Source organism: Perna viridis, chromosome 9 (genome assembly GCF_037379345.1).
Source record: "Perna viridis isolate PV_CMFRI_1.1 ecotype Kerala chromosome 9, ASM3737934v1, whole genome shotgun sequence".
NCBI lineage: Eukaryota > Metazoa > Mollusca > Bivalvia > Mytilida > Mytilidae > Perna > Perna viridis.
This window is the reverse complement of record NC_142453.1, coordinates 4,972,582-5,216,495: the sequence shown is the minus strand read 5'-3', so window position 1 is coordinate 5,216,495 and position 243,914 is coordinate 4,972,582. Positions and strand designations below refer to the sequence as shown.

General features: G+C 32.4%; 12 protein-coding genes and 2 long non-coding RNA genes across 34 annotated transcripts; 6 read left to right on the top strand and 8 right to left on the bottom strand.

The window, feature by feature from the left end:
- Positions 1–1,744: 1,744 nt before the first annotated feature.
- On the bottom strand, positions 1,745–9,465 carry LOC148606425 (uncharacterized). Of its 2 annotated transcripts, none has more exons than XM_088544649.1 (6): positions 9,334–9,465; positions 9,050–9,113; positions 7,941–7,972; positions 7,144–7,221; positions 5,439–5,561; positions 1,745–2,351 (listed from the first exon to the last, which is right to left on the bottom strand). In XM_088544649.1, exons 1-6 carry the CDS (start codon positions 9,358–9,360, stop codon positions 2,343–2,345), a joined length of 333 nt encoding a protein of 110 aa, XP_088400775.1. In that variant the 5' UTR covers positions 9,361–9,465; the 3' UTR covers positions 1,745–2,342. The 2 variants fall into 2 exon arrangements, with proteins under 2 accessions (XP_088400775.1, XP_088400774.1); XM_088544648.1 differs by having other exon boundaries at positions 2,057–2,351; positions 5,453–5,561.
- Positions 9,466–17,842: 8,377 nt separating this feature from the next.
- LOC148606424 (uncharacterized) lies at positions 17,843–22,254 on the bottom strand. The gene is made up of 6 exons (XM_088544650.1): positions 22,183–22,254; positions 21,962–22,025; positions 21,458–21,489; positions 20,963–21,040; positions 20,454–20,562; positions 17,843–19,151 (listed from the first exon to the last, which is right to left on the bottom strand). The coding sequence occupies exons 1-6, from the start codon at positions 22,204–22,206 to the stop codon at positions 19,012–19,014; spliced, it is 447 nt and encodes a 148-aa protein (XP_088400776.1). The 5' UTR covers positions 22,207–22,254; the 3' UTR covers positions 17,843–19,011.
- Positions 22,255–32,050: 9,796 nt separating this feature from the next.
- Positions 32,051–41,834, bottom strand: LOC148606423 (T-box transcription factor TBX2-A-like). Its single transcript, XM_088545099.1, has 7 exons — positions 41,521–41,834; positions 39,720–39,900; positions 36,962–37,229; positions 34,936–35,082; positions 34,669–34,736; positions 34,329–34,381; positions 32,051–33,216 (listed from the first exon to the last, which is right to left on the bottom strand). The coding sequence occupies exons 1-7, from the start codon at positions 41,711–41,713 to the stop codon at positions 32,561–32,563; spliced, it is 1,566 nt and encodes a 521-aa protein (XP_088401225.1). The 5' UTR covers positions 41,714–41,834; the 3' UTR covers positions 32,051–32,560.
- A 15,299-nt stretch (positions 41,835–57,133) lies between these two features.
- On the top strand, positions 57,134–58,409 carry LOC148606422 (uncharacterized). Its single transcript, XM_088546473.1, has one exon. It carries the CDS (start codon positions 57,137–57,139, stop codon positions 58,001–58,003), a length of 867 nt encoding a protein of 288 aa, XP_088402599.1. The 5' UTR covers positions 57,134–57,136; the 3' UTR covers positions 58,004–58,409.
- Positions 58,410–74,096: 15,687 nt separating this feature from the next.
- Positions 74,097–83,226, bottom strand: LOC148606421 (E3 ubiquitin-protein ligase RNF185-like). Of its 2 annotated transcripts, none has more exons than XM_088545004.1 (5): positions 82,903–83,226; positions 80,685–80,816; positions 80,252–80,306; positions 78,673–78,790; positions 74,097–76,572 (listed from the first exon to the last, which is right to left on the bottom strand). In XM_088545004.1, exons 1-5 carry the CDS (start codon positions 83,049–83,051, stop codon positions 76,475–76,477), a joined length of 552 nt encoding a protein of 183 aa, XP_088401130.1. In that variant the 5' UTR covers positions 83,052–83,226; the 3' UTR covers positions 74,097–76,474. The 2 variants fall into 2 exon arrangements, with proteins under 2 accessions (XP_088401130.1, XP_088401132.1); XM_088545006.1 differs by having other exon boundaries at positions 74,097–76,569.
- A 188-nt stretch (positions 83,227–83,414) lies between these two features.
- Positions 83,415–106,486, top strand: LOC148606420 (solute carrier family 22 member 3-like). 3 transcript variants are annotated; one of them, XM_088544670.1, is made up of 10 exons: positions 83,415–83,503; positions 91,994–92,395; positions 95,526–95,756; positions 96,194–96,390; positions 96,815–97,048; positions 97,993–98,127; positions 99,095–99,183; positions 99,808–99,931; positions 100,696–100,768; positions 101,740–106,486. In XM_088544670.1, the coding sequence occupies exons 2-10, from the start codon at positions 92,018–92,020 to the stop codon at positions 101,944–101,946; spliced, it is 1,668 nt and encodes a 555-aa protein (XP_088400796.1). In that variant the 5' UTR covers positions 83,415–83,503; positions 91,994–92,017; the 3' UTR covers positions 101,947–106,486. The 3 variants fall into 3 exon arrangements, with proteins under 3 accessions (XP_088400796.1, XP_088400798.1, XP_088400797.1); XM_088544672.1 differs by lacking the exon at positions 83,415–83,503 and adding an exon at positions 83,676–83,696; XM_088544671.1 differs by lacking the exon at positions 83,415–83,503 and adding an exon at positions 91,157–91,229.
- Positions 101,027–107,672, bottom strand: LOC148606419 (uncharacterized). Its single transcript, XR_015915070.1, has 3 exons — positions 107,567–107,672; positions 101,715–101,821; positions 101,027–101,155 (listed from the first exon to the last, which is right to left on the bottom strand). It is a non-coding gene; the product is annotated as an uncharacterized LOC148606419 (long non-coding RNA).
- Positions 107,644–109,790, top strand: LOC148606418 (uncharacterized). The gene is made up of 2 exons (XR_015915069.1): positions 107,644–108,192; positions 109,016–109,790. It is a non-coding gene; the product is annotated as an uncharacterized LOC148606418 (long non-coding RNA).
- Positions 109,791–114,322: 4,532 nt separating this feature from the next.
- Positions 114,323–120,517, top strand: LOC148606417 (RWD domain-containing protein 4-like). Its single transcript, XM_088546243.1, has 7 exons — positions 114,323–114,467; positions 115,874–115,955; positions 116,457–116,537; positions 117,213–117,322; positions 118,062–118,107; positions 119,032–119,139; positions 120,310–120,517. Exons 2-7 carry the CDS (start codon positions 115,932–115,934, stop codon positions 120,490–120,492), a joined length of 552 nt encoding a protein of 183 aa, XP_088402369.1. The 5' UTR covers positions 114,323–114,467; positions 115,874–115,931; the 3' UTR covers positions 120,493–120,517.
- A 1,169-nt stretch (positions 120,518–121,686) lies between these two features.
- LOC148606416 (G protein-coupled receptor 143-like) lies at positions 121,687–145,585 on the bottom strand. Of its 11 annotated transcripts, none has more exons than XM_088546227.1 (12): positions 145,479–145,558; positions 144,774–144,892; positions 144,165–144,382; positions 143,489–143,528; positions 139,909–140,310; positions 136,192–136,286; positions 135,543–135,631; positions 133,674–133,766; positions 132,209–132,321; positions 131,155–131,263; positions 127,397–127,481; positions 121,687–126,361 (listed from the first exon to the last, which is right to left on the bottom strand). In XM_088546227.1, exons 5-12 carry the CDS (start codon positions 140,201–140,203, stop codon positions 126,161–126,163), a joined length of 1,080 nt encoding a protein of 359 aa, XP_088402353.1. In that variant the 5' UTR covers positions 140,204–140,310; positions 143,489–143,528; positions 144,165–144,382; positions 144,774–144,892; positions 145,479–145,558; the 3' UTR covers positions 121,687–126,160. The 11 variants fall into 11 exon arrangements, with proteins under 11 accessions (XP_088402353.1, XP_088402351.1, XP_088402356.1 ...); XM_088546225.1 differs by having other exon boundaries at positions 145,404–145,537; XM_088546230.1 differs by lacking the exon at positions 144,774–144,892 and having other exon boundaries at positions 145,479–145,565.
- A 2,132-nt stretch (positions 145,586–147,717) lies between these two features.
- Positions 147,718–162,525, top strand: LOC148606415 (proline-serine-threonine phosphatase-interacting protein 1-like). Its single transcript, XM_088546239.1, has 13 exons — positions 147,718–147,799; positions 150,267–150,367; positions 150,882–150,962; positions 151,411–151,552; positions 153,524–153,586; positions 155,131–155,235; positions 155,955–156,000; positions 156,521–156,600; positions 157,924–158,022; positions 158,463–158,559; positions 159,665–159,844; positions 160,874–160,968; positions 161,520–162,525. Exons 1-13 carry the CDS (start codon positions 147,767–147,769, stop codon positions 161,658–161,660), a joined length of 1,263 nt encoding a protein of 420 aa, XP_088402365.1. The 5' UTR covers positions 147,718–147,766; the 3' UTR covers positions 161,661–162,525.
- Positions 162,526–163,908: 1,383 nt separating this feature from the next.
- On the bottom strand, positions 163,909–179,973 carry LOC148606414 (peroxisomal acyl-coenzyme A oxidase 3-like). 5 transcript variants are annotated; one of them, XR_015915369.1, is made up of 14 exons: positions 179,653–179,972; positions 178,360–178,665; positions 177,660–177,749; positions 176,101–176,333; positions 174,613–174,709; positions 172,731–172,913; positions 171,841–172,084; positions 170,903–171,025; positions 170,014–170,124; positions 168,969–169,123; positions 168,188–168,335; positions 167,182–167,336; positions 165,685–166,697; positions 163,909–165,625 (listed from the first exon to the last, which is right to left on the bottom strand). XR_015915369.1 is itself a non-coding variant. In XM_088546235.1 (14 exons), exons 1-14 carry the CDS (start codon positions 179,836–179,838, stop codon positions 166,584–166,586), a joined length of 2,145 nt encoding a protein of 714 aa, XP_088402361.1. In that variant the 5' UTR covers positions 179,839–179,973; the 3' UTR covers positions 163,909–166,583. The 5 variants fall into 5 exon arrangements, 4 of the variants coding, with proteins under 4 accessions (XP_088402361.1, XP_088402360.1, XP_088402364.1 ...); XM_088546235.1 differs by adding an exon at positions 177,606–177,655 and having other exon boundaries at positions 163,909–166,697; positions 177,710–177,749; positions 179,653–179,973; XM_088546234.1 differs by having other exon boundaries at positions 163,909–166,697.
- Positions 179,974–182,381: 2,408 nt separating this feature from the next.
- On the bottom strand, positions 182,382–206,754 carry LOC148606413 (spliceosome associated factor 3, U4/U6 recycling protein-like). Its single transcript, XM_088546221.1, has 23 exons — positions 206,384–206,754; positions 203,565–203,691; positions 202,850–202,954; positions 201,513–201,697; positions 201,036–201,141; positions 200,403–200,527; positions 199,485–199,646; positions 198,926–199,064; positions 198,006–198,113; positions 196,979–197,038; positions 196,668–196,726; positions 196,362–196,471; positions 193,286–193,398; positions 192,787–192,863; positions 191,978–192,235; positions 189,482–189,665; positions 187,785–187,918; positions 187,160–187,243; positions 186,593–186,697; positions 186,053–186,142; positions 184,992–185,075; positions 184,056–184,210; positions 182,382–182,600 (listed from the first exon to the last, which is right to left on the bottom strand). The coding sequence occupies exons 1-23, from the start codon at positions 206,561–206,563 to the stop codon at positions 182,405–182,407; spliced, it is 2,946 nt and encodes a 981-aa protein (XP_088402347.1). The 5' UTR covers positions 206,564–206,754; the 3' UTR covers positions 182,382–182,404.
- Positions 206,755–206,795: 41 nt separating this feature from the next.
- LOC148606412 (protein-tyrosine sulfotransferase 1-like) lies at positions 206,796–242,383 on the top strand. Of its 3 annotated transcripts, none has more exons than XM_088546240.1 (4): positions 206,796–206,888; positions 222,462–222,512; positions 227,156–228,008; positions 233,644–242,383. In XM_088546240.1, exons 3-4 carry the CDS (start codon positions 227,173–227,175, stop codon positions 233,957–233,959), a joined length of 1,152 nt encoding a protein of 383 aa, XP_088402366.1. In that variant the 5' UTR covers positions 206,796–206,888; positions 222,462–222,512; positions 227,156–227,172; the 3' UTR covers positions 233,960–242,383. The 3 variants fall into 3 exon arrangements, with proteins under 3 accessions (XP_088402366.1, XP_088402367.1, XP_088402368.1); XM_088546241.1 differs by lacking the exon at positions 206,796–206,888 and adding an exon at positions 214,075–214,362; XM_088546242.1 differs by lacking the exon at positions 206,796–206,888 and adding an exon at positions 216,899–216,997.
- Positions 242,384–243,914: the final 1,531 nt, after the last annotated feature.

Below are 243,914 nucleotides of genomic sequence, written 5' to 3'. Positions count from 1 at the left end.
AACTGAAATCATAAGAAAATGATGATTGAGCAGGGCAGCAATTTATGTGTGTATAAATTACTTTGACAATAACTACCGTGAAAGTACTATTGTTCGTGGGGTACCAATTTTCGTTGTTTTCATTGGTAGGCCATACCACGAAATTTGGTTCCCAACAAAAAGATTTCCATTGATATGTATACTGAAAACTCCAATACCACAAATTCCAGAATCCACGAACTTGTGTTTCTTCCCTAATCCACTAAAATTGGTACCCACAAATTAAAAAACTTTCACAGTAGAGTTCAGAGATATATTGCATATGAAAAAAGATGGTTTTCATTGTACAGAAGTACTCCGGTGACCACAATGGTTGTACTGAAGTATTCCCGTGACCACAGTCATTGTACTGACGTACTCCTGTGACCACAAACATTTAAAGATGTAAATATTTGTTTTTCTTTTTCATAGATCATATGTTTTTTTTATGTAGTTGTTATAAGTATGGAAGAGTGAATACTTCTCTAATAGTTGTTGGCCTTAGCCAAGGATTTGGGACGTTTTTTTTTCTTCTTATTAGTGCCTGGATTCTGCATCAATTTGTTTTGCTTTGTATGTGGAAGAGGTGTCCCTAGAAAACTTACCTTATTTGTCAAAATGAGTGCTTACCGATAACAAGGAAATTTAAGTAAATTCAGGTTGTAGGTAAATAAAGTCCTTATATTTTTTTTTAACAAGTTTCAAGTCACAGTTTTATTGTATTTTAAAATGTGATTTTATTTAGTTTTTCTCCCCTCAATTCTGGACCAAATAGATCTCCGCTTTTAAATAATCAGTTGGGTAATTTATGAATACTTCCACATGATAGTAGAAAGTCCTGCTTTGGGTAATGTGATATTTCTGGTCTAGGAAGGCAGTTAATACATGCGTGGTTTCTCAACAAAATTAAAAGAAATACATGAAGAAAATAGCTGGCATGACAGCTTTGTTTGAACACTCACTGCAATAGTATAATATGACTTTCGTAGTATTTTTTATTTGTCTGGTATTGAGCAATTACTTGTTTCCCGCCTTAAGTATCCCAAATCTAACCTTAAAATTCTGTTCATGTTTGTTCAAACCAGAGTTGTATAAATTGCTTATTTTCTATTACTTTCCTTTAAATTTAAAAGTTCTTTGACCACTTTTTCTGGGAACATTATTGTCCCATTTGTTCATGGGTGACGTTCTTGAGGTCATATCTAAGTGACCCTGTTAGGCATTTTATTAATATAAGAAAATTTTATATTAACATTGGTGAGCATTCGACATCAAATTTTTACTCGATTTTTACCTTTTTAAAAAAAAGTAAGGAAGGCATGTGACAATGGTTGTCTTGTCAGTTCTTAGAATTTTGAACTTATTGGTATGAACAAACCAACAAAATATTGTTAATTGATGACTGTTTGAAGGAACTTCATTTTCACTCCGTTTGCTTTAATTATAAAGTGGTTTGTTATATGCTATAGTCATTTCTACATCTTGAAAACTTATCTAGACGTAAGAAAAATCAAGGACATTCACCCAGTACATTCATGTGTGAAATAGCCTTAAAATTGGGAAAGAAATATTGTGAATTGGGTTCTTGATTCAGAAGATTTCTGCTATGAGTTGTTATAAAACAGTTGTATGGTTATTCTTGGTTGTAGTTTCATATGTTGACCCATTCAATCATTCATTAATTCTTAAAAAGTATCATTGTCACTAATAAAATGTACGAATACAGTTTTTTTGTTATTGTTTTTTTTTTATTCTCAGAAACTTGAACTTGTTAAAAATAACACAAATAAGTAATAAAAATGCGCAACATTAGTAAATACTAGAAACAACAGGAAACATGTTAAACCTAAATATTCGAGAAGAACAGTCAAATACTATGATACACACCCCGACCATACTAAGGAACATTTCAATTTCTACCACACAGCTGAAAATGCAACATACGACATTGTAATGGTAATTGATGATATTATTGTTGAATTGATATACATGAAGAGAAATATATTACATTAATTCATTGGATAATCATATGTTGACTTATGATATTCATTTGCACAGTAATTTTGGCTGTTCATACTTGCAAACCAATTAAAATATGATTGCAATATAAACTGCGGTCGAATGACATTTAGTTTTGTCATCACAAATTCCTGGTAGTAGAATTCTTTTATGATACTGCGATTGTATAATGGATCACCAAGCGTACTTCCTTGTCCATTCTGCTGCTTTTTCATCGTATTTGTCCCTGTCCTGTTTGTAAAGGTCACCTGCCTCTTGAAACGCGCATTCTTCGGCATTAGGACTTGTCAATAGTGATGTTACACTCAACAACACTAAATTTAATAAAAAGAAAAACAGTTGAACAATTTAATCATTCGGATTATGTTTCCCTACTCAACCAGAGGAAATTGTTAAAAGATTACATTGGGATTATGTAATAGTAAGACGTATGTGTCGGTGTACACTAAATACGAAAGAAATGTTGGAATATTTACTTTATATACAAGAAACTTAAGCAACAGGATTTTAAACACACAAAATTCTGTACAATTGACCAGCATTTTGCATATATAAATTTGCAATATCGAATACATGTAAGGACATGTTTGATATGTACACATTGTAAATGTATATGTATTGCAGATTTTTCGGCAGATAGAGAAAGCAGTGTTGAAAGAACTTTGTTACATAGAATAGATAAATACCCAGACCTGGATTTTTTTACAGGCAAACAAAGCAAACGGCTTTTAATTTTTCTACTTTCAAAATAAAAACCGAAGCGAGTAAAAAACTTTATTCACGCTTGATATTATAACAGTTTTCAAATTTGCCCATTCGCATAAGGAAGTAAAGTGCATTGCAGCATTTATTACAAAGAAAGTTATCTTAATCAGCGTGCTGCAGGTTTCTATACACTAATGCTTATACTAGCTTATTTAAAGCCTCTCAATTTTGTACTACGTTCCACGCAAAAATAAATCATAAAGTAGAACAATCTTTTATCGATTTACATGGATACTAGAGCAAAAAAATATTGAAAACTATTGGATTCAAATATTAAATCCATAAAAAAAATCCCACGTAAAGGACAGTAACGCGGTTATAAGTATATAAGTGCATTCACGTACATGCATGCATGTTTACAGCAGTGGCTATATCAAATTCGACGTCTGATCAAAGATTATTTCAGACTTTATTTCATTCTTTGGCATAAAGGTGAGATAAAAGCTCTTTAATTAATATATCTACTCCACTTGCTACAGTGTAATTAGGATTTCAGTGTATATTACACGGGTGGCCAGGTGCTTAATCATGTGACAGTTAGCTAGGTCACATGATACATGTACAGGTAAAGTACTACTTGGTCATTTTTGAAGGGATTTTAAGCATGATTTTTGAAGGTTTTTTGTTAAATGCACATAGAGATCCAGCGTTAACCAAAAAATTATTTTTCCTGTAGAAAGATTTTTATAAATGCACACTTTAAGTGGCAGAAGCGTGAAAAAAATGCTATTTTATTGACAAAATAGCCTTTCAGGCTGTTTTTGTGCATTCGTTTTTGTACTGTTACTCCTTAAATCTCAACTTGAATGCATAAAATTGAAAATTTACAATATGTATTATATTATTATTTAGTTTTCTTCCGAATTGATGATAATTTCTTACCAATTATTTCGCCCCGTGCAGGTCCGGGTGTTGAAAGAATAGGCCTGCAGCAGCGCTAAGCTTGTCGTAAAAGGCGACTAAATAGTGCTCAGAAACTTAGCCGGGGGCTAGGGCGCACTGCCTACAGAGCAACTGGGTTGTGTGCCCCTGGTGGTGGAATGGGGTACCCCTGGTATGTTACATGCTGGGGTTGTCAGGCTATAATACGGAAAACCTGACCCAAGCCATAGTGGTGCACCGTGTTGGGAAAGATGCCACGATCCTGGCACGTTAAAAAACCCTACTGTGGTATTCTTCCGGAGTAGGAACCATAGGTCTCCGCCACAGGAGGCTAAATTGCCCGACCCTACCCACCTCTCCCTATTTCCAGTGGCAATCAAAGCTTGTGGACCCCAGTGTCCTTGTGTCCCATCCCATTTTTCATTTCATCATTTCATGTTCATTTTATCATCCACTTCATGTTCATCGCCTGAATATAGTTGAAATATTGCTGCTCGGGCGTTAAACCCCAACAAACAAACAAATTTACCAATTATTTCAGTAGGCAGAACAATGCCTTATGGACCCTTATCCTTTGGCAGTTAATGCAGCTTTAAAATTACTGAAATCAGTAACAGTGATGAAATAGTGCGAAGCTGAATGAAACCAGATAGTTTATATTATAAGATTGAGAAATGTAAAGTGAAGACAATTTGCCATTTTTTACCGAATTCCATGAAATGCACATTGCATACGTATTGACCAAACTTTACGACAAACGTGATGACTTTTCATTCAAAATTGTCAACTTTCCTTTCATCTGTGGCAACATCCCTTCGGCTCCTGCGTATGGAGTGTTCATATCACAACTCATACGTTATGCCAGAGCTTGCCGAAACTACGCAGACTTTCTGTATCGCGCTATAACTCTAACAAATAGGCTTCTGGAACAGGGTTATGTTGCTACAAGATTGAAGTCATCACTACAGAAGTTTTGTGGTCGTCATCATGAATTTGTGGATCATTGTGGTTTATCCATTTGCATCATGAAAACTGATTTATTCAACGGGTCATAGTTTTCCTTTCCTCGTTTGTCTACCCCGGACTTGACTTTTTATGAGCAATTCGGTGGGTGTTTCTAGAAAAGCAGAGGACGCTTACCCTACCGGTGCACCTGGTCCATGCTCCCAGTTTTTAGTGGAGTCCGAGTTGCTCATTTTCTTTTGTTACTTTGTATGTATGATTTAAGTTACTTCATGTTCTTTGTTGTGTATGTCTGTTTTCCATGTGTGGTCTTTGTCCCTGAATTACATTCTTTTGATTACCGCTATAACTTTGGTTCCCTTGATTACTCTTTTATATCATTTCAATTAAGATATAAAGAATTTATTTATTTTTATGTTTACAAACACCAAAAAAAAAACAAATTACACTGAGGTTACTTCGAAAGTGAAGGTGTCGACTTAAATTGCCATAGTTATGTTCCGTTATTACCAAATTCACTAGAAAATGGGTTTGAACCTGTCCTTTTTATTGGAAAATTTGTCATTTTCATGTGTAGAATTGACTTTAAATGGAAAAAGATGTCCTAGCACCCCTGTTTTCTGAGGAACAACGGCTGGCACACCTCCTTTTCAAAGTGTTTTTATCTGTCCCTAAAATATCCAAATACAACAGTGTCCAAAGAGGGAAAATCTGGGCCGACCAGAAAGACACCGGAAAAGAAAGACGTCGGTAACAAGTCTATCCTTTGTTCATCATTTGGGTACACTTACACATAAATTCTTACATTGATATATTGTTATTGCACTGCACCATTGACTTCCCAGAATATCCATAAAAACTTGACCTCCTTCAGGGTTTATATTTGGATGATAAACTTTCGTTGTAAATACAATCTATAAAGTAAGCAGATGATATGACCAACAAATAAGACGATGTCAAGAGTTTCATCAAATGTAACTTAGAAGATTTCAGGTTGGTTGATTTTGAGTACACTTTTTATAAACCGCACAAAGAACGATTGTACCTATACATAGAAATGCCGGGCGTCCGTCCAAACATTGTTAAGTGCTGGCATGCCTTCATCTCTTTTTGTACTTTTATAAGATGTATTCTAAAGGTTGCTATTACCAATAGCTCAGAAGAGTTCGTAAAAAGGATCTGTCTGGTTATTATTATTTTATTTATTTATTTATTTATTTTATTTATTTATATTTGTTTTTTGAAAGGTCATTTTACCTTAGAAAGACATCGATCATTTTTATGGGAATTATCACCCTTAGAACTTAGAAATTCTTGCTGAATTATTTTCGTCCGGACTATATTGTTAGCGCTCTCATACCCTTGTATCAAATTTTAATAGACCTCAGCAGGAGATACAGGAACGCTGTTCTTCATGTTAAAAACGAAAAGCAATAAACTAATCTAATAGTTCGATAACAGTTGGGAAAATGCGTTATACAACATTTATTATTAATCCATTCAAATGTAAAAGATGCACATTTTTTTCACATTTCTCTTGAGGAAAAACTGGGCCCAAATGTTAGTTTTAAAGGTTTGTTGTACGTAGTTGTTGTGCATAGATTTGTGTTTGTCCCAGAATAGTAGTTGCCATGGATAAGTTTATCTGTACAATACAATTCTTAAAAAAGATTATGAAAAATCAAATATTCGGATGGTGCAAATGATTAGATTTAACTGTTCATATGTCTATGGACACCCTCCTAATAATTTATCATTAAAACAAGTTCACTATCGACCAAACTATGCGAGAAACGCGATGACTTAATTCTGTATTGTCAACATTCCTTTCATATGTGGCAACATTCTTTCAGCACCTGCGTATGTAGTTTAAACTTGCCGTAACTACGCAGCTTTTTTTACCCGCTAGACTTCGTACAATTAGGCTTCTGGAACAGGGTAATGTTACTACAAGATTGAAGTCATCACATCAGATCGTCATGAACTCCTGATTTGTTACTATGTAACCATCTGCACCATGAGAACCGATTTGTTCAACGTCATAGTTTTTCTTTCCTCTTTTGTCCACCCCACTTGACATTTAATGAGCAGCATGGCGGGTGTTTGTAGAAAGGAGTGGACGCTTACCCTACTGGTGCACCTGCTCCATGCTCCCAGTTTTTAGTGGAGTCCGAACTTCTTATTTACTTATGTTACTTTGTACGTATTATTTTGGTTATTTTATGTTCTTTGTTGTGTGTGTCTGTTTTTCATGTCTGGTCTTTGTCCCTGGATTACATTCTTCTGACTTCTAGAATCTAAGTTCCCTTGATTACTCTTTCAAACAAGCAAAATTAAACGTTTCAAAAATAGTAAAACAAAACAGGGACAGAATGAAAAACTTAAAATAAGTTTCTTCGGTTTTGCTGTTTTTGTGTTTGCTTAATTTTGTTTCCCTGTTATGGTGTTGTGATTTTTTTGTGTTTGTGTTCATGCTTGAAATATGCAAATTCTTACTTTTGGAGGGGTGAAGGGAATGCTTTCTGAGAAACTAATTCGTAAGAAAAATACACCTCCGGCATAAGTACTACCATCCTAAAATCACAAAGCATTTTATTTAATCGTATTTCAATTCTTAGACTTTTTAAAATCATCATCATTCGTTCGAAGAATATTATATCAAAATAATAGTTAAAAGTATATAACAACTAGACTATTCTACACCACACTAAACGGAACTACCCAAAATCATTAGACTAAAATGTCAAGATTAAATTACTTGCTAAGTGAAACGGAAAGAAAAAGCGCTCATTTTGTCGGTGCTCAGTCTAAAGATTATATTGTTCACGTTGACCTAATGCTGATTGTTTACCAATAAGTGTAAATTGTCCATTACATGCTTTATAGTGCATACTCTGTTATTCTTATTTTTAACCTATTGTAGAAAAAAATTCTACTGATCTGTGGGTACGTGTTCTTAACAGCTGGTTTGCTGATTTTGAATGTCAATGAGAGAGGTTATTTTTTTTATCTATGTTGAAACATTAATATTTTTTTGTTGAAAATGTCATTTACATCGACTTCAGTGTTTGTTGATGTTGTTTGTTTTTGTTATATGCTATATTATTAAATCGCTCTGCCTCTGTACCGCCATGGAAGGGGAGTTGCAACGTGTACAAAATATTGTTTTTTTCTGAAACGTAAGCGCTATTTCAAGAATTAAAGAAACAAAATTTTACTTACTTGACTATTACATTTCGAAATATGATAATTAACTGCTTGCAAAATAATGTCTTTCATATCCTCTTACTTACCCACCCTGTGATACTACATGCCCACTCGTACACTAAAATAAAGATTTCTTATAAACAATTATCACAACATGTCGACTATTTTATACACATTTATAGTTAATTGTTTGCGATTCTAAAAAGGGCATTCAAAATATGTAATTTAATGTGTTAAATAGCAGTCATAATCTGTACCATTCTTGATTTAATTTTATTTGGTAAGTGGGAAATACATATGCGGTTTTCTAAAAAAAAATACAGATGTAAATACTGAATGGACTATAGTTACATAAAGATAAAGCAATTGTCGACTTATAAAAATCGTTTGTTTGGTGGGGGTTTCCACATCATGAATCACCTCTTCAATGAGCAGTGTTTTATACGAACTGATACTTAGGTAAAAACCTTAATGAATGAGAAGAGTAATCAAGGGAACCAGGATAACGGCGGAAATCAAAAGAATAAAATCCAAGAACAAAGACCATACAGGGAAATCAGACGCACACAACAAAGAACATAAAATAACCAAAATAACACGTACAAAGAAACAAATGCAAATGAGCAACTCGGACTCCACCAAAAACTGGGAGAATGGACCAGGTGCACCGGTATGGTAAGGTAAGGTCCTTTGCTTTTTCTAGAAACACCCACCGAGTTGCTCATAAAATGTCACGTCCATGGCAGACGAAAGAGGAAGAAAAAACTATGACACAGTGAACAAATCGGTTTTCATGGAGTAGAGTAACGTAGGTGAGCGACCCCTAGATTTTAAATAAGAATTTGATATATATATAATGAATATATAAATTTACAATGATTAGCTTGGATTATCACTTTATTTTTAATTGGGTGAAAAAATCAAGAGTAATATTTACGTTATATGATGCTTTTTGGCATTTTTTTCATTCGGTGAAAATTTACGTTGTATGCTTTTCGTCACACAGTCATCAATTCTAAACGATAAAAAAGAAAACATTTTTTTTCAAAATTTCATCTCATTTATTTGTGTTTGTAAGAATTTATTTGTGTTTACCGTGCCAAAGAGTTTAACCCACTGAAATACTGATTTCAATCTTTTGACGTGCATTTATTATTTCTTAAAAACAGCAAGCAAGGTTTTTATCAAAACTTACGGTTACCGTCAACTGGACCAGCGGTACAACCTGGAGGCGGATCTTCAGCCAACGTCTTCGCTTGCTAAAATAAACTTAAGAAAGTACAGCGGAGGGAAATGACTTTTATTAAAGTGTAAAATCTACTTTTTTATTTTATATGTTGGTATCTCAAGTTTCTTTTTTAATTAATAATATGAATGCCCTTACAAATGGAGACTTTGTTGAACAACTTTGCAAGGAGCTCGTTGACGTGAGATTTTTTATGATTTTCAGGCGTCTTTTAAACAAAATTTTAAACATACCCTTTTCAGATAATTGTTTGACGTCATCTTCCTAATATCACCAATCCTTCTTTCGCTTTAAACAGGAAGTTTATAACATAAATTGTATACGAAAATTCGACAGCTACGGAAGTTAATTTGTCAACTTGTTTTATTATATTAATAGAATTTTTCTTTTTTTCTTATTGGTCTAAGAACTACTTTCGGTTCATGTTAAATAGTGACAATGATCGAAATTCTCTCGAATACAATTAACGTCTTTCCATTTCAACGGTTACGGTCGTTACGCGAAATTAGATAAATTGTGATCATGCGGAATATAATTATGGAATCTACTTAATTTACACAGGTTTCTTCCAATTCTTTTTTAAATATTAAGTTGTTGTACAGCTTTCTTGCAGATAGATTTAATATGGTTCTCAAAATTTAACATAATATCAATATCTACAAATAAAAGTTTTACAGTATCTTCACAGGATAATATCACCAATATTGAAAGTTGGTGCTCTATCTGCGGTCTTTCTTCCTACAGCTATCGCTTGGAACTTTTCTGGGTTTGCTTGCATACAATTAAAATAGAACCAATCTATTAAAATTTTGCTCTCTGATTTTAAGTATTTACAAGTTCATTATAGTTATTAGAAGTGTATACCGGTTATACATTACGATTAACTTTAGTATGGGTTCACTTATATTATGTTTATAAGAAAGTTTTAATTGTATTATCTTACATTAAATAAATCGACATATTCTTTTGAAATTTTTTTAAAAATGCAATACGTAAACTGACTTTTCTTGTTAAAGAGTAATCAAGGAAACCAAGAATGTAGCAGAAATCAAAAGAATGTAATCCAGGGACAAAGACCAGACATAGAACACAAATATAACAAAGAACATAAAGTAACTAAAATCATACATACAAAGTAACAAAAGTAAATGAGCAACTCGGACTCCACTAAAATCTGGGAGCATGGACCAGGTGCACCGGTAAGGTAAGCATCCTCTGCTTTTCTTGCTCATTAAAAATCAAGTCCAGGGTAGACGAAAGAGGAAAGGTAAACCATGACGCGTTGAACAGATCAGTTTTCATGGTGCAGATGGATACACACCGTAATGATCCACGAGTTTATGATGGTCCTTGGGGTGATATAGGAGTCTCGGGTTGATACCGCATGTGATAGAGATTTTGACATGTAATATTTAGTACATAACAACTACTTAAACTTAATAGCAATTCAGTTAACTTGTTGCATCAACTGAAGTATTTGTAAAAATATGCATCAAGTTACTTACAGGAATTTGCATTTCTCTTTATTTTTTTATCTTTGCTCTTTTTATTATGCCCCCGCAATAAATAGTTGGGGTATAATGTTTTACCCTCCCCATCCGTCATGCACATTTTCGCACGATTACGCAAAAAAGCTTGCACAAATTAAAATGAAAACTGAGAAAGCTTATATATCTTCAGTCGGAAGCTGCTTTAATTGTTTAAAAATTTTTTTATATTCGAGTATTTATAGAAAAGGGTGGTGAACGTATGTCTGTTTCCGCACAATAACTCAAAGACACTTTTAAAAATTATAATGAAACTTTAGGAAAGTTTAGACATTTATTGTGGGAAGCTCCATTTAGTTTTACCCCGAGCGAGATAAATGGGTAACCCCTGGTAAGAGAATGACAAAATGAAGTTTCCATGATTTATTTTGATTCTAATATGACTATTCTTCCCCTATATTTGAAGACGCAACCTATGTGTTGCAAGAAATGTTGGTCATGTGTTTATCACTTTTTTACCATGGCTGTGGTCTTGAGAGCTTTGAAGCACGTCATATTAGAATTTCGTATCCTCTTAAAATACCGAAACATCAATACAAAAAAACAAAACAGACAATTTCAAAACGTGAAAAACGAGACATAAAGACGGTCTTTATGCACGATGTAGACAAATATACGATGACATTAATTGATTTAAACATATTTTATTGTAGATATAACGAACATGAATAGGACACAACGATTCATAAACAATCATTATTGTGCTTTTGTAGATCTGTCTCCATTAGTAGGTAAACCATGTATTGAAAATCTTGGATTGGATTAAATCTCTTCTCAGTTTAAATTTTTGAAAAAAAAGTCTAAAAACTGACGAGTTTTGTTCGTCTGATAATTTTTGTTTTAAAAATAAGAAGATTTGAATCTACTAAACATTCAAAATTTAATCCATGAAAGATTTGTGCATGTCTTGGTGCAAATACCACAAATACAGTTTTGAGATTCAATAAAGTTTTTAAGAAAACCATGTTCACTTAGAGAACTTATTCTAAGACGTAAATGTAAGATTTGGCCAAGCCTTTAACAAGTGAAATAATAAGGAACTCTAATATTTTGGCATGAAATCTGGCGGCTGAAGGAGGCAAAATATTCTTTATTTCATTAATTGCCCTCTCCAAACATAATAAATTATTTTACGTTTGAGGCATTCGGAGCATATATTCAGCAAGTAATTAAATAACACTATAGCAATACAGCTGAAAAAGATAGCACTTTCCGTATATCCGTTACAAACTTCAATTTGTGCATTATAAAGCTAGCTATAATTCAAAATAATAATCTTTTTATTACACTACAAAAGAAACACATATCAATACAATGTCCCTCATATTTCCGACTGCTTTTAAATCGTATACCCTACAACGTAAGGGTAATTAAGACGATTTTTTATACATTATTTTCTATTGCAATGGCTCCAATTTTTCAAAATTCAAAGTTTCTTTATTCTGTGGATTAAATGAGTATAGTTGCATGTAAGATAACACATTTAAAGGCATTATTTATTTGAAAATTTAAATTATTACAAAAACAACTGGAGTAAACTGTTTTTTTTTTTATCCCAATTTTTGCAACGCGAACCTTTTCATGTCGCTATCATTCTTTTTTTCGACGTTTGAATACGCTATAAGCATGAAAAACATCCTACTTTAGGAAAACTGACAAGGTTTTCAGTTGATCAAAATATTATGTAAATTTTTGCTAGCGTGAAGTTGGAAGAATATTTTTGTTTGTTTTTGTTTTTATTCCCATAAAAGTAATTATAAATCCAATATTTGATAACAAGATACTATTTACAGTTACATTTGATGATTACAATCTGTAGTGACCGAATAAATCGACTTTGAATATTCATGGTAAACAAATTATCAATAGGATCGAGGTAACTTTTCCCAAATTTTATGTAATATATAGCAGAGATTGTTTTGGGGGGAAAGGATGAAGAGATTTAATGTTCAGAATCAACACTTCTTTTTTCAGACCTTTTAACATTTTGCAACTAACTTTTGGCTTTTGTAGGTAAAAACTATCTGACTAAATGTTGTACGGATTTTTTTCTACACCGAATCTGTTTAGTTTAACTATCTTGTTGAATTTTATAAAATAAAGGTATTTTTGTGTTATAAGTTTATATATGGACATTTCTATTTGGTTACCAACAAAATTAATTTCGTTTTCCTTATTTAAGTTTGTAAACACACGCTGTAAGTATTATTGTAAAATTTATTGCAGTTGATATTCACCACATGCAGATTATTCTTGTGAAATAAGTACATTTGCAATAACATCCTTCAAAGGCCACTTCTCAATAATAATATGAGTTAAAATGAGATCATGTTTGCTATACGTTTTTATTTAGATTTCTACGGAATGTAAGGAAATTGCATTGTTTTAGTGAAAGTATATGAAAGGTTCCCGAAATGAAGTAGTAGCAAAAGCTGGGTCGATACTTGGGTGATATATTTTAGTATAAAACCGAGCCTGTAGGTAGAGATCACTTGTGATAATATTTCTTCTACATTTTTGTCGTTAAAAATGGATATTGTAATTGCTATAGTCATAGCAATATATAATTCATACTTAATTTACAAGCCAAATTACTGATTTATAGTATGGTTCATAATAACTATTTTTTTCATTTTCAACTAAAATTTAAAACAGCTTGCAGAAGCGAATCGTCACATGTAAAATGCCATTATCAACAAGCAAAATAAAAACCCAAATAAGCTGTTCAAAACGCCATATCCACAAATTGTCCCACGACAAAACAAAAACGGGAGCATATTTGTACAGTAGCAAAAACATAATTAATCTTCGATATTGCATTTATTTTTTCGATTATTAAGAAAATAAGAAAAGATTCAAACATACTTCAGGTGATCTTAGTGGAAAATCGGTTGGGAAGAAGAGTCCAAGAAGAAATACTCCACCGTCGTAAGGGCTGTTATCTTGTGAAAAAAAATGTTTTCTTTCTTTTGAATGTCTTTATGAGCTTGTTGACTACATTTAAAGACAAAATTAGCAATATATATTATGTGACATCTGACTTGCATTATGATAATTTTGCATCCCGAACAGAATGCAAACTCATTGTATAATAGCAAATTACTATAGTAAACACATTACCATAGCTTACAAATTACCATAGCTAACAAATTACCGTGGCTAACAAATTACCATGGCTAACAAATAACTATAGCTAACAAATTACCATGGCTAACATATTACCATGGCTAACAAATTACTATAGCTAACAAATTACCATGGCTAACAAATAACCATGGCTAACAAATAACTATAGCTAACAAATTACCATGGCTAACAAATAACTATAGCTAACAAATTACCACGGCTAACAAATGACTATAGCTAACAAATTACCATGGCTAACAAATAACTATAGCTAACAAATTACCATGGCTAACAAATTACCATAGCTAACAAATTACCATGGCTAACAAATTACCACGGCTAACAAATTACCATGGCTAAAAATAACTATAGCTAACAAATTACCATGGCTAACAAATTACCATGGCTAACAAATTACCATAGCTAACAAATAACTATAGCTAACAAATTACCATGGCCAACAAATTACCATAGCTAACAAATTACCATGGCAAACAAATAACCATAGCTAACAAATTACCATGGCTAACAAATTACCATGGCTAACAAATAACTATAGCTAACAAATCACCATAGCTAACAAATTACCATGGCTAACAAATTACCACGGCTAACAAATTACCATGGCTAACAAATTACCATAGCTAACAAATTACCATGGCTAACAAATAACTATAGCTAACAAATTACCATGGCTAACAAATTACCATAGCTAACAAATTACCATGGCTAACAAATTACCATAGCTAACAAATTACTATAGCTAACAAATTACCATGGCTAACAAATTAAGTAGCAGTCTTTCTAAAATTCATACAGAAAGTGATTCATGCATGTCAAAAACACACCAAATTCAGTTTTATTTCTTGTTCAGATACTGTTTAAGATCACATAAGCAGTCTTAGCTTTTCATTGCGCTTTTGAGATAAAATTAGTATAGATCGTACATGAAAGAAGCACTTTTCAAGAGCTATAATTTATAATTTGGCTGATTTTAGTAGGAGGTTAAGTGTAGTTTTCTCGTATGTACAGGTATTAATACAGAAAGGACTACTGTCACATAAAAACATTGTCTGATACATGGGTTTTTTTCAACACCATGAATCACCTTATTATAGGTAGTGTCTGATTCTTACATGGACAGACACTTAAGGAGATAGACCTAGGGAAAGGGACATAACTCTTGAAATCAGTGATATGTTTGTATCATATTCAATTTCACCAAAGCTATCAAGCTTTCATTTGAAACAAAATGAAATCAATCACTGTTACTTTGATGCTTACATGAGATTGATATAATATTCAAACGTTCTTGTGATTTACAAGAGTTATGTCCCTCACCTAGATCTACCTCCTTAAATCTCCAGCACTGATTCATACTCAGAAAGTGTATATTGGAGGTTAATACTAGGTAAGCTTGGTGTTAAATAGCCACCAGTAACTCTACGAGATCGTCGAATTATTTTGTAGGGTGTCCATGAGAGACACAGACAGTGAAAGGCATATGCCAAATTTTATCCCTCGAAAGATTTCATCCAATAGAGTTTTCGTAAAATTAAATTTTGGTTTGTAATTTGCTGAAATGGTTAAAATGAAGTAGATTGCAAAAATCTGTAGAAGAAAATAACTCTTTGAATTGTTCATAATTTTAACGTTGAAAATATATTCTGAGTCAAATTCTTATCTGAAATCATAGTGAGTCTGACATAACATTGGAACGAAAAAGTAGGGAGATGAAATTTACTTTGTGCTGTCCATATATCATCTGCCTGGCTCTCGAGGAATTACGTAAGTATATTCATTCATTCATTCATTCATATCTTTAATTCCTTAATAAGAGATGAAATGACACAAATTAAAAAAAAATTAAAAAACACATATTAACAAAATCTTATGAACTATATATTTGCCAATAATACGTAATTGAAAATGGGTTTGTTCGATATAAGATTTAAGTTTTAAGAACACTTTCTAATCTGTTATAAGCAATTAATAAATACAAAATAGTCAACTGATATCTGACAAGTAGTTACTGACAATTTTGGTAATATTAAGTCATAATTATGGATTGGAGTTACATAGTATGTTGGATACATTGCGAAAAATGTTATAGTGGCCGTAAATAAATTATTGATGTATCAAATCATCTAAAAGTGACAATTTCCTGGTCCATGCTCCAACATTTTTAGTGGAGCCCGGGTTGTTCATTTACTTTTGCTACTTTGTATGTCTTATTTTGGTTATTTTTTATCATTAGTTGTGTTTGTCTATTTTCCATGTCTGGTCTTTGTCCCTTGATTACATACTTTTGATTTCCGCTAGAATTTTGGTTCTCTTACCTACTGAGTTGATCTTTTTGTTTTTATTGTCAGATATAATTGTTTTTCGTTCTTTTATTTGTAATTTAGTGTCTGTTAATGTTGTGGTAAGTATTATTCCTCGAAATAAGCACACAAAAACATTTTCCTCATTTATTTAGTAGTCTGTTACCAGTCCTGCGATTTTAATTTGCCATTTGTAGACTGCAAAAAGACAGGAAATGTTAAGTTTTAGTAACAAAACTTGCGAATTTAAGAAGGTCTATATACTAGGCCGCAAAAGGAAATACTTTAAATTTGTTAATAACTTTTTTAATCGTTTATTAAATATAACCACAAATACAAAGGAGATAATGAATTTTTTTAATGATGATACCAATTTCTTCAATAAAAAACGAACAACCATTTTGAGTCAAAATTCACCAAAATAAAAGGACACAAATCGCGCAAGCAACTTTTTAAGAAAAAGGTGTATGTAGAAGTTGAGTTTGATTTGACGAAACATCATGAAAAACAATCATTAATTTTCTGTGGTTTAATTCATAGCCTTTTTTGCAAATTGCAAAAAAATGTTTTAATTCTAATGTTTTTGCAGCCTTTGTGCAGGCGGTGTTGCCATAGATGTTACAGCGGTACGAGTTCGAGTCCCGCGGAGGGAACGACCAAACTTTGCATAGTTCTAACATCGTTGGGAATTTTTCAGACCCTTCTATACGTTTACATATCTTCCCTGAATCAATTTGATCCGATGGACCAGTGTAGCGTATAATATAAGTTTTATAAGTTTTATGCTGAAGAAGGATATCGGTAATCCGAAATATTCAATGTAAATTTTACCATCTGGTGATGTTAAACATATTTAGACGTTTATATGAGGATTTGAAAAATTCCCGACGATGTTAGAATTGTCAAATTTGCGAATCAAATTTTTGGTCGTTCCCTCCGTGGGACTCGAACTCGTACCGCTGTGACATCTATGGTAACACCGCCTGCACAAAGTCCAGCACCCTAGACCACTCGGCCAGCTAGGCTATATGAAAATATAGCTTTCGCTGGCCGGGTCATTCCTCCTCGTAGGATTATTCTATGATTGTAACTTAGTACACAGTGTTGTGTGTGTTTGTTTTCCCTGTCTAATCTTCATTCTTGAAATATATTCTTTTGAATTCTGCTCACATTTTGCTATTTCGAATGGTAGGTTCGAATGGTGTGTATTACATTGGATTAGTCCAAAGGCATATGAACAGAAAATTGACAATAGTTCATCAATAGCAATGTGAACAGGAAATTGACGGTGCTAAATGAAAAGCTGTTGAATACCTTATAGAGCTTATTGGAGCAGTATTATCTCGCATTAATCTCAAGAGGTAAAGCAAGCCACAATTAGGACATGTTAAATTCAGTGTTTATAGACAGATGCGATGGAATGACATTATCATCTTCTTTTTTGCGAATAAAATATATTAAACATCACTAGTAATTTCAAACTCGTCGACCGATATGACCACACAATTACATTCTCGTGTAGTCTAATTATTTACTTTATTTTTGTATGTGTGTGTGCGTCCCATATTTGGTACTTTATATTTTTCATAAATATGGTAAAAGTATAAATGTTCATTCTAAAAAGTCTCTTTCAAGCGGGAGATTGTTAACGACAAAATGTCCATAGAATTGTAATAAAATTTTAGTTAGCGGTTATTATTACGGTTTTTTCAACATTACAAATGAGAGAGAAAAAAACAATACAATAAAAGTATGGTTTTTAATATACACATGTATTTAAAGATACAATTACACTTATTGCATGGTCAGTATCAATTAACTTCCTTCGTGACTGATGGTATTCCTAAAAAATCCTTTGATAAATTAAAAGCGGTTTTAAGAACAATCAGCATTACCTCACTTAAACTTAACATCCTCAAGTACTATTAAATCACTAAATATACAAGTATATCAAAGGTCATGCGTGTAAGTATCAAAATTGATCTTATTCGTCTGACGTTGCAAAGGAATTGAAATTAATGCAGGGCTGCGCCTAGCTATGACCTCACATGTTTGATTTTTTTAAACCATCTTAAGATATGTCTCAGACGTAACGACGTATGCGTGTTAAGATAAACCTAGCAAAGTAGTTTTATCTATTGCTTAGTCAGGTCCATAAAATGTACTTGAAATATATAATTATATCAATTTTCCATACATGAAAATACAATTTCGATGTGAACATTGCCACAATGTATGAAACAAACCTAATCATTACAGATCCGCGAAGATATTTGCAATATCTATATAAAAAGCAAAAATACTCTTGAAAAAAGGTCCATGATGTCTCGAGTGGGTTATAGTCACAAAACCCTTGGGCTTACCATATTTTTTCAGTGTTTGTCTGAAAAATTAAAATTATATATAATCATAATGTCAAATGGAAAGCTACACGTCAGTTGCACGGTTGTCTGAAAAATTAAAATTATATATAATCATAATGTCAAATGGAAAGCTACACGTCAGTTGCACGGTCCTCAATTCGTTATGGTTTTAGTATAAGAGTTGCATGATTTGTTGTACTACTAACCATGATAAAGTAGATTCATTGGTGTTATACACAATTAATACTCAGGGATAGTTTCCTTCACAGATCCTCACTTGATAAATAAATCAGAAAAGTAATAGTTACATGCCAATAAACTGCTCGATTGCAGTGCATTTCAATAAATTTATAATCATCTCTTAAAAAAGTGGTATGGCCATTCATAAGTTCTGGTTGTATTGATAGTGGAAAAAGACTCTTTGTCTTACCATTTTCATCTACTGTCTGATTCTTACAGAGATGGGTACCTAGTAAAACATTAACAAAGCCAAATATGTCTTATGTTCAACGTAAGTCATTTCAGAGTAAATATGCATTGAAGAGCATGTATCACGTGGCGTGTTTTCTTGTCCAGTCTGCTGCAGTCTTATTGAATCTTTTAATGTCCGATTTGTACATTTTTCCTGCTTCGGGGAACAATGGATCATCCGGGTTTGGATTCGTTAGTAGTGCTGTTATAGATAGTAATACTGAAATTGAAAAAAAAAACTTTGTGAAAACGAAAAAATACCAGAATTAGGAATTGCAAGGACGCTCTTTTTGGTAATGAGCAGAGGTAGTAATGAAATGACTGGAGGGTATCATTAGTTTTGTTCAGTCATATTGGGGGACCATATTTCTTTCTTAATATTGCTCCCAAAAGATTAGCTATTTAAGTATTTAATCGACCTCTTACAATTGATTCATTTTGCCTCCTAACGACACCGGTTATAAAAGCACGAGTGAATATGAATATTTGATTTAAGTGAACTAAGTAAACTTTTTTTTATTATTTGTATATGAAAACTATATATATATATATATATATATTTGGTCTAGGAAGGTATCTTAAAGTGTTATTGAATACTGTGAAATTAATAACTTACAGCAGATACAGGGGTAAAGGTGTGGATGTTATCTGACGATATTTAGATTCATTATGAACTTGTTGACTATTGTGGTAGACCAATTTATAATTTATTTTCCTTTTTGATATGTAGTACCCTGTATAGCATGACACGAATAATACGATAGATGGACGCTTACACTTCCCTTGCACTTGGCTAAGATTGTTTTATCTATGCGGGTTTCTGTGTATGTTTCCTTGAACATAAAATATTGGATATTAATCGTTTTATTCTTTGATTTCACGGAATCATTGTTAGTATTGAAAGAAGACAAAGTCCTCATTACGATCATCTTAATGATTTTAACATGTGACATTATATTCACTGGACGTTTGATTTTAGTCTGAAAGGAAACGAATGAAATATATCCTAGGCATTTGTTGGAATATGAAAATCCTAGTGACTGGAATGGTTATTTTTAACCCTAATAATTCAGTCCTTTTTCTTTCCGATTCCTCCATGTTTTTATACCTTATACCTTATATGTACATATATTTTGCTAATTACTGGTACTTAGAAAATAAACACTTTTTATGAGCAACTCGACGTGTGTTTCTAGAAAAGCAGAGGACGCTTACCCTATCGGTGCACCTTGTCCATGCTCCCAGTTTTTAGTGGAGTCCGAGTTGCTCATTTGCTTTTTTACTGTGTATGTATGATTTTAGTTACTCTATGTTCTTTGTTGTGTATGTCTGTTTCCATGTCTGGTCTTTGTCCCTGAATTACATTCTTTTGATCACCGCTATAACCTTGGTTCCTTTGATTACTCTTTCAATACTATTAATGACTCAAATTTCAATACTCTTAATGACTTACATTTTGATAGTTTACTGGCTTACAATTTGAAAGTTTACTGACTTACATTTTGATACTTTAATGACTTACATTTTGATACTGTTAAAGCTGGAGACCATTGTGAACGTAGTAAATCTAAACAAATATCTCCATTGTTCCCATTAATATTTGGGTGGTATATTTTTGTGGTAAACTTGACCTGAAATGAAATCATAAAAACTGAAAATTCATTTGTTTAATACAAGAGACCTTCTGTGTTTCGAATATATATATATATTCTATATATATATATATCTAGAGCGCTGGACTTTGTGCAGGCGGTGTTGCCACAGATGTCACAGCGATACGAGTTCGAGTCCCGCTAAGGGTACGACCAAAAATTTGCTTCGCAGTTTTATTTTCATTTTTTTTTACAGTTATGTCCACCAGCAGTAACATCGTCCCAGTTGTTTCTTAATACAAAATGTCAAATAAATTAAATATTGCAAATTACGGTATGCTAAAGGTCATATGTCCATGAAAATGAAAAATCACAATTTCAACGAATGATACGGTCTTTATAGTATCAGCCTGTCGATGGGATTTTTCTCAATACGTACCTTTGGTGGTTTGAAGGGATAGTCTGCTGGGAATGTCAGACGTAGAAAAAATATTCCACCAGAATATGGACATCCGGTCTATAAACAAAAAATAAGGACATTTTCAAATCAAAACTACGACTGAAACCGAATGTATTTGACGACATGCTGTTAGGAATAAAAAAAAAATAATGCTGGTTTCATATCACATTGTTTTCAAAAAGACTTTTGACATCTTTAAAGAAAATGTGTATGTCAATACAAATTTATATATTAATTTTTAATCTCAAGGTAATGATTTAAAGATTTAAAAGGTTGGCGATTTTTTTTTTTAAGTTTGTGTCTTAAGAAAAAAATCTTTCTTCAAGTGTATTCACAGCGTTGTCGATTGACAATTTAAAAACACAAAATCCATGAATAAGAAGTTGGAAGTCCACACATAGAACGGAAGAATTTTATTGGTGCATGCGAAAGCAGAAAAAAACCCATCTAACTTGGGATGTATAATGTACTCACCGGGCCCGTTATACTACCCTCCCATGTATAAACTGTATAAAAGATAAAAAAAAAACAGATGTTAGAATTACATAGTATAATCAGTATTAGATTAATTATTGGGATTCATTAATGGTTTAATTGTCCTCTTTATTGGTTCATTTTAGTGAATCCTATTTTCTCATCAGTTTTCTTCATATCCTGCAACTCCTTCCTTTTCCGGAGTATTTATTTTCACAGCAAACGTAAGTACCGACATGTAAAATTACGGGACACAGTTTTATCATATAATTCGTAAAAACATTCATGACCGATCGATAATAATGGTACATACATCGGGGCATGCGTCACCATCAAATCCCAAATAAAAATTTGCACATTTAACACTGTGCGAAATTTGAATGATAATTGTCCAATACTTTTTTGCGTTAAATGTAACTATGTACATTGGGTATGATTAATCGAAAGACGTTACCTTCGGTAACGCCAGTAAGAAAACACGCAAAAAAAACGAACACAACTTACGATCGTCATTTACAGGTCCTGCTGAGCATCCAGGAGGAGGATTCTTTGATATATCCAGATATTCCTAAAAATGGAATAAAACTTTGTAATGATAATCTGATTTTTCACACATTAACAAAGAACGCCAATGTCCTTCCTCGACTCTTTATTATAATTTCCTCTCTTTTTTATTCCGTTTTCATTTGCATTCTCATATTGCTGGTATATTTTATAGTACTTACCTTGTTCAAACGTTTTGTAGACATAATAAGTATTTTATAATCTTTCAGAAAATATTTTACTATTTCTAAAATGTCGTTTGTATTTCGATAGTGGGTTATATACTTACGGGAGTTTTGGAAATTTTCAAATGAAATGACTAAACTAGAAATTTATTTTCTTATTCTTATATCATGTCTCTTGGAAAACACCTGTCCTATATTTAGAAAATGTCAAAATAGTGATGATTAATTCCTTCTAATCGATAATATATCTGACGTTGTTTGATGTATATGCAATGATATGAATTTCTTTTGACATTGCTCTTCCCTTTACTATGCTTTAAATATAAACAAAAATGTTTGGTGTCAATTAAGGGGTTGACAAGGAATTTACATATTTAATACACTTCATCATAATAAAAAGAAAAACCTCAAAGATTGACATCCTCTTTCAGAGTAAACTTTTCGATTATTAGGAAGAGTTTACTATTATAATAATGCATATATTGTTTCAACTATCCACTACATAATTATATGTTAATTATTGTGTCATGACTATTTTTATCATGTTGCGCTCACCTTTCAATAAACAAATTTCATGTTTGTTTAATTTAAATAAGGAGCCGTTTATCAGTAATATTCTAAAAATAGACGGCGTACATTGTATTTAACAATGCTTTCAGTCTATTTAAAAGTTCTATTTAGAATGATGACATTGTCCCTTAGTTCTTTCATAAGAATCTACTTGAGTATGGTAATTTTAGTGCGTATTCCAATCTGTGAAATACATGTATCACACCATAGATTTTCACTATAAACTACTGGTTTCGTGTTTATGCCTTTTGTTTAATACTGTACATGGGGTGTATAGAACCTTTCCGCTGTTTTCTTGAACACTTTTGCAACAGTGTACGTAAGATAATACAAGAATACCAGTCTAATGTTTATATTTCGATATGCTATAATCGGTAATAGGCTTGTTAACATCATGTTGTGAATTTGGTTTTTTTTTTATTTTATTTTGTAATGTTCATGTTGTTGAGTAAATAAAAATTGGAAATTTGTGTACATTTGTACTGTGATTGTTTATAAACAATTGTACACGTAAGATGTTGCATCGCGACTAAATTCATCACTGCTATACTGTTAAAGTCTTCATCATGAACTCGTAGATGGTTATGGTACTAGTATATCTAACTGCACCATGAGAACTGGTTTGTTCACCGTCTCATAGTTTTTTTCTTTCGTCTACCTCGGACATGACACTTAAGAGCAACTCGGTGGGTGTTTCTAGAACGGCAGAGATCGCATACCTTGCCCAGTTTTTACTGGAGTCCTTATTACTTACATTCCTCTTTTCTATGCGAGTGTTCTTTGTACGTCTATTTTTTTGGTCTAGTCCCTGGATCAAGTTATTTACCAGCGTTCAAATCCTGATTCCCTTGATTTCCCATTTATTATTATTATTTTTTTTTTTGTATACAGGAAATTAGTTATCTCTAATTGCGAAAGAAAAAGATAGGGTGTAACATGTATTCCTGTTTTTATTTATTTTAATTTTGCCCAAAGATGGATGCTGAAAGTAAATTTGCACAGTTGTTATAATCGGATAATCAAAAGACAAGATCTAACTTTTGTTGCAATCCGATGTAATTGTGATTACTTTTCCAAACATTAATGGCTTTAAGAAATTTTGTAATAATTAATTTCATTTAATCTTACTTTTGGAAAAGTAATTGCAATGTAATCAGTTCATTCCGGATCCATCTCTGACCACAAGACCATGACAACAACTCGATCGATCACGTAACACATATAACATTTGAACGGAAAACATGCGCATCACCTTACACAGTGGGCACAAAGTTTAAGACCCGCAAGCCTCCTTAAAGCACATTACATCTGGTAACATTTTTCACATTTTTCACCAGAAAGTAAATGTATTACCACGTTTTTCCCAAAAAGTTGAACTTGAAGCATTGCTTTCTGAAAAAAATCTACAAATATTTGATACTTATATGTTTTTTAATCAAGATAAACAGACGGTAATGTACATTGTAATTCATAAAAAATGTTTTGGAGGACCAATTAGATAAAAGAAATCCATGCCATGCATCTAGATTGTAGTTCCGTTGAAAGAGTAACCCAGGAAACCAAGATTCGAGCGAAAATCAAAAGAATATATTCAAAAGACAGACTAGACAGGGGAAATAGACACACGCAACAAAGAGCATGAAATAACCAACAAAAAACAACAATACGTACATAAAAACAAATGTATATATAAGCAATACAAACTCCACTGAAAACTAGGAGCATGGAACAGGTACACCGGTAGGGTAAGCATAAATAAATCAAATACTAATGATACAAATCAGGCAGAAAATTAAACAAAAATAGCCTGAATAAAAATTCCAAATAAATCAAAATTATACCTCTTTTTCAACTATACTTCTTTACAGAATACTGTTATTACATTGCATTTGCAGCTACAAGCAATTCATTTTGTCTTAATTTCTTGCATTAACTTTTCTCACCTTTTTTTCAACATAGGATCTCAAATAATCTGCATCAACCATTTTGCACCTGTGCCTATAAATACTGGGTAGCGATCGTCCCCCGTGTCTTACACCGCGCTTAAAGTATTTTATTACCACAAAAGATAGACTTAACTATGTCCATCAAAGAGAAGATTTGACGTCTCTGGTTTCTTTCAAACCACAAAATGTACAATTATTTGTGTGGTCTCAAGTATTTAACTATCATACCAATTTTCATTGCAATCGTTTAAATTTTGATTTATGGCCACCGGTTCCTTTCAAGAATGTCATTTATGTACAAATTGAGATGTATAAAATGTATGTTTCACCTGGCTGGTTTATGCGAAGCGTAAACGAAGTCTCATTAGTCGATAACTTTAACGTTTATCTACATTTCTAGAAAGAAAAGGGAAATTCGTGGGCAGTATGCATGGTTTTTAACGTTTGAGGAATGTTAGAAATACATATTCGGTTAGCGTTTAACGTATCAGCTGTGTATCGATAGAAATGCCATAAATGTGTTTCAACAAATACAAATTGAAATAGTACCGTGTCGTTTTCTCGAAGAAGAAGATGATGATTTTATTTCCAAATTAAAAATGTCCCACATGACCATGTCTATAATTAAGTACAAATAATTATTATTTATACAAAAAACCAACATAACTTTATACAACACACAAAATGTGTAATGATGACAAGGACCAATGTGTTATAAAACAATGTTACATCCTGGGATTGACATGAACCTCATGCATAGACTTTAACCCTACATTGCCTCAATTTCAGAATACAATCATTATAAATGCAATGTTACTAAAGTACAAATGGTACCAAAGGACGATGCTCGAGACAATGTTTCTTTGATATAATTATATTTTAATTAATATCTACATGTATTTATGTAAAATATGATGTATCTTATTGTATGCATAAATTATTAAATATGCATATGATATACATTTTTTAAAAATTACCATGCCATTACATATCACATGATAAATAGGCAGGCAATGACAGCAAAACTTTTTTTAATATTTTTTTTATATTTTACTCTTCAAGATCTAATTATATATAAAAGCTTAACTTTCCGTATTTTCATTGTACAAAAGCAAAAAAATCCTGGTTTAATCTACCTAAGTTTGATAAGTACATTTATAGGGAAGAGTAATCAATGTGACCATTATTCCAGACACATACAACAAAGAACATAAAATAACCAATATAATACGTACAAAGCCACAAAAGTAAATGAGCAACTCGGACTCCACTAAAAAATCGGAGTATGGACCAGTAATGTATTTGAAACACATTTGCCAAAAAATAAGTGCATGGCTAGGATTAAAGAAAAAGATAAGGCGGTGACATGAAAATGACGCTTTTTAGTAAAAAGTGAGTTTTCGAATAAAGAACAAAAACGGTACAAAAATTGTTAGATACCATTAAAAAGCTCGGTTTTTTTAGCTTTTATGTGAGTGTATAGCTCATAGTTTTTATTATAAAATTATAGCTAAAGAACAAACAAAAGAAATCCCCTCTCCCCCAAAAAATCCATAGAAATTCCGCGAATACGGAGATCAACAAAGGATATTATAGATTGGTAAGACCTTTGCAAGCAGGCTAGATTTTAAGTCTGGTTTTAATTTAACAAATCCTATTTGTTGTTAGCTTAAATATAACAGGACTTATGGAGGTTGAATGAATACCTATGGCAATATAAGTGTATCATGTATATATGAAAGAAAGCACATTATTTCATTATTATGTTTTTATAATGATAAGGCTATAAAACAATAATAAGAATTAGCTAGTTATCAAAATTCAATTACAAATTGAAAAAAATAGCTAATATTTCATTTGAAGTGGGACCTTGTAAAGAAAAATTAGAAATTTCAGATTTGTACTTTCCAATTTTTTTAGTTAAGTTCTGTTTCTGTAGACGAATTAAATCAGTCATGACAATTCTTTTCCTGAAATATACATGGTGTTGGTTGTAATGGAGCAATTTAAAGCGATTCGTGATCATGATTACATTCTAAAACATGCGGATTTGCTAGGACAGTTTAACCTCATCTTATCTTAAGCATTTGTAACTGAACTAATACAGTCTAGCAAATGTTTACAGTAAAAATAAATCCCACATGCATGTATAAAGCATCATTTCTTTTACATTTTACAGTTCAATATAATTGATCTATAGATTTTCATTTTGTCATGGTGAAATACAATTCAATGCCTAAATATTTTGAGTTTGTACTGAATAATGCTCTGATAAACAGCTGTAAGAAGTTCTTCAACAAATAAGTATTTTTTTTCAACCTTGTTGTTTGCTAGTTTTGATAAACAGCTTATTAAGTTTGTTTTTTTCTGTCTTTTTTCAAATACTTTCAGTTTATTCACAATTACAAGGGAATATTTTTAACACAGACTATATTCTTACGATTGCTAGGCTTTCACTTTTTATCTTCTGAACTTCTATATGTGATGTTATCAATTAAATGAAAGCAAAATGAATTTGATAGAAAAATTTAATATAGATATTATCATTTCGGCATCTTTTTCTTATTAGAAGCTTAATCGCTTCTTTCATACTTAAAGTATACATGCATATCAGAAGCAATTAGACTATTGTTTACTAATACTTTTTTTTATATATTGACTGAAAGTTGTTTTTTTTCAAAATGCAATTTTACATTTTTCATTTAATTATAAAAGTTTAAGATAGTTGTACTGCTTTTCATCAATTGGTAATACAGAAACCTACATAAAGTCGCTTTAAGGAGGTAGACATAGGGTAAAGGACACAACTCTCGCAAGTCATTGGACAGTTTGTATGCAACATATTACATCAATCTCCTGTAAGCACCAAAGTAACTTGGACTAATTTAATTCTCTTTCAAATGGAAGCTTGATAGACTTTTTGAAATTGAATATGATACAAACATACCACTGATTTGAAGAGTTATGTCCCTTACCCTTAAGGTTTTGTTTATAGGACGGGATCTGTTGTGTGGAAAATAAATGAAGATAAAATAAAATTGTGCGATTCAGAAGGCACAGGATTTTGGCCACAAATAATCTATGAATCAATTTTATGTAGCTAAGTTGATATAGTATGAAACTTTTTGCGATCATTTCTGGATATTTTGATAGAAACTTACAATTCATTCACGAACGGTTGATTTTTAATTAAAAATTTGCCCATTTGATGAGAAATCCCATGACAAACGACAAATATAAAGTACCTTATCGCAAATCCTTAAGTTTTTAGATGATAGCTATGAAGAAATATTCTAAATACTTTTAATTAAAGATTCGGATTTCATCGTATTTTTATTAGAATCAATCATGTAGTGTCGAAAAAAATATATTTTAAGAGTTAACCAATTTATCCAAATGACTGATGAAATATGTTATGTTGTATCATAATATATATGTTTGGAGTTCATTTTGTGTTTTATGATCATTGTTAGGAAAAAATAAACATATTTGGCACATAACAAAGAAACTAAACCGTTACATTGCAATTTTTTTAAAATCTGAAAATTACCTTTTTCAGGTTTTTGTGGTCACAAATAATTTCTGACGAAAATAAGCCGTTTCAACATTTTTGTTACACTTAAATGTATTTGGTCTCTGCTAGGCGATTTTAATACGGTGGGGTAAAATTTTTAGTTTGATTTCCTTTTTTCAATAGGTAATTTTTTATACCCAAACAGTAAAAGGGAGTATCTGCTTTTTATGCCATTTGTTTTAACGAAAAGAAATGACAGTAAAATATTTCAAAGACTTAGATATGATCTTGTGCCCTACTTTTAGACTCTGGTTTCAACGATGCATTTATTTAAAAAAAAACGGGCTGATTTATGTCACTAATGTCCAACTAACGTAACTTAGAACAGTCTGAAGTAAATCAATTAGAACTGGACAATAAATGCAATGATCTTATAACGATAATCCATTATGAAATGAACTCTTAATTAAAGAAGTGCAAAGTTAACTGTGTGGATGGCGGGAGCAGAAGCGGAGGAGAATAAAGATACCGTGGTGGGCGACAGGCTTACGGAACTCTGGAACGAAGTGTGTGTAGCAGAACGGAGGTGGAACAAATGTAATAACAATGACCAAAAACAATTAAGACATATTTTTCTGCAAAACGAAAAATATTCGATAAAAACTGTCAAACTGCTAAAAGACAACACTGGTACCGTAGTCAGGAAGAACTTTAAATGTACAAAATTCAGATTCTCGTGAATTCTGGCGAAAATTGGTAAAGTCGGCATTGGTAATGATCGACAGAAGTACATTCCAATGGGAGTAACATTAGGTGATGGTTCTATTTGTACTGATAGTGAAACTGTTCTAGTGAAATGGAAAAATTCATTTGAAACACTTTTAAATTGTCATGATGCAAACAACTTTTCAGATAATCATGTATTAGACAATGGCTCTGGTGTATATTTCGACCTCTGAGATAAGTTTTGATGAGGTATTAAAGATATTAACAAAAGCTAATAATGGTAAAGCGCCAGGGATTGATATGATACCTGTAGAATTGTATAAAAATAATGTTTTTGTTGGTATAATACAAAGGTTATTTAATGTATGTTTTAAATATAGTAAAACTCCCACTGTGTGGAGTAAAGGAATTATAACACCTATACCAAAATGTTCAACATCAGACCCGAGAGATCCTCGGTCATACAGAGGAATTACTCTAGCACCTTGTTCATAAAAATTATATTGCAGTATTCTGAATAACAGAATTGTGTGTGTCTTGGATAGAATCAAGAAATATTTTACATGATGAGCAAAATGGTTTCCGTAGTAGTAGAGGTACAATTGATCATTTAAGTACAATTTCGTCTATTGTTGAGACCAGAAAATTGAGAAAATTGTCTACATTTACTGTGTTTGTTGATTTTAAAAAGGTGTATGATACAGTTAATAGAAATTTATTATTCAGTGATTTAAATCAACTGGGTATTAGTACACACTTTTTTAATACTGTTAAAAATATATATTATCATGTTTATTGTTCAATTAAACTGAACGGTAATATTACCGAATGGTTTACTGTCAATTCAGGTTTAAAACAGGGTTGTGTGTTATCTCCTGTACTGTTTAACATTTATATTAATAGTCTTGTTACTGATGTAGAGACATTAGATATAGGTATTGTCATTTATGGTGAAAAGGTTAATATTCTTTTATATGCAGACGATATAGTACTCATTGCAGAGTCTGAAAATGATCTTCAGTTGTTATCAGATGTGCTTAATACATGGTGTAATAAAAAGCTACTTAGTGTTAACTTAGATAAAACTAAAATTGTACATTTTAGAACTCCTTCTATGAATTGAACAAGTAGAATTTTTTTTCATATGGTGACAGACAAATATGTGTTGTTGATAGCTATACTTATCTTGGTTTATTATATTGACTGAGCACCTTTATTATAACAAAATGGCAAAAGCTGTTGCAAGGTCAGCCAGTAGAGCTCTTAGTTTATTAATTGTAAAGAGTAAAACACAGAGGTTTCCACTATAAAACTTTTACCAAATTTTATGATCGCTTAATCTGGTCTGTAGTTAGCTATGGTTCAGCGATCTGGGGCACCAGAGATTTTTCATGGTTAAATACTGTCCAGGAGAGCTATTCGGTATTTTATTGGTCTAGGTAAACAAGCTCCTAATGATGCCATTAATGGAGATACGGGCTGGAGACCTCCGAGTGTTAAACAATGGAGCTGTTTTTTTTAGACATTGGGCTAGAGTTAATGTTATGCCCATGGATAAAGTTAATCATAGAGTTTTCGTATGGTGCCATAGAAATTCTATCAGTAATAAGAAAAAATTGGTGTTTTAGACTTATGGCAAAATTCAGAGGATGTGACTTAGTTCTATATACAGATTTACATAATACATTTTATAAGAATTTAATTTAATTGAAGAGATGTTGTTTCATAAATATAAAATTGAATGGCAGCGGAGAAATTTATCCAATGATGTAGGGGAAAAAATTAAGAATTTATATACTTTTTAAAACTACTTTTGAAGCAGAATTATATATAAGTAAAACTATTACTCACAGATATAAAGGTACATTTGCAAAATTTAGGTGTGGCGTAGCGTATTGAAACAGGTCGGTATGAAAACAAAGAGGTCAAATAACGAGTATGTTTTTACGTAGTGATCAGGTTGGGGATGAGAAACATATGTTATTAGCTTGCCCTCTATATGTAGATTTGCGAGAACAATTATTCTATGAAGTCAAAGGTGTAAATAGAGGCTTTGATATTTTATCTGATGATGATAAATTTGTTTTAGGTTTCAAAGTGTTGAATGCTTTGATATAATTGCGAAAACCTGCTTTAATGTTTTAAATAGAGGAAATGTTTTTCTGTATTCATGATAACATTTTATTTTTTAAGCTGAGTTACTTTTTACAAGTGTGTTTATACCGGTATATCTCTTTTTCATGTTTTATAGACTCTCATAATTCTTTACAGAACGGTACATGTACTTTTTTTATATATGATAATCTTTTAATTATTGTATATACTATGTTTTATTATAATATTGACATGTCTTATGTTGTACACGTGGTGAGACTTTAATAAAACATTGAATCTGAATCCGGCCATATCTATCAACCTATATAGGTCTGCTAAAATCCCTCTTGGGTGGTTTCATTATCTGGCCCAAGGACTATCATTTCATCGTTTTTTTTTTTCTTTTTCTTATTCTTGTTTTTTTTTGTTTGTTTGTTTTTGTTTATGTTTTGTTTTTGGTTTTTGGTTTTTTTGGGGTTTTTTTTTTTGTTTTTTTTTGTTTTTTTTTGTTTTTTGTTTTTTTTTCGTATTTTGGTCGTTTTTTTGTTGTTGTTTTTTTTCATTTTTATATAATGTAGTTTGATTTGTTTATCTTTTTAGTTCATTTCGATTGTTTATCTTTGGATGTTGTTGTTGTTTTTCTTTTCACTTTATTTATAGGTTTCAAATCAACAGGAATGCATTTTTCCATTGGGGGAAGTCCATTGTGATGAAATGTTGTGCATTGTTAAGGTTATTTTCCCGCCCATAGACCCTTTTGTGATAACGTCGGGATAGTCGATGAGCATGCGTACAGCATCCTCAATACACACTTCCGCGAGGACAATTCTTTTGTTCTACTCAAGCTCTACCTCGCGGAAGTGTATATTGAGCATGCTCACCATCTTACCACAAAAGGGTCTATTCTTACAAGTACATGTAGCAATAAAACCAAGTAAGTTATTGATATTTATTTGGAATTGTCCAAACATCATATAATATACAAAACAACATAGTAACGAATTAAATAGCACCGTTTCGTTACAGACTATTGGTTGGATCTCTCTAGAAATAAACATAAAATTCTATTTACAGATAGAAATTCGAAAATTTATCTATACACTTTCATATACTGCGGGCAAAATGTTGTATATAGTCATAAGTTTGGTTAGGATTTCATACCACTGTTTCAGTAAACGCCAAGTTCTATAACATTAATACCTATCTAACAATATCAATGAAAGTTAGCGTACGAAACAATATTTTGGTCGTATGCATATCATATAGAATATTTTTTGGCAAGTAACCTGTACAGTGATATCGTCAATTAGCTGACAGACATGCCGTCTAGATACAATTTACAACCAAGAGGATAAAACAAAACAAAAACAATGTCTGGTTCTCTAAAAAAAAAACACATCACACCCTGTGAGTCCGTTTATAACTGATTGTCACAAGCAAATACGGCTAGCACAGCCTCATTACCGGTCTAGCTAAGACCAGGAACGTTCATTTAGATTAGTCACATTTATGTTCCTAATTGTTTTCAAGACATTGACCCGGGAAAGTTCATCATATGCATGTTAGGTGTCAGATGTGTCGGATACGGCTGAGACGGCTGCATGTAGGTACATGACGGGAGCGATGGGTGCTGGGGCGGAGATGTTCGTATACCATAGCTGTGGTTTACTGAAGACAAATGCCCGGATGGTTGACGCAATGCGCAATCACTGGTTTGCCCAGAGAGACGACAAGCTTGCATCTGCTGGTGGCTTATGTTGTGGAGTCCTAAACCTGACGATGACGACTGAAGTAACGCTGATGACGCTGAAGATGAAACTGGCATAAATGACGTCGGTGATCTATTTATTGATGTATGGTGAGGATAATAGACTTGGTCGTTTGCTCCTCCAAATCCTTGACTAGAATATGGCTTCAGTGCCGATCCCATAAAATCGCAATTGTTAGGGCTGATGGTACTTTGTTGAGGAGGGGTGGTAGTCTTCAATGGTAAAGAGTTGTCATTCTTCATTCGGCATGTAGATAGATCGCTGTCAGCAGCGTTCCCGTCATGACTAGTGTCTGAGACTGAGTCACTTTCCGTTTCAGGCGATTTAACACGAGCGATAGTTGAGGCTGGTACGGCGACCCTTTCAGGTGTTGTCTCGTCATCCGACTTCAGTTTCTTTGACGTTGGAGAATCTGAAATTATAAGAGATGAATAGATAAATAAAACTGACATGTTTCGATAGTAATCATTAACAGGTGTCTGACAATGAGGGGAGTTACTTCAGTCTTGGCTAAGGTGAAGTTGCACATAATTCATAGGTATTTAACTAATTTCACAAAAGATATGCATTGAAATGGAATACTGCTATGAAAATAAGATGTAAAATGCAGAGTGTAGAAACTTGATCATTTCTGGTTTATAATTAAACGGGAAGAAATTGAAGTCATTGGCAGTACTTAATATTCAAGGAATGTTTTTATGGTGCATAATGCGCTAGGAATATGCACATAACTGTCAAATTTCATGTTTGATGTTGTATAATACGAGTTGTATGCAAATCAAAACAATCCATTCCAAAAAAAGACCTTTCAACGGAGAAATAAACCTAAGATATGTTGAGAAAATCGTTCTGAAATGTTCCGCTGAAATAAATTAATTCAACAGCTTGGAAGCCATATTGTATTCCAATGTTAAATGTCAGAAAATACGAAAATGAACATTAGTTGACTATTTATCCCCATAATTGATTGAACATGATCACTCCGATCCTTATTTGATAATGGAAAACGATAGAAAACATTTTATTGGTTATTTCTGAAAACCAAAGCACGTGACCAATGATTCTCGGGAGCTTTCCATAAAAGCAGGTGCTGCAAGACGGCAGCAAAATGCAAATCAAATTACGACCAAAGAAGGTGCGAATATTGTCAACTATACTTCGGTAAACACTTTGCTTATCTAATTTTCTACCATCATCAATATACAGCGTAGAGAACTTAATTTGATCAAGAATTCTTTGTGATCGAGTTCTCTCGTCATTCTTCTGATCAGAATGGACAAGGCGCCAGAACTAAATACACCTCCGGTAAAAAATGGCGTTCCAAATGGCAATAAACGCGCCAAATCTGTCCAAATGGGGTGACGGGAAAGTGATTCGATTTGCCCTAACGACAGATTTTCGTTGAAAATTACGAGAACTATCTAGTCTGAAAATTATTTAAAGAGACAGAAAATTGGGTGAAAATATAAGGATTTTGGCATTAAAAGTGGAGTTAGTAGAAATCTAAACAAATCTGTTTCTCACCTTTCTCAGATAATTCGTCAGAGGCTGGTCTTTTAATCGTCAATCTATGGTCTCTGAAAGAGAATTAACAAATACTTAGTTCTGAATTTTTTATAGATACATTAAAACATCCTTTTTCATTGTATGGTTTTCAAAAGTTTGATGAAAAATAACTTTTTAAAAAAAATATTTCCTAAATCTACAAACTTAGATTAGGTTAATGGCTGGAAGTATTTTAATTCTTATAGCTCGCTTATATTTCTTTAAATTGTTGTAAAATAGGCGTATTTGAATCATCACACGGCTGACACTTAGGTGTTTTTTGCCGATATATTTGTTAAATAATAAATTTAATAAATACCTTCTTCCCATGCCGTTATCACGAAAACCTTTAGCAAAAGGGTTGTAGTCAATTTTCAGCTGCGTAATCTGAAAAGGTAGGAAAATTAGTGTGCATGTTTTAAGGAAGGACTTTTTCATTTAAGTTGAATAATGTATTAATTAAACTCTAGATACCCTTCAAAGAAGTTTCATCACAATATATTTTAGTGATAATATTTGCACATATTTTTACAGGGAAAATTTGGGCTTCTAAAAAACAAGCGTCTTTAGGAAATGAAATTCTTACCTGTTCGTTCTGGTAAGCTGTAACAGCAATGAATGTAGTCTCATCAAAAGCGTACGTATTGAAGGAGTTCCATCTCATGGTAAAGATGTCATTGGCTTGCACAATGTGTACACGTGGTTGGTACTTGTGCATGGAGTTCAAGATAATCTGAAAGAAACAAAAAACAGAGATGTTATTTTTGCAGACAACAAACGATGCTCGTACCGCCGTTCTTGTATGCGGTTGTCTCTTTACTCTTTTGGGGCGTTTTGACCTTAGCGACTATTTAACTTACAGACTCAATATGTTACCTTGGTTCTTTGGAGGAAATGATTAAACCGGTCGTGTGTTGTGGTTTTATGACAGGCGTACGGACATAAATCGAAAATATTATTGTTCAGGCTAGACTATCATAGCGTTTTAATGAAAAATTCATGAAATCGGGGCAGTAAATGATTTATGGACATGTTACATGTTACGCCTGATAACGTGAAACTAATGACGAAATTAGTCCCGCAGGAACTGCATAAAAATCATCATATATTCCTCATAGTCTAATTTTACCTATATCCGTCAAGTTTTTACAGAAGCAATTCATCTGAAAGATATAACGGAACCCCTTTTATTCCATGTTCACTAGATTTTAGTGTACACATTTACGGGTATTTTGAAATCTATTATGCGACGGCGTGGTCGTAAATTGTATCAGAAACTGTGTAAATCTGTCCACCAGAAAATTAGATTTCTTCACATGATAATGGTTGTTTTGTTGCATTTATATCATAAAAACATGTCTCACTTATTTTTTAAGATCCCATCTGTTCTAACTGTCAGTTGTTGGACCGTTTTCGTATTTCTTTCTTCCATTTTTTTTTTTTTTTTTTTTGAACTTTGGTTATAAAGGAAAACGTCTTGATTGATAAGTCACATCAGAGATTGTTAATTTCAATAGGAATGGTTTTGAAATTAGATATCAGATGGAAAAAATTAATTAAGATACAATTAGCAATTTTCTCAGTTGTTGGTTTGATTTTTATCAAAGATATCAGTGTGTAACGATTGCCTTCTTTTGAACCGCTAAATGACGAAACAGATCGAAACAGATAAGACAATTAAAACCAATTAAGACATTCCGAACGGATGTGCCTTGGGCGATATAAAATGTAAAACGATTCTCGATCAATTTCCGATAAAATGGAAAATGAAAAGACAAAACATTCTAGATTTTTTTTTTTCAGTCAAAATACTCATGTATTTGTGCGTGGAAAAGAGATGTCCATTTTTTAGTTTTATTGAACAGACCCTTAATAATTTATGACAGACGTAACTTAAAATACGATCGTCGTTTGTACGAAACTCTCTCTCTGCAATAATGGATCCCGAAGGGAGCGGAAATCTATTAGCCGGTAGAGTTCTTTTCATGTGGCTAATACATGCAATTACAAAAAGTGATCTTGCAACATAAATCGCAGCCCCTTAGAGACCAAACAAATCATCAAGTTCTCTATGATAAAGAGAAATACAGATATTTCCTCTAAATGTTATTCACCAATTTCTAAAAGTTTGAATAGAAATATGATAATTATGAAGGCATTTGTGGCAGTTTGTTTCTTATTCACGAGAACTTCCTCGCGTTCCTTGGCTTGCTAATAAATTCTACCATCTTTTTCAATTATCTATGCGACGTTGATAGATTCTTTTCTGAAATTTCTCTGTCTAAATGAATTTGAACATGAAAAGTAAGGTTCTTGAACAGATAATCAACTTTTTTTTAGGATTTTGTGTTCAAGCTCAGTTAAGATGATAACTCGGTTTCTCTCTATAAGAAAAATATTATTTAGGTATACAGTGACACCTAAACGTTGATTTCTAATGTTAAATCCTTTCTAAATTAATATTTAAATTCGAATCTCACTTAAAAACACACAATTTTATTGCATTTTAATTTTTTTATGATTTCTTTATAAGTACCAAGTGAAGTTGAACTGGAAAACTTACGTAGATATTATTTTGTCTACATTTCCAAAATATGATACATAAAACTTACATGTCCGTTTTGGTCCAGATTGTTGTTTGTGAGTTTAAGTTTGTGGAAGGTTAAGGGCTGTTTCATCCAATGGGAACCGGAAGCTGGTGAATCAGGGTGAATGTATAGTCTTCCGGGCATGTGTGGTTCAGCTTTTCCTGTAACGACCCATTCGGAGTTGTGGTACTTGTAGCGACAGTCGTCCACGGGTACGATGTCGACCAATAAGATGTATTTGGAATGAGGATCCAGGCCTTCCATGGAAACTTTCAGCGTCGGAAACATTCGTCTGAAAACAAATTTTAAAAACATGATACAGTTCATTCGTTTATTTCGATTTCGTGTACCTATGATTTTTTGATAATGCTATGCTATTTGAGAATACTAAATCTAGTTTGCAAGTCTTCATTTTCATTTTTATTATTATTATTATTATAATTATTTCTTATTTTATTTTATTTTATTTTATTTCTATGAGAGATACAAATAGTCAGCATTTGGGTTTATAGCGTTTCATACATGTAAATAATTCGTAATTATTAAATTTTACATGGTATTTTCTTATTTATTTGTAAATTATAACTTTAATCAAATAAAAATAATTAAGTCAGATGTTTATCTGTCCTGGCATTTATTGTTTTAAGTTTTTGAAAGCCCAGAATCGTGGATTTGGAACGCCAGGATATCTTCAAACGAAATTAATAACTCAAGACAAATATTTTCTTTTAAAGTGTGATCTTCATGTAATGTTCGAAATCTGCCAGCAACCCCGCAAATATGTTTCCAACAAAACATATAACACGTAATGTGATTTAACAAACACCTTAAATAAATGTAAGTACAAATCTATTGTACGGTAAGACGAGCTTTGGTGTGGAGTTGTCTAATTTCACCCGCGGGTAGTAAACAGGGGCAGATAATTCCTCCAAGTATGCTTGTGCAGAAAGAAAAGGTGTTATAACAACTTGTTCAAATTATCAAGTACACTTGCGGCGAGAAATTTGATTTATTAATTGGAATGAAGTGCTAACTTCGTCAAATGAAAAAGAATTATTTTTCAACACAATATAAGAAATTTGTTCTGTGTTAGTACTTAATTAAGTGGTGATTTTGTCAAGTGACAATTACGGGCCCTTTATTGTATTCGGTTCGATGAGGGCGGAATCTTTTGATCCATTTTGAAGTGGTCCTCGACCCCTGGTCGGGTCAATCGTCCGTTTTTGCCCTTATCGGGCATTAAATGACAATTAAGTCGTTAGAACCCGTGAAGCTATCATTCAGTATCTACATGTATCCATTTTCGATGTTATAAGACACATTTAATCATATTAAGACTATTAAGAATTTTTATGTTGTAAAATCTGCATGCACAATTTGTGCATTAGTTTGATATAGTCACTCTCGAGTATTCTTGTCGGATATACTTACACCGATTATCAAACGATATTGATTAATACATTTAGAAGTATACACTATATTTGGTTTGAATTTCTTCATTTAAATAAAGCATTTCAAATCATCGTGGTAAATAAAAAGAACCATATCAGCACTGTACTGTGGGAGGAGTTCGGCCTGTTTCTTAAAGCTCAATTAAAACAGGTTAAATTGTGTTGTAAATTTACGCAAGAGTTTTGGGTATCCCGCAGAGGTCGCGTGCGGCAGATGTGTTCATTCCGTCAGTCAGAAAACCGGATTAAGTCTCGTTTCGAACAATTAAAGCCACGGATTGAGCAATTATGCCTCGAACTGAGCAACAGCTGACAAAAATTTTGAAGGCGGTCATCTTTGTTGTCTATAATTATAGGAAAGACTCTTGTTTTCTTCACACTTTTCATTTCAAATTGTCACCCTCAAAAATTATGAAGAGATTAAAGAATAAAATTGGCTGGATTTTCGATGTCCTGTTCTATATTAAAATAAGTACTGAAAACGGCACGTGTGCTCTTGAAATAAATTTTTAGTATATGGAATAAGATTTATCTGAAATGATGAAAAAGAAAGTTTTTGGCTATTGTAAATTCAAAAATAATAACATTATTTTTAAAACTCTACAAATTGATAATTACACTTTTTCAGCATCATAACTTCAGTTAATGTTAATACGGAAATTTATTACTGAAAAAGAATTGTTTCAAAAAACTGACTACAATTTTTTTTCGAGTTGCCAATTTTCCCACGCAAGCTGTGAAATATTAACCTATCGCATAATTCCAAAAAGAAACGGTGCATTGTTTCCCAATAAGGGATTAACATAGGTCACTGCGACTTTCTTGTCAACCAATAATCTTATTTACGACTATTATAGAAAATTGAAAAATTCAACAATAGCTCTGTCGGTTTTACATATTTTCAAAAGGCCTTATTTATTTGTTTTCCAGAGACATATAATATGTCTTTTGTATTTAAGATTTCATTGTTTGCAATTAATAACTGACACACGATCGCATAACCGTGGGAAAATTGATACTTTCGAGAAACGGAAAAGAAGGAAAAACTGTGAAACTTCCTGTAATCTCTAACACAATTTCTATAATGTATTCAGGTTGAACACTTTATCAATGAATTAAATCCACATATTAAAAATAAATAAATAGATGAAAATTTGAGAACACATTCTACGATCTTTTATGCAAATTATTTATCATAAAACCACTCGAAGTCAATTCATTATACTAATACTTGAACAATGCAATTACCTTAAATTATGTTACAAACAGCAGAACAGACTGACAAACAACTCAAGTCCTGCGATTTTTTAAGGGTTGTATCTCCTACATACCTGCCAGTTTTTGTGATGATCATTTCAGTTCCAATGTTGTGGAACTTGTGCCAAAGGTCCCGATTCTCCAAGTTAATTTTAATATTCTTGTCGGTCGTCTCTGTCTGAGCGGGGCCAAGCATACGTTTATGGTCAGAATGACTGCTTAGGGATGAGTAGCCACCAAACTGCTGTGTCTGGCCTGAAATACAGAAAATTTAGTGTAAGAAGACATTAAATAATTCATTTCTTCAAGAGGGTGTACATGTATGTATTAAGCATTTGTTATTTACAAAAAGTGTGTGTTTCTTCTTATAATGAATAAAGGTGAAATGCCTAAATATTAAATGTTCCAATAAAAAAATAACGATTTCAAACTAGCTTATACGTATTTAGTTTAGAATTCTTGTTTATATGAAAACCGATAACCTAACACGGTAACATAACATGGTACGTAGATTTCATTTGAAACTTTTGAATTTTTATTTAAATAGAAACCCTCTTATTACGGCTTAGCTACCTTTTACTGTTGAATTATAGCCTTTTAATATTCAAATTTTGTAAAGATTGTCACTATCAAATGAACAGCTCACCCAATTCTCTTTCTAAATAAAGTACAAAATTATTACTTTCGCGAGAATTCAAATACGGACAATAATTTGGGATAACGATTTTCCTTGACATAAAATACTTTTGTTTGCAAATTTGATATCTTCGATTCAATTTAAAGTTTAATTACCCGATATAAATAGCTATACTTTTGATTAAATGAATGAGAATTAAATAATTAAGAGAAATAAAATTTGATTAATAATTCAAAAAACAATATGGGAGACGCATTGTCTGCGGCAAATCGGATCAAAAGAAAAAAATAACTTTTTGAAGATTTTTTTCCTGAAAAATTGTTCCTGTTCAAACAAGATGTCTTTTGAGAAAATTTTGTCGGTATTAATTGTTGTAAAAACAATCTCTGGTTGAGTGAAATTTTTTTAATTAGTGTTTTTACAAAATTTATCATTTTAAAATACTAAAAATTAAGTAATACTTGCTCAAATAAATAATAACGCAAGGAATTTAAAAAGTGATTAACAAACACTTAGTTATATTCAAACGATATTTAACAAACATTTCTTAAATATTCAGCAAAAGATTATTATAGAAAAAAATCTAAATAAAAAGGAATGAAGTCCAAATTTATTTCACAAATTCAATTTCCTTAAATTTCTACAATTATTTGTTAAGAGCTTCCAATTTCATGTGTGAGAGTAAAATTAAGATTCGACAAAGTTGACAGAAAAGCTATAACATTTACCCAGAATTTTGATGACAATTGATTTTGGGGTATTGTGCAATTGTCAGTCTTAGTTTCGCCAGTTGGTATTACGTCAAATTCATAATTGAAAATGGAATCAAATTCTGTTATGTACGTTGAAAAATTGATCCAAAATCGGAGATAAAATATTTTAAATATTGGCTTAAATAGCGGATATATATACGCTTTATTCCTTTTTCATAATGAGTATGCATATTTGAAAGTTAAAAAATAATTTATATATATAGCGTACATTGACAAATATCGCAATATCAAAATATTTTTATAAAAAGTACAATTAACAGAATGATGTATTTAATATTTGTCAATATTTGGACTGGGGTGCAACATTTGAAATCACTCTTTGAACGTCATTCCAATGCTAACACTGAGTATACTAAAAGAGAAAGTCGTTCACAAATCTTTTTAACGAATCACATAAGCTATCTTTATGAATTATGATGAACTCATAAAAAAGTGCATCATTTCAAAAATAATTATAATACTCACTTGATAATGACATTGGATCATGAGCTGGATGCACCGGAAAGCCAAAAGAAAAAGCCTGTGGCGAGGGCATAAGTCCAGGATGGCTCAGGGGAAAATGTCGGGCACGCTGAGACATAAAGTCTTCCTCATACATAGTGGATGTTGCAGAAGATGTCGGGGGTGTCGAGTAGTGGTTACCCTGTAACAGGAGCATAATTCTTTAGAAGCGTAAACGGAATATAGCTCAAGAATAAATCCGTCAAATTAGCACATGTGCTTTACACTATTATGAAAAATCCACCAAATATTTTCTCATTGAATGTGATGTGACTTGCACCTTGGTCAAGAGCAGAATGACTTGAAGGGTGAGAACCGTCCTATATTTGTTGGATTGTTTTTCTAAGCATCCCAGTTTTACTTAATTTTTTTGATAGTTTGAGTAACTCTTTGTTCTTTTAAGATTTGTTTTGACAAACGTCTGTCAATCATTTGAACAAGGTGTAATTATCTGTGCGCAAAAGGTAAAAATCTCCATACCTGTTGGCTTGGGTAATTAAGAAGGCGTGGCCAAGCTACCCTTAACAATTTTTTGAGCACTTTGAGTAACAAAATTTGTAATTAAGTAACGAGTTTTTAATTATTTGTTTATACATTTCAAAACTAAAACTTTTAATCAAATTTAATCATTTCAGATTTTGAGTAAGTGTGTCATTTTTTTTTTTTAATTTTGTTAATTTTTATACATGAAAAGTATGTAGGAAAAAATAAATGTTAAAAAATAACAATACATATGAAATAACCAAAATTATTGTTTACAAATTATTTCTTATTATGACTAAAACATGACAAACAAAAATCAGTATTACCTTTTAAAACACAAAATATTCCTCTGAAACAATTTTCACACTTTGCAGCGAATTAGTGCTCTTTTCTTCCACCTTGTTAAATTTTCCAGTTGAAATGTGGCAATCTTCAAACAAAGGAAGAGTTAAATTTAACAAATTTAAACACACTTCTTGGAGAAGACTTTCTTTAAAAGTGACTATTGGCTTATCAAATTTGACGATGTTAGTGCTAAATATTTCCGATAAGTCAAGCACTGTCTTTTGTTCCGGAATTAGCCAGACTCCGCCTCCAGTTTTCCGGATTCGTAGTTTCATGATGTTTTGACTTCTATCAGATATATGACAAAATTTCATGCTTTGTATTTGTAAGGATAAACACATTGGGCAATAAAATTTCCACAAAAAATACTTTATGTAAGTGGTTTTTTTTCTTGTTTTACTGTCACTGCCTTTCATCTTTCATATACTAGTATTTATTATTCGCAGAAAAAAAATTAATGAACAAATTTTAAATTCAAATTCATTTCTGTATAATTGGGAGTTATAGTTAAAATTTTTAAATCATTTCTGATTTTAAAATCAATAGTGAGCTAGAAAGTCATAAAAAAAATGGAAAGTAATACATAAAAATAGCGCTTATCAATGAAAAAATATAACGACTTTTTTTATACAGAATTCAGGTTACATTTGTATAAATTTTATAAAAATAATTCTATGACTGCCTACAAAATCAGTTTTTAACAGAATAAATGTAATATAGTTTGTAGTTGGTCCGCATCTCTACATAATGTTTTTTTTTTCTTAAATATTACTGCGTTTTTAATTTTCTTTGCGAATTTGCAGAAGATAAAAAACTCTCTACAATGTTTTATAAAGATTACACAGCCATTATACATGAAAGATATAAGCAGCCATCGTGCCGTCTGTCTGAAGGACCAGAACGAGTATAACATTTCAATATTAAGTGTCAATTTAACCACTCTTACTAATAAACATCTTACAGTGGCAGATACAGGGGGCGAAGGGTTGAACCCCTTTTATTAGGAAAATTTGATACTTTTGTCTTTCTTAACCGAATCTAACTAAACCACACAATTTTTAAAGTTCATTCATACCAGTTTAAATGTATTTTGAACCTACATAAACTGAACATCTATTCTACAGTCCAAAAGGGACTAAGATAGAGTGTTTGGTTAAGACAATGTATTCCCTGTACCATTTCTGAATATAAATATTTTTTACACTAAGATAGAGTGTTCGGTTAGACAATGTATTCATTGCACCATTTCTGAATATAAATATTGTTTACACTAAGATAGAGTGTTTGGTTTAGACAATGTATTCCCTGTACCATTTCTGAATATAAGTATTGTTTACACAGATATAAAGTGCTAGTACTGTTCATTCTTATCTTAAAGAAAGTCCTAATACAACAGAACTGGCTGCTGTTTACTTTAAAATTCTTCTGAGTCTGTCTTGTTGAACATTCAGAACTTTTATTCTATTTTTTTTCCAATTATAAACAAAACTTTGATTGACTATGAGTATACAATATTTCTCCCTTACATTTTGAATACAAAGTCCTTCTTTTAATGCCGCTGTTCATTTTGTGTGTGTGTGTTTTTTTTTTTTTATTTTGTTTGTTTTCATGTTTGGGGGGTCAATCAGAAAAATGTTATTTGTATAAATAAAACTGTCTCCTAGATTTTTTTCATATTTCTACTTCTTAAAAACTATAGTTACTTTCGTTTAAAACTTGAGATTTAACACCTGATAGGGGGCTATTTTCCGATTTTTCGCCAAATTTCTTCAGGGTACGATTTTATCAATGAACATGGTGATAGATTTGGAATTGAAATATCAATAAAAGATGAAATAGATATATGTTATTTATTCCAATAAATAATTAGTAAATTAGATTGAGATCATAACTGTTTTTCGGTTGTTATGAAAAAAAAAATTTATAAAATGGACGATTTATCACTATCGTAGCAAGTGCGCTATCTTGAAAACTTGACCAGCTTCCTCTGCTTTAAACACGACTAAACCATGTATTGACCATTACCACTCTTACTATGCTGTAGCCCCTGACTGTGCTACGTATATGTGAAAGCTTACCATTCTTTTTAATAAAGAATGACATAAGGTTGTGTGTGTGCAAGAGTGTTTGTTGCAGCTATGATATGTCTTTATACATATATTCAAGTTTCTCATTTTATTTGAATTTACCCAGACAGTTCCTTTTACACGTGTCACGCTAAAAAAATTGCCTCCGTTCTGGTTTCCAAAATATATAGTCTAGTGCATCATCTTTCTTGGTCATGAGGCGCAGAAACCAGTATCTCCAGGTACAAACTAGGAGGAGATAAGTTTGGACTTCGCTTCCGTCAACAAATAACAATTTACATCTATATCTTGACCGTTCCTTTAAAGTGGTTACCACGACACTCCTCGAAAATGAGCAATTAAAAAGAAATCAGTGATTTTATTTGCGTTTAAAGATGGGAACTTTATTTCAATGGAGTCTAGCTGTCTTTATATTTATTACAACTGGGAACGACTTTTAAAAAGAGACCACTATAATCTAAAATGCTATTTTAAAGGCCTATTTAATGACCGAAACTCTTTTACTTAAATATGACCCCAATCACTTACAAATATTCATTGAAGACCTTTGACTATCATCATTATGATAGTGGCCGGAAATACAGGGGTGGCCAGCGACTCGGGGAACGATATGATTTCAAAGTTTACGCAATATTCAAAAATATAGTGTATCTTGACAATTTTGTTTTGCTTATCCGCTTAAAATAATGTTCACAAAAGGGATGAATCACAAGCATAGAAAATACTAATAGTTTCATTTAGACCACCCTATGTTTGGATCGGACACCCCCCTTCATAAATTTCTGGAATTGCTCCTGCAGTATGTTTGTCTCTGAACCAAAGATGTGTTCAAGAGAGTAAAGGTACAAAAAGTCAAAGACAAATGTACAACAGGGGCAGATCTAGAAATCCATGAAGGGGAATGTCCAATCCGAACAAATTTGAAAGGGGGTACCGGGCTTTTATTTGCTCATTTTCGCGCAAATTTCAGACAAAATCACAGCCCCACTTCTGGACTTGCATCGGAATTATACAAGCTAAGACTTTAGGCATGCGCAAGTTACATGTTATACCATAAATTAATTATAATGAATCAGAATTTGTTGTCTTTCAGTGATATAATTTCTTTGAAGTATATTTGGTTACAGCTCTTTCTTCGATGAAACAAATGACCCAGAAGTCGATCTTCCTTAAAATGGTTAGCATTGTTAAGCAAGATTTTCCTTGAAAATTGACAACAAAATAAATGTGAATATTTTTTTACTTTTATTCTTCACACAAGTGTATGACTGAGGTTTGATCAAGTTTTCAGAGTAAAAAGTTTTGAAATCAAAAGGTAAATAATTCATAAAAAGTATATATTTTCATGAATAAGTAATTTATCTATTCATAAATGTCGAGTCTTTCTCGAACGTGTAAAATGTAATTTATTAAATTTTAATCAGGATGTCTAGCCGAAGATCATTGAAAAGACTGACTGCAAATTGTCTGTTTTCTAAATAAATCAAATTAAGCACTTCTAATGCTAAATTTGCAATTCTAGCAATTTAAGTGGAAAAAGTTACAGGTTCATAATCGGCGGCAAACTTTCATCTTCAATTTATTATGAAGTACAACTCGTTAACGGGCTTAAAATAAATCCGCGAAAGTCGACACGAGTTCGTCTCGTCACTGGTAATAGTCATAATTTGGATAAACACCATTTTACCATATTTAACTTAATTACGACCATTGTAAAAACATAGACACCTCCTCTTAAAAAAACAAGGACACCTTTAATGAGATTACTATTAAATATTAATTATTTCAGAATACCACTTCCCTATTAAGTATTTCTGTAAAAATAATGTAGAGAAGTTTTGAGTAAAATGTAGAAATTAGAGACGTTCTGTCTACTGGAGTCTGGAAAAAGACAGCATTGTTTTGAATGTTAATGAATATAAAAACAACTGAAGCTTAAACAAAATATTTAATATTTTAATGTAATTGATTCCACTTCTGTTTTTTTTTTTTTCTGTTTTTTTTTTTTTTTGTGTTATTGTTGTTTTGCGAATAACGAAAAAGACGATAATCGTCCATAAATAACAAAAAATTAATTAAATAGAAAAAAAAACACTGAAAGCTGGACCAATATCATTGCTATTTTCTTGAAATCTTCAAGCGCGGAACAAAGGACAGGCGTGCCGGGACGCCCTTCATTAAAAACTGGGGAGGAGGAATTACATGAAATCTTGATTTTTCACTAACACTACCTCTGAAAATGTTCTTGCCTCGCTTCTCTCGGCATTTACTTCTATTAACGCCCCTTAATCTGAAATCCTGGACCCATCTCTGATCTTCCATTTTTATTTTCACAATGAAACTATTATTTGTAACATTCTTTTTGATATCTTAAACTGACATCGGTAATCTTCAAAAAAGAAGTGTACAAAACCAAACGATAAATTTTGACAAACGAACTGATATTCTTGCATCTTAAATACATCGAGAAATTAAAAAAAAAACACACAGACAACGGACACGTGTAGTAATCGCATAGCTGTTGCCAGCATATGGTAAGGTTAAATTATTGAGTATTTCCCCGACCGCAGCATCACTTCACAGAATAAACCTACCCCTATCATGATCAAACGGCCACATGCGAAGGAAAATTGATATTATAATTGAACCAGCTTAATTTTGCTGAAATGCAAGTCTTGTTTGTGAAATCAGTGGAATTATTGGGCTGACTTAATTGAGATCACGGAAAACGAGGAACAACCGTAATCCTAATACTAGTAAATATTGCCAATTTGAGATTGAATTCCAAAATCATATGCTTTAGGATGCAATCATCTCGAATGTACTCTGAAAAATATCTTATGAGCAGCTGGATATATAGCCAAAATTTCATGGGATGATGTTTTTTTTTTTTGTTTTTTGTTTTGTTTTGTTTTGTTTTTTGTTTTTTTTGTTGGGGGGGGGGTTCGTCTTCAATTACGTCGTTAATATCATGTGACCTTATTTGAATGTTTAAGGGATGCAAATACCATAGTAAGACTACGAAGACTGCTTGATCTCATATTTAGAAATAATTTTCAACTATTTCTCATACACACAAAAAAATACAGTTTCGTATAAGACAAATACATATATAAATATGAAAGGAATACTCGTAACTTGTGGTTTTTGTCGCCCATCTGCAGCATGTAAAGGTTGTATTTCAGCAAAATGCTTTGACACAATCATTTACAATTATACAATAAACGTAAGATAAAAAATGGAAATAGATGGAAATTATGACCTGAAATTGTGTTTACACTACGCCTAACTCAGCACCATAAATTAATATCATAATGGCGGATGGTTTGCAGAAGCCGCACCATTATATATATTCACCTTGTTTTTTTTTTGTTTTTTTTTCGACGAATCATACATATCTTTCTCAGTCTATTAAACCCATATTTTGTTTTCTGGATAAGTAATGAATTAATAACCATTTAGAAAATGTGCACATCAGTCCTCCAATCACGCTTAAGAAACTACTCCCGGGTCATCGAAAAGAGTACACACATTTTACTTCTCAGCAAGTTATATATTCCATTTTCTCAGGACAGAGCCAGAAATTATGAAAAAGGGGAGTTCTGTTAAAGAAATTTATGAATGATGGTGAGTCCAGGCTACCATTGTCCCATTTTGCCACTTGGTGCCACCATTGGGTCCGCGAGGGTATATACAAGCCTAGTAGTCAGATTTATATCATAGATTACTTGATTCGGATATTCCCGTATTCTACAATTCAAACAGTGATGCTTCATTTTCTGCATTGCACTTGCATGGTTGAACTCGGTAATGAATTAGGCCTCCTAAATTTGAATTTGCAATATTGATACTAGTTGTAGTTTTGTCTTTTTTTTGGGGGGGGCTTAAATTTTGCACAAAATTAGCAAAGCTTTCCAATAAACCTGAGAAGGTCAAAAATCTGGATCCTTACTTTGGATCTGCCATTTCCTCTTACGTTGTTAGGGGTGAGGAAAGGTAGTGATCAACGGAATGGTTAAGAAATAATTGCTTATTGATAAACAAAGATGACCGAATTACTATGAAGCATCAAAATATTGCTCTTGTATACATAGAGCAAAAAATGTCCGCGCGTGAAGATTGTCATTTATCTGACCCAGCCGAGACTACATTGAGACAATATTATTCGAATTTTGCACCGAACTCGACAAAGTAAATTTAATTTTCCGCGATAACATTTACATTCATACTGCTATATCGCTCGTCGTTTCCACTAGAAGTGAAAAATTGGCAGGCCTTTTCATCTTTCTACGCCGAAACTAATATTTCTTTATTATTTTAAGCATTTTAATATAAGCCATGGTGCAAACTATATCGCACCTATGACGATGAAATTGTAAGCAGTGTATGGATTTCGGCACGAACGGAAGTGCTTAGGGATATGGTTTGTCGTGCTGGGACTCCATCAATATAGATTTAACCAAATTTGACAGATTCTTTAGAATATGCAGATATATAAATGTATATGATCAGACAGGAATTTTATTGGAATCGAAATATAACGGATTATAAGAAAATTTTATAAGTACCGACACGGAAACCCGTGATGTATTCATATTTTACACGCGAAAACCTAATGAGTACATTGTAAAATTTGCATTTTGACAATAAAAAAAATTGACAGAATACTATATTTTTCATCAAAGATGTTTTATTATTGATTAAATTCGTTTGAACTCGCTGTTTCAGTATTGAAGTTTCTAGCATGGAAAAATAGAAACACTTTATCCTGATATTTTTTTCTTTTACATATTTATTTATCCAAGTCGTATCGGTTCTTCCATATTTATATTTTAAATTGCAAGTGCTTGTGTGTCATTTTTTTTACACAGACCGTTCGTGCTTTGATAGCGTTTCGAGAACAATGTTGAATGGCTATGTATTGCTGGTTTATAATTGTCGACATTTTGTCGTCTAGAGTCGTCGGTCTGTTGAACATTATGATTATTTGACTTTGTGCTACTTGGAATTCTACGTCGCGTTTGAAGTTTTCCAATAATAGCATTATTTATTTTATATAATACTTATGAATATATATTGCTATATTTTTTTGATGTATGTCACCACTGATTCAGCAACTTCTAAATTATTTAGTTCATTCAAATCGAAACAGAGATACGAACTCCAAAATACAATATAAAGAGAATGGATATGGTGGATATGTCAAAGAGACAACAACCCCATCTGAAAAAAAATGTCAGCTCAAGGCTACCCGTGGGGTTTCAATGAACGACGAGGAAAAATTCACACTACAGGGCAGGCTACAGCTGACCTCAAAAAATTATGCTCAGGCACAGTGAATTGGTTACCCCTCATAATCCAACATAAAAGTGAGCTGAAAGTGAAAACGGAACAAGATATACAAAGGATATAAATTCCTGACTTGGGAAAGGCAAAAACAAATGTGGCGTGGAGAATACATCAGTAAAAGCAAAAACACGAGAAGTTCTAAAATTTTCCAACATATTGCATCTAATCAAGAAGTTACTAATATATTTTCCCTTGTTCTTAGAATATTAATAATTTCATGTCCAATTGTCAGTTTCAAATTGACTAAGAACAGAGAAATTGTTCATTAAACTACAATTATATAGTCTTCTGATCATACTTAAATAATAAATAACCGTTCAGAGATTATTTAGTCTCCGATAATTATTGCCCTTTTGTGTAGTCTTCAAATAGGAGGCGTGGAACCTATCAATTTCAATCGCGCGTGCCAAATGTCACCGAGTCGCGTGCTGAACATATTATTTTCGATAAAAATGCTTACGGTTCTTTTGAGAAAGTCGTGGTGATTAAAATGTCTTTAAAAAGTTCATTGAAACAATTAAGTTTATTAGTTAGTGAAAGTGTGTTTTTTGCACTGTCATCAGTCAGGGTCGGGTCAAATGTTCATGCAGACTCTGGGTATTTATAACAGTCGGCCATATCATATTTTCAACGTATTAGGGTCTATAGGTGGCTAAACCATCATCCGGCCTATTTTTTTGTTCCTCGCTGAGGTTACAAAAGGCCTTTAATACCTTATTAAATGTACACATGCCTACTCCTAAAACCATTGAAATAATATGAGTCAAGTTCATTTGTACACTATTGGGGGGGGGGGGGTGTGCAGAAAATAATTTTTAATTGGATGATGGGGTAAAACTGAATTTTTTTTCTCGGGGTGGGTGGTTTATATGTTGGCTTACTGTAAAGAGTTTCCCAGTCCCTCCTCTGACACATATACTGACAGTTCCCTTTTTAGGGGGGAAACTTACAGTAATTTGAATGCATACTTCAGTGTTTCTGAAGTTTTCTACCGATCAATGAGTAAATATATGATTTTAATCGAATACATACTAGGAGGCTACCAATGGCACCAACTATTACTTTTGTCATGTTATAGACCAGTCTGATTCGAGATTGTGCCGTTTATATACACGTCGATACTACATAGGAGAAAGTCTGGCGTTATCCACAAACTTAAGTCGGACTTCAGTGTAGTATTTTTAAATAGAGCTATCTTAATTAAGGGTTTCGTCTTGTCTCATTTTGTTAAAGGCAAAAGTTGGAATTCTTCTAGTTCATATATAGAAATTAATTAACCATTAGTCTAACAGGAGTTTTCAACGATTGCAACTATACTTGGCGTTTGTTTGTTCATGCTACATATGAACAGTATTCGACTTTTGGTGCTGGTTATTTAGCTTGAAAAAGAAACCTTTTCTATAACGATGATCTGGCACGCAGCGATAGATCCTGGATTGACTCATCGCCCCACAAATATTCTCCTAAAATTGGCCATTGATATTCTTTAGTATATCATGTTTACATTGGATGAATTCTTCCAGTAATTCTTTTTTTTACAAATGAAAAGGGAAAAGAAACAAAACGAGGAAAAAGTTATCTTCATTTTATGTTTCTGCTTTCGGAATATGCGGGTAGGACATATGTCCTAAAGTAAACATTAAAGAGATATTGAATTACATTCCAGCTTTACTCCATTTGTGCCATTATATTTTGTTTAATTAATGAAAGAACATTTTAAAGCCTCTGATTCATAAACAAAATTAGTAAATTTACATGATAAAACACCACAGGTCAACCTTCCCCCTTTTTCGGAGCTCCGATCACTGGGGCTGATTGTCGATTTTTCTATTATGTTTGAAAATTTCCTTTAATTTTTTCTCTTTAAACAATTATAGTGAAGTATGTTGTTTACTGATACACATACAAGTGGAAACCATCCTACTGATACACATACAAGTGGAAACCATCCTACTGATACGCATACAAGTGGAATCCATCCTGCCGATACGCATACAAGTGGAAACCATCCTACTGATACACATACAAGTGGAAACCATCCTACTGATACGCATACAAGTGGAATCCATCCTGCCGATACGCATACAAGTGGAATCCATCCTGCCGATACGCATACAAGTGGAATCCATCCTGCCGATACGCATACAAGTGGAAACCATCCTACTGATACACATACAAGTGGAAACCATCCTACTGATACGCATACAAGTGGAATCCATCCTGCCGATACGCATACAAGTGGAATCCATCCTGCCGATACGCATACAAGTGGAATCCATCCTATTGATACACATACAAGTGGAAACCATCCTGCCGATACGCATACAAGTGGAAACCATCCTACTGATACACATTCAAGTGGACACCATTCTGTTTTAAGTTGTACTGATATAAATTGAGAAATGAAAAAAATGGTTAAATAGCTTCCAGTCGAACATTAAACAAAAAAATTGCAAAAGATAAAAAATATGTAATATAGAGATGCCCAAAAGTACTTTGGCTTTCTAACACTGGTAAGCATCATATATTACGTCCCGAACAGCGTCTGACGTTCGAAACTCACTTGAAAGAAAGTTGGGTGCCGTAAATAGAATTAAAAGTCGAGCGAGGAAAAATATGGGGGACAGAATTTATGAAAAATCTAGATATTCTGAAAAATATTTTTTTTTCCAAAAAAAGGTGTACGCCCGGCATGCGTTTTCTTTGGATCCACGCCTGGTGTGGAGCTTAATCGTACATAAGATATGATAAAAATAATAATGATTTCAAACTACTCCATTCAATTCAAGAACGCAAAAAGGAAAATGAAATAAATAAATATTTACTGTAAATTTGATACAGATGTCTAGCAATTGTAAGAAAGGGGCGTGGCAACTGTTATCGATATCACGATGTTTATCTGAAAAAGAGGCGTTAATTTTGCGGAAAATTAATTATTTCCGATCATTGATTTCGAATATGATAATATTAATCAGAAATCAGACATTTTTGCCTGTAGCTACTTATTAACTTTTACACTTTCGTCTGTCCCTAAAGTAGTGTCTACGATTGGGCTTTAGATTATACTGAAAAGGTGTCACAAAACCAAAACTGTCAGATTCACAATGAACAGTGTTTGAAAAGAAGTAGCATAGTTAAAGATTTCGTATATTCTTCATAAAAAAATTAATACACTTCCTACATTTCAAAATTCTCACATCCCCATTGAGTTTGTCTCTGTATTATGTGTAAGTTTTTTTGTGTAATAATCAGTCAATTGGGAAATATCAGAAAGATGCAAGTCAAAAACTCACCGATCTGACAATATTATGTCACTCTAGAAAGCCTTCTCTAAAAGACCATTATTTGATCTCTGCATCACTCGATTTGTTCAGAAATTTTTAAGTAGAATGTTAGAAAAATGAGATTTTTGACAGAGTTATCTGTCAACACTACTGAATTGATTTGACCAGATTATAGTTTAATTAGATCAATCCAGAACTGAACGAGAAATTATGTATACACAGAGATCGACACAATATTTAAGAGATGAAAGTTTTTATTTGGTCAATGTTTAAAATGTATATATTCTTCCGGTTCACCCCTAGAAAATCAGTTTAATAGTTTAATCCCGACTTAAATGCATTAAGTTAGCATTCAAACAATTTCCAAACAGTTATGTAGATAAACGCGTTAGATCTGGATGCATGGATCTTCATAACTAGTTGGAAATCGTTTGAACGCGAGCTTCATGTATTTAAGAGGGGAATGAACCGCCTTTCCAGCGGTAAATCAAGGGAACATGTTCTTATGCATATAAGGGGTCGGTTTAACGTGGATGTCTTAAGACTAACACATGTCTAAGGATATCCCCGTATAACAAGTTCCTGATGGATATTTACGAAGCCATGCAACAATGATATCTCCAGAAAGTAGTGAACGGAAGTAATTTAAAGTTTTTGCAGTCGACAAATGTTCTCGAATTTCGACAGTAGAAGAAGTGTTACTCTTACCTTTTCACTGGAAATTTCTTTTTTGAGTGTTTTTGCGCAAAAAAAAATGAATCAAATCAAATAATTTTATTGTTATTCCAATTCAAAAGCCCACAAGGGGAAACACATTCATTCATTCATTCATTCATTCTTTAAGAAGCTTGCACAATTAGTCTTTTTTAACATGCCACGGTTCTTCTATCGTTAATAAATAGTTGCACGTAAAGGCAAAGGTACACTTGTATGGAAGTGTAATAGGAACATGCGAATATTTTATAATCGAAATTTTAACATTTAAAATTCGAAATTTTGAGATTATAAAAGTTATAAAAGATTATTCCGTAGTATTGCCAGTATTATATCTTTTAATTGGATTTAACTACGAGAACAAACAAGCACCGTATACTTATACTACGTTTACTGGTATAAATTATAAGAATTTCCTTACAGTCATATTTTATCAGTGTAAATATGATTCTTTTTAATTTCTGTTAATGGCAATCTAATTAAAATCCAGTTTGTACTTGGCACACGTCAGATTGTCAGTCAGCATTTATTACTTTTTGGAAAGTCCACTTCATATTGGACCATTTAGTAGCAGTTTTTGTAAGAATCAGGCTGTGGAGGAAACATGGTATGAAAAAAACAACATATTGATAGTGTAATTTTACTATTTGCACCAAAAGAATCAAGGAAAACAGACAAGGTTTTCCATATAATTTTGGCAAATTGAACTATAATTTCATATAAATGCACTGAAAACGAACATTTCAAGGACAGATAACTCTGCCAAAAAGCTAATTTTTTCTAACATTCTATTGAAAAATTTCAGATCAAAGCCAGTGATGCAAAGAACAAATAATGGTCTTTTCAAAGAGAGAAAGTATCCTTGAGTGATATTATATTGTCAGATCGGTGGGGTTTTGACATGCTTGTTTCTGTTCCTTTTTTCCCATTTTACCTGATTCTTACAAACACTTACATTTAAATTCTTCTTTCAGTAGCTGTCAGCTGAAAACTTGAAACATTAGAATAAAATAAAAGTTATATGATATTAATTTCGTTGTGAGGTAGCATTTCATCTATGGAATGGACAGTGGTCTATTCGAGACGAAAGTCTTAATAATTAGACCGAATTATTTTGTCGTTTGAAAACCATGTTTATGCTGCATAAAAAATAATAATAAATAAAAAATGTCAGATTAGTAAAAGATGAATGTAGAATGATAAACGTGGCTTTCTAAACGACAGAATAATTCGGTCTACATAATAGTGTATAATTATGTTTTAGCAAAATCAGAGTTATCTCCCTTTAAAACAGGATTATTTTTCCCGTCACTAGGAAAAATACTGTAGGTAATGATTGCTGCATTTTAATGCTCTCGATCATTCTCAATAACGAATTAAAGATATAAATATATGTGACGAGTCTATGAATCACCGCTGCATAGCTCTTAACTGGACGACTACGTAAATAATTGGTGTTAGTCTGACTAGAAACGGTACTAGGATTATAAGTTAGGGGCAGAAATAAAAGCGAAGCAAGTCGGTAGAATTTGTACAAAATCAAGATTTTATGCATAAAAGATCAAATAATTTCAGGAGCGGACTAGGCCTACGGCCCTTAACTTTAGGAAACATACGAATGGATACAGTTAGGGGACTACGATTTGATATTGAATGGTGGTTGAGTGGGGACTAAATATTTCTTTTTCGTTGAAGCAAATTATTTCAAAACATAATCAGGTTTATTTGTAAGGATCAAAGTATTTTTGTCTCCCATTTCCAATTTTCAAATAGGTCTGAGTTAAAACATCTTTTTAAACATCATTCAGATGTCACTCCGCCCCCCCCCCCAAAAAAAAAAATAAAATAAAATGCATGGTCGTCCTAGTATAGTCCATTTTAAATACATGTATTAAGCTAATTTCAGATACCTCTTATTTATTCTTATTTATTATTATTCAATAGTTAATAGCTATTTGGGTTTCAGCTTTAGTTTTGTGTAAATATTCCATATTTAAATAATTTCTAACTATTCTTTATGGATTATACATGAAATAATAGTTTTATTCCTAAATGTATAGCCGTAGCGTGTTAGTAAGTAAATAGAAGGAATGGCAGATCCAGTATTAATGCTCAATTTTAAAGACTTATCTTTAGAGTGGACCAGTGACTTTATATTGCTCTCACTTAGTGAACAGACCTAAACAATTAGAACATGAAAAGATAATGTAAGTTTTTTGTAAGAACTTTAGTTGTTAAGTTTTGCAGGCGATTTATGATTTAAATGTATCGATATATTTTTAAGCCTTTTCAAATTGCTGCTTCAAAGTTGTAATGCTCAGAATAAAGGTCAAATTGACCAGCTGCATGTATAGAATGGTTGGTTCGTTGTTGGGGTTTAACGCCCGAGCAGCAATATTTCAGCTATAATCAGGCGATTAACATGAAGTGGGTGATAAAATTAACATAAAATGATGATGATGAAATGAAAAAAAAAGGATGGGACACAAGGACAATAGGGTCGACAAATTCTGATTGCCACAAGAAAAAGGGAGGGATGGGTAGGGTCGGGCAATTTAGCCTCCTGTGGCGGAGCGCAAAGGTTCCTACTCCTATCGAATACCACAGCAGGGTTCTTTAACGTGCGAGGAACGTGACATCTTTCCCAACTCGGTGCACCACTATGGTTTGCGGTCAGGTTTTCCGTATTATATCCCGAAAACCCCAGCATGTGACACGCAAGGGGTACCTCATTCCACCACCTTGGGCACACATCCCAGTTGCTCTGTTGGCAGAGCGCCTTGCTCCCAGCTAGGTTTCTGTGCACTATTTAGTCGCCTTTTACGACAAGCTTAGTGCTGCTGCAGGCCAATTCTTTTGACACCCGGGCCTGCACGGGGTATGAAATGAACGTTTATTTAACAGGAATATTCTTCGGTAAAAAAGATTTTCGGTGCGTTAGCATAGGTTCAAGACCTTAGTTTTCGTCTTTAGTTTTCTCGTACAGTCATTGATCATGACATTTAGATGCAGACTTCTTAACAGAACAATCAAAGTTTATCAATTTATATCGATTGTTATATTTTGCGCCTCAAATAATCTTCAGATTGGTAGGGATAAGATAACAAGAAAGAACTGGGATCGACTTGAAACGTATGTTGTTGTGAATTGGTAGCATAAAATTCTTTGATTTGAATTCACCATTATGATTTCTTTTTCTCTTTAAAATATCACACAAAAAATCACGTGACATTGTAGCGCCAGAAAGCTCAAGAATTTTTTATTTTACATTGTATATAATTATTTTTCAGTCATCATGTATGTTTTCAGATTTGTGAAATGAAATCCGTAAGAGGAATAGGTGTTCCTGTCTTTATTCTCCTTGTGTTTTTTTGTTTCATCTTATATTCAAACCTTAAAGTCATAACTGACTATTCGCGCCTCTACAAGTATCTCAAGCCCCCAAGTGGACTGGTGTTAACAAACAGGAACAGTACAGTAAAATCTTACTCACAAGAAAGCCAGGATGCATTTGTGTATGACAATTTTCCTATCGAACACGGATTTTTTATTGAAATGGGTGCTTATGACGGCCAGAATCTATCTAATACTCTTTGGCTTGAGCAAAAATATGGGTGGACTGGATTGCTTATTGAAGCAAACCACGACCTTTGCAAAAGGATAGACAGTCTTCTTCGGAATGCTTGGAGACTATGTGCATGTATATCAGATAAAACAAATGAAGTTTTTGTGCAAAGTGACGTTTATAGCGGACTACACGATAGCTATAATAAGCACGTATCTGCAAAGGAACGGAAAGGGAATGTCATAGTTCCGTGTTTCAATTTACAGACTGTTTTAAACAAAATTGGAAGAAACCATATCAATTACTTCTCGTTAGATATTGAGGGTGGTGAAATTGCCTTCCTCGAGACAATCAAGGACGCATTGAGGTCACGAGAAATTGTCGTTGACATATGGACGATAGAATACGCTGTGTACAAAGGGGAAAGTGAAGAATATCGTCGAAACTTGGAAAACTATAGAAATTATTTCGAAGAAGTAGGTGGTTATTTAGAACATTCCGAACTCGGTGGAGCACGAAAAGAAGGACTGTATTTGGATATCGTGTTTGTCTATACAGAAACTTGGTGCAATACTTACCATGTTCTTCCAGATAAACGAAAATGCGATGGCCAATTTTGATTTTTGTGAGTTGATTTCTCCTAACCTGGATGTTATTTTCTGTTATCTACATTGCTTGCGCATTGAATCACTGCTGGCTCTTCGGTATTCTAGCCGATATCACGATTAACCCGGTGATATTGCCCTTGTCTGTGGCTCGAGGCATTAACATTTCATGCGATATGTGTGTCCCTCGGGCAGTCAATTTAGGACAATTTGGTTTACTTTTTAAAGCTCTAGAAACTGTGTTTTCCCTATATTGACACTTTTTTCTTTCTTTTTCCTTTTGCGATGTATGTCCTAGCTGACATTTAAATTTCTTCCTCGACCCGTTTTTTTTTACCCCTCCTACAATTTAATCTCAAAATCAATACTGACTTCTTAAATAATATGATATTTCCTCACTTAAACGGATTAGAATTGCATTTTTTTTCAAATTGTGTTTTTCTTTAATGTCATAAAATAATTATATAATAGCTCTTATTCGTAATTTTATGCCACTTGTTGCAACTATCACATCGTCTAAGATATAGATGTGACGTGATTTCCCTTACATGGTGAAAAAAATGTTCAAAAATTTTAGACGGTGATTTTTTAAAGTGTTATCCAATTTATACTCCTTATTTAAAAACAAAAATTTATTCGTTTATATTACATTTTGTAACCCTTGTTTCTGTATGCGTGTTATTTTGTTATTTCATGTTCTTTATTATGTGTGTCGTTTTGTTTGTCTGTGTGTTCTTTTTGAAAGGAAAATTAAGGGAACCAGGATTCGAAGGCAATCCAAGGAGTATAATCCAAGGATAACGACTAGAAAGAGATAATATGCAAACACACACACACACAAACAAACAAAAACATTCTTTAGAATAACCAATTTTGACCTAAAACTAACAATTTCGACTTTTAAAATGTCGAATAAATAACTAAATTTTAAACTCGAAATTTTGACTTCGAGTTTGAATTTCGAGAGTTTAAAGGTCGAAATTTAGATTTTGAAAAAAAGTTTGGATGTTTCTAATACGCTTCCGTAGATTTACTTTTTAATTTTCCTTTAATCACAAGTTTGAATATTCATACCAGGAATTGTTTTATTTTCTTGTTTAAAAAATACGCCTGGTCCTCGGTCTCGTCCTAGGCAGACTTCCAGTAGTTGGTGCTTCTTTTCAAGCGTGTCATCACTTTAGGGGAGACAATTTTACGCTCCGTCGTGTTAATGACCTGTTAATTTCACAGATTGTCGTCTGCTTTGGACAAATAAATTCATGCCCTGAAGGTCATCACGCGGTTGCTAAAAAGTTTATAAAAACTTTGACCATAAAACATGACAATGCAAAATTTTAAGTCTGATAAATATTTTTCCACAGTAGCTAGATTTTAAAGGGGCGGTTGTGATCACGCAAAAGTACCCCCCCCCCCCCCGGCCGCAGCATTTGTCCCAAGTCAGGAATTTCTGGTTACAGACCACCAATTCAACCAATGAGCATTTGAAACGTACGCAGAAATTACCCCTGTTCCTCATAGTGCTGTGAAAAAAGTTCTCATCTCATTTAAAAAATTTAAACAGTTTCTGAAAGGAAAAACATTTCTGTTCATTTCATAGGTGCATTCTGCTTCTGTGATGTGAAGCCTAATTCTAAATATACCCCTATCTTGTGAAAACACTGGGATTTCCCATGCTATTTATAGACACTTCACTTCCGGTGACCAGTACTGCACTGCAAGTCTGCTAACCCCACATGCCATTCTGAGGATTGTGAGCTGACATATGTAGAATCATGCTGATATATAGTCCTCTGCAGGTTAAAGTTAAGGTAAAGTCCAGAGAAGCCATTGAATATTGTGAAATTAGCATAGAAGCCTATGGGAAGTGGAATTAGTGGTTTTTAGCCTTATAATGATGTTTTAGGGTCAGTTGCAACATGTGGTATGACGGTTCCTCGTCGTTCACTGAAGACCAGTGGGCTGACATTTTCATCCCGGTGCGATTGTTGTCTCTTTGACATATACACCATACCTATGCTCGTCACATTTATGCAAACTATACAATGTTTACATGTACATGCACATTTCCGAGAATTTAAAAAACTGTGAATTTTCCATAATTTTTTAATGGTTTTCAATATTTCAATTACACATCCTGTAATATTTCTATACAGACAGCATCATCTACTTATCGTGGCACTAATAGTTCTCTGACATTTATAGAAGGCCATATCTGATATTGATTTTTTTTTTAAATTTCCTGATTTCAAGGTATACTTAAAAATTTTAAAAGTTACTGTCATCAAGAAACTTTCTTTTAATTTTAAGTTTTCTTATTGTTATATTGTTATATTCTTTTTAAGTTTATTTTGAATTTTGTACTTCAACTTATAGCCTTGATTTTCAATTTATCATCTCGAATTTTTAAGTAAATTTCTTAAATCATCAAGTTTCAAAAAAGTTCATTTTGCCTGATTCTTACACAGAGAAGTATTTAACAATTTCGGGGTGCGGCCATATTGATATCGTCAAACACAATAAATCCCCACAAAAATAAAAAAAAAAAAGGCAAAACCAAGAACAATAACCGTGCATTATGAATAAAAGCAAAACGATTTCCAACAACAATTTCTGACTGGCATTGGCGAGTCCTCTTTTAATCACTGGCAATATTTGAGCAAATAAATTAAATTCACAAGATTCAGTACAGTGGCATCATCGTCCAATATCGTACGTTCCCAACCATCTTTTTTCTTTATTTCACATACTGAAATTCTTATTCAAATTATAACTAAACTACTTTATTCATATAAAAAATTAAATTTTCACAAGTATAAAGTTTATGTGTCATTACTAACTCAAATTCAATCCGTAATAATTCTGCTTTTTGTCAATATTATGGTATTATACTGTATAATATGATTTTCGTTTTGTCTTTGTTAAAGGTTCAAGGCTATTGACCTGGGGCTACCGTAAGTTACATGCAGCTCATAAAGAATGAGATGAAAGGTCAATCATTTGCAATTATCATGCAAGGATATGCAAATTTTTTTTGTTGATATCTTTTTTTACTTCTTTGGTCTTATTGTAAAGACAGTTTGAGTTGTTTTAAAGACAATACTAAATAGTTAATTAATATATGCAGGATCAAATATTTGAAGTTCTTTTTAAAGATAAGACCTTCTTAAGGTAGAGGAGTTACCCATCGAGCAAACGATGTTTTTCGGACAACGTAGACCCACATTTACGTAACAATAGTCCTTTCTTTCTGTATACAGTTCTGTATTTAGCAGAAAACATTACATTTATATCCGATTGAGTCCCATTATATCCATCACGAACCGCAACTATTACAATGTACCAATACTAAGAGGACGACTGTCTGATTTTTAAGGGGCATGGAAGATTGAATTTTGAGGAAAAAATATTTTAATTCAGATCTTTTTTTAAAAATAAATGTTTGAACTTAAGGATGAGGAAAAATACATTTCGACCTTCCCAAATCACTCAGATCCGGACATTATGCGTTTACATAAAAGAAAAATATGTTTTTCCTTATACTAGTATGTGAAAAATAAATATTTTATCCGTTAACATGGTGAAAACAAATATTTTGATCCGAGGAAATCATCTAAGTCCCCACTTTCAATATCAAATGGTCGTCCCCTGAGACTTGTGGTCAGTAACTATTTTAAATCAGAAGTAAAAGTGAAATCGTGTGGTTATTTAATATGCATGTTTCACTGCTGGCCTCAGTGGCAGATCTAGGGGGGTTGCGGGGGTTAGGATCCCCCCTTTTTATTGGAAATTTTTTTATTTTCATATGTAAAATTGGCAAAAAATGGCAAATAATGTCCTTGCACCCCTTTTTTCAGGAATCTCGGCTATCATCGTTCCTTTTTAAAGTGTCTGGATCCGGCCCTATATCTGATACGTCTGCTATTTATAGAATAATTACTGGCCAATGTATTGTTTATCGTATCTATTTGCAATTGCTGTGAAACCGTATTTACGGTCACAGTCTGGAAAAAATCCAAAGAGCTACGGTTTCACGGCAGAGCTAATATACAAACTGACCAAACCTTGCAACATCCGTTTTCTGCTTTTAAACGGAAATTATTAAGCTGGACTCCGATTGGAACTTCAACCATAAGCAACCTTGTTTTGAACATAAAAAATAATTTAAATAATTGCCTGTATTAACAGCATATAATATTTTTTTTTCAGTGACTGACATTTTTTAGCCAACTGCATGAACGCAGTGTCGAATAATTGTGATATATATATATTACATGCAGTATATTTCCATGATAGGTTGATTCAGTTCAAAGGCCATATGACCATTTTCGAAAAAAAAATTGCATACAATCCGGACCGAAGGCGAACAGTCTAGGATATTGTGGCATTAAAGATAAAGTAAACATGACCATTAATGTTACTTTCTGAGAAACCAAATTACTCTTTCTTTGAGATCTTTTATAGTGTATTATAGATTGGAGCATGCTATAGCTTCTTGCTAGAAGAACCCCTGGACCCCCTAAATCCCCTTTATGAACCCACTATTGCAACAACATGCCACTGACGTCGACACAATACGTGTTATTTTTTTTTTTCATTATAAATTCTGACCCTAGTTATCATTTCATCTAAAATTTGATTCCACTGATCATTTCAAATACTTGCTCCGCTAACAGAAAATATCTTAATGGACACAAAAGTTGCATCTTGTTCCATCAGTGATTTACGCCTTTTTTTAGGAATGATATCAAACCAAAGTTCCAAGTACAAAACTATAAAAGCATTTCCAACAAACATGGATCATTTCGTATTGTTTTAAAGTCAAACCTTTCGCCAATCAGGAGTCGACTTGGAACTTTATTATATCAATTACCCATTCCGCGACCATCATGGATATAAATTCAATTACAGTTTAATGTTGCCATTTTGAAATATCAACACCTCAAATCCCCGGAGACCCGCGGCCTATTTGAAATTGATGCTAAAACTACGGTCAATTGTTACTAATGTTTCGCTATTGTTCCATTTCATGTAAAACTATTAGCGCCCTCTCTCACGAGACCAGTGTCGTCTGCTAAATTGTATCTTGCCGTCTGCTTCGTAACAGTAGACCGATCGTTGCTTTTAATTTTCCATTTTGATTGTCATTGAGAAAAATAATCGTAAACATGGGGTTTATTTAGGTTTTAAGCACCATTTAAGGCACTTAGTTTTTAAAGGAACAACATGAATAAAACGAACGATAGTAAACTCAGGGGGCGGCTAATTTGAACGACATGAAAAGAAGATATACTACCGTTACATCTATATTTACTGGTATATTATATTGTATGTAAAAGCCACTTGACTTTGAATTATATATCAGAAAAATAACTTTTCAAGGCTCATTTCATCGAAAAACACATGATTTGCGAACCTTTCAAGACCACCAAAGTCGTGCACAGAGAGCCTTACATGCCGTGGTTACATGCGTTGTACACTTATAAGCACCTTTCTTTACAGAAACATGGACGTACAGTTATTTGGAAAGGAAACTGGGCGTGGTAGAAAGAATGGGAACGATATAGCTTCTCCTTCGGTAATGAATGGTTTAAATAATTTCTCCGCTAGTGATGGTAAAATTAAGAAATTTTCCCAAGACTTGGAAAATGTAAAATGGCGGGTCCGGGAATCATTTCTCAAAAGTGAATTCAAATGGGAGAAAATTATGTACCTAGTACGATGAATAAATGTCAAAGCATGTACAACAAGGATATCTGGGTGTTGCATGGTTTTAGTTGACACAGAGGAGATTTGTCAGGGTTCTTATATACTACAAATACCTAACATTCACTTGTTATGAGATTCAGTCATTTAACCCAATGCGTTTGCAGACGACGACCGTGTAGTATCATATAAAAATCACCTACACTTCTTTTTCAATTGCATATTCATGTATATTTTATGTTCAATTTGTTCAAAGTAAGGTTGTACTACTTAAAAGAGAAGGCTTAACAGGTGCAGTACGGGGATTTTGGTAAAAGGGGGACGGACTATAGTTGGTCAATTCTTGCCCTATAAAATGACAAGAAATGAACAAATAATGAAAAATGAACAAAAGAGGGAAGAGTTCCTACCGCCACAGCCCCTGGATCCGCCAATGGTTAAACTGCTTTTTGTTAGCCCCCTCCTCCACCCCAACAAGTACACACTGACTCGTAGACCGGTCTTGAATATTTGTATTTTGTGCATGCTTTTTAGGTACAGTTTAGTGTAGGAAGTATATGTATTGTACTTTTATTACAATGGCTACACGATAGGCTTGAAAAGTTATATAAAAATGGTATGTGCATAATTTGCAAAAAGAAAAATTCTGGGATGAAAACTAGCGGTCCTCAAGAAAGAACACGCAACATATTTCGTCTGTACTCGATATGCCCAAGTCAATGAATAAGATATGTTTAATTAAAACCAACATCGCAATCAGAGGAAACAATCTGAAAAAAGAGCGAAAAGTAATAATAATTATTCTAAATATGATGCCACAATCTGTTTTTCCACGCATCAATGTGTATTGTTTAGAACAATTATTCACACAACTTCGTCAAAGTTGTGAAATTAATTCGCTTCTTCGTAAAATTAATATTACATTCGTTCAACGCAATAACGTAACAATAAATAACCTATTTTGCATGCAAAATTGGTTGTATCGTCACGGATACGTAAAGAGCGACAACTCTATTTCATATAAATGCTTTGTTTTGATCAAGAGAAACAGCAAGTCTGGTAGTTACTTACATTTTTTAGATACATGTACTGAAGTTGAAACAGATGTAAATGTAAATGATAAAACAAAAACATATTCGATGCAACCAATCGAAACACCAGCAAAGATATTTCAGAAAATGTTATTTATAGCAGGCCTGTGAGCTTTAAGCAACATATCATTATATGCAATATGAAACATGATGAAAGTCGTGTCTAGTGTCATTTAGCATTAATTTCTCTCCTATAATGAACAAAAATGTCTATCACATTATCTAAAACATAACCATGCAATTGTCATGTCATTACATGGGCCTAAAATGAATTGACTTTGATGAACCTACACGCACAAAGACTAGTGCAGCTATCATAAAACGCTATATATAAGCAACGAATTATAAATTGAGGAAGATACTGGTCACCTAAACAAAGAGACTCAAATCCCTGAAAATAGAGCTACGTCACATTGCCCTTTCCATACGATTTAGAAAAACATATAAAAAGTTTTTAAAAAAAGACACGCTGAGCACATTTCAAGGCATGCAACATGAGGGGTTCTGTATTAATTAAAAAATCTTTAAACTACAAATTGATAAATTTTCTCACAATGAGGGAAGAGTGATTCTGATAAATATACAATTAGAAAATAGCGTATTTACACTTACGTGTATTTATGCGCCTATTAACAAATCGAATAGAAACACATTTTTTTAAGAAACTTAATTATATAGTAAAGCAACATGGGATAGGTATTCCGGTTGTAGGTGGTGATTTTAACGAAGTTATACGTGCTATAGATAGAAAAAGTTCAAACAGCAACACGCAACAAGTTAAACCAGTTTATGGACTAAAACATTTCTTATAAAAAATAAATATTGTGATATTTTGAGGTCTTTGAATGAAAACAAACAACAATTTACTTAGCGTAAAGATAAAACGCAAGCAAGTAGAATTGATCTATTATTGATTGGTAATGATTTTCGGTCTTTGATAGAATTTTGCGAAATAAAGACAGCAATAATAAGATCTACGGATCATCAAGCCGTATTCATGAAAATGCATACAGGGCAGGCTAACAGAGGGAGGGGTTTTTGGAAATTGAATAAGTCAATATTGGATGAAAGCGACTACGAAACGTTGATTGAAAACAAAATACCTAATCATTTTGAAATCAATAAAAACAAAGATATAGGGGTTCTCTGGGACATGTTTAAAGCAGACATACGAGAGACTACGATCAACTACTGTAAAAATAAAGCGAGAAAAACCCATGCGAAATTACAAAATTTAGAAAAAGAGTTAGATCACAAAATGTGCATACTAGAAAATTCAGAATACAGAGATGATGTAATTGAGAAAGAAATACAAAACATTGAAAATGATATATCAGAAATATGCGAAAGAAATGCAAAGGGGCCACAGGTGCGATCAAGGGAAAAATGGGTTGAACTTGGAGAAAGAAATAACTTTTAGGACTTGAATAACCAAGACAAGTCAAAAAGTCAATCAACAAACTGCAAATAGAAAATGGCGAAATAATAACGGAACAGAGACAAATATTAAAAACAATTCAAACTTTTTATGAAAACATTTATACTTCATCCTCAGCAGATGATAATTTAGTCGAAGAATATGTATCAAATACAAGATTAGATAAAAAGGCATCAGATGAAGACATATCGAAATGTGATGGTAAAATTACAATTCAGGAATGTGCAGATGCAATGTTTAAAATGAAACTTAACCGCGCACCAGGATTAGACGGACTTACGGTTGAATTCTATAGAAAATACTGGAATGGATTGAAGCATATTTTTGTTGAAGTATTAAATTATGGGTTCGAAAATGATCACCTTTCATTCTCACAACGAACAAGTGTATTAACATTGTTATATAAAAAAGGTGATCCTTTATCAATCAATAATTATCGACCGATTTCACTTTTAAATGTAGACTTAAAGCTCTTGTCATATATACTAGCACAGAGACTAAAGCAAATTCTTCCAAAATTGATTAATGAAGATCAAAAAAAAGATTTATTGGCTTCAACCTGCGACAACTTCAGGATATTATAGATTAATGCGACTTATACAAAGTTGAAGGAGCTATGGTATTCGTAGACTTTACCAAAGCATTTGACTCCATCGAATGGGATTTTATGTTTACTGTACTAAAACATTATGGGCTTAACGAATCATTCATAAAATGGGTCAAAGTACTTTATACAGATATTCAGACTTGTATAATCAATAATGGCTGGATATCCGAAATTTTCAAAAATACGAGAGGCATAAGGCAAGGGTGTCCTTTATCCGCTTTACTATTTGTTTTATCTGTGGAAATCATGGCACAACGTCCGAGAAACATAATGATATTAAGGGTATAAATATAAAAATTGATGGTAAAGATTATAAAATTAGAATTTCACAACTAGCAGATGATACAACTTTGTTTTGCAGTTCGAAAAATGAGGTTATCTCAGCGATGAATGAAATTGAAATATTTGGGACATTTTCAGGGTTGAAATAAAATAGAAACAAAACAGAGGGCATATGAGTCGGAAAATTGAAATCTTGTAAAGATAAGATCGCAGGTATTAAATGGACCGAAGAACCGGTAAGAGTATTAGGTATATATTTTGGACATAATAAATCCAAATGTGAAAGACTAAATTGGGCGACAAAACTCGAAAAAGTAGAAAAATTAACACAGTCTTTGAAAAAGAGAAAACTTACAAAATTAGGAAAAATATTAATTGTAAAAACGCTAGTCCTACCAATCTTTACATTTGTTGGTACATGTTGTGTAGTCCCAGAAAAATATAGCAAAGAACTTGGAAAAAATGTTTTAATTTCATATGGGGTGGAAAACCAAACGAAATCTTATTATTGGAAACTATGAACAAGGGGGATTAAAAAATGATCGACGTCAAAAGTTACTTTGATGCTCTTAAAGCTAGTTGGGTGACCAGATTCAAAAATGACTCAGACGCCAACTGGAAATTGACTCCTAAAAATATTTAAATGCATTAGGTAAAAACTGGTTGATATTTGAAACAAACAGCGAAGGAAACAAAATTAACAATAAGTTAAGTCATACACCGGAATTTTACAACGAAATCTTCAAATGTTGGAACTTTGTCGGCGGGGGACAATGTAAAAACCTACAACTTTTAGAGAAGTTCGAATGCAAATAATTTGGAACAATAAATTCTTTCAATATAACGCGAAAACTTTAATATTCAACAATTTGATTGAAAGTGGACTTATTTACATAAATGACATTATCGACGATAATGGTAATATTTCACAATATAAAATTATAGACAAAATTAAAAACCAAAAGAAATTGGATGTCTGAGTATATGATTATGAAAAAAGCGATACCCAAAGAATGGTTAAAATTGCTTCGTTCTGATGAGTCAAATAAAAGTATTGTAAATGTTTGTAAAGATAAGACATTGTTGAGCAATAATTTTATTGAGGTTTCTGTCAAACAAAAAGCTATATAATATATTAATAGCAAAAAAGTTATAAACATCCATTGGAATTATGAAATGGATGAAATTGTTAAACATGTCATCATTAGACAAAAATAACTTGTTTGAATTTATATTTTACTTTTTGAAAGAGAATAAGTTAAAATCTTTTAGGTGGAAGTTACTGCAATATATTATTCCAACAAAGAAACTTCTCAGACAATGGAGAATGGTCGAAAATGGCAACTGTAACTTTTGTGAACAAGAAGAAGACTACTTGCATTATTTCATATCTTATCCATATTTATACTACTTTTGGGAAAAGATATCTAAAATACTCAAACTTGTAAAATACGATATGCAAATTAGCCTTACACATTTAGTTTTTGGATATAAAACTTCCGATAAAAACTATTTTTCTTTTAACTATTTAACTATATAACTACTTTGGTTGGATATTCTATTTATAAAGCATATTGTACATCTGAACAAAAAACAAAAGAAGTTAATGTGTTTAACATCTTCAAAAAAGAGTTTAAGTCTAGCAAAATAATTATAGTTAAGGATAAAATATTAGAGAGAATTGATAACTTATTAGCTTATGATACCATATTACTTTAATATGTCATCTACATATCATATTGTAAAACTATAGTCTTTGTAAAACTAACCTTAGGAGATATGTTTTTTTTGGCTTATAAGTTTCCCTGTAACTTAGTAGTACTAATTTCTATAAGGCTCATAGAGAGAATGCTGTACCTCTATGATGATTGTTAACAGCAAAATGCAATAAAGTGTTATGTTGTCAAAAAAAAAAACAAAAAAAAAAACATGAGGGGTTCGTAATTCCGACTCTTGGTTTTACTAGTATACCTATAGATTGTAATTACAAGTTGAGAATTGTGAAAAAAACCTGAAATGCCAAGTTTTTTGCGATCTGTGTTTACTATTTGCCTTGTCCTTACCACTGAAAGTGTTTTATAATTGACAACTATGACTTAATAAGTGCTCTTACTATTTCAAAAACTTAATTTCCTTAGACAGCCATAGCTTTCAAGATGTATAAGTTGCTTTTAGGGGACAAGTATAGAAAATGCGGCTGGGAATTTAATTGTATACATTAACACAGTTAAGATTCTGACAATAATGAAAGTGGTCACATAACTGAATTTGCAATTAGGCAAAAGAAATAAGAAAATGCAAAGTTGAAGACAAGAGGATGTCTAATTGACAGCAAACCCGATTTTGCAAAAAATACCAGATTATGCGCACAGCGTCCATTTTGCAATAAAAAGGTACACAAAGAACTACTGTAATAACGAAAATTCAATACAGACCTTCTTTATGTTTCGCAAAACAACATAATGTATATATCTGAATTACGAAAAGATTTCATCTTGAAGACTTTAAGGCTGGCTAAGTTACAGCATAGACAAGTTGTCCAATTTGAACCAAACTGGTTATGAATGTTCCTTAGGGTATTCTGCATAGAACTTATGGGGAATTTTTGATCCTTCGAAAAGTATGACCACCGTTACTAGAAAGTACTAGAAAGTAGAAAACAGGGGTCAGACAGAAGTTTTTTACATATATTTACAAAAACGTTAGATGTAGCAATATTCCGACTGGGTTTAAGTTTTCAGCATGATGAGATCTATCTGTGGTAAATCAATATAGACCTTCTTTTCGTTAAATGAAACAAAATATTTAAATTTGAAAATATTCCATCGAAAGCAATTTAAGTTTCAGCACGGACAAAACGCAATAAGTCCCATGTTTCAAGGGATTGGGTAACTCAACCTAGAGGCTGCATCGACAGAATACAAAAATATATAAAAGTCTAATGAGGTGTGGGAACTCTGCCATCTTACAAATTCGCTGCCTCGCATCTATATATATAGTCTAAAGGAAACTGCCAATCAGTAAACTTAAAATAGGTATCGGCACAAACCAAAAAATATAAATAACGTGTTATTAATAAATAATGTTTCTAGTGGATTTTTTTTACAAAGTTCAAGATCATCTCAAATTTGGATTTCAATGTTGTACTTTCGACAATGATTTTTATATGTCACGGGTATTCACTTGATGATACAATGAGTTGTGTTTCACGTTATTTACCACTGTACACACTCAGATTATGCCTAGCACTGAAGAAGGTCAAAAGTTGACAGAAAAGTCTGCTCGTTTATATTCTCTTATAACATCTTTATCGGTATCATTGTACAATCTTTTAGACTTGCGTAAATATAGGTCTAAAAATTGTACAACTATATATAAAAGACGAAGTCAAAGGATCATTATGTTATTCTGTCAAAACATATTGTATGCAAACTACAGCAGTAAATCAACCAGAACTAACTGCAACCCATATACTTCTAAAACTAGAATGATGGACTGGCTGACAGACAAATCCCATACAAAGAAAAAAAACAGAAATGTAAAGGAACTCTCAAAAAGAACTAACAAGATCGGACAAAAGATGGCTGAATAAATACAAAGATTTTAGAAAATTGGCAGGACTTGACAAGAGGCCAAGATGGCTGAAGATGAAGGACTGGGGCAAGTGTTACTGTACTGATGGACAAAAAGGGTTATGCCAAATACATTATTCTGAGAAATGTTGTTTTGGACTGATTTAAATAATGTATACAATATGTATTTTTTTTTAATTTCTTTACTATCAAATATTTATTTACTATCGATCTGTAATACAACAGATGGAAAATAAATAATTACAGTGTAGATTGATAAATTTTGATATATTTTAATGAGTGCCTGTGGTGCTTCTGCATGAAGCAACAAATTACAAAGAGACATAAACCAATTTGGTATTTAATTTTTTCAGATGCCTGCATAAAATGAATCTTGTTTCATCATTTTTATTTGCAATACACATACTTATCATAGACTTTCAATTCATACTTCAAAATGCAAAAAAATGGGCATTAATGGAACATTAAGTCATACCCTGTCACTCAATGGTGAAAAAGGGGAATTGTAAAATGTTCAAAATGCCTATACTCAAAAATAACATATTAGATTTTGGTGAAAATTTTACTTAGCCAGTATTTTATGTTACTAAAGAACTGTACAAAGTTAAAATGAACTCACTGATCTCGGGGACAGACTGAGGTATGGATAACACACAACTTTTGGAGGGCATCACATAATAACTCGCCACTTCATGTGTTGGGGGTATAATAACAAGAGGCTCCCAGGTGCCTGAATCCATCACAAGGTTAAATTTTTGCCTTTCAAAGGAAATACCTCTGACAAAGATGTGTCCTACAATACTGACTCAAAAAGATTTTAGAAATTATAAAACAAGAATCTCCCTGGAGCTGAATCGATCACCTGGTTGAACTTTTTGCCTTGCAAGGGCAATAAATTTAACAAGGAGTTGTCCAACAATTTTTACTCAAGAAGACTTTGGTAGGACTTATCATAAGGATCATTTCAACCACTGAAGGTTTCGTTCTATCTATCATAGATATTGGCCGAAAACTAAAAAAAATACAACAAAACCAAAAAAAAAAAAAAAACGTCATTTTTCACTTTTCAAAGGCTGCAACTCTAACAAGAAGTCGGAAAACTTTGATCCCTTCAACACTTTTGTAGGCCTTATAAAAAGGATCATTTAGCAATTGAAATAATTTGGCTAAATCTAACAAATTTGGATAAATAATATGCGAAAAACTACTGACAGATCAAAAATCCAAACATCAGTTCTATGCAGGATACCCAAAGGAACATTCTTACCGAGTTTGGTTCCAATTGGTGAAGTAGTTTCAGAAGAGAAGACTTTTGAAAGAAAAAACAGAAAAAACAGAAAAAAACGTCGAAATGGGCAATTACTCCACTATGACTTAACAGATTAAAACGTAAATTGGACCACAAATAGAGCTTATTACGCTGAACACATTTACATAGAGATAATTTGGCTATATTAACGGTTTTGGAGATATATGCGAAAAACTACTGTCTACTGTCTAGAACCTCTATGTTCTACTTATAGTAACGGTGGCCATATTTTTCTAAGGATCTATGCAGGATACCCCAAGGAACATTCGTACCTGTTTTGGTTCCACTTTGCTAAGTAGTGTCAGAGGAGAAGATTTTTAGAAAGAAATAACATTAAAAATAGCAAAAAAACGTCGAAAAAGGGCAATTACTCCAACATGGCTTAACATATTAAAACAAAAATTTGACCACAGATGGATCTCATTATGCTGAACACTTTAATCCAGTCAGAATTTGGCTCAACATAATGTTTAGAGATATATGCGAAAAACTACTGTCTGACCCTTATGTTTTCAGTAGTGACGGCCATGTCTTTCGACAGATCAAAAATTCCCACATCAGTTCTATGCAGAATACCCCAAGAAACATTCATACCAAGTTGGGTTCCAATTCGCCAGGTAGAGTCAGAGGAGAAGAGTTTTGAAATATTATTAATGACTACGACGGACGACAAGTGATGGCAATAGCTCACATGGCCTAAGGCCAGGAGAGCTAAAAAAGGATCAATTCATCAATAGAAAGTTTCGTTTTATCTTTTAAAGTTTTCAAGATATTGGCTGAAAACTGCTAAAACATCATTTTTCACCTTTCAAGGGCAATAATTCTTTCACAGAGTCATCAGACAACTTTGAGCCAAAGCAAACTTTAGTAGGCCTTATAATAAGATCTTTTTGGCAATTGAAAGAATTTGGCTAAACCTAACTGTTTTGGAGATATATGAGAAAAACTTCTGACTGACCACTTAGTTCTGTTTTTAGTAGCAGCAGCCATGTTTTTTCAATGGATAAAAAATCCCCACATCAAATCTAAGCAGAAAATTCTGAGGAATATTCAAACCAAGTCTGGTTCTAATGTCTGGAATTTTCGGAGGAAAGGATTTTTGAAAGAAAAAACATTAACAATAAGAACAAGAATGATACGTGTAGCCATATGTCCCCCCGGGACTGTAGAAAGAGTTGAATTACAAATGTTCGACACTTGTATAAACAGTAGATTCAAAACTTGTGTGCTTTCATAAGTCCATGTGGCGATTCAAGGTGAATGTATCTTAATGAATCAAATAAAGTTAGGTTAAGAATTCTTCATACAACAAAAAAATCCGCAAAAAAAAAAACGTGAAAAATAAACAAAGTCCCATAACTCCCATAAAAACTCTCAAATCAAAATAGCGGTTGAGTATGATCAACTACATATGGTGACAAACAATCCTACAAAATTTGGTCAAATTCTGTTCAGTGGTTTCTGAGGAGTTGCGTCCACAAGGTGTTCCTATGCCAATAATGTGAAAAATGAACAAAGTCCCATAACTCCCATAAAAACTGTCGAATCAAAATAGCGGTTAAGTATGATCAACTACATACGCTAAAAAACAATCCTACAAAATATGGTCAAATTCCGTTCTGCTGTTTCTGAGGAGTTAGGTCCTTAAGCTTTGGATGCACCGACGGACACTAGCATTTCTATGTCCCCGCTACGCATTGCGACAGGGGACAAAAAATTGTTGAAATTACTCCAACATGCCTTGAAATATCACATGAAAATTTGTCCAGAGACAGATCTGATCATGCTGAACACTTTCACCCTGTCAGAATTTTGCTAAACCTAAAGGTTTTGGAGATATATGGGGAAACCTGTGTTTGACCCCATCTTCTATATTTAGAAAATAATTTTTAAGGAGGAGAGTTTTGAAAATTGTTAATGACAACAGATGACAAACAACAAACGCCAAGTAATGGCAATAGCTCACATGGCCTTTGACCAGGTGAGCTAAAAACTGGTGCAACAACACCAACAAAGTAATGTAAAGTAAACAAATTGACCTGTTTGTAAACACAGACAGATTCAATTTAAAAAAAAACTAAGATATTTAGAGGCTTTCTGTTTATTTTTAGATAGTACATTTAAACTGAAATGTTTTGTCACAGTGAAAGATAAAAATAAGTTGTAACTGTAATAATATACAATAATTGAAACCCATCATTTCTTGTACATTTATAAATGGTTGCGTTAAAAACAAAATTTTCGTATCAATGTCCAAGGATTAAATGCAACATTTATCATTTTGAATGTTATTTCCATAAGTATATATCAAATTATTATAAATACTTCTATTGTGTCTAAAAATAAGGGGAGATAACTCATATATATCTGTTGAAATTAGCAGTTTTTAAAAAGGTCTTTTCAAACAATGTAATATCTTACTCCTCTATGAAAGAAACATGTTTTTGGTCATGTACTCCTGTTGCAACCTGGGTTTCTGACTTATAAATGTTCTTCGAACCCATTGTTACAATCAAGTTTTAATACCTACAGATTGTAAATTGCTATGATATACAATCAAACGAAAACGTTAAAACAAAATATAACAATTCTGGTTAAATAATGAATACTGTAATCTCAGATATCATAACATAACTACAATATAAAACAAAAACTAAGTAATAAATCTCAGGGAAAATATTCCTTCTTTTCTAATAAATGTTTATGTTCAGATAACAATACAGATGATATTTTTTGAAAATAATAATAACAATTTTTTTTCTTTTTTTGGAAAGGGGGAGGGGCTAGACGTAGTGGTTTCAAATTTTGAAATACTTATAAATAGTATAAACAACAAAATGTTCATGAACTCATATTCATACATCAGTTTAAATTTATTTTTCAATTTAATTTTTAGTAAAACATTGTGTAGCATATTTCCATACAATCCAAGAGAAGACTTACATGAATCATTTGTAAGTCAATTTCTAATTAAATAAGCACGTCTTGTAATTCTTTATATAACATTCTCATTTTGGCTTTTATACTTCATATACCAAACTCAATTTAAATAAATTAGATTAAATCTACTTGATAAAAATAACTTTCATTACAATTACAACAAAACCACATAAAAAGCATAACTGGACAATAAATTAAAGGTTTAAGCATTTTAAAATTATTATCTTCTAATCAGAGAAAACATCAACAAATCTCTATTTTTTTTGGAATGAGATTTTTTGTTAAGGTAAAGTAGAAATACAAAGAAATTAGGGTATGATTGCAAACAATGTAAATATTCTGCATAAAATTTTCCTCATAGAGCAAACATCGTAAGTGTTAAGTCTCCCCATTATGGCGTGAATCTCCCAATATTTAAATTTAAACAGTTAACTTCAATTCTTGTTATAACAAAATTATCTGGAGTCTGTGTTAAAGACCATTTATTTACTATCATTGTCAAATAGGGAAACATTGGATGTCATCCTTCAGGGGAGGCGTTTACCGCAGCCAAATAGGAAAACATTGGATGTCATCTTTCTGGGGAGGGTATGTCACAGCCAAATAGGGAAACATTCGATGTCATCTTTCAGGGGAGGTTTGTTGCAGCCAAATAGGGATACATCGAATGTCATCTTTCAGGGGAGGGTTTGTCGCAGCCAAATAGGGAAACATTTAATGTCATCTTTCAGGGGAGGGTTTGTCGCAGCCAAATGGGGAAATAGATAAGGTCTGTTGCTGAACATAAAACTTCTTGCAAAACAAACCTTAATCTCCTGCTTTGAGAAATTTTTGAGAGAAAGATTTCCCACCTCAGAATTTGTGAAGGTTAACACCTATAGTAAAATAGTAATACAAAAGACATTAAGATATGTGTGCTTACAATGTAAATAATCTGCATACAACTTTTCCTCAAGAGGCAAAAATATGAATCAAAACAAAACCAGGCACAAAACACTATGAAATACAAACATTCATCAATTCAAATGCCCAGTGTTACAACAAGTGACATTTTAAACACAGTATAATAAGTTAGAACAATTTCTGCATCGAATTAAAAATACATATATAATTATAAATACCATTTAATTTTTTTAAAATTAAATTGAAGGTTGTGATACATAATGAATAACAGCAGTTTTAAAGTTTAGAAAATACCACAGCAAGTCAAAAATGGCAAGACGTGGTGTTCTGCCGAGACTTTCAAAACTGCTATTATACTTTTTATTGGCAAAATCACATAATTTGACATAATGTTGTCAATGGAAATTGTTGATAGTATCCAGTGTCACAATCGTAGTCTGAAAATATAAGGCATTAAAAACAAAACAAAAAACGAGGTTGCAAATACAGGTAAATGTATCCTTTTGGGATAGGGTATTAAGGAAATTACAAAACATTTATATCTAATTCACAACACACAATGACATCCTTTCGACTCAATTTCACATTTTTACTTGTACAAGTGATCAAAAAGTCAAATGTCAAGCTATCAATAACCAAAACATAAACAATATTGCCACCCAGAGGAAAACTTTTGACAGGAACTGTTCTTCATTGTGGTGAGGTGATCCTGGTGCTGCTGAAAATTAAACATATACTGGAAATACATCAATTTTCACACAAATTCTGTCAAGTGAACATTACAGCTGGTTCTCTTTCGAGCAATTTGTTACCGTATTTGTATTCTGTATCTATCTCAAGAGTTAAATCCAAATTCCACAGATATTTAAGTTCATTTTATTGTTGTATTTTCCCACCACTGTCTCAGGAGAGGGAGGGGGGAGTGTTGAGTGCTCACTAACATGTTTTACCCTGTCTTAATGTGCGTGTTCCAATCCAGGAAACTGCAATCCAGTGGTTGTCATTTTTTTTTGGTTCATTTTTATTTTTTTTACATTTTTTTTTCTATAGATAAGGTTGACTTTTGTTTTTTATGAACAGTTTCACTTCATTTATTTTGGAGCCTTTTACTGCTTGGTTCGTGGTATGGGTTTTACCCATCATTGAAGACTGTGTGGTGAACTGTAGTAGTTTAAATGTTCGTTAATTGACTTTCAGTGTATGACTGTTTTATCTGCAATCATATCACATATATCTCCTATTTTCAATGTAAGAAACTTAATTTTTGGTCTACATAGACCCATCATAATTTTACATAGACAGCACTGTACATTTCAAAGGAAATTGAGCCAATTTCATCATAGACCTGCTTGATTTTACGGAGACTCGGTCCGTAGGTCTACTGCTAATTTCTTTCACTGTATCTTTATATTATCATTGGTATCAATTTTCACAGTTTTAATTAGCTCGCCAGCTAAGGATCATGCAAAATGTGATTCATGGGTAAAAAGCCTACATATTTTTATTTTTGATCTTTTGTTTGAAATGTCATAATAAACAGAAATTAACATGTGGTTTTTCATATAACCCATGCTCTTAGTAAGGAGATAAAAATTATATAGAATGCAATATTGATTTCAGAATTAAGGGAGATAACTCTGTAAATGGTGCTCAAATACAATAGAATCTACTTGATTTTCAATGTGGATTATCTCCTAAGAGCAGGCAGATTTGAATGAATAATTACACATTTCATAGTATAGACCCATAAAACAACTTAATTACAAAAATAAAAATATCTAGCCTTTTTTGGGGTGTATCCCATTTTTCAGATTTTGCATGATTCTTACAAAGACAGCTACTTAAAAATTGATTAGTGTTTAAAATTGATACAATTTTTCATGCTGTTCTGACCACTATGAAAAAAATCAATATTTCTATAGTTACCACTTTTAACACTGAATTATAATGCAACATTCCTTGTAACATAGAATCTCATCGGTTATTGTCATAAATTTTAGGCCATCAATTCCATTCTTAATTGCCTCAAGTGTGCAAACACTTTACCTCAAAATATTTTATTGTCATTTTCAAAAATTCTGGACAGTTGCATTACAATGAAGATTACTGTATTGTATCGAAAAATTTGTCAATCCAAATATTCATCTATTGTCTATGCTGACCTGACACCAGTGAACTTAACTTGCTATCGTCATATCAACAATTGACACCTCCAAGATTTCAGAATACAATACAGTTATCTTCTTATTATAGTAGCTGCAGATTTACACTGATCCTGATAAATGCAAATACTTAGGTTTTTAATCTACACAATTTCAGAAAGAAAGAAATGTTTCCTTGCAAGTGTCCTTTTTAAGAGGCTGTCCATGTAAAAATCAGGCAGATCCAATGATTTGAGTGGTACACGGTAAATTTTATTCAACTGAATTTTTTGTTTTAATGCAATGTATATATCATATATATGTCAAATTGAATAAAGTTTGTTTTGAATCGACAATGGATTGCTTAGAAAATGATTTTTAATTTCCCCAAAACAGCAACCTAATTTTGCCCAAAAGTACAGAGTTATCTCCCTTTTTCAATGAATTTCAATGCTTTCTATGTATTTTTTTTCTTTAACCATTGCAGTTAATCAAAAACCAATATCAAACTTTGAGAAAGGAAGCATTTATGAAATAAAAAAAAAAAAATTTGAAAACAAAATTTGTCATGTGCAACCCACTGCCTGGTTTTTGCATGGACACTCTCTTAATGGAAGTTTTTTCCTAACGATATAAAATCATGCGGGCCAACAGAATCCCCATGATAGTGTACATACCTGGTGCAGGTCGACCATCATTAAAATTAAAAGCGGAGGCAAATATTCCAAAGGGGAAAGCTCCTATACCAAAGGACATCTGAAAACCCCCATCTCCAAGACCAAAACCTGGAAATCCCTGGAAAAGAAAAAAAAATAAGAGTAAACTTAAAGATGAGAATGATCTTTAAAAACTGTTTTCTTGCAATTTTTCAAGATCAATCAATAGTCACAATACATATATGCTTTAAGAATTAAATATAACACTTTAGTTTGTATATTGTATCCTGTTGTGTTCTCCTAATCTTCTACTTTATTTTGTTGTGTACAATGTGTTTGTGGATCAATTTTGTGCTAGTTCATGGTTTTTTTTTATTTGCTGCCTAATGATTCTGATTTCTCTGGGTTTTTCTTTTTTGCAGCTCATTTTTTTTCAACTTTTCCGTGATACATGTAGTATAACACATGTATCAACAGAAAGTCTACATTTACAATGTCAAATCAAAGAGGCTTATATTGCCACATTTCTTCTGTCAGGGCATTGTTTATAGAATGTACATTTTAGTTAATAGTAGATTTAAGAAACAAATCATGGAGACTATTTTATCATTATTTAACGCAAGTTAAAAAGGGAAAAATAATGACATAAATGGCAAGTCCATGGTAAACAATGATTAAGAGGCTGTCCATGAAAAAATCAGATCCTGTGACATAGTACGCACAGGACTGGGTAAATTTTATTCCACTGATTTTTTTGTTTGAATGTAATGTTTATTTCATACACTTGTCAAATAGCAAAAATATTTTTTCAAAGCGACATATGGATGGATTGGAAAACGATTTTAAAGTTCCCTATTTTGCACAAAAATAAAAAGTTAACTCCCTTTTTCAATAAATTTCAATGTTTAAACGTTGCAGTAAATCAAAAATTAACATTCAAATTTGAGAAAGGATGCATTTGTGATATGAAATACATGAAAATATTTTGAAAACAAAATTTGGGGTTTGAGATAATTTTTGGTTTTCGAATGAATTTTAAGAATCACAAACAAAAATTTATTTTTCATTTTTTTATATTCTTAAAATTCACTCAATAAACTGTTATAAATATATAATATCAGTTCAACCATTAGACACCATCAAAAAGAAGACAGATTCCTCGGGTAAAGTTTATGTTTTGTATTTATGGAACCGTAGCTACATGATAATCTCAAACTCAATGGACCGTGACTAAAGAGGCATACAGTGTATGTACAAAATGGATACAGCATTGTGGAAGAGTGATGCTAATGCAACTGCACACCAAATATGACTGACCTATTATAAGTGGTTTACACCAAACTGACTGAATTAGAAAACTTAACATGAAAATCTGATTGTGGACACTGGTATCACTTTCTGCGACATTTGTCACAGGTGAGACAAAAAACAGAATTAATTTCAAACTGACTTAATACTATTATTAAAAATATCCAATGGGCTCAATGAATAATATCCTCACAAAAAAATTCATCTATTATTTGGTGATCATTTAAAATATCATTAGCAAAATGATTTTTTAATTTTTCTATTTTCAGTCAACATTGAATGAATACTGTACCCCTGTATTTTCTGGTTCAGGTCTCTGTCCTTGTGGACGAGGGGGTAACTTTTCTCTGTAATTAGAAATATAGAAAATAGTACCTTCATTGATCTGATTTAAACAAAGGAACATGCAAAGCAATTACCAGTCATACAAATACTATAGTGTAAATTCAAAGCAATTTATCTATTTAAAAAAAAATAATGACAAAGTAATACAAGCGTTCTGAGAGTATTACATAGCAATACAAAGTCCAAGGGCCATAACTTAGCAAAAAATTAAATGACCGGAACAAAATTTAAAATTTATCTCAAACTTGTCATGGTAAAGCAATGTACCAATGTAACCATGTATCTGCAAACATGACAAAAAAACTGAGTCCAATGCCGTAAAAATGAAGACAAGAGACTTAATTATCAATTAACAATTAAATAAATGATCAATAATTTACCTCGGATCAGTTTTATCGGTGGAGCCTCTGCCATAAATAGGTATTACTTTATCTTTATCTATTCCTGCTTTACAAACAGGACATAGTTTTCTATTTGGTCTGGTTTCTAACCATTGGTGTAGGCATGGCCAACTGAAATACAAATATGCAACATAAAAATGAGGTTGCATGCAATTTTAATTGTGTATCATTATTTAAAATTTATTTTAAAATGTATTAATTTAAGATGTCATTAATGCATTCAGAACACATGAAAAGGGCAAAGTACACCTAACATGTAACATGTTCATTAAGCATTTCTTATTAATGAAAAGAGAACTTTCAGACGTGGTTGATTTTATGGCCATTCTTTAAAATTTAAAACAACATTAATTACTATTTCCAATGTTTTATTTTTTAATTCAAATCCTCAAAACAGTAATTTTAATGACCTATGAAAGACTGAGTTCATTAATAAATGATGAAATAATGAGTATCTGAAACCTTTGTGGACACCTCATGCTTACATATGATTATTTCAGATATTTTTAGACATGAACAAAAGAAAATAAATTTACTTCCTTGGCATATGCAATGTAATGACATATTTAGCAAAATAATCTTTATGGTTCATTTCAAGGCTGTGGTAAACATGACTTTTGAAAACTGAATTCAGTTACATTTGTACAAGTCAAAATTTTTATTTTATTCTAATTAGTAGACCCTAATTAGAAATCGATTTCAGCTGACTATGATTACTGATTACGATTACCCCATCCTTTATAAGCTGATACAAAATTATTTTTCTCAGTTGAAAATTTTCTAAATTTAAGAATTTTTCTCTTTGAAAACTTTTTTTGAATTAATATTAAGTATCTGATTTTCCAGTAATATACATTTGTACTGGAGTCAATATTTTAAAAGTTCATATTTAGTTTACATTTTATTTTACATTTTATCAAAAATTTTCAACCATCTTTTTCATTTAAAAATTCTTATAGCTTTTAATTAGGGCTTTCTTGCTTTACTCTGTAGATTGAACTCCAAGGAACCATTGAAATGTTCTTGACTTATCAGGAGTTAGAGAAATTGAAGTCAGAAGATTTCTGGATTTATTTAATTGCGTCCGAGTTCAACTTGATCATTAAAAATTGCTTACTTCCTGTGAAGTTTTGTTAGTTCTAGGATATTTTTTTCATTCTCTTTCAGCAGGTTAAGTTGAGTTGTATGAACATTAAAATACTATACATACATGTACATGTATTTTTGCTTTTAAAAACTTTCAGAGTTCAAGTTCATGGGTCAGTTATTTGTTTTCATTTTATTTTCCTTGATGCATCATGAAGACTTTGGAACCTTTTCAAACTTCAATCAATGTATCTGTTCAAGTTCATGGGTGAGTTATTTGTTTTCATTTTATTTCCCTTGATGCATCATGAAGACTTTGGAACATTCTAAAACTTCAATCAATGTATCTGTAATTACCTAAAATCACATTTTGATTAATGATAGGGCTTCAGTTTGTCACATTTTTTATTACCCAAGATGACAGAATGGCTGACAAGTTCAAGAAAGTGAGGGTTATTCTCTAAGATTTACTTCAGTATACGAGTATGCACCAACTCGTCAGTTTGAGTGTTAGACTAGAGAAATTTGAGAAATAAAAGGTTATTTATATGTTCACGTAGTAGAAAATTTTGGTACTTTGAATTCTGTTCGAGGAATCACAGATGTTCAAGCCTTTCAAGTTCAATTGAGTGAAGTTCGAGTCTTTGACTGTATTAACAGTATCAGTTGTTATTTGAGCCCCATCTTTCATACAAAAAAATTTAGACAAAGCCTAAATTCATACTCTAATTCACTCGGGTTGCCAACACCTGAAATCAATCTTTCACATTCAGATGTATTACGTTTTTACAAAATATATTTTCTTTAAATGTTGGTCTTTTGAGTGAGAGGACAGGAGACAACCTTTGAAATTGGAAATTTAAACCTCATGTATTGTGACTGAAGCAGTTTGTGCCACTCTGCTCACCAAAATTCTATTTCTTTAAGCAAATTGTTGTGTATGCCAGGATTAAAATATAATATATCCTTAACTGTAACTTAACATGTTTTATTTTAAAATTTGGACTGGAATGTGTAGACAAATGACTTGTCAAGAGGGACATAAATTATGTGGGGAGAATTTATTACTGGTGAGAACTACCATAGAAATACACCTTATTTAAATACATACCAAAACAAATGACCACACATGCTGACAACAGCATCTTTCGCGGTGTCAAGACAAATATTGCACTCATAGAAAGTATTATCCTCTTCCTGTTTTGGAGGAGTGTTGCACCCACCCTCAGCACCTTGGGGAGTGTCTGTCGCTGAGCTCATTTTCCCAGTTTCTTGTTGTTACTTCATGACAAGACACTTTAAACTACAGGTAAAATAGAAATAAAATAGTTATTTTTTTAAAGACACTAAAATCAACACCAATAAGCTGCTTTTCTTGATTTCTCGTCTAACCGGAAGCTGGGTTTGTTGACGTTTCTTAAAGTAATTTTGTGGTAAAGTGTTGAAATTTGAGTTACATCACTTGCATACTTAAAACACCTTACTTTAATTTCCATTGAATGTATATTATAGTTCATTATTCTTTTAATTGAAAAAAATGATATGCAATATTGAAATTCAAATTTATTCTCTGTGGTTATGATACTCATTATTGATTGAAAAAGATATTTGATAGACTGATACCAACACTTCAACTCAATGTTACAGAAGGTCACCGGATTGTGCAACGTCGTAAACAAACTTGTAATCAATGAATGGGAGTCTGACGATAGGTAAGAGTGTCATTCTTTAAAAATTTCAGAATAATTTTTTTTCTAGAAAAACTATAACGTTATTAACTGCTTGTAAAAAATATCATGAAATGAAAAGGGGTACATGCCGTCTACTTTCACTTTCGCTTTCGGCTTATGTTCTGTGGTTTGACACAAGCACTTGAAGCAGTGAAACACTTTGGGTATATCTGAGGTTGGTGACATTAAAAATTAAATTTTGAATGTAGAATACAAGAATACAAGTCCATTGAGGGGTCAAAAAACTTAAGACCTCTTCTTTCAGCTCTTAATTCATTATTTTTTAACAAACTCTATCATATCAGATAATCTCATTTTAAAGCACAGTCAGGCTGCTTGCAGATGCATACAAATTGTGCTTTCCTAAACTAAGATTAACACTGTCAGAACCAATAAAGTGGAACCAGGTCAATCCTGGTTAAAGCAGGGCACAGCACAACATGGGTTAACATAATTTGATTTATGTCATATTTTTTTGTGACTAGATGGGATGTGGGCAATCGAACCATTATTTAAATTTAAGCCTACCGGTAAATAATATATGAAAATGTGATGCATGCAAGTGTTCAGTCCTTAATATAGCCTTGAAAAGCATTAAAAATTTCCAGGAAGCAAGTGTTCCCTTACTTAATTAAGTTTAAGTGTTTGTAAGAATCAGGCAAAATGGGAAAAACCAGAGATAAGCATGTGAAAACCCCACTGATCTGACTTTGTAATATCACTCAAGAATTCTGTTCTATTTGAAAAGACCATTATTTGATCCCTGCATCACTGGTTTTGCTCAGAAATTTTTCAATAGAATCCCAGTAAAATGAGGTTTTTTAGTTATCTGCCCTTGAAATGTGCACTTTCAGTGTATTTAAATGAATTGTAACTCAATAGGCCAGCATGAAATGGAAAATCTTGTCTGTTTTCCTTGATTCTGATGGTGAAAATAGTCAAATTAAACTATCAAAATGGTGGGTTTTTTTTTCATACCATGTTTCACCCACTGCCTGATTTTTACAGATACTGACACTTAAAGTTAAATTTTTATATATGAATGGGTAAGCCAGGTATTATTTGATGCACTAAAAAAGTTGTGCATCCATCTTTCCATTTGTCTGTGCCCTGACAGTTTCCAGATGATAACTTGTGAATGGATCAATTAATTCATTTGAAACTTTGCACGGTTGTTTATTACCATAAAATACAGGTATATTCAGTTATCAGCAAAATCTATAGTACAGTTTTTAAGCTAGACCATTTTGAACATTTTGTCATCCCTGTTTTTTCACCATTACAGGTTACAGACCACCAATTCAACCAATGAGCATTTGGAACAAACGCTAAAATACTCCTACACAGAAATTACCCCTTGTTCCCCATAGTGCTGTGAAAAAAGTTCTCATTTTATTTTAAAAATTTAAACAGCTTCTGAAAGGAAAAACGTTTCTGCACATTTTATAGGTGCATTTTGCTTCTTGTGATGTGAAGTCTAATCTCCATAATGATGTCTAAATATACCCCTATCTTGTGAAAACACTGGGATTTCCCATGCTATTTATAGATCGTTCACTTCCAATGTCCAGTACTGCACTGCAAGTCTGCTAACCCCACATGCCATTCTTAGGATTTTGAGCTGACATATGTAGAATCATGCTGATATATAGTCCTCTGTCAGTTAAAGATAAGGTAAAGTCCAGAGAAGCCATTGAATTCAGTGAAATTAGCATGGAAGCCTATGGGAAGTGGAATTAGTGGTTACTAGCCTACAATGGGGAGGGGAGGAGGGGTCAAAATAATGATAACAAATGCATATCAGTAAACTGTATATAAATTGCAATCATATCACATTTCCCTGCAAAAATGAGAACTATAAGAAAACAATGTTATGGCTAAATGTAGTTATACATACATTGTGTATATGATGGAGTCAGGGGTGAATGTCTGAGGTCTTTGTAGATGTTCTTATACACTTTCCATCATCTATGAAGATTATTAGAATGGTTTAAGTGACTTTCACTTGCTGTGTAGAATGTTTATTTACAGGATGTCAACTTGTCAAAGGACATAGTTTAATGAAGTTAATTTGATGAACCTCTGATAAATGCTATAAAGTCTTGTAGGGATGGGACCTCCATTATTGATTGACACCTTGTTATAGAAAAAATTCCTGAAATCTTTTACCATTGGTGTCTTTTATTAAATGATAATTGATTTTCATTAAATAACTTTCAATTGATTATTTAATGGTAAATAACAACGTACAATCAATTTTGTCACATCACAGGTTTAACGAGAAAAGGTACAGGTGCTATTAAGTTTTCTTTCCTGTATTTTTGTTTTGATTTGTTTGTTTTTGTTTGTTTTTTTGTTGTTTGTTAGATGGGGGACAATCATCTTAGAATCAAGTGTCATTCAGTTTATAAATGCACTAAGGAATCAATTTTGAGGGGCTATTACATGAGTCAAAGTAAAACTTTCTTACAAAATTGGAAAATGGTGACTTAGTTTTGTTAGGTGGATTTTGTACTTCTTAATTATAATTTTTTCTGCTTAGAAATTCTGTATCAGTGAATTTAACTGATGTGAAAAATCGTCTTTATAATAATTGCCCTGTGGAAACCAAAAGTATAACGGACTAATTGACTTACAGATCACTTTTTACTCTGGATTGGGCTCTACTCATTATAGGATATAGATTGATAGCAAACCTATTTAAAATAGTCAAATGCTAACTTATACATAATGAATTGATTTGAATAAATAAAATAGGAATGACATGTTTAACAATTCAATGAAAAGTTGTGTAAATACATGCACGCTACATAAAGCCCCTATAATTAGAGTTTAAATCCAACGATAAGGTAGGATGAGTTGTTTTTACACAATTTTGATGTAGTACATGTATAATCTCTAGATTATCTGTTTTCATTGTTTATATGAGTTTATGTTGCATGTTTACTTTTTTGTACACTGTCTTTTTTGCCTTATTTTCAGTTTTTATATGCGATTGTTTTTATTTTCTTATTTTATCTACAATATATGTTGTCCAAATGTAGACCATATCTGTTTCCTGTTTACAATCTAACTGATTGATCAGGATTTTGACTTGAGGAGGGATTTTTAAAGATATCTCAATTTAAAATTGGTTATGAAACTTGGTCCTTGTATTTATCAAAAGATTTATATTCTCAGACTTAAGGAGGTAGACCTAGGGTAAGGGACATAACTCATGAAATCAATGATATGTTAGTATCATATTCAGTTTCATGGAAACCTCTCATGCTTTCGTTTGAAGCAGAATCAAATGAATCCAAGTTAATTAGATACTTATATAAGAATGATATAAAATGCTGAATACAAATGTTCCAATGATTTTTAAGAGTTGTGTCCTTTACCTTAGGTCTACCTCCTTAAGTAATTATAATACATGTACCTCACACAACAAATATATGATTCTTCCACTACTGTGGCATTGGGATTTATGTTAGATCAGGGGCAATCCAGAATTTAATGGTAATTGGATGTAAAGAAAAGAGGACTTGTAATCCCTTTGTACATGGTCAGAAATTTTCAAGGTATATAGTTATAAAAAAAAAAACAAAATTACATGCAAAAAATTAAGATTTTATCCAATTAGATGGATCACTTGTAGTTAGAATATTCCCACACTGAAAGATTTTTATTCATTTTTCTGTAACTGGGGGCCATATTTCATGTTAAGGTCTTTCCAATTAATGGTCGAGTGTTAACCAGAAAACAATGTTATCACATCTGGATTCAGAGTAAAAAAAATGCATCAAAAACAATCTTTTTTTTTTAAAATTAAGTGGGTATTGAGGGGTATTTATTGAATTCGTACTCTCTTATTTAGTTTATGACTATGGCACTCATTTTATACCATTTCAACTTATGATTTTATTTTGCCTTTGAACTTCAGTGGATTGTGAAAATTAACATATCATGCTTGTTATGTATGGTTAGACTTAGAATACAATGTATTGATGCAGTCAGTGTAAAAAACTGTTTTCATCTACTTGCCTGGACATCTACTTGCCTGGACCATATATTTGGACAACTTGCCTTAAAAAGGATGCACTTTTACAGAATTTCCACTAGTCCAAATGAATTTATACTAGGCTCTGGTAGGCATTTTTAAAAGAGAATAAAAGGGAGTGGGATCCAGGCTAAAATTTTGCATGAAATTTAGAAAAAAATATTTCAAAAAGGGATTCTGACCCCTAGAATCCCTTCCCTTGATATGCCATTGCTCTGGCTCTAATGTATAATTTCTTCATTCAATAATGCAGTTTTATCTCTTCATTCAGTATTATTCATTAGTAACATTGATTTTCATGCGAGACCAGTTTAATAATTCTGATGGTAACAAGCAATTTCCGTCTTTTCCATTTATTTTAATCAAAAGAGTACTTTGGTAGACTTAAAGTGCTTGGTATTGATCATGACTTCTAAAATGTATACACTATTCTGTGGAAGTGAAACCAAAGAGACCATGATTAGAACATGGAACAGGATATTCATAATCCAAGATCAAAGTACTGGGAAATCCTAAGGTTTTTGTCTGTATGGCTGTCCTCCCGTAATAAATTAGTTTCCATTGAACTATACTTGAGTATGTCATTACGCATGTAATCCTATTGTACTTTATAAGTCTGTCCATTGTCATGAACTTACTCTGTGGTTTATTATTCCCCCCCCCCCCACAAACCAAGTTTTGGGGGTATATAGGTTTCACCTTGCCTTGTCTGTCTGTCTGTCTTTCTGCAACTATTCTCTAAGTAGCTTGCAGCATTGTTATGAAACTTTCATGTGATGTAGTATAACCACATGTGCATTCTGTCAGGAAATTATGTTTGAGCAAAAATTGTACAAATAACGGCTGTGGACATATAGTTGTATTTCAGCAAAATTTGGTCTTATGCATTGTCTGCAACTCTTCTTCAATGACTTGCAGGATTGTTATGAAATTTTAAATTACCATAATGGGATGTGTATATTGTCAGGCATTTATTTTTGAGCAAAAATTGTTTAAATTACACAGTTGGATTTATTAATGAAAAATCATAAGTATAAAATTAGTCGTAAGTTATGACATCATCGAAGATCAAAATATTGGGACGTCATAACTTCAGATTTATTTTTACTCCTACATTTTTTTATGAAAAGGGCTTCACTCAACAGAGTAATACATTTATTATGATTACTCTATTGTTGTGCATTGTTTATTCTGTTATTGTGTAGTCAACAGTAATAAAAACACTATTGATTTCTATTTGTAGTAGGGTTTTTTAGAATGGCATTAAAATTGTGTGTCAAAAGTGTCTAGTCTATCCCCCATAAAAGTTTTATTTTGTCTCCTTTTTTATTTACTTTATGACCCTATCTCGTCCCCTACCAATGAAAATTAAAGGGGACTATATTAGGTTCCATTTGTATGTGTTTCTGTCACCTTGATTGTCAAGATTGCCAAGACTGACAAAACTGATATGATATTTAATTACAAATGTAGTGTATAGCTTTTTAAAGATGAGTTCAACAGTTTTAAGTACCATTCTGTGTAAGAATCAGGCAATGGGTGGCACATCATTTTCCCCAATTTAGTCACTTCTGCCTAAAATATATTCAGTACATCTAGAAAACAACCAAAAAGCTATTTAAGTTTATCCTGAAGCAAATTTTACAAAAACTTTGATGGTTATTTCTGGTGATTATTAGGTATAATTAGTTAATGCAATAAAATCTCTGCATTTTTTTCCTTCATGTGCCATACCTTATATACATTTTGCCCAATTCTTAGATGGAAAAGTACTTAAGTTTTAATTTTGTTCTGATGGAAAAAGTTATGGTCCTTGAACTCATTTAAATTTGTCACAGTTATAACTTCTAGGTTATATATTTTCACTTTGCACCCAGCATAAGACTATTGTTACTTGCAATGTTTTGTGATGACTTGTGATAATTTATTGAGGGGACCTGGAAATGTTAAGTGTGAGTCATATTCCAAGTTAAAAGCTAGATATGGCCCTCTGTTGCCCTCTTGTTGTGTAATTGTACATTACTGCCCAGGTGGATGTCTCATGAACTTTATCCCCCTTTTAATTCACTATTCAGAATTATTAACACAAAGATATGTTGATTTTCTGATATTGATACAAATTGGTTGTTTATAAACTGAAAGTCAAATCAAGTCTCTTCCAATATCTATCTATTCACTGTTAGTAATTTTCTAGTATATATATATATATACTCTAATGTTTTATTATTTTTTTATGGACATAGGACAAAAGCAGAGGCATAGCATCAAAATCTTGATTTTTAACAACAGGAGTAGCGAACTCATATGTTTGAACTTGTTTTAATTAGTTACCAAGTAAAATATCCTGGGTTTTTTTTACTAGAATTTTAAGTGCTGCATGATGTACCAACAAAAATTATTGATACAGCAGTACCTGCCATACCAGGCACTACACCTCTGATCAAAGGTCATTCATATACTTTTTTTTTTCTGTACCATCTTAAGTTGGAACATTCTGAAGAATCAACTTATGTTTGGCCATTCTTTTTAAATACTTACAGTAGTTCTATGTGAAATTAGGATCTTTTGAGGTTAAAGGCAGAGGTGATGGGAAATTTTTGTTTCATTTTATACACCAATATATACAGAATAATTGCATTTTTGGAGTAAAGACAGAAAAGATGACAGTGAGCCCAATAGGGTGAGATGTGATGTTCTGCCGTTATTATGTTTATCTGTCTTCTCCCCATAATTTTCAAATAGCACAGTGCTTACTGGCATAGCATAGCTCTTTTGGCCTTCCTCCAAAATTATAGTGAATTGCCCATAGTGCATTCTAACTCAAATTAATTGATTAGCATAGCGCTAAGTAATCATAGCGCTGCAAAGTACAGCGCTATAATGACTTGGGGATAGCACTATTTATAGGTGACGTCACAGTTATTGTCATTGGATATTGCCAATATTTTTTAGTATCATGACAGTAGCATGAGAGAGATAATATCAGGCATTATAAAGAACAATTGAAAAACAATAATGTTGGCAATGAACATTAAAATGAAAGACTTAAGGGACGGATTCAGGCATTAGATTCTAAACTACTTTAATTGTTTATAAAGATATGATTGTTTAAATTTTATTTAACATTGCCCTGCATATTACCGTCAACAATTCAGGCCAAGTTCAAGGTCAGTTTTTTTCAAATAAGAATGTTATATGTTTTTGTATTTATTTACACATTGAAGATTATGAGAAGCTACATTGAAACCTATTTAACCACACAAAGAATAATTGAAAGATCTACTTTTGATGTTTTTATTACTTTAACCCTTACTCAGTTCATAAATGATCTTATGCCTGTACAAGTTCGACACTAATGCTTCAGATAAAGAATTTGAGGATGAGCTATTATAAGGATTTTCATGGGCAATTAATTTTTTTTATATAATTTTTTTTATTTTTATGGGACAATTTCAGCTTCAATGTGATAAATTGCTGATGACATTCTATAATTTCAATCACTGTCTAAATTTGATCAAGATCATCTGACTCTTTTAAAAGTTTGGTTTAATTAGGTTTCACTGTAATCTGGACAGATTGGTTATAAATAACTTGGCTTATGTTTGGAAAGATTAATAACCATATTAAAAAGTAGAGACCATTTATATGAATTGTATCTTTGAAAAGGTAGGGGTTGTGTACATGTATATTTTAATCAATTTTGGGTAAAGTCAGAAACAGGTATACAAATTTATTCAGGGTTTTAATTGCATTTATATTTTTTAAATTAAAGAAAGCAATTTGAAGTCTTAACTTCTGAAATATTATTTTGATATTTTTGAAGAGTTTAATAACCATTAAGTATCAGTTTTCCTAAAAATCAGACAGATGGTGATTTATGCATGTCAAAAACCCACCAAATTCAGTTTTATTTCTTATTCATAAACAGTAACTGATCATGTAACCAGTCTTAAATTTTCATTTGGTTGTTGTGCTTTTGAGATAAAAAATTATATAGATTGTACATGAAATTTGCACTTTGCAGGAGTTATCGTTCTTGATTTGGCTTCATTTGGTTGCTTTTGGTGGGAGATAAATGTATGATTTTCTCAAAATTGCAGATCTGAATACAGAAAAGGTTGTTGTTATGTGAATATATAGCATATGTAGACTAAAAAAGCATCGTTTGTTTGGTGGGTTTTTCTTCACCATGAATCACTTGACCATTGGTAGTGTCTGAATTTTATGTGGACTGGTACTTAATTATTATTCTTGTTAAAAATCTCTTTTCTATTTAGATGTTATAGCTTCCATGGTTCTCTATGATGAAAGAAATTTTAAATCTTATTGTGTATTTGAAATTTCAATTGAGGTTTTGGAAAAACATGAGTAAAGGCCATTCATTAATAGACTTTTGGTATGAAGAGTACTCAATTTTTTTTTACTTTCAGACCAGGACAAACCACAAGTAAACCATGAAGATTAAACTGGAGACGCTTCTTCAAGAGCTGGGAAGTCCAGGAAAGTTCCAAGTCTGTATTTTCATACTGTTAGCATTCAACTATTTCCCGGTTGTGTTCAACCATATTGTGATGGCTTTTATTGGATCTCCACCAAAACAGTATGAGTGTTACAATGCCACTCTGGAAGACCAGTTCAACAATAGTGATACCTGTGGCGCTGGACCATCCAATACTGTTCCATACTTAAACTCGGAACTAATAGAATATGGGAAATGTAGTACAAAATATTTTTTTCAAACAGATTCTAATGCTAGTATGACTGTAACTTGTGGAGTGTCTCAGGAGGGTAAATGGAGATATTGTAGTCCTGAATCTACCATCGCTTCTGAGGTATGTTGTATTTGTAAATTTATTTCATTCATATTGATAAATTTTTTGTTAATAAATTTTGTTAGTTTTGTGCAAAACTAGGTAAAAAATGAGCAAACTGAGAGCTTGAAACTCCTACTGATAAATTTCTGGATGGGAAACCCCTCTAACATATCTCTGCATCCGCCCCTGTATTCTTGAACATTAAGATGCCAGGATGGTAAGTTCGACTGGGTACTCCTGTCCTATAATATTTACAGTTTGACCCAACTCTTGAATCTGAATGCCAGCTTTATCTTGGTGGATTGTTCAGTGAAATGTACCTACACAATGCATCATAAAATATCTCAAATTGAGATTTTCCTCAATTCCTTCCTCAACTCAAATTTTAACCAGTTAGATCACTTAGAACTGAAGACTTGAGGAAAAACACAGGACTTGAGGAAATTCTCAACTTGAGATTTTTTAATGGAACCCAGGCCTGAAGTCCCCACCAACTATTTTCATTTATTTAAATCAAATTGGAAATTTACCAAAAGACCTGGCCATGTCATACCAAGGATTTAAAATGGGAAGTTGGTGCTTCTGCACCAAGCATGTAGCATAGAGACCACTGGTTGACTTGTAGTCTGAAAAATTGCATATGAGTGGAGTGACATGCCTAACTGAAGGCTGTTGCTCTAGTATCTAGGAAATAAAAATCTGTCTCATGTTGCTGAACTAGTACAAAGCAAAACTATTCAGTGGGTGTGAAAATATGTTATACATGCATAAAAAAGTCATATGTTCTGCTTGATAAAACTGGTTTATATCTTTTTATTTAAATAAGTCTGTTATGGCACCTTACATTGAAACTTTGTAGCATATGAAAATAAAAAGATTAAATAAAATTTTATACAATGGCTTTACAAGTGGTTTGATTCTGATACTTTTTTCTATTGTTTAACTTAAATTCTGGTCACTTTTTATTCTATTTTATTAAGTTTTACTCATTTTTGTGTATTTTCAATGTTAAATTTCCATAGAAGGATCATAAAATCAACAAAAACCATGAAAATGGGCATGTAGCAAGTTAGAAACTATGTAAAAATTGTGTTCTTAAGACTTCCTTAGATACAATAATAATTGTTTTATCCCAGTGGCAGTTTAACCTTATTTTTGTGAAGACAGAAACCATGTCCTGCACATGTCACAGTTAAAAATGACCATAACTCCTGATCAATATCTGTATACACAGTATTTTTACACAACTATAGCCCTTTCTGCATACATATCTGTATGTATGAGTAAAGTATACATTTATTTCCGGCCTAAATCAGTTAAGTCAAGAACCATAACTCTTGCAAAGTACCTATTTCATTTACAATCAATATAATTTTTATCTCAGTGCACCAAGTTAGAGTGGTTATGTGGTTTGTTACTTTTCTGAATATTTTTCTAATATGCATTGATAAGACAAAAATAATTTAATCATCTGCTATATGATAAAGACTGCTACCTACGCTTAAATGATCTCTATTATATGAATTATGAAGACATGTTGATTATTGCTCTTAATTCAATACTTAGTAAGACCACAATAAGGAAATATATAACTTGGAAAGAACACCTGGGCGTAGGTCAAAATTATTTTTACATTTTGAATTGTTTTGCTTATTTAAAATTGTTCTGTACATATATACAAATGTATTGGGTTTACATTTAAAATTGTTAGTCAATATATTGTAATAGTGAAAGAACTTTGTTTACTTTAAATATTTAAATTCAAAAATATTATGTATTATTACACCACCAATCATTTTAGTTATGACAATAAACTCCTGCAAATATTGTAATCAGATCAATGTTTCCAGTACAGGTCTGCCAAAATATTATGCAAAAGTAGATGATAGGTGATTTGTACATACGTTCTGAACAAAAAAATATTTTGGCTGCAAACCCTCAAGAATGTCTTATAGAGAATGTTTTTAAAATACATGGAGAATTAAAGTGTGATTGAAGATTTGGTTAAGTAGTAGATAGTTTCAGCTTAATTTTAGGTGAGGGAAATTTAGCTCCAAGATCTGTACACAATTTTACACTCTCATATACTACAACCATAGGGGAAAAAAAATGAATGGATTTATTATAGGGAACATTAGACATATCAATGCTACTTAAAAGGTGATAAATGCAGGCATTGGAAAAGCAGAGGACGCTTACCCTACCGGTGCACCTGGTCCATGCTCCCAGTTTTTAGTGGAGTCCGAGTTGCTCATTTGCTTTTGTTACTTTGTATGTGTGATTTTAGTTACTTTATGTATTTGTCCCTGGATTACATTCTTTTGATTACCGCTATAACCTTGGTTCCCTTGATTACTCTTTCAAAGGGGACAGGCCTGACATTTTTTTCCCTACCCCTGCAATTTGGGAAAAAATATCTGCATGAAACCTTGATTTGTCAATTCTACACCCCCAAAAAATTCATGCCTTGCTTCATTTGGCCTTTTATTCTATTTATGCCCCATACCTGAAATCCCAAGTCCAACACTGTAATGCATGATTGGTAGTAAGACCTGTACTGTAAAAGTCAATTTACTTCTTAAATAGACCATTAAGCTGTACGAAAAAAAGTATTTAAAAAAATTCGTCTTTTGTTAAAATTAAACATTGCATTATCTTGTTGGTCAATGATTTTACATTTGTTTTAAATGATTTCATATTTACATGTTAGACCTAAGACAACTTACACATTATTACATGTATGTATTTAAGTACATGTAGAACACATTCACAAAATATTGATAAGGGGGATTTGATTACACATATATAGTCATTACAGTGGTGGATCCAAGGGGATTGAGTGTTTTAGACCCCCTTTTTTCAAAATTTTGTTAATTTCATGCAGAATTTTGGCAAAAAAAAGCAAAACACCTTTCTTCCATAGAACACCCCTCAATTTTCTCTCTGGATCCAACCCTGCACTGTCAAATTATTGTTCAATGATTAAATTAATAAAACAGTGAATGTTTTTGTTTTTTTTTTTTTGTTATTTTGAGGTCTCTCCTTACAGCTACATGAACCCCATTTAAAGATTGTTTTTAATATCATTTGAAACATTATTTTACTGAACATGTTCTAGTTTGAATAAAACACTTTTTTTTTTTTTCAGTGGGACCTTGTATGTAGCCATAGTTACCTCTCAGGGTTAGCAACGACAATCTACTTCGTAGGGGTCATGGTTGGAGGACTCCTGTTCGGCTTCCTGGCTGATAAATTTGGACGTAAACCGATTATATTGGTTACACTGTTCACTCCGGTGGTCATTGGTTTACTGACAGCCTTTGTGAAGTCTTACTATTTGTTTGTAGCTCTGAGATTCCTTCAGGGAATTTTTATGCAGGTAAAATTGAACAAATTAGGCCTTAACTTTTTTATGAATATTTTAGCTCAGGCACTGCTTAAGTCTAGATTGTTTCCCTATTAATTAAATGTAAATTGTTTTTTGAAAAATAAAATAATTTCTCTCCCTGCCTACCCTATTTTTTTTCTTGCTAGTAGAAGACTTTTATTTTTTGTGGCCTTATATTTTAGTATAATTATTGTTTATATATTTTTATGCCTGGCATGATAAGAAATAAGAAATAAAGATTAGGATGTAAAGGGTTAATAATCTTTAAAAAAAAGGTATTGTTAGTCTGACCATCTATACCCTTCATTGCAAAAATCTCAAATTATGAGACTTACAGTTTATGATTTCAAATGACTATTTTCATTTTTGAAATGCAATAGTACCCTTGCTATTTCTGATATATATATCAATTTTGTGGTAAATTTCAGGGTCTACAGACCACCACCTATGTCCTGGTAATGGAGTACTTCTTGCCACAGTATCGAGGGACAGCTGGGGCAGTGTTGGAATGTTTCTGGGGTGTTACAGTTATCATGATGGCAGGGATTGCCTACCTCCTTCCAAACTGGCGCCATATACAGATTGCTATATCTGTACCTAGTGCCATTGCTTTGGGTTATATATGGTAAGTGAGATTATCTTAGTCATTAGTCCTTTAATTTGAAGTCCATATTTTTCAGACAATACATTGAATCTGATTGGCTTTAAATAAAGGTAATTCAGAGGTCAAATAGCTTGAATTCATTTGGTTGACAGGACCTAGGGTTAAGAGCTAGGGAAGCAGGTTCCACTCAAAATTTGCTTTGATACCTTTTTGAATTGTCCAACAACATATTATAACTACTATAAGCTTACAAATATTATATACAAGCATTTAAATTATAATAATTTATACCGCTCAGATTTATATATACATATTTTAATTTGACATATCAATCAAAAGAAGTACATTTTATACTAAAAAAATACATGTACATGTACTCTGTTAACAGTTTTTGTACTTTGTATCACCATTACCCTTGATTAACAGACTATGTTGTCTACTCTAGGTTAGTACCAGAATCCCTGCGTTGGCTGATGCTGAAAGATAGGATTGATGATGCACAGAAAATTGTTAAAACAATTACTAAGTTCAACAAATTACCTTACCCAAGTTGTACAATGGATGAACTTCAAATCCAGATTGAGGCTAAAGAAAATACAACAGGAAGACAGTATATGATCTATGACCTACTGAGAACACCAACCCTTAGAAAACACAGTATAATTCTATTTTATCTATGGTAAATGAATTTTATCAGTCTTTGCTGTTAGCCATTATCTGGTACAGTCCAGTTAAATTTGAATCAGGCTAGTTGACATTCTGTTGAGTCTATGACTCATTGTTTGGTGCCTGATTTAGTAGTTGATTATTACTGCTGTTATTTTGTACTGAAATGTGGCCTTGCATTTATATTTCACAAATTATTTGTACATTTATTGTTACGATTTTAGAACAAAATGAAGTTTTAATTTTTATATGACCGCAAAAAAATTTGTATGATGGACCAAACAGGTTGCACAGATCTAGACAACTTTATAGGCAATACTCCATGAAGAAATATAAATAAACTTGACATCAAGTGTTTGAAAGCCTTTGATGTGGTGGACAATTTACTGAGGTTCAATTTTTTCTTGGGTGGGAAATCCATATAACACAAGCCAATTTCATGTAGACATTTTGTACCTAGACCAATATCACCATTATTTTTTTTCAAAACTAGATCTGGACTAATTTGAAATTTAAGTTCCTTTCTTTGGGATTGAAATTTAGCTTACTGTGATTCATAGATACTAATTTTCGTGAATTAGAGAAGAAACACAAGTTTGTGGATTCTTTAATTCGCGGTTTTGAGGTTTTCCGATTACACTTCTACGAAAATCTACATTTCGTTAAGAACCTTATTTTGTTGTGTCTGGCCTCCCTACGAAAATAAAAAAAAAATTGGTACCACTCGAACACTAGTACTTTCAAAATATTGCTTCATTTGCTCACATTCAAAGTTGTCACATTGTATAACATTTGCTAAGATTTAGTCTATTGTCTATTGCCAACCTCATATTACATTTGCTTGCATTCAAGGCTGTTACCAACCTCATATCACATTCAAGGTTGTCACTTACCATATATTAACTTTACTGTCAATCAAGGCCATTGAATACCTCTTATTCTAGTTTTACTTGACAGGTTTTCAGTGTGTGTTGGATATTATGGTATGACATTTAAGATAGCAGGTCTTGCTGGTAACAAGTACTTGACTTTCTTTATCAGTGGATGTGTGGATCTGGTGGCTTTTATATTGGTGGTGTTTGTTATACAAAGGTAAAAACCTATAAAGTATGTAATGATTTAACTTGTAAAATTATCTTTGATTTAGTTGTTTTATCTTCACATCATGGGGGTGTGATATGAACTATATGATAATACTATAATATGAAATGTTATTCTAATTTTTGCAATATAAAAGAAAAATCTTGCTTCAGTAATACAAAAAAGTAGTATAGAAGTCCAAATAAATGTTACAGAACTATTTTTCTTGGGAAAGTGATTTTTATTTTACCACTAAAAAACTGTAAATGGTAAATATCTACATGTAAGTGCAAACTTTAAAGTTCTTTGAAAATTTTCAGTCCAGTTAAAATCTTATGCTACATTAAACATTTAATTACAATCCAAGTTCAGAGATGTATCAAGCTTGAGTGTTTTATCCTTATTTGTCCAATCTGTTCAACTCTGTGGCTGTTTTTAGAAAAGCAGAGGACGCTTACCCTACCTGTGCACCTGATCCTTGCTCCCAGTTTTTAGTGGAGTCTGTGTTGCTCATTTGCTTTTGTTACTTTGTATGGATTATTTTAGTTACTTCATGTTCTTTGTTGTGTATGTCTGTTTTCCATGTCTGGTCTTTGTCCCTGGATTACATTCTTTTGATTACCACTATAACCTTGGTTCCCTTGATTACTCTTTAAGTTTTTTGAACACTTTTATTCCAGTCAAAATTTTATGTTACATTAAACATTTAATTACAATTCAATTTCATAGCTTGATTGTTATTCTTATTTGTCCAAACTGTCCAGAGTTTTACCTCTGCAGTCTTATCAAGCTGCACAATGTGAAACATTTTATTATGGTTTATGGTTAAATTATCCATCCCCTTCATTTCCCTGCAAAGTTTGAATTTTCCATTAAGAAAAAAAATGTTCAAATCTGATAGCTACAGCTTTTGATAGAAATACTTTTTCCATGGTATACAATGTACAGTTTAAGGTACTTTTATAACACATTGTTTCAGATTTGGACGTAGGATACCCCTGCTGCTGTATTTCGTTATAGGCTCTGTTTCGTGCATTGTTGCTGGGGCTATTCCATTTGCTCATCAGGGTAAGCATATTTTTAAATTCATTTCAAAAAATTTAAGTTTTGGTCTATTCCATATACCTTTGCGTGACGGTAGCTCTAATTTATATTAACTTCAAAATTTACCCCCAAAAAATTACAAAATTTTAATCTGATGTATGAGTCTGTTTAAAAGGCAGTCAGGGAGTGATTATACCTCAAGATACCTTTCAATTACATTTGTTGCATCCTAAAAACACCTCTTACTGTGTTCATTTCCTTAAATCTGCTATTTATCATGAAATATTTTGACCGGTTATAGTTTAAAATTTGTGGCAAGAAATTTACCATACTTTTCTGTACTAGTAAGCAACTAAATTTTAAGTGTTTATCTCTAATGACAAATTTCATATGCACTCTTATTGTCAAATACAGTTTCTTTGAGGTTTTTGGATTAAGAAATTGCATGAATCACTAGTCATAAGCTTCTGCCTGGTTTCAAGGCAGAGTTGTACTTTAATTCATTGATAGTAAGGGGAGGCAAGGCTGTAATCTTAAAAGAAAGAAAGATTAAGATACTAGCAGTTCACATGGTTTATATTTTATGATTGAAAAAAAATATAACTATATTCAATATTAAAACTCTAAATAAGGCTCGTTTCATTTTAGGAAAGATGATTGGACGAACAGCTAATGTGGAAAAATGCTTTGCAATCATGGGAAAGTTTGGCATGGCTGGAGTATTCAGTATTATCTTTGTGTATAGTTCAGAACTATATCCCACTGTTATCAGGTATGTTGTCCAATCTAAATGAAGAATGTTTTAAAAGGGGGAGGGTTTTGATTACACCAAAGTACTTTAAACTGCTACATCTTTAATGCCTGTTTCAAGTCAGGAATGTCTTGCCTTCATAAATCTTGTTTTGTTTTCACTTTCTGTTTATTTTTAGTTGCTTAAGTAAACAGAGGCAACTATTTTCCTGTATCTGTAAATAATATTTACGTGAAAAAAAAGTACCTACAAAAAGAATTATAATAGACATAGAATGAACATCAATCATAATTATTTTTAAAAGCATCGATTTAAAAAAAAAATTCATACACAAAAATTGCTGTTTGACAGGATGAAATAAAATTAAAAGCCATGAAAACTGATATGCTTACAGAGGTCATAGTAATAGCCTGATTATACTTCTTTCTCTAATTTTGATTTTTTTTAATTAAGGCTTTTGTTATCTCTCTTTGTTGATTTATCACAATAGTTATTGGAGGAGTGAGTTCTTTAAGCTCTTTGGCATAGTTTAGTTTTTATTTACTCTAGATACGATTTAAGTTGTGATAATGTATCAAGATTATCCACTTTCAAAGCCCTGTATTAAAACATTTGCCTTTAATTTTCTAGTTTGTCTATAGACAGAATGCTTGTCCAAGGAGCTTTTTAGTGTCCATTTAATAATATCTGCTGATTTTAAACTCACAGATACTTTAAAAACACAAAATAAAGAAAAGAAAAAGAATGAAATTGTACATGTATGAAGTTTGTTTTCTTTTACATAGGAATATAGGGATGGGAAGCTGTGCTTTTTGGGCACGATTAGGAGGAGTTGTTGCCCCTCAAGTACTTGTTCTGGTAAGTTACTAGTGATGGTTTTAAAAAAGAATGATGAAAAACATGTTGATTTCAAGTAAGCTATACGTTTGCTATTCTAACGAGTACAGTTTAGAAGGAGGCAGAAGAAAATGAAGGTGTATTATGTACCTGTATAAGTTACACCACTAGTGAACACTTTTTTTTTATTTTATCAAAGGTTCAGTATTAAACTACATTATGTCCTAATTCGCTCAAATGAACATAAAATATTTATCAATTAAATAACAAACTCTCATATTGGAGGTGCCACTTGCATCAAGTGCTGCATTTTATTACAAAAATAAAATGACTGTGAAACACGACGTGTGGTTGAAGTCAAGTTCGTCTATATTTTAGCTTGTTCTCATTGTAGGAATGATAGAACATCTGTAATGACAGAAAAATAAAAAATGAAAATTATTATAATAATTTTCAAGAGAAAAAATTTGACTGAACACTTGAATTGCAATGGCTCGAATGATAGAAACCTTGCACCTTTCAATAACTGTCAAATTCAAACAGACACGAAAAGTTGTGCGTGTTTTAACTAATCAAAACATCTTTCACCTATTTATAGCACACACATGTCAATGTTACCAACAACCAATATTCAATTCAATATATACCATTAATAAATATATATATATCGATATAAGTACCAAGCAAGACTAATTTTTAAGTATGCCCCTCCCCCACCTTTTCTAAATGCTGGTGTAGATTTATGGAAGATTGGACCAATGGAGCCCGCCATAAATTGGTATAAAAATTTTTTTCTTTTCTTGCTATGCTTTTAATCCTTTTTACTTCCCCTTACTTGAAACCCTGGATCTGCACCTAAAATGTTGGGGTTAAGAATTTTGCTTTCTTTCAACTTTGCATTACTTAAGAATCCACTTGATGGATTTTGATCTTGTTTAATTCATCTAGAAACCTTCATAAAATTTACATTAGATTTCCTTCTTTGTTTCCAGGGAGATTTTACCCATAAGTCTGTGTCTGTGATTGTCTTTGGTGGCATTGCACTGGTTGCTAGTCTGCTGGTACTGTTATTGCCTGAAACCCATAAGAAGAAGTTACCAGATACAATTGAGGATGCTGAAAGTTTAGATGCATTCAAAGATGGTGACAGAACATCAGAAGAGTCAGTTGAGATGAATGTGAAGGGACATGCCTTGTAATAACTGAATAACAGGAATATTTTGTTGTTGTTCTTTAAGTAAAAACAGGCAAACAATATAATGAAATTCTCATATTAAAAAAAAATGTTTTGAACTTCTAATTAGGGAAAATTTCCCTCATAATATCAGTTACATAAAACATTGAAAAAGAGTATTTTTATTTGTAACAGACATTAAAAATGATTTATCTTTTTTTTCTTGGCTTTCAAAATCATATATTGTTGTATCAAAGCTAGCTGTTTCAAAGTTCAGAGAAATATTTTGCCAAAACACATAAATTTTATTTCTCCAAACAATTTGATGTGTATTATATATTTGTTTTCAGAAACTTAAATTTCGTTTAGTTTTATGTTGTAGGAATATGTTTGTCCGTAGAATTTTAAGAAAGTTTTTAATAATGAATAGTAATACTCTTATAAATGTTTACAGGGGGGTAACAAGTATTTTCTATTTTTACTATATTTAAAAACTTAAGGAGGAAGACCGTAGTCACCTAGGGTAAGGGACATAACTTGAAATCAGTGATATGTTTGTATCATATATGATTTCACCAAGGCCTTTCAAGCTTTCATTTATAGCAGAATGAAATCAATCAAAGTTACTTTGATGCTTACATGATATTGATATAAAATGCTGAATTCAAATGTTTCAATGATTTGTAAGAGTTGTGTCCCTTACCTTACCTCATAAAGTACAGCCAGAAGCTGTATTAATTACAGGTGGACGTGCCAATAATATCTTATATGTTTACCTCTAGAATCTCATGTAATTTTTTACTTTTTGTATACTTAACTGTGTGGGTTTTTTTTATAGCCTTTGAAGTGTGTGTGTATTTGGTGTAAAATGTTCTTATTTATAATTAGCCATCAGTATTATCACAGTACTAAGACAATTTTATGAAACTGTTGAAGTACTGTTGACGTAACATTAGGGGTGGATCCAGAATTTCATATTAAAGGGGGTGGGGAAGGGGTAAATAGAATAAAATGCCAAGCGAAGCAAGGCAAGAACATTTTTTAAGGTAGAATTTGTGAAAAAAAAAAAAATTTCTCAGCCACTACGCCAATTCTTGGATCCACACATTCTGTTGATTTCACTCCATCTTCACAGTTGACAAAAAATCAAGAAAAAATAGTTAGGCATCCAAAAAAATGTTCATGCATAGTAGAATCAATCTATTTTTTTAACTGCAAAATTAAATTTTAATAAGTATGTACATTTTGGCAAAAAAATGTTATGTTTACAATAATAATAATAATGAAATCTGCATAATATAAATCAAAATCTGAATACTCAAGTTGTGTGCTGAAACATGTATTGTTACAAAACCTTCTTGTTATATTATGAATTACGTGTAGGTGTATTTGAAATATGTATTCTGATACTTAGCAGTAATTGGTCCTATAAACTTTTGCCACAAATGAGTGATTAGCTTCGTGAAAGAGTATTTTTGAAATCTATATGAATTGTGTCTTTTTGTAATTTAGCTTAATCTTTCCATATTTGATTTACAAATCGCATCAATTTGATGTGAACCTTAATTCATACAAACTTCATGTCTATGTATTGTTTAGAAGAATTAATGAAGTTTTTAAATATTTGTAAAAAGCATTTTTAATTGACGCTGCTCTGGGAGAAATCAATGGAATAACACAACTTTCTTACCAGGATGTTGTGTATGATTAACATGACAGTTCACATGCTAGTCTTCTTAAGATTCTGGCAGTGGAAGATAAAAAAAATTAAGAGTCTATCTCTCTGAGGTTGTAAAGCAATAATAAATAGAAATTAGAGATGAAATATGCAATACTGCTTTTGAAAAAAATTTGTAATATTAAATAATTCAGGGGCAGATAACTCTAAAACAGTAAAATTTATGAATTCTGTTAAAAATGTATAAATTTCTTCTGAGTTGTAATAGTAGAGTTAATTATGAATATTCATTATTTTAATACTTAAAAAAATAAAATAATGAATAGTCATGAGATGGTAAAACTATGTTGATGAAATTATGCTTTTATATAACAACATATCTTCAGGTCATGTTAATCTTCTCCATTTGTTTCTTAAAAAACAAATATGTATAATAAACCAAAAAAATAAAATACTGTGCAATGTACTTGATTGGGAAGAATGCAATGTCCACTAGATCTACCATGAATCCTCCCACAAGTTATAACTTAGAAAACGTTATAAACTTGGGTTGGCATTGTTGACATGTTGCTATGGCAACTTCACAATCATGTTTACTGCACAGTAGAAGAGATTTACAGTGGAACTGGACAGAAAAGGGTTGGATACTCAAATTTTGTGTCAGAATTCAGATATAAACCTTTTTCAAACGTTAAAATTTCATATGAATAGAAAAAGTCAGTGAGATGATTTTTTTTATGTGTTAAGATATTACAGTTTATGAAACAAATAATATTCCACATATAAATTGCAACTTTATAATATTTTAAAGAGATAATTGTATTGTAATTGAAATTTCTGAGGTATCAGTCATGGACAGTTCCTTATTGAGTTTACTTGCAATCTCTCAGCAGTGCTAGAAAACAGGTGACAATAAAATCAACTTAAAGATGACATACCTTCAAATACAATACAGTTAACTTGTGTTGAATGAATATGGGAAAATAATGATTAAAAATGTTGGAAATAACGCCTGCGCATCCTTAAAAAAAGTTCAGGGTATTCCCTGAAATTAACAACCTTGTCCAATAAAATCTGAGTTTTCAACGAATGCTGCAATGTTATCCAATGAAATGGGGTTTTACAATGAATGTTACATTTCACACCAGTTTGAGAGAAGTAAGGTATAATAAAAAGTCTGGTTTCTACTGTAATCTCATATCTTTAAACTACCAGAGCAGTGTTAATATTTATTATATACAGTGAAACCTGTCTAAACTGAACAATTACATTTTCATTGATAATTACATGTTATCAGCAATCAATTAATTTTTTTATTACAATGAATCAAATGTAATTGATTACTGGTTGAGAAAGTGTTGTAATCTTGATGTCTTTTCCATTACATTTTGATTGCATTGCAAAAGAAAATTGTTCACGAGTATTTTCCCTTTTTATATTATTTGATAAACTAAACATTTGAAATACATTTGCCAAGCATTGAGTTGTTAGGTTTTTAAAGGCTCAAAACCTAAACTTAAAACTTCTGTGTTGCTACTTCATATTTGGTTTACCAGTATACTGGTTTTTGGTTTAGACATTTTCCAATGTATATTTTTTAATGAATTTTGATTGTTATCTGATGTAAATCCAGATCAATCATTTAGACATTTTTCATTGTATTTTATCTGATGTAAATCCAGATCAATCATTGTACATATCCAATAACAAAGGGTTTTTTTTTTAAACAACATTGAAATGTTGTTTTTGTCTTATTTGTGTTATTTAGTGTTAGAGAGTCTGAGAATTTATCACTAAGAATCCTTTCTGAACATTTTAGGGAAGTTTTTCTTATAAAAATCAGATGTATTTTTTGTTTGACTGCAACAATTTGCAATAAGATATAAAGAGATATGATCCTAACCTTTTATGAATAAGAAACCGAACAGGGGAGTCAGAAATAAACATTTTCTACAATTTTGTATGAATTTCTTATTTCTTTGATTAATTGCAAATCTGAAGTTGTTTGATCACTTACATTCTTTTTGAAACCTTATACCATATTCTTTCTGTGTCTATAATCACTACCGAAGTTCTATAGGTGTTTCAGCACAGTGGCAAATCCAGAGGAAGGTGCAGGGAGTTGGCATCACGCTTTTATTGGTAAATTTGGAATTTTCATGTGTAAAATTGACGAAAACTGGCAAATAATGTCTTAGCAACCCCCTTTTTTCTGAGGAACCTTGGCTGGCACCCCCTTTTGCAAAGTGTCTGGATCGGACCCTGTAGAGCTTTAACTGTGTGCATATTTACACCAACTATTCCTGGTTCGACCTCTGGAGTAGGAGAGCATTTTATTTCCAGATTTTAAATGCATATGTTTTTCTTGGATTGTAGTTTTGTTATATTGCATAGTTCAACAAAGTATAAGGTAAAATTATTGATTTTTTAACATCCTTGTACCTTGGACTATTGACATTTTTATCAGGTCTCATGATATACCTTTTTTTTTTTATTTTCTACTATAAATCAAACCATATTTAATGCACATAATATGTCTATGGAGTTTTGTTGGTGTTAAGATTAAATGAACCTTATTTTATATTTATCAAGTATTTCATTATATAATACTTCAGGCATATTTCATGTACTCAATGAGTAGTGGAATATTGAAATCACCTTGTCGGTCTGTCTGTAATTCTGTCCATAATAAATCTTTGCTCCCACTGGTTAGATTGATTTTAAATTTGGTATGTGGCTTTATATATTTGGGTCGTATATTGATAGTGATTTTTGTTGCTGTCCAATATCAACTTCTAGTACGAGCGGGGGTATACTTGATATGTCAACATGTGTTTTTTATTTTATTTTCTGTGTAGTTATTTATAATAAACTTGCTGTGATATAGTATGCTGTCTTCATTCAGGGATTTTAATTTACTTTCAAAAGCGGAAGGTCCCAGACATTTTTTGCAACCTAAAAAAGTCCACAAGACAGGCAGAAACTTAACGTTACTTCCAGCAGCTTGTTTTGGAACAAGATTAAAGATTTCATTTGATTTTTACCTTGTATTCCTTACTATGATAGATGTATGACAATTGGTTTGTAGCTCACCTGAACGAAGGTCATGTGAGCTATTGCCACCACTTGGCGTCGTCGCCTGTCGTCATTAGCAATTTTTCAATTTTTCAAAACTCTTCTGCTCAGACACTACTTGACCAATTGGAATGTAACCTGGTATGAACGTCTTTGGGGTATTCTGCATAGAATTCATTCACGCTATGGAAGAATCCTATGTTGTCGCAAATATTTGTTCATTATTTCGATTAGGGCACCAACCATTTTTATTGGGAAGGGGCAGTTGTTTTTTTAATTATTCCAAAGTTTAGCAAAAGCTTTTTACCCATCCATGGACAGAAACAAGAATCTTCTTGATTCAATATTAATACTGAACAATGTAGATTTTCACATAAAAAATTCAGTCACTGGCTGTACATGTAGATTATTTTCGTACTTGACGAGAAAGTCTCACTCAACAAAAAAATCGAGACCCTCCTTCATGAAGAAAATTGACTGTGCCTTAGAGTAATGTCAAGTTTGAATATCATGTTCGTACTATACTCGTATTAAGCTACATTAATGGGTATCTTGATCTTATCTGTAAAGTCATTGTTGGGGATTTATAAACAACATGACCCAACAGAGACTTAAAAATGTCCAGAAAAAGACACACGTAATAGACAAATGAAACACTAACGTTTACCAACGAATAAAATAAAGCCGACGAATAAATGGCCTGTACAACATTGTTCATTGTCTCCAACTTACTGGGGAAGGACTCTGAATAACACTTACAAATGACCCAAAAAAACACTGCCGATTATCTTCAAGTAAATATATTCAAATAGCACTAATAAAAATACACAGAGATAAACCAATAAATGGCGTAAAATGGCTTTGCCCATCATCTCCAAATTTGTACACCTACTCAATATAAGCACTCAATGTCCCGCATGCTGTATTTGTAGTAATATCATTTCAAAATGATAGTCTGATAAGTTTTGAACCAAGATCCAAACTCCGTCTTTTCTCTTAAGAAGATATCTGTATGAGAAGGATATCGTGCTTTAACGCAAACAAAAATACGATATAAATTATAATTATTATATTTATTTTAACCTTTGGCGCACTTTTGAAGGATTTTATTGTGGAATGTATTTATTTACAAAGTATTTAATATGGATTACAACTCTATTGGTTTAAATAACAAAACAATACCTAAGAGTTGTGTGTAAACAAACGAACGCATGGGGTCAGTCAAGCAAGAAAATCAATTTCAGTGTCAGGAAGTGGGACGTTTGTTAAAGTCAAGTGTCAAGTTTCATTGCAATCCTCATGCAACCAAGATCTAGCATATTATTTGGAGTATATATATATAGTTTAATTATAGTTGGACTATACTCGTGGTTCTAATTCGCCGTTGAACGTATCCACTGTATTAGAAAGAATTGTATTAAATTGTCCCTGGTTAACTGCAATCAACCTGTGTAAAAAGTAAAATTGATTTTTTTTACACTTGGGTTGTTCGTAATGCAGTCTTCTTTGAAATATAAGGTAAGATATTGATTTGTTATTTTTTATCATTTGGTCATGTGAACTGAATAATTGAATTCATCCTCTCTGATCTGTAACGATGGCAACTTTAGCAAAACCGGTTTTTGCATGGGAAGACGCGACAACCCACCCACCCCTTTTCCCCCTTACAGGAAAAAGTACGTCTGATGATATTTACCCCTCAAATTAAGCTGTATTGAAAATCCACAGCCCATTACCACCATGCATGGTGGAATATTGTGGTCCAGTTGCTCCAAACATTTACGTTTGTAGTTAGGAACGCTGCTGGTGGAAGTACCTATAATGTATAAAGTATGTTTCCTTAATTTTTAAGGATCCATTGTAACAGCCAAAATTTTCAGGTTGCATGATGGAAATTAAGGAGGAGCACTGACGTCTTTCATTTAAGTTTTTATGCTGCATTGACTTTGTTTGTCTTGGGTAAGTGGAGCACATGTTATGAAAAAAAACCTTTTTCACTGAACCGTTATTATTGCATGCGATATATATCATATATTAAGGCCCAGTCGAAGGCAGACTCCGAGTATGGAAAATTTCACTCTTCATCAAAGGACCTTAGACTGCCCTCGGCATTATTGTCTATAATCTGTAAGGAGTGAACATTGTCACTTTTACAAAATCCATGTTTCCGATTTCTTCTCAATTATTCAAAACTCCATTGTTTGAGACGGAGACTATAGGTAAATATACTTACACTATGTACAGATTTGTGGGGAAAAAACAGCACCGATCACACACGCATTACATTACAAATTTAGAACATAATACTTATTGTCTGTCTCTTTTCTCTTCTTTTATCTAGGTCATATCATTGATTGAAAATACCCGCATGGAAAATGAGCTAGCGATTTGTAATCCATGGCATTTACAATGAAAATCTGGTTATATGCACTATCCGATCAAAAGGACTTGGAAGGAATGTGTCTGTTGTAACAATGTATTTGCTAACTTGCATTATTGAAAAAAACATAGCAAATATAGTACTCGATTTCCAAAAGGGACGTTTCTGGTGTTCAAATTAGAAACGTATCACAGAAACAGTAATAATTTGATGCACTCCTTGCACCGCCGATCGAAGTCTTGTTCTCTTGTGTCTTTCACTGACAGTTGTGATGTGAAACATATGAGTGGTATAAAACATAAAGAAACTCCGATAGTGCCAAAACCTAAAGACAATAACCGGAATAGAAAGTTGTCAACTGACTCAAAGGTTGTTGTTGACCCAGATTTCTGTCATGTAGACAGACAGGTTCCGCCTTGGCCGTTTCGTTTGTTTTATTTTATTACTTCCTTTATGTTGCTGAGTCGACGTGAGATTTATGCTCGGTTATGTCTTATATTTCTGTTTTTAATTCTTGTATTTAGTGTTTGGATTGCCTATTCGTATTTTGGAATGGATAAGATATGAAACTATGTACAGTACTTAATCAAAATTCGTTCCTGAACTTTGTGACTTGAAAATTCGTGTGACCTAGAATAGCCACTGCGTGTGCCATGCATGTCGTATGACTTCTACATGTGCTTTTACGGGTTCTTATATTAAATTACCTGTGATCGAATAAAACAGTTTTAATGGGCGTGTCTTGTCTTACTTACTTTAGAAGATAGTATATCAAGGCACGTTACCAACCATTTTGTGCTTAAAGAAAATGTGTTTTTCTTAAATCACACTACACAAAAAGGCATACACTGTTATGGTTGCAGATGTGCTTCTATGGGAATTCCCGACTCAAAGTGTTCTATTTAGACCAAAAATGTCGGAAATGATTTTTCAACGATATTGTTGCAATTTTTTGTACTTTTCACTTATCAAAATTTTCACAAATTTGCATTTCTGGGACCAATAAGAGTTTTTTTTCTAAAGACTCCAATGAAAATTCTGGACATGTGAACAATTTTTGAAATTGGCCCTACTTATGGTCAGAATCCTGGGGAAAATGGCCCATGCAGGTCCATCTACTGTTTACGTGTTTCATGGATCATCAGTAACATAAGAATCATATACATTGTGAGATCTAAATCCCAAAACTAATCGTATACAAGAAAAACTCAAAACAAAAACTATCGCGAGTGGAAGCCAAGTGCATACCAATTAAGAGGTTCTACCATGTGCAATTGAAGGAATGAAGCCTCAGTGTTTTTTTTTTTTTTTTTTTTTTTAAATTGTAATACTGCAAGTTTCGATAATAAAATAAGATAAAATAATAAGAATTAAAATATAATTTTTTTGCATATGTATTATAAATAATTGTTAAACCCTATATTACGTTTATCTTATATCGCATATACTACGTCACATCCCTAGACCTATATTAGTAAATCGTATACCTAATATCACATCCGGCCCCAAGACTTCACCAATTAGAAAATAATAACATTTAGAGTCACGACCAAAAAGGTTGTATGACGCCTAATGCTAAACAATACCGAGAATTCAACACAACAGCATGCATGCCGTACATTACCTAAGTAGAAGTGTTTGTAAGCATCAAGCAAATTCTATAATATGCTATAGACCCCAAAAACGCAGTGACAGTCACAGGGTTATCTCCTTTAATGTTTAATTATACAGTACATTTTATATAAATTATTACTCATAAGAACAAGGGTTATATGAAAAGCCACATATTACTTTCTGTTTGCTATAACATTTTAAACAAAATATCAAAATAAAAATATATAGGCTTTCCAACCATGAGTAACATTTTGCATGATTCTTACCTAAGTGCTACTTAAAAGCATACACGTATCAGCGGGAAGCAATGGATAGAAGGCAACGAACAGCATTACATAATTGAAAATTAATAATTAATTTAAATGTTGTTTTTTTTTAAATAAATATGTTAAGAATGAAATGGCGTATGTTTCAATAAAATTGACTGCACATTCACAAATCTTAAACGTTACAATCGATATTATATATTATTAACCAACTTTTTTTCTTTTTTCACATTGGCCCCGTATAGATGCCCGGTTTGAATTCATATCAATTGGTCAGTTTTTAACATATTTTAACGTATTTTTGGTAATAACTAATCCTATTAAACGTGTTGGAGAATTTAACAACCTGTATGTCGCTTATCATAGGTACACTAAGGTCAAAGTCTAGGATATGTGGGATTAAGAAAATTCGGCAACATAGAAAACTAAGAGGGGACAGTTCACATGTTGGGTAAAGTCAATTTCCCTAAAATGAATCCAAAATCGGTATATCAGTTTTACTTCTAAAGAAACGTTGGGTCCGTATCACTTTTCGGATCAGTTTCATATACATTTTTTATGAATGGGTAAGTAAAATATTTTAAGCAGCAATGAATTTTTATATGTAATCTAATTTGATTTGTAACAAGCTTTTTGGTTGGTTCTCTTTGAGAAAACCAGGGTAAAAAAGCACCGCTTTAAAAAAAAAGGTTTAAAAGTATACTTCATTTTCAGAAGTAGACATTCTTGATAATTGATGGTCCATCTATAATCAGTTATTGTAAAAATCAGGCAAAATGGAAAAAAAATCAGAAACTTATGTAAAAACCCCACCGATTTGACAATATAATCTCGCTTAACGGTAATTTCTCTGTTTGAAAAGACCTCAGAAATTTTCAATAGAATGTTAAGAAAAAATGAGGTTGCTGATAGAGTTATCTGCCCTTGAAGTGTTTATTTTTAGTGCGTTTTAATGAAATTATAACTCAATTAACCAAAATGGTATCGAAAATCCTATCTTTTTTCCTTAATTCTGATTGATACAAATAGCCCAATTTAACTTTCAAAATGATGCTTTTTTTCATACTATGTTTCACTCACTGCCTAATTCTTACAGAGACTGACACTTAGGCACGATGAACAAGCATACTATATGACATTTGACTCTATGATAGCTTGACCGTTGTCATGTGAATCGAAATCTGTCCGGTAAAATGACCACACAACACTTAATTCATTAAGTGCACATGAATACATCTTCGCTATATTCAAGGGTAAATATTTGATATAAATTTAGCCTTCATTAATGTCTCTGTAATACAATGCGAAATACGAACAATAAGTAAATACAAATATCAACAAAACAAGTGAACACAAATAAAACGTCACTAGAAAAACAGAGGACGCTTACCTTACTGGTGCACATGGTCCATACTCCCAGTTTTTGGTTGAGTCCGAGTTGCAAATTTGCTTTTGTTTCTTTGTACGTGTTATTATGTTTATTTCGTGTTTTTTGTTGTGTGTGTCTGTTTTCTTTGTCTGGTCTTTATCCCTGGATTATATTCTTTTGATTTCTGCTCGAATATTGGTTCCATGTATTATCCTTACCATAATCATAGTTCGGTTCAACCGTTGGAATTAATGATGTAGAGCCATATACACCGTGTGGTCGCTGCGAGTCGTACCCTCCCGGTGGTGAATCACTCTGTTGTGGCGATCCCTGGTCATGTTGTGGTGGTGGCATTATCAATTCAAAACAAAATACGTATACTTCTTCATCTTTACAATGCTTTTCAACATTAAAACCGCTTTTAAAAGTAACTTTTTTACATTGTCAATTGAACCCACAAAAAATGACACCAATAACAATATACCTTCTTATTACAACAAATTTGATGCAAAAGAAAGTTTTGTCAATCCAATTTCAATCTGCTCTGTATGTTATTGCCAACCAAAGATCTTTCCATGGTTCCAGACGTGTACAATTTAGAGGACCACACCAAATATTTTAATTCAAAGCATTGGCGGATCCAGAGGGGAGGGCAGTAGGTTGGCACCCGTCCTTTTTATTTGAAAATTTGTCAGTTTCATTTGTCAAATTGACAAAACCTGGCTAATAATGTCCTAGCACCCCATTTTTCTGTGAAATCTCGGCTAGCACCTCGTCCTTTTCAGAGTGTCTGGATCCGGCCCTGCATAGTAACAAATGCCGGATAGGGGGAGGGTCGTTAGAATTCCATTTTGATGGAAAATTTTATTTGTTTTGAATAAAATTTGTCAGATAATTGAGTTATCCATAACTTGCTCTCCGCCAGCCCCTCTTTTAAATAAACCAAGATTGAACCACTTAAATTATAAATTTCTGGTTCCTTCTTCTGGATCACGATGCTTCCATTGAAATCTTAGTCCATGGCAAATAGGTAACATTGTCTCAATTATAATTCATGTATTTGAAATTTGGAAGCAGACTACCAGATAGATGTAATCATCTTGAAACTTTTTCTGGGCAGTACTAGCGTACTAAATTGCGACTGAACGGGTTAAAAACTACAGACTTTTGAGTAGGAATTTTCATAAGAAATTGGTTTTTTTTAAACTGTGTAGTATATTCTATTCAAATTATTCTTGCCCGACATATCAATATCCAAATAAAAAAGAGGAAGGTTGCAGGGTCGGAGGAAATTTAATCTAATTAAAACTAGATCTTGTAATTTGTCCACTACGTTCCCGCATTAGTGGACAAATTACAAGATCTAGTTTTAATTAGACTGGAGGAAAATCGGACTAATATTTGAGGTGCAACGAGCTCGATGAAATTGAACAAATTGTTCTCCTTACTTCGGTATAAACTTCTTAACGTGGCTGATCATTAGAGACCATTCCCATCAAAGAGTAGGAACTGTTCATGGAGAAAACAAACATACTTTCTGAAAATGGCGGCACTAGGTAAATTATATTCCACTTTTTTTGTTTTGTTCCAATGTAGTGTTATACTTATTAATTATCATGAAGATCAGCGTTTTTTCTGAATTAAAAGTGGATAGTTCATAAGATATGTTCGAAGTTCCCTTACAAATCACCCAAACAATGAAAGAGTTGTTTCCCTTTCTTTACAACAATGTAGTGCATTCTTTTTAATTTATTTAATTCTTATTATTTCAGTAAGATATAAACCAATAATCGATTTTTTTTATTTTTTTTTTTAGAAAACATGAATTTGTGATCTTGTAGACCTGTAATTAATTATAGGTCTCTAGTGATCTCTAATGGATGAAAATATTTCTCCACCCACTGCTCTGCTCTTTAAAAAGCATCTTGTGTGCAAGCGCTTTTAATGTACATGGTAAGTTGAGTTTAAAACATCTAGAATCAACCCTTCAGTCGAATAATCATATGGTCCGAATTGACATTACTATTAAATAACATTTCTCATCACACCACTCCCTTCTCCATCTGTTACTCCTCTAACATGTGTGAGAAAAAAAATCACTAACTGAAGAAGACTAAGTTGAAATTAATTCAGTGATAAACTTCATGAGAATAATGTACTAAAGGTAGTTTTAAAGCTATTTCTTGCGTCTGAATTTTTTGGGGTCATCTTTGATGATGACGAAAATGTTTTCATTTCCTTGAGAATTGTAAATTAAGAAATCTCCAAAATTAGGACTTTAGGTATTCCTTATACAAATCTCCGGTGTTATTGCTCTAATTCACAAGGAGCCCAGTAAGCTGAACCAGAACACCTGTAACTCTTTGAGTTATAAAAAAAGAAAACGAGGATGGCAGACGAGAGAGTTAATATAGCTGCCCACAATTTACACATTTTACAAGTGGCTTGATAAGGGCCCCTTGGCAGTAAAACGGGGGTCATTTCCATTTTTCTAGGCTTGCTGGCTGTGCATGTTTGTTCTCCATCAGTTGGCTCATCTGTGAATTGTCGCATGTCGTCAGTGAGGTCAAGGGAAAGGACCATGTCCCCTGTGTTGCCACCTGAGCTTTCTCTCGGTCGTTTTGCCTGTAAAGTTCAATTGCAACAGATTCTTTTGTTTCTCCAACATGTTTACTGATGTTTTCTATGAAACGGTCAAGGTAATTGGCACTTTAAGAAATACATAATTGACTTATGTGCGCACTTGCCAAACTTTTTGTGCACCATATTTGAAATATCTGCACTATTACAGGACTTTTTCTACCTTTGATTTACCACCAGTTGTTGGCACTATTCTCCGACAAAAAGTGCCTTTTTTTCCCGAAATCTATCATGAATTTCCCAACTGAAGCAAGCAATATGGAAATTGTCAATTAATTCATCTGTCAGTAGAATGAAAGTCATATTTTATTGATGAGTCATCAAATCATTATTGTCACAGTTTCTCGACAACAATTTTAAGATCAGGGAAAAAAAAAAAAACGCATCTATTTTTCAATTTTTGACTTTTTACGGTAGCCAGTTTATGATTATTATTTCTTAACTTCTTTTATCTTTATCTTCCATTGGTTGTAAAATAAAAGGTGTACAAAGTAAAAACGACATTGTTGTAAAGTAAAAACGACATTGGTGTGTGTCATAGTAAATGATTTTATTTGATACTTTTTTCCCCAATTGATAAAAAATTCACGATCTCAGGGGCAGGGGCCTTATTTGAAAAAAGGTGGAAAAAGCCCTGTATTAGCACAATTGCCCTCTCTAGAATAAACACTGGAGATACAGGGAAGGCAACTACATTTAATCCATATGGTCAGATATTAATGTGATAAGTCACAAACTTAAATGACAATAAAATCTAAATTAAAGCAACTGAAATATAGGAGACGTTGTGTAATTCATGTATCATAAGTAAAAATAACATTTAAACATCCTTTCAGATGCTTTACCTCCCTATCCCCCCAAAAAAAGATACTCCTTTTAATCTTGGGACATGTATTATACATTATGTAAGTACATTTCAATTTTTTTCAGTGACAAAATGATGAAATGAAGATTAGATTTTCCACAACCATACAAAAACTTAAAAAAAATGACAACTAAGGAGTTACAAGAGGTATTTTAATATTTTTCTCACATTGTCAGTGAGTCATTAAAATGTTCAAAACAGTTTCATGTTGCTCTTAGGCAGTAAAGCACACAGTAAAACACACATGTTGCACTTAAAGTAAACACTTCTTTTTATGAAATGAATATTTAATAAATCATTAATAGTCACATCAGTTTGAAACAAACATTTGTTTTGGTTTAATAAGCAGGTTGGAGGAATCACAACCAGTCTCTTCATTTTTTCAGAGTTAAAACTTTTGATGTGTATGTTACGACATAACAGAAAACCAGGATCTGCAAGATCGGCTTTTAATTAGATTGGGTTAAACTGAAAACTACAGATAGCTTTTGTGTATTTTGGAATGATTTAGAGGAATTACCCCCAATATAAATACAGGTATTTCTGAGTCAATTATTTTGATGACAGATAATAAACAATGTTATCTTTGACATACAGGTAATGTTTTCATTCACAAAGAGCTACAATTTATTTTTTTCCCTCTTTCAGGAAGAACTGGAAGTCTTACATTCCATTTATGAAGGTGACGATAGCTTTAAGAAGGTTAATGACACTACATTTCAATACAAGGTACATTTATAAACCATCTCATTATACTCCATGAAAGGTCAAATTTAAGTGGGACACACTTTCTTGGCTAATAATTACACAGAAAAAGTAAAAAATATTAAAGACTATTACAATGTTCTAGGATTTTTCCTAATTTTAAGGTTTCCACAGGAAAACTCTAAATAAAGATTTACTTTCCAACACTTGAAATTTGCTTTCCAAACTTATCAAATCCTTAAAAAAAATCAAGCTTTCTACTTGCCAAAGGGAAAGTGGGACATAATAAGTAACTTTCCCATACCAAAATTGCACTTGCTCATAGTGATAGGAAAGTAGAATCCTTGCTGAGAGTGATGGGAATCCTAGAACACTGCTATTATTACATAATATAAATTCATGCCTCTTAACAAGGAAGTCGTCATGTTTAGACCACAACATATGCTCTCTAAACCAGTCATAGATCTATGCAAGGTATAAGATTCTTTGTAGAAACTTGATTTGATGATTTAGATGTTGTCTTCATGGATTTCATCCGTCTTAGGCCTTTCATCTACTCAACAAAAGAACTTTATCCCTGACTATATAACATTGTATATCCCCTTCATCATAGTATTATATGTAATTATTTTGGTACTTCAAGAGCTCCAATTAAGCATTTTCTTCTTTAAAATAAATTAACAATTTCATTTCTGACAGTATGGTGAAGATGGAACACATCGATCATTTGTGCTAGAGATTGTATGGACTGATAACTACCCAGAGGAAAGTCCTATTGTTAAACTGGATGCATTTTATAACAAACACATGTAAGTTCGGTTTTTTTTTTCAGGAAAGCAAATATGGTATTATCCTCCTCTTTATTTTCACATCATGCCAAGTTTCTCTTATTAACTGTATAAAAGCATGTTGACTTTAAATTTTTAGTGTATGCTTTACTTTTTATTTTCCCTTTAAAACTAACAATTGTCACAATCTCTACCCTGTTGATAGGTTAAAAGAATTAATTACATGAAGTGATGAAGTATTATGGTAATTCCCTCGGAAAAGTTGTCCCCGATAGTTTCCAGATGATTACTGGTACTTGGGAATAGATTAATGATTTTTTTTATAATCTTTGAAACAGTTGTTAAGTACCAAAATATACAGATTAAGATAATTTTTCATCAGAATCCAAAATGTAGTTTTCAAGTTAGACCATTTTGAGCATTTTCCTCCGTTACATGGTGGGTTATCTCTTAATGTTCTATTAATCACTTCTTTGTCTTTTTATTGGCCCAAATTAGCTTTAAACACTATTCTTATCAATGGTATGGGAGGTGCCTCTTTTGTTTTGATTTTATTGATATAGGTTGATGTGGCAAAGTTCCAAGGAGGCCTGAGGAATTATTGTACTTGCCCGTATTCATGTACATTTTGTAACACAACTTGTGACATGTGAAAAATATAATGTCTGTATACCATGATTTTTCATGATATCTTTTCTTACACATGTGTTGGATAAGCATATACTACATGTATTCCATTGTAACTTTTGTATATTTCAAGTTTAGATAATGTTAAAAGTCAGATAAAAGACAAAGTAGAAGAACAGGTGAGGACATTAATTAAACAATCTTTGATGAAGAACCTCGAACATTAATGCAACATTTGTTGTAACCTCAAATTTCATTGGATAAACTTTATAAATTTCTGAATTGACCCCTAAAAGTTTTTACACATGTCAAGAAGTAATTTTAAGACTTATTTGGTTGCATTAAAATGGAAAATGGGGATAGTTGTACTGTATTTGAAGATTTGTTCATTTGACAAAAATACTCACCTCATCATCAGCTTGGGGAAAGTAGAATTCTAAATATGCATTTTGATACTCACTCTGATAAGGAAACAAATTTTCTTCAATTTTCTTAGAGCATTAATTGTAAAGTGCCTCACATGTGATTTTTGATAACAATGTACTTATCATCTATATAATTATTCCATAGTTTCAGTAGTTCCGTGTCAGTCTCTGTAAGAATTTTAAAGCTCTATTGTAAAATTTATGAACAAGTCCAGTGATGCAGGGATCAAATAATGGTCTTTTCAAATATAGAAAGCATCTTTGAGTGAAATTAAATTGTCAGACCAGTGTAGTGTTTTGATATGCATATTTCTGATTTGTTTTTGCCTGATTCTTACAAAAACTTACACTTAACCTGCTAAATGGGGATAGGTGTACATCAGGTCTGTTTAAGTAGCTTTAAGCTGCTGTCAGACAATTCATATTTTTGGTCATACTTTATGACATTTATTCATAAAATTCAGATCTTTGGTATTACAGGAAAATATTACAATTCTGTGGAGTGTACTTTGCTGAAAAAAATTGTATAAGCTACAGAGGAACTGTAAAAGTACCGTATGCACCTTTGGTACTATGTAAAGTAAATTCAATCACTTATGAAAGAGAATTTGATTTGGTATTAACAAGTGTTGAAGTTGGATTAAGAATTGGTCAAAACATTCCTATTTTATCATGTAGATTCCTGATATGATTGGCTGTGCAATGACTTACACACTGTTTGAATATATCAAAGAAAACTATGATGAGTTAATAACAGACCAACCAGAGGCTCCTACAATTATACAGGTAAATGTATTGCACTCCTTAGTGTAATGTGTGTTAATCCCATATCATGAAGGGTTGTACATGTTTTGCTTTTTATATATCTTAAGGAGGTAGACCTAGGGTAAGGGACTCAGCTCTTGCAAATCCTTGAAACGTTTGTATTTACCATTTTACAACAATCCCATATGATATAAGCATCAACGTAACTTGGACTGATTTCATTCTGTTTCAAATGAAAGCTTGATAGGCTTTGGTGGAATTGAATATGATACAAACATATCACTGATTTCAAGAGTTATGTCCCTTACCCTAGGTCTACCTCCTTAAGCGAATAAGACTGAAACTGAAAATGTAATGGTACTCATTTGTAAATCCTAGTCACCAGGAAATATAAAGTGCTGTCCATCCCTTTGACTGTTAATCCACCATCACTTCTAATCCATAACTCCTCTGAACCTACTGAATGGAATTTGATGAAACTTTAACAAATTCATTATCATATGATACTATTGTGGACCTCCATTTTGTCTTAAATGTCCATATGAGAGAATTTTAGGGTTTTCTTTTTTGTGTCTGAGAAGGGAAGTGTAGGCCATGGGTATCACCTTATTTGTGTCTGAGAAGGGGAGTGTAGGCCATGGGTATCACCTTATTTGTGTCTGAGAAGGGCAGTGTAGGCCATGGGTATCACCTTATTTGTGTCTGAGAAAGGGAGTGTAGGCCATGGGTATCACCTTATTTGTGTCTGAGAAGGGAAGTGTAGGCCATGGGTATCACCTTATTTTCTAGTTTTAAGGCCAAATAAAACTAGTTAGTAGATTATCATCCCCTCCTTAAAGATTGACAAAAATAAAAATAATTTTCAAATCAGAATTTTTTTCACATCAGTTTCTAGTATTGAGGTACTAAATCACAGAAATCTTCATTTCTTGGTGACTAAAATAATGTTTCTTCTCTGAAACTGATGTGGCTATGGATTTAGAATTTATTTATACTTCAAATAGCTAAAATTAGCCAGCAAATATCTGGTAAGGAATAAAAAATAAAAAAAATAAAACCTTCCCACCCATCCCATATTTTTTGTGAAGGTTAAATTGATGAAAATATGCTATGTAACTTTACTTGGCCTAAAGTATTCAAACCTGAAAGTATGACCAAACCATGTTCCTTCATTAATTTTTCAATTTGTAGAGTACAGAAGAAAAAGTGATGGCAGATCCAGATGTTGTAAAAAAGAAAGAAAAGAAAGAACAATTAACGAAAAATCAAAAAAGAAAAATGTACGATCGCATGAATGCAGCGGGTGAACGCCCCCGAGGGCATGACTGGGTGGACATCATCAAACATTTAAGTCAGACTGGTGTTAAGACATAATTTTTGTAAATAAATATTTATTCTACATCTGTATTTTGTAACAACACATGAACAGCTATTAAGTTATAACTTTTAATGTGAAAAAAAAAGTCAAAAGACAACGACATGTATTGTTAACAATTCACATGAAATTCATACAAACTTAGTTTTTAAATGAAATTCATACAAACTGAGTTTTAAATGAAATTCATACGAACTGAGTTTTAAATGAAATTCATACGAACTGAGTTTTAAATGAAATTCATATGAACTGAGTTTTAAATGAAATTCATACAAACTGAGTTTTAAATGAAATTGATTTAAACTTAATATGAAATTAATTTTGATTTTTAGGTGTAATTCACTTTTATATATGATTTTTATATGAAAATCTTAAAGAGACATTAATTGTATACAGGAAGTACTCAAAACCCAAAATAGCATAAATGGAAGCCAAATCTAGCACCAACAAATTCTACTATATTGAACACAAGAATTCTTAACTATGGAATACCAATACACCTTTTAATCAATTTTGTCATCAATATAAGTAGCAGTGATTATCAACTTAAGAAAATTACCTACAGCTTTGCTATGTTGAGACAATTGTAGCCCTGATTGTAAACTTAGTTGAAGAGGTAATACTCTTTCATACTGATGTATTTTGGTGTACTGCTGTCCATCCATTCAAGTACAATAATTTAAAATCACTTGGATAGATTTCATTAATAATTTGATCAGATGTTCATCACAATAGAAGAAATCTCCAACTGATTTTTCATGTGTGATTTTAGCCACTATTAACATCTCAAGAATTCAGGATAATGGTATGGTGTGCTTTACTTGTTTACATGATTTTTGCACATTTTTCACAATTCGATGAAAATTGAAAGAGAGGGAGCCATCTTGGAATTGGTGTACAGGAGATATTTCTTCTTGTCAATGTTTAAATGCAACTGGAAGCAATCTAGAGCATAATGTTCCATTTATCAGGCTAATGGTACCAAGGGTTGATCCAAGTATTTCAGGTCGTAGGGTTAATAGAATTGAATGCCAAGCAAAGCCAGGCAAGAACATATTTGGTTGTAGAATTTTTGAATGATTTCATGCAAGCAATTTTTTTTTCACAATTTTTTTTGGGAGAGAGGTTTCAGTTGCATCCCTATGAATCAAGCCTGGGTACCTATCTCCAGTTCACATTAAAAGACATAAAACTGTGGTAAAAGCATTTTATTACATACTATAACAATACAAAATGTATCTGTACATGTTGAATTTTAAATAAAAACAAAAACTTAACTGTACTATACTATAACATGATTCTGAAGACTTGTGTACAGGTTCTACTAAGAATCAGATAGAGGGTGATAAATTTATAACTTGATAACTTTGTCAACTATTTTATTAGTGTAATGTATCTAGTATGCCCCATCAGGGAACTGTTGACAAAAATATTTAACTTGACACCTTTTCCCCTCATTTGCATGATTCTTAATCAAACCTGTACTTTAAAACGGACATAATGCTAATTTTTTTGTAGAAAAAAATGTATAAAAATATATTTTACTCAAGAAAAGACCCAGATCTTTCATTTACTATAATCTGCAGTACCAATCAATTTTGAGCTGCTACGCTTCTGTACAACTATCACATAATGTAAACTTTTAACTGTAAGTGTTATAAATACCTTTAACAAATAGGTTTTTATCCCTAGTTTCACGCGATTTTTACAAAAGTTTTCTCTTATCAATAACTCGAACTACCCTATCCTTGCTTGAGATTATCTGGCAAGCCATTTTTTGACTTGGTGTTTGGAGTATGGAGGAACAGAATAATACCCTCTTACATTGTAATAGTAAAGTGAATAATTAATTTGATTAATTTGTACAGCATCAACACATCATTTTATCTAATCAGCTATAGATAGATAGCCCCTTATTGAAGTTGATGATTTGTATTTTGACATAATTATACTACTAGTTATGACCATGCAGATCTACAACACAACAGCAATTAACCTTAGAAATTACAATGGACTGACCATGTTCACATCATGTAGAGATTGTGAGGACCACCCAGTCCTTGGAAATGGAACTAGGAATATATGTATAACAAACATATAGTTTATCTGTTAGTGTGATTTGGGAAGAAAATAGTTTTTAGTATTTATTCAAATTAGTACACCATTTTTTTCTGGAATAACTATATATAGTGCAATAAAGCTTACAGATGTGATGTCAAAATAACAATAACAGAAAAAAAAGCACAAACATATCTATATTTAAAACAAACTGGCATTGAACCATGACATTATACCCATCACATGACAAAGTAGCATGCAAACTGGCACTGTGCCATGACATTGTACCCATCACATGACAAAGTAGCACACAAACTGGCACTGAGCCATGACACTACTCATCACTTGACAAAGTAGCACACAAACTGGCACTGCACTGTGCCATGACACTGTACTCATCACTTGACAAAGTAGCACACAAACTGGCACTGTACTCATCACTTGACAAAGTAGCATGCAAACTGGCACTGTGCCATGACACTGTACCCATCACATGACAAAGTAGCATGCAAACTGGCACTGTGCCATGACACTGTACCCATCACATGACAAAGTAGCACGCAAACTGGTATTGTGCCATGACACTGTACCCATCACTTGACAAAGTAGCATGCAAACTGGCACTGTGCCATGACACTGTACCCATCACTTGACAAAGTAGCACAATAACAATTTTATTTAATGATGAATCAACTAACACTATAGAAGTGGAATTCTATGAACATCAAGATAGCACTAAAACATATAACAACATAGGACAACATAGCACTTTCACATTTAAATTAATAACAATCCAGCACAGTAAAACTGTAGTGAAAATGTATCAACTTCACTGCTCAAGCAAATGACTAGCGTAACCAGTAAGGGATTAAGTAGTACTACTTCATTTATTCAATAAAGGACAATTGATTTTACATAGTAGCACACAAACTGGCACTGTGTCATGACTTGACAAAGTAGCACGCAAACTGGTACTGTGCCATGACATTGTACCCATCACATGACAAAGTAGCACAAAAACTGGTACTGTGCCATGACACTGTACCCATCACTTGACAAAGTAGCACAATAACAATTGTATTTAATGATGAATCAACTAACACTATAGAAGTGGAATTCTATGAACATCAAGATAGCACTAAAACATATATCAACATAGGACAACATAGCACTTTCACATTTAAATTAATAACAATCCAGCACAGTAAAACTGTAGTGAAAATGTATCAATTTCACTGCTCAAGCAAATGACTAGCTTAACCAGTAAGGGATTAAGTAGTACTACTTCTTTTATTCAATAAAGGACAATTGATTTTAAATGTATTACATCTGAGTACAATGTATGGTACATGTAGTTCTAACATGTATTACAATAGTATTAAAAGAGTTACAGTTAGTACTAAAAATATTACATTATGATGTAATGAAAAAACAAATAGCAAAAAAAAAGATCTAAATTAAGTATAAAACAGATCATTTTCTTTCACAAAGATAAAATATTATGATTACAGTAAATCAAGAGAAAAGCTTACAAAGGTTCAGTATACCAAAAAAAACCAGCACAGTTTCATAGAGAATCTCAACTTGAGATTTTCCTAAAATCATCCCTCAACTCAAATTTTGACCAATCAAATCACTAGAAACTGAAATTTTGAAGAAAAAAAATCAGGGATTTGAGGAGAATCTTAATTTAAGATTTTTTTAAGAAACCAAGGTCATCTGATTTTCTTCAAATTTTTGGGTGAAATCTACTTCTTTCAAAAATGGTTTTTGCTGTTGTTAATTTTAATGTAGATTCAATTTAATTTAATTATACCTATCAATTGCTCTATTCAGTCTCTGCATGTAGTATGTAACAACACTCCATAATACTCTCTGCTCAGATGACTAACTTTAAAACTTATAATTTTTTGAGAAAAGGATTGCTGGTCAAGAATTATCATTCTGATTTTATATAGGTATGAACTTTTTCCTAATCTCAAAATATTTTGAAATATATTGCTAGAATGATCTAACTAAAAGCTCCACAGTGTGCAGCTTGATTATCCACATAGGTTGAACCCTGAACTACTGTAACCAGTATGGAAATAACATTTAAACTCTTGACTTTGGTTTGTTTTAAATGTTTGACGAGATTCTTATCAGAATGAAAATGATCAAAGAACTTTAAAATTTGCAGTTAATTACTAATAAATTGCAATTGGATATTTACCAAATATGGTCAAATATACAAAAATCTAAATTTACCCTTCAATCCAGCAAATCAAAGAGCCCCTGGAATTCATTTTTTTTTATTTGATTTTGGTCCTTTTGGACTAACTTGAAAATGGTGCCCCAAATTGCAAATTGCAAAACGTAATATGGTTGTAAGCAAATGTGAGATCAAAGATATTTATTTAGGAGAAACTATTTGATTTTCACAGGGCTAGAAATATAAAAAATATATAACAGACAGGACAAAAGATCATGGTAAATAATCCAGAAAAACCAACTGGTTTTAGTATAAACATTTAATAAGAAAAATATAAAGCCAAGACAAAAAATTGAATACCAGAAACAAAAGAATTTCTGGACAAAAAATTATCCCATCCTGCACACCCATAAAGAAGTAAAATGGTTGCTCCCATGTAAACACTTTACACCAAATATAAAAATATCTGTACAAAAAAAAACGTAGGAAAAAAAATCTGAAAGACATTTTATACACACTTTTAACTAGGACCAAAGACAAAAGTTTTGTAAGCATATTAACCATAACATAATAATAAATACTGGAATTCTGTTCTTGGATAAATGTTATGTACATTGCTTATGAAAATGGAAAAACTTAAGCTGAAGCTTTAAGTTGTCAGAGGCGTATCCTGAAGTTTATAAACAGGGTCAAATTTAAAAAGTTATAATCTTCAGGGACATTAAATGACATCCCACAACATTGTGCTGTGTTTAATATCCATGAACACATATTAAATTACAAATTCTCACTGAGGAACTCAAAGTCAAACTTAATCTCGAAAGAATATTTCACCATTGCAAGAAAGATAACTCCAATTGACCCCAAAAAAATTTGTTTCACTTATTCATATTCCAAGAAAGACAATTCAAATTCATCGAGAAATGACACAATACTTCACCACTTCATGTGGCATGGTATAAAAAGGGGGTTCCAGTCAAGCATTTTCTCATTTTGTCATAATTTTGCACAAAGTTAACAAAATTTCTCAATAAAAGGGGGGTTTCCAACCCCGGACCCCATAGGTCTGCCACTAAGTACTATTAGCAGAAGCAGCATTAGAACACAGCATAAAATTATTCATAACTCACACATTGAAAGCTCATGGCTAACTTTCTACTAGTGTTATAAATTCATTGTCTTCTGCAGATCTTATTACAACTTTGAAAGTATAATATATCACAACGCTAATTAAATCTCTGCCAAACAGTAATTTAAATCTTGCATGGCACAAAACCAAAATCAACTAAGAATCTTCACTTAATTGTACAAGTTTGTATTAAGAGGTAGGGTTTCATACTGAAATGGCAGAGATGTAAACTTTAGCAACCATTTCATCTAAACAGAAGATTGAAACATGAATATGTACAATCACGTTATCAATGTTTATCTTTTCTCCTGAAGCTAATGAGAGGCTCAGTCTCACTTCCTGTGCTACGAGAAAAGTTCACATTGCTTGCAGAAATATCTGACAGGTCTGTTGTCTCTCCACTGCACAAAAATGAGAAGGAAATTTTGTTCTCTGGAAGACCCCAAAGTACAAGGGCACATAACACTGGCTGAAGAGGGTTCAATACACACTGAAAAAAAAATAATATAAAATTATAACAAACACATGGGGGGATTAATATATATGGCCATAACAACAATAGTAAGATCTTGTAAAAAATATTTACAAGCACTTTAATTTGTATTGATTTCAAGGTTTCTCAAGATTTCCTAGGCTTGAAGAGTTTTCAATTTCTTGGGAAATTTCACTAGATATACTTCCCTTCTTCAGAAGTAAATTAACATAAGGAAGGGAACATGCCTTGACCAATCCATTTAAAACCACACAAACTGGTAACCCATTAACAACAGTTACTTTTTTAATTTGTTTTGTAATGATTTAGAAGAGTATATTGCCTGATAAGATATGTAAGTATGAAATTTAAACAAATTAATGAAGGAGAAAAAAAATTAATATGCAATTTCTGCAAATTGAAAAACCTTTTCTTTTCTCATTAAGAAAGAGTATTATATTGTCTCTGACCTTGTAAGTATTCTTTTGCTTTTAGAATTAGAATTAAAGACTTTCATGGCATTGATTTAGTACTACAAAAATTACTAAGACTCTTATTTTACATAACCAACATATATCACTTCTGGACAATATTCTCATCATCCTGCACCTCACTAACTTACACAACCATGTTGCCATAGAACTGAAGTAACAAGACGATAAAATACCCTTTGATTTTTAACCTAAGTAACCAGGCATCCAGTTGCAAGTGACTGATTGTAACAAATTTAAACTGATCCACCAATAGGAAAACAGGAAAAGTGGTATAGGTAAAATGAAATGACCAATCAAATGCAGTCATTTCTGGTACATTTAGCATGTACTATATTCTAGCCTGTTGTGTAAAATATAATGCACAAGAAGCAGATAACTAGTCTTTATCAAAAGATAACAGCTGAGCTCTGAATAATACAGATGGGTAAAACTGGTTCAGTCATCCTTGGAAATTCTGGGGGTGGGGCATCTGCAGCCTACTTCTCCATGAAGTGGCAGGCTATGAAGACACCCCTGGGTTTCCAAGGATGTGGGTCAGTAGGAGTTAATCTAATCTTACCATTATAATCCAGATAGTCAGTTTTGCTGTCTTGTTATCATAGTCAGCCATGTGTATTCCAGAATCTATGATGTTTGGTAACCAACTTAAACAAAAACAATAATTAAAAGTAAAACAACAAAAGTACTCTATACAGTAGGCTGAAATCAAATCAGACATCCTTCCTCTGGAACACAAATGGAATGATTTTGTACTAAATACAAGGTAGTCCAATTTCAAAATTTTGTATTCATATGTGCCCATTTTTGTCTTTCTGTAGCAGGTAAGTCAGAAAATTATTACAAAGAAAAAAAATTCTAAACCAAACTCTGAAAAATCAGACATTGCATGAAGTTCTTTCACATCAGTTTCAATGCACTTTGAACGTTTATACACTAAAAGCTTGCCTTAACCAAACAAGTCAAAGAGTAACCAAGGGAAACAAGGTTATAGTGGTAATCAAAGAGTAATCAAGGGAACCAACGTTATAGCGGAAATCAAAGAGTAACCAAGGGAACCAAGAATCTAGCGGAAATCAATGAGTAACAAAGGGAACCAAGAACCTAGCGGAAATCAAAGAGTAACCAAGGGAACCAAGAATCTAGCGGAAATCAATGAGTAACAAAGGGAACCAAGAATCTAGCAGAAATCAAGGAGTAACCAAGGGAACCAAGAATCTAGCGGAAATCAAAAGAATGCAATCTAGGGACAAAAACCAGACATGGAAAAGAGACATACAAAACAAAGAACATAAAATAACCAAGACAATAAGTACAAAGTAAATGAGCAAGTCAGACTCCACTAATGTTTATTTTAGAAGGGTCTCACTGAACAAACATTCCTTATAATTTTTTATATCTAATTTTAAATGACAACACTAGAGACATAAGAAGCATGTATGAAATAAATAAAAACAACATATGTAATTATCTTTTAAAAAGTTCACTTATACCAAAACTCTTAAAACAAGCAAAGATGTGCAATCATAAGTACTTCCTTCTTCCCTCAAGCTGTCTAATGGCTTAAATATGTAGTAGGACTTAGTCAAATCTCCCTTTCTGGGCAATTAAAGTTGAAGAGTTTTATTTAAGATAAATTAGTCAATTCCTTTTAAACTTAAAATAAAATATATGTACTCAAAGATAAAAGGGTTGACCATACTTAAGTATAAGTATTTGTAAAAATCAGGCAAAATGGGAAAAATAAAAAACCCACCAATCTGACAATGTAATTTCTCAAATATTAAAAGGCCACTATTTGTCAGAAATTTGTCAATAGAATGTTAGAAAATGAGATTTTTGACAGAGTTATCTTTCCATGAAATGTTCACTTTCAGTGCATTTCACTGAAATTATAACTCAATTTACAAACATCATATGGAAAATCTTCTCTTATTTCCTTGATTCTGAAGGTGAAAATAGTCAAATTACACTTTCAAAATGGTGAGTTTTTTTCATACCATGTTTCACCCTCTGCCTGATTCTTACAGAGACTGACACTTAAGATCAATAAAGGTAAACAAGAATCAAAGATTATATTTTATCACTTTCTCCTTTTTTTTCATTCTTATGTGGCATACAATAAATTCTCATTCTAGGTTTTTTAATCTTGAATGGTCCTATTTGTTTGCTTTGGATATGTTCCAAGTGCCCCCCGCCCCCACCATTCTGTTTAAAAATTGAATGGTTTCTCTCTTAAAACAAAACACTTGTTCTCAATGATAACATTGAGTTATCATACTTAACATTACATACCCAAAAGCAATTATGTATTGATGGATATTCAGTTAAGAAAAAGCAATAAGATGAAAACAAAAATCTAGGCACACTTGAGAACACAGATTTGACTGTTCATGGCTGCTCACCTTCTTTCACCCACAGCCCAGTTCTGAGTAGGATGTCAGATTTGCAAAAAAGATACCAAAGTTGAAAGAAAATGTATCAACTGTGACAAGTTTATATGTGAAGCATGTGAACGATTTCACATGAAAAGTTCCCACGGAATTATTAATGTGAAAGAATTGAGCGAGTTTAGATTATCAATGACTGCAAGTAAGTTTCCAATAAGATTTGATGTAGTGAATAAATTTTGTGTTTCCATGAAACATGTTCATTATATGGCTTTTTGTTTTAATGGAACTCTCTGGATTGGAGGTAATAATCTAGACAAGCTTCAACATATCCATTTCACAGACGATGGAGTGACAGTGCTATCTAGTTTTACCAACAAAATAAATCGAATAGAAATACTACCCAGTGGATCTCCTGTGGTTATCAAAGTGGAGTCAAATCTAAGGATTCTGAATGAGAGAACTGGGCAGATTATACCATCAAAAATATATATGTATCCATGGATACTCTCCTGTGTTCATGTTGCTCACAATCCAAACATTATTGTAGGGGCGCATAACAATGGCAAAGGATACATTCTGGTAATGGATCAGTATGGAAAACTTGTAGTGAAATATGAGAATGATTCAGATAGTAAGAAAGTTTTTAAGTATCCAATAAATATTGCTATGTCAAGCGGAGGGGCCATTTTCTTCAATTACAATCATATAATGGTCATACAGACATTAACTCTCAAAACAAACCATTTAATCCAGTTGGTATCCTAGCAACACCGAATGACAATGTCATCATTGTTGATGTTGGAACATCATACATGCATATCCTCACCAATGAAGGTGAATATTTAACATACTACTGCTTAGATCATATTGAACTAATAAAACCATATTCTATGGCTCTGCGCCCAACAGGGAATATCTATGTTGGCCAATGGCACAATTTATGAGGTGGAATATTCAGGAGTTTAGAGTATAGAAAATTTCTTCAGAATAAGATTGTCTGTTATGTCTGTTTTGTTAATTAAGGCTTTATTCAGTGTGGCAGACAATCAAGTTCTGGAAGCACACTTCTAAATCGAATCAGATAAAAAGAAATCCTGAAATTCATCTCCAAGAAATGTCTTGTAGTTCAACTCTAACCTTATGTTCAACTTGAAATCTAACATAAGTTCAACTCCTAAAAATGACTAAAAAAGTAACTTCAAGTCCCACTCCATTTCAAACTTAATTTCAATTTGGGCTCTTACTTCAACTGGAAGTTTACTCAAACTCGAGTTCTAATTATACCTATAATTCATTTTTTTTTGGGTCTTTCAAAATTGATTGTTTCATATAATGTTGATTTCATTGAATTGATTTGACAATTTATTCTATAATTACATGTACATGTATATACTCCAGATAAAACTGTATTGGATAACTGAATAAAAAATAGTTTTATTGTACATGTATTTCCTTTTTGGTACAAAATCACACCAAATATTTTATATCAAAAATTTGGTAGAAATGTCAGTTTCAGAAGCAGGGGGGTGTTGATCCCGGCCCCTTTTGTTAGAATTTTTAAATTCTGATATGAAAAATGCGTGCAAAAGTGTGCAAATGGCAGATTGGAACCTACCCACCCTTTTCTTGTGGAATCACCATTTACAAAACCTCTGGATCTGGGCTAGAATATTGGCTTACAAAACAAAATACTAACAAGAGTTTTTTTTAAATACATGTACAAATGTAATTCATCTGAACAGCTCTAAAGTACCAGTAACAAATTAAACTTTTCATTAACCATAATAGGACAGAAAATGCGGCTGAATTGTTCGCTTTCACAGTGGCACATCAGCAGGAGAATGTTGAATTTTTCATGAAATATTGGGAGGCGCCACAAAAGCAGGAGAGTTAAACCTATACATTTGCTGACAAGTAAATACCTTACCTGGTAAGGAAGGCGGCCATGATGAGGATAAATTTGAAATGTATAGAGTCTATCAACTTTCTCTCACTGGCTGTGTATCTACCATAATGCCATATCAAGGCTCGCTTTGCTGGAATTATAGAGAAAATATAGCGCATCATTTTAAAAGCAGTTTTAATTCCACCTCCACTTAGAATGGATACCCCTTACAACATCAAATGCTTCCAATACATACATATTACAAAACTGTGTTTCAAGTTTGAAAAGCTGTTGATCTCTAAATTTTACTATTTTCCAGCAAGTGACAGCTATTAAAACTTGAAAGATTGAATCCAAAAGATCCCATAGGTGTTCAGTTATATTAAAGTAAATCATATTTATATAATTTAGGGCAGATTTCTACCTAAACAGCTACTGTATAGCGGGTTATATTTGCAGGGTGCTAATTTTAGCGTTTTTTTGCCGTCCACGAAATTTTAACTCTTGGCTTAAGTACTTTGTGCACCACAAAGCATCAGCCAAAATTTATAGGTTTACCTTTCTGCATAAAAATCGCTAAATTAACACCTGCCAAATTAATCCACCATACATTATTTAAGTGTTAGTATCTGTAAGAATAAGGCAATGAGTGAAACATGGTATGAAAAAAACACCATTTTGATAGTTTAATTTGACTATTTGCACCATCAGAATCAAGGAAAAAAGACAATATTTTCCATATCATGTTGCAGCATTGAGTTAAAATTTAACTGAAATGCACTGAAAATGAACATTTGAAGGGCAGATAACTGTCAAAAACTTCATTTTTCTAACATTCTATTGAAAAATTTCTGAACAAAGCCAGTGATTCAGAGATTAAATATTAGTCTTTTTAAATAGAGAAAGTATCCTTGAGTGATATTACATTATTAGATCATTAGGATTTTGACATGCATGTTTCTGATTTTTCCCATTTTGCATGATTCTTACAAACACTAACACTTAAATCACCATGATGCATATCTAGATCTGTACTGAAAATTGTAGCGGTTCTTTCAAATTGCTATAAAATTCTGTAAAAAATACAACTACTTACCAGCTTTGGATGCAAAGTAAAATAAAACTGGATTACAAATAAGAACCAGTAGAATTGGTAACAAGAAGATCAAGTAAATGAACACTTTCTGTAGCTCTGTTCTACTATGGATTCTGAAAAAAAATTCATAACAACTGGTATCCAATTTTAATGACATGAAGTAGAGAGGACAAGAAAAATGTTTATGAGACAACATTTCCATCAATAGTGTAGTTAGAAATGCAACCAATGAACCAACAAAAGGGCATTATTTAGCTTTCAACACAGTGTACAACTTGCACTGAGTGACAAGCTCTTAAGTAGCACTCCAGATAAGAATCATGCAAAATGTAATACAAATGTACATGGTTGGAAAGTCTACATATTTTTATTTTGGATATTTTTTTTTTTATAAAATACTTAATTGGACATAAAATAACATGTGGATTTTCATAAAAACTGTGTTCATAAGAGATATAAATATATAGACTGCATTATAGAATTCAAAATTAAGGGAGATAACTCTGTAAATGATACTAAAAAAAAGTAGAAATCATTGGATTTTCAATGTAAATTATCTCCTAAGAGCAGACAAATTTGAATGAATATACATTTCATCATAAAGACCTATAAAGCAACTTAACAGCAAAAATAAAAATGTGTAGCCTTTTTTGTAGTGTATCACATATTAAGGAATTTGCATGACTCTTACAAAGGCTGGAACATAAAAAGGGTTTATGAAGTTGTGCAATACCAACAAACAATAAGTCAATAAAGAAAATATAAGAATGCAAAAGTGTTACATTGGACAAACCTGGACAACACACAAATGCATTTTTTCAATGCCCAGCATATTTCACCTCTCTATTTTTCAGGGGTTCAAATCATTAAGGGTTGTACTTCAGTTTATAAAAAATCTTTTTATCCTTATGTTTTCTTAAAATATTTAATTTTAGGGAACTACTTGATTTTTTATGGGGGATTAGGATCAAATTTGAAATAAAAAGGCAGGATTGAAAATTTCATGAAATAAAAAGCCAGGACAAGGTCATAAGAAAAAATAAAAAGGCAGGATCTATTAATGCCATAATGTTTTTATTGTGTATATTAAAAAAAGAAAACAAAAGGCAGGATAGAAAACTTGATACTAGCCACCACCCATAAAAATCAAATGGTTGCTCTCTATTTGTTCCAGTATGATTTGAGGAAGAATTTGAGATTTTTATGAAATTAGGCTCTGAGGTTCTGATCATATACCTTCTCAGAGACCATCACTTATATAAACAAAATTTCTTTCTTGTTATTCAAGCTCTGAATTTGAATTGTGATTAAATGTTTGATCCATGATTGGTTTCTGATGCAGATTAGCAGTGGTAAAAGAATTTGAAAATTTGAAATTGGACATTAAACTATCGAGATCAAAAACCAGTATCCGAAAATAAAATAATAATAAATCCAAATTCTTGGCAGTCATACAATAACTTACTCAACTACACCATCATAGTAAATAACAAGCAATCCTGCTGCACACACTACACCTGGCAGGATCCATCCTACTAGGTATTTGATAGCCATGGGTCTAAAAATATAAAACAAATTATTAAAAGAAACATGAAAATTATGGACTTACATATATCATTGGTAGATGAATTGATAAGTTGTGAGATACTGTAAATGTATTAATTTTCACGGTTGCTAATTTTCAATGATTTTGTGAGGCGACATATTCACGGCTATCAATTTTCCTGGTTTCAAAAAAATGATAGGCATTATAAAATGTTAAAGTATTAAATTTACACGCTTCTATGGTCACTGCAAAAATAGCAAAAATTAGTACACCAAGAAATTAATACTTATAAAGTGCAGTGGATTTCACTTAATCGCACACCTGTTAATCGCATAGAAAGTCAAAGAACAAAAACATTCCCCATCTTACCCATGTAAAAAAATCCTCTTATTTGCGTAACATAAGACCAATATTTAGAAAATTCCTCTTATTTGCATAAATTTATTCAAAATTTACTCAAAAATGTACCAAAATGGGTAAAACAACTTTACAACATTAGTGAAATGCTGAAGCTTTCAATTTGATTTTAAACAGATAAGTCATAGTATATTGGAAAAGTCTGAAAAAAACACAGTTCTCCGGTCAAAAGGTCAGAAAAGTCAGGTTCCACTGTAAAAGTCAGAGAAAACATAATTCTCTTGTCTAAAATCATATCAGATAAGCCATTTTCCACTGTAAAAGTCTAAAAAAAACATAGGTCTCTTGTCTAGAATCATATCAGATAAGCCTTAAAAGTCAGTATAAAAGTCTTGGAAAATACAGTTATTGCCTAAAATCATGTCAATTAAGTCAGATTCCACTATAAAAGGTGCTGATCATGAATGGTGTTTATTTGCTGTTATTATGACACTGTGTGTGTAAAAAACTCAAAAGAAGGCAATAATTAGCTTATTTGCCCAATTTTACCCTGAAGCCATATGAAATTATGAGTTCTACATTGAAAATTCCATAGAAACCAATTTTTGGACAAAAAAAAATGAAAAAAAGGTTTTTTTTCTTGACACGTTTCATGTTTATTCCATAATTCTGAAAATAACCCTCCAAAACATATACAAAAGGCATCTTTTACAAAAATTATTAGGATATGACCACAATTAATTTTGTAGTGCATTTCAACAGACCCATTTTGACATATAAAAAAATTCTACTGCTTCAAACTCAATAAAACTTCCCTAAAATAGAAACATGTCTAAAACCAGATTTATCTGAGAGTTTCAGAGAAATTAACCATCATTTTTGTTTATAGGACCTATGCTTCAGACACTTTATAGACATGAAAAGTGACTACTGCCAAATGTGCTAAATGTTTACCTTCTTGAACAGGACCAAATCACAACTTTCACATAAAATTATAGAATGAAAAAAAAATCCCTTGTAATTTTGATTCTTGCCCTACATTTTTGCAGCAAATACTAACCAATAAAGTTTAGGACAGCATAGAAAATAATCAGGAAGAAACACACTAAAAGAAGGAACTGTATTTATATTTTATGATATACATATGTACAACAACAAAAAAAGAAAATTAATTGTGATCTTGTACCATCAGATAAGCCATGTTCCACTGTAAATGTCTGAGAAAACATAGCTCTCTTGCCTAGAATCAAATCAGATAAGTCATCATCCACTGCAGAAGTCTATGAAAACATAGTTCTCTTGCCTAGAATCATGTCAGATAAGTCAGATTCCACTATAGAAGTCTAAGAGGACATAGTCATCTGGTCTCAAGTTATGTCAGATAATTCAGGTTTCACCGTAAAAGGTATCTCTCTAACACTAGAAACTTACAATTCTTTATTGTTGGATACAAGTAATGCTTCTATAGCATACAGTATAATCCACAGATAAGAAGACTGATAAAAGTACTGTACAAATACCTGAAAACATAAACAATAAGAAAAACATGCATAGTAGTACTGGGCTTACCCTGACTTGTACAGGACGGTAATATTGGAGAGCGATAAAAATCAATAACAACTTATACCCCATCTACAAGAAGCCACTGAACACAACAAAATTGAAATTAATCCAACCATTGGGAGCCGAGATAATTGCGACCAAATTCTGATGAATGGATGGACAGACAGACAAGGTGAATCTAATATACAACTCACTCATTGAATGCACAGTATAATTTTTCTAATTCAAGCTGCAAATGCTCCATTAAAATAAGAAACATTTACCAAGTTATACTATTGAACAGAATTTTACCTAGAAATTTATTTAAATCACTTTGAAGTTTTACTAATAATGTTGAACTAGGTCTATTTGTCATACAATAAAAATCCTATAAAGTCTTCAATAGCAATGAAATTGAATACAGTTTTATTGTCAAGCATTATTCTACCTGGAGAGATTTTAATACATTAAGATTAGCTCAGACAGGGTTGTATTATTTCAAGTGATACCATTTTTTTCAATTTGCCATAACACTTACATTTATCAAAATACAGAAGATGTGATTTGCATCCAGGACATCTGATGGAAAAGGAAACTTTTCTGCCATCAGTGTTACAGATCTTATTAAGATACCTGAAAACATACATGCAAATATGGTAGAACTATTATAGGTGCATGGATCCAATGTCCCTTAGGCTCATGCCCAAGCAGAGTTAGAAATAGCAGCCTGCCCACCAGCCCGAGACTGGTTATTTTTTGGCAGGACTGGCTAATTTAAGCAAAAATTTATATAGCCATATAGTAAATATATTAAAAAATTGTATTCAGGAATGGCTGGAATTTTAGTCAGTTTCCTACCCTGGCCCAATTCCCCCCTTTGGAATTATTGGATCCCACGCTAACAACAAACACTTTCTCAATGTAACTGACAGTTATCAGCCATGCTAAAGCACATTAAAATGCCTTCCATCATTAACAAGGTGTTTAAAGTCCCATAAATTTGAAATCAAATATCACTTAGATCAACCATCCATACATTGAATGATGGTCCAGGTGGACTGTAAAAGGAGGATAAATTTAGCACTACATATTGTTCCCTTAAACCACTGAATGTAATATCTTAAAATATCCAATTCTACTTATTGTTCAGATGAAGTTTTCAGAATCATCTGGTTTACCACTTTAGATAGTGCTTTTGTAACCATGAAAGCTGAAATCTGATTGGCTGATCAGAAAGGTCATCAAAGCAGAAAGTAGAATGGAGTGTGTTGGATTTTTTTTTAAATCAATATTCAGAATGCAGTGTTGTTAGATCCAACTGGGAATGATGTTAAAGGTTGTCATATTGCCCTAGACAAGTGAAAGCACAGATTGGACAAGTTAAAGGTTGTCCTATTGCCCTGGACAAGTGAAACTACAGATTGGATAAGTTTAAGTTATATTATACTTGGCCGGAGGACAACCAAATCATATTCATTTGTTAACATGCATTTACTTAAGGAATACTAGATTTCAATTTAGGCAAATAGAATTTTAATCAACTTGCCCGATAGGACAAGGTTCATAAAATGTTAACATCTTACCCTGTTCTACATGCAGTATCTGAATTGAAAGATTGTAGTTCATACATACATTTTAATTAGATTATAAAACATCCAAAATGGGTCTCCTTTTAAATTTAATTTTTAATTAATTACATGTGTAATTAATCCTCTGTCAAGAAAGCAAAAGTCATAAGAATATATATTTCAACATCAAAATTTATCATCTTTAAACATTTACAAAAAAAAACAATCTTAAAGTCATAAGAACATATATTTCAACATCAAAATTTATCATCTTTAAACATTTACAAAAAAAAACAATCTTAAGCTGACAGTCAGACTTACCCATGGTTCCCAGTAATGGCAGACTTACCCACGGTTCCCAGTAATGTCAGACTTACCCACAGTTCCCAATAATGGCAGACTTATCCACGGTTCCCAGTAATGGCAGACTTACCCATGGTTCCCAATAATGGCAGACTTATCCACGGTTCCCAGTAATGGCAGACTTATCCACGGTTCCCAGTAATGTCAGACTTACCCACGGTTCCCAGTAATGGCAGACTTACCCATGGTTCCCAGTAAGCCAGTTATAACAATGGCAGACTTACCCACAGCTCCCAGTAAGCTAGTTATAACAATACCACACTTACCCACGGTTCCCAGTAAGCCAGTTATAACAATGTCAGACTTACCCACGGTTCCCAGTAAGCCAGTTATAACAATGGCAGACTTACCCACGGTTCCCAGTAAGCCAGTTATAACAATGTCAGACTTACCCACGGTTCCCAGTAAGCCAGTTGTAACAATGTCAGACTTACCCACGGTTCCCAGTAAGCCAGTTGTAACAATGGCAGACTTACCCACGGTTCCCAGTAAGCCAGTTGTAACAATGTCAGACTTACCCACAGCTCCCAGTAAGCCAGTTATAACAATGTCAGACTTACCCACGGTTCCCAGTAAGCCAGTTATAACAATGTCAGACTTACCCACGGTTCCCAGTAAGCCAGTTGTAACAATGGCAGACTTACCCACGGTTCCCAGTAAGCCAGTTGTAACAATGTCAGACTTACCCACAGCTCCCAGTAAGCTAGTTATAACAATGTCAGACTTACCCACGGTTCCCAGTAAGCCAGTTATAACAGTGTCAGACTTACCCACAGGTCCCAGTAAGCCAGTTGTAACAATGGCAGACTTACCCACGGTTCCCAGTAAGCCAGTTATAATAGTGTCAGACTTACCCACGGTTCCCAGTAAGCTAGTTATAACAATGTCAGACTTACCCACGGTTCCCAGTAAGCCAGTTATAACAGTGTCAGACTTACCCACGGTTCCCAGTAAGCCAGTTATAACAGTGTCAGACTTACCCACGGTTCCCAGTAAGCTAGTTATAACAGTGTCAGACTTACCCACAGGTCCCAGTAAGCCAGTTATGACAGTGTCAGACTTACCCACGGTTCCCAGTAAGCCAGTTATAACAATGGCAGACTTACCCACAGCTCCCAGTAAGCTAGTTATAACAATGCCACACTTACCCACGGTTCCAAGTAAGCCAGTTATAACAATGTCAGACTTACCCACGGTTCCCAGTAAGCCAGTTGTAACAATGGCAGACTTACCCACGGTTCCCAGTAAGCCAGTTGTAACAATGTCAGACTTACCCACAGCTCCCAGTAAGCTAGTTATAACAATGTCAGACTTACCCACGGTTCCCAGTAAGCCAGTTATAACAGTGCCAGACTTACCCACGGTTCCCAGTAAGCCAGTTGTAACAATGTCAGACTTACCCACGGTTCCCAGTAAGCCAGTTGTAACAATGGCAGACTTACCCACGGTTCCCAGTAAGCCAGTTGTAACAATGGCAGACTTACCCACGGTTCTCAGTAAGCCAGTTATAACAGTGGCAGACTTACCCACGGTTCCCAGTAAGCGAGTTATAACAGTGGCAGACTTACCCACGGTTCCCAGTAAGCCAGTTATAACAGTGTCAGACTTACCCACGGTTCCCAGTAAGCCAGTTATAACAGTGTCAGACTTACCCACGGTTCCCAGTAAGCCAGTTATAACAGTGTCAGACTTACCCACGGTTCCCAGTAAGCCAGTTATAACAATGTCAGACTTACCCACAGGTCCCAGTAAGCCAGTTATAACAGTGTCAGACTTACCCACGGTTCCCAGTAAGCCAGTTATAACAGTGGCAGACTTACCCACGGTTCCCAGTAAGCCAGTTATAACAGTGGCAGACTTACCCACGGTTCCCAGTAAGCCAGTTATAACAGTGTCAGACTTACCCACGGTTCCCAGTAAGCCAGTTATAACAATGTCAGACTTACCCACAGGTCCCAGTAAGCCAGTTATAACAGTGTCAGACTTACCCACGGTTCCCAGTAAGCCAGTTATAACAGTGTCAGACTTACCCACAGGTCCCAGTAAGCCAGTTATAACAATGTCAGACTTACCCACAGGTCCCAGTAAGCTAGTTATAACAATGTCAGACTTACCCACGGTTCCCAGTAAGCCAGTTATAACAGTGGCAGACTTACCCACGGTTCCCAGTAAGCTAGTTATAACAATGTCAGACTTACCCACAGGTCCCAGTAAGCCAGTTATAACAGTGTCAGACTTACCCACGGTTCCCAGTAAGCCAGCTATAACAGTGGCAGACTTACCCACGGTTCCCAGTAAGCCAGTCATAACAATGTCAGACTTACCCACGGTTCCCAGTAAGCTAGTTATAACAATGGCTCTGATGATATCATTAAGGTTAGGGCCAACCAGAGTCTTTCCAGGATTTCTCCACCATTCTGATCCTCGCTCATCTCTTGGCAGCAAGAGGTAGATGGCAGTGACAAGGCTAATCGCACAAAATATAATGGACACAGTAGTCACCACTTTCTCAAGTAAATCTTTTTCATGACCATGAACTTTGTGATGGTGTTTATCATCTGAAATATTCTTGTAGACTGTGCATACATGGAAGAAAGCCACAGATGCCATGATTACCATCAATGTCTTAAATACATTTGGGATTATGAAGGTCAAGTGGGTAAATAGAGACACAATTTGGACAGTGATCTACATATTCAACCAGTTACTGGCTAATACAGTCACTTCTGAAATGGAAAAAATAAATTAATATCAACATAATTAAGCAAAAGATGCATGATAAATTTGATGCTGTTAACTTGTATGTACATGTATAAAGAACATACGCCTATAGACCAGTAGTACATTGAGTGTTGTCCAAGGCTGTCGTGCTTTGTCTTTAACACATGACAAAATCATTGGCTGTACCAGTACCTTACATGGAAGGTTCTGACTGTCACCTACTGTAGTGTATGTGATACTGGTTCTGGGAAAATTACCAAATAAAATCTCAAATTAAATTTATCAAAAAAAATTAAAACAAGACCTACATGTGTATATATCTGGACCTGTGTCACCATCACATATTTGTCAGAACATACATGTATGTATCTTTGACATGTACATGTATATAAACATAGAAAGTTTTAAAACTACAGTGTGGGTCATAAATTTCCTGAAGTAATATACAAATGATAGCATATATTACTGAAAAAAAAATGGCTACTGGTGAGTTCAACATTCTAATACATATGTAATGTAGGGGGAAAAAAACTTTTTCAGTTATAGATTACATAAGGTAGGTATCATCTAAGCATGGAAGACAAACTGACCGAGTTAACTGACTAATTCACCTGCTTTCACTGTTGGTGATGTACATTGAAGGGAAAATCTTTTTATTTTACCAGGTAGAGGCATTCTTTAACAGATATGTCTGACAGATCCTGTAAATTTTGTATTCACCATGAAATACAGATAGTCTGAATCAAGTTTGAAGATTTTCAATTATGTCTTTCAGAGCTTACTAAAAGGTGCAACCTTTTGGTGATCTCTGTATTTAATATTTTTATAAAGATTATAGGGTGGATCCTTTACTGCATTTCTCCTTACATGTTCCTTTTTTGTGATAAGTAAATTCAGAAGGACACACTTTGCACAATGAAAAAACAAAGCCAATGGGGCACACTAGTAAAAACATTTTTATACATAATAAGTTCATAAGGTCATTTTATACAACAATGGAGAAGATAACCAACCAGCCACCAGTGGTCTTATAAGCTAACAGCTCATTGGATAATCAGTTCTATGACACTATAACAGTATTGTAAGCAAATTCCATCATTTATTGCCTACACTTACTGGCCTTGTCATTTTCAATGTAACCATTTGTAGATATGCATTCAGTCTTTCATCAGTGATTGTCTGTATTATACATGTTTCTAACAGAGAGTACCGGTAACTAGGAAATATCAAAATGACTTTGATTAAATCACTACACAATTTGAAAGATATAAAAATGATGTTAAAATTGCATTAAGGGAACTGTGATAAATTTATGGACCAAGTGTTCTGGAATTTCATAAATTTGTTTGCTTTCCATGGAAAAGTTTGTCACATAACATGAATGTAACTTTTTCTAGATTATTATTTCCTTGTGGTGACATGAAATGGGAATATAAATTTCTGATTTATTAGAAGAAAAATCAAGAACATTTTTTTTTTCAGTCTGAAATTAATTTTTCCTCAGACCTATAAAGTTAGGACAGGAAAATGAAACAAGCAAACTAAAATCATTCAACAAAATTTATTTTCACTTTCATATACTATAGCAAAACAGAATATACAAATGAATGTTAAAGGACGCTTTCAGGTAAGTCTGACAGTTCCATCCATTTAATAAACGCAATCAAATCTCAGACTTGGACCAAATGGCAGAGATAAAATTGTCTGTTTCAGGGATTATAAGACTTGCCTTGTAAAATAATGTAACTACAAGCAACAGAGTGTGTTAAGTTCTGCATAACAAATACAATGTATACCAATGAAGAACAATTTTAAATAAAATGTACATGTACATCAGTGAAGAACAATTTTGTTTTTTAAAAGTTGGTCAGTTTCAATAAAAAAAACTGACTCAAATACTAACTGTACAACAATCATTTACAGGTGCCTGTAAGCTACTATACATACATGTATGACTTGATTTTTTTAATACTGAAACAGAATCTGAGGAAACAGTAATATAAAGTTACATGTATGTACCAAGCTTTTGCTCTAGTCTTAACAAGAATTTTTCTATATTAGAATGTACATACTTGCCCCTTCTGAAAACTGTCAAGAATATGTTTGAGTCAAATAAAATTATTTCTTGTAAGTCAGTGTTCTAGGATTCCTATTTGCTGTTACCCGGGGCAAGTGATAATTGGGTCAAGGAAAGTTAGGTAGTTAGTTACACTTTCCTGTGGCAAGTTGAAAACTTCATATGCTGTAAGGATTTGTTTTGTTAGGAAAGCAGTGATTGACTGTGGGAAAGTTGATTTTATATGGATTTTTCCCGAGGAAACCTCAATTTCTGAAAAATCCTAGAACCCTGTAAGTGTAAGCAAAATTTATGGGTCCGTGATTTCTTTACTCTTGAGTGAATGCAACACTTGGATAGAGGTAACAGTTTAGTTTTGTTCTCTAATGATGTGTATGTAGCTAACCTATCGCTGCTAATTTTATATTATTAAAAGATTAATTCAAGGCTTACATATAGTAAGTACAAAAAATTGCAGCTCTCCAGCTATTCAAAATAAAATGACAATCCTTTATCAGGGCAAAATTTAAATGAGATCAGCCATCATATTTCTTAAAGATCTTTTAGGTAAGATCTTTTAGGTAACAAAAGACAGAACAATCAGAGAAAGTTGAAAATGAAAATATTTGTTGACATTGTTGGCACAGTGCAGGGTTTGAATTGGTGTTGTTTCAAGATTCAGTGGCGGACCCAGGGGGTGGTCCCATGGCGCACTGGACTAATCCCTCACTGTACTGCCTTTACTTCAAAGGTTAGTGTTCTCAATGAGCTAATTAACAAATAAAATTAACCTTTTATCATATTACCTAATGTAACTGCAATACCCTGACATGCCAAAATTACAGTACATGGATCAATGAGTTTTTATCAAAACTCATCAAAGAAAACTTCAGAGTAGCCACACAAAGCAGTCGATCAGTCCCAAAACTACTGTAAATAATGGACCAATAGTATTTTTAAAATAAATCTGTTCAAGCAATTGAGCACTTGCACTTCCAGAAAAAAAATAAAACCTTCATCTACACAACCACTAGTTGTAAATTCTTGCTAAATGGTGTTGGTAATTTTGCATGTAAACAACAACTTAGTGATGAACAGAAATACCAGCTTCTACACTGTGTACCTACTACAAAATCCTTGCTTCCAGAAAATAATTTCATTCCATCCCTGAAATAAATTGATTGTCTTAGTGTGATAATACTAATGATGGCATCATGTATAAATTTCTTTATCACAATGCAAAAGTTGTGAAAGAATAGTGAAATCCTATCTTCTGTTGTTAAATGTTTAACTTGTATCTACGTGGTCATAGAGGTCAATATTCAGCACGTTGACACTAAGCACACTATTAGCTGGAACCCAACTTTTGTATGTATTATGAGGTGAAACAAATCAGGCAAATTGACATTGATGTTAAACTTAACTTTGGACCATCCCAAATTTCTTTCTGGATCACCACTGCCTTCATTTCTATATGTATAATTAAGGACTTCAAATTTCATTAGTATAGGTCCCACACTTGCAATACATTACAATGAATGTCTAATGAGGACCCTTGGTTTACATTAAGTGGATTTTTTATTTGTAATCTACAAAGATCCTGGACTTCACATCCTCAAAAGCAAATTTGGACCCCATATTGTCTAGTATATAGTGAAATATATTAAGTGCACCAAAAATGTAAAATTAATATGCCATTATAACAAACTTCTTACTCATATTCTTGAAAAAAAATGACCATTCTTAGTAAGGATTATATGAAAAAAAAGAATATCAAAATAAACGTCTGGAAGTGATGCTTACATCAACTATGATCAAGTACACAGGGCTCACGCTATTGGGTAATTCAGGTGAAATAGTCACCATGGGGGCTCATTTCACATTCAGACTACACCAAAAGCGAAGTGAAGTTGTCCCCTCACTTTTAGACTTCACCCATGATCAGGACTGCACTCCTTCTTTTAGCAGTATTTTGACCAGAGTTATCTCTCGTCTGATAATAATTCAAACAGAAATGGCACCTGGTCGAGAAAAAATAAACAGTAAAAATCTTCGAAATCTATCAAATATTTGGTTACAAGCAAGTATTTTAATCAGTTTTTTCTTCACTCCAGATAATTCATGTTTTATCACTTATATTCCATTATGAAATGTGCAAATTTGTGGTGCGATTTGTTGGGACTTGGATTAAATTTATCTCAATTGATAATTTGGTAGAAAACCCAAAGCATTTCTTTTGATCTTCTTGTTTCATAACTAAACAGTATATTTTCCATTTCAACGGAACACTTATTAAACTAGAGACAAGTTCGTACTGACCGCTACATGTTTAATATGTGTCAATAAAGTTTCAGTCTTGTTTTGTCAGTAATAAATTTTGAACATGATTATTGATACCCTTGATCAACTTACATCAAGAGACTGGATATTCTGGACATGAAATCATTATGGATTAAGTAGGACCATGGAAAAAACAGAACAAAATGAAAATTCCAACGGAATGTCACTGCCAGAAATTTTATATTCCAGTGCTGCTAAAAAGACAAAACTAATAAGACAATCCATTACAACAAGCTTTCTTTTACTCAATCATATATTAATTTTATTGTAAATTGTAAAAAAAAAATTGGAAAGGGGTAGAGGTATAAAAATTCAATTTCATGAATATGTAATGCAGTCAATTTCAGTCAGCAGCCCAGGTATGCAGGCTGATTTCATTTTGTCCAAAATATTTAGTTACTTACAAATGTACATTGTAGCTTAAAGAAAAAGTAACATTTATCTCAATAAAAGAAAATAAACATATAAAAATGCATGCTTATATTGTGTGCATGTAAGTAACATATAGTACATGTAATTAAAAATTAAAAAACGTTAGTGAATGATGCACATATGCGTTCACTTCTCCCTGACCACCCCCACCTATCCCTAGTGTCTGTCTGAAAGAGAAGTTACTTCTCCCTGTTTTTCTCAAGTTGCTTGAGCCCTGGTACATACAATGTACATGTACATATATTATTTAAAAAAAAAATAATTACATACTTTTACATTAGAAACCCGAAAGTCTCTGCATCCAAAAGAAAAAATACATTTTTTTGCATCAAAAAGGAACCTTACTTCATCAAATCATTGCACCATACAGTCATATGACAAGAATTTATCTTGTGATTCTTCCTGCTTTCAAAGGGGTAAACAAAGACAGGGGGAAGAAATATAGTTAGAACGTCATGTGACTGACTTACATGTAGTTGTCATCTCGTACCATAGATATTTCATACCATAGCTGAATATTAGGATCAATGCGATGATGTCTTTTTGAAAGATACTAATTTTATCAAAATAGGGTTCTTCATCATATACAGAATGCTGATGCCTGCTAAATATGTAGTCAGGAAGTTTAGTCGAGTTAGTGGAGACTACAGAATCAAAAGAGCGCCACACTCAGCAAATGTGTTGTACACACTGCACTCGTGAAAAAATAAATGGATTTTTAAACATAAAAATAAAAATATATATTTTAAACTTCACCAAGAATTACATCTGTTCGTGTATAGTTTTTCCATCACCACTAAATAAGGGTAACAACAAAATTACCGAACACTAATCCGATCCATCAAGTCAAATCCAAAATAAATCTGGCAAAATAGATATAACGCCATCGGAGCAGATGGAACCGCATTTGAAAAGAATGTTTTAATGTGAGTGTTTTTTTTCTTTCTAGCTTCATTCATATTCAGAATAAAAGTGGACAAAATTGAAATAAGCAACCATATCAGGGCACAAACACTTACAATGATATTCAATCGCGGTCTGTTCATACAGGGAGTGTATATTAGAGGAAGAAGTATGGCAAGCCGTTGTGGAATGTATTCCCCATTTATTGATATTAATAAATGAATTATTGATATTAAGGATTAATTATTGATATCAATAAATTGGCATTTATTGATATCAATAAATCTTACATATTTATTAACCTGAGAAGTTACTTGTAATTATCTATATAGAACACTGTCGTTGTTATTTGGCTGTTTATTTGGCAATTTTCTCAAATTTCACTGTTGAAAATAAGGTAATTTTTCTAAGGGTGTACAAACCACTGGATGGGTTTTGATGAGTGATGACCCATATTAAAGATAAAAGATTGGAGAATGGCAACATATAGTTTTATTTATTTATTTCACAATTAGGTCTTTTTTGACAGATAAGCAAAAAAAAAAAAAAAACCAAACAATCACTTATTTAAAAGTTCACAAAACATGATTTGTCACTGAATGTTTGTGAAAACTATTGCATTTAATAAAAAATTAATATCAAATGAAAGAGATAAATCTGCTGAGTGACAATGACTATTTTTAATAAGTGTGCTTTGAATAACAATGAAATAATGTACCTATGTCTTGTGAAAGAAATATCAAAATTTTAATTTTCCTAAACTATACCCCGACAAGATGTTAATCATTGTGTCTTTCTGTTTGTTTAACCATTTGAATGTACTACTAAGATTAAAGAAGGTATACCAAGGGCAAGGGACATAACTCTTGAAATCAGTGTTACATGTTCAATTTCAACAAAGCATACATGTATCAAGCTTTCATTTGAAACAGAATGAAATCAGTCCAAGTTACTTTGATACTTATATGAGATTTATATAAAATGCTGTACAAACATTCCAATAATTTGTAAGAGTTGTGTCCCTTACCCTAAGTCTACTTCCTTAGAATGATATAATTTTTATTACATAATAATGTAATATAAAGTTCGTGATAATAATGAGATTGCAATACTTAATTAACTGTTACAACTTGACCTATTTCATCAATTTTCCTTGTGGCAATTACTGATAGATAATTAGTAATCACTGATTTTTACTGGTAAATTTTGTTGTATAAAGTCCCTGGTTCATCATATTTAATATGCACATACATAAATAAGAAATAAAAACTTTACCCATACTCCCACATTCTGAGGTCAAAAGTAACTACTTCCCCATTCTCCCATAGTCTGCGGTCAAAAGTAACTACTTCCCCATACTCCCATAGTCTGAATATGAAATAGTTTTTTTTAATTATTATTCAAAGATATCTATTTCAAAAAGAGTTCATTTTATTTCGATTGACAAGGGCCTTGCACATACATGTATATGTCATTACACCCCTGTTATATAATAAATTAATAATTTTATTTTAACTTATCTAAGCATGGTCCGATCGCAATTTTAAGGGGCGCTTACATTCAACATTAATATCTAATAAGTTAATTCGTGTTTTGTCAGCCCATAGATGGTTACAAATGCGGAAGATACTTGCAACTAAAATAAGGATACTTTTATTTACTATTAAACTTATCTCTGGACTTTAATCGTGTTATTTTTAGAATTTTGTACTTCCTCGTCAATATCAAACATGACTCGAAAACAGTTTGTAGAACATTTTTGGGTGAGTTCATCATTTTTTTAAATTTTGTATGTGCCTTTACGGGTTTCAGTTCTTTTGATCAGTCTTCGATATCTTCCGGGGTATATTTCTGAATAAGAAGCTTACCAATTTTACTATTTAAACTGTTAAAACATCATTTGTTGTAAATTATCCAGTCACTATTTCATTTTTCGATACAATTTAAAGTATATTATCGGTGCAGGTATTTCATTCCTTATTCCAGCCATTATAACACTTTTCTGTTACGATACGGTCCCTTTTAAACATTTCTTCATAGGATTGTTGTCTTATTTGTAAGATTGTCGGTAATGAAGGAAGAGACTAGGGGACAACAATTTATTCGAAAAAAAAATTTACTTCGTTGAAAGAAAACTGCAAAAAGTTGTATAAAATCAGAGAAAAGAACCAAAAGGTGTTAGAATGGAGGATTAAAAGAAAGGGAATATTTACATAATTAGTTATGTCCTTCTTAATCCTGGCTTAAGTGACCATTCAAGGGAGAGCAAAATCGTTGTTGACTAAAGCAGGTGGTCTTTATATACAGTTTATGAAATCTTACACAGAATGCAAGTACATGGGGATATTTTAACCGTAGTCTTTTTGACAGGACTTGCTGAATACACAGGAAGTATATATATAAATATATATAAACGTCTAAATATGTTTAACATCACCAGAAGATGGTAAAATTTAAATTGAATATTTCGGATAACAGATATCCTTCCTCAGCATAAAAATCATAAAACTATATGAGCATAAAACTCACAAAACTTAACGAGCATAAAACTCACAAAGAACAGCCTTTCAACAGGCGTATGAATGGTCATCGCAGTGACTACAAATGCAAACCAGACCTCCCTCTGAGTCGCCATCTTAGATCTGCCGGACACACCCAGGAGGATCTCCACAACATTGTTGTGACGATCATAGAACATAATAAAAACTGGTCAAAATGTAAAAGAGTATCTCGGGGAAGCTTTTGGATGAAGAAATTGCAAACAACTTCTCCAGATGGAATTAACGAGAAAAAATAATTCATTTTTAGGTCTTAGATCTAAGGCTGGTACAGCACTACTTGCTATACATCAATACGCCGTACTACTATATTTGAACTTTTTATTTTTTTAAATTGTCTTCCACAGTTAATTGTAACTTTGATAAAAAGACCGTCTCTGTTATTTTTATTCAGGCTCCTCATCAGTTGCTTATGTGAGCCTTTGATAAAGGTACAATCACCCACAGCGCACGCTATTCAGCTTCTGAATCCGTTTTGATCTTGAACTTTGTGAGTTATATATATATATATATATATATATATATATATATATATATATATATATATATATATATAAAGGTCTGAAAAATTCCCAACGATGTTAGAACTGTCAAATTTGCGAAGCAAATTTTTTTGTCGTTTCCTCCGCGGGACTCGAAGTCGTACCGCTTTGACATCTACATATATGGCAACACCGCCTACACAAAGTACAGCGCCCTAGACCACTCTGTCAGCTAGGCTATATAAAAATATATCTTTCGCTGGCCGGGTCTTTCCTCCTCGTAGGATTAATCTAGAGCTGTGACTTAGTATAATATACATGAAAATTGAAAAAAATGCAGTTTATTCTTATGAGTGGATCCAAGGGGTGCCCCCTTTTGGTCGAAACGTTTGGTTGATTATACAGGAAAAAACTTGAAATTACTTGAGTTGCCCTTTCTGAATTTCTGGACCCGCCATTGATTCTCAATTTCGCCCATATACGCACACTTTATACACTCAGATTTATCTAGCCATGTATATGGAGGGCTTTTTAAATATTTATGTGTTTCAATATTAAGAAGACGAGAAATCATTGTTTGTTTACATTCAAATTTATCTTTATATATATATATATAAAACCATTGAGTTTTTATATTCCCTCTTAAAACAACTTTGTGATAGCTGAAAGTGTCAAGCTGGTTTTTCCTGTGTTCATCGTTTTAACACTTTATCCCATAAGCAGTGTATTTTACAATATTACAAGCCTTCATTCATTTTTCAACTTATCTACTTACAAATATTTTTATGGCTCATAGTTGAGTAACTTTTCTTCTATTCTAAAATTCCACGAATTAGCTTTAGCACTATTGTTTCCAACCGAAAAAATCATAAAGATACAAGCTTATTGAGTCATAATATAACGTTTTGATCAGAATAAGAGAGTAAATTTTTATAACAGGGTTTTACCACAGCGGAAACTCTGTAAAATAAACGAAAATTTCCAGGAAGTTTTCTTGCACTTATATTACAGCGAGTGATATACAGTTAACTTCAACTAATAAATTTGATCTTCCATAGGTTAAATGACAATTAAACATCTGATGAACTGTCTTACCCAGTGAACTGAACGGACGACACTTCTACGTTGTTCTTGTACTATACATAGTATCAGTCGTCACACGAGTTTTATATTTATATTTTTTTATTCAGGACCTCGAGTTTCTTGGCAACAATGGTTTCGATGTTCTGTGTAAGCGGCTCAAAGCTGGTCGGAAGATGTGTAAGGAGTTGGATGAATATTTCAAAGAGAGGTAAATTTTTTGGTACTTATTTCAATGCAGTATTGTGGGGAGCAAAATTATGTTTCTCCCTTCCTCCATTCTCAATGCCGTGGCGGATCTGGGGGAGGTCCGGGGTTTTGATCTCCCTCCCTTTTGTTGGATAACTTCTTGCAAAAAGGAGCAAGTTATAGCCTGGAACACATTTTCCAAAATCTCTGGATCCACCATGCGGTAGTTGACTCATTTGTTTCAAAGCAGATAAAATTACCTACCCTACCGTTGCACTTGCTTTTAAAGGAGGAGAGTTGCTCATGTAATTTTAAAACATATGACAATTACCTTCCCCGTGGAAAACGAGTCGCTTATTTAATAGGGCAGTTACCCTACCGGTGCATGTGGAGTTTTGTAGCCCGAGTTGCTCATCTAATTTGTGTTTGTTTTTATTTCTTGTTTAACCTGCCTTGTTATTCCTGTCTTTTTTTCTGTTTTATTAACTACATCCTCATGATTTGAACAAAATTGTCTCTTTTGAAAACTTTTGTAGGATAAAAGCCGAACAGACCTACTCAAAAGCTTTAATTTCAGCAGTAAAAAAGATCCAACACACTGATGATACAGTCATGGGGTAAGTTATATCTAAAGGAACACACAGTGTCAAGATGTTGTAAAGCATCCTAATAGAGAGAGTGTAGAAGTTTTCAAATTTAGAATTAGCTTGTACCTAAACTTACGATAAGTCTGGGGAATTCTTATTTGACGCTAAACTTTACTGTTTCTCTAAAAAAAAACTCGAGTGGGTTCTACACATAGCCATGGGTTTTGGCTATTTTCAAATTCTACTATTAATTGCATCTTATTCGTTAATATTGATTCTAAAGACACTTTACCCCTATTACAGCCAGCAAAAACACATCCTGCTATTTTAACCGTTACCAGCTTTGCGTCCCATTCAAACTTTCTCTATAAGGGTGCGTGTTTGGGTTATAGATTTGTAACTCCCAAGTATGGTCATAATACGTTGAATGAAGACGTTTGGATGTCTTTATAATTATGTGTTACATTTTCGTTTGAAGAAGCCTTGGAAGATCTATCATACAGTTACAAAAAGAAACTGAAAGAATGTCTTCGATACACGACGAAGCTGCAAAGCAATTCTTAGCACTGGAGAGAGAACTTTACAACTTCACCGAAGAACAAAATGGGAGAAGACAATTCGTATGCACTTTACTATTTCCTATATGTTGCTTACCCAAACGGTACACCTAGTCTACTAGTATGATACCTTCTTTGATCAGTCCAAGGGTAAAACTTAGGAAATACAAGCTGGTAGCCCAGATCAAACTTTTATTAAATATATCTTGTATGTTCAACTAAATTTTGCCCAAAATTTTGGTAGCCCAGCTCAAAATCTAGTTCCATGGGTTACTGGGCTACAGCTAAGTTTTATCACTGCAGTCGGTAACTCAAAAAGTATTTGACCAATGTTACTAAAACTTTATATATATTGATGATGTGGCACCTCGTCTACTATATAGAATTTAACACCTTTTTCCTTCATAGTTAGCTTTACTTGTTAAACATTGCATTTTTGCCACTTTATGTTGTGGGCGAAACCTACACTGTGTAATTTAGATCTGTTACTCAACAAGTAGTGAACCAATAACATTTCCTCGTGTGTGTATATACATATTGAAGATGTGCACCTCATACTATGTGGAATTTTTACACATTTAGCTTGTTGAATTCGGTCGTTTTTACCACTTTTGGTTGCGGGCGTTACCTACTGTGTGTAATCTGCAGCTTAAAAGTACTAGACCAATATTACTGAAATTTTGCAGATTGTTTTTATTTGTATTGAAGGTGTATACATCCTCTTATGGGAAAATGTTACTTTTTTCCTAACATTTTTATTCACCCTTTTTGCCACTTTATGTTGTGAATGGTACCTACTTAGTGTAATCTGTATTGGTCCAATATTACTCAAACTTGCTCACTTTTGATATGCATATTGAAGATAAGGAAAAACTTCAAGAACACTCAAATTAATTTGACCTGATGAATTGGGTCACTTTTTCAGCCATAAAAAGTCAGTACTTAAAGTAACTTATAGTCCACACTAGATGTTTTTAACGTACACTTACTGTTAATGCATAATTATGTTAAAGATATTTATGCAATGACAAACAGGACGGTGGGTCCACATATGTTAGTCTATGTGAGCTTATGTCATCGCTTAGCGTCAGTCGTCATCTGTACACGTCGTCCTTAACACTTCTAATAATGTATTTTTTTAAAATCTTGTCTGCAACAGCACTGTGGATTGTAGCCAGATTTTGGTTATTAGCATTATTAGTGTGTAAATTGTAAAATTTGTGTTAGTTACATGGTAGCCATATCTATATAACATAGGGGCAAGACCACTTATTTCATGTATATCTCAAAAACTGTGAGTGATAGAGAAAAAATTACGACTTTTTTATTCGACTTGAAGAACTCAGCAAAAGTGTCAATTTGGTCGAAGTTGCATTAAGAACCCTTATCATTTTTAAGCCGACAATTTGTAAACCAGAGAAAATTATATTTTCAATTGATTAAATGACCTTCATGGTGAGGCCGATGATATCCTCCTCGGGTCGAATCCTTGTCAAAGTTAAGCCATTGACAGCAAACATGACGTTGATTGTAGTTTTTGGCCAGGCAAAAACCATAATATGTAGAAAAAATACTTTCTATTGATGAAATGATCCTTATGATAAGGCCTACAAATTCTCCTTGAGTCCGCATGGGGTTGCTCCCATGCACTGTCAAATATGCAACCCGACTAAAATGGCCCACACTATCAAATGTGCAGCCCGGCTAATATATAAACATGAACCTTTTATCAGACTGAATACTATTATTCGATAGTGGGAGAAAGTACAACACTTCCGTCTTTTTAAAGGGGATATTTTGTCTTAAGTTCATTAAGTCTCGCAAACAGGGTCTGGGAGGATATAAGAATAACACTGTCCGTCTGTCTGGAAGGTTTTGGGTCATACGTAGATGTGCATGAAAGAAATATAATTATTGTCAGATGACTTCAAAGGAGGGAAATCAAACTTGAGAGCTTTTACATTAAAACTTTAACTCAATTTGAAGCGGGGTATTTACTTTGTGAGCTTGCTCAAAGTTTTGTTTCTGTTCCAGGCAGAAGAAAACATGAAGAGAGCGAATCAAACAAAACAGCAGGCTTACAAACAGGCTTCAACAGTAAGTAAAATATTAATTACTATAGGTATAGTTTGATTTACCCCACTTGTGGAGTGTGAAGAACCACCCATACCATACATAACAATGAGGTACTATACAAATAAAGTTGAGGATGAGCGTCATTTCTTAATTGAATGCTCCCTGTATAATAATTTGAGGAATGGAATCTGTCAGTATATTCCTACCACTTGTCAGAACTTTGATATCCTAGATGAGTATTCAATTTTTTCTGACTATTAACAGAAGAAAACTTGTCTATTATGGAGAAAATCGGTGAATTTATTAGCAGCTCCTTTGACCTGTGTTGATACTGTTATTATTTGATATCTATGTGTATTGTTATGGTTCTGATTCTGAGGCTTATGATGATAAATGACACATGAGTATTACTGTGTAATGTGTTATTGTTTACTTAATTACATAAATCATTTTACCTGGTTTATATATTCTTTATGGGCCCCATAATTTGGAAAATAAAATATTCTGTTCTATTCTATTCTATTCTATTCTATTCATACGGAATATTACATCAAAAAATCTATTTCAAATGCCGTGACCCCTATATCAGCCCGATGGTCACCTACCGAAATGTTGATACGGCATGTGATACAGGATTTGATATGCCACATTCATCATATATTTCACCTATACTAGTAAGGGTGCTACATGTGGTAAACGATAAAGGGTTAAAAATCTACAAAAAAATCGTATATTTTACTCTGAACATTCGTGCTTGATTTACTAAAACAACCATTATTTATACCTATATCGTATAATACGAAACAAAAGCATATTGATACAAACTATTAAGTACAAGTCCATGTAAAATTCAGACACTGCCAATGGTAAAGTGATTCATGGTGTAGAAAAAAACCACCAAACATACTATGCTATTTCAGTCTAAATATGCTATACTTTCACGTAACGATAAGCTTTTCTACATTCATCTCCCACTATAAATCAACCAAATGTAGCCAAATCAAGAACGATAACTCTTGCAAAGCCGGTGCAAATTCCATGTACAATCTATATAATTTTTATCTCAAAAGCGCAAAAAACCAAATGAAAAACTAAGACAGGTCATGTGATCAGTAACTGTCTCTGAACAAGAAATAAAACTGGATTCAACGGGTTTTTTACATGCGTGAATCACTTTCTGCCTGATTTTTAGAAAGACTGCTAAAATCAACAAGGAAACAACACAAAATACTGTAATTTGTAAATAAATCGATATTTCATTGTATTTTCTTCCTGGTGAACTTGGGAAAACTATCGTTAAAATGAAACCTGTGATTTTAACCTAAACATTTAAAATATATATATATATATTGCCTTTCGCTCCCCCTCCTTTATTCCGAAAGCAGTTAATTGCAATTTCTATCATTGGTGATGTTTTGTCCCTTTTTATACGATATTGTACTTATTTTGTAAAACTTGGTGACCTTTATGCCAACATAAGACATGTTTGTCTTACTTCTATTTTATTTTAATTTTTAAAAAAGATTATCTAGTATGTAAGGTCAATCAAAATTATTTCATTGTAGTCAAAAGATAAATACATTCAGAGATGTCGAGAAAATGACCACGCCTTGGAAACTTATTCAAATGCTAAACAGAGTGTTACAGTCAAAACTAAAGATCTTGATAAGGTGCGTTTTGTATCGTAAGAGTTCTGCGAGTGGTACTGTCATTTGATATATTATTGCGTAAGGTTTTATATATTGGCTTACTTTTGCCATATTGGCAATACCAATACCTCAGCCAAAGTGGAAGACCTCACGCAATTATTTTTTATTGACTAACTAATCCAATACGTCATATTGGTCTATGCCAATATGGATTTTAACTAGGACAACATGACGTATCGGACGGATAAAAGCCGTATTGGAGTCTAAAAATCTGTTGGCGCACCTTTGTATATTGTGTTGGCAGTTTTTATCATATTTAGGCTAATATTCGAACGTTAGTCAATAATTATTATTTATGGACTTTTAACGAAGTCAATACGTTATATATGGACTTGTTCAGATTATATTGACCGAGGACGAAAGAACAATTTCTTGTATTTCTTACTAACATAAAAAACTTCAAAATTGTATGAAAAAAATGCAAATTTGTCGAAATTTGACCGTCCAATTCTTGTTTAAAATATATGTATCTTCTTTCGTTTAAAATGTCTTTATCCTGTATAAACCATTTGTGCGTTAAACTCCTGTAGACTAAAATAGTTCATAGCCTGAGTGAAATTAAGGTACATGCAATAACTATCCCAGATGCTAAGAAATGTGATTGCTACTAATTTGCAGAAGCTATGCACAACATATATTATCTGAATAAAAATGCGTTGTTTTTTTGTCATCCCTTTTAGATGGAAAAGATTAAAGACAAAGCAATAGAAAATATGGAACAAGCAGGTATAATCATAATTCTTTTATTATTAACTTGTAAGAGCAGAACACGGAGCATTCAACCAAATCACATCCGAGTACAGGTTGCAGGTGTGGATTCATAATGGACCGGGCAGAGGCGGATCCAGAAACTTTGAAAAGGAGGGGTGCCAGACGGGGTTCGTAAAAATAGGGGTGCTAGAACATTATTTGACATTGTTGTCAATTTTACATGTGGAAAGGACAAATTTTCCAATAAAAATGGGATACAACCCCCCTGGATCCGCTACTGCTAGCCTAATCCCTCCTAAAATTGAAAAAAAATTGCATGAAATCTTGAAACTTAAGAATATATAAAGTAGCACTGTATATCCCTTTCAAGTGCTGCATCTGTTTGCTGTTTTTGGATCATCGTTTTAATTAATGACCTTTTTCTCAATTGTATCTTTTGATTTTTTTGTGTGATTTAGATTAAGTGTGCTTCAAGAACAGGGAGAAATAAAATCTATCGTTTTCTTAATAAAATACAGAATGAATCCCTTTTCAGATATCGTTTACAAGAACAACATAGAAAATTTAGAAAACATTAGAGTCATTTGGGAGAAGGAAATGCAGAATACATGCTCAGTAAGATAGTCAGATTTCACATCTCTTGGGTAATTAAATCAAACGCCGTGACGGGTTTTAACAAATTTCACTAGAACTGCTGCCAAAGATTATTTCTATTATCTACGGTTGTTCATTTTCACTTCATTTTTGGAATTAAGTATATTAATAGTAGTAGATGTTCTATCATGTTAAATCATGATAGTTTGTATTTTTTATTGAATTCTTTTGAAAGATATCGTCTACTTAATGTAATCAATGTACCGAGGTACTGTTAACTCGGAAACTAACTCGGAGTAAGGGAATTACACAAACTAGTAATGTTCTGATCCATGTTTAAATAAAGGGAGTTCAATGTTGTTGAAAGTTGAACAATTAAAATCCTGTCATTTAGAGTGAAACTTGTCTAAAACCGGATAAATCCAACACCTGTATAGACGATTTTATTACCTTATCCAATCAATTTAAGGAGGAAGACCTAGGGTAAGGGACATAACTCTTACAAATTATTGGAACGTTTGTGTAAAGCATTTTACATCATTCGCGTATAAGCATCAAAGTAACTAGGATTGATTTCATTCTATTTCAAATGAAAGCTTGGTAGTCTTTGGTGAAATTGAGTATGATGCAAACATATCATTGATTTCAAGAGTTATGTCCCTTACTCCATGTCCGCCTCCTTAAAAGAATTTTGAACCTTGGTAAACCGAACATCTGTTTAAACATAACCATTTCAAAAGTCAAAAATGTGTTTGGTTTAGACAGGTTTTAATGTAAACTCTTATTTAGCTATATAATGAGTAACTTATATTGAATCTTAATGATATCTAGCAATATTTTATTTGATATGCTTGTGGTTGATCAAAAACAATTTCCATCTCCACTTAAACTCTTTAGAGGCATTAAGTAATGTTTAATTGTTGATAGGTATTATAAGCAACAAAGAAATGAAAATCTACGGATTCTCCCAAAAAGGTGTACACATACAAAAACTAACATCAACAAATTTTAAGTATAGTTTTTAAGCTGAATTAAAACAGAGGAAACCAGTGGCAAATTTGATATAGAAATTCAGAAATGGGGGCAATGACTGGCTTAAGAGAGGTGTGCTCCATTGATTTCCAGCGTTTTCGATTTTATCAACATATAGCTTTTTGAGCATAAGGACTGGTCGTCATGGATCTGCCTATGGGATCCATACATGCCTATAATTCGGGTTAATAAAAGTTATGTTCTTTTTTTATTTATTTATCTATTTTTATTTATTTTCTTCTTGCTTTTTTTTTGAGAAACCATGGAAACTAGAAACGACGGAAAATCACACCCTTAATTCATATTTTACAGATATTTGAACAACTAGAAGAAAGCAGAATAGAAATGGTCAGAGAGGTGGTTTGGAGGAGTACAAATATTGATTCCCAAGCCTCTGTCGACATTGACCAAGTAAGTAAACCTTTAGTGTTTTATCTCTGCTTTTAAAAAAACGAGAGGTTTATAGTGACTATGATTTCCGTCTCTTCGTTCGCCCGTTCGCACCTGGAAAATTCGATTGGACGAAGCTTAAAAAAAAAAAAGGAAAAAATAATAAGAACATTATTTGAGTATGAGTTCCGGTGATGAAGGGAAATTTGAGTGTATACAGTTGTATATAGAAACAAGTTTGCGTAAAGATTCTCATGCTATAAGATATAAATGGAAAGATTCGTCAGTCTGTCCATCACACTTTCGTAGTAGTTTTCTCTGCAACTACTTGTCATAGCTTCTTGATAGAAGATAGGGAAATTCGACTCCGGACTATGGCTACGTGTTTATCAGTTTAACGTCTGGAATCGGGGTAATCACAAGTGGACATTTGCTCACAGGTTTCTTGTTTCCCCTCTTAGTGTGCAGAAAACATACGACTGAAGCTCGAGTTGTGTGACATTGATGTAGACATTGAAGAGTTCATCGATAAAAATAGAACAGGATCCGATAGGCCAGGTATTTTATTTTTTTTTATTTGCTCTACCTTGTCCGAACTTCTTTAATGAGTAAAAATGCATGGCAATGGTCGCTATAATAATTCCTTTTATAAACTATGTATAATTATGTTTGAAATCTACATCTTAATTATTGGAATATTTTACTTCCTATGTATATCTAATTGCTTATTTATTCAAACATTTTACTATTTTACAATATCTTACTTCCTGATCAGTTCCTTATAATATTTGCACGGTTTTGTTTTAAAAATTAAATCCTTTATTTCATGGCTTTCTTGATACGATACATAAAATATATTGTATTTTTGTGCAGTTGTACCACGTAAGTTGTGACGTTTGAATATAATCCTTAGAACATTATTCGGTTTATCAAGCAAAATGTTCGTGAATTGGATAAACTTTTCAACTTATTCGAAACTCATTCACGATCATTTACTTAGATCAACCGGATGACGAGCATGGTGTTGCCTTAAATTCTTTATTTGATTTTTTTATATCTTCTTGAAATGAGTGTGTGGTCTATTGCCGCTTTTAACCACTAGATCGCTTATATACATAATAAAGATTCTTTTTATTTCCATCTAATACGCAATAATAATGTCAAGGCTTACATTTGTGATGCTTGCATTATACTAACTTATAAAAATACCTCTTACTCTGTATTTAACAGTGGTGGATCCAGAGAGGGGACAAGAAAAGGTCCGGTCCGGGTCGATCGTAATGGTAAATTCTTACCCCAAAATGAACAAAATTTACAATATTTTCTAACAAATAGGGGGATAGGTTTCGGGGATTGGATCCGCCATTGTGTTTTTAGATAGGCGCCTTACAAGTCCACATCTAAACACAAGCGCGCGTTGGTAAAATAGTTTTATCTCAAAAAAGTAATCATTAAACACTTTCTGAGTTGTTGCTTTATTTCTGCGCAGATCGAGAATATCATATCTTTCTGTTTATATTGTTTAAAAAATTTTCATGGGTTTCAATAATTCCTGTATCAAGATTAATTGTGCATAACATGAAAAAGCATTGAGGTTTTTTAAGTATTAAAATTGTTTAATTACATGTACCCATTGTAATAGGAATATTTGCACTTTAAACAGCACAGATTCTGTACGAGAACTACTATACAAAGAAAGGTAGTACCAGCGACGTAGCAAATCCGGGTCAAGGGGATAGGTCCACGTTGAGCAGACGACCCATGCCACGCCGCCCAGCAGAACATGTCAAAATTCCACCTGTGGAACAACAAACGCTTGTAACTTTTGATGATGAAAGTGATGGTTGGTTGATGCTACATCTTGGAAACCCAAAAAAAATTTTAAAAAAGGAACAATAACAAAACAAAGGAAAACTAACCAAAACAAAACAAAACAACACGGAAATTAATCTGTCGATAGATGTTATATAAAAATGCTCATCTTTTTCGTATATATAGACAAATCTATTCAAATCATTTACTTCATTTTGGTAGTCATTAATTGCTGAAAAATGGCCAAACCTCATGGCAAGTAGCCGACAGACAATTTTGAAAAATCTCTAACACTTTCAAGGTGAAGTTAATGATTTTGTGTCCGGTAGTAATTGTTTTGGCATTGGGTGTATGCTTTTGATATATGGGTATATCTGATCAAGAAGATGTGTCTCGTATCGTGGTTGATGACATTTGACTTAGGAATGTTGACCTGAAGGTCAAATTAAGATTTTTCCATACACATCCGGGTCTGGACTGTAAAGTTTTTGACCTTTGAAGTAGATATTTGATATTTGGCATGAAGGTAGATCAGCTGAGGGCGAGGTGTTTTGTACCATGATTGGTGGTATTTGACTTCGAATTTTAATCTCGAAGTCAAATTAATGATTTTTGCATAACTGGGTTGTGATGAGTTTTGTGTGATAAATTGAATGTGTATGCATGCATGGCTGTTGTACATGATTTTTTTTACCACAGTTCGAATCACAACAACGGGTTGCATCTCAATGATAGCTACTTAATTAACGTGTCATAGTTTTCCTTTCCTCTTTTGTCTACCCCGTACTTGACTTTTCATGAGCAACTCGGTGGTTGTTTCTAGAAAAGCAGAGGGCGCTTACCCTACCGGTGCACCTGGTCCATGCTCCCAGTTTTTAGTGGAGTCAGAGTTGCTCATTTACTTTTGTTACTTTGTACGTTTTATTTTAGTTACTTTATGTTCTTTGTTGTGTGTGTCTGTTTTCCATTTCTGGTCTTTGTCCCTGGATTACATTCTTTTGATTACCGCTATTGCCTTCGTTCCCTTGGTTACTCTTTGACATCATTAACTTTTTGGTAGGGACCTGTGCAGAGAACCCATATGCTAGTATAGGTGCCACTGAGATTAGAAGAGAAAGGAAAAACTATAAAATTTTAAGAGCTTATACTGCTAAGGTAAGTGAAGATTTAAATACTTTTTCATGGGGCTCAGCACAAACAGAACAGGAAAGCATTGTACATGGGTATTTTGGTACATTACAAAACATAACACAAAGAAATGCAATTACATAATAAGAAATTGAAATCCTGTATTTCTTATTCCGTTGACGTTGACTATACAAATAACCAAAATACCTTAAGGAGGTAGACCTAGGGTAAGGGATATAGCTCTTGAAATCAGTGATATGTTTATATCATATTCAATTTCACCAAAGCCTATCAAGCTTTCATTTGAGACAGAATGAAAATAACTCCAGTTACTTTGATGGTTATATGAGTTTGATGTAAAACAACGAAACCAAATGTTCCAATGATTTGTATCGGTTGTGTCCCTTACCTTAGGTCTACCTCCTTAAATGAATTTAAAAAAAAAACTCTTAGTTGCATGTAACTGTTAAAACCGTCAACGAAGTACTAATCGACACAAAGTTTTAAACACAAAATGGTAGAACTTTATCTTATTTTTGAAAGGTCAAATTGCTGAACGAAATATTTGTTCACTTCAGGGTCCATCAGAACACACTGTACAATCGAATGAAATTGTTGAAATCGTGAGAGAAATGCCAAATAGTATGATTCAAATTAATAAGAATGGACGAATAGGACTTGTACCGAAAAGTTGCTTCCAGGCTATTGCGTATATTTGAACTAAATTGACGCCATGGACTCAATTTGATGAACTATGACAATTTTGAAGGAAGTGTATTAGCACTAATGAGTACTGAAAGAAAACTAAGGGTTTAAATCTTTGGGAAAACCTTAGCCCTTTTTATGATAAATTGAGAAGAAGGTTTTTTTTTCAATGTCCTGTGGAGATGGTATAATCTCGATTTCAAAGGTATACACCTCTGCCATTTATAGCCCTGCCTCATTTTGCAAATTAGTATAGTACAACGAAATTTTAACAAGTAGTGTACAGTGTCCTGTGATTTTTTCGCATTTTGTATAGCATAGTCTATAAGCTAACATAGTGATATGTTGTTGGATCCGGATGCACTTATAAGATTTGCAATATCTTCTAAGTGGGCTAGTTGAAGATCACTGTTCGTTGGGTAAAAAAAATATTTCAATCCCAAAGAAATGTGAAATTTCCTTTTAGAGCATAGATACTCTAATGTATCAACTAGAGAAATTTTGTTAAACCACAAAAAAATTGACCTCAGGTAAAAAGTGTTAGTTTAAAAAATATTTTTATTCAGTATAAAGCTGAAATGGATTGGGCAGCAGGCTAAGCCTATATAAGCCCTCTCCATATAAAGGGTAAAAGGGGTTCGTAACCAAGTGAATGAAATAATCTGTGAAATCATCCGTGTTAATTACACATTTCTTTTTTTTTCTTTTCTTTTTTTTGTGCACGTCTACGAATTCCATCCAATTACATTTCTGAATCAAAGTAATGTGTATTTATAATTTCAAACTGTCCAGATGCAATACTGTACGGATGTCCACAATGGCCGTCTTTACCATTTATTTTATGCTCATTTCTTCTTGCAATAAAATTGCACCAATGAGTTTCTGTTCGTTTGTTTTTACATATCACACTGAGGACAAGAAGAAGGAGTATTTTACGTTTCAAGGGTAGAACTATACAGTGAAAAGTTTTTGATAAAAAAAAATAGGGGCATTATTGATAACCGACACGCTGCGATTTTTTTGCTGTAAAAACAACAAAAAATGGTCATAACTTTTGAAATTCGGACTTATTATATTCGATAGCTATACAAAGTTTGAGAAAGATCGATCAATTTCTCCTTTAATATCATCCAGAAACGTCGGGGACCAGTACACGCAACTTTTACAAAGGTGTCATGTAATACTATGGCATTTTGTGTGACAGGGTATGAAAAAAGAAGACCCCTTTCTTAAACATCATTTAAGCACCAAAATTTTCAATAAGCTTTTGATAACGGTTAAATATTTGGCCTTATTGCTACCAAAAAAAGATAATAATATACTCCACAAAAAGTTAAGGGCCACTTTTATAAAACCAATTTTACAATCTAGATATGTTTGAAATACCGGTAATCGCAGAAAGTATCTGATTTTAGATGGATAAAAAAGAATAGAATTCAAGTATGATACTCTCTGCTATGAATTTAACGATGTTCGCTGTTTTTTTGGTCAGATTTAAGGACTCCTATGGTTTTATCCACTGAATAGTATTAATTTGTTGCCCACTGACCCCACTTTTCTTTTCATAATTTCATTAAACAAACCTTAAGGTGTTATTTGTGAATTTTTTTTAATGAGATCCTTGTTATTTATACAGTGTTTTAACCGATAAAACATATTAAGACATAACCTATGAAAAATCTAGAGAAATCCTTTCAAATGCTTATGTCTCATTACGAAACACTGACCCATCTGATACTGTTCTACCATGAAAGATCTTGAAAGATTTCACAATCCTTGTTATCCTTAAATGCTTAAACCATTCAGCATTTCCTCAGACTTGATTCTTTATTTTGTTTTCAAAGTTTGGTAACTACCAATCAATTCACTATTCAATTCGGAGCTACCATTTGAATTTTTTTTTGCTGTTAGCCTTATCAACTGAACAAAATGTTTTTAGGAGCAAGTAAGGCAATGCCTTATTATACAACCTGTTTGAAATGTGGTCTTCTTGTCATCTGTTTTTCTGTCACAGCTCATCTCAAACTGCTGAATGGAAGTTGATAAATCTTTTTGATCACACAATTTTACCAAATGATACTTTTATGCAACATTTATTTGTATTTCTATCTGAATGACTTAAACTATTTTCTGTTTGGTTTCTAGGGAGGGGGCAGGTTTTCAACAATTGAGCATTGCTTACATTTAATCCTGCCCCCCACCACTACAACTAATTTGTTCAATCTAAAACAAAGCAGTAACATCAGGCTGTATAGTACTAACTTGACAACTTCTAAGTACACTTTATTAATATGGACATACAACAATGGGTGAACAGTAATCCTTTTAAGATTTATCATTGAACAAGCCTACTACTAAAATACAAGTACTGTAAAATTATCCCAATACTGTAAACAAAGAAAAGATTTAAAAAGATCCTTTCAATGTATATCAGTAAATGTTTAATTTTAATAACCACAATTTAACCTTACTTCAGAAAATGACTGATGATAAAAAGTACTTTTGACAACTTATTTTAACATCAAGCTGTTGAAATAACCCATAAAACAAAGTTCAAACAAAAAAAGGGGGGTTCCAATTTCATGCATCTGCCAATTATGTGATGCTTTACATTTACCTCTAATTAGAAAAAAGTTCAATTCACATATAAAAAAACACTTTGATTAGTATTATAACAATTTTCAATTTGTGTGTTTGTGCGTGTGTGTGTCGTGAAAAAGGCAGATAAGTTGAAGGAACACATAAATCCATTTGTACATTATCCTGTAAATTTGGCAGAGTTTATAGAGTAAAAAATATAGCATCTAATGAGACAACAAATAATAGCCTGCCACACTGCCACAAATTTTGCGGAGAAAAAACAATTTAGGATGGCCATTACTTATTGTAAATAATTTGATTAAACTGAAATAGGGACTTGTTCTGTATTTTATGATAATCAATATAAACTATATAAAGTTTAAAAAAAGATCCTTCAATATCTTCTAAAGTTGTCATCTGGAAACTGTTGACAGACAAATGGATGAAAAAAAAACACACATTTTTTTTATGATACCACATAATACCTTGCCACTTTGTGTGGTGGGTACAATAATGAAATATGGAAAAGTTGACTATGAGACAATAAGAACAAAACTCTGCATAAAAATACAACCAAGAGGCACTCTAAAAAAAGCTATCTAAAGCTAATATATATAGCTTGGACTTATTCTCAGGGTTTATCCTTGAATAATGCTAAAATCTAATACAGCATAACCACACAACAACCAACAGTCATAGTCCATAAATCACTTCTCTCATAAATGGATTGTGAAAACATGATTATGGTTCAGTATAATAAAACATTTGTCAACAGTTCATTCCGTAAATTTTTTACTTGAAGTAATAGTAGATAAATTGGGGTAATTAGTTTATTGCTCCCCTCATTACCATTCAACAAATGTATACAATGTCTTCCATTAATGATGTCTATTAAATGTTAACAATAAAATATTCTAATACGACTTGTTAATACAGAATTAAAAACATATTATTATGGTTCAGTATAATGAAACATTTTATTTTTTATTCAGACCAAAACTTATTACCTCTCGATATCAACTATTACCCTCAGCTTTGCCTCAGATAATAGCAGACAACTATGGGTATTGATTCTTTGTTCCCCTTATGACCATTCAACAAATGTCAATAAAATGTCAACAAATTAAATATTCTAATACAACTTGTTCATTCAGATAACGACTCTGGATACACAGTATTAATAACAATATATAAAACATTCAATATAAATTATCAGTAGGTTAAAAAATAGTCATTTAACAGTCATGTGTGTAATAAATAAAACTAGATACAAACCAAAATATAAATATAATCCACAAGCAACCTTAGCATGCATCAATTCTATCTACTAATCACAGTTTATACAGTAAAACCTTGTCTCTGCTAAACCTTTTTGATGGAAGGATTTAAACAATGAAACCTCTCTAAACAAAACTTTTTTCAGAACTGATCCTGACTTAAAACTTTTTACAGCGAAACCTGTCTAAACAAAACTTTTTTTCAGAACTGATCCTGACTTAAAACTTTTTACAGCGAAACCTGTCTAAACCAATTTTTTTTCAGAACTGATCCTGACTTAAAACTTTTTACAGCGAAACCTGTCTAAACCAATTTTTTTTTCAGAACTGATCCTGACTTAAAGCTTTTTACAGCGAAACCTGTATACACCAAACCTTTCTGGCAAGAAATTTTTTCGGTTAAATCTGTCTAAACCTAAATTCTTTCAGATTAAAGGATTGGTAAAAAAATATGTCTAATCCAAACCAAACTACCATATCAAATTGTTCTGATCAAGTATGGGGTCAGTTAAAGCATATATTTAATCAGTCACAGAAATGAAATGAGATTTGCTCTGATCAAACATGGGAATGACTTAAGAAGATGTGCAGTATTGATGGGTTTCTCATTTTTTAAAAGGTTTGGTTTTGATAAATTCCACTGTACCTATCTTTTCCACTTATTATAAAGCAAATTATTTCCAGGGACATTTTATTTGGTATTTTCATCTTACTAGTTTAGAGTAACATTTTTCTGTTAACAAAAAGGTGTGTGCAGATAAACTCAAATACAAACAGGTATTCATGAAGATGTATGTTTACACTATGTATGCTCTTGCAAAAAAAAAATATTGATTGCAAAAAAAGTTGGTTTTTCTGTTATATTTGCTCAAATTATCAATTATCTATGAAAAATAATCAATAAGTTGTCAATGGAATATATATAACAAGGGATTTATCTCCCTTAATACAACATCACAACCCATTCGAAGGACATATGCAAAGTGTTTTTTTCCGGCAACTCTTTAAATGTTCCTCATACAGCTTAGTACAATAAATATTGTTTTGATTCAGTTTTATTTCTAATGCACCTAAAAGTTTTCATAACTTTGCTCGACATCCAATCTCTGGTTTGTTTACAAACTTTTCCCACCAATCAGGACGCTCGAAACAGTTTGGTGTACTAATCATAGCATTGTACAGGTTCTTATAAATCTGTTGAAGAGATTGAACAGTAAATGTATAAAGTAACAGACACAAATTATCACAGATTTATTCAGAGAAATGTCCAAATTAGTTAATTTCTGTATTTTAATGTCTTATAGGACCTTTCACCTTGACCTCTTTGAAACAATGTGATACTGCAAACATTTATTTTCTCAGTTACTAATTTCTGTAGATTTTGTCAGGTGATGATATACACAGGTATCAATTTTAGTGCTTTAGAAAATGATTAGTGTTGTATAGTGTTAAAATTAATTTCGCAGGCACAATTTTTCGTCGTTATCTGTCAACCAAGAAAATAGCAAAAACTAGAACACTGCGAAAATTAATACATTCATAGTATTTTCTGTTTTGAACTGCCATTATTTTGTACTTTGTCCTTCTCTGTTCAAATAAAATAATTCTTCAAGCTGTGATTTTCCATAAATTTACTTTACAAAAAAATAATTGATTACAAAAGAAAATGAAAACTCACCTCGCCATCAGATTTTCCTATGGGAGAGTTCAGTACAAAGTCTGTGGGAGCTACAGCATCAGCCAAAGACACAGACTGATCCTTCAGCTCAATACACAATCTCAGAATGGCCTCTCTGATGATCTGGGGAGGCTGGCTGCCAGTTAGGTAACCACCTACAGAATTAAATAACATTCTTCTTGCAAACATCTTCATCAAATAATTGTTTGTCCATTTGAATGAGTATGATAAGAAAAATAAGTGATTAACTAAATGATTTTCCTTATCTTGTTCTATATTTCTACTCAATGTTTCTATTTTTTCAAAGAAATTTTCATGATTGACAATTATGTTGTTAGATAAATTTGAAAGATGAAAGGAAAATGCCATGATACTTGAAAATAACTATTCTGTTAAAATGAACAAGTTCAGTAACAGACCTAAAAATATCTGGATATCATATATTATGTGCCATACAAGGAAAAAATGTTCCCCAGGGCAAAGCTTGATACAACCACTGAGGTTCAAACCTGAACAGTTAGCGAAAGTATGGACACACAACCTGAGCTTAATACAGCTTGGAATTTTTATTGTGGTTAGACATTGGCCATTTTAATAGGATACAATAATATAATCAGAAATGAAGGGGTCCTATTGGTCTCTAAAACTAAACCTCCAATCCTAATAAATTAGGACAAAATCCACTGAGTGGTTTCCGAGGAGTTGCATCCTCAAAGTTTTCCTACAAATTCAACAAAGTCCCATAACTCCTGTAAAATTGGTCCAATCAAAATGGCAGCACAATATGATCAACTACATATGGTGATTAACAATCCTACAAAATTTTAAAATCTGTAGAGCAGTTTCTGAGAAACTGGGTCCACAAAGTGTGTAGGACAGATGCACGGACACTAGTATTTCTATGTCCCTTTCCAAGTAGCAGCAGGGGACAAAAATATACTAACAAATACAAATAAAAGTTTTATAAGTAATCATAAATTATATACAACCCTAAATTAACCAGTACCTTGATACAAAGTAGTGAGATGTTGTTCCAATCTCCACAGTCCAAACAGTGTGCATATCTTAGTAAGTACTGGTTTTAATTCATTTGGTACAGCAACTCCATTCTTTCCCTCTGTCAATAATTTACAGAATCTCTCAAGGACAGTATGCTGAAATTATCAAAGTTGAGGAAATCTTGATTCTACAATTCATCAGCATGAATAAAATTTGGCTCTTTTTGTTTCATAAGTTTACAATGACAAGCTTTCACAAATACTAATTTTTTTAAATGATAATAGTATACACATCACACATTTTCTGCCTCTAGTTAAAATTGTCAGTGTACACACCTTGCCCATCTAAAGTAATCCAAATTTCACTAATTTATAACTAGCCTGGGACATTGGAGACTCATCACTCATGAAGTTCAAACTGCAAATTTATACCAATATAAAAAAGCACATATTATGCCCATTCCCCATTTTTAGGTGATTTAAATCTAAAGCATTGAAAAGAAAAGTGATGAAATATAAAAAGAAACTTCACTCTGAAAAGACAAACATTCCACAAAAAACCATAGACTAATTGTATACCCCCACTCCCCTCCCTAGAAACACCAAAAGATGGAAACACAAAATAAGAGGTGCACAATGGTGTCATGAGAAAGAATGTGTGAAAGTTTCACCCAACAAATTCCAGTTTTTCTGAAGGAATTGGGGAAGAGGGTATAAAAGTATTGAGTTATCATAAGATACATTGACAGACAGATGTATACCACTAGATATTAACCATAATATATTTACCTCAATGAAAGTTATAGCAAGACTCCTACAGTAGTAGACCTGACTGTCATTCCTGGCTGAGAAACTATCTTTTCCTCTGTTCAGCTCCCCTCTCAGTTTCACATCACTGTCAACCAGTAATCTGGCTACTAACCATTCATAGGCTTTCAGTGGAACTGTAAAAATGATAGAGGTTAAAAGGACTGATAAATTTTATTTGGTCATTACAACTGCATGATTTCCTGAAGAAGTCATAAACACAGTAATGTAAAGTGCAACCTTAACCTTTGACCTTTGAAAACAATAGTTTTCTAGATGTTCATATGATAAGTATACATGTATGTACAGTTAAGTCTTTGGAAACAATCGATAAAAGGACTGATAACTTTATTTAAGACATTTTAATTGTATAATTTCCTTAGTCATGTATATCTTGGACAATGTGAAGAATGTCATCCACTCAGGGCTGGATCCAGACACTTTGAAAAGGAGGAGTGTGTGCCAGATGAGGATCTTAAAAAAAAAGTGGGTGTTAGGACATTATTGGTCATTTTTTGTCAATTTTTACAAATGAAAATGACAAATTTTTCAATAAAAAGGGGAGTGTCAACCCCCTGCACTCCCTCTGGATCCACCATTACCCCTCCTACTGTGACCTTTGACTTTGAACTTATTTCAAGATGTTCATAAGGAGTAAGTATGTCTACAGTTTGGTCAAAACTACTGAGCACGATACAAATTTACAAAGACTTGCCAAATATTCCTAATGAACACCTACAATTCTGACAAACTGTTTAAACTCTACACACAAAATTATCATTACCTCATTTAAAGGACTCTGCTGAACTGAAGAACTTATAAAAAAGTTGCTGCTTTTATGCTTCATCTATTTACCCTTGAATGATTTATTTTGAGTATGTTAACATTGCGACAAAAATATTTGTCATTCTGCAAATTGCCAAAATTGAATAACAAATCTAGTTTTTACACACAAATTTCAGAGATGCATGACAAATTCCACAAAAAAATACATGTACATCAGGCTTAATTAAGAATCCATACTTACCATTTGGATTCATGCAATCTTCAACACTTCTACAGTTAAATTTAGTTTTCAATAAGGAATCAATATTGTTCAGGAAGTTAATACTGCCAATAGGACTCTCAACCTTTCTACCTAAATAATAAAAATGTTCTTATGTATAAAATAAGAAATTTGTGAGTGAAGACTGACTAGTGATATCCCTGATTTTCATCATGATACAAGGAAAATTCATGTTTTTTTGGAAAACAGGAAGTAGATGTCATATGAGTGTGGAAATGCATCCGACGATACAACATCCCTATAGGAAGCTTAGTACCGTATCTTCTGGACTATTAGTTGATTTGAAGTATAAGTAGAATTGCCTAATTTTGACCAAAATCGACAAAAAAAACAAAGATAAGTCGAATTTACTATATATTAGCAACTTGTGAATAATAGTAGCTGAGAGCGATTTTGTAAACGTGTATTACCACTATATGAGGAAAATTCAAGTTTTTTTGTTTGGCATACAGGAAGTAGATGTCTATTGTATACAAAAAACCCATTCCATGAATCAGTATACCCATACGAAGTGTTGTATAATATCAACAGCCTGTGATTTACAAAAGCTGAGAAATTTGTAACGAAAAACGCTTGTTAATTTGTTACGGAATGAGAGACAAAGGCAAAACAGTAAAAGTAAATATGTACATTGTATAATAAGATGAAGATATTCATTTGAATAACTGGCCTGTGAAAGAAATTGACAATTGTAATAATTGACAAACTTATTACATACATATACACAACATTCAAGATTGTGAAGATTTATCAAAATCATACTATGATGTTCTTCATGAAAGCCATAAAGGTAAATGTCATTTTGACCTCTGACCTTTCTAATATGAACCTTAACCGATAATATACTAACCTTTTCTGATTTGTTCAAGGTTGGTAAGAAGATAATTGCTTGTCTGTTGTAATATCACATTGTTGTCCCCTTCGTATGTACAGTTAGGATCGTTATCACCTCGCAAAACACCAAGTCTGTTTACTGAAATAAAAATAAAAATCAAACAAGGCAAAGAATATTTTTTTCATATGCCACCAAGGGGTTAAAATTTACTTTCAGGAATGAAAGGTCCTGGACTTTTTTGCATCTAAATAAAATGCCTTCTATAAGAAAGTAAAACGGTCCTCAATAAGAGTAAACATAATTAAGGTAGATCAAGAAATTTCAAAGGTCTTTCATCAGAAATTAAGGGAAATGGACCTTGGAACAATGAAATTTGAACCCCTGCAAAGCTGGCAAATACGTGTACAGAAGAGGTATCAAATTCAGTTTACCTAGTCAAGTTCTGTGAAACACTTACATGTAATACCAATGTGACCGAACATAAAATCAGAAAACCATGATATTTCTCTTCGATCACATGACCAAACAGAGGACAAATGGCAAATTACATTCTTAGCACAATGCTAGCACTGTCTTTATACAACTTCATTATAAAACTTAAAAAATACTTTGCTGGCATTTGAGGTAGCACCTTTCTCACATTAGTCTGGAATAAGTAACTACTCCATTAACTACCGTACATACATACACACATTTATCAAATTATCATTATATTGACCAAAAAAACCTTTCTAATACTCTTGTAAAGTAATCTTTGTATCTGAAGTCAAACCCATGTCAGATAGTAAACTGGAGACTTAAACATATTTTTTTTCACAAAATCTAAACTTATGAAACCTTACATCTTAGATATTTTAATTAGACTCTCTTGGCAACAGTCTTTGTTATATTATTGAGAATAAATACATTTCCTGCAAAATTCAACAGAATCTTATCATAAGTCCTATACTTACCATAGAAAAATCCATGACCACCACAGGCCTCTCGGCATTCTTGAATAGCATCTCTAGCGATCCAGCTAGCCAGTGGTTTACTAGCACATGACAAGGCATGGATCTCTTTACCTAGCTCTGCTTGTTCCTCTGAACTTTGACCCATCATAATACCAATTCTTAGATTGACAAAGTCCATGAAAAATGAATCAGAGAAATGTTCCAAGACGTATGTGGCAGCTAAAAATGGTATCAACCTCCATTGCTGGAAATAAGGTAAAGATATACAGGTATATTTTAGTATAATTTAATTTGATTTGTAACAAACTTTCTGATTGGTTGGTTCTCTTTTAACAAACCAGGTTATTTTGTATAACCTAGCTTGGTACTATGGCACCATTAACATCGATTGGTCCATACTCTGCGATTCAAGTAATTTGCATAAATGAACTCTTGAAACTTTCTCTGGTTAACAATTGTTCTGATAATTTAAAAAAAAAAGAACTCCACTTTTGTACCAATCCATATAAAATTCACACATTGCCAATGATAGAGGTAATTCATGGTGCAGAAAACAACACCAAACATTCAATTTTTTTTTGGTCTCCATAAGCCATATTTTATGTAACTTTTGTCTTTTCTGCATACAGATCTGTAATTTATTTTTAGAAAAAAAAACTTACATTTATCTCCCACAGACTGCTACTTTTTAAAAGAATAATAAAAGTTTATTGTGTCTATTTTTTAAATCAAATTTATTATGAAGTCTATAGAAATTGAAAAACTTTGAGACCAAGTAAATCAAACTGAAAAGCTGAGTCAAGTTAACTAAGTCTTCATAAATTTACCTATTCTCATATATTTTCAAAACTTAAAAATCTTAAAAAAGCAGTTTAAAATGTCTGCTTTACCTGTAGTTGGTATTCTAACACTGGTAATTCCTCTCCGTCCTGTGGACCAAACTGTCTCCTGGCAGCTGAGTAACGTATAGCTATAGGCATACATAACTTAAGGTTACACACACACATCCCTGTTATACCAACACGCCCACCTGACAGGGCGCCTAGGGATGCTCCAAATCTTTTGTTTGGATCCTGTAAACCAGAATCGTATGGCTGATAAGAATACTTCACTTAAGGAGGTAGACCTAGGGTTACTCCAGCAATGCTAGAGATTGTCTGGCAAGCTATTTTCTGACTTGGTGCCATCTTAACATCTAGCATCTGACATGTTGAAAGCCACTGCAAATGTTAATTAGCTAAACATGTGTTTTAAAATACTTTATGTCTTTTATTTACATAAAAGAAGTTTAACCTACTGGAAATCAAACTATAAAAATCCTAAATATTTGTTAAATACCTAGAAAACATTGGTAATGAAGACAGTTGTCAAAATGACCAGCAATTCTAAATTAGGTCACTAATTTTACGGAATACAATATATTTTTGACAAAACAAATTTTAAGTTGGTAAAGGCAATTCGTTAGTTAATTTGATATGTTCATTTTGCAAATTTTAAAATCCGTAATATTGATATATCGCATCTACCCAAAAGAACTTGAGATAAAGGATACTACAGACACTGTGAAGTCAGCCTCATATCTTGACCTACACTTAGAAATCGATGGTAAAGGATAACTATTGACCAAACTTTACGACAAACGTGATGACTTTTCATTCAGAATTGTCAACTTTCCTTTTGTCTCTGGCAACATTCCTTCGGCTCCTGCATATGGAGTGTTCTTATCACAACTCATACGTTATGCCAGAGCCTGCCGAAACTATGCAGACTTTTTGTATCGCGCTATAAGTCTAACAAATAGGCTTCTGGAACAGAGTTATGTTGTTACAAGATTGACGTCATCACTACAGAAGTTTTATGGTTGTCATCATGAACTTGTGGATCGTTATGATATATCCATCAGCACCATGAAAAATGATTTATTCAACGGGTCATAGTTTGCCTTTCCTCGTTTGTCTACTCCGGACTTGACTTTTTATGAGCAACTAGGTGGGTGTTCTAGAAAAGCAGAGGACGCTTACCCTACCGGTGCATCTGGTCCATGCTCCCAGTTTTTAGTGGAGTCTGAGTTGCTCATTTACTTTTGTTACTTTGTATGTATGATTTTAGTTACTTTATGTTCTTTGTTGTGTGTGTCTGTTTTCCATGTCTGGTCTTTGTCCCTATATTACATTCTTTTGATTACCGCTTTAACCTTGGTTCCCTTGATTACTCTTTATCAACAGGAATTACACACTCAAAAAACTAAAAACCAAATATGAAGTTCATTTTAACAGCTTTTACAAAGGATTTCCAGGATTGCTGGATTTTCTCATCAGGTAGGTCATTGTTTTTCTTTAGTCACCTTCTCCTGTGTAATGTTAATGTAATGGTAAAGAAACTGTATAAACGTTTTAAATGGAAAATAGCTTCCTATAATTCTGCCGATTTCAAGGAATGGCCGAACCAGCATTATGCAATATGGCACTCGGAAGTAAGAGGTTGGGGTATGGAGGAACGGAATTCCAACCTCTTACGTACACTAGGGTGAGGGACATAACTTTTAGTCGGTGATATATTTCTATTATATTCACAAAAGCCTTTCAAGCTTTTCTTTGAAACAGAACAAAATCAGTCCAAGTTACTTTGATGCTTATATAAGACTGATGTAAAATAGTGAATACAAATGATCCAATGACTTGTGAAAGTTGTCACAGCAGCATTTTACTTGTATATGTACCAAATGAAAGACCAAATACATCATGAATTCTAGAAAACCTGACCTTGACCTACCTTGTATGGAGTAACATATGTGCCATCTTCTAAAACATCACCAGTTCTGTTTAGAAGGTACTCTCGTGGAATTCTGTAGTTATTAAAGGACATGAAGCTGGAAAGAAAAACAACAATTCAACAGTAAAACCATTAGTACCTAAATATTGAATTAGAATGACATCGTATCTGGACGTCCTTCACTATCAAGTGATAATTTTTTTCCACAGTTGAAAGTGCATATGTTCAGTATGTGTATAAAAACTATGCAATGTTTCAATAATAATGGATCAATAATTTTTAAAGAGTACTCACAGGAACCAAGATTCTAGCGGAAATCAAAAGAATGTAATCCAGGGACGAAGACCACACATGAACAACAGACACACACAACAAAGAACATAAAATAACCATAATAATACATACAGAGTAACAAAAGGAAATGAGTAACTTGGCCTCCACTAAAAACTGGGAGCATGGACCAGGTGCACTGGTCCAGTAATTGTCCTCTTGATTTTCTAGAAACACAATGAACAACAGACAACACAAAGTAAATACCCCAATGTGTCACAGATGGACAGAATTCAGTGGCTACAAGATCTGGCCTAATTTTAATAAAAAAAAAATTCTTGAGTTAAGAATTTGCTCATATTTTCACTTTCCAGCGATTTGAGAGGTCGAAATTTGAGTTGAGAAAGGAATTCAGGAAAATCTAAATTTGTGATTTATTTTATAAAACCAGGCAAGAATTTCTCTTTTAGTGATGCAGATAAATTTCAAATATGTACCTATGTTAATTTTCTCTATTAAGACTACCTGGAAAAAAAACCTGCCTTGCCCATAAGTATATATTTTATTCACAAAAAGTATTGACAGATAGAAGAACACAGATAATTATAAATTGTTTCTAAATCATCTGAGGAAAAATGTAATTTTAAATTGTGACCTCACCAATATTTAAGTAGCAGTCTTTCTAAAAATCAGTAATTCAGTAAGACTTCTTGTTCAGAAATAGTTACTGATCACGTAGCCAGTCTTAGTTTTTCACTTGTTGTCACACTTTTAAGATAAAAATTATATAGATCGTACATAAATTTTGCACTTTGGAAGAGTTATCGTTCTTGATTTGGCTACATTTGGTTGATATTAGAGTGAGATGAATGTCTGATTTTCTAAAAAGTAAAGATCTTAATGCAGAAAAGATTATTTTTATGTGAAAGTATAGCATAAGTAGACTGACAAGCATAGTTCGTTTAGTGGGTTTTTCTTCACTGTGAATCACCATTGGCAGTGTCTGAATTTTAAGTGGACTGGTACTTCAGTTTTAGGACACAAGTGCACATCTCCAAGAGAGCAAAATGCATTTCCTGTCAAACATGAACCCATTTCATCAATCTATTCTGCAGTTTAATGTTTATTTTATTTTTCATTGCTTTATTATCTTTCATATCTACAACTTTATCATACTTTTTATTTACTACCAAGTGTTATCTTTACAGTTAGACATACCCATTGTCAAGTCCGTTCTGTCCAAGTTTTTCACCTTGATCTCCGACCACCACACCTGGGAAGGCCGTCAGTGTATCAGGATTTCTGATTGGTACAATGAAGGAATGTAAACCATGGCATTTACCGTCAGGAGTGTATAACTGACAGTATGTCAGGGCATGTGTCGCTGTCTTACCCATGTTACCCGACCAAATTTTTGTCGCTTCAAAGTCTGGTGTATTAAGTACAAATTCCTAAATAGAAAAGTGTAAGTTAGTTAAATAATATAATGTTGTAATGTTATCCATTTAAATTAATGTTTAAATTTTATCCTGATCAATAGTAATTCTTTTTTATTTCATTTGGACATCAATGTAGACTACAGAAGGATGAAATACATACATACATTTTATGTATCAAACAACCCTTTTACGGAAATGAAAGTTGTCTGCCATTAATCATCTTGCAAACCATTGTTATGACAATAAAGAATTCGATGGAATGAAAAAAAAATGAAACTGATCCTAATTTTAGCAGTTATATTTTAAGTAAATGTGGCACAATAGCAATTATTTTTCATAAGTATTAGAAATGTAGTTCACATAATCAGATGATACTCTTTGTATTACCTACCTATATTTTAGGCTTGTATGTAGCTGTTGTTGTCATGACCTTTGTATTATCTACCTGTGTTTTAGGACCATATGCAGCTGTTGTTCTCATGGCTTTTGTATTACATGTACCTACCTGTGATTAAGGATCATATGCAGCTGTTGTTCTCATGGCCTTTGTACTACCCACCTGTGTTTTAGGATCATAAACAGCTGTTGTTCTCATTGCCTTCGTATTACCTTCCTGTGTTTTAGGATCATAAACAGCTGTTGTTCTCATTGCCTTTGTATTACCTACCTGTGTTTTGTGACCATATGTATCTGTTGTTCTCATGACCTTTGTATTACCTACCTGTGTTTTGTGACCATATGTAGCTGTTGTTCTAATGACCTTTGTATTACCTACCTATGTTTTGTGCTAATACGTAGCCGCTGTTCTCATGGCCTTTGTATTACTTACCTGTGTTTTCGGACCATATGTAGCTAAGGATCATATGCAGCTGTTGTTCTCATGACCTTTGCATTGCTTACCTGTGTTTTAGGACCATATGCAGCTGTTGTTCTAATGGCCTTTGTATTACATGTACCTACCTGTGATTAAGGATCATATGCAGCTGTTGTTCTCATGACCTTTGTATTACCTACCTGTGTTTTAGGATCATGAACAGCTGTTGTTCTCATTGCCTTCGTATTACCTAAATGTGTTTTAGGATCATATGCAGCTGTTGTTCTCATTGCCTTCGTATTACCTACCTGTGTTTTAGGATTATAAACAGCTATTGTTCTCATTGCCTTCGTATTACCTACCTGTGTTTTAGGATCATATGCAGCTGTTGTTCTCATTGCCTTCGTATTACCTACCTGTGTTTTAGTATCATAAACAGCTGTTGTTCTCATTGCCTTCGTATTACCTACCTGTGTTTTAGGATCATATGCAGCTGTTGTTCTCATTGCCTTCGTATTACCTACCTGTGTTTTAGGATCATACGTAGCTGTTGTTCTCATTGCCTTTGTATTACTACCATGGCTCAACTCAGTCAGTGAAAAACATCCAAAATACTGGAAAAGATTACCAACTACCCTATAAGACTTGGAAGACAATTTCTGTATATACCGTGTAGCAGGTAATTTTTGTGTAAAAATATCAAATAATTTCCTTAAAATATTAATTCTCGGCATACATGTAACTCTTATCATCACATGGCAAAATTTTTTGTATACCTTTTTGCTTCAAAATCATCAAATTTTACACCCCCCAAACGCTAGTCTAATAAAATTTTGGTAAAACTTAAATCTCATCTACCTTATGAATAATATAATGTTGTATTGATGTTATCCATTTAATCCTGGTTCAATAAATTTTTCTATACATTAATATGAGTGTTATGACATTAATAAATATCTTTCAGGTTTATACTCAAATTTCATATCTCTTATTGCAATGAATTCTACATCATTTCAAAAAATTATAGCAATGAATGATAAGCATATTGAGAAAAAAAGATAATATATATATTTTGATGACTGATGTTACTAATTTTTATACATTTTCAGATTTTTCTGCAAAATAAAATAAATGTTAGAATTTCTTTTCAGTGCTTTCAGCAGTAAACTTATTTATATTTTTTTGGTAGAAAGGAAAAAACACTTGTAACAAAAGTTCAATAACCTCCATCGTTTTAAACTTCTGGCTGATATCAGCATGTCTAGTTGTTCCTGAAGCCCCTATACTTCCACCGGTAAATTCTACACTTAGCTGAAATTTGGCCATTACTGACCAATCGTACATTCCTAGAGAGTCTGTGAATATCTTATGCTTGAGTGGGTTACTAAAAACTTCGTCATCATTGATCATATTGTACTCAAATAAACGTTTCACTCGTAAAAATGTCTTCCTCCTTTGTTCTTCCATAGACTCTGTAACGAGTGACTGTGAAAACACAGGATCTTTTTCCAACGTTGTCCATATCTTGTTCTGCAAAGGTAAAATACCAGGTTATTTTTGAACTTATTCCAGCATTGTACAATGTACATGTTATTACAGATTTAATCATAACCTAAGAATTTTATTACAAGAATGAATCATTAATTAATACCTAATTAAGCATTCATGTAAGACTGCATGACAAGGGAGTAAAATCATTGCCAACTTTAGAGTGTTTAGATGTGTTTAATTATGGTACAGATGTACAATGTACATAAACAAATATATGTTGTTTCTGTTCTTTTACTGATTGATTGATTGCTGTTCAGAGAAAGGTAGTATTACATGCATTTCAGATTGAGAATGTTGATCAAACAAACCCTGCATTGGACTACTACATTGTTGAATGCACCTATTCATTTGTAGCCTGACACAATGAGTTGAAGGTTTGATGAGCTACATCTAAGAGCTAAGAGAAGCAACAACTCATGGGAAAATGCATTATCCCACCTGAACACATTTTTCTTACTCTAAACCTACCAGTGATAGCTCTTTCACATATGTTGTGTGATTGGCAGAGAGACAGTGACTACCAAACTTGGTTTTCTGAAGACATGGCAACAGATTAAATCCAGATGAGCATATGCTAGCACAAGACCACCTCTTCACAAACAGACGTTCTTATGGCACTATGTACATTTTGTACAAAAGCATAAAAAGCAACATGCAAGTCAAAGTTCACTGATCAGCCACTGGTGCAATTTCAAAGGAGAAGTTTGAAGTCCATTCTACCAAAAATGGAAGTAATCCACAGAACAATTTCAGAAGCAATATGACATAAAGATGGGCAAATACAAGATTTCCTTACTCTTGCAATATTGTCAATCTTGGAGATTTCATACATACATGTACTTAATTGAAAATTACAACAGTGTTTTAAATGCAAAATTTTACAATGACGTATGCTGCAGCATTTTTTTTTCACCTAATGCCTAAATGGTCATGCTTCATTCAGATAAGTTGAGAAATTATAATCACCTTGAAACGTAAAATTTCTTCACCGTCCATAAATATTCTCATGTTTCTCCAATCAAAGGATGCTTTATTTCTGTAGGCATCCAGGGGACCTGGTTTGGGCTGCCTCAAAATCTCCAATTCATACAAGTCTTTCTCCATGCTTGGAACGACCACTGAAGGATCCAATGCAGAAGTTTCTCCGCTCATGACTTCAATAGTTTATCAGTACTCTCACTGAAACTCAATGGAGTCACGTTCATTTGTTTTATAACGATAATAATGTGTACAAAGTTCACTTATCAATTTTTCATTAACACAAGGTAAAATCCAGATGAGTTCATAAATGATTAAGATAATTTGTGTTAAGCAATTTCGGTCGTGCATTGTAATTAATGTGAGGACATGCAACCGATCATGAATGCATACTTCCGTTTTAAATATTTATCTTATTTAACGATGTGTGTTTTCATTATCAATTGTTGCATATTTAGATGGGCTTTTTGTGATGTTTAAATGTTTGAATAGTCTATTTCAAGTTTTAGAATATCTATGGTGTGTGTTTGTTAGGGGACAGATAAAATTCTACATCTGTTTCCTGTTACCCAACAGACTCATGCTTTGACCCCCCAGATTGACTTATTTTCAAGTTATCTAAATTTATAATGTTTATAGGAGAGTTCGCCAATCTCATTAGTGATGTCATATTCACTAATTTGCATATCATTAAGTGTCAAATTGGTTGGCAAATAAACAATTGACAATTTCATGATCAGAATCCCAATTTTCAGAACTTTATAACTGTTATTTTTTATCCAATTTTGGTTCTGTAAAATTTTTCATTTAGATAAAATAATTCATATTATGTTTGTGAATTTATAACTGTTTTACTTGAAAAAATAAATTTGCAGTGATATTCATATGTAAACCTCTATTTTTATATAAAATTATAATTAAAATCTTCTGTACATATAGTCTCATTACTGAATATTTATTTAAAAATTCCATGGATAAAAAGAATTTTATTTGCAATGTTGGAAACCAAAAGAATTTTTCAATTATCTTTAAAAATGCAAAAGTTATGATGATTTAAAGTTGATACCCTATGCCACTCAATGTTTTTTTGCCAACCAAAACCAAATCACAGGTAAGTGATGACATCACGAAGAACTCTCCCATAATACACTGCTAAATAACAAATTGGCATAATTGTTTATTGAAGAATATTGTTAAACAACAAAAAGTACAACCAAACAACCTAACATTGATCAATTTCCACAAAATCTGGGTTAAAATATTTTTTAAAATTGTTTTCCATGAATATTTTGGATAAATAAGTAAATAAAATAAAATTAAATCCCAACCTACTGACCCATTTTTTTTTTAAACATGTAACAGGAAACAGGAGTATAATTTATTTGGCCTAATGCTATTCCTGAATTAAACTTGAAATGTACAGTGCAGTAAGAAGTTTTAGTTTTATAAGAATAAAACAGTAGTACAGTATTTATTAAACATCATATGAGATTGCTTTAATAAATAATTTTGTTGCTCATTTTCTTCAGACTATTAATTAATCCAGATTGAAAAATATTGGTGTCTAGTTTAAGGCAAAAAAACTTCCACACCACATCAACTATATAGCTTGCTGAACTTAAGTAAAGAATTCTTTAAGGGTGTGTGATGCCATTTTCCCAAAGCATTTTAAAACGATATCCTTAAAAATGATGCCGATATGTCAATAAAATATGAAATACAATGTATCAGTCATAAGGAAAGACAGCACTGATTAACAAAATTTAAAAAGTATAAAAGTTTATATCAAAGGGAGATGATTCATACAGATCCATTTTGTACTATACAACTACAATAAGGCCAGTTGCCAATTCTTGCATCCTCAATCCTTAGCCCAGCACCCAAAATGTTTACTCAAGAAATGTGGAAAAAATTGTGTTATGTTCACTTGTATTTATAATGCACTGCTAACACATTTGCATAATGTTCATTAAAGTATATTGCTATCTGTGTATTTTTCAACACTTTAACATAAAAAATGCAACATTTAAAATTTTCAATTTTATTCAGGGGGCACCTGCATCCTGGACTGCCATTTTAATTTTTTGAGGGAACTCAAACAGCAGTAAAACAAAATGTTGCATGCTATGTCATGCTAAGAATACCCCCACCTCAACTATTTCAGTCAAAGCTAACAAGGGAAACACAGTACAAGTCATCATGAAAAAGCAATATACCAAATATGCATTCCCTGTAATAGAAGCCGAAAATTCTGTTAAAAAAATTTCAATAATGCACAACCTAAAAAATTACTAAGTTGATTGATAGACAGGACGTAGATGAGTGAGGAACCTGATAAAGGGACATGGTATAAGTCATCATGCGAAAGCAATATACTAAATACATATGCATTTCCCATGAAAGAAGCTGAGAAAACTGTTATGAAAAGGGTAAGGTACGGAAAGATGGACAAAGTGATTGCAATATTTCTCAATCTAATGAGTGGGGGTATAAGAAGAGATGCCAGCAAATTCATTAAAACAGTGCTGAGGTGAAGACTGGCAAAAATACAAAAAGATGCACAAAAAATCATACTTTCTAGCCTGCAACATGGAGAAGAAATCACAATTCACATCAAACTGGAAGTTAAAATGATTCACTTAGGAGAAAATTAAGAAAATATGAAATCTGTGAAACATTTTTTCACCATGAAAGTAATTCAAAATTAAAACTCATGATGATTTTTAATGATTTATTAAAACTATTTGCCTCCAAGAAGCATTTTTCTAAAGTCATCATTGGATTTGCCAGAAGCTTGATAATTAGTGGATAAGTGGCTTTCTGATTTTGTATCAGATTTTGAGTCTGTTTTTGAAGGTCCTCTCACTGCAGTAGGTGTTGCAGATGGTTTCAAAGCTCTTGGCAGCAGAGCAACTTGAGTTCTGGCCTTTCCACGCCTGTACGAAGAAAGAAAAATAGAATTAAATGATATTTCAGTCTGACTCTATTCAGAATGAAACAATATATAAATTGAGAAGTGTATCAAAGCTAAGAAACAATTTTAATAGGGAAAAATAGGTAATTAATGGAACATTAAGTGGTGAAAAAAGGTGGTGGCAAAATGCTCAAAATAACTTAACTTATAAACTACATTTTGGATTTGGTTGAAAATTAAACTTGACTTGTATTTTATGGTACGTAATAGCTATACAAAGTTTAAAATAAATTCACTGATCAGTTCTCAAGTTATCATCTAGAAACTGTCAGGGAACTGGGAGACTTCTCGGTCGGTATCACATTAACTTCGCCACTATGTGGGTCATGGTATAAAAGTCATTGATAATTGATTCAGGAATTATTTTGTAGGTTAAATACTGCTGTTTTTTTATGATGTTGTTATTTTAGACTGATAGTGGACTGTATCTTAGAGCTTTGACCAGTTTAAATCCTACTTCAGTAATGCAAAAATTTTGATGATTGCAATTAAAACATACATGTACTGTAAACTGAAATTTTCTTGCCAACATTTTTTTCTTGGTTTAGGGCAGTTTTAAATCATTCCTCATATCGAATTATAATGCTCAACCAAGAAAAAATTCATGTCAGTTTGTTTTTGTGTAACAGGTCTTATAGCAAAAATAGGGAAAATTAAAAGAATGCTAATTTTCATGGTCTACAGCATATGAACAATGGAAGACATCAGGATGAATCATTTGCATGTATTTGTCCTTAACAATAGCATATCTGGTACTTATAATGGAACATTACAATTTCCTCCTAGAACAGAAAAAATGTCTATTTATACCTACAGTAATACTTGTTTAAACCAATACCCAAATAAACTGAAAACCTGTCAAAACCAGACACATTTTAAGTCTCTTCAGATCAAATTAAATGCATTTTGAATCTTGAATAAACCAAACAACAGTGCAAACTCTACAAATTCTCTGCAAATTCTAGATCTAAAGGCTTCAATTAAGACAGTATTCACTATAGGTTCAAAGATCTTGTGTCATTAAGTAGCACTTCAGCTAAGAATCATGCAAAATGTTATTCATAGTTGAAAAGCCTACCTGGTACATATTTTAATTTTGGATATTTTGTTTGAAATATTATAGTAAACAGAAACTAACATGTGGTTTTTCATATAACCCTTGTTCATTGGAGATAAAGAATGTACAATATTACAGGAGATAACTTCGTAAATGTCACTAAAATACAATAGAAACTGTTGGATTTTCCATGTGGATTATCTCCATCAAGCAGGCAGATTGGACTGAATAATCATACATTTCATCATATAAACCTATACAGTAACTTTTAAATAACAAAAATGTTTTTTTTTTAGGTGTATCACATATTACAGAATTTGTATGATTCTTAAAAAGACTGATACTTAAAATAAGACTAACGTTTCTGTTTCTTTCTTGCCACCTCCAAGACTAGGTACAAATTCTTCGTCTTTTAATGGCATCTTTCTCTGAGGTGGATTGCTGATCGCTACAGATATCGCATGCTCCCCTATCATTAAACCATCTGTCTTTAATACTGCCTGTGCTGCTGATTGCTGAAAGCAATAGACAAACTTAGAACAATAGCCACTACTTATTTTGGACAATATTATAATGACATATCTTGTACATTCATCATAAATCTTTTACATTGGTAGCATGATTTCCTTGATACATAAATGAACTTTAAAATGACACTTATAATTTTTGCTAATAAAATGTGAAAAGAAAAAAAAGTTCTAAATTACAAGCCTACAATATCATGCTCTGTTCTAAATAGCCAGATGCAGTGTGTCAAACAGGCACACAGACAAACATATACACCAGTGCAGCCATCTGTTGGCACCTTCCCTACAGCAAAATTATACAAAGACATTTGGTTTAAAAGATAATTCCATATATATTCCTAAAATTCCAGGACAAATTCAACCTAATGCACAATTATGAAATACATGTAGTACATTCTGTGATTTCCAAAACTTCTAAAACCAACACGAATTATGAGCAGACTTCTGCCCAAAATTGCTCTCAATTAAATATGGAAACATTTCAGTTTGATTACCTTCCCTTGCTTGCATTTTACAATAATCATCCTCTTTTATGCATTACTACATATGATATAAAGTTTCAATAAAATCTACAGATCTGTTCTGGAGGTGTTACACTTACAAGTTTTTCTGACACAAGAATGGACCAACAGACAGATGGACATGACTGTGTGAGTATATCCCACAAACATTGTTTCTAGAGTATAAATACATTCTTTTAGGATTTCAAAAATGTAAGGAAATCATCAAATGACATGAATTAGACATGACAAGTATATGGTATTTTTACCTCGTCTACATATTCAACATAAGCCAGGCCTTTAGAAACACCATTTCTGTAGGTCACCAGACGAACATCCTTCAGTGTCCCATGCTAAAATAGACCAAATGCTATTAGAATTCCAACGAATAAACCACTGATCAATCTGATTACAATTAAGGAGGTAGACCTAAGGTAAGGGACATAACTCTTACAAATCATTGAAACGTTTGCATTCAGTTTCTTTACATCAATCTCGTGTGGATTGATTTCATTCTGTTTTAAATGACAGATTGAAAGGCCTTCATGAAATTGAATATGATACAAACATATCACTGATTTTAAGAGTTATGTTCCTTACCCTAGGTCTATCTGCTTAAATCTTCAATTTCACTTCTCTATATAATGCTAGCTTATAAAATACTGTAATGGTTCTTCTATCAATGGATTTCAATTTCAGTGGTTTATCAAAATTTCATTGGATTGTGGATTTTGGAATATGTTTAATCATTACGGGATCAAAGTTTTCAGTAAAAATTGTATAGGAAATTGGAAACTTGAATTAGTCATATGGCCAAACCAAAAAAACAAAAAAAAACCAAAACAAAAAAAAAAAAAAAAACCACGGAAATGTGTACCTCATGGAAAATAGTTTTTCTACAAACTCTAAATATTACATGTCAGAATGTGTGTTAGGGATAACAGGCCAATCAAATAGCCTTAAAAAAATCGATGATTCATGTATTTAATTGAAAAGAGGTCTGAGCAAACCTCAAATATATTTATCTTGATCCCTTATGCACTTTCTTTGATAAATTATCTACCAGAGCACAAATGCAAGTTGCCTTGCTAAACCAAACTCTATCAGTAAATAGCTAGGCTTCAATCTCTAGAATTGTTTTAATGAAAGGACCAGTTGTACCGAATGATAAGATCAAATTTATAAGATCACTACTATCAATGGTGCCTTCAATGTGGGCTGTACAGTCTAAAATCTTAACAGTAACGCCCATCAAATGATAACAAAATATTGAATTAAATCACTAATATCATTTATAATGAAACATGCAATCCGCTCTATCATATAATACCTGTGAGAAGATGTTAGATAAAGCCTCTTTAGTGCATGTAAATGGTAAATTCTTTATAAACAACTTGTTCTTTTCCATATCTGTAGAAAACTGTAATATACAAAAAGACAAAAATGAAAGCAGTGAAAGCAGTGAGCAGGCTCAGTTAGTTTTAGTTTAATGAAAGTAGATTATCCCCTTACAATAAATATTTTCCACTGCAGTTTCATCAAAATTCAAAGAAAGTATTTGAATTGACTGACGGATATGTAACCTTGTACCTGTGTTTGAATTGACTGATGGATATGTAACCTTGTACCTGTGTTTGAATTGACTGATGGATATGTAACCTTGTACTTGTGTTTGAATTGACTGATGGATATGTAACCTTGTACCTGTGACAAATTTGAGAGTGGTGTGTTAAGTTTAAATCTTTATTCCTAGTAATACGCACACTACATATCGTATCCTCACTACCCACAAAATTTATGAAATTTGATCCAGTAGTTTCCGAGAAATTGCTACCAAATTGTAGAGGAAACAATGTTTTAATTGGTCTACCTTAAACTGTGGTTTTCTGGCTGATTTTTCTTCACACTTTGAGACATAAACAGGTCGTCCTTCCACTAAGCTTCTGTCAAACTTCAATGCTTCTATCACGCTCAACTGAAAGTACAAAAAAATGATATTATTTTTTCATGGCTAAATGCAATGTTAAACTTATAATGCTACTTCTTTCAAATCATATCAACATTATTTAAGATGAATTTTGAGGGTTGCACAATTGAAAATATACAGCCTGCCCAGTGGTGTGAGGGTTTCTTTGTTGTTCATTTAAGAACCATGGGTGGCCTTAAGCTGATATTTTTTCATCCCACTGGGTTTGTTGTCTCTTTGACATATTCACCATACCCATTTTCCTTATATTACAACATAATGAATATAAATCATTTCATTTTGCCTGGTACTGGCAGAGACAAATGGAAGTAATTTAAATTGACTACATAGAAATTTGGGCCTTTTACCCACCCCCCTAATTTTCAGGATCAGCCCTTCATGGAATTTCACCCTATCATGGTTGGTTTAGAGAGTGGACTGTTGTGAACGGGTTTCACTGTAATATCTAACCTCATCTTTAAACTCCACATAGGCATAGCCTTTTGATTTTCCCTTGTAAGTCTTAACCAGTCTGACTTCAACTATCTCCCCATACTGAAATGTTACAAAAAATAAATTGGAGCATAAAACATGACAAGCATCATTGATAGTAAATATTAGATTTTGAGGTGAAATTTACGTCAGATAATACATGCAAACTTACGATAACGAAGTTTCACACAGAACACCAAATAATGATTTTCTTACATGAGGCTGAAAAAAAAACAACCAAAACCAAGTATATTTAATAATCATATTGCAACTGTCAAAAACAGATTATGACATACCTCCTAATAGTCAAATAATGTTTTCATTCACTGTCATGTCCATTTTTTTTTCAATATACAAGTATCATAAGCTAGGGAAATAAGGCAACCACAATCATATCTGAAGTTTTTAGTTTGGAGCAAAGCCATGAATTATGATGAAGATGAAAAAATCTGCATGAGCATAGTTAAATGGGAAGATACGCACTTGAAATAAGTATAAAACTTAGGGCTATCAAATACTGGGCAAAAATGGTTACTGGAAAATACTTTCAAATAAACACTCCAGGCAAGCACATTAGACTACTGAGACAATTATTTTATCATACCTTTGAGAAAACTTCCTTTATTTTATCTTCGTCTAGATCGTAGGATAAGTTACTGACGAATGCTGTACATGAACTTTTATCATGTGTCATGTGACCTGTGTCTCCACCACCCACATGCTCTTGGTCATGTGATTCTAAAAAAAAAACCTAAATAAACTTAGTACACAATTTTTGTATGTTTATCGCATAATAAAATAAAAATTGCTACAAGTTCAATCTTTCAGAAAGAAAAAAAAAACAAAGTAACATTCCTATAACATTGTCATGAAATGTTCCTATATACATGATTTTCTCGTAACGTTCCCATAACCTGTAAAGTCTCCATATAATTTTCCTATAACGTCGTCATGAAACATTCGCATGTCATTTTCATAAAAGATTCCCATAACGTCCTCAAACATTGTTTTTATAAGGCTGTTATGTAACATTCCTATGTTTTCATATAACCTTCCCATAACATTGTCATAACACTGTCATATAACATTCCTATAACAATGTCAAGAAACATTCCTATAATGTTTTCATATAATGTTCCCGTAACATTGGCATATAACATTCCTTTAATGTTTTCATGTAGTGTTCCCATAACGTCGTCACAAAACTGTCCTATGTTTTCACATAACGTTCCTATAACGTTGACGTGTAACATTCCACAAACATCATCATGTAATGTTCCGTAACGTTGTCATTTAACCTTCCTATAACATTGTCAAGAAACATCATCATGTAACATCCCTTTTACATGGTCATGTTATGCTTTTATAACATTTAATAATCCTTTCATGTCATCATGCAATGTTCCTACAGGGTATGTAAGTCTTGTCAGGTGACTCCATGGTTTCATGAGAATGAGTCCTTGTCTACCATTCAAATGCATAGAAATTCATTATTAACATAGCATTGAGTTCAATTTAAAAAGCAAAATATCTTTTTTGTGTAAAAATACTGATAAAAATGACAAATATCTAGTTCCACAGGATAAAAATGTAAAGAAAAGCGTAAAACAGAAGATTCTGCATTGTGATGCAGTATTTTGATTTCCTGGAAGTAACCAATACAATGCAGATTGGTCTTCAGATTTTAATACGTTCTACATCGGAAATTCCAGAAGGGAAAGTGAAACTAGAACAAGACTTACAAACCCTATAACAATACTCGTATGGTAAATATACATTTTTAATAACAAATTCTGCCATAAAATACCAAAGTCCCTATCCAGTGTAACATTTCTGAATTGAATAAAACATCCTCGATGTCTCCTTATAGCAGACAAATCTTTCAAACCTGTGTAAATAAGCACCTGTCTAAAGTGCACAAAACATTCTGTCCTAGAGGGGTTTGACTTAGAGAGGTTTCACTGCAGTATATACTGTGAAAGTAATTTTATTCAAGAGTACTAATTTTCATGTTAATTCTAATAGGACGTCTTCATATCCTCAAATAGTATATGTCTGTACAACCCCATATTTAGCACCCGCACACTCTCTTTTCATTTGCTGTTGCTTCAAGACAAAACACTCATTTAAAAATGTTTAGGTGATGATTTAACGGCTAATTGAAATCAATTATATAAATACACACATTTAACACATAATAAACGTGTACATGCAATACTTTCTTAATTACAGTATTTGTAATAGATCCAAAATAGTATATAGATTAATTATTTCTAAATCGAAAATATTGTAATTGCATACCTGTCTTCTGAACTTTAGCAGGTGGCTCCACATCATTTTCTGTCTCACCTTTGAATCCAGGAGGAGGTGCAACCTTTGACTTTTGAACTTTGAACCCTGGAGGAGGGGCAACATTCTTTGACTTCTGACCCTTAAAACCAGGTGGTGGGGCAACTGGAACTTTGAATTCTGGACCTTCATCAGCCTGTAAATGAAAATCACCGTGTTCAATAAAAAGAACATTTTACAGGTTACGGTAATCTTTTCTTCCAGAATGTTTATCGGCTATTGATTTTTTTTCTAACAGGGTAATTCTAATTTTGACTAAGTGTGTAAGTTTTCTTAAAATCTTTTTTTTTTCATGAAAAGTACTTTTTCTTCATGTAAGTTATGACATTAATTAGGAATGCAAACAATGTTACTACAATGACATTAAATGCTAAGAGCAATTAATAAAGTTAACTTCAAGGAGTTAGTCGTCCTTTGATTGAATGATAATCACCGGATGAACTTCATTCTGGACAAATAACAAAGAGATGTAAACTTTCTATCCAACTTAGATTTAAGTACAGTCGACTCCACTTAATCGCATATCGCTTTATTGCATATTTCGGTTATTAGCATAATTCTCTCCTGCACAAAACCATTTCCTATTATTCTATTAGGGAAAAAATCGCTTATTTGCATAGGCCTTGGAGGTGCATTTCGGTTTATTGCATAGAGAATTTTGCCTTGTCCAGGTAAAGACAGGTTTTCCCAAATTCTATTTTAAGCCTTCGGGTCATAAATATGTCAATCATATTTATTGTTGTAAAAACTAGATTATCATCAATCAGGAGGTGTTAATAATGGATTAAAAAAATCATGGACATAAAAGACAATATAAATGATTTCTAATTACATTAAAATAAACAAGCACCTAGGTGAACAATGACTTCTGACGACATGCCGAACATCACCTTATGATGCGGCTTGAGGTTCGGCTTGGGGTATTTTTTGTCCCTATTTAAATTCTTCCGACTACAAATGATTATCAATGTAAATTTAATTTTCTTTAATGAGCTGAACAGTTTTGAGTGAGCTTGGGTTACTAGGCATAAATATCATACGAAAATTAAAAGTCATTCATTCAGTACAATGTCTAATGAAATTCAACTACCCTAAGGTGCCCCATACTATCCACTCTTCATAGGAATATATCGAGGTCAATGACGCGTATAATACACAACTATCAGTGTACAATGAACAGAGGAATAAAAACACACAGACCATTTCAAAAGCCCAAAAACTGCAAACATTGATGAATATTACACTGAATCCTGGCTGAAATATGAAATATGGGATTTGCTTTCGTAGAAAGGTCAGGAAATTACTTGGCTATTTATAGATGAGAAACACGTGGTTTTACTTAAAAATACACACAGCGTAAAGAAGGTCAATAAACAAGACAAACACAATATATATTATTATTTATTGATAAAAGAACAATACAATGAGAAGGTCTATAACAATTAAATACCAGATCAGAAATGTTGAACAGTGATATCCCTGGTTGATCCACAGTATCGTCGTCTTACCTGAACTCACACTTCCGGTAAAATCGTAATTTCGGTTATAGGAATAGCCCGGTTATTTGCATAATTTTTACTGGCAAATAGGCTATGCAATTAAGCGGAATCTACTGTACCTACAAACTGTTTAAATATTCTTGTCAGTTGTGAAATTAACAACCTTAAGCAGTTCATCTGGTAATGGTAATTCAATCAAGGGGAGAAAACTCATCAGATAATGGTCAGTCTATCAAGAGAAGACAACTCATCAGGTAATGGTCTCACTAACCACTTCCGGGTCAAATGGCCACCCCCCTATGTAGTACCAAAAACACACTGAACCTAGACATATGCATTGTAAGTGCATTATTTGTGTGTATTATGATTAAAAGTAGTCAAAATGAAGCTGAGAATGTGTACTTTAATATCATATATGTAATTGACTACGAAAGTGTATGAATATTGTTTACATGTGTGAGTAATTTGCCTCCATGCTGTCAGTTAGCAGAACAGGTAAAAAATTGGATTTTCAGTATTATTTATTCAAGTAAATTTTGTGAAGAATTTCTACTATCATCGTACCATTAGCATAATGATTTTGGAAGCCTTATTTTCCAAGCTTTGCAACGATATGCAACTTTAAGATGTCGTTTGTCCTGGAAATTCACATTGAGACTTTGAAAATTACTTTTTTTAACATGTAAAGTAATGGAAATGTTAGAAGTGGTTAGTGAGACCAATGGTCATTCAATCAAGGGAAGACAACTCATCAGTTAATGGTCATTCAATCAGGGGAAACAACTCATCAGTTAATGGTCATTCAATCAAGGGGAAACAACTCATCAGATAATTGTCATTCAAACAAGGGGAGAACAACTATACTTCCTGAAGTTAACTATATTAAAGTGTTGTAACAGAACTGAAATTTCAGCACACAACTAAGTCATAAAAGTTTCATATTCATTACCTTTCTCTTTACACTCTTACTTCCATTTTCAGAAGATTCAGCACCATTTATAACTTGTGTTCCACCACTTTGATTCCCATCTCTCTTCTGATACGGTTTCACTTCAACTTCTGCAACACCCTGTCCAACTTGTTCATTTTTGTTTTGTTTCCATTTTTTGCCTTTGTTTAATTTCTTATTGTCAATTTTTAAGTTATCTCCCCTGTCAAACTGTTTGTGTTGCTTCTTAGCACCTTTTTGTTCCTCCTTTTCTGCTGCCTTTAATTTAAATATAATAATGGTGTCAATATTTTCCTTATTATGGTGTATATTCCAATTTTTTCATCTCTGTCATGCCCAAAACCAAACAATGAACAAGGATATTCATTGGTAATAAAGTTGGTATAATATAGGGCAGATTTCTCCCTAGATTACTCAGAAGCCTACATGGATTTGTACTGAAATTTGAACTGGTCTATTTCAACTAGCTGTAAGATTTGTTATCAGTTTTAAGTGAAATCCTTGGAAATATATTTCACATCAGTGGTAATTTCAACAGGATGATCTCATGTTAATAAAGATATTGTTCTCAAGTCTTAAGGTGTGTGACACTGATTCATCAGTACCTAAGGACCAGTGTTTTAGTAGTCGTAGGTATTGAGCCTGTGGCCTAAGCTAGTAAGACATATATGTATAATAAACTTGAACTCAACAGTTGTAATTCAATTAAGCTTCCAGTATGTTTCTTCATATTTTCCTGACTGAGGTCATCATGTTTATATCTAAAACTCTTTTACTACAATTTGGGTGCTAATAAGACTAAGACTAACCAGTTTCCGTCTTTCTTTCACTCTGTCCATCTGTGAAGTACACTTGTGTACGGCAACTTCATACTGTTCTAAATCACCTGAATAAAACAAAATAAACAGTTAAAATTTGATTTGGATTGATATATTGATAGTTGCATATGGTCAATAGGAAGATATATCATATATTTCAGGATTATTTTATGAAATATTGTATTTTCCTGTTGAGAACTTTTGTATCTACAACTTCCTCACACCCATACTTTAGACACAAAAAATGATGGCAGTTTTCGATTGATTGATCCTGGTTTAACATCCTAAGGCAAATATTTCATTGGTGAGACTCAGCCCAAACATACCACCTCCAGCACTCAAGGTGAGCATGCAACCCCTTCGAACACAGAGGGGAAATTTTGAAAGTGAAATATAAGTAGTACAGCAAGTCTGATGAAACAGTAGCTACAAGTTATAGAAAAGTTCATACATGAATTTGACTTATGATACTATTTAATGCCAAACATACCTTCTTCTCTTTCAAAATTGATATAAGCATCTACAATACTTTCTGGCCAATCTGATACAGAGTTAAGTGCCCTTTGTAACAATTTTCTACAATGTTTATTATCTCCATAACACCTGAAAGAATACCAAAATTAGAAAAGCAGTGCCAGGCTTGAAAACAATAAACTGCAGTTCCACTATAAACCATACTGACTCATTATTTGCGTCTACCCTGAAGTTTTTTGGCCATTTTCTGACAAGCAAAGGACTTTCTACGCTAAGGCCCGTTTTTGGCCCCCCTATTTGAGAAAATATAATTTATGACCAACATAGAGATTAAAAGAAGAAAACGATGGCCAAATACCTCAATTTTGTCATATGCCTTGTATTTTAATCGTCTTTTTAAGACGTCAAAACACCATAGAAACGGAAAATGAGAACAAATATGCGATTTTTGTCACAAACTTCTTCTTTTTTAAATGCCTCCGCCAACGTGACCCACAGAAAACAAAATTATTTTGGACACGTCTCGTAATGCAGAATCATATTCAAAAGACATTATCGTGGGTCACGTTGGCGGAGACACTCAAAAGTTTAAAAAACGTAGCTGAAAAATGGACTTTGTTTACTATCATAATAATATCGGAACGTAATCAGTGATGGGACGGCACATTTCCGAAGCGATGTCAACATATACGTCTGATTGGTAAGTGACTAAAATATTAACTGATTAAAGATTTTCACCGCCAGAATTGATTAATATTTTATGGAATCTATATTCAGGTAGTTTTAGCACGTTATAATCCAATACGACATAGAAAATGGGGTGAACGGATATTTTCATGGGGAATTAATGTGGGGACAAAAACACGGTCTTTCGTTTTTTCTTGCAAGATCTTTTATTTTCTGAAAAGATCCTGATCATGTATTACTCAGCTTCTTTGAACATTTTGTGGAGGTTATTTCAACCGAAAAGACCTTTTATTCTTTTTTTTATGTTAGAGTGGGGGGTCTGTTTTGCAGACGACAAATTTGCGACCGAAATCATGATTGCAAGTTGTTCGTCCCTACGGTGTAGTGTGTCCAAGAGTTACAAAATCGCTAAATGTTATTTCCTACAAGTGGCCGTAGTTTGAATACACATATAAAATATAATAAAATGTTTATATTTACTGAAAGTATAAATAGTGGATATATCGTCTTGAGTTGTTAATAAGACGCAATGGCGTAGTGGTTAGCGTGTAGGTCTGTGAAGCAGAGGATGCCGGTTCGAATCTCAGTACTGGCATTTTTTTTTTTACTATGTATTTACTATTTATTTGTATTTGATATAAAATAACATCTATCGACATTTTTCATGAAATAATAGCAGCAGTGACTCGATGATTGCAGTGTTAAAAAATACTTTTCGACTTTTAATATATGATGCTTGTAAATATTCTGTCTTGCAGAATATATAAATGCGACAAGATTCAATAATGCATTTTTTTTTCGTCCCATGGGTGTACATTTTTAAGTGAAATCTGAAAATTATTTATTCCTGCAAACGATTACAAGAGATGGTTATGTACCGAAAGTACGGATAAGTACATATTTTTCACGTACTATTGTATCCAACTGAATTAAAATAAATCGTTCATATTCCTACGTTAAAGTCTGAATGTGTCTACTAAATTAACCAGTCAAATGCTTTTAAAAGAAAAAATAGAAATATTGCCTATTTACTGACCATAGCTTTTTGAGCATGTAAGCGGAAAAAAGGTATTTTTTCTTCTTCTTGGCCTTAATAAATACATAAAGCTGAAAAAATCGTATGAAATGGTTGGACTGTTCCTTTCTTTGTTTATAATATATGGACTTCAAAGGGAAATCAACACAATCCTTTATGAACCAATTTATATACATTTCTTTGTTAAATTTTTGCCTGACATTATGAAGTAACTGCAATCCATGTACTTCATGCCTTGACATACAAACAGAAAAGCAATATATTCTAGCATCTGATGACATAGCATAAAAAACTTCTGTTCTGGAATATTGGTATTTAACACATGGTGGAAAGTTTTGTGTGTGCTGAATTTCCTGATTTACACAAGATTGGGATGTAAATTCTTAACAGACTTTTATTTTGATTTTTAATAGATTTGCAGGATAAAAAAATATCTTAATATATTAGGAAAAAAATAAATTCTCTTGTGTTTCAGTAACATCTGGAAAAGCCCACATTTTTTAAACTACTGTATATTCTTGCCTATAAGTCAGATTTTTTTGGACTAAATTTTAAATTGCTGGGAAGAGTTCCAACTTATAGACAAAATCTAGCTTATCAACAGAAATTTTCAGCTAAAAAATAACCAAAGCTTGATAACTGACATGAGTGTGACATCCAACATTGAACAGTCAGATTAGCCCAATTACACTAAAGTTAAACTGTAAACATCAGTTTTAGGAAGGCTGTCTTCATCCTTTACCTTATACTGCTAAAATATGATACAGTAAAAGAATATTTACTGTTTAGTCTATATTTTGCCACAATACTGGCTTTTTATGATTTTATTCCTATTTCCCACTCATCCAATTTGTGTATCGATTTTTACCTGTGTACACTCATATAGCCAAAAACCCAAAAATCTAATAAAAACATGATAATATAACATACCATAATTCGTGACAAAAGTAATCAATATTTTAGGATATTTTATATTATCACAATTGTTTTTTATGTATTTCTTTTTTCTTAAGATAAAACCTATAAACTTACTTAAATATGTTAAAAATGAGTTGTAAGAATATCATTTCTGTTTTATTCATTGTTGTTCACTATGTTTATGATTTTAATTTGCGTTATTGGTTGTATCAAAATAAAAATGAATGAAATAATGGCCATATTAAAACAATTCACATGAATTTAACTACTTGCCACCATAAAAACATCCCCATTCTGGCTTGTAATTATTTATTTCAACGCTTATTGAAGTTATCGGAACAAACAGGTGTAATCAGTTAAAAAATTTGGATTGAAAATGGGGGTCAGACTTATAGGCAGACCAACTTATACTTACACTTGAGGCTGTATGTTATACAGTACAGAATACTACCTTTCAAACTGATAAAAGTTTAGCCACATCACAGCTTCACTCCCATGTCCCTCAGTCATAATCTCATTCCAGAGTTCTCTCCCTTTAGTAACATTCTTACAGTATTTTGCCTATAAGAAAAATAAACTTCCAGTTTAACGCTCTGAACTTTTGGCAGAGTGTTTTTTTTTCTATAATTTGAAAAAAAATTACCGTCGAACAAGCGTCTTTTTTTTTCTATCGGCAAAGCAACTTTCATTTGTCATCATATTACTCTGACATATAACAGGTATATAAAAACAGTTATATTGCAAGGAAAAGACTTACCTCAATATTGGCCCAGAACTGCCTCAAACTACCCATAGGATCTGAATCTGGTATGCTGTCTAAAATTTTTAAAATAGTCTACGTCAGTATATAAATATTCTGTTCTTTTGGGAGTTCTGATTTTCATGATCTTGCCAAGGGAACATATTTGCAGATCTCAATTTATTTCATAGTTTTGAAAAACAATAAGTGTTTACAAGTGATAAAATCAATTTTGCAGATATTACATAGTTTTCATGCTTATTTGTCTATTGTGAAAATATCAGCATGAGTACCCCATGAATAAAAGTGTATAGCATATTATTACTTACATAGATGTTCTACTGCCTTCTCAATATTTGCTCTGAACAGTGACAGAGCTTCCTCATGTTCTGAAATCATACATTTTAAATGTTCAACTATATTTCTCTTCCGTAGATTATTAGTTTAAAAATAAGGACAAAAACATTTTTTTAAATTGCAAAATAAAACATTGTAGTCACTAGATTTTACTACTATAGAAACAGCCTTGTGACAAATAGGGGTGTAATGATTCCACTCAGTCACCATCCAATACATATTCTAATTCTTGACTGACGATCCAATTTCTATCATGAATTTTACAGATAAGTCACACTTGTGTTACTTCAATTAAAATTTAACCAATTATCAAAAAATTGTCACATTGTAAAGTATGTAGTGAATGTCTACCCTTCATCCATTACAGTTTCAGAAAATCTAAAGTTCTTTTTTTCACACTGCACATCAAACTGTAACAGATTCTGTAAAAGTTCTAGCTGTCATTACTATGTTTTTGACTTCACGTTTAGCAAGTTGAGGAATCATATAAAAAAATGGTTCCATTAAGGATTTCTGGATAGTAACTGCCTGGAAATAAAAAATGCTTGTTTCTGGTCCCCCTTTTTGGCCCCTGAATTCTAAAATTTTCAAGTCTTAACATCCAAAATCAAAACCAGTCTGACCATTGTGGTATAGAATATTGTGAAACAATATCATAGAAAATACTATGCTATTACTGGAGTTTAGTTAAATTCTATGAAATGCTTATTTTTGTTATGGTCATATCCCCCAAATTTAGTATCAACCTTCCTTTTGTGGTTTGGAACCTTGCTATAAAATTTTAAAATGCTCAAGTAATCCCATGAAAACCAAGTGTCTAGGGACAATGACAACAACACAGACGACAGTGCCATACCATTATACAACCAAAACTTTTTGCAGTTGTATAAAAACCATGGAAATTAATACCCAATATAACCTCATCGTGTACCATTTATGAACATATATCATCAATTTTCTGCATGCATATGTTAAATAAGAGTCAAGATATTGTTTTACCTTTATCCCATGCTATCCTTCTGCGTAGATAATCACAATATGTTGACCATATCTGTAAATAACTTCCTCCTTCAGAAAACCCACATGACAGTGCTCTGTCTACTGTTTCTAAAATACCAAAAAAAAACAAAAAAACAATAAATAAATCAACAGGTGTCAAAAGGTAATGTACAGACACATCTACATGGTACATATGCATGTATGTTCACTTTTTACAGATATATACATTTATTTATAAAAAAAATAACATGAAAACATTTTGCCACATGATATTACTATAAATATATTAATTTTCACAGTGAACAAATTTTCATTATTTTCACAGTCAACACATGAAAGTTAAAAATATTCCCCAGGAAATTGATTTATAGCACAATGAAACACTAACCATTTTTTAAAACAATAAAATAGCAAAGTGAACATATTTGTGGGTTTCAATATTCACTAATTAAATGATGGTAAGCATTTCATAGCATTCGAAATTGATTTTGTGGGTACTATTTCCTTGTACTCATCTGTCAACTGTGAAAAGTAGTACATTGTGAAAATAGTATGCTAAACAAAAAGTGGTTCTTTTCTTGTATCAATTTTCATGGTTTGTAAAAATTTTGTCAGCCTATGGATTCTTTGGTAAGTAATAGAGCATTTTCACAGCAAAATTTACAATTCACTAAAAATTTGAATTCATGGTTTCACGCCACCTTGAAAACCACAAAATCAGTATCCTACAGTAGTCTAATTTTTATACTATTCTTAAATTCCAAGAAACCTCAAGCCAACTTATGTGGATTAAACGACAATACAAGCAAATCAGAACATATTAAATCCTGGTGTGGTTATAAAACGGACATATTTAACACCTCTAATAAAATTTAAAATCCGACATAATCATGCAGGCAGCCATAAGCAAATGTAAGTACCTTTGATTTCTTGTCGTGACTTTTTAGATCTTTCTAACATCAGAATATAGTCACTCCACAGCTGAGAACACCATGGACAGTTCCGTACTGACCGCTCGTAGGCTGGTATACATAATGTATCATCATTTAAAAGGAAATTCTGAAAAATACAACATACAAAGTTTTGTAATATATTGTTTAGTAGTTTGAAGGGAGCCATGTTGACAAAAAGAGGACTGAAGGACAAACAGACAGACAGACAGACAGACAGACAGACTGATAGACACTTAAAACATTATACCCTCTGCTTACTTAATTCCATTGGGTATAAAAATGTAGAAACTAATCTAAATTGCTCTCAACTCTCACATGTTAAAATGCTTCTCAAGTATAGCTTGAAAGGGCAGCAGAGGTCAAACATAGAACAATTTAGAATGTTATAGACACATTTAAACAAAAGAATTACCCTAAAAATCCTAATCTAAAACTATTAAAATGATTCCAAAGGACACAAAATCATTTCATCAAGACCTGAGCAATCTATAAATACATAAAAAGGATAAAAAAAGATGGTGCTTACTAAATAATTAGTATACTTGATCCAAACATCGTCATCAAGACAATATTCACAGATCAAACGTTCATACAAACTAATGACACGAGAGGCTGTACCGTGGGATTTCTCATACTCAATGTACTCTAAATATACACTCTTCTTTTCTGCTTTGTCTTCCTTAGATAACTAAAAAATATAACAACTGCTATAATAAGGTACATCAATTAACTTAGATGTTTTTTTATTTCAAATATTAATAGTGAATTATCTCCCCTTAAATAATTAACTTGGATATTATTTTTATCTCAAGCATGCTTAACTCGATGCATATTCGTTTGTCTTAAAATGTTTGAATTTTGATTAACAGTGACGTATATTACAATTTTTTAAAATTATTTTGATAAGCACAAAAGACCTTATCAACAAATATTAAAGTTATATATATAATGAAATACGATTTTTTCTGATACTTGATCTACCAACATGCTGTGTGGGTTCATCCAATGACCATGCATGATAAAGCTAGTATATGCCTGCTGTTTTTATTTGTTATTTCAACCATAGATACTGTAAAATATTGTTTCATTGATTTTTATACAGAGAAAAAGAAAGAATAGATATGGTGAATTGCAACAAACTCACCATCGTATAACCTTTATCAATATAGTAAAAACTTACACTGATCACCAAAAGGTCTTCAGTATGGAGTACTTAGGGATATGTCAAAACAGATGTGGTAAACTTATTGTCTGCATGATTTATAGAAGTTATTAAGTTAATATCATAATATTTCTAGTACAGACACAGTATATGTTACTAGTTTTATCATTCAAAGGGAATTTGCTATAATTAAGTACAAATATTATTCATTGAAGATTTGCTACCCAGGTTATACAACTGAATAGTATTTTGTTTCATTTTAAAAATATTAATTTAACATACAATATCATTTTCAAATGGTAATAATTTTTTGTATTTGTCCAAAGCCTTGTCAAACTGTTGTTTCAGCTGTTTGTCAATTTCATCTTGTAGCCATTCTTTATACTCTGCAAAAGTCTCTTCCATATCTGAAAAGGAATTAATGAAAGAATTCATTGGCTTTAAAATAATCTTCTTCTACAAAAGAAAACTGCAACAAACATGTATGTTTAGGACAAATATAGAAATACATGTTTATATGCATATAAAAATCAATGAAAATATATTTTTCCAACATCATACAATAACCATACTCTTTTTGTACTTGAAGTCCTACATGGATAACACATACTTATCCTATGATTCTTATTTACATGTTTTTAAATGAATTTATTAATTAGTCCTAAACATATGTTTTTTCATAAATAATTGTTAATTTGGTTCAAAACATGGAAATTATATGTTGCATTGCAAATATTGATATATGATGTATCCTTCTTTCAACAATTATGCCAAAGACAAAAATAATTTAATGAGATCAATTAAGGTCAGAAATCATAATATTACCCTGGTTTGTCAGCTGTAGGTGTTACACATTCTACTCATACCAGAGGTGTTTTATTTCAAAACAACATTTGAGACAAATTTAAATCTTACCATTTAAAGGCAGGGAGAGCTGTCTTTTGAACAGTGACATCATTTTTTTATGTTGTACATCAAAATCGGCTTCCTGTTGTTTTGTGGCAACTTGACCTGGAGCTGGCTGTAGATAAAACAAGATAACACGTCTGGATTTGTGCCATTGTAATATTTTTGTCAGCACATATATATCATAAGCAAGTTAAACAAGTACAGTATGGAATGCAATTTACCTAAAATATAAACTGAAGATAGTATATACTGCTGATAAAATGGCTAAGTCCAATAAGTAAAATTTCATATAAAAATTTGTCAAATTCCCCCCAATATAGCATTTGTCAAATTCCCCCTTATAGCAAGTGCACATGTTCAGTATGTACTTAAACACTGTGCAAAGTTTGATTAATATTGGTTCAATACTTTATGAGACTGAATATCAATATACAAGTATACCCCCCACCTCAAAGTGGGTGTATAAAAAATGAAAATGGTTACCATTGTACCCATGAGTATAGCATTTTCAAACTCTCTGTATGCCTCCCACAGACATGATCCTTGTGTAACATGGAGACCTGCAGCAGATAAGGCTTTCTCACAGACTTCTCTGATTTTACTGATACCATCTTGTGATGCCATGCCACCAATAGAAAACTGGATATATTCTAACCATATCTTGACAGCTGCAAAATAAAACATGACATAAAGTTTATTTTATATCAAACAATTGTACTACAAATTGTTTGGAATCAGTCATTAATGTAAGGCTCACAGGTCGATCTTTGAACCAGTCATTAATGTAAGGCTTGCAGGTTGTTCTTTGAACCAATCATTAATGTAAGGCTTACACGTCGTTCTTTGAACCAGTCATTAATGTAAGGCTTACATGTTGTTCTTTGAACCAGTCATTAATGTAAGGCTTACAGGTGGATCTTTGAACCAGTAATTAATGTAAGGCTTACAGGTCAATCTCTGAACCAGTCATTAATGTAAGGCTCACAAGTCGTTCTTTGAACCAGTCATTAATGTAAGGCTTACAGGTCGACCTTTGAACCAGTCATTAATGTAAGGCTTACAGGTCAACCTTTGAACCAGACATTAATGTAAGGCTTACAGGTGGATCTTTGAACCAGTCATTAATGTAAGGCTTACAGGTGGATCTTTGAACCAGTCATTAATGTAAGGCTTACAGGTCAATCTCTGAACCAGTCATTAATGTAAGGCTCACAAGTCGTTCTTTGAACCAGTCATTAATGTAAGGCTTACAGGTGGATCTTTGAACCAGTTATTAATGTAAGGCTTACAGGTGGATCTTTGAACCAATCATTAATGTAAGGCTAACAGGTGGATCTCAATTCATAGTGTAGTAAGTATTAAACACAAGAGATACATGTACATACAGACAAAACTTGTCACAGAACAGCCTCTACTTTTGTTAGAGCAAAAATCTCCTTTTGAGACTGTTCTCCTATATCTACAATGATGGCAGACAGGCTGACATGTAAAAATACATCTGTATCTATGAATTTCTATAAAAACAAAATATTTTACTTTCATTGGCCATATCAATACACTCAGGATCCAAATTTACTTTACAGAGTGGGAGGACCTTGACCTCTTCAAGTTAAAGAAAAATGTAAAAAAATGTTCCACTTAATACGAAAAAGTCTTCACTTAAATGTCTAGGAATAGGATTGAAGGTCCAAGACCTATGTGAACGGAATCTCAAAAGTCAAAGGTCAAATATTGAGGACCCTGGACCTCAAACCACCACTAATTTGAACAGGGCCTACACACAAACAGAGGTAATCTTTAAACAAGACCAATACACATACAGAGGTAATCTTTAACAGCTCTCTGAAACAGATCTTCTACTTTCTTCCTGTCGTCATCTGTTTCAATTAGTGTAGTTTCATCCTTTAGCCAATCTAACCATAAATCTAAAATATAAACAACAACAAAAAATACAAAGATCAGCCAAGCTTTAGACATTAAGACATGTTGTTACTCAACTGATAAAAAATGGAAATCCACAATTGGAACAATTGAATTTCCATACAGTTTAAAACTAAGGTAATAACTGTAAAATTCTAAATGAAAAAATCGGAACTGCATTTTAAAAGGAAAGAAAATCATGTCTACATTTAACCAGCACAAGGTTAAATAAATAAAACAAAGTTATTATTACTCATTCAGTGTTCTAGGATTCCTTTTTCCCGTTACACGGGGCAAGTAAAATTTGGGTCAGGGAAAATTAGGTACTTAGTTACACTTTTCCATGGCAAGTTGAAAACTTCATACGCTGTAAGGATTTGTTTTATTAGAAAAGCAGTCATTGACTGTGGGAAAGTTGATTTTATATGGATTTTCCCCAAGGAAACCTCAATTTCTGAAAAATCCTAGAACACTGTCATTATGGAAATTTGTAGGATTTTTCTCAGCATTTCAAATGTTATATTAGCACTTATACCCAAAATGATAAAATAGCATAATAAATTCAAGCAGTAACTACTAAATTTTACTGTATACATGTATGCAAGACAAATGTACCTTCAGACAAAGGAAAAAAATCACACATCTTCTGTCTTGCATTTCTAAGATGATCTAGCTCTCCTTGTTCTTTTAAAAGTTTAATCAGCTCCACATGAACATCATACAAGTAAGGATTCTTTGAAATCTAAAACAAATGATTTGATGTTCAATGTTAATTAATTATCATAAAAAAAGTAATATATATTAGGCCCTAATTGGAAATGCACTTTTTGCTGAGTTAAAGTAAAAATATTTTTTTCTCAGTGATCATATTGCCATTATAGTTTCTTGGTTATTATATGACCTATACCGATAGTTCCAGAATCTCAGGCAGTAAAAATTAATGATTTTTGTAATTGAAGAATTAAGTTCTGTGCACCATATTAGGTCTGTGTCAAAACAGGTAGCTGGACGATATTACAGAAAAATAATTAAGCTCCAATTACTTAACTAAAAGAGGTAAAGAAACTATCTCTAATGACTATCATGGAAAAATACATTAAAGTGGTTGACAATCAGCCTTTGGATTTTTATTTGGATTTGAGCTCTTATCTAGACATTAGTCTGCCCAAACCTTGCACTGGTTCTTGTTTTATTTTTGTACCCTATGGACCCCATTGGAAAACAAGCATTTTGAGATAATTGTAAAACAATACATAATCCCCTACTGGCTGTTTATATCACTGACCCAAATACTACCTTGGATCATCAAGTATAAATGACAAACTAAGGAAATGACTTTGAATTTGAACAGAGGAAGGGATATGGAAAAAGACCAGAAAGATGTTCAAATCCATTTAACAGATTAGGTTTCAAATAACAGTTGACTGATTTGTCAAAAAGACAACTTAATATCTAAGCCTTTAGAAAAAAGTGCATAAAATTGAAACTTTGGTATAGCCAGTAAAACTGAAAGTTGGTAATTTTGGAAAAAATCAGCATAGTGGAACAAAATGTAAACTTGATCTGTAACTCATCAAGTTAAGACTCACATACCAAAACTCGGCTCAATATCTGGAAGTGTTTAGAAAAAGGTGCTGAAAACTTCAATTACAGTAAATTTATGGGCCATAACTAAAAGAATCAGCAAAGCAGAACCAAACCTAAACTTGATGTGTAACTCATCAGGGTAGACTCACATAATAAAAATCAACTCAATATCTGCAAGCATTAAGAAAACAACTGTGGAAAACTTAAATTTCAGTAAATTTTTTATTAAAGTTCAAGGGCAATAACACAAACAAAAATCAGCGAAGCTGAACAAATCATGAACATGATCCGTAACTCATCAAGATTGACTCACATACAAAAAATCAGCTCAACATCTGCAAGTGTTTAGAAAGAAAGTGTGGAAAACTTCAATTTTTTCTGGACTGACAGACAGACAGACAGACAGACAGAGTGCAAATAAAAAGTTCCCCTGGCTAAAGCCGGTAGGGGACTAAAAAGCTTTCTGGCTTTTATGGGCTTTCCAAGGTCAAATATCAACTTCTTTGGCTTTGTGTTAAAACATAACCATAAGTTTTATAAATGATTTTCACAATCACTTCCATTCTAGAATAGTTCTTAAATTATATTGAGATCAACTAGGGTCAACAGGGGAAAGATTAGGATGCATTGCCATGGGAGCCAAGGGAACAGAAACTCAGTTCGATTACTACATAGAATTTTAAAATAATACATGTATCATAGAAGCATTTCAGGTATATCTACATTTATTTGGATAACTTGAAAAAGGTCTGTCACCCATCACTCAAGTATAATTTAAGTCTGTACATTGTAATTTTAACAAGCACCGTGAAGCGGTGTGAGCTCTACGGTTATTACATGTACTATCTTAATTTTCCTTAAGGTTCCCCCAATACACTAAGGGAAAAAGTGACTGTCCTTACGGAGAAAATTCATCATTTCCTACAATCAAACAAATAAAAAAATATAGGTTAAGATTATATTTCAGTAAAAATTAATTCATCTTATCTGATAGTTTTCAAGTCTTTTTCTAATTTGTTTTACCTACCTAAAGAAGTGAATGTTATGTTTTTAAAAACTTCGTGAAACACGTGGACGTACATACGTGTATCTCTGCTGTTACACTGTTGCTGTTGTAAAGAACCTAACTCGCCTTAGAAAAAAATATAACTCCGATAATATTATCAAAATCGAAGCATAGCTTTTCTATGATAGGAAAGGCAATCATTTTCTTGTTTGGAATATTTGGAGCTGTCGTCTGAATTTTGTTTACGTCACATGATATGTGTAAAATACTCCCACCATCCGTGGAGAACTGTAATATTTCCGGTATCTGTACATGTACAGATTGATCTGACATGCCATAACTGAAATGGATGTTGCTAGAGATGCCCTTAAGGGATAAAAAATGTAAAGTATTACGAGGTGCTATAAAGTTATTGACCATTTTTAAAGCGAAAGGAAAGGGGGGTATGGGGTTGGAATTTCAAATAGAAATACTGATTTTGTTTGCTGCTTAAATATAAATGAAAATATTGCACTTGCGAAGCAAACATTTTCAACCAGGTTGCCCCCTCAATGTAATGTCCTTTATTATTTTTTATGAGTCTCGCACTGATGGTACATGTATGGTTAAGCTCACAGTGCTCGCTGATTTAGGCAATGCCTATCCCATAATGGCCATATTAATATTATCTGTAAATGTGAAAAACCGTAGTGTAGTTGTACTACATGTATTTAAGTGCTCGTTATTTATTGTTTTGTATTGCATAATATCATGTTGATATTCGTTCAAAATAGACCTGTCTATCTATCTATCTAATTCTACATGTAAGATTAGAAAGGAAAGTCGAGTGTCGGCAAGTGACCTGTTTCTCGAGTTCTGCTATGTGTCGCTCATTTTGTTCGTTGTCGCTTTCCGATCCACTATCTGAAGCCGAGTCCTCGTTACTTTTCATCTGTTCGTCATTATTTTCACCTTCTTCTTCGCTATCTTGCCCTTTCATTTCAACATCAACATTCGTCGAAATTTCGCTGGAGTCCGCCATGATTTTCAAAACAAATGAGAAGTATAAAAGTAGTTTTCGTTCCCGTAAACTATGGTATTTAAAAACCACGAGTGTGACAAAAGTTAATGAAAGAGTAAATCATTTATTATTCTTATATCAATATTCGGTGGATTTTATGGTCTTTTGGCTTTTTTATCCAATTGGTATTTTGAATTGGAAATAATGTGTGCGGGACCAGGTTTTCATTATTTTCTCCTTACCCGTCAAAGAAAGATAGGAACGATCCGAGGGTGTTCCGAAATAAAATTATTTTTCTTATCAAATTATGACGATAGAACAAATACACGAACCTGGAATAACTCTGGTAGGTTTTTTATCATTTAAATTCTTGACAGAGAAAAATTGTTCGCACCACTTCCTTACTTCAAATTATTCTTTTCAGCGTATTTCATTGCAGATGGTCAATGAAGTTTGTATACGGTATAAATACTATGTACAGGTTTTCAGAAAATGTTTAGCTACATGTACATGTACTACATGATGAATATGTACAATTGTACAAATGTTTAAGGTATAAGCCAATATTTTCTTAAAAGTACATACTTTATTTTTTTACAAATCTGACTTTAGTAAAATTTAATCTCTCAGTAGTTTGAGTCCATTTGATTTTGAGAATTTGTATTTTCACTATTTTGCTGCTGAAGTATACTTTAGTGTAATTGATTTGGAATTTCACTGTTAAACGTGCTTCATACCTTTATTGATTTCTAGAGATATAAAATGTATCAATTCAGACTTGCAAAAAATTATTTATTTTCCAGTTGTTTTCATGTATTCTTAAAGCTGCATTACCTGTCATTTTTTGTAAATTTTTGTTTCTGTTGAAATATGCCTTAACTTTGAATTATTTCTTCTAAATTGTACTTTTCTTGTACAATTTCATTTGATTTCCACAAATTAAATGCTTTAAATTCATGAAATAGGTGTCTACATATTTATTGTCTTGCAAGACAAAAAAATCAACCTAGATAAGTTTGTATACATGTGACATCTGGCGACCATTATCCATGCATGTGCTGTAAGGATCACTTCTTTAATAACAAACCTGATTGCAAAGTGAAAGTGATTATTCAAAGACAAGGGAGACAGACAGACTTGAGCCGTAAAAGAAAAAAGTTTGAATATAACGCAAGGATCCTTTTGAAATTTACGCATTGTAATATAATGCAGCTTAAATATGATCATTATATATTTGAAAACTAATCAAGAAATAGATGAAACGAAATGAAAACAAGACATGTGCTTCCCTGCCTATCCGTTCTTGTTATTTTTTTTAACCCTGGTGAATGTCCTGTCAGCAATCTTCAGAAGTAATGGCGAAAAATAATTAGATCAGACTTATCGATCTTCTTTGATTAACAAAACGATGTTTTCACAATATTCTGTAGATATTATCGCCATTTATTGCTTCAATAGCATTACTACAAACTTATTTTATTGAATCAGCAAAATTAAGTAGAATCAAAACTGAACAAATTTGGCAGCTAATGCAGCTTTAAGGTAAAGATTTAGTAACTGTAAATGAATGCTGCATAGTGGTATCTACATGTATATGTGATCATAAGGTCATTAAAGAAAAAGGGCACAAAATTGATCATTAATGATGCCACACTACTCTAGGTGTTACAATCCAACAAGGCTTTGATTTTTTATTACAATTTTTTTTTTATCATATTATAATGAAGTACATGTACATTTGCTATTTCCTGTCTGTTTTTTGTTTCTTTCAAGATAATATTATTTTTGACCAGACAAGAATCATTGACACTTTTGATATATATGTATAGTGATTTCTCAAATTTCTGTCCAATATAAATAAATCTAACATACAATAGAACTTGTACAAGTATTCAAGGATCCTGTATATTTCAACCCTAAAGCGATTGCCAATTCTCAAGTTGATATTGTCATATTTTTTTTTTACCCAATATTGTTAGATTAGACAGACCCTGTAGTTTATAGAGCTTAATAATTTGAAGTAATTTGATAATGTCATGCTGAGAACTACTGAATAACATGGGGTGAATGGGGTTGTAGAAGTTATGATTATGGATAGTTAAAACTGCTCTTAGCTTCGAATGATGGTGATTATAAAAAACTGTATGTTTACTGATCGCTGTGAGAAATAGTTGAATAAGAAATAACAAGAAATTGCAACTCAACCAACATTTTCTTGCACATGCATATAATGCATGTATTACCATCAGACTAGATATTGAAATCATGAATTGTTTTCACATTTCAAATGCATAATGTACAAATAAGCTAAGCATGTCCAGTTCACTTTGGGCCTTTGGCACATTTGCAGATAATTGTTTCGGGGCAGTACCGTACATTGACAATCATAGTTTTTTGTCACTTGACATGAAGAATATGATCTTGGGTCCTAGGGAAGACAAAAAACTGAACCTGCATATCCTCTTCCATTTGAAAACAAAACAATCAAAACTTAGTGTCAAAAAAAGAACCCCCTCCTTAATAAGGACGGACATCGTACACCCTGGAAACATAAATCTTCTGTGTTTCAAAATATTGTGTTATTTATTTCTTGATTAATTGTTTCATGACTTACAGGTAGCAAAGTATAGACGGCTATGGCATCTGCTATTTGAAGAATAATCCTACTATAAATTTTTACACCTTTAGTTTCTTTAAAAAAAAACCAATCAAACAATTTAATCACATATAGTCCATTAATTCCACCTTGTAAGGAACTGTATGTGTAATTCAAATTACTCTTTACAGAAAAATTAGGAATATAAGTATACCTATTGATTTACAGCTGAAATTGTTTGACTCACTGGTCAGTCCTATTTTACTATATGCTTCAGAAATACGGGGTTTTGAAAAAAAAAAAAGGTGGTTATTGAAAAAATCCACCTCAAATTTTGTAAGAATAATCTGAAAGTCAGGACCTCTATGCCTAATTATAAGGTTTATAGTGAATTAGGAAGGTTTTCTATGGAAACAATAATAAAACGTAAAATGTGTTATTTCGGAACAATTTGTTACTTGATAACAGTAAGTTATCTTCTATAATGTATAAGCTTATGCTCAAATTACATGAACAAAATCCTTCACACTATAAATGGATATGTTACATCAAGTCAATATTTGATGATGGTGGACTGAGTATGGAACGACCAGATACCAATGAATAAAAAATGTTAAACAGTTTAATATCTAGACAATTAAATGATCAGTTCATCCAACGATGGTTTTCACAAATGAACACTTCTTCCAGGGGACTATTTTATTCTGAGTTTAAGGTAGAATTTGGATTGGAAAAATATTTACTGAGGCTTAACTCCTATGACATGTATGATAGGGTAAACAAAGCCAAGTTCAGATGTTCCAGTATAAAGTTTCCTATAGAAATGGGGAGATGGAACACAGTTCCAAAGGAGGACAGAATTTGTAATCTCTGTGGGGAAGGGATAGATGAATTCCATTATCTATTTATATGTCGAAAGGAAATCCATTCGTCAAAAGTTCATACCTACATATTATACTTTAAACCCAACAGAATACAAACTGAAAGGAATGTTAATGTTCTGTCATATTGAGTTATACAAAAACTTGTCAAACTTTCAAAAAACTATGATCCTGTTTTTATAATAGGCAATACCTTGTAGATGTATTTGTATTGATTGTATATGTATTTGTTGTGTCCTCTTGTACACCTGTTTGTCTGAGGTTTATAAATAAAATCTTGTCTTGTTAACAAAATTCTATGAATCCAGTTAATCTGATTGTTTGATATCTAATGGTTGTACTGAAACCTTCATAATTACTTCATGATAACTATGATAAAGAGTGATCCAAGCCTAAAGGAAAACACATATTTCTCCATAAATACCCTTGTGACTTTTGCAAAAATCAGATTTTAAAAAAAATCTTGGACAGATCCTTTACTGCTAACCTTGACCTTAAAGTGTTTAAATGTAATTAGTTGTATGATAGGAACCATGCACATGGGCATTGCCTATTCAAGAAAGCAAATGACAAAAGAAATGAATCTTCTGCATTCAAAAATATGTCGCATCTGTTAAAATAATGTAAATTTACAGGGAACAATTTCTTTCAACCTAGTCATTTTTGCTATATTTATTTTCAAACAAAAAAATTATGTTTGACTTTGAAATCCAATTGTAGTGTCAAGTGAAATGACATCACACCTTTTTCTTTATTTGCCTTGCTCAGCTTGGCAATTAAAAATATTTACACCCATCTTGAATCCATCTTTGTTCTATGCTATGTTTACTTTTTCTACATGTATAAGGGATAAAACTACAACAACAAGGTATTAGGTATTTGAATTAGGAATTATTTTGGATTTAAGAAGGTAGTCCTAGGGCAAGGGAAATAACTCTTGAAATCAGTGATATGTTTGTATCATATTTAATTTAACCTAAGCCTATCAAGCTTTCATTTGAAACAGAATGAAATCAGTAGGAGTTACTTTGATGCTTACACGAGATTGGTGTCAAATGCTGAATACAAATGTTCCAATGATTTGTAAGAGTTGTGTCCCTTACCCTAGGTCTACCTCCTTAGGACAATAATTAAAAAAAAATAATATATAAAATTGACCTCTGCTAAGGAGGTTAGTTATGCCATCATGACTTTGGGGTTAGTAATTTTTGTTTTGCCTTTTGTCTTTGAACTAACCCCTATGTCATGCCCACATTACTAACCCCTTTCATATTGTATTACATGTTAATTTAACAAATTTTTGTTGTCATCATTTTTTAAACTCCAAAATAATTTCAAATTAAAAAAATACTCTGTTGAACAGACAATTTGGTTCCTCCCTGTTTTCCATCATGTTTAATGAAGTAACTCAGGGAATGTAATAAAGTGATTGTATTATTGGGTTTGCATTGTACAAAATGTTCCTCTGCAGCTCAGAGATGTGTCAACTTAGTCATTTTTCCAATTTATATTTTGGGGTAGAATTTTGTCTTAGTCCCCAAGGAGATACATGCTCTAAATTTCTCAAATTTCAGCAGTGGAATTTCCCATTCACTATGAAAGATCGTAATTAGATTTGTACATGATGGTACGAGAACACAATTAATTCCCCTTGGTTTTCGTTGTATACAAATATAGTTCCAACTGTGGTAGTAGGTACCTTCCACATTTTTTTCATATTTTTACTGGAAACTTATTTGCTGAAGTTTTTCCTCTAATTGGTAGACAGTAGGTTAAAATTACATGGGATTTTTTTTCATTAATCAATTCTGACTAAAAATTGTGATTTGGTTCAGTGGAAGAAGGTTAAAATTTAGGACTTTTAACTCAGTTCATTTGTCATGTTTACCCTATCTCCGGGTCATATGTATTAATTTCAGAAAATGATGGTAAAATTTTCTACAATTTATATATAAAATCCTGTTTGTACATATCTTTAGGCCAGAGAAGTTTTATTCAGTTTGCTCCGGTGGATTTTTTTTATCTACTCAAATGTGTATAATGAAATGCACTTGAAAATTAATTGTGGTCCCATGCCTGATTAATAGGGATATTTGTAAGATGTTCAGAACCTCTCTGCACTATACTGTATGAAATTTGTTGTCCAGATGTCACCTCACGGACTTCCAACTATAATGGTCCTCATAAAGGATTTTAATTAGAAAATATTTTTTTAAATCCTTGTCCTCATGTATACAGATTTTTTTCAAAAGACTATTTTCACAGTTTATATCCCAATTTCATGGATTTCAGGCTCCTTTTTTAAAAACGGTAGGAAATTCACTGCAGTTGTTACAGTATGCTGCTTTTACAGGTGAAAATGCAAGTCATGAACTCTTTTGATAACATGTTTTACTTATGATTTAAAAGATATGCAAAATGCATAACTACATTGTGAATTGCTAAAAATAATAAATATTAAGTAACTTTGGCTTAAGTTGGAAATTGCAATTGTTTATTTTGTCTTTTCCCAAATTTAGCTGTAATTTTTATTCATTTTTTTGTTTAAACAAAAATTGTTGATGTAGCAACTTACCATTAAAATCTGGGCTAAAATTTAACTAGCTTTTTTGTATGTTTTTGTGCTGCTTTTAAACTTGTGATTTAGAAAAAAGTTTTAATTGAATAAAATTTTTCATGTCATTATTTTATCATAAGTGGGTGTGCTTTGAAAAAGTTTAGTATAAATTTCACTTTTGGCTTTACTGAAATTTTAATCTAATTTTAATGTTACATGTTGTATCTGGAAAATTTAATTGCTCAGATTGAAAGGATTACTGAAATTTGCAGCTTAGTGTATGAAACATGAAATTCTTCATTTATCTGATTGGGCAAATGATTTAGAACTTTTATCAACAAGTGTTTATTTCTCTCTTCTACACAAATTTTGTCCCCTTTAACTTTTAATCTTGGATCTGCTTCCTGGTGGCTTTAAATATTGAATCTGCCCCCTGGTGGCCTTAAATCTTGGATCTGCCCATGACGGCTTTAAATCTTGGATCTGCCCATGACGGCTTTAAATCTTGGATCTGTCCCTTGGTGGCTTTAAATCTTGGATCTGCCTATGGTAGCTTTAAATCTGGGATCTGCTCCCTAGTAGCTTTAAATCTTGGATCTGCCCATGATGGCTTTAAATCTTGGATCTGTCCCTTGGTGGCTTTAAATCTTGGATCTGCCTCCTAGTAGCTTTAAATCTGGGATCTACCCCCTAGTAGCTTTACATCTTGGATCTGCCATTGAGTTCCAATTCGAAATTGAACATTTCAAGGGTAGATAACTATGTCAGAAACTTCATTTTTCTAAGATTCTATTGAACAGTTTTTGAGCAAAGCCAGTGATGCAGAGATCAAATAGAGAAAGCATCTTTGAGTGATATCTTATTGTCAGATTCGGTGGGTTTTTGACATGCATGTTTCTGATTTTTCCCATTTTGCCTGATTCTTACAAATACTTACACTTAAGTGTTATGATTTTTAGACTTAGCAAGACATTTTAATTGTTTTGTTTTATTAAAAACTTGAAGTGAATACTCGGACAGAAGCACATTTCTGTGGAATCTGTGTGAAGAGAACATCTTCCAATAGAACCTGTTTAAAGAGAATATTGTTCTTTAAAACCTGTACAAAGAAAGCATTTTTCTATAAAACTTGTATAAAGAGAACATCTGTCTATCAAACCTGTCATGTCTGTCTTTCTGTGATACTGTTTTCTCAGTATACGGTACTGTATATCAGTTTTTCTATTACTCAGTAACATAATAATCCAATACTTAAATGGTAGGAAAATATGGCATATTACATTTCCCAGAAGACCCTTAATTGGAGCTCAGGTAATAGCTTGTTCAAGTTCAATGAATGGGATTTATGAGAAGTATGTAGTCTTTATACATGTACAAGTTTCATGCTTGATTATTAGAATCATTGTAATTTTTAAAATTAGTGCCAATTTATGTAGTGATGTATCTGTTTTCTATTGATTCCCAGACTGAAAGAAATTCTATACTTGTGAATACATAAATTCAATATCAAAAGAAAAAAAATACCATAAAGGCATCTGTTTCTATCAGAACATATGTGTCTAAAGGAAAAAAAAATTTGAAACTAGTGATAAGACAAGCTGTCATCAGCTATCAAACATCTCTATGCCAGATGATACTAAAAGACCTCACGAATTAAAGTAGAAAGAAGAATTTTAATGCTAAGAAGACAATCTGTCAGGAAACCAAGGATTCAGTTTGGGTAGACAAAGTTTTGGGAGGCATCAAAATTTTTCATTTACTTCCTGTCGCTCAGTTTGAGTTGTAGGTAGGTGGAGAATTTAATTGTTGTAAGTTCTTAAGATAAATAACCTATGTAATATGTTAAGACTGATTCTTTTATTAGCACTCCTAAAAAATTCTGTATTTTTATTTCCATAATTTGAATCACAGATCAAGTTTAAAATTTGGTCATTCATATTATGTGAAATGTGTGTTTTTTTACATTACATTCTGTTTGATTGGAGATCAGGAATGGTAAATTTTGTTGAAGTATTAGATCATACTTATTACACTGTGCATTCTTTTGTATTGTATTACAAAATCAAACAGACACACATCAAGTGAACATATTTGTGAGTATCAGTTTTTGTGATTTAAAAAAAAATTATTTGCATTATGTAATGTTTAAAATCGGTTTCACAGGTACTTTTTTTTGAGATTTTCTGTATATCGCAAAAATAGCAAAAATTAGTATACCGCGAAAATTAGTATGTTTACAGTATATGTTTTCTGATCAGAAAGAAAGAATATTGATTGGCTAGATCCTTCAATCACAGTTTCCACTATATAGATGACGTATTATCTTTAAACAATCCTAATTTCAGGGATTTGATACATCGCATCTACCCAAAAGAACTTGAGATAAAGGATACTACAGACACTGTGAAGTCAGCCTCATATTACTCTTTAATGAACTAATACTGTTTAAAATGATGTAAAAACAGTATGTTTGAATTATTGAAAGAATTTTTGACATAAAAAATTACAAATATTTATTTTAAGGAAGATTGTTGGCGGGAAAATGTTCTATAGAAATGTAATTGGAATTTTATTTTTTTTATGACCCCATATTTTCTTTGTGAAATATGAAAGAATCTCTATTAAGTGTTCTTTATATAGACTTCAAAGAAATGTTATATCCCATTCTTTTTTGTATAGTTACGAAATAGTGAAATTCCCCAAAGAATCCATGTGAAAATTGGCTTTATTAAGGCTCCGTTATCTCCAAATGAAGTTTGGTGACCTGTGTTTTTTACATTGAAATTCTGAAATATGCTCATTCAATGTCATCTTCTAGAAAATCTAGGAAAATTTATCTACTATTAAATATAATGTATCTAAAAATAACAAACCTGGATCAAATATGAAAATTATTAGTCAATATCTTTATTAAATATAACAGAAAAAAATCCTTAAGTGGTTGTGATAGGAATTATTTGTACACAAAAAATTGGGAATGAACAAAACTATTATGCAACAAAAAGTAAAAAAAATAGTGCTCCCAGTTTTTAGTGGAGTCTGAGTTGCTCATTTGCTTTTGTTACTTTGTATGTATGATTTTAGTTACTTTATGTTCTTTGTTGTGTATGTCTGTTTTCTATGTCTGGTCCTTGTCCCTGGATTACATTCTTTTGATTACTGCTATAACCTTGGTTCCCTTGATTACTCTTTAAGGAGGTAGACCTAGGATAAGGGACACAACTCATACAAATCATTGGAACGTTTTTATTCAGCATTTTAATTCAGTCTCATGTAAGCATCAAAGTAACTTGGACTGATTTTATTCGTTGTCAAATGAAAGCTTGATAGGCTTTGGTGAAATTGAATATGATACAAACATATTGCTGATTTCAAGAGTTATTTCCCTTACCCTAGGTCTACCTCCTTAAGCACAGTTTTGATACATGGCCTGCTACATTCCAGCAATTTAAACGATTTTTTTTGTTTTTGTTGTTTACGTCACAACACAAAGTCACATTGGGTCATAGAATCATGACATCGAGGCAACTTAATTAAGACCACTGTAACTTTTGTGATGTCATAACAAAAAATTATATTCAGTCAGTGACAAATATATCATGTGTAATGCATTTTGATTGCTCAAATAGAATGGTTGAAGTAAAAATAAGCAGTTTGAGTTCAATTCCCCTGAAAATATACAAACTACTTAAGTACCATTCTGTGTAAGAAGCAGGCAACAGGTGACACATCATTTTCTCGATTTGGTCTTCTTTGCCAGAAATGTATTCAAAACATCTAGTTAACCATTGAAAAGGTATTTAGTTTTATCTTTAAGCTTTTGTGTTATACCGGTAGATATTTTTATATTGGTAAAATAGGGAAAAAGTGCAGGAAAATATCCTTGCCATTTTTCCATTGTACATTTCAACTAAATTTGACTTATCAATAACTTTACAAACACTTCGATGATTATTACTAGAGGCTACAGGGTATAAACATTTGGATAATGCAGTAAAATCTTTGTGTTTTTCTTCCTTCATGTGCTATACCTTATACACATTTTGCCTGATTCTTAGACAGAGAAATACTTAATTTTAAATTTGGTATGCAGAATGCAAGAACTGTCAAATGTAAGCAGTGAGGTATAGACTTATATGCATAGAAACATTGAACTATAAATACAAGTGTACATTAATTTTCTCTCTCCAATGGTTATTTCTATTTAAGTTTTAGTAGGCTTGACAGAGAAATGTGCTTGTATTATTCCTGGAATAACCTAAGATAATAATATGTTTTGAAGTTTGATAAACACTTAAATCATTGTTCACAGAGGCATACCATGAAGTCATGTTTCGTATTATCAATGAAGTTGAGATTTTAATCAGTGCAGCAGAATATCATATTGTTTCATTAATGAAATGTATATTTGCATCATAGCAGTAAGTAAATTTGTATATTATCATGTTATCCTTTAAAAAATCATGAAAAAATGCATTTAGAATGTCATAAATGTTTGACATTTAAAATTTTTGTATTTGAAAACTATGATAATGTGATATTGATATTGAAATAGTTAGTACATATACATGTATACTAGACAAGTTATTTTTTTTACAGCAAATAAAACAGTGAACTTCAGGGAATAGAGTTAGTCGTCACTTGAACGACAATACATAGATAGTTAACCAGGAGCTTGTAGACAGAATTAACCTCTTTATCAAACTTTGATTTAAGTACTTATGAAGTGATATATTATTTGAAATCTCCTTGTTTTATTTTTATCTGATGATAGTCATTCAGCCAAGGGAAGAACAACTCTATTCCCTGAAGTTAACTATATTACTCACTGTAAAAAATTCAGTACACTGTTTAAAGAATTATGTAATATAAATTGAGTTTTATTTAGGCTCATCAAATTATTTTATTGTAACAGTAGTTCTATTTTAATTGTCTGGGTCTTCAGTAGAACATACTGTAAAAGAGGAAATTTTCTTGTTAGAGTTATTTTCCCTAAATTCACGGTCTAGACATTTTTCGCGTAGAAAACCCGTAGCAAAGACTTCATAGATATACCCCTGCTCTGAAAGAGAGAGGTAAACTATTTTACTCTTGTCCATGTTTCAGTCCGTAAAAATTTTTGTCATCACACTTTTCTCAGCAAATACTCATCACAGCTGCTAGAAATTTTAACACATTCTTCCTGTAGGTATGTCATATGGTGGGATCTTTTTTCAAAAAAGTTCTACAACTACTTCCAGTTTACTGAGGACTTTGTTTATTTTCCTTATTCCTTGATAGAAAGGATTGGTATCACTGGTGACCCATAGATGTTTTGTTTAATTTGCTGTGTAATTGCAGAAACCTCACCATAAACATTAATGATCACAAAAATAACTCCCTGCAAAATGTTAATGTTTTAAGTACCAGTAAATTCATCACCTATTACAGTGAAACCAGTGGTAACCAAACCCCTTTTGTGTTTCTCCATTGTAATACAGTGAAAGCTGTATACACTGAATCTCTTTTGGACTTTAAGTTTGGTTTGGTTTAAACAGGTGTTCAGATTACCAAGGGTGAAAGTAAATTTAAACTGAAATGAGAGATATTAAAAAGTGTCTCTGGTTAAGACAGATATATGGATTATTCAGGGTTTGGTTTAGACTGATTTTTTCTGTATTATAATAATTGCCTGCAGACTCCACTGTTATAACATTTGTAAACCTAACCAATGGATAAATAGCAATTTAATTTACAATAGTATTTTCCAATAACATCGACCACATCTGTTGTCATTTTAACAGGTTCTTTTCACAGTAAATTGTTTATTTGTCTTATTCATATTTGTACAATGAAATTGACTTATTGTGATACAAAGTAAATCGTTCATACTAAACATCCTAAGAACATTTTTATGAAATGTTATTTGTATATTTGGGAAGTAAATATTCATATTATTTTCAACATTAATAATGTTAGCTCAGGTCATGAGAAATATGAAATGGTAGTATCATGCTCTTTCCGTAATTGTCATATTTTGTATTATCACTGAGCTGTAAAAATTGTATGTTTCATTTTTTATTCATGATTTTGTGGGTTATATAAAAAGATATGCTGTGTTTTCCATAATTAACTTTGCTGGTAATTTTTGCGGAGATGATAATTTTGGCATATTTTTTTGCAATCTGTCTAAAAACAAGAATAAATTCCACAAATTATTTACTCTAGGGTTAACTACTTTCCCCTGTACATGTAGTGCATCACTTGGCTATGACCAAAATTAGAAATGCCAAAGTTTTTTGTAAATCTTTTTGCTTCAAAATTGTCAAATTGTACACCCACCAAAATAACTTCAGGTAACACATTTGAATTCAAATCATTGAACTTAATACTGTAACTACAGGGAGTTTACTATAATAGTGACCCCTTTCTGAAAATATTTCCCTCAGGGTACTTGATTTTGATTTGCCAATAAGTGATACAATATTTATTAGCATAAAAAACCTGAAACATGAACAATGAGACTATTTAAATACATCAAAAGCCAAATACATGGCCAGAACACAAAAAAACAGGAAACAAATACGAGCTACATATACAATGTAGCAAACCTAAAAGATAGATTACATATGAAAACTGAAGAAAGGAAAACAAGATGTAACACAATAGACTAAAGTACTGGCAAATAGAAAAATGAATTCTCACAAAAAACTGAAGTTACATCAGGTGCTCTGGAAGGGTTCAGGATGTCCTACTTCACCAGTGAATCTATTTTTTAATTTTGTACACAGCTAGCCTACCACTATTCTTTTTTTTTTAAAGTCAAATCACAGTTTTTATCTTTATATGGTAAGTGGAGTTATCAATATGTTGCAGTGAAGAATCTATGTAATAAAAAATCAAAAAATTATTACGAAATTATTAAAACAAATATTTCCAACATGTTATGAATACTGTCATGAAAGGTAATGGGAAAATTACTGAACAAATAAAATCTAGGCAATAGTAAAAAGGAAAGTGCTTATAACAAGTGGCAATATCAGGGTAAAAAATCTCTTAATCCAGATTAACTTGAAATGCGTCTAGACTGTGAATGTAAAGGTTACTCATTTTCAAGGATTCTGTTTAATGAATATTTTAGTGAGTGTCAATTTTCATGATTTAGAGAAGAATGTTTTATTGTACAGTAAATGGTTATTGCTTGTATTTTTGATGGTTATTTTGTCCATAAGGAAGTGTGTCAGTTCTAGGTAGTGAGCATGGTAAATAATTTGTATTCTATGCTTCTCAGAATCATTTAAGTAAAGCACAGAGTAGATATAGAGATGTCTTCTTCTGTTTTTTTGGTCAATGCTTTAACAGGTTCTGTGGGGGGAGAAAACAGGGCAGTTTTATTGATCTATCAATTTTGGGATGAAAGCTGCAATAGAGTCGGAGTGTGTTTTGTAGTGAAATGAGACTTACTACCAGTCCTTTGCCAGAGACTAGTAACAATAGGTTCTGGAGGTAGAAATTTGATGGAAGTTTTGTTTGCCTGTATTAAGATGAAATGACTTCACCATAGTAATTTCCCTTTAATCTATTAAAAGAACATTGTGTACTACATGGACTCTGTCCTCTATAATTTATTGTGGGTTGTATGTTTAATATTTATTTTACTAATTGCTAATTAAAATCTTGACATGACAGTAATATAAAGGGTTACATTAGATTTGTTAGTTAAGCATTATTTCTTACTTGAATTTTAAACAGGGGTTGTTACTCCTGGGCAGGTAAGTGTGCATACTTGACCATTTTCTGTCAACATTTTTGTGAAGTAATTAACTTTCATCACATTTGAGATCTTTTAAAGACAAAGACATGTTGATTTGAATTAGACTGACTTTCTTTCCTGATGGCAACAAGTTAAATCTACAGGTATGAAATATCATACATGTTTACTGTAAACTTACATGTATCTATTTATGGGGCGACTGTTGTTTTGTTTTCTTGGTTTTTTTTGGGGGGGGTGTTTCGTAATTTTTGGTACAACATTTATTGGTTTTGCATTGAGAAATTGAATCACCTTTAGGAATAATGTTTTGTCCTTTTTGTTCTTTTGGAAGATCAAGAAAATTAGTCAACTGCAGTGCAAAAAAATACATGTACATAGTAACATTAGTACAAAATGTAATTCATTAATGTGACAATGAATCTTTGTATCTTATTTCATAGTGTGTTTGTCTAATAAATGGTATATAACCTGAAAGGCTTATGTTTTATATGATGCTCCTCAGATGTGTTATGGTCCACTGCTGTCTGTCCATCTGTCCCCATATGATAATTAAATTGCAGCTGTTTTTAATTCTCTCTTGCAACTTTGTTTTGAATTTAATATTAAAACATGTACAGTACTAGTATAATGATTGGTTCTGTCAATCTGTGTCTTGTATTTCAAATTTGCTATTGAATGTTTAGAATCTCTCATCTTTGATATCAGATTGTAGAAAAGTAGAAACTTGTCTTTAAAAAAATATTTATCAGTAGTGTGAACCAAGCTCAACTAATCTGTTGAGATTTAAATGAATTTTGCTTCTTTCTTACCGTCAGATACAAGTTTCTACAAATTTTATCATGCTTATAGGTAATTTTATCATATAAATGTGAGTCATAGTGACTTTATGGAAGTGTTTAGGTAGTTGATTAATTTTTTTGACTTGTCACCTTGTTCTATACCAGTATTTAAGTTATTCTTGGATAAAACGTATACTCCAGATTTCCTCATTTTAGTTACACTCTCAGCTTTTTGTCCCCTGTGGCTTTGTTGAAAAGGACGTAGAAGTACCAGTGTCTTTCCGTCCATCTGTCTGGTCACACTTATGGATGCAACTCCTCCAAAACCCTAGACAGATTTTGTTCAAATTTTGTAGGATTGTTAGTCGACATTTGTAGTTGATGATATTGCTCCACCATTTTGATTTGATATATGGTTATGAGTTGCTTGTTGCACACTGGATCTCATTTGTATTGCTTCATATGTATTTGTTCCTAACACTCAGCTTTTTTCTGCCAAAAATTGACAGTAAATTCCTGTGTGCATTTTTATCACTTTTTGTGTCATTTTTGGACAAAATGTGATTATTTTTTTTTAGAAAAGATTAGCTTCAGTAGTGCTTAGAATTCAAGTCATCAGAGTTTTATTAACAAGTACCATATTTCAATAATAACCCTGTTGTACTTTTCAGGAAAATGAAACAGTTTAAAATATTGGGGGTTTCACGTAATATATCACGGACTTAGCCATTTTTTTGAATATGGGGACAAGGGGCACATCTCTTATCCACTACTCCACCTACAGAATGGAATAGAATTAAAGTAAACTTTCACAGAATTTAATACATGTTCCTATTGTGCACCTCCTATTTTATATGTTGATCCAAGCCAATATGGAGGTCAAAGGTGTATGTTCTCAATATGGGTGGTGGGGTCATTGTTCAGTTTTTTTTTTGTCTAGTTTCATGGCTGTTCTTGTTTACACAACTCCTCAAAAATAGTATGGTAGATTGTAGTAAAATTTCAAACAAAAGAAGTATGTAACATGTTGATTGCCATGCAGAGTATAGATTCGTTTGGAGGCTCCATAGGGGAGATATTTGGACCTTAAAAGAAGAACAAGGAGTTCATGATTTCTTGTTATTGCAAATCTTTCAAAATGACATAATAGACTTTAATGATACTACATGTACAGAATACATAACATGAAGATATCTGAAGTGTGAAAATGCCACACTTTTTATTGCCTTTGTTAGGACTTTATAGAATCAAACTTTTGATTTTTTGCTCATAAAACAAGCATGTTATCATTGAATATACTTAGCCAAGTCTTTTAGATTTAATCATTGTTATATATTTACATTTACATTTCAGGTGACAGAGAATCCTGATTTTAAAGAAAAGGGGAGATAATCTCTGAATGAGGTATTTTTTTTTAATTTCTATTTAGATTTGAATTAGCTTTTAATCAAGTGAGACAGAGAATAAACTTAATCAAATTTAAAAGTCAAATTGATGCTATCTAGACATCAATTTTTCAAACAATCAATATGGGACACATGCTGGAAAGAAGCACTCCCACGTCAAATATCTTGTATAAATTTACAAATATACAAATGGATCAATCACTGTTTTAATATCTGACAAATTGACTTTCAAAGGTGTCCATGGAAGACTCCAACAGTGGGTGGCACATGCCAAATTTTGTTCTAAAAAAATTCATCCATTAGGGATCAAAAACTGATGTTTTCTAAGAAATAATGATGATTTATAAGGAACTGAGTTGGTAAAAATGAAAAAAAGGGGGAGGATAGAATTAGAAATTTTAAAATAACGGAAAATAACTCTTTGATCTGTGCTTTATTTAGCTGATTTTTTAGGCAACTTAGAACATATCTACTGATTCATCTACTTTTGGTACCAAAAAATTCCTTGTTCTTTCTGACATCATAATGAATTTTACATTAATATAATAAATTGGAACAAAAGTATTGATGGAATAAAATTTACTGTCAAAGGATATGCCTGGTTTCTACATGGACATTTGTTTAAGGGACAAAATTATCTGGTTGGATAACTTCTTAAATTCTTGTGACAAAAAGATGAAGCTTACAAGAAACATATGGATTTTTCTATTACCCCTGTTCTGATGAACTAGGAAATAAGGTTCAAAATATGCCTTGAATTAGGGAAAAAGATACCAGATTTTATCATTAACTTTATATAAAAGTTTCATTTGAGGAGACCTTTTTGAGGAAAAACATATTGCCAGATTATTATCATGGAAGTTATCAATTTTGCCTCTATAAATAAGCACTATTGGTAAATGATTTTATTTTGGTTAGTTTATCTAATGACAAAAAAAAAAGGTCGAATGGATGAAGTTAAATCTTTACAGATTACTGTAACATACACGGTTCTTAACACAGTTTAATCTTAATCTAACAACTGTAAGTCACCATGTATCATGGTATTCTAAAACACACTAAAAAGTATAAGAAAACAAGCTGTTTCATTGTATGTCAAATATTCTGCTGGCTGTTAATTTTGATGCTTCAGTAATTTTTTGTCGTTTAAGAATGTTCATAATTAACAATATTAAGAAAAGACAAATTTAAAATTTGATATAAGGAGTTCATTATGTATGAAATTGGGAGGTTTGGCTGTTCTAAAACATGGTTAAACCTACCATTTTATTTTGAAATGTCTGCACTAAGTCAGGAACATATTTGCTTATTCCATTTTTCCAGTTTATCCTTGATTTTGCCAGGTCGTTTAATTTTATTTACCTTCCCAGTATCTGATTATGAGTTCAGTAGTTTTGTAATACCTTTATTTAGTTATTGGATTTGGTTCAGTAGATTAATTCCACATTAAACAGTAATATTTATTACATTTACCTGATATACGCTGCTAAATTGTGCTTCTAAGGATAATGATTTGATAATAAACCAGCAAAAAATATCAAAGTATTTGTAAAATATCTATGCTTATGTTTAAATATGGTGTTGAAATTCAAATACCATTAGAACTCCCAATGCTTTCCATTAAAGGGTATTAGATTCAATGGCTTGGTAAAAATTTGTTGATCCAGGAATTTGAACCCTCCCTCTGTTGTTGAACTTTTTTCATATTTTTCATGCATCCTTAAGTGTTCAAATTGACCAATAATAACCTTGACCTTGAACCCCCTTTTTTTCTGGATCTGACACTGCATTCTACTTTTCACAGTTATGTTACTTGAGACATTGTGAAAGAAATCTGCAATTTCTTTTTTTTTTAATCAGATTTTGTAAATTGAAGAAGTTTAAACGAATAACATTTCACTATTTATCTTAAATTTACTGAAAACTGGTTTACGGTATTGAAAAGACAACCAAAAGGATTTAGAATGCATAAATGCAAAACCAGCCAATCAATTCATATTAAGCCTACATATTTTTACCTTTTCTGGCAAAACAAATATAAATCATAGGCATTGGGGTATCCAGCAGGTGGAGCAGTGGTTAAAACCCCCTTAAAAATGAAAATTTGTGCATTTGTCGTCAAGATTTGATCTACAATCTTTTAAAATCTCTATATTTGCATCGGGGGGGCTTATTTTGATTAAGAATGAAGACCAGTTAAAATATGTTAAAACACTTCTTCAAATGTAAAAGGCATATCCAATGTGATGTTATTAGTTTCTTGTTCAAAAGTTACCAGGAATAATTTTAAATTCTCTTGACTTGTTGCACTTTCCCAAATCTTATACCTGTTAAACTCAATATGAAATGTAAAACTTTGTAGGAATGGAAGTGGACATGAAATTCATTTTATTGAAATCAATAATTCAGCTTCTGTTCACAAGGAAATAAGGACAAATCTAATATAGTGAATAATTTATGTCTGTATCAAAATGCATGTAATTTGAATATAAATAATATTACAATACACTATATATAGTAAAACCTGTAGAAATAGAACTTTCAGTAGGCAGTCAATATAACACTGAGTAAACTGGTAAATACCTTAACAATCTCTTGGACAATATAAAAACCTGTCTCAACTATAATTCAAAAAGTCCTGAATAACACAGGTACATTGTCTTAACAAAATATAAAAAAAATATAGCAGGTATATGTCTGAGTTAAACCCTAAAAAACAGGAACCTGTTTTAACCCTTACCTGAGTAAAACAGGTATCTGTTTTAACCATAGCTCATGAAAACAGGCACATCTTAATCATATCTTAAGTAACACAGGTACCTGTATTAACCCTTACCTGAGTAACACAGATTCCTGTTTTAATCCTTACCTGAGTAACACAGGTTCCTGTTTTAATCCTTATCTGAGTAACACAGGTACCTGTTTTAATCCTTACCTGAGTAACAAAGGTACCTGTTTTAATCCTTACCTGAGTAACACAGGCACATGTCTTAATCATATCATGAGTAACACAGGCACCTGTCTTAACCATATCCTTAGTAACACAGATACTTGTCTTAGCCATCCCCTGAGCTAAACAGGTGCCTGTCTTTACCATATCCTGAGTAACACAGTTACCTGTCTTGATCATATCATGAGTAATACATATACTTGTCTGAACCATATCCTGGGTAACACAGGTGCCTGCCTTAACCATATCCTAATTAACACAGGTGCCGGTCTTAACCATATCCTGAGTAACACAGGTACCTGACCTAACCATATCCTAATTAACGCAGGTGCATGTCTTAACCATATCCTGAGTAACACAGTACCTGTCTTTACAGTATCCTGAGTAACACAGGTACCTGTCTACAGTATCCTGAGTAATACAGGAACCTGTCTTTACCATATCCTGAGTAACACAGGTACCTGTTTACCATATCCTGAGTAACACAGTACCTGTCTTTACCATATCCGAAGTAACACAGGTATCTGTCTTTACCATATCCTGAGTAACACAGTACCTGTCTTGACCATATCCTGAGTAACACAGGTACCTGTCTACAGTATCCTGAGTAATACAGGAACCTGTCTTTACCGTATCTTGAGTAACACATGTACCTGTTTATCATATCCCGAGTAACACAGTACCTGTCTTTACCATATCCTGAGTAACACAGGTACCTGTCTTAACCATATCCTGAGTAACATAGGTACCTGTCTTAATCATATCCTGAGTAACACAGGCACCTGTCTTAACCATATCCTGAGTAACACAGATACTGTCTTTACCATATGACACGTCTTTATCATACTTTCTAAGTATTGTATGTACATGTCTTAATCAATTATTTGATAAATCAGGTGACTAGTTCTGTCATGTTTCAGTCTTTATTCTCGTGCAAAACAAATGATTTTGAGATGAACTGGTTCATAGAAAATAATGTAAATGAAGTTTTTCAGACCTGTTAGACCTTTTGATGATTTTCTACTACGAATAATTCCTAGTTGGTTTAGTTAAAACATCTCTTACTGTAGCATTGATCAAGTGTTATTGTCACATGTAAGGTAATGGATTTGTTTAGCAAAGAAAAAAAGGAAACTTGATGATGAATTTTAAATGATGTGATGTGAATTAAATGCATTTTTGGTGTTCATAAAGTTTGAAGTGAAGACCAATTCTTATAACAACATTGTGCATTGAATATTTAAATAGCAGTATTTGTAAGAATCATACAAAATGTGATTCATGGTTGCAAAGCCTACTTATTTTTATTTTTGATATTTTGGTTAAAGTAAACAGGAATTAACATGTGGTTTTTCATATAACCCTTGTTCTTAGCAGATACAAATTGTACAGAATGCACTGTTGAATTCAAAATTAAGGGAGATAACTCTGTAAATGGCACTAAATTACAATATTGACTCTTGGATTTTTAATGTTATCTTCTAAGAGCAGACAGATTGGAATGAACAATTATACATTTCATCATGTAGATCTATAAAACAACTCAATAACGAAATAAAAATGTGTAGCCTTATTTGGGTGTATCACATTTTTACAGAATTTGCATAATTCTTACAAAGACTGGTACTTAAGATCTTTTTTTGGATTTTTTTAATTCTATTTTTTTCAATTAAATGCATACTTGTTTTTAGGAAATAATTCCAATGGAATGAAACAAGAGGAAGATGCTAATGAAATAGGAATGAAGCTTAAGAAGACACTCTATATCATCTTCGCATTCACATGCCTGATGTTTATTGGGTACAACTATATGTTGTGTGACCGGCGCCCGTCGATGATTATGATACCATCAGAGAGAGACAAATTTGTGTACACACAAGAGGGGAAAGCAATAAAATACAGTCCAGATAGTCCACTGATTTTTATTGGGGGAATGCCACGAAGTGGAACCACACTCATGAGAGTGATGCTGGATGCTCATCCTGATGTTCGATGTGGAGAGGAGACTAGAATTGTACCAAGAATTCTTGGTATGAAAATGCAGTGGTACAAATCAAAAACAGAGAAAACACGTCTGGAGGCAGCAGGTATAAATGATTATGTTATAGACTCAGCTGTGACTGCGTTTATTCTGGAGGTTATAGCCAAGCATGGAGAGGCAGCTCCAAGATTGTGCAATAAGGACCCCTTCACACTCAAATCAAGTACATATTTAAAAAAACTTTTCCCACAAGCCAAATTTTTATTCATGATCCGCGATGGTCGGGCAGCCGTTCATTCAATCATTACACGTAAAGTGACAATCACAGGGTTTGATCTAACTAGTTATAGAAACTGTTTGAAGAAATGGAATAAGGTGATGGAGACAATGTATGCTCAGTGTTTACATATAGGGGCCAAAAGTTGTCTACCTGTATATTATGAACAGTTGACGCTTCACCCAGAGTTATGGATGAAAAGAATTACAGAGTTTTTAGACTTGCCGTGGAATGACACAGTTCTTCATCATGAGGATTTTATCGGCAAGGAAATATCTTTATCTAAGTAAGTAGAGATTACTAGTATCCAAAGTGAAACTTAAGGAAGTAGACCTAGGGTAAGGGACATAACTCTTGAAATCAGTGAGATATGTTTGTATCATATTCAATATCACCAAAGCCAATCAAGCTTTCATTTGAAACAGAATGAAATCAGTCCAAGTTACTTTGATGCTTACATGAGATTGACCAATTGGGACCAAACTTGGTATGAATGTTCCTTAGAGTATCCTGCATAGAAAGATTGATGTAAAATGCTGAATACAAACGTTCCAATGATTTGTAAGAGTTGTGTCCCTTACCCTAGGTATACCTCCTTTATCTCACATACAAAACCAAACTTGTTTACCACAGTGTATATTGAATCATGAAATTGAAACCAGTACTTAAAAAAATAATTTCACAGTACTTTATGAAATATTTACATGTTGTTTTTATGGGCTGGACTTCACAATCACAAAACCTGAAATACTATCACTTTAATTTGAGCTAAGTTTAGAAAATAAATTCTTTTACTCTTTACCAAGTAGTTTGCCCCAGAAACTTGACACCAGCCCCCCAAATCAATTCTTTTTACTCATCGCAGGGTTGTGTACCTTAGAAACTTAGTCATTTTTAGATCAAAATTAGAATTAAAAAAAACTGTCAGTGAGACTTTCTACCTGTAGATCCAAATAATGAACTGGGTTTTTTTAGGGTTTTTTTTTCATTTCATTGAAATCAGTGAGAGTTGCAAATCCCTATATGAATATAAAACTTATTTCACACCTTTACCATTATAATATCATATTAAACAATAAATATAAGAACTGCTACTTACTGTCTTTTTAATGGTATGAACTACCCTTTGACCAGTACTGAACAGTAAATATCTAACTTACATTTGTTTAAATAAACATGTATTGGTTTCAGAGATGAACAGGTCAGTTTTCCAGTACCATACTTTATGTATAAGGTTGTTATAGCAAATTAAAACAGAGTGGTACTGCTTTCAATACATTATTTGGTAAGCTATGTAGTTTTTCATAGCCAACCAGGTAGAATTACACAACGTGACTGACAAGATTTGTTGTAGTATTTTTTAATGGTGTAACACTTTCTTTGCCGATCTTAGACACTTTGTTTTTGTGCAATAACTTGAATATTACTTGATGGATCTTCAGGAAAAATGCAAGAAGGTTTCAAACCATTAAAGTAGGGCTTAATGTAGATGTCGATGACAAGGAGAAGTTTTAGTAAATTTTGTTTGAAAAATAGCAATATTGACATTTTTTTCTATGCATTCTATTACAAAAACTTCTCTCTGTCAAGGACGAATGGGAGAAGTGAGCACAAACATGGGAGAAGTTTATGCTCATTTCTCCTTGATTAGGCCCTAAAAAAGGAGTGTTCATATTGATTTTGGGGGTTATGGTCCCAAAAAATTATTATTATAAGATCATTACCTAGGTTTGACCTCAGCAAAATTACAAAACACAGGTGTTCCAAATAAAGAAGTTTTCTAGTATTTAGGGCAGAATTTTACCTTGTTAGCCATGTAAATTAAAGCTTTACTTGAATGTTATTTTAAGTGGTACCACTCTTGATTGATTTGCCATAAACGATTTTTTCATGATTAGTCTAGCTTCTGGTATTTGGGCAGCTTAGATCACTTTGAATTTTAGTAGTAAAAATCCCTATAGTTCAGAAGCATGACAAGTAAACTTAAGTTATAATGGGGTATTTTTCTCCATTTAAATTGGTACTATGGGTGGATGCAGAAATGTTTAAATAAGGTGAATGGCTGGACTATGGCATGACTGTTGGGATGGAGAGATCTCTTGTTTGGCTCTCAATCTAACCAATTTTTCCAATGAAATATGGGAACCAGTCCTATGTTAACCATTGGGAACAGTAAAATATACAAGTAGTTACTAGTACTCACTCTTCATAAACTAGTCTTATCTAAGGACAACAATACAATATGAATTCATTGAAGTTTGAATTTAATGGTGTTTTTTTGTGTCATAAACACATGTGCTTGAATAGAAACAATTAAACAAACATTATTCATCAAATAATTTACTATTATATAAAACCGATTTACTTGTCTATTATTATTAAAACTCTACTATCTAAAATTTAGTCCAGATGACATTGAGAAGATGTGTTTGGATCTCTGTGAAATTGTACTAAGGGTTAGAACTTGAATGAGTGAAGGAGTTTTAGGAATTAGGGTTAAAAAATGAGTGAAAAATAAGCATTTTTACGAAACTGTATAAATTGCTTACTTCTTCGATCTAACTCCAAATTTCAAAGTTCTTTGATCACTTTCTTCTATTCATCAGATACTGTAAAACTTTTAGTTACAATCAAAATGTATAGCTGTATAAAGCTTGAATGTTTGTCTATAATTGCTCAAAAAGTTCTTGATTTGAACTCTGTGGTCATATCAAGCTGCACCATGTGGAACATATTTTGTTTCAAAACTATGTTAGTTACTGATTCAAGCAATTAGATTTACTTGTGTTCTTTATTAAATTTGAAAGGCCTATATATTCCATACTGATTATACTATTCTCATCATGGGTTGTAATCCATTGAGCATTGCAATTTATTATACACATGCTACCTATTAAATGACCCTAAATTTTTTTATGATGATGAAATGAAAATATTTTGACTTTCTTATTTATGCTGGAAGTTAATTGGCTCATTTGCCCTTTTGAGAGATCATTTTCTTCATGAGTAGGTGAGAACAAGTGAGCATTTGTCGTAAGGACAGATATGACAGCTAGGGTGTTGTACATCAAATTTAATTTTATGTGCTTGTCATGTACAGTACATTGTCTGTCATCAGAACTTATTTGAAGTCATTGTTAATATACAAATTCATGGCTTGTCAGTATATATCCTACTAGTCAATTTGTGGCTTCTGTCATGAACATGCATGTAAACCTCCTACCTAGACTATCTATTTATTCAAGGGAATGTAATACACAATGTAAATATAGTTATAAAAACTACCCCCCCTCCCCCCCCACCTCTTTGGTAGTAGACCAAATCATGTCACCATATCTTTAAGAACATCCATCGGGGACTATTTTGAACAAAAATGCTAATAAAGGGAGATGAATTTTATAAAGAATGGTGAAATCCTTCACAGTCTCATGTTGTAAAAGTCCACAATATCATTAAGGATATTGATGGCCAATGATAGGCCAAGATATATTTTGGTGACTATATCTTTAAACAAACTTTGGGGCAATGTCAAATGAAGGGTAAGAACAAAATTGAAGTCAAAGAAGGTCTTTCCTATTTGGGCACTATCTTTACATTTTCATGACAGATGTCAATTTTGTGTTCTGTACACATGAAGATTGGGTTGTATGATTTTTTTGGTCTCGTACCTTAATTTATTTTTACACAGACAAAAGTAAAACATTTTATTAACAAATGACATAAAATAAGCTATTTTGCAGGCTGTATGAAAGATACTTTCATGGGGTTCCTGATTCAGCTACTTTCATTACTGGTAATTTGTTGAATTTTTTACCATAAAAAAACAGCAAAATTTGGTACCCTATGAAATGTTTAGTACCCATTTTTTACTTCAGTTTCAAACAAATAACTTTAGGTAGTGTGGGTCATTTATAATGAGAAGGTCTGTCCCTCTGTTGTCGGTTCACATGTATTGAAAAGACAAATCTCTGAAACTGTTTGGTGGATTTTTATGAAACCTCGTTTAAAGCATCGTAGAATATGTGTAAGAAACCTGTACTGTGTCAGTGCAAACTAGAGATTTGTTGAACTAAGATAATTTATGGAGGAGATTGCTAATTTTTAATCGTCTTTATGGTGCAGTTTGATATCAAACTCTCTCTGATGTCTTTAACAGATTGAGAGTTCTAATATATAAGGTACATTGAATACCTGAACTTGCACACACTCTTCCACAGATGTACTTAAAAGATAGTAACAGTGGGGAACATGGGATCTGGGAGTAGGCCAGAGCATCTACACAGCAGCCCAGCTGCTAGTAGGACATACTCTGACCGAGTTCTTTAGTCAGGTATCCCAAAGGCTGGGCTCTGCTACGAACACCAGTTGGGTTCTACTAACCCACTTCCATCGACCTTGAGAGACCTGTATGGGTATTAAAGGTCTTTAAAAAAACCTGATGATCTGAACATGCATAGAGGATGACCTGTAAGGTCAATGAGATACCTGTTTACAACATTACAAGTTGTTGTCACATATTTAAATATGATTAATATAATCTATATAAAATAACATATTTCATATAAAGGTATTACATAAAGTAGTATTTCTATCAGCCTATGGACCATCAGTACATTATTTAGTTAATACCTTGTCTTGGAAGTATGTGCTTCCATGGAAAATACTTTATCAGGTAATTACTTGACAGTAAAATCCTAATGGCTAGATCAATTTTCTATATTTTTTCTGTATGGAATCGATAGTATATCAAATAAACTCAATTTTTTTTCCAAATGAAGTTGAATTGGAACTAAAACATAACCAGAAAACTTAAAAGAGTTTTATAATAATTTACATGTGAGCAACTCTCTATACAGTTGTAGTAGTGCACTATAGTAATTGAAGTGATTGGTTTTTTGATAACATTTGGTCTCAGAGGTGTGACATTCTCGTTTATGTCATTATTCTAGTGGTCTCAACCTTTTAAAGTCTACTGTAAACCAACTTATTCTGAAATCTTTGAAATTCTATTAACCCTTACCACGCAGGAACCTTATATAAAGTGTCCTGGTCTGTTTTCCGATTTTTGGGTTAATTAGGTTAGTTTAAAATATTACACAACAGTTTTTTTTTCTGGGTTTTTACTTCTGTTTGCTATATCATTGCTGCAGTGATCATGTCTCTCTTACCATTATAGGGCTGTGCATTTTTAACACTTTGCTATCAGAAATTAATTTAATTTAGAATGCACTATGGACACTACCAGAATTCTGTAGAAAAGCCTATAGAGCTGTGCTATTTCAATCTTATGTCGAGAACACTGGTGCTCTGTCTATTAAGTATCTGTTTCTGTAAGAATCAGGCAAACTATCATTTTTGTTTGTGTAAGAATCAGACAAACTATCATTTCTGTTTGTGTAAGAATCAGGCAAACTATCATTTCTGTTTGTGTAAGAATCAGGCAAACTATCATTTTTAAAGTTTAATTTGTCTATTAGCACCTTCAGAATCAAGGAAATGGGAGACAATTTTTCATAAAATTTTAGTAAATTGAGTTATAATTTTGGTTTCCGTAATCATCTTCTTTTTTCCGAGGTGAGGTGATTAGCCTTACACTCAACCAAGGAGAGACGGAAATAATGAAAAAAAAATATGAGTTATAATTTTATTGAAATGCACTGAAAATGAATATTTCAGGAGAGTTGCCTCTGTCAAAAATCTCATTTTTCTGTTTTATATAATTCCATTGAAAAATTTCTGAGCAAATCCATTGATGCTGAGATCAAATTAGGGTCTTTTCAAATTGAGAGAAATTACATTGTCAGATCAGCTGGTTTTTGACATGCATGCTCATTTTTTCTATTTTACCTTATTCTTTACAAAAACTTACTCTTAAATGATGACAGACAATAAATTTCTGTATGCTCTACATTTTTTTCCAGGAATGAAAAATCTACAGATCAAGTTATAAGACCAGTTAATACAGAAGCCATGTCAAAATGGGTTGGCCACATACCAGCAGATGTAGTGAAGGATATGGCCAGCATAGCACCAATGTTGAGAATTCTTGGCTACGACCCAGAAGCAAATCCACCAAACTATGGTAAACCAGATCCTCATGTTGCTGATAATACACTTCATATGCGACAGAATGAAGAATACTGGCGGAAAAAGGAGGAGGAAATCTTAAAATCTGAAAAATTTCACGCTGAAAAAATTTCGCTAAAGACAAAAGACTTTGTTAAACCACAAAGTTGATTAATGTTTACAAAAGCTTTAGGGAATATAACAATGATCTAGAATTCCACGTTCATTAGAATTGATATAGAAGACAGAAATTTTTAATTTCAGATGTGGAATATATTTTCAAGGCATATGTTATATTTACTTTTTTTCAAGATAAGTCATGAATTTGTACTGACTGAAAAGAAAAAATGGTTTTCATACATACACTCTCATGGATAATTTAAATGTTATGGAAACAAAATGAAGAGGGGGAATTATCAGAAATATCTACTATATTGTATACTTGTGTCATAGGCACTTGTTTTAGGAACAAAATATCTATCATGTGATATACTGGTCAATGAGTAGATCCTGCCATTGTCATGACAGAAGCAATTCTTGCCAATTCACTCCCCAAAATATTATTTCTCAATGAACAATGTTGTATTATAGCTCAATTTTTAGAGCAAAATATCTGTAATCTGACAATTTTCTTCAAATTTTTTTACATGAACTTGTTTGACACATGAGAACAAAAAATTGTGTAGCGAGAATTACTTGCTGGTAAGAACTACTTTTGACCAGAACTTCTACAAAGACATATATGGTATGTGTTTATTGACACAAGTGGCTATGACATGTAACCAGATCTATATTACTTGAGTTTGTACCTTCCAGTACACAGTAAATATTTCAGCATATGTTTTCATGTGTTCAAAATCTTACCCAAACATTCTTAGGACCAGTATGGAAATATGTGTTTCAATGTGTGCATAAAAAATACATTGAAGTATAGCAAAAATTGCCTGGCCAATCCCCACTTAAAGTTCAATGGTTCTCCCTTCAGGCCTGGTACTTAATTACCTAAAAAATATTCTCCAATTACATGCTTACACTCTCAATAATTCATTATGATTATAGCATTTTACAGCACATACAATGATGATGTTTAGGGGATTGAGGGTCCTTTTTTTATTGAGTATTTTCTTTGAACAATTGAACAATTGAGATTTATCAGACAACTCACCTGTGAAATTCCATGAGGATTTGAAGCTATGTCAGACAGGAAGGTATTTCACCTTCTCATTTTACCTACCTAAGGGGGTTAATTTCATCAACATCATTTCCCGAACAACATCATCCTATGTGCCGTAATAACAGTTTGGGCATTGAACAAAATATGCACAGGTTAAGTTAAAATTTTATTGTACATGACAATGTTGATTATATATTGACAATGTAGAAGTAAAGATTTTAAGATCAAAATATTGTAAATGTTTGGTTGAGAGTGACTTTATTTATATTGTTGATTAACTTTGTTCATGAATTAATGTTTGTATACTATGAATGAATGTTTAAAAAATATATGTTAATTCCTCTTTTAAAAAGAGAAAAATGATACTTGCCAAAGGTAGATAACTCAGATAATTCATAATACAAGTAGATTATTAGAATTTAGAACTTTATACATCCTGCAAACAATTTTTTAGGGTATATAGAAACTAGGATACCACTTTATCTTTCTCTCTTTCCTTCCATCTTCCATGTACTTTGTGCAATTTTTCTGAAACTGAAACTTGGATTGATTTTTATAAAACTTTAAACAAAGGTTGTGTATCATATATGTTGATTTGCATGAGGACAATAACCAACCATACATGAATGCCTGCAATGGGGCCATTTCCAGGTTCTTGTGGAAGCTTGGTCATATCTATTTCAAGGACAGTTCTGGAAAATTATTTAAGTATGAGGGGGTTCCATGCTATCTTATGCCTCCCTTATCTAAATTTTGCACAAAAATAAAAAAAATCCATCAAAGGGAGAGGTGTTACTCCTGGACCTTCCCTGGATATGCAACTGTAATTTTTTGTGATAGCTTGGATTATTTGAATTTCATGTCCAAACATAGATGGAATTTAAGGGTAACAACAAAATTACCGAACACTAATCCCATTCAGTCAAGTCCAAAATAAATCTGGCAAAATAGATATTACACCACCAAGTAGCTGGTACCACAATGGTCCAGACTTGTTACAGGCACAAAATAGTGGGTTAAATCTAGGTTTTACAGTTGCTAAACCTCCCTCTTCCATTGCCGTGTGACTATACCAGTGGTGATGAAAAAGCATTTGCGTGCTATTGTCATAAAAGGTAAATCAGCAGTCACATTAGCACAAAGAACATTTTTCAAAAAAACAATCATTACTCATTATTTTAGAAGAAACTGAGTATCTAAACTGGAGATAAGATCTTTTGTCATCCACTCATTTTGTTCATGAACGTCGGGTATTTTTCTCATTCTCATTCTGTTTCATACATTGTCTTTTCCAAATCTACAAGAGATACTGCAATATCTAAACAACCTTTTCTTATGTTTGACTTCCATAATCTACCTTTAATACTTAACATTACAACTTCTACAATCAGAGACTTCATCACTTAAATATAACTCCCAGTAAGAATTAGGCAGTTTCTGTAGTAATAGTCATACATCAATTCAATTCTGTTGAAAATTTTAATGCTGAAATACATTCAATTCACCTCAGAAATCTCTTTACACTCCTAAGTGCAGATCCAGAATGGAGAAGAAAATGTTTATCATTTACAGCAAATAATGTAATTAACTTCAGAGAAGACAGTTGGTCTTCCTTTAATTAAATGACACTCACCTGTTGAACTTCCTGACGTAGTTAACTGGAAATTGACATTAAGATTTGAACTTCCTATCAAAATTATATAAAAAATACCTATGAAAATATATTGTTACTGTTATTTATGCAAAAAATGTTTTCTAGGTGTGTCATGTGCATCTCAGCATTAGAAAATCCTGTTAATTTTGTTTTAGCTGTACCACAAACTGCCTGGTTCTAACATTGATTTGTACTTGATATTAGTACAGTGTAACTTAAAATACTTCAAAGATTTCACATTATTTACATTTGTTTAAGCTTCACGTTTTTAGATTGTAACACTTCGTACTTTGTCCAAGGCAATATCATTACATGAGACTTTGTAGGACTTAGCTTTTCATTGTCATTAGTAAACTATGAACTTTACAAAATTTTCTTACCTTAATGAACTGGAGCAGCATAAGAAATTTATCAGTTTTCCCCAGTGAATTAATTTATCTAACTTGTAACAGTAGTACTTGTTCTCTGACACCATGGTTAAAGCTTTTTCGGCAAACTCTGGTATAAGTTATGGATTTTGATATGAAAACTCCCTACGCAGGAGCTGAAGAGATGTTGCCACAGATTAAATAAAGAGTAATCAACGGAACCAAGGTTATAGCGGTAATCAAAAGAATGTTATCCAGGGACAAATTCCAGACATGGAAAACAAACATACAGAACAAAGAACATAAAGTAACTAAAATCTTTTTGTTTTTGTTTTGTTTTAACATTTTTATGGATGTTGTTATTACAATTTATCATTTTGTTGTTTAATATTTAAAACATTGATAGAAAAACATTGTTACTAATAAATGTAATTCATAGGTCAGAGGTCACACACAGTTCACCATGATAAATGCTTTTCAGTAGACGTTGCTATTTTAACCTCCTGCAGTAGATAAGGGGTTGCCTTAATTCTTGCTTTTTGTACTCTATAAAATAGCACAATTCATGTCAATAATATTCACTCTACTAACTTATCTGCATTACTAATATACTGATTTACAGACCAAAAGTCATAGGTCATCTTTTAAAAATGTTCTTGACATAGTTGTTTTAGCATGTTACAAACAATTGTGTAGAGTTTAAAGGTCATTGATCATATAGATATTGAAATACAATGTACATGTATGACATTATTATACTTTATAGCAGTACCAAATAGTTATTTTTTTTAAGTTCAAAGGTCAAGAGTTACATTTTTATTTGTCCTTGAACCTTGCCTTGCTATTTTCTAGAAACCATGACATATTTGTGATAAAAATTAAAAATCCCTGTGTTTGGGGGAATTAAATTGAAATATGTGTGTTCAATCTAAAAGACCATGATGTATCAAAACTTTTGAATAATGTTGTACTGTAGTAGTGTAGTTAAATCAGATTTATATTTTTGCAGTGAAGTAAAATCGATCAGTAGCTTATTTATGTGAGAACAAATATTTTACTTTATTGTGTTAATTTTAGTGTGTATTGGGTTCTGATGTTTAATCTGAAATATTGAGACTCATGTCGTTTTACAGAGCAATTTTATTGTTGTGAATTTCAAAACATACTGTAATTGAAATGAATTTGGCATAAATCCATGGGCATTATCACAAAATTTGCACACTGGTACCTTGCTTTAAAACCCCCAAGTACCAGTGAAAATCTTCTGGTTTTAAGTAAAAAAATTGTGGTGCATGAATAGTGTTTTATCAAAAATGTATTTTAGAGAGATGAAAACCAAATTACAGATGCATTTTGTTGAAAAATTAAATCTAGTTATGTTTTACAACAAAGGTTGAGGTACATTTATGGGTGAAATTGGCCCCTCATTTTTGTAAAAAAACTGATGCTTGAGTCCATGCAAAATTTTACCTGCCTAAATATAGTGTTAAAACCAATATATACATTCTATCTGTATTGTACATTTAGGTGAAAATCATTTGTCAAAATAACCAGCTTTTTGAAATTTTACAAAACCAGATAGTAAATTAGCTACTTAACATGAAATACAAGTGTCTGTGTCAATTTAGAATCATATAATATCTTGGATTTTCTTAAGCATATTTTTTTATTAATTTTATCATTATTCATGAAGATTTTATAGGTCTATGTTGGTATGGGCATTGATAATTTGACAAAATAATCAGTTACGTATCAAAATTAAGCTATTTTTAAGAAAATTGAGTTTTTAACTATACTTAGTTTGTTGTTACTCGAGTAATACTGGCTGAAAATTTCAAATATGGAAACAAATGTGCAGATTGGTAACATTCTATTGTCATGTTTAAAAATTCATATTGGTTGGGGGTCTAAAACATTCCTAAATGTACCTTTTCATTTAATTTGTAGTTGGATAAAATTTCTTATGTGATTTTAGTAAAAAATAGAGACTTCAAGCTGAACTCTTTGTAAGTGGAGAATTGTTAACAGTTACCCTATAATCTGAGGTTGAGTACCTGGTATGTTGTAAATTTACTTTTAAACTTTTCTAAATGCTAGTTTGACTTTTTGCTTAGATTATGATGATGAATCTTTAGTTGAAGGTTAGGTTTTGAATGTAGCATAATTATCGCCATTTGTCTGCAAGGGGAGTTAATGTTTAAATGTTTAGCATTTAAGTTGAAGCCTGGTGTCCTTTTAGTTGATTGGCTGTTCTCATTAAATTTTGTAATTAAATTTAGTTAATTTAACTTTTAATGAGAATGCTTAAGTAGAATGCATCCCGGTTAAATTTAATTTAAGGGTGAATGAAGGGAAATCCTATCCTATTGCATGTAAGTTGAATGGTTAAGAGATTGAATTGATAAATACAATTACTTACAAAATATACTTAATTTTTTCCATTTTTACTTAAAAAACCTTAGTGATACATCTTAAAACAGTCTGTCGATTCTGAAAAATTACTAGAAATGTAAATATTTGATATTTGCAATTTTTTTTGTGAAAAATACTCAACACAGGAATGAGGTCACTGTTTACACAGTATTCTTTCTATATGAACAATATATTCCAGGACCCTGGAAAACTATATCCGTTATGGTGTTTTCCGTTTTCATGTTAAATGAATGACATTTCAACAGGGGTTTTCTTCTTGGCACTCTAAGTATTTATTTGATTTTTTTTGCATTTGAACAAATTGCTTTCAAGAACAATTTTATTTTCTTCTCTACTTTTGTTTTATATTTTTTATTATTTTAATTCATTGTTATTTTATTGCATATAAAACCAAATGATGACATGACATTAACTGTCATTTCTCTTATTATAAGAAAAACTTTCGAGTTATATTTTAGGCCACATCAAGTTAATTTGTAGATTTTCATCCACTCTCCCCATCTCAAAAGGCCCTTCCAAGGTTATTTTTCTTTTTTTTCAATTTTTTCAGCAGTTCAGAACTGTTTTTTATACCCATATTTGTCATAACACTACTTTTATGCAATGACTATTGAGTTCCAGTCATAACAATGTGAAAATCATGACAAAACATGGTGTCTGTTATCTGCAAATTGTCAGTAAACCTATTTAGAGTTTTAATCATGTAGAATTGTATGGCTGCTAGACTACTTTGCTATGAATTTATTCAGATTTTGCAGTTTCTGGAAAGTCAAAAATAGCAATAAAATCTACCCACCTGCCCCATTTGTTAGTTGGTGATGGATGAGAATCTACATATTATCTTGATGTGGCCTTATAACTGATATTGTTTGTTTAAAAAAAAAACAGGTATGATAGACTAAAGCCACACACAAAATTATTCCACATTAAAATAAAATTCAGCTTTTTTTCATTTCCCAGTAAACCTGTTTAGTCCAAACCCTTTTAAAACTTTAAAACAGGTGTTTAGGTTACCAATGTTTCAGGGATGAAAATAGCAGTTGCCCAGTAGCCCATGACTACTAGATTTTGTGCTGGACTACCAAACTTTCAATTTTTATCTCTGGTTTCAAAATACATGGAAATAAAGGGACAGACAGGTTTTTGGATTACTTGGGTTTGGTTTAGGCAGGTTTTTTGGTTTAAGCAGGTTTTTGGATTACTTGGGTTTAGTTAAGGCAGATTTTGGGATTACTTGCATTTGGTTTAAGCAGGTTTTTGGATTACTTGCATTTGGTTAAGGCAGGTTTTTTGAATCACTTTGGTTTGGTTTAGGCAGGTTTTGGGATTACTTGCATTTGGTTTAAGCAGGTTTTTGGATTACTTGCATTTGGTTAAGGCAGGTTTTTTGAATCACTTGGGTTTGGTTTAGGCAAGGATTTTTTGGATTACTTGGGTTTGGATTAGGCAGGTTTTAGTGTATTACTGTTACTGTTTTTTTAATGCTGATTTTGTTGATTTTTTTCCTGAAACTACGAGCCAATAGATGACTTTAACATTTACATCTGTTCCAGGAAATTTCTTCAATTATATCGAGGTCAACAGGGTTTGTTTGTTTGTTGGGGTTTAACGTCCGAGCAGCAATATTTCAGCTATATTCAGACGACAGGGGTCAGTAGGTGTAATATAGTGACATTGCAATGGGAGCCATGGGAACAGAAACTTGATTTGATTACTCTCAGGATTTTTTAATGATATATTTTTTATAAAAGTATATCCGATATTTTAATGTTCGGAAATGTATTTCCACATAACTATTACTGTTCATGTAGCCTTCAAATCCGACATCCTTTCTTTGTCTAGTATAAAACGGTAAACCAGTTTCCACCTTATTTTCCAATGGCAAATGTGAAAGTCATCTATTGCCAAGGACTTAGGTGAGCTGATATTCAGTTTTATTTTGTTCATCAATTAAGCAAAAACATTGAAATTAAAGGTTCAAGTTGGTAGGTAGTAAAAAATGACATTATGAAGGAGTAAATATCCCTGATCATAGTGTGATAATTGGGTAATGATTCCCCATGTATGCTCATTGTTAATAAGTGTTAGTCTCTGTAAGAATCAGGCAGTGGTGAAACATGGAATGAAATAACCCATCATTTCAGCAGTGTAATATCACTATTTGATCCATCAGAATCAATTCTGGAATAAAGACATTATTTTCCATATCATTTTGGTAAAATGTGTTTTACTTTCATTAAATTCACTTCAAATGAATGTTTAAGATTTTAGATAAATCTGTTAAAACCTCAATTTTCTCATATTCTGACAAAAAAATTCCAAACATTACCAGTAATGTAGAGAAATCATTAAGTGATCATTTCAAACAGTGAAGACTTCCTTGAATAGCATATTATCAGGTTGGTGTGTTTTTTGATATGAATATTTCAGTTTTTAGATGTTGCCAAATTCTTACAAAGACATGTGACTTAGTCAATCAGGGTTCTGTTTACTATTCCTATTTATGGGACCAGTAGTGTATAAATGGAGTATGACAGATCTTAGGTAGGTTTTAGTTTGTTTTGAACCTATTTGTGCTCCTATGTTATTTTACTCCAAATCTTTAGTTTTATATTCAATATATATTTTGTGCCAAGTCTTTTAAGTATTTTGTTGATACAGCATATTGTAAAATGTAGTATGGGATGATCATTTTGGAAATTTAAAAAATGTTGAATATTTTTAAACTTAACATTTTGTAACTACTGTACTTTTGTAAGCTTGTTGATTTGCAAACCTGGCTGTAGAACAAATGCTTATTACATTTGATATCAGAAGTGTAAACATTTTTTTTTCAGTTTATATCCAGACCATTCCAACTAACCATACAACATTTTACAATATGCTCTTTAGTATATACTGGATGAATATTTTATTTTTCTGTATGTGAAATTAATGTATAATAAAAACCAATGTTAATCATGTTTATTTCTTTATTGTTGTGAAAATGACATCAGAAACAGCTTGGGGTCAATAAATATACATAAAAAAATATTTTGTCTTATCAAGATGTTTTGTTTTTCTGCTCACCTGGACCAGTGGTGCATGTGAGTTATTGTCATCACTTGGCATCCTTCATTATGGTCTATCATTGTTCTCTTTTTGTCCCTAAGAGGGAACTTAGAAATGCAAGGTGTCTCTGTGTCAGGTTGTCTGTCAGTCGAACTTTGTTGGTTGTCTCATTCTTACATTTTTTGATGGATTTTTATTAAATTAATATCAAAGCTTGCTTCAATGAATCTATCTGATGTTTTTGAAAATTTAAGTTTTATTGTCGAATATCATTAGAGTAATCTCCCTTGGAAATTGAAATTCCTTCAAAATTTAGTATTCACCTTGAAGGAGTAAACATGTTACTTTTTTTAAGGTTTTAGTAAAACTTTGAAAACCATAATAGATAGAAATAAATTTTCAACCAATGAAATGATCCTTATGTTAAGGCTAACCAAAAATCTCCCATTTTGGTTGAAGATGTAGGGTTTGTAAGTCTCATCATGTGACTGGTTTCACGGAAATTGGTCCTAGTCTACCATTCAAATGCATAGAGATTTGTAATTTTTAGAGCATTGGATTCAATACCGAAAATATTTTCGCGTAAAAATACCTATAAAAATGACAAATATCTATTTCCACAGGATAAAAGTGTTAAGAAAAGGCATAAATAGATTAGATTGAAGATTTTGCATTTGCAGCGTTTTAAGATCCTGGAAGTAAACAACAAATTGCAGACCGGTCTTCTGATTTCAATACATTCTACATCAGAAATTCCGGTAAGGAAAATGAAACTAGAACAAGACTTACAGACCCTATAGGTAACTCAATATTAGAGTTATTGCCCTTTGTGATCTGCTTGATAAAATGAAATGGCCACTAGATTTCTGATATTTCCAGGTGAGCCATTGAGGCTCTTTAAATTGACAACTTTTCCAAGAATTCAAGGTGGTCATTCACACCACATTCTCATGTGAATAATTATAGGCTATTACTTGGCATCTCCATCCTTGGTATCATTGTAAGACTCCCATATCATGCCAAAGATGTAGTCAAGGACTGATATGGGTCAAGGATTGGCTTGTAATGATCCAACTGTTGTATATTTATGGCTTTAAATAGAAATATATAATAATCAACAATTTATTAAACCATAAAGCATAATAGCTTTACATATGATGGTTTGAAGTGAAAACAACTGTTTATTCTCCATTCTGTCACATTATATGAGAAATAAACACATGAAATTATCAAAGGAGATTGTACCACAATCAGAAGTACTCTGTTACACTAGGAAATCACTTTCTTTTGTGTAACAAGATAGGCTATCATCTGGATTATTTGAGACATCACCCATAACCAATTTTAGTACAAAGAGCTCCATCCCTCATAGGCAAAGCCTTTTATCATATTACTGATTATTCTTCTTACTCTTATATAAAGCTTCATATTCATCCTGACAATCTG

Coding starts and splice junctions, on each gene's coding strand:
- LOC148606425 (XM_088544648.1), bottom strand. CDS start 9,360: ATGACGTCAAACAATTATCTGAAAAGG. Junction 9,114..9,333: donor CAAACAATTATCTGAAAAGG/GTATGTTTAAAA, acceptor AGTTTATTTTAG/CAAGCGAAGACGTTGGCTGA. Junction 7,973..9,049: donor TGGTCCAGTTGACGGTAACC/GTAAGTTTTGAT, acceptor TCTTTATTTTAG/TGTACGAGTGGGCATGTAGT.
- LOC148606424 (XM_088544650.1), bottom strand. CDS start 22,206: ATGTCTACAAAACGTTTGAACAAG. Junction 21,490..21,961: donor AGGACCTGTAAATGACGATC/GTAAGTTGTGTT, acceptor TCTTTTATACAG/TTTATACATGGGAGGGTAGT. Junction 19,152..20,453: donor AGCTTTAACAGTATCAAAAT/GTAAGTCATTAA, acceptor TTTCAATTTCAG/TATTACTATCTATAACAGCA.
- LOC148606423 (XM_088545099.1), bottom strand. CDS start 41,713: ATGCTCCTGTTACAGGGTAACCACTACTCGACACCCCCGACATCTTCT. Junction 39,901..41,520: donor TGATCCAATGTCATTATCAA/GTGAGTATTATA, acceptor TCTGTATTTCAG/GCCAGACACAGCAGTTTGGT. Junction 33,217..34,328: donor TGACGAATTATCTGAGAAAG/GTGAGAAACAGA, acceptor TTATAATTTCAG/ATTCTCCAACGTCAAAGAAA.
- LOC148606422 (XM_088546473.1), top strand. CDS start 57,137: ATGAAATCCGTAAGAGGAATAGGTGTTCCTGTCTTTATTCTCCTTGTG.
- LOC148606421 (XM_088545004.1), bottom strand. CDS start 83,051: ATGAGCTCAGCGACAGACACTCCCCAAGGTGCTGAGGGTGGGTGCAAC. Junction 78,791..80,251: donor CTGAACCAGAAAATACAGGG/GTACAGTATTCA, acceptor TTTCTTTTCCAG/GGATTTCCAGGTTTTGGTCT. Junction 76,573..78,672: donor TGATGGTCGACCTGCACCAG/GTATGTACACTA, acceptor TTTAATTTTCAG/CAGCACCAGGATCACCTCAC.
- LOC148606420 (XM_088544670.1), top strand. CDS start 92,018: ATGAAGATTAAACTGGAGACGCTTCTTCAAGAGCTGGGAAGTCCAGGA. Junction 95,757..96,193: donor TTCAGGGAATTTTTATGCAG/GTAAAATTGAAC, acceptor GGTAAATTTCAG/GGTCTACAGACCACCACCTA. Junction 99,184..99,807: donor TATTCCATTTGCTCATCAGG/GTAAGCATATTT, acceptor GTTTCATTTTAG/GAAAGATGATTGGACGAACA.
- LOC148606417 (XM_088546243.1), top strand. CDS start 115,932: ATGACAACTAAGGAGTTACAAGAG. Junction 118,108..119,031: donor AAGACAAAGTAGAAGAACAG/GTGAGGACATTA, acceptor TTTATCATGTAG/ATTCCTGATATGATTGGCTG. Junction 119,140..120,309: donor AGGCTCCTACAATTATACAG/GTAAATGTATTG, acceptor TTCAATTTGTAG/AGTACAGAAGAAAAAGTGAT.
- LOC148606416 (XM_088546222.1), bottom strand. CDS start 139,891: ATGACTGGCTTACTGGGAACCGTGGGTAAGTCTGCCACTGTTATAGCT. Junction 135,632..136,191: donor TCTTCTGTATTTTGATAAAT/GTAAGTGTTATG, acceptor TTATGTTTTCAG/GTATTTGTACAGTACTTTTA. Junction 132,322..133,673: donor TACTATGATGGTGTAGTTGA/GTAAGTTATTGT, acceptor ATTTTTTTTCAG/AATCCATAGTAGAACAGAGC.
- LOC148606415 (XM_088546239.1), top strand. CDS start 147,767: ATGACTCGAAAACAGTTTGTAGAACATTTTTGG. Junction 156,001..156,520: donor AGAAAATATGGAACAAGCAG/GTATAATCATAA, acceptor ATCCCTTTTCAG/ATATCGTTTACAAGAACAAC. Junction 159,845..160,873: donor TTTTGATGATGAAAGTGATG/GTTGGTTGATGC, acceptor ACTTTTTGGTAG/GGACCTGTGCAGAGAACCCA.
- LOC148606414 (XM_088546235.1), bottom strand. CDS start 179,838: ATGAGCGGAGAAACTTCTGCATTGGATCCTTCAGTGGTCGTTCCAAGC. Junction 176,334..177,605: donor CATATGATCCTAAAACACAG/GTAGGTAATACG, acceptor TTTTCTATTTAG/GAATTTGTACTTAATACACC. Junction 172,085..172,730: donor TGTTAGAATACCAACTACAG/GTAAAGCAGACA, acceptor CCTTATTTCCAG/CAATGGAGGTTGATACCATT.
- LOC148606413 (XM_088546221.1), bottom strand. CDS start 206,563: ATGGCGGACTCCAGCGAAATTTCGACGAATGTTGATGTTGAAATGAAA. Junction 196,727..196,978: donor GAAGGCAGTAGAACATCTAT/GTAAGTAATAAT, acceptor TAAAAATTTTAG/ACAGCATACCAGATTCAGAT. Junction 192,236..192,786: donor TGAAAGAAAGACGGAAACTG/GTTAGTCTTAGT, acceptor TTTAAATTAAAG/GCAGCAGAAAAGGAGGAACA.
- LOC148606412 (XM_088546240.1), top strand. CDS start 227,173: ATGAAACAAGAGGAAGATGCTAATGAAATAGGAATGAAGCTTAAGAAG. Junction 228,009..233,643: donor AAGGAAATATCTTTATCTAA/GTAAGTAGAGAT, acceptor ATTTTTTTCCAG/GAATGAAAAATCTACAGATC.